Source organism: Globicephala melas, chromosome 16 (assembly GCF_963455315.2).
Source record: "Globicephala melas chromosome 16, mGloMel1.2, whole genome shotgun sequence".
Taxonomy (NCBI): Eukaryota; Metazoa; Chordata; class Mammalia; order Artiodactyla; family Delphinidae; genus Globicephala; species Globicephala melas.
The window spans coordinates 9,184,120-9,472,477 of NC_083329.1; the positions used below are offsets into that span (position 1 = coordinate 9,184,120).

General features: G+C 48.8%; 2 protein-coding genes and 1 pseudogene across 9 annotated transcripts; all 3 read right to left on the reverse strand.

Annotated features, from left to right (window-relative positions):
* Positions 1–13,147: 13,147 nt before the first annotated feature.
* BTBD16 (BTB domain containing 16) lies at positions 13,148–59,640 on the reverse strand. The gene is made up of 15 exons (XM_060286105.1): positions 59,623–59,640; positions 57,282–57,430; positions 50,831–50,904; positions 48,792–48,935; positions 45,401–45,490; positions 44,219–44,333; positions 39,322–39,391; positions 38,407–38,537; positions 31,691–31,810; positions 21,857–21,948; positions 20,662–20,744; positions 18,934–19,011; positions 17,707–17,805; positions 15,821–16,009; positions 13,148–14,710 (listed from the first exon to the last, which is right to left on the reverse strand). Exons 1-15 carry the CDS (start codon positions 59,638–59,640, stop codon positions 14,642–14,644), a joined length of 1,521 nt encoding a protein of 506 aa, XP_060142088.1. The 3' UTR covers positions 13,148–14,641.
* Positions 59,641–68,971: 9,331 nt separating this feature from the next.
* Positions 68,972–205,520, reverse strand: LOC115843375 (transforming acidic coiled-coil-containing protein 2). 8 transcript variants are annotated; one of them, XM_070043817.1, is made up of 19 exons: positions 205,511–205,520; positions 204,826–204,939; positions 171,744–171,869; positions 117,867–118,003; positions 106,595–107,906; positions 102,703–102,763; positions 101,371–101,572; positions 95,127–95,188; positions 94,003–94,118; positions 92,679–92,850; positions 91,251–91,391; positions 90,284–90,373; positions 83,884–84,027; positions 83,107–83,183; positions 79,542–79,585; positions 73,414–73,574; positions 73,089–73,195; positions 72,576–72,696; positions 68,972–69,520 (listed from the first exon to the last, which is right to left on the reverse strand). In XM_070043817.1, the coding sequence occupies exons 2-19, from the start codon at positions 204,873–204,875 to the stop codon at positions 69,455–69,457; spliced, it is 3,189 nt and encodes a 1,062-aa protein (XP_069899918.1). In that variant the 5' UTR covers positions 204,876–204,939; positions 205,511–205,520; the 3' UTR covers positions 68,972–69,454. The 8 variants fall into 8 exon arrangements, with proteins under 8 accessions (XP_069899918.1, XP_030695175.1, XP_060141886.1 ...); XM_030839315.2 differs by lacking the exons at positions 171,744–171,869; positions 204,826–204,939; positions 205,511–205,520 and adding an exon at positions 143,897–144,179; XM_060285903.1 differs by lacking the exons at positions 90,284–90,373; positions 171,744–171,869; positions 204,826–204,939; positions 205,511–205,520 and adding exons at positions 104,917–104,952; positions 143,897–144,179.
* LOC138842379 (transforming acidic coiled-coil-containing protein 2 pseudogene) lies at positions 205,495–210,852 on the reverse strand (annotated as a pseudogene).
* Between the last annotated feature and the right edge of the window lie 77,506 nt (positions 210,853–288,358).

A 288,358-nucleotide genomic window follows, 5' to 3' on the forward strand; every position in this document is an offset into this window, starting at 1 on the left:
TTGACGACTGGCTCCCAACTTCCAGAAGGAGATGAACTTGTATAAAGAAAGGGGTCCTCAGGCTCGCTCCCCTCCCCCTGGCCTCTCATGGCTCCACACATTTTGAAATTCTAGAATCACTCAGGATGCCCTGTTCTGAGAATGGTGTTCAGAGGAAAACTCATAGTGATGTTAAGACCCTTTTGTGAGATCTTCCTAAACACCGAGTGACCAGGAGGAACTTTCCAGAGTCTCCTTAACATTTGACTAGAGGAGGCAGCCCAGCTTGAGAAGAGAGAACAGGCAGAGTGGTGGTGAGGACAGAAAGATGCCATCCGTGACAATGCTACAAAACCAGGCCGCGGAGGAAGTGGGGAGAGAAAGACCCTGCAGGTGACACACTTCCCTCTCCCGCCCCGGTCTCGCCAGCCCCTCGGGGAAGAGGAAACTAGTGTGGCAGGAGTACCAGGTCGATTCTTGCAGAGCGTTCCGCTGACCCTGGCTCAGGCCATCCTGATGGAAAATCACTTCCCGGGTTTCCTGTGCCTTTTCCACTTGGCTAGTTTCTGAGATTTTCCAGCCCACTGAGCAGTGGATTTAGATGTGCAACGAGAAGAAAATATGAGAGAGTGATGGGGCAGAGAGCGCCTGGAGGGATTCAGGGAAGCCACCCTGGGGGTGACCCGGAGCTGAGACCTGAGAAGTAGAGGCCAGCTGTGTGAGGACCTGGGGAAGAATGTTCTAGGCAGAGAACAGAAAGCGCAAGGGCTCAGAGCAGGGATTCAATGTTCAAGCAGCAGGAAGAAACATGGGGCGGTGGGAGGTATGGAGAGCAGGTGAGGGCGTAACGTGAATCCACCAGGATGGTGAAGCGGGCCCCCCAGGATCGCGGCGGCCGAGGCGAGGAGTTGAGATCACATTCATCGTATTCGATAAGGGTTGCCAGATAAAATATAGGACACCCGGTTAAATTTGAATTTCAGATAAGTTTTATACTAAACAATTATCCATGTGTTATCTGGAATTCAAATTTAACTGGCATCCTGTATTTTTACTTGGGAAATGTATTTCCAAGTCCTATTTGAAAGGCAGTAGAGGGTTTTAAAGCAATGAAATGACAACCTGAACCAATTTATAGCCTAGTTGAGTTGTTGGACCTGCCATGTGGACCGTGGGCTGTGGTGGGGCAGATGGAGAAGTAGGAATTGCAGACAGGGAGGGAGAAGAGGCTGCCTGAGCAGGCGCCTTGACCCAAGGAACGCAGGTGAGGTGAGTGTACGCTCGCAAGGAAGAGGCCCGAGGCCACCCACTTGGGGTTTGTTGACTGAATAATTAAGCAGAGGGGACCCCAATCCTTAGTCCAGCCCCTGGATGGCAGGGCGCCCTTGCCATCAGCTGCAGGGCTGCTGGGTTAACAGAACTGTCCGAGGCACCTGGAGCACGAGAAGCCAGTGACATCCAGCGTCCCGCTCTGCCACCGTGGTTGACGGTTCTCCAAGTGGACTCAGAATGCGTGTGGCCAAGAGGAGGAGGAATTCCCAGAGACTCATACATGAGTTCCAGGGAATAAGCCAAGTTATGAAATGTTAGGTGTGGTCACACCTGTGCAGGGAGGGGTGGCCGTGAACCAGGTCAGTGGCGCTTCCAGGGAACAGGTGTCCCGGAGAGAAACTTTGATGGGTGACAGGAAGGCCAGACAGTAGCCTGAGGGTCCTAAGGCCTCATCAGTGGCACCATCGCACGCTGTCCAAATGCCAAGGGCTGGTGTTCACCACCCCCGCAGGGCTCACTTCATTATTTCTTTGAGGAAGTTTCAGGGGAAATTTGTGTCTTCTGGCTCAAACCTCTTAGTGATGCCTGCGGCCCGCAAGGCCCCAAGGGGGACGTTTCTCCACTGCCACCTGGACAGTGACCCAGGTCGAGGTTGAGATCAGCCAGCAGTCTTGAGCTGCAGGCTTCAGGCTGCAGGACGTGCCAGGCAGTGTCTCCTGCACTGCAGCCAGGCCGTGGTGCGTCTAGAAGTGGGGCCAATGCTCCCTACTTCCTCTGTGTCCTGCCTTGTCGCTGGGCCTCAGAGCAGCACAGCCGGTCCCATGCACATAGACACCTGCAGGCTGCCACCCTGCTGGCTTATCAGCCACACCCACTGACATTGGCCTCACCTGCTCTGGCCACATTACAGCAAATCCTTCCATTTGTGGAGGACTTTATATTTACACATCATCCTGTATTCATTTCCTGTGGCTGCTGTAATGAATTACAATCTCAGTGACATAAAACAACACACATTTATCCTCTTACAGTTATGATGGCCAGTGTCACTGGGGTAAAGTCGAGGTGTCAGCAGGGCTGGTTCTTCCTGAGGGCTCCTCACCTCCTCTACCTTCTAGAGTCTGCTGGCATTCCCTGGCTTGTGGCCGCATCACTCCAATCTCTTCCTTCCACAGTCTCCTCACCTTCCATCTCTCCGACCTGCTGCCTCCCTCTTATAAAGACCCCGATGCCTACTTCAGACCCACCTGGATAATCCAGGATAACCTCACCAGCTCAAAATCCTTAATTTAATCACACCTGCGAAGTTCATTTTGCTGTGTAAGGTAACATTCAGAGGTCCTGGGGATTAGGACATGGATATCTTTGAGCCATTATTCTGCCTACCACACACCCCCATTCATCATATCATCTCATCTTCGCAGTGGCTCTGGGAGGATAAAAACTGAGGCTCAGAAAGGTTAGGTGAGTTGCTGAAAGTCACACAGCTAGAAAGTTGTAGGAAAGAGGAGGTGGAATCCAGGTCTTTGTGATTCTAACTGAATTTAACAGGTTATGTCATCATGTAAGAGGAAAACAAGGCACTTCAACATGAAAGAGGTCTTCGGCTTTTCCCTCTGAGATTTCTGCTCCTCAACGTTCCCCCGGCAGGCCTTTGTCCCTCCTTCTTTTTTCAGGGGTTAAGAGTTGAGTGTCTGTCTGAGCACAAAGGGAACACCTGCAGCCTGTCCTAGTTCAGGGAGTGACCCACATTTGAAGAAAGAGCTCAGCAAGCCACAGCTGGGTCTCTGGTCTTTATGGCAGTTTGAGGGTTTCTCACACGCACGCTCACATGTGGTTTGGTAAATGATTTTCTCAATTAACCCATGAGTTAATAAGCTTCCTGTTAATTAAGGAGATGTCCCAGACCCCAGGGACCTTCAGCCTTGATTCAATGGCCAGGAGAAGGGGGAAAAATAGTGACTCATCTCTTGGGTACTGAACCGGCAGAAAAAAAAGACGCGGGGGCAATATTATTTTGTTTTAAGTAAGGCATTATAGATTCAATATTTAGTTGGTGTTAGAGGGGGGACAGCAAGTATTATTCACTCCTTGGGTATCTCAAGGGCGCATAAAGGGACAGTTGCACCTGCCTGCCAGGAAACATGCTCAGGTCCCAGTAAGACACTGGGTGACCCATGCAGAGCTTGCTGGGGAAGCCAAGCAGTTGGCCATGCTGTTCAGTGATGCAGAGATAAAGAGAAGTTAATCACTGTGTTCGAGACTCGCTGAGCCCTTTCTGGTGTTCTGGGTGGACACATGACAGCTCCCCTGCCGCCAGCTGCCATCCCATCCCACGCCCATGGAGCCTGGTTTCCTGCCGGTTTTGTGTGATGCTGGGCCTGATGGGTCCCTCTCCTTAAGGGAGTCCAGGAGCCTATCAGGCCCCTTTGTTCGGGTGACAAATGGGTCCGGGGAAGATGTCTCTGGGTGGCCAAGAAACCAGGAAATCTTGTTCAGTGAAATAAATATTAAAGCTATCTTTGCTTTATGTCACATCAGCTCCGAGAATGGACTCACCTGCCTCTCAAACGTGGCTGGCAGGAAGGGACTGGGACACAGAGAAGCAGGAAAGCTCATCGCTGCTGGCAGGAAGAAAACCTGTGGCATCCACTGTAGAGAGCGATTTTATGTGATCGAACTGAAGTTGCACATGCCCTCGGACCCACCGATTTCATATGAAAATATATTTAAAATATGCATATTTTAAGGGGATCACACATGCTTTTAGAATTTTTGTTTTTCCAGTTATTGGTATATTTTGGAAATCTTGCCGCTAGAATGCTTCAACAATAGCTTCTCAATGATTGCATAGTGTACAGTATTCTAATTCCTACTGTTGGACAGCTAAGATCATGCTGACGTTCTGCACTATAAACAATGCTGCAAGGAACACCTTCGTAACTAAATCATTGGCTCTTTTTTGGATTTTGCTTTCACCAGTATAAATGCCTAAAGTGTATTTGTTCAATCAAAACAAAAGAGCATGTTTTTCAGTATTATTGCTGGGTAATAAGCTGCCCCAAAACTTAGTGGCTTAAAAAAACAATTATTGGGCTTCCCTGGTGGTGCAGTGGTTGAGAGTCCACCTGCCGATGCAGGGGACACGGGTTCGTGCCCCGGTACGGGCGGATCCCACATGCCGCGGAGCGGCTGGGCCCGTGAGCCATGGCCGCTGAGCCTGCGCGTCCGGAGCCTGTGCTCCGCCAAGGGAGAGGCCACAACAGTGAGAGGCCCGCGTACCACAAAAAAAAAACAACAAAAAAACACAATTATTTCTCAAGGGATAGAGTGGGAGGTTGGGGTGAGCAGATGTAAGCTATTATATATGGAATGGATAAACAACAAGGTCCTACTGTATAGCATAGAGAACTATATTCAATATCCTATGATAAACCGTAATGGAAAAGAATAGTTAAGAAAAAGAATGTATATATATATATATATATATATATATATACACATATCTGAATCACTTTGCTGTATAGCAGAAATTAACACAACATTGTAAATCAACTATACTTCAATTTCTTAAAGTTGATTAAAAAATTAATTATTTCTCATGATTCTGAGGGTTGGCTGGAGAAGTCCTTTTCGGTGGAATTTCCTTCTGGGGTCACTCACGTGGCTGTGTTCCTCTGGAGGGGGTACTAGGTTCCTTCTGGGGTCACTCACGTGGCTGTGCTCCTCTGGAGGGGGCACTAGGCTGGAAGGTTTCAGGCGGCCTCAGTCACAGGTCTGGCCATTGGTGCTGGTAGTTGGCCGAAACCTCAGTTCTTCACGTGGCCTCTCAGCCTCCAGCAGGCTAGCCCAGGCTGCAACGTGGTGTGGTCCCGGGGCTCCCAGAGGACAAGGGTGGTGGTGCAAGCCCATTATGGTCCAGACTCCTGAACCATAAGGGGTTCATGATGTTACTTCTGCCACATTCTATTGGCCAAAGCAAGGCCCAGGGCCAGCCCAGATTCAAGAGGGTGGAGAAATGGTCTCCATCTCTTGATGAGTGGAGCAGCGAGGCCAAGGGGCACAGACACAGGGAGGTGGGATTCACTGGGGCCGTTATTATAATGATATACCACAGTCGCTTACATCCTAAGCCCTTTTCTAAAGTGTTCCAAATTGTCCTCAGAAAGACAGTACCAATCTATACTGCCACCAGCCAGCGTCCTTTGGGAATATTTATTTTTTAAAAAACTGGGGCAACCACTTCTGGAAAAATGCACACAATCTGTGATAGAAGAGGAGGTTTCTGTCTCCTGAGTGGCCACAGTCATACCCCTGGGTGGTCACCTGGGGACCTGGCAGCACAGCCAACATTCACGCAGGGCAGTTGAGGGATGGTCATTCCCTTTGGGCAGAGCAGGAGCTGAGCTCCGTCTCTCCCAGTCTGTCTGTTTGGCCACCATCTCCATGGCTGTCACTCCTGCCCAAGCCCCCTCACCTCTCCCATATCACCACAAAAGCCTCTTAAATGTTAAGCCTCATTCCCACTCTGCCAGCCCCCCACTCCTTTGCCATGCATCGTTCAGAATGACTTTTTCAAAACACAGATTTGGTTTGCAAGTCCCCCCGATGTCCAATCCACCACGACTCCAGCTGTTTCTGCCTGCTCCCCTGCCTCTGGCCACTTGGCCTTCTTCCTCGTCTTCTAAAGGAGTCGGCTCCCCAGCTCACGTTCTAGTCTGGACCGAATCTTCTCCTGATCCCCAACTTTTCCTTTTTTAAAAAACAGCTTTGGGACTTCCATGGTGGCACAGTGGTTAAGAATCCACCTGCCAACGCAGAGGACACGGGTTCGAGCCCTGGTCCGGGAAGATCCCACATGTCATGGAGCAACTAAGCCCGTGCGCCACAACTACTGAGACTGTGCTCTAGAGCTCGTGATCCACAACTCCTGAGCCCGAGTGCTGCAACTACTGAAGCCCGCATGCCTGGAGCCCGTGCTCCGCAACAAGAGAAGTCACCGCGATGAGAAGCCCACGTACCGCAACGAAGAGAAGCCCCTGCTTGCCGCAACTAGAGAAAGCCCACGTGCAGCAACGAAGACCCAACACAGGCAAAAATAAATAAATAAAGTAAATAAATGAAAAAAAAAGAAAAAAACAGCTTTGTTGAGATATAATTCATGTATCATACAACTCACCCATTTAAATGTCCAGTTCAATAGTTTTTTAGTATATTTACAGTTTTGCAACCATCACCATCAGTCAATGTAGAACATTTTCATCGTCTCAGACGGAAACCCTGTACCCTTTAGCTGTCACCCTCCCTCTCTCCCCAGCCTCTTCCTCCCTCCAGCCCTAAGCAACCACTAATCTACTTTCTGTCTCTGCATATTTTCCTGTTCTGGACATTTCACATGAAAGGGATCATATAATATGTGGCTTTTTTGTGACTGGTTTCTTTCACTTAACGTCATGTTTTCGAGGTTCATCCACCTTATGGCATGTATTGCACTTCATTCCCTTTTACAGCTGAATAATATGCCATCGTATGGATCTACCACATTTTGTTTAACCATCTGTCAGCTGATAGACATTTGGGTTCTTTTCACCTTTTGGCTACTACGAATAGTGAACATTTGTGCCCACGTTTCTGTAGAGACACATGTCTTCGTGCGTCTTGGGTATATACTTGGTGGAATTGCTGGATCATATGGCAACTCTATGGTTAATCATTTGAGGAGCTGCCAGACTGTTTTCCGAAGTGGCTGTACCATTTCACAGCATATGAGGGTTCCGATTTCTCCATCCAAACCCATTTTAATTCCACTCATGAGAATTCCCTGGTGGTCCAGTGGTTAGGACTCTGCACTTCCATTGCAGGGGGCACAGGTACAATCCCTGGTTGAGGAACTAAGATTCCACAAGCCACGTGGCACAGCGGAAAAAAAAAAAATCTCACTCATACTTCATGTCTCAGCTTAAGGGCTACTTCCGTGCAAAGACCCCTCCCTGGGCCTCGCATGCCCTCCCGGGCTCTAGGTCAGCTTCTTTGCTTTAAGCTTTCAAGCAACTGGGCTTCCTCGCTTCAGGGCGCTGAAGCATTGCTTAGTGCAATGATTCCATCAACACCTGTCTCTCTCCACACTGTGGGCTCCGTGAGGGCAGAGGCTGTCTGTGTTGTTCACCTTTGAAGCCCTAACCCACGCCTGGCCCACAGCAGCCAGCCGCCCATGAGAAATCTGTAGAATGAATGTCAGGGGCTGAAAGCGCAAAGGGCACATAACTCACTCAGAGTCACCAAGTGAGCTGTGGGAGCCTTGCGTCCTATTCCACCCTGTCCAATACGGTAGCCACCAGCCAAATGTGGCCAATGCCACTGAGAAGTTAAGTTGTTGATTTTATTTCACTTTAATAAATTGAAATTTAAATAACTGTCAGTGCAGGTAGGAGTGGGGTAACACTGGGACTCCTGATAGAGAGCTGAGTTCTGCTTCCCTGGCATTAGAACCTTCCTTTCCCCCAACATGCTTCTCCCTGCCCCTGAGGAGGTAGCCTTCGCCCAGCAGTCCAGGCAAATGTTTCTGGTGACTGCAGGCTGAGCCTCAGGCATGGCCACTGACGCTTCCTTCTCCGGGCCTTGGGGAGAGACTAAAAGACTCAGTACTCTGGAGGGTCTGTAGAAATTGGAAGGTCCCAGTCCTGTTCGGTGGTTGGTACCTTTGCTACCCTGTTCCTTCTACTTGCATTTATGGTGATTTAAATGTAAATACCTTAAGATGAAATAAACTTAAAAACTCAATTTCCTAGTCACACTAGCCACATTTCAGTGCTCTGTGGTTACATGGGGCTAGTGGCCACCATATTGGACAGGGTGGATATAGAACATTTCCATCACTGCCGAAAGTTCTACTGGATAGCACTGCCCTAGAGGTTTCCCTACAGAGGGTTCTCTCCTCTCTGTCTCCCACAGGATACTCCGTCCTCACTGCTTCTCAGCTCTCAAGGCCTCAGATCCTGTAGGCCAGCCTCCAACACATCCTATGCCATCCTCCTGTGTGCACATGGGGCTGGGACTTCCCCCACCCAGTTCCTGGGGAGCCCGTCTTTCTCCCCAGCAGCTTGGCAGGCCCCAGCACATCCCCTTCTCATCTTAGGCTTACAAGAGCAAAAATGTCCTCTCTCATCTGGTACTCTAGCCTCCAGGATTCCAAACCCTCTAAGGAAGAGTGAGGATAAAGCCCTTCTTGCTCTTCCCGATGAGCTCACAGGAAAATAAGACAGTTCATTTCTTCCCCAGGTCCTACTTTTCCTGGTCATAGGCACAGCCATTCACTTCTGTTCTTCTGCTCTCCTGGAATCAGAGGACTCAATGAATGATTGCAGCTGGGAACGTCTACCAAGAGTGCCTAGCTCGACCTTTCATTTTGCATAAGGGGAAGAAGGCCCAGAAGAGAAAAAGGACTTGCCCAAGATCACAGAGCATCCATCTTGACCTAATAAATACTGAATGACTACAAATAATGAGGAGGAACAGAGATAAATTGTATCAACCTCCTACTATGTGTTGGGTGCTTTACCAATCACACATCAACTTATTTAACACCACAGGTCTTATGGCCCACTTCAGATTAGACTCTGAGGTTCAGAGAGGTTAGGTGACTTGCCTAAAGCAACACAGCTAGTAAGGGACAGAGCTAGGACTCAAACCCTTGTCTTGCTACTTCATGACTTAAAAGAGTTGCCGGGCCATCTTTGTTGGAGGGGAGGGTCTGGGGAGGTGAGCCAGATGGTGGGTGATAGGAGAAGCAAACACAGAGAAGGTCATGGACATGGCACATAATATGTTAGGCTGACCAACACTCATGGTCACTGCTTTTGGCCTGGTGACTGTGGACTTTTTAAGTTCTAGTCTAAGAAGTTCTCACTTGTAAGGAGGGCTTGTAAGATCATCTTAAGAATTTTTGTCTCAAGACTTCTACTTCCCAGGTTCAGAGATTTTGTGATGTGAACACTGTAGATGTTTGAATGACCACAGTCTCATCTGGGATGTAAAAAAAGTTCACTTTGAACCACTAAGCAAGGAAGACCCTGCAAGATGAGCTTTTAAGTTGCAAATTTCTGCCACTGAAATTCTGGTTCCCAGTTTTGAGGCAGACCTCGCCCCCTAGTGGAAAGGGGTGGACTCTGCATTATAGTAAATGGTCCACCCACAGGAGGGTGCCTCCTTGAAGTTCTATATTTCATAATACAGGAAATTTGGTTTTAAAAATAAAATCATCCAGTGTGGTGAAATAGATTCACAGCTTTGTTGTTGTTATTGGATTTTTTTTTCACTGGAGAAGAAAGACAGTCGGGTATGTGGGGTACGGTGGGGACCCCTGCTATGGAATCAACATTTTCAGATCGATCTGAGTTGTTTCTGGGAGTGATCCCAGACCTCCCGCATCAGGACTTCCCCAAAGCCTGGGAGTTAAAGTGCAGGTTCCTGGGTGTTTCCTAGGCTGCAAAGTCAGCCTTCACAGCTGGGGGGCCAGGGGTCCATTTGCACCAGCAACCAGGAGATTCTGGTGAAGATTCAGTCCAAGAGTCCTGGACCTGGACATGAGCCTGTTCTCAGCTGTTTCAGCTTCACCTGTACCATTTCCCAGCAACCCTCCACCTGCAAGGACACTGCTCATCCTCCATGGCCCATTTACCTGCCACCTCCTCAGTGAGACCACCCTTGCCCTGTCCCAATGCCCCCAGCGGAATCAAATGTGATTTCCCATGTGAAGGCACCCTGCCCAGCACGGCCCAGCATGCCCAGATGCTCCGCACACAGTTCTGTCGGGCATGTAGTAGGTGTTCAATAAATACTTGAATTAAGCACCTTAAAACTTTTCCCCTCGGGACTTCCCTGGTGGTGCAGCGGTTAAGAATCCGCCTGCCAATGCCGGGGACACGGGTTCGAGCCCTGGTCTGGGAAGATCCCACATGCCGCGGAGCAACAAAGCCCGTGCACCACAACTACTAAGCCCGCGCGCCTAGAGCCCGTGAGCCGCAACTACTGAGCCCACGTGCCTAGAGCCCGTGCTCCGCAAAGAGAGAAGCCACCGCAATGAGAAGCCTGCGCACCGCAATGAAGAGTAGCCCCTGCTCGCCACAACTAGAGAAAGCTCGCGCACAGCAACAAAAACCCAATGCAGCCAAATAAATAAATAAATAAGTAAACTTTTCCCCTCTTCTCAGTGGCCTGTGGAGGGAAATGGAAACAGGTGAGCCCTGTGGCCAGGCCCGTGGTGGCCCCGGCTCTGCCACTCTGAGGAACCTGGATGTACAACTTCCTTATTCTCTGAAGCTCAGCTGCTGCTCTTTTTAAAAATTTAATTAATTAATTAATTAATTATTTTTGGCTGCGTTGGGTCTTTGCTGCTGTGTGCAGGCTTTCTCTAGTTGCGGCGAGCGGGGGATACTCTTCGTTGTGGTGCTCGGGCTTCTCATTGCGGTGGCTTCTCTTGTTGTGGAGCACGGGCTCCAGGCGCGTGGGCTTCATTCGTTGTGGCACATGGGCTCAGTAGTTGTGGCTCACAGGTTTAGTTGCTCCGCAGCATGTGGGATCTTCCTGGACCAGGGCTTGAACCCATGTCCTCTGCATTGGCCGGCGGATTCTTAACCACTGCGCCAGCAGGGAAGCCCTCAGCTGCCACTCTTAGTGACGTGGAAAATACACCTACATCACGGGGAGGGGGGGCAGTTGGGAGGATTCAGTGAGAGGGTGGGCGTCAAGTGTAACATCTTTAAACCAGAATTGTCACTCCAGCTCCTTGGGCCTGATTCCCCGCTCTTACAGTGAGGAGGTAGAAATGACATCATCTCCTGTCCCTGATGCCCCGAGTCCTTCTGCCTCAGGTGCCTCCATTCTCTGGCCCTTGAGGCAGGGGATGCAGCCCGGCCCGTCAGGCCCTTACTCCATCCTTTCTGGGGTTGCCTTTCTCCTACATCCCTGCCTTTTGGACCCTCACAGTGTGACTGGTCACCTTAGGGAGGCCTTTTTGGAATTGCTGTTCCGCGAGGTTTTCCCAATCCTGCAGACTCTGGGAGCTTGACATTGCATATTCCAAATAGCTGAGCCAGGACAGTGGTTTCCCATAGAAAGTGGACAGTCGTTCATGTTTCAGCAGAGCTTCCAAACAGCTTCTTCTCTCTTGGACATCTACGGACTTGCTTTTCAGAAGTTTTCCATTCTTATCCTCCCCATTATCCCCCAGGACCCTGGTGAAATGCCACAAGGCTGCTCTTTCTCCAGAGCCAGTGAGTCGAGCCGCACCCCGACATCTGCCCAGGGGCTGCTTACCGAGGGGCTGTTACACGACTCGTGGCCGCAGGGATCATAGTCCCGAGGGAGGCCGAGGGGCTGCCTTATCCCCTTTTTATAGACAAGGAAGCACAGTTCACAGAGAGGAAATGACAAGTGACTTTTCCGACTTAGCACCATAAGTTTGGAGGCAAGGCAAATTCATCACCGCCTTCTTCTCCCAAGGCTGTGCTTCTCTGTTAAAGAAATCATCTATCTGGAGAGAGGAAAAAAATCAGCTTCTAAGGAAAAACACATTGCATAATCCCATTTTGAATGGGAAGAAAACTCCAAGTGCATCTAAAGGTAATTTGGGAAGGTCACCTGCCAAACTTCTGAATGATGGGAGTCCCACTGGATTTTATTGTCTTCTTTGAATTTTCTCATTTTTCTTCAACAAGCTTGTTATTATACAGAAGTAACATTTCGTGTTATAAAAGGGGAAACGATCCTTATTTGCACACAAACTACTGCTCCCTACGAAGACGTGGATGAATCTCTTAAACGTGATGTTGAACCAAAGGATGCAGGCATGGAAGAGAACAGGCTGCACGACTCTCTTCATTCAATATTCAAACTAAATGGCCGTTGTAACGAATGTGATAGTCAGATAGCGTTTACCTTCGAGGAACAGTGACTGGGAGGAAGTACAAGGAGGGGGGGGGGCATCTGGGGTGGTGATCGTGCACTTTCTGGTTTTGATCTGGGCGCTGGAATATGGGGGTGTTCATCTGTGGTAATTCATCAACCTACGTCACAGATTTTTGGCACTGATTTTGATTTTTTTAAGATAGTCCACTAAAATACTATTAATCTGAATGACAGTGTATTTTGACACAAGGAGAGTGTCTCACCTGCCTTGCCCTGACCCGGCCCTGCAGGGGTGGGAGGAATAATCGAGGCTGTTTTCCAACAGCCTATGCACTGGGTCACACCTGCCAACCCCTCAGAACCCTTTATATCAGGGACTTGTCTGGAAAGCCTAAAATACTCCAGGGATTTCAAACAGAATAAATATAATAGAGAACAGATCACACAGATGAAGGAAGACCTGAGAAGGCAAACAGGAGAATGAGGCACCCAGAGACCGGCAGGAAGTCTTCACCGGCCTGGAGCTGCAGGGGTACACAGATGAGGAGGCGTCACCAGAACAGAAGCAGAAGCAGGGCCACCTGATGGATCTGGAACCACGACAGGAGGCTGCCAGGTAGGAGCTGGGACAGCAGAGCAGAGCTGGAGCCATAGGGGAGACACAGCCACTGCTGGAAAATGCCCTCTGCAGCCGAGAGGGTGAGAAGTCCCCTGGCTTCCCTCAGTCTCTTATTCTCCAAGCTCCCATCACCACTTCCTGTTGGCTGGGCCTGGCCAGATGCAAGCTAGGGAACAGAACTTGCAGGATGGGGGCTAGGACAGACCCAACTCCCAGTTCGTTTGTCCAATTCTTCCACTGGTTCCCCTTCTCACCTTCCCACCAGCCTTCCTCTCTGCCAGCTCACTCTGCCCAGGGCATCAGTCCTCTGCTGGGAAGGCGGCTCCCTTAGCCCATGTCTGATTCTACGGTGATCATCAGACTAAATTTACCCACTTGTTGTCTATACGGCATCAGCTGATGCTCCATCACTTTCCCAAAGACACCGGTTAACAGGCTGTGGTGGACACACCCTAAATCATCACACACCTTGTATAATCCTCTCCCCTTGAGTGTGGGTAGAACATATGACTTACTTCTAGCGCCGAGAACATGGCCAAGGTGATGCTATGTCACTCCCAAGATTACCTTGCGGTACGCACGGCTCTGTCTTAGCAGTCGACAGTGAGAGAGACTCTCCTGCTGGCCTTGAAGGACACACAGCCATGCTCCGAAATGTCTGTAGAGAGCACCATGTGGCAGGGAAGTACAGGGGCCTCTAGAACATGGGTGGTCTTCTCTCGACAGCCGGTAAGCAGTCAGGCCCTCAGTCATACAGCTGCAAGGAAATGAATCTGCCAGCAACCTCATGAGCTTGGACGTGGGTTCTCCCCACTTGTGTCTTCAGATGAGAACACAGCCAGCTGCCACTGGATTGTAGACTTGACCCTGGGCAGGGGACCCAGCAAGGCTGCTTGGACTCCTGACCCACAACAACTGTGAAATAAGTATGTGTTGTTTAAGCCGCTAAACTTTTGGTACTCTGCTACACTGCAACAGAAAACTAATCCACACGGTGGGAAAACAGACTCTCTTGCCTTGCTTTTTCCAAAACCTAAAGTTCCATTTAAAAAGGTGGGACAGTAAATAAGTCATGCCATACCTTATAACTGTTTACTTCCCTTCCTACCTCTTGTTCTGGCTGAGCCAAAACTGCCAGGGACAATGGCAAGGTGTGTTGTTCTGTGTGGCAAGCAGAGATGTATCACAAAAAGGGGAACCTTGGCGCTTCCAGTTGGAGTATGTTGTTACTGTTGATGCCCCCATAGGAGTGCTTCCGAGAGTGCATCAAGTTAGGGCTGGACTCAGGGAGCTTCGGGGTCAATAACGGCAATGGACTCATGGCTCTGATACTTTCCATCCTCCAACGATACAAATGGGAGTGCTATGGTCTGAATGTGTCTCCCCAGACTTCATATGTTGAATTCTAACCCCCAAAGGTAATGTCATTAGGAGGTGGGGCCTTTGGGAGGTGATTAGGTCATGAGGGAAAGGCAGGGCCTTCGTAAACTGGATTAGTGCCCTTATTAAAAGAGGCCCCAGGGAGCTCCCTGCCCCCTCCACCATGTGAGGACACAGCGAGAAGAAGCCGTCTATGAACCAGAAAGCAGGTTCTCATCAGACACCACGTGGAATCTGCTGGCACCTTGATCTTGGACTTCCAGCCTCCAGAACTGTGAGTAACAAATTTCTGTTGTTTATAAGCGCCCAGTCTGTGGTGTTTTGTTATAGCAGCCCAACAGACCAAGACAGTGGGCCAAAGTTCTGAGACCATTACTAACTCGGAGAGTCAGCTGAATACTTGAGCAGTCCCTTTCATGTCGTTTTATTTCCTTTTACATGGACCAGTGGAAGAAAAAAAAATCCCATAGATTCTTCTGAAAACCGTTAAGATAATGAGAAGATGAATGAAAAACTTGCATAGATTGGGATGCCCACAGTTTGGATTTTCAAGGCCTAAAAGATGAAACAAAACAAAGCAAACGGGACTTTCAGGATAAACGCAATCATCCTCTAGAAGGGGAAAGAGGAAGGCCTGGCAATTGTATAAGATGCTGCTTCTCAACTCTGGATGTACATTAAGAATCATGTAGGGAAGGTTTTTAAAATAAACCTTAAAAAAATTAAATATAACTTAAATACAATAAAGTGCCCCAATCCTAAGGATACAGCTTGATGGATTTTCACAAGTAAGCACTCCTGTGTGACCACCACCCTGATCATGATAAAGAACATTTCAGGTACCTCTGAAATCTCCTTCCCATCCCCTCCTGGTCAGTATCCCAGCCTCCCCCACTCCCACCTCCACAAGGAAATTGCTATTCTGATTTCTAACACCATAGAGAATAACTAGAGGAGCTTTAAAAAATACTGATGCCTGGGTCCCACCACGGAATATCTGGTCTTATCTGGGTGGCTCTCGGGCCTGGGGAGTTTGCAAAGGGCCAGGTGATTCTGATGTGCAGACAGGACTGAGAATTACTCACTGGTTTAAGGTCAAGTCCCACTCACTGGTTTAAGGTCAAGCAGGGCAGCGAGGGCTTAAATTCACAGACCAAAGAGCTCCTCCCAGCACTGCAGACAGGCTCTCTAGCAATTTCTGCATTGCAGCCGTCAGGAGCCAAGCCAGGTACTGAATCTACCGGGATGCTGTGGTGGCCCACTGAGGCAGATGACCTCAGTTCTCCTTGGACGAGCCAGGGGCGGGTGGGCTGGGCCATGGATTTTGGTGGAAGGTGATGTCCCGGCAAGAAAGGTGGTGTTGGCAGCAAATACGCTCCACCAGACATTCCACCTCTCCCTAAAAGTCCCCTTCGATGTTTATAAAATGATTCGGGTGTGACCCAAATCAGGCAGTCTGGTTTGGCTTATCGTTTTCAGTATGCCCAGATTTCATCCTACAAGGTTTTTCTTTAGCATTATTTGGGGCTGTGAAAATCCTTAAGAAACTGAGCAAATTTCCCCCCGTAGATCGCTGGAGCTATAAAGTCAGTGATCCCCAAAACTGTGTGGAGGAGAGAACGAGCAAAAGAGCAATCAAAGAGAAAAGAAAAGAAAAGCACTCACGTGGCTTTTGCAGGACGACTTGACCAACCCAAACTTTTGCTTGATCTGGTTCGTCGTGAACTCTTGCCACTTGCCGTCCACCAGGGTCTGGGCTCTGATCTCGTACGTCACCAAGCGCTCTGCTCTCAGGCTGATGGGGCTGTGCTCATAGACGGAGGAGGCAAATTCCAAGTTGGTGTGCCTTATTCTCTGCAAGGAGGGTGACCCACCTTAGGTGGAACTGAAACCAGGGTGACCCGGAGTTAGCGAAACGTGGTCCCTGCCACATTGGCCCTCCTGTCTGATGTGTACAGGGCGGGAGGGTTTCCCCATGGCCCCATTTCCTACATGCAGCTGCTGCTGAATCAGTTGGCATTCGAACCCTCACCATGAGCAAACCACTGGCCAACGGACTGGGGTTTGGCCAACTCAGGAAAGCACCATGAAGTCAATCTATATTGAACGGGAAGGTCTTCACATCGCTTTGCCAAAGTTTAAAAAACCAACATAGCGGGCTTCCCTGGTGGCGCAGTGGTTGAGAATCTGCCTGCCAATGCAGGGGACACGGGTTCGAGCTGTGGTCTGGGAAGATCCCACATACCGCGGAGCAACTAAGCTCGTGCGCCACAGCTACTGAGCCTGCGCGACTGGAGCCTGTGCTCCGCAACAAGAGAAGGCCGCAACAGTGAGAGGCCCGTGCACCGCGATGAAGAGTGGCCCCCGCTCACCACAAGTAGAGAAAGCCCTCGCACAGAAACGAAGACCCAACACAGCCAAAAATAAATAAATTTATTAAAAAAAAAAAAAAAAAAAAACCAACATAGCATTCATATGAGCACTTCGACTCCTGTTGTTACATAATTCATCTCTTCCATCCAGTAAAATCCATTATGTAGGGAAATGCGTGAGTCACTGAAGGCCAAGGACTGGCCTAAAGAAGAGATGTGACTCGCTCAAGGACACATAAAGAGGTAGTGGCCAAGCTGGACGAAACCCCAGGTTTCTCATTCATGCATTCATTCATTTATCCACCCATAATACAAACATACCACCCCTACGTTCCTGTTCTGTGATTGGCGGTGGTAATAAAAAGATATGGTGATATTAAAGACATGGTTTCTCAAGGAGCTTAAAGTTTTGGAGACTTATAATGAAACCCCAAGTGGAAGGTAGGGGTCCACCATCATGGCTGTCACCATCATCATCAGGGCCCTGTTCCAAGCCCTTTGCACAAGTTAACACATTTAATACTCACAGCAACCTAGGAAGGTAGGTCTTATTACCTTGTCCAACTTAAAGGTCAGAAAGTGGACACAGGGAGGCTCCTGGGATCACCAAGATCAAACGGCTCACCAGGTAGTTTGAATTCAGACTCTACTCTGAAACCCAGCTCTCCTGCCTCTCCTGAAAGTCCAGCAGGAGCATGGAGGTGAAGGCATCCACCCTCCTGACTCTTCCAGCGTCCTGTTCACAGCCTCCGCTTTGCCCCCCTAGAGAACACCATTCCCTCTGCCTTTACGGGCATGTGCGTTACCTCCACAGAAGAACGGCCATCTGTAAAGCATCCCCCAGCATGTACAAACTGAAAATGAATTGAGCCCCACACGTGGCTCCAGAGGACTATCATTTGACCTTGGCCTTACAGCAGAGGCCATACAAACACGAAGACACTCCGCTTTGAGATCCTCGTCTATTGAGTGGGTTAAGAGCAGCAGCCTCACAACGTTGCTGCAAAAGTCAAATGACATCACGACCATGAGGAGGATTGGCACCAGGCTTACAACACGTTTTACAAATGAATTCGTGACTCATGTTTAATCAATTATTATTAATTCCATATGAATTGCTTCTGAATCTCAAAGGCTGTTTCAGAGACATAGCTCTCCTGTGCTCTCTGTCCTTCTTACCTGCATATGAAAACTATATGAAGTAGCATCATGTTTGATTCCCTTTATCTCAAAGAAGAATCCATACATGGCAATCACTTTTGAATGTGCAGTATACTCCTAAGTGGGGAAAGACAAGCAACAAGGTGACGGGGTAAAAACCTTCAGTAGTCACAGGCAAGAGAACATAGCAAGACCGATTCTAGCTACAACTACTAAAGTGACTAAGTTGTGACTTAAAACACAACAGCAATGTTAGCCTGGGAAACAAAAGAAGAGACAAACTGTAGCGACTTTACAAATCCTGATAGGTTGGCACTCAGTGGCAATACTATTTGCTCTGCATGCCCCCCTTAGTGGGGAGAAGAATGAGTTAGGCATATTCTTAGATGACCTGTGGTCTGCAGACCTTTGGAACAAAGCATTTTGCTCCAATCTGATGGGCCTAAGAGACCCGCCATGCCCACGGTATTGCAGGGTGTCCCGGCCGCTGTGGTCTGCAATCTGTCCACTTGGGCAGGTCCCTGCAAGCACAGCCCATCCAGGCCTGACCCAGAGGGGAGTCTCTGATGATAGACTCAGGGCCCCAAACCCGTAAAACATGAATTCTTTTGAGATCACTACTGGGGTGGCTTTAGTGATGTTGGAGGATCGCAGCCATTGCTTGGAGAATTGTACCTATCGAGGGAGCCCAAGACAGAGGGCAGCCACCAGCCGCTCAGGCTCCCCTGGTGACTGAGCGCCCAGAGGTTTTGCAGCCGAGCTCCCTAACTCATTGCCGCTTTGATTCTGGGCTCCATCTAAAGAGCTGCTCAGAACAGTCGCCCCTGCAACCTTAACCATGGGCTCAGAGTGGAATCTCTTCTTGGGCAGTTGGCAGCTCACCATGTTTGTGGGGAAGAGGATGACCAACTCATCCCAGTTTGCCCAGGCCTTTCCTGGTTTTAGAACAGAAAGGTCCTGCATCCCCAGGAAACACCTCCAACCCTGGAAAGCTGAGACATTTGGGTACCCTCATGGGAATCGTAGATGTGCCCATCAAGTGACTGAATGGCCTGTCCCAGGGCCCCGTGTGTGCATTTTCCTTCTAAGGGGGTGGCAAGTGTGCAGGAGAGACCCCTACGATTCCCTCTTCTGCCCCGGCCTTCCTACCAGACGGTGGAAGTGAGCACGGCCATTGTACAAAGGTCTCTCACCAAGCACGGGAAGAGATGTTTCTTCCCCTGGCTCGGGCCCAGTGGTCAGTACCTGGTTAAAGAGCAGCCCGAATCTCACCCCCTGGGTGGTAAGATCTTTCGCGTGGGCCATGTCGCCCCCATTCTCCAGCTGAAAGGAAAACACACACCACTTACCAGCAGCCCGACCCCCCAACATCACCTTCACTACATTGATCCCTACAACCCCCATCGTGCTCGAAAGAGTTCTGTCTCTGGAGCCTATGCTCACCCATGAATCCAGTCCACAGTATTTACTGAAAACCTACTAGCCAGGTACCATGCTCGATGCTCTCAGAAGATGCAAAGATGAGAACAAGAAAAATGCCCCAGCATTTTTTTCTTACTTGAGAAATAAAATGTGTACATCAGGAGCCCGATTACAAGGCAGAGAATATTCATGGCTGTAAAGTCAAGAGCAAGTACGGCCCCATAGGGCAGGCTCCACGTGAGGGCGGGGGCCTGGAGGGAGCAAATTTCAGGAGGATGACATTGGTGGCGGGGGGCAAAAGGAAGGAGGTGGGCAAGGCCAGAGGGACATGAAAAGGGAGGTGGGGGACTTCCTGAGGTGTCCAGCCCCAGCCCCGAGACTGTCCCCTCTCTCTCTGTTGCCCCTCCCACCCTCTGCTCTGTTAGAACACAACTTTGAGTTATGTCCCAGAGAAGCACAGTTCCATGGAGCGGTTATCTACTGCGTATGGGGCACCGAGCCCTGTGGTTTGCACATTACAATAGGTATTTGTTGAGCTGAATTTAATTTCAACCAGTGACTCATAAATCTTCAGAATTCAAACACTGCCCCACTTCATCTCTGAAAATGCATGATTGGAAACACATAAGAAGCACAACCGTTTGCACAGACAATTCACAAAGGGGGAAATGCCACGTGGACAAATATTCATATTTACTAGTAATAAAGGGAATGCATATCCAAAAATGAGACGCCATTGTTCACTTCACAATTGACACAAGTGATCTGAAAGGAAAATGCTCTATGTTGCTGAGCTTGTTCAAAGAAAGGCACCTCGTTTATCACTGGGGAAGGAGTAGTTTGGTTCAAATTTTGCTAATACGTATCAAGAACAAAAGTGCACATTCCTTTTGGGACCAGTATTTTCTACTCTTCAGATTCTCCTATAAGAATAATTCTAAGTATAGTAAAATAAACCATTACGTGCAAATGCATTCACCATGCAGCCTACTTATAATAGATAGCAGTTAGAAACACCACGACTTTTCTACAATAAAGGAAAGGCCAAGTAGCACTGTTTGTAGCATATCCTCTTGGTGGAAGAGTTTGCAGCCAGTAAAAATGGTGATAAGAAACACATTTCATTGAGTGTATTTTTTTTTAAAAAGACCTGAAGGCAATAAAATGCAATAAGATGTTTGCGATGGTTGTTTGGGGAGTGATGGGTCTGAAAGTATGTGTCTTCTTTCTTTCAGTTTCTCTGAATTTTGAAAAATTTCAATAATAAGCACCTGACATTTGTATCTGTGAGGGGACTCTGTTTGCAGGGCTGTGTGGCCAATTGTCCCCAACTCTCCGGGTCAACAGGACAGATGTTCTAAACACCTGGGCTCCAAGGCGGGGCCTCCTCTCTCCTCCCCTCCAGGCTTGGCTCTTCCCACTTCCCCTGGGGAAGGATCCAGATACTTCCCCACCTCAGAGGCCCAGAGGTTCCAAATGCAAAACACATCTCCGGAAAAAGCAAAGGCAATAAATTTCGATAACTGTTTCTGCGCTGAGCTGGCGACTCACCGCGAGGTAATGGTTGGCTATAACCCGGACGAGCCAGGATTCAGGGAAGAAGTTAATGTGCCTTAGCTCCTCCAGATCCTTGCCTGGAAGAAGCACAAAGGGAACATTCTTACGGATTTATTCATAAGAGAACTGCAAAAACCTCATTTACGGAGGGACAAAGGAGGAAGTTGGGAGCTGAGGACTGGCGGGCATTCCCGGGCCCCAAGAATCGTTAGATGTGTGGAACCCAAGTGAGACGTCCCATGGCCCTTTCCCCCAAAGGGTCCACAGCCCCCGGCCACAATCCTGCCCAAGGAGGGAGGGTTGAGATCTGATAAACAGTGTCTTTGGAGTGTCTAGAAGCAATTTGGACAAACTCTCTGGGCTCCATCAACCATTTGTGGGTTTTGGAGCTACTCATTCTATCTGGATAACTGGAAATGGCTTTGAAAAAGTTCTCAAATATCCTTTCAGAGGCAAAGCTCTCACTGGTGGCCACCTGGGCTGCCCCAAACACACTCCCCAAGAGTTCTCTCTCTTTCCAAGTCACAGCTGCCTTGTTCTGGGCCCAGAGCACGAGGAAACTCAAGCCTGGAGCACAGACCCACAGTTTTCTCCCAGACTGTCGAGTAAGCAAGCGGCCCAGAGGCGACGCCACTCTAAGAGGCAGGGCGTGTGGTTAGATGGCGACACGCAGCCCTGGGCGCTGAGTGCACTTTCATCATCGGTAAGCCCCTTCCATTCATCGTCATGTTTGACAGGAGCTCTGATTATCCCCATTTTACAGACAAGGAAACTGAGACCGGGCAGCCAACTGACTTTCCTAAAGTCACACACCTTGGAAATGACAAAGCCAGATCTCAGCTGATTCCTTTAGTTTTTTGTTTTGTTTTGTTTTGTTTTTTTTTTTTGCGGTATGCGGGCCTCTCACTGCCGTGGCCTCTCCCGCTGCGGAGCACAGGCTCCGGACGCACAGGCCCAGCAGCCATGGCCCACGGGCCCAGCCGCTCCGCGGCACGCGGGATCCTCCCAGACCGGGGCACGAACCCGCGTCCCCCGCATCGGCAGGCGGACTCCCAACCACTGCGCCACCAGGGAAGCCCTCAGCTGATTCCTTTGGAAACGTCTGGTGGGGCTTCCTCAGGAGTGGCTGAGGGGTGTGGCAGGTCCCCAACAGCCTCCCCTGGATGCGCTCCCACGGGCTGGGGCTTACCTTTGGTGATGCCGTGCAGACGCAGGCAAAGGAAGAGCGGCATCCAGTTCTGTCCCACATCCCGGTCCAGAAAGCAACACTTCTTGGGGAAGCTTAGCAAGGTGCAAAGAGGAATAAAAGGCCTTCAGAACCCTCCTTTCTGGAACTGGCTGGGGCTCGTGAAAGTCATGTCAGAGACCAGCAGTTTCACCAGCCAGGGGTAGATGGAGCCTGGTTCTCTCTGGATGGGTGGGGAGTGTGGAAGCAGAGGGGGGCTGCCCCCCGAGATTGTAATGAGACAAAGGGTTATCTTCCCCTTGCATCTACCGCATAGTAGGTGCCCGACAAATGCTCATTAAATGATGATGGGAACGCATAACGGTACAGAGGATTTCAGGATACGTTTTCTCACTTGAGTCTCACAAACTTCTCAAGGGGCAGACAGGACAAGTATCATCGGCTCCATTTTACAGATGGAAAAACAACGGCTCAGCCAGGACTTGAACCCAGGGTTTCTGATTCCCCCTCTACACATGCTGCCCTTTGAGTAAGTGGCCAGTGTAGGCACTTCCAAAGCACTTTCTGGTAGAATCAAGAAGAAAGAAAGGTCGGATGAGTGGGTAACTCGTTTTAGCAGCTGGTTCCAGGATCAGTTCTGGACAGTGTTAATACTAAACTCTGGTTAATTTCCACACGTGGCTGAGGTCAGGGCTGGGTTGAAATCACATTCCCCTTGAGAAGACATGTACACACAGGCACACATCCAGTCTTGTTCTGAAACAACCTGCTGCATAAAATGGTCACTTTTGACAAATGGGGACGACAGGGGATAATTTTTCCAATGACTTTGGAAACACAAAGTCATTCCCTCAAGTCAGATCCTGTATGAGACCGGCCAAAGGCACTTTTAGAATATTTTTCCATGAATCAAGAGTGATGTCCAAATCACATCCTGTCCCAGCCAGACTGAACACTCCATTGGCCCCGTGTCCTGCCTCTGCGGGGGGTGCCCACCAACCTGCCTGGGGGCCATTTGTTTTCACAAGATCTGGGAATTCCTGAGACTCTCCAACTCTTCCTCGTGGCAGTGGTCCCAGGAAAGAAGTTTAAGGATTCTGAGGCGTTGTGAGAGGGGAGAGGGGCGCGAAGACAAATTAGCGAATTCAAATTCAATGATTATTTATTAGAATCCACTGGGGAGCTGTCTCTGGGGGTGGACGGACCAGGCGTAAATAAAGGAGGGCTGGGCTATTGATCCTGGATCCAGCCCTCCATTACCCAGGGCAGGTGGAGCTGGGCTAGTGTGGGCCGTGCCAGTGCCCTGAGAAACACGCATCTCTCAGCTGGACAAATAACGCTCGCTTGACTCCTTTCCCAGACGTGAATGCCTCCTCCTTCCCTGCCTCTCTCTCACCATTTAGCGGAAGAATCGGCTAGGTGGCATCATGGCGGGCGCAGGCGTCAAGGAAGAAAGAAGGGGCTGAGCTGACGCAGAACCCCCAGCCCAGCTGCATGCTCTGGGGAACGAGCCCGGACCCTCGGCAAGGGCTCCCACAGCCCGGAGTGGCCCCTGAGGAGAGAGAACTTGCCGGAGCTGCAGGTTAATACAATTTCAGCCCAGGAGGGAAAGGACCATCTAGAGGACAGATTCCCCCTCCAGCTCAGAAGCCCCCAGGCGCCAACTCCACAGCTTTGTGGGAAGGATGCTGGGAGAGTAGGAGGGACCCAAGGCCCCCGAGTCTCCCTATGAGAGGCACTCAGCCAGATGACCGTCAGCCAGGACCTCTCCAGACAGACATTCTCCCCGAGAAGATTCTGAATGAGCTTTGCTGAGACAGGTGATTGGACTTTATGACCCCTTTGGACCACAGGAAGTGGCACTGATGATGGCTGATTTGGACAGGTCACAAGTCAGCTCATGCATCGCCCAACCATGCTTGGGGTCCCTGAGCTTGGGCCCTGGAGTCAGACAGATCAGGTTCCAGTCCTGGGCCAGCCGGCCGTCAGCCGTGTGACCCAGCCTCCCCAAGCTTCCTTTTCTGTCCGGGGGCACAACAGCCACACGTGCTTCCCTGGGTGGTCGGGAGAAGTAAAGGTGACAGGGCTTCTGATATGCCGGGCACAGCTGCTGGTCCTAGTGGTACTCCGGGCTTCATGATTGCCACCGTTGTCCCCTCGCCCCAAGGAAAGTGACCTGAACTTGAGCCGGTCAAGTGCATGGCCGTGTTCTTGCTGGCGTTATCACTGCCACCCTCTAACTCGCCGGAGCCATGGGCCACCTCAAAGGAAGTAAACGGTGGCCTCAGCCGCTGATTTTGTAAGATCCCAAAGCATCTGAGCAGTGTGGTCCAGCGCCTTGAACCAATGGGCGTAACCCTGCCCCTGGAGCCGGGCGGGTGGATGGCTGCAGAGCTGGGACGCTGCCCGGGCCTCCAGAGAACAGCCCACGTGTTTCCATCTAACCCGGCTCAACTCCGCTGCTGGGTCGTGGCATCTGGATTCTCTGGGCCAAGGATGAGCACGCTCACCTGATGTAACATAAAGTGAGGGAAGCTGGCTGCTGCGTCGGGACCTCTTTGCGTGCCTGTTTGGTGGAAACAAAGGCTGGCATGGCTTCCCCGGGCGCTGAGCTCTGTCTCTGCAAAGACTTTGGGTTTAGCACTGACTGTTATGGGACAAGCTTCCGGTCATGGTGTCTGCCTCCTAAAGTTCATGGGAAACCCTTGGGGCATGACCCCCTTAGGGAGGACAGTTCATAGGTCCTTGATACTGAAAGATACACCCAGGTCGGCTCTGGGTTCTGCTTGCAAGACCCTGGGGACAAATCCTCCCTTCTGACCTCCTGAAAGGCAGTGCCAGGAACAAGTCTCTGTCAGACTGGCACAGGTTGTCATTTTAGAGCTGCCATCAGCCACGACCTTCTTGCCTCCTCCAGCCTGTCATCGGTCAGAGTCATTTACCCTTTCAGACTCAGAGACCCATTAGCCCAGCACTTCAAATTTTTGCCTTTTAAATGCATACTCTAGAATTCTGACATGTGCTACAGCACAGATGAACCCTGAAGACATTGTGCTAAGTGAATTAAGCCAGACACAAAAGGACAAATACTGTATGATTCCACTTACGTAAGTTCCTAGAAGAATCAAATTCACGGAGGTGGAGGTAGAATGGTGGTTGCCAGGGGCGGCGGGGATGGGCAGAGGGGAAAGGGGACTCATTGTTTAGTTTGCGTGGAGTTTCAGTTTAGGAAGATGAACAAGTTCTGGACATGGATGATGGCGACTGTTGCACAACAGCGTGAATGTACTTAATGCCCCTGAGCTGTACACAAAAATGGTTAAAATGGTCATTTTTATGTTGTGTATATTTTACCACAATAAAAAAATTAGAGTTAAAAATTACTTAGTTTCTATGGAAAATATCTGAAAGAATAGTTTATATTTTAAAGTGAAGTTTGAAAAAAATTACACACTTGGGGGAAGGGAACAAGGCTTTTTTCAAAAGGTAACTCGGTGTGGAAGACCTGGACGCCTTCTGAAACCCAAGAAGCAGGAAACGGTCCTCTTGGCTCCTGACACCAAAGTGTGGTAAGGAAACAATAATTCTGAATGTCGCTGCCACCACCATCACCTAGCGAATGTCACTGCCATTCAGGACGTCCTGCCAAGTGCTGTGCTGGGCCTTTTCTTTGAGTTAGAACGAACCTACATCAGACCCAACGAGGGGGTATTGTTAACCTCTGCAGCCAGTAAATGGCAGTAGTGGGACTCAGACTCAGGGCCGCTACCTGCTAACACACACCTCATTTACTGAATGTGCTGTTTGTCTCTGCTTCCTAGATTGTAAACTCTGTGAAGATGGAGATTTTGGTCTGTTCTGTCTACTCTTGTATTCACAGCACCCTTTGCAGTGCCTGGTTCTCAGGCAAGTCAGCTTGCAATAATGTTAAGTGAATTAATTGGATGAATGAGCTGGTCCCTGCCAACTCACCAGGCTCAATCCTACCATCCCATCCCTCTGCTCAACCATACTTCACCTTCTAGGAATGCAGTTCCAGCCCAGTGCATGTGTGGGCACGCACACACACACACACACCACACACACACATACATGCACAGACCAGGCTATTCTATGCCAATTTTCCTATGCTCACAGGGTCCTGTCTGTTGTTACCACGATTATTTGTCAGGCCAAGTCCTCTGGGTCATTTGTCGAGACCCAGTCAATGTCATCTTGACTATGAAGATGAAGATGGTCCTGACCTTTGCCCAAAGGCAGAACTGCGTCTAGAAACTCTGTGTAACGATGATGCTACCTGCCCTCTGCAAGAGCCTCCTGCATCCAGACACTTATATTCCTTGTGTTCCTCCAAAGTCTCCACTCTTACCACTGAAGAAGACGTCTTGGGGCCACCCAGTTTGGGTGAAAGGCCAAGAAGCCACACAGGAGGGAAGTGCAGAAGTAGGAAGGAATTGGGACCTTGCAGAGAGGGAGATTCAGCTTCCAGGGAGCCAAGCTAAGGCGGATAGGAGCACCGCTGGTCAGAGACACAGAAGAAATGAAAATGGCAACGAACACAAAAGAAATATATCAACCTCCCTGCACAGGGCTTGGTGGAGAGATTCTGACAGAGAACAACTGAACCACCCTCATGTCCATGACTCATGGACTACTTCAAAATGAATGTTCTGGTAAAGAGATCAGAGTTGTCACACCAGGGGTGCCCAGGTTCATGATGACTCCGTGGTTATATCTGCAAATGCCATCCATTAATCACAAGAGACACATGGCTGTGTGCCCGCCCTGGCACACAGCATCACAGTTCATTTCCTTCAGACACCTGTGGGCTGCGATGCTCGGAGTGCAGGGCATGGCTGGGCCACTCTCCTCGGAGGCTCCCCTCCTTTTATATATGGGAAGGTGGTGCTGGGTTTGTCGGGGCGGTACTCACCCACACAGCCGGCACATGCTCTCGTTCTCTCTCCAAGAAGCTCAGAGAAGGAATCTGTCCAGTGCACAGGTGAGATCCAGGAAGGCTTCCTGGAGGAGTCTTTGGCCAGCTCCATAAAAGCTGGGTCAGATTTGGACAGGGCATAGGAGGGAGGAGACTCTGCTGCAGAGGTCAGGGAAATCTAATAGTTGGGATGGTGTGGAAATTGGATTCACTGACTGCTTTCAATGACCTCCTTCTGGTGAGGTTGCTGGAATCCACCCTTGCAGTGTCTGAAAGGGACCCATTTAGGGATTAACAAATCAACTAAGGACTAGAATTACAGGTCCGTTCATGACTTGCCCTTAACTCGAAGACCTCAAAGTAAAAGGATGTGTCTGATGATCTAGGAGCCCCAGGTCCACCCAGCTCCACCACCAATTTGCAAAAGGCGCCCTTGTAAGCCCCTTACCATCCCTGCATGGATTTTACGGACACACTGTTGAGTGAAAAAAAATCCAGACCTTTAAAAGTCTACGCTATAAGATTCTATTTAAAATTCAGAAGCAGCCAAGACATCTCCATAGTAAAAGAAGCCAGGATACCCGTTCACCTTGGTGTGCGAGAGGTAGTGACCGAAATAAGGCACATTAGGGGGCCGGTTAGGTTCTGTTTCTTGGTCTGGGTGCTGGTTATACAGGTGTGAGCACTTTGTGGAAATTCATTGAGCTGTTCATTTAAGGTTTGTGCACTTTGCTGTAGGTATTTTATATTTTGATGAAAAATGTACTTAAAAAAAAAAGTGCCGGAACTTCCCTGGCGGTCCAGTGGGTAAGATTCCAACTTCCAATGCAGGGGGTGCAGGTTCGATCCCTGGTCGGGGAGCTAAGATCCCACATGCCTCGGGGCCAAAAAAACAAAACATAAAAAACAGAAGCAATATTGTATCAAATTCAATAAAGACTTTTAAAATGGTCCACATAAAAAAAAAACTTTACAAAGAAGTAGAAAATTTGCTTGTCTCTGGCTCTTCTCCAATTGATGAATTTTTACAGCCCCCACGGACTTCTAAGACTGCTAAGTGAAACAAAATGATGACTTCCTCTGTGGACGAATGAAGGCAATGGTTTTGCTTACAGTTTTTGTTTTTCTTACAAGGAAATGTTAAATTAAATTCTGGACAGCCTATTTGTATTTCTAAATTAACCACTGCCAGGAAAACAGCTGTGTGTGTGTGTGTGTGTGTGTGTGTGTATGTGTGTGTGTATACACACACGCATGTTCCCTTTCTATATTGATGTATTTAGACAACAATGAAAATAAGCTTTGAAGATGTTCTTAAACATGGAGCTAGGCAGAGAAACTGCCCCTTTCACTGTCCATCGGTGCCCCTGGCATAGAGCACATGTTCAATAACTATTTGTTGAATGAATGAAAAAAAATCAATGAATAAAAGAATACAGATGAGTAGAAAAGGCTTGGACCTATGTCTTTATTTGCAGGTACAGCGGTGCTGAAGGAGTTAACTATTCAAATACCTTCCCTCCTAGCTCAAGACGTTGCTAAGACAGCTGAGAAAAGGAGTATTTGATCTATTTCACTCAATTGCTGCTCTAAACCCTCCTTTCTGGATACTGGGCCAGCCAAGGCCACACCCAGAGTTGCAGCTCTGCCTCATTCCTGGTCGGTCTAACATTCGGGCAGCTTGTCCCGCTGCTGCCACATTATGAAAGCACAATCCCATTTTGGAGGTCCCCATATTGTGACGGTCCACTCTGACCTCTGCTCCCCCACCTGGGAAATACCTTATAAACCACTCTGTCATTTCAATTATTTCATCAACAGATGAAACTTTAAAAATTGGGCCAAACAGCCAAATTCCTTGGCTCTCATACACAAGCCTGTGTACTGTCTCCCAGGGTCTGCTCATCTGCCCCACCTTCTAATGCTCCTGGAATGTCCCTGTCAGTGGCTGTGGAAACTTCCTTGACTAGCTGTTCCCTCTGTCTTCACTGAACTGGGGAGCTCAGCTCCTCTGGTGACTCAGTTCCGGCCCAGGCTGACCGTGACTTCCCACACTTCCACCACTTCCACCCCTTCCACCACTGGAGCAGAGGTGCCTTCCTGCAGCCCAAGCCCTCAGGCTCAGCCCCAGGGATCCTCAGGCCAGCACAGAGCCTGGGCACCACTGCTGCCCCCTCCCATGTCTAGGGTAGGCATCACCAAACTATCGAGACATTATTTCTCACTGAGCCTCGAGAAAGCCTTAGAACTCTTCCTAGTCTCGTCCACCGAACAGGCCCTACCCATCAGTAAAAATGGAAACTTGTCTGCCAGCCCTCCTATTTCGAGCTGCCGCAGACATGGTGTTCTCTGAATTTGGCGTTAGCATGGTCAGACCCATTTCTCAGCTGGGGCAACCCAGCTCTGTAGAAATGTTTGATGGAATTTCATCATTCCATAAGCTGTCATATGCGCGGTGCCAGGTGAGCTGAGGATGCAATAAAGGATTGTAAACCCTTCCTACAAGCTGCTCACAACCTACCCAGGGAGACAGGACGTATGCACCCACCAAGGTGTTCGTAAGGGCCTGGCTGGCAAGCCTCCTAGGGAGGCCCCGCCGGGATGGACTCAGAAGAGGAAGCGGAGCAGGCTGGGGTCAGGGGAGCCGGGGCTGCAAGTGCTGGCCCCTCGGCTAAGGAGTCCCTCGGGGACTCAGGGGACAAGCACTTGGGAGGTGGAGGCCATTGACCATGGAGCACCTTATGGGCAGAAGAGTGAGCTGGGACGGGAGGCGAACCACCCGCGGTCCTAAAAATGGACCACGGTCCTCTAAGTCGGAGGTAAGCCTGGGTGACCACGGAGCGGAAGAGCATCTGAGTTCCAGACTGTCTCATCTTTTCTCCCAAGGGGACACCAAGCCTGCTGGAGGGAGCGAGAGGGAGTGAGGGAAGAAGGGATGTAGGGCAGGAGCCTGAGAACACGGCTCCAGGTGGAGGACAGCATCCCAGCTTGGGCAGCGAGACCATTTGGAGACACACGAATGGTTTCCAACAAGGGAAACCTTGCAGGCTCAGGGGGCCTTGGGGAAATGCGTGTGGAGGGCTGAGGTCTGGGGTCAAAGTGGAACCGATGTCGATTCAGGAGTAGTGCAGAAGCTATGCTGGTAAGGAACACCCGAGGACGGGGGGAGCCTTGGAGACCCCAGCTCAGGCAGGCCACATGCCTTCGCTCTCTCACTCCCACTTGTTTCTCTCACAGTAAAAACACAGTTCCAATGAATCACCCACATTCTAGCTCATTTCCTATCTCCCAGTTCTAGACATTTCCAGTAGGAGAGCTAACCTGGTGCCAAACAGCGACTTTTCCTGGTGTGTATGACTCATCAGAAAAAGTGTCTTTTGGGCTATTAAAAGAGTGGGAGAGGGTGTATCTAAGACACTTGGGTTCAAAGCAAATTATATAGAAACTAAGCAAGGACATGTCATTCTGGCAATGAACATTGCTTTCCCCAAATAACGAGACAGGAAAAAGGGGCTCTTTACTTGACATGGTGCACAGATGTTCCAGGAAAGGATTAACTGCGTCAGAACAATGCAAGCAAAACTTGGCTTAAACAGGTTGATGTGCTGACGAACACACGGAAGATGTGTTTATCTGCTAAAGTCACGTGTGCAAAAGAAAAGGAATCTCTTGACTCCCCTGAATGCACCTTATCTTGCTTGGAAGCCCCCGTCCCTGCCGATATGGGGAACAGAACGTAAACCTGATCGTGAAGGTAAGCCTGCCCGTCTAGGGCGGATCCTCCTGGCGCTGTCTTTGGCTACGGGCCCATCACACTCTGCAACCAGCCTGGATGATGCGAGTGTATTTACAAAGTTTTAACAGAAGCTAAAGAGACACCAGATGGATTACTGCCTTCACCCTCACCCCCACCCTGTCCCCCTGTCCCATGCTGCCACAGCTGACGTTGCCAGTGGGGTTGAACAGACAGAAAACACAGGCAGAGGAGGACACAGGGAGGGGAAGAAGATGCACTGCCAGGCAATTTTAGAAGTAATTGGCTGACAACAACACTGAACCTAGAGGCAGCCTCAGGATCTTTCTAGACACCATGCCCAGGGATTCACGACTGAACCAGCTGCAGCGGGCACAAGAGAGAAATCCTCCCTGGCATCCTAGGAATGGGCAGCAAAATGTCTTGGGATTTGGCAGGTCTGGGTTCAAGTCAGGCTCCGTCCCTTCTCACTTGTATGGTCTCTGACAAGGTATTCATCTCTACTTCAATTTCCTCATCTGTAACATGGGACTAATAAAACCAGCCCCTGAGTACTAGGGAGATTAAATGAGATTACACATAGAAAGTGTTTATCAGAATTATTGCATTTAGTAAGCATAATGAAATGGTGCCCATTCTTATACGATAATTGTTATTTTTCACTTGAATGTTGAGATATATAACTTTTAGAATTTATAAATTTAGACATTCTAAGAGACTAGATTAATGCTATGAAATCTTTGTACATTCAAATGCTTTTTCATTTGTCCAGAAAATTCAGAATGTTGTAGGCTAACTAGTGAAATATAAATGAGAACGATCTGGTCTGATTTAGGTACATTTTAAGTATGAAATTTTTAAGGCCAGTACGGTATGGTAACTTTCCTGAATAAAAAGCGCACCTTTTACATCATGTCTTTTACTGGACACAGAACACGTGCTCAAAGGCACAGGACTATCTCATGTTATAACACCTATTATTCACTTTTTCAAGTAATCTGGTGGTTCAAAGTTATCCCATAAGAAAACTGCATGCTATGCACTCTGAATGATGCTATGAAAAATATCACTGATGCTTTCCCCCATGATATTATGAGCAAACAAACAGTGTATGTACTATTCATCAATCGACAGTAAGTCATGTTACCTGCTGAAAAATGAGAGCACAGTTTCGTACGTCGGCATCGTCTGAGTTTTGCTGTTTAGTTGCAAGTAGACCCACAAAAGAAGTGTTTTCAGAAGGCGGAACTCGCTGAAAGTAAACAACCTGGCCAAAAGAAAAGACTGAGAAGTAATTTTAGGCACAGCCAAAACCACACTGTGTGTAAAAAACGGAAAAATTATAAGTGAGTTTAGGAAGGAGGCAATACCACCCTGAGTCTGTAGGTGGACTCACATATCGAGTTACTTGCTCAGGGTCACTCAGCTGGTAACCTGCATGGCTGGACTGTGAACCTCAAGTCACCTGTCACCACCAGAGCCTGTGTTTTCACCCACTGGCTGTGCTGCTGTTAAACAATGGCTATCACTGAATGAGCTCCTACCAGGAGACAGTGTTCCCAAGGCGCTTCCGTACTTTTTAAATTTAATTCCACTTTTTAAATTTAATTCCACACAGCAACCCTGCAGAGTTGGGATATATTCCTTACTTTTATAGATGTGGAAATTGGACTGACCCTACGTTTATTTAAAAATTTAATGTTTTCTTCATCATGGGGTTTTGTTGGCATGAATTCTCACTGTAAAATATTGCATTAAAATACATTTTATCTCAATGACTGAGGTTTTTACGTGCCCCTTAAATTTTGCACCTGAGCTGAGTGCCTCACTGGTCATATTCCAGTCCCGGCCCTGACTGAGGGCTGAAATGTGAATAACTTATCCAAAGTCACACAATTCTGAGGTCAGACCTGGGCAGGGGTCAGTTCTGCCCCAGACTGGCTGTGGAACCTCCTGCAGGCTAACTGGCCCTGCAGCTGCAATTCCCTCATCTGTAACGCAGTGATTATAGCAGTTGCTCAGAGGATACTTGTGACGGCCATGTGAGGCGACACGTCATATGAGTTTCCTATTGCTGATGCAACAAATTGCCACAGAGCGAGTGGCTTAAAACAACACGAATTTATTATCTTATTGCTCCAGAAGTCCTAAGTACAAAATGGATCTCACTGGGCTAACATCAAGGTGTGGGCAGGGCCCTGCTCCTTCCTGACGGTCCAGGGGAGAATCATTGCTTTGCCTATTCCAGCTTCTAGAAGCCACTGGCACCCCTTGGCTTGCGGCCCCTTCCTTCGTCTTTGAGTCAGCGGCACAGCATCTTCAAATCTCTCTCTGGTTCTGACTCTTTCTCCTGCCTCTCCCACATTGAAGAATCCTGTGATTACACTGGGCCCACCCGGATTATCCAAGATAACTTCCCCATGCCAAGCTCATTCAATTAGCAACCTTATTTCCATCTGAAAACTCAATTCCCCTTTGCCGCACAACCTAACATATTCGCAGGTTCCAGGGCTTGGGATGTCGACATCTTTGGGGGACCATTATTGAGCTGACCACACATAGAGCAGTGCCTGGGCACAGTAATGGGCTCAGGGGGCAGCAGCTCTGACTCCTGGGTGGCAGGGCTCCGAGTGGCCCACCGAGAGGTTTGGGTCCTGGCTCCAGAGCCCACACTGTGCCTGCAGCCGCACGAGGCATCTCATCAGGAAGAAGGGAGAAGGAGAACTGGGTGCTGCTCTCCATGGAATCAGCTCTGTAAAGGATGTTTCCCAAATGGCTCCTCTAAGAGCTGCCGCCGACTTGCTTCTCTGAATCACTTCAATGTTTCTTAAACCCACTGATATTTTCTGTCTCTGACCATGGAGATGCACCCTGGCTTCAAAGTATACCCTAGCCTCTTCAACCACCACTTAGTGGTCATGGTGGGTGGAAACCAAGCTAAACCGTGACTCTAAAGAGCAATGGGAATGTCACTCTCCTGCCCCTCTCGCTATTTCTGGACACAGCAGAACGGTCTCTTTCCTCTTATTTTTTTTAGGCACCTATAATGCGTGGGCTTTGACTCTGGCCAGACAGTGACCAAATTTGTCACTGTCTGGGCAATAACGGTGAGCCAAGAGGGGAGACATCACAGAATCACTTGGTATGATGTCCCCACAAGGAACTCTTCGACCACTGCTGGGCTGGGGAGCTACGTATCTTCTGGTGCAGAACCCACGCTTGAGGTCCTCAAGCCCAGAAAGTTCTTTGAGATCTTACCAAAGAGGAGCTTACCAACACAAGGGGAGTAATTGGGAGCTCCTGAATCAGGACCCTGGTTTTACTTTTATGATGAAGGGTAATTATTGAAATAAAGCCCTCTGTCTTTAGGCCAAGTATTAGTACCCTAAAGTATTAGTTCCTACAGGAAATAATCACGCTGAGGACATTCAAACATATTTCCATTTACCTAAGAGCTCTGATGATCTGAATCAAGACGGAACTCACAGAGATCCTAAACTTCCCCCCGACACAGGCGAACATCTGGGCTGTTCTACATGTTCTTATTGGGGCTCACAAGTAGCCATTGGGATGTCACTGGTGTAAAAATGCCTTTAACAAGACATTGTCCTCTATTTTTATTGAGAAAACTGTGTATAAACAATAAAGATCTCCTTCTGAACACAGACCATAGAGAAAGCCGTGCCCAAGTGAACAAGAAAATATGAACAAGGATGTCCACTGCAGCTCTGACTGTCATCACAAAAATGAAGCAAAATAAAACAAAAGGCCATTAGGAAGGGAATGAAAATACTGCTGTCTATTCATTCATCAGAGCCCTGTACAACAATTAAAATTTAAAATGCTAATTAGGTACATACATATCAATACGGCGAGAACAGGTCGCGTGATGTTAGTGAACAGAGTACGTTGCAGGAGGTCACAATCAGTGCAATCACTATGAAGAAGTTGATTTGAAATTTAAACCTTTGCAAAACCATACTGTGCATTATTTTCGCATGTACATATATGTAACAAGAATATAATCTCATGGACTGGATTCACACAAATCCTCCACTTTAGGGAGGGAGGGAGGCCAAGAGGAAGCAAGGGGAATAGGGCTGGGCGGGGAGTTGGGCGGAGCACACAGCGGACTTCTGCTTTCCTGGTCATGTTTTATTTCTTAACTTACGACAAAATGCTACCATCTGTTCATTTGGGGAGGTGGGTCCAATTGTGTTTTGCATTATCCTCCTACCTCTGTAACTTTTTTTATAATCAAAAATATGACCTTCCATGTCCTTATTGATCTTGACCATCAATAAGGAATAAGAAAGCCTGGAGCAGAGCACACCAGTGGGCTGGTAATGACCACGGGCATTGAGGCCACTCAGACCTGGGTTCAATTCCCAACCCTCTTGCTGCATGGCAGGAGCAATCCTTTCACGTCCTATAATCTCCATTCCGCAGGGAAAAACACGAGGAATACCTCCCTGGGTTGCCGTAAGAATTAGACCTGAAAACCCACTCTGCGTGTTCTGTATACCCCAAGTGCTTCATAATTGGTAGGTATTGTTGTTATTAGCCAGAGAAGCATTAGCTGCAGGAAATACTGTTTGAGAGGGCTGCCCAGTGGTGTTCCAAATGCCATGGAGGACACGGTGGCTTTTCTCAGGGAATTCCTGAGCCCTCAAGACTCTTTGCATCACAGACAGGAAGTCTGGGGGTGGTGGGACACGTGCCCCCCTGGTTGCAGGGCAGCCTTTCGTGCAGGTGGAACTAGACAGCCCTCTGAGTCCTCCATTCTCCTAAGTCTACAAGGAGCTTGGCTTCCAGAAAAACAGAATTCAGAATGAAGTTTTCATAATATTAGAGTGAGTGAAACAGGGTCACCGAGTGGTGACCTTTAAGGAGAAAACTGACTGAAAACCAGAGGCCCAGGAGGTCAGGGAAACTGTGTGTTTTACCACAGGTCATTTACAAGATGGTAAGAAAACTCAAAGGAAGATGAGGTCAAAGGGACTTCGGATGGGGAAGGTGAATGGCCTTGAAGTTGAAGCACCTGCTGAGACAGATGTTGTTCCCAAAAGGCTTAGAGACCCAAGCACCACGCCCACGAGCGAGGGATGGGTCACAGTCTACGCTAAGTGGGGCTGAGGGACTCTCCATCCCTGACCCCCAGCTGGCCTTTCTGCACAGATGCCCTGGGGCCATGTGACTTCCCAGGACAACCCAGTGCTCGCTGAGTTCTGTTTGCTGGGAAACCTGGCCTCTGTTACAAATGAGGAGACGGTGCAGCAGTGAGGGTGGGACCTGGACCTTGGAAACCGGAGCCCTGAGCTCGAGCCTAGCCCTGTCTTTTATCATCCCTCTTATCTTAGGGACAATAATTGTACCTACCGCACAGCGCTGTGGGGATTAAAAGGGACAGTGCACACAGCACAGCACACACCCAGAAGTGCTCAGTAAAAGTTAATTCACCCGAAGCTCCTTTCTTAAGCAGGTGTGGTCCGTGGTGTCAGGCCCACCAGCCACTAAGATGAGAAGCCTGGTAAATTTCTAACCATCTCCCCAGGCGCTGGGTGTGGCCCAAGGCCCCTCTTTCCATGCCCTCTGTTCCCCACCTCCCTCCAGCTTCAAGGCAGCTGGACGTCAACCAGGCGAGGAGAGTTCACCTCGGAAGACAAGACGGCAGCATAAGGTCCAGGAGCTGAGGGCCTGGTCCCTCTGGGGCACACATGCTGACGACATGCCTGAGGCCTCCCAGGCTCTTCCTTCCCTCCAGGTAGCCCGGCACTGTCTGTGAAGACAGACAGCTCCTGGGGTGAAGCCAGAGGAGCAGGACCCAGTGTCCACATCAGTCATGTCTCCCCAAACTTGTGAGTCTAGACGCCTGACACGTAATATTCTTGACCTCTTTTCCTGCCCAGCCAGCCTTTTCTAGGGCGTATCCCATCGCTAACATTCTGGTTGTGGTCAGACATTCTTTTTCCCTTCCTTGGTTAAATGTTACCGGGGTGAGACAGCTCAGGCTTTCCAAGGGAGGGACAATGTCATGAAAAGTCTAAGGGCTGTCATGTTTATCTTTTCTTCAAGGGTTGCACAACCTTTGCTCCATGGAGGGTGGGGAGAAAGCGCTTGTGGAAAAGCCATGGAGAGCAGGGCAAAATGACCCTGGGAGCCCCCGGCTCCCCCCTGGCAGGGCCTGGCATTGCTCTTGGGGCCCGAGTTCCTGAGGTCTTCTTAGATAATACAGAGATTAGAGGTCTCCCTCAACACCAGAACCCAAAACGTTGTTCTATCAACCTCATTTCCCTGTAAGTCTGAGGGCATTGCCAGCTACTGAGTCAATTCAAACCAACAGGAGAACAAATCCTTCCAGGTCTAATTCCTGAAATCGGAACGCTTTCCACCACACATGCATGAGGAAACATTTATTTCCTAATACACCATCATAATTTTTCGTAGAATTTTGTCTTCAGTTTTGTAATTCACCCAAAGGGAATACCATCTTGGTAACTTGGCAGTGGGTATCAAGAACCTTTTAAAAAGTCCCCCAAAGACACAACAACTAAATGCAATACATGTTCCTAACCTGATCCTGCATTGGAGGAAAAAAGATGCTATAAAGGACAGTGTTGAGTCAGTGCATCACTTGTGTAAGGTATCACATCAATGTCAAATTTCCTGAAGTTGTTAACTGCACTGGGATTATAACAGAAGAATTCTCTTTATTAGAAAATATACATTGAAGCATTCAGGGGTAAGGGAACATGATATACACAACTTTCCCTCAAAGGGTTAAAAAATGTGTGTTAATAGATACACACACAGATGCAAATGATAAAGCAAACAGGACAGAGATTGAACGAAGCAGGGTAAAGGGTACTGAGATATTCTTTGTACTTTTCTTGTTATCTAATTTGTTTGAAATTATTTTCAAATAAAATATTTTTTAAATACTAATAAAAACAAAGTCCTTTTGGCTTGGTAATTTCACTTTTAGGAATTCTCTGTGGGAAAATAATATGAGATGAAAATAAATGTACATTGAACGATGTCGCGAAGGTACTATTTATATCAGTGAAACACTGGAAATAACCTAAAAGGCCAGGCACTGGCTGGAGTCTAAGGAAAGCCCTGTGGTTGCCACATGGGTAACACAGAGCAGCCGGATAGGCAGAGCCAAAGCCCCCTGGGTTAAAGATGCGACTGGGAGGGGGTAAGGAGCAGACCAAGACCCTGAGGTAGAGGTCCCTGTGCTGGTCCAGATGAGAGACCTGGAAGGTTGGCCTCCGGCTGGTGCCCACGCAGAGGCCCACAGAGATGGGTTGCACTTGTGCGGGAGGATGAAGTGGTCTCCCAGGAGCTTGAGCAGCTCGTCAAGGAACACTGGGCGGGGGGTGCAGTAAAGGGCAGGGCACCAAGAGTTGGGTTTTAGCCTTAACTGTCAGAGAGCTCATACCGGCAGTGGTATGTCTGAGTCTAGAGCTGTTCAGGGTTGGAGATAGAAACTGATTTCGGGGTGAGAGCTTTTTCCTTTTTCCCTTTTCCCTGGTTTCCAAAGTTTCCACAATGAATGTGTCTTAATATTGACAGAATTTTAAAAAATTATTTAGGCAATTAATTAATTACCAGGTGGGTAATGAGACAGCGGGCACCCCGAGGGTCCCTACTCTGATGAATAGCACCCCTCCCCGTGACCGAGTACAGTACCCACGTTTGGGCCCCCCCCCCCCGAGGCCAGGCTGTCCAAGAGGGAGGGACGTTTGGGATGGAGAAGGCACTGCACACTGGGCATGTCCAGCAGAGGTGTGGACGCAGGCCCCCCTAACACCTCCCTCCCCCCATCCCAGGGGCAGCTCGCCGGGAGCCAGCTCTCACCTGGGGGACCTCAGCACTTTGTGGAGCAGCTCCTGCGGGATTTTCCGGAGGTGGATCTGTGTCCCCACCAGAGGGACCAAGTTCATCTCCATCCACTTCTCGCAGGCAGTGGTGAGCGGCTCTTCCTTGTACTGCGAAGGCAAGAAAAGCGCATGGAGAAAGGAATCCCTGAACTTGCAGCGCCCTCTGCTGGAAGGCGACGATGCTACACGCGTGCTCTCGGGAAGGCCGCGCTGCTCAAAGCGCTTCTTCAAAACATAAACGGCAGCAGATAACCCACGTTATCTGAGTGTTTGCTACGCTCAAGGCACTGCACTAGGTTGATTCAAATCAATCCGCACTGCTACCCTATGAGGTCGGTTCATTATTATTCCTATTTTACCGAGGGAAAAACTGAGGCTCCAAAATTCCTGCTCTTGCCTGAGGTCGCACAGCTAGGTAAGTGGTTTGACCACAGGGCTTCAAGCTGAAATCTCTGAACTCAGGTCTGTGACCGATCACAGACGCCCCTCCCCCCCCACCCCCGCCACCCCTTCGGTCTCAGTTTTCTCCTCTGATAATCAGAGTGTTAGATTACATCACTTACTGCCAACCCTGACACACTGACTGAGCCCAGGGGGCGACAAATTTCCCTCAACCCCACCAAGAATGTCCTGGAATGTTGTCTGCTGTTTTGGCAAGAAACGCTGGCTTTCCCCTCCCCACCCCCTCACCCCCCGGATTAAAGCTTTTCTACTTTTTGGAGTGTTAAGATATTCTTTGAAACATAAAATGATTTTTAAAGATTGTTCACTTGGCACTGTTAGGTTGGTGCTATCAGATTCTTTGGAGCTGGGTCTGGTGCGTGAAATCCCAGAGTCTGGGCGCTCCTGAGGGCCCCCCAGGTGCCGCGTGCCCTGTCCAGGTTGCTCTCACCTTGCAGCCGGCCAGGTAGAAGTCCTTGATGGTGCTCAGCGTGAGTCCGTTCATCATCATGGTCACACACCTGCAGAGAGACAACTGCTGTTCCTGGAGGCCGCCAGGCTGCTTTTAGGGAAGTGGGCAGCCCCAGAGGTTTTACCTCAACTCCACGCCGGCAGCAGAGACCTTTCAGGGAAGGGAAGGAAAAGAGCCTTACTTTAGGCATGTGGACATTTGGCTGGAGGACAAGACCAGCAAGGCTTGTTGCAAAGAGCTCTGGGCTGAGGGAGGTGAGGCCTAAGGTCAAATCCTTCTGAAGGAAACAACGTAGCCTTGGCACCAGGGAGAAGTATTACTGTTTAGAGATTAAGCACCTAAAGGTGCCTTACTGAGTTTTAATTTTAGCCAGGGTGACCATCTGTTTGTCCCCCTGCTGGAGGTATTTTCTTCCTGTACAGACCATTGCGGAGCTGTAGAGGGGCTTCCGGTCCTGTTCCTCTCTGTACAAGAGTAGATTCAAAAAGCAAGTTTCTGATGAAAACCTCTGTCCTTTTCACGACTAGGCCTCATTTACTTGCTTCACTTACTCATCAAAGATCTATTTACTGAGCAGGTACTATGTGCCAGGCACCCTGCGAGGCCCTTGGGTTACAAAGAATAAAGCCAATGGGTCCAACACACGTTAAATACACATTTAGACATGTAACCACATTATTACAGTTGTGTTAAGGGTTAAAAAGTCAAGGAACAAGGTGCCATAGGAATGTGAAAAAGGGGGAATCTGACCTGATGGGGGGATGATCAGAAAAGTGACATTTAAACCTTGAAGGAGGAGAACAAAGAACTGTTCAGACCAGGAATTGGGAAACCAGCATTCCAAGAAGAGGAAACAGGATGTGCAAAGGCCCTGAGGCAGGGACAGGGGCCCTACTTTGAGGGAACATCAAGGAGATCCCAGATGCAGTGCAGTGAGGGGAGTAAGACTAGGAGATGGGCTGGGGTGGGCAGGGTGTGTGGTGGGGTGGATATGCTGGGCGAGAGTTTCAGTGACTCACCTGTCACAGCTGAGACTAGTCTCCAGCACAATTTTCTTAAGACATGTTCGTGTCATCAAACAGGGCACCAGAGAATAGCTACTGAGCTCTCAAACAGAAGCAAAATCTTGAACTCATTATTACTCAATGGTTATCCTAAACTCAGTTGAGATATATGTTGCTCTTGGACAAAGGCTTAAAGGATATCTGGTAAGTCTTGCACATATTCTGAAATGTATTCTTCAATTAAGCCAGGTCAGCAGAGAGCTGGGGAGCTCATTACCACCAACACCCACACCCCTGAAGAATAGCTTTTACTCAGTTGCATTTTGAAGTGAAGACTTTGCCAATATCAAGAAAGAACATTATTAAATTTATCGTTGCTTTTACTCTGTGGATATCGTTGACGACATTGACCATCACATCACTCAATGTCATCTGATGAAGACACCCAGGGTTCTACCTCCCAAGTCAGTTTTTGGTTTCTTTGTTTTATCTAATGTCATTGATCAGGTTTCCCTTTTCATATTAGCTGCTAGGGAGCTCACAGTCAAAAGTATGGTCCACTTGTAGAGTGTAGGTTTGGTTATGTAATTTTAGCTTCTCCAGCCTTGTTTTCCTTTCTCCTTTTTCTTTTCTTTTTGAACAATTTGTGCCCTGTTATTTTATGTATTCTTTTAAGCCACCAAAAACTTTTACTAGAACAAGGCAAGAAATACTGAATGAAAAACAATTTGGTCATGGTTAAGGCACTTTACGCCCCACCCTCCTTGGATCCTAGGATGGCCCCTTCACCATAGTGAGACTGATCATACCCATTATAAGGAATTGTCCTGAGTATTGGAAAAATCTGTGCTGGGTAAACACCAGACTCTGCTGTCATCTTTCAGGCACGCTGGCAGGTGAGATTGCTGAGTCCCATCAATTCTACATCTTCACCGTCTCCTGGAAGACCTGCCCCCTCCCCTCCCTTCCCACTTCCCCTGCCTAGTTCAGACCCTCCTCTCTCTCACCCGGGCATCTGCACAGGTCTCCCTGCCCACACCAGCCTCCCGCGTCCCCACCGCATCCTGAAGGTCTCAGCCAAAAACACAGAGGGGCTCTGGTCACTCTCCCCACCCAAGCTTCAAGCTCTCCTCTGCTGGCAGAACCAGGTAGAACCTGCTCACATGACCTCTGAGGTCTGCATGACCTGGACTCCCGCTAACTTCCCCACCCACCTTTCCCTTCATCTTTCCACACCCCTCCCCAACTCCAGCTGCATTGGGTCTTAGTGGCCAAGCACATTCCAGTTTCTATGCTCTCCTCTGCCTGAAGTCCTCTTCTCTCTCACTCTTTGACAACTGCCATCCTTTCAGGCTCAGCTCAAGTGCCACCTCCTCTTGGAAGTCTCCCTGATTGCTTCTCCTCACATGCTCCCTCTGCTTTGATTTCCATGACCTCCTTCTGCCTGGTACCTCTGCCTCCTCCCAACACTCTCCCCTTGAAACTAGAGACTGCCAGGAAGCAGCCCTCCCAGCATAAACCCATTCCCTGAGTGTCTCCTCTGTGCCAGCCTCTGTGGCTGTTTCTGGAAATACCTGCTATATACAGACAAAACTCCTCTCCTCCTGCGGCTCCTGGCCTCGCTGTGAGCCGAGCTCACCGATCAGCAAGGGGCAAACCAGGTGTGAAAGGGGCTGTGTGCGAGGTTCAGGTCCCATACCTCACCAGGCACAGTGTTCTTCAGGAGTGGGTTTTTGCCAGTAGAGATGCACGGGCAGAATTAGCTGGGTTTGAAGTTGGGATACAGAAATCAGTGCTCCAGGAAGCTGACACCTTCACCTGTGCTCCCCCCTTCTCACTGTGAGACTCACTGCTGGGCTTCCCAGACTGGAGGACACCAAGCAAGCCCTGGGGCCACCCAGGCCACTTGCTTCTGGGCTCAGGGAGGGTGGGAATTTCCACTTGCAGAAGTTCTAAGGGCACCAAGCAGTTGCCCACAGATGGAGTTCAGCCCTACCTGGAAGGAAATGACCTTTCAGCCCTGTGAGCCTGGAGGGACCCAAGTGACCCTCAGGGAGGGTGTGTGTGTGTGTGTGTGTGTGTGTGCAGGCAACAACCAACAACCATGATCCCAGTTGTGCCAAAGCAGACACTGATGCATGAGTCTAACAAACAGCAGCCTGTGTAACCCGCACGCACACACTTCATCCCCTAGAGACGAGCGGCCTCGAGTGTGCGTGATTCAGACTCAAGCAGCCATCTGGGTGATTCTGCACCGGCTGGAGGTTCAGCCCAGATGACCTTTGGGATCCCATCCAGCACCTGGATTTGTGATGCTATCAGAGTGACCTGGGGCGCGTGCACACGCACGCATGCGCGCGTGCGCGCACACACACACACACACACACATGCACACACTGAGGCTTGCGCTGCCACACCCCTGCCAACAGTACCATCAGCCTCTCAAAGACAGGCGAGACCCAGCCCAGCTGTGTGCCAGACCCGCCTGGCTCCGGCGCCTCGGATTCCAGCCCCACCACAGTTATCTGTAGAATCTCGGGCGGGGCCCATCAGCCCCAGGCAGCCTAGGTTTGCTCATCAGTGGAATGATAGGCTTGGCTCGGTATCCAGAGCCCTCCCTGCTCCGGCATTCAAGACAAGGCATGTGAAGGAGGAAGGAAATGAATCCGCCATTCTCGGTTCCACCCCAGATAAGCCAGGGCTATGGTTCCGGAAGGAAGATGGGGCTTTGAATCTGGGCCTCCCGTAGGGCAGCTGAGGCTCACAGACAGAAGGTGGCCAGATGCCCCACTCCAAGAGGGAAACTGGCCTTCCAGGTTTGGGGCCAGAGTTATCTCCCTGCACAGCACCAGGAAACAGCCGCTCAGAAACGCATGCGCGCAGAAGCTGTGATTTAGTAGCGATTATCAGTCACAAGGTTATGCGGAGCTGAAGTCATGCGACACACAATGGAAGGGGAGTGGGGATTCTCAGGAGAACCCAGACTTTACCCCATCACCTGCAGGGTCAAGGCCAGACTGCTGGGTTCTCCCCGAGACGCTACACGACCTGTCCCTGCCTGTGACTGCGGGCCTCCCGTCTCTCACAGCCAGCCGCCCACCCCACAGTCTGGCCAGGCCGACACGCTGGAGCGCCTTTTCAAGACTGGTCCCCTCCGCGCGTCTTCTGTGGCCACGTCCAGGCCTCTGAAAGCCTGCGTCCCTGGGTTCACGGGGCATCTGCATCCCCAGCGAGGCTTCGAGATGCTCCCGCCTGAGGAGCTGGCCCGAGTCATTTCAGGTGCCCCCAGGAATGAGGCTCCAACTCAAAGTCATCTCTGGGATTGAATGTGGCTGTATGGATTCTACAGAAAGTGAGTGGAAACCTGCAAGGTCCCTGGAAGACATCCTGCCCCTGCCTTTTACAGAGCATCTGCTGTCCTCTCTGGGCTAAGATGGGATGTTCGTTCATTCATTTATTCATTCATTCATTCCCTCAGATGAAGAAACTGAGGCTTAGGGTGGTGAAACAAGCCAGGCAGAGCATCCCTGCCCTAAGTCTCCTCTCTGTTGAACTGCGTCAGGAGTTTGGAACTCGAAGAGCGATAAGATACCACCTCTGTGCTCAGGACGTGAGCGCAGTAAGCACACATCCCTGAAAAAGCCTAAGAGAAGGGACAGAATACTCTAGAAAAATGAATCCCGTCAGTGCTTTTCCATTTGCTTCATTTACCTTCCATCAGCATTAATGGCCGACTCAAATTTGTGTTCTATGCAAAGAAACCCCAGATATCCCAGCCCACGGAAGAGGCATGCTCCGTGAGCTGGGCTGGGAGGGCCCCTTTGGATCCCACCTGGGGCTGGCCCTGGCCACGCCTTGCCACGCTTCCTTACCTTTGGAACAGGCTGTTGAACTGAAGAACGTGGGCTGCAGCCAGCACGCCCAGCACGTCGTCCATGCTCACCCTTACCTCGCGCAGGTAGAGATTCTGCAGGGCCACGGCGAAGGCTGGGGAGGCAGCATCGAGGGCCAGCCGTCAGCGTGGGGCTCTGCAGCCCTGCATCCCTCAGGCACAGGCGCCCTCCCTGCTGGATGAGGGTCCCTGAGCTGGGGGTCAGGGACACATTAGACAAAACGCAACGGCTCTGACCTGGGCGCAGATGCTGCCTGGGCTCCCAGCCCCCCCAAAGGAGTTGAGGATGAAACTAAAAAACATGGAGCTCCTGTGAAAGAATCTTCTGTGAGCCTGTCCCAAGCCTGTGCCTCAGGGGTTCTGTCCTAACTGGGGGTCTGTGGCCTGTGCCGGGAGCTGGCCACCCCAAGGTGTGCACAGTGCTGTGTGCATGAGGTGTGTTTTGTGTTCTCTGGAGATGACATCATCACAGCGGGTTTTCCCCAGAGTCTGGGATCTTCAACAAGGTTAAGGACTCCTGGGACGAGCCGGGATCAATTTGCCAGTCCGTGGACTCAGCTTATTCCGAGTTCTACCTGACCCCAGCCGCGCTGTAGTGCAGTCCCATGGGCTCCGAGGACAGCTGGTGTGGATAATTATTATGTGGATAATTTCCTGATGGCACGTGACAGCACGGTGCATTCATACCTGTTAACAGGTGTGTCTAGGTGGCCGGGATGGGATGGGGAGGGGCTGAGCCCAAGGGAGGCCCCTGGGGGAGGTCTCTGCTGCCAGCAGCCAGCCAGGGAGGGGCCCTGGTGGGAAGGGGCGGGTCAGTGTTGCCTACGGACAAGGGTGGGCCTGAGGGCTTCCCTGGGCATCTGTGCCCAGAAGAGCAGTGACATCTTCCCTGGGTCTGTCTGGGTACCTGCCTCTTCCTCCCTCCTCTGCATTCCTCACTCTTTACAAGGATGGGGACCCCTCTTTCGCAGAAGTCCCCCTTCTTTTACTTCCCCACATTGTGCCGGCCTCCTTCCCCTCCGCCCTGCGCTGCTCAGCTATTTTTAATAAGGAAGCACTGAACACTGTGTGCCTCCACTTTGGGGTGTTTTGTTTGTTTTTCAAATCTGAGAGGCAGTTTGTTCAACGACACTCTCAGAATACGAGGACAGGTGCACGTTACCAGCTTCGGTGACCAGAGGGTCATTGATCTTCAAGGAAACGATCATCTTCTTTACAGGGCGTTGTTCTTTAATCTTCCCGGGCAGCTGAGCTAGAGAAGGGAACAGGACGAGGACGCACAGGTGTGACAGCCACAGTGACCCGTGCAGGTACAGCGTGAGCCCCACAACTGCTCGCGCAGCCTTGATCTTGGCATGGATCACGCTGTATTTTGTTCATTTTTGTTTGCTTGTTGGTTTAGTGGATGCATCGATGAAATGATTATTTATTTTGAAATAGCTGAAGACTCACGAGAAGTTGCAAAAATAGTACAGAGAGTTCCCGTGTCCCCCTGGGCCAGCTTCCCCGACGATCTGACACAGCCACTGTGACTGCAAGACCGGGACACTGATGCTCACACTGATACAGACCCCCCTCCCCCTCCTCTCCCTCCCTCCCCCCTTCCTCTCCTTAGGCTGTGAGCAGCGAGAGGACCAGGGGTGGGCCTCCATCACCTCTGCGTCCTGAGCACCTAGCTCAGACCTGGCACCAGGCAAGAGCACAAAAGGACCATTAGCTGAAGGATGAGTGTGACCAAGGCGTCCTCCCAGCGGCTCCTGAGACTTTGCCCCACAGAGCTCCAAACAAAGGACCCCCGCCACGGAGGGCTTCCAGGGGGAAGCAAAGGGGCAGCCCGCATCACCGCCAGCCTCCACAATCCACTCAGAGTTACTCTGAAATGTGAGTTACAACACACGGTGCCCTCAGGTCTTCAGCGGCGTCTTTGGCACGAAGCCAGAGCCCCTCCAGCAGCCCCAAGACCCTCCCACTAGTCTCCAGCTCACCAGGTCCCAAACCTGCCTCTTCGTGGTTTGTTGCCCAGGAGATTTGTGGCGCTCCCTCTCTTCCCCATCAGGGGCCCGCCTGACCCTCTGCTATGGAAGGGAGCTCCACACCACCACCTCCCCCGAAACTGGCTTTATGTTCCCTCCTGGACCAACCACCTGCCAGTACACCGAGTATCTGTTGGTTTACGATCGGCCGGGCAGGCACGCTGGACGGTGAGCCTGCCATCCCGCCCCAGGCCCCGCACAGTCTTGCACACACTGGTGCTCAATAAGTATTGGCCGAATCGATGGATGAATGGATTCCACGGCCAGTGAGCTCAGGGTGCCAGGTCACGCAAGTGACATGAGTCAGGAGCCCAAAGTATGTCACAATTTGCAGCTACAAAGAATGCAGAAAAAAGAGAACAAAGGTCCACTTCCCTCAGGCAAACAAGGCCGTCGAGCGTTCCCTCACCACGTTCTCGGCACCTGGCTCTGTTCAGGCTCGCATTCGGCCAGTGTTTATTGAGCACCTACTAAGTGCCAGGCCCTGTTCCTGGCTCTGGCTCACTTTCCTCCCCTGGATCTCTGCACAGTCTCCCCTCTGCCCGCTCCATCCTGTCACTCACCCCCACGGGGGGCAGCAAACAAGAGGATGCTGCAAGTGCCTGACACGTAGCAGGTGTTCATGGGGCACCGTTAGGATCATCATGTATCACACAATTTCTCATGCTTTCTCATCACTTCAGGCGGGCTCGTCTGTCCCCCACCCCCCGACATTAAGTTCCTAGCACAATGCCTGGCACAAGTTAAGTACTGAACGTCTCTTGAAGGGAGGAAGGAACCTTATCGGCTAGGTCAGAGTACGTGGAAGACAGTTTCTGTAAGTAAAACTTCACAATCCGATAGGAAAGTGATAATCTGATCATACGCCTCTGAGGTGCCCCCAAACCAAAGTGGTTTGTGTTTAGTAAAAGAGGGTCGTTTGCGTTTGGATCCTCCTAGAGCATAAACACACGCTGCTCTGGTACAGCCGATCCTGGACTCTGGGTGGAATGAACATGAACGTGAGTGGCTGGGACAGCCCCGTGTGGCCAGCACAGGGCTGCTCCAGGGGAGCTGTGTCTCTCAGCACCCACCACTCCAGGGCTTGGTCAGGAACTTCCTCTGCTGCTAACTCCAGGAGAATGATGCTCACGTTCTCAGGAACAGAAAAGCAGTAACTGTGAGATGCGTATAGAGACCATCATCAAAGGCACGTGAAGGGCTGGGACCGTACCCACTGAAAGCCTTGGAGACATGGGTCCCAGGGTCTGACGCCGTTGGTGGTGCTTGCAGGGGAGACCCCGGGACGCTGTGACAGCCCAGGCACTGAGGTTTCACTCCTGCACGTGACCTGATGTCCCCCAGCCGGGCCCAGCCTCTAGCGGGGGGCTTGGATTACAGCAGCTGTTTTAGTAGGGCCAAATCTGAGTGGGACCATTCTAGACTTACTAAAAACATGACAACTCCATTCTTCCCTTCCATATTCTCTGGATTTTCATTGTACTCACTGTCCGAACCCCAGTGGCCTTCCACTGATTGCCCAGGAAGGGCTGTGATCTGGGCACAGGGGCCATGGGAGAAAGAGCTCGGTCCCGTTTGAAGACACTGGGACAAAGGCTCAGGAAGATCGTAAGTGTGAAGCCTGTTACAGTTCTATGGGGACGCCACGGCCTGCTCTTGGCTCCCAGCTTGGCCGGGAAGGGCTGAGTCAGAGGCTTTGTGGCCGGGAAGATGCCGGCAGGCAGCCAGGCTCCGTCTCCTGACTGGGGGCTCCGGCAGCCCGTCTGGCTCCAGAATGTCAGAGCTTTACTGCCACGTCCTGGAAATGCAATCCCATCCCGACTGGCACGCTGGCTGCCTGGGAGACCTTGAATTTTCCACGGCACCTGCCTATGAGCTGTCCGGAGGCGATGCCAACCATATTACCTGAGAGGAAGCTGGCAAGGCTGCAGGAGAGGAACTTATGGGCCAGATAAGGGGCAGCTGGGGATTATTAGGATTCAAAAAAGAGAAAAAGAAAGACGTGACCTAAATACTTTTGGGTATGAGGTGGCGTTAAGAAAAGAGAAAGAAAAGGAAAAGAAAAAATGAAATTGATGTACACTTGTAAACCTCCAACCAGCACTTAGAGCCAAACAAGCCACAGATGTCAGAACTATGCCTTCTTTCTAGAAAGCCCATCAGAAGCCTCAACACAACCCACTTTCTCTTCTCAAAGAAGTAGGGAGGGCCTCCCTCATAGCTGGTGGACAAGAATGGGTTATTATGAGAACAAAACTGACATTTACTGACTACTCACTATGTGCCAGGCATTGTTCTAGAACTTCACACCTGTTACCTCCTCCACAATGAAACACAATAAGAACCATTATCCCATTTTAGAGCCGAGGAGACTGAGGTTAATCCTGTAATGAGATCACACCATGAGCCTTGGTCTTAACTGCCAGAGTGACCGTGGTCTCCAAACAGATAACCGAACGCCAAGCTGGGGCCTCTCTAACCAGAGAGCCCTTGGGGGTCCTGCTCTGGGTGAGAACATACCTTGCAGAAGCTTCTCCAGCTCCTTCTCAGGGTTTGCGTTGCCCCGGGCCAGGGCCATCATGTAAAGCTTGGTCAGGGTCTCGGACTGAAAAAGCTGGGGCTGATGGAGTTCCCACCTGAAGCCAAGGCATTCGAGAATCACACCTGAGGAGAGGAAAGGATGCTGAGCAAACGTTTTAACGACACCCCGACCTGAAGATGCTTTCACTCTGTCTCCCACGTACTCTCTGTCCATCCCGTTATCGAGCAAACGACTGGGCAGGCGGCTTCGCTAGGAACAAAGTTCCAGCCACGGGGAGCTTCCTGGCTCCCAAGCGGATACGATGGGCACAAGGTAACTTAGAAAGCGGTAAGCGTCCACCGCCGACCAACAGAGGCACACAAGCTGCCCTCCAACCTGGGGGCTGCAAAAAGCTTCGTGGGGCAGGGACGCTGGCTGCGACACTCTTGGAGGGGGCCTCACCTTGCCTCCCCCGTTGCAGTGTTTCTTAGCCTTGGCGCTGTTCATATCTGGAGCCAGATAATTCTCTGTGGACGGGTCTGTCCTGCGCTGTAGGATGTTTGGCAGCATCCCTGGCCTCCACCCACTGGATGCCAGTATCACCCGCCCCACCCAGGAGTTGTGACAACCCAAAATGTCTCCGGACATTGCCAAATGTCCTCTGGGGAGCAAAATTGCTACCCGGGCTGTTAGTGTCTAATTATTACCCACCTGAATGTCATAGAAAAAACCCCATCACCAGGGAGCAGGGTTCTCATCAGCATTGCTTTTCTCGAGGGAAAGGAGATCATCAGAAAGCCCAGCTCACAGGCATGAAATGGGATTACAGTGTGAGGAGGGTTCCTTGCAAACTGTAAAGGATTTATGCTGGGGAGTCTCACCCGGGGTGGCAAAGATGATAAGAAAAAAAGAAGAGACTTGAATAGGAAGGTAGATGGAGGATCCAGGTGAGACATGAGAGGCTATGGGCAAGGGGGGCTCTGCAGGCTGGACCCCTGAATTAGCTGGGAGGAAGGGAGCCATGCTCGGGGTGATTCCCCCCGAACCCTAAATCCCAGCGCTGGACAGAACCTTGAGGTTCACTAGCCCCATCTACGTATTTCTTGGCTTTGCTATTATTTTGACCGCATGACTTTGGGTACCTGTTTCCTCTCCTGTTATTATTATTGTTATTCACCCACTGTATGATATTGTTTGGTGCTGGGAGCTGAGAACCTGGGTTTTCACCTCAAATCTCCGGTCACCTCAGGTGACAGTCTGGCTATGCCGGATTAAAAGGAATCTTGCCCCGTAATGGTGATTTTAAGCAAGGGCAGAATTGCGGATAAAGTGTGTCCCCTGCGCCCCCTTCCGCTTTCAGGATGGCAGTGCAGGGCAGACATCACAACCAATCTGGAACTCTTTCTCCTGAGCCCGGAGGCAGCCTCACACTACTTCTCACCCCCTGCTCCCACCATCAACCAGCGTTGACGGGTGAGAAGAAATCGATTAGCCTCCGCCGGGGAAGGAGGCTGGCTCTGACCTCAGACAGCCACACCGTGGGGTGGGGTTTATCCAAAAAAGCACCATCAAGAAGCTGACCTGTCCAGGCTCCTCGTGGGGGGCTCAGTGAGCCCTTCCCAGCTGGACGGACCCGCTCTGACTCCTCACCCTACCTCAGATAAGTCTTCTTGGACGAGTGCAGATGTGGACATCCAAGTCACGACTGATTAAAGCCCAGAGGGACACAGAACAGCTGCCCCGGGCCCGATGGGCTTCTGCTTAGTCTTCCAATCCAACCTATTGATTAACATCGGCAGGTCTGTATTTATCATGGCCATTAGCATATGAAAATGTGTTTGCCAAGCGGCTTCATTCATTGTGCATTTGGGAAATATTTCCAGTCACACCTATTACACGAGGGACACTGTGCAGTGGGCAGGAACAGAACTCACAGACTGGTGACCAGGCCTCTGGTCTGGTTTTCCTTCCATAGAGACCACAAGCTACCCCTGAGGTCAGCAACATTCTGACGAATCCACTGGTGACAAGAACTCACCTGCCTCCGCGCTTTGGATGGCCTTGTTCTTCAAAGTCTCAGGGAAGTTTTCCTGAATTTGTGAAATGCATAACCTCAAGAAAAAATACAAACAAAAAATCCAGGCGTTCATACTGACATTTTTTTTTTCTTCATCTGCAACATGTATGATTCCAGTGTAAGCATCCCTAAAGCATAAATGAATCAGTCTTATCATATCTCTCCCTCTGGGACAGTTTCCTCGGGTCACTGTGTGTCTGCCAATTTGACAAACTGTAAGCTCTGTCTGATGACCGGCTCAGAACATTAATTCCTGTTTTCAGTTTGCGGGTAGATCTTGCCAAGGAGGTATTTGAGGCTACATCTGGCTGCCTAAATGACACCTCTTTGGGTGAGTGTCTAAAACAGTGCCTAGCATATAGTAGGTACTCAATACATAACTGCTGGAGAAAGGGAGAGAGAGTCCTGGCATGTCTGGAAAGTTAACTCAGCAAAACTTCTGGTTAGGGTCATGCATGCCCCAGTCTCAGTGTGCCCACAGTCTAAACACAGAATCTACTCTGAGGGAGTTTCCTGGTGGTCTAGTGGCTAGGAGTCTGGGCTTTCACTGCCGTGGCCCTGGGTTGAATCCCTGGTCAGGGAACTGAGATCCTGCAAGCCCTGCAGTGTGGCAAAAAAAAAAAAAAGAACCTACCCTGAACTGAGCCCCAATCCTCTGCCAGGAAATGGCATCACGAGCCTCCAGTTGCCCAGGCCAGCATCCTGAATGCTGCCTCACCTGATCGCTTGCCCAGATCTAATGAAATGCCTTTTGAATGCAGCCATCTCTCCTTGGGTGAATCCTTGCCCTCACTGCTGTCACCTTCATCCAAGCCACCATTTCCTGCCCCCTGTCACTGCCAGTCTCCGGGCCTCCATGTCGTCCCCTCTGATGCACACCTCACACTGCAGCCTGAGGAGCCACCTGAAATGCAAATCTGGTCTTACCTCTCCCCTGCGGAGAATCCTTCCTTGTCTCCCCAGTGCTCCTGGGGGAAAGCCAACCTCCTTCACACGGCTAGCAGGCTTCTGCCTGTCTCTGCAGTCTCACCCCTCTACACTCCCTGCTCCAGCCCTTTTCAACAGCCTGAACCATCACCTCTGGCTTCCAATCTCTTGGACACGCACCTCCCTCACCTTTTCACTGGATGACCTCCTACGCATCCTTCCAGCTAAGCTTAGTTGTTGTTTCCTCTGGGGAGGCTGGGCTGGCGGCCCTCCCCAGCCCACCCTGGGATTGCCCCTGTTAAAACTCCTTCCCCAGCGTCTTCTGGTCGCCTGTTTCCTCACGGGCCCTCTGCACCAGGCTCTCCAGCCCACAGAGTCGGCGTTTGTTTACCCCGGCAGCCCTAGCACAGCCATCATGCAAGTGCTCGATAAATATCACTGCTTGGATGATGACAAAGATAAGACGCTTTTCCATAAACACTATATTCACCCTGCTAAGCAAGGAACCGAAACAAAACTGGAGTCACATGTTCACAGCTTGAAGACAGTCATCCCAAGAAAGCCAACCAGCCAGGGGACACTGGACCACACCAGCCCCTGTCACATTTGCCATGCTGTTTTCCAGTGATGCCAGAAATCGTTATGGGCCAGAGCGTATGCAGGAGGGCTTGGGTCGGAGAGCCTGTGTCCAGAATAATATTGACCACATGCTGCCCTTTCCGAGCAGAGATGGCGATTACAAGTGACTCAGCTTCAGGAAGGCTGTGGGCGCTTGAGTTGTTTATCCCACAGGAGCAGTGGACCTGACCCAAGCCAGACTCAGTCCCCCTGGTGGCTTGGGTCACACATCTGGGCAGAGCCAGCTAAGGTCAGGAGTTCAGACTGTGACCTTACAATGGAACGACAGACTCTGTCCCGCTGGGGCAACAGCCATGACCTCAACTACCCTCACAAACCTCACTGTCATCAGTTGGGCCAGGAGATGCCGGGCGACAAAAGTAACCACATTGCCTCCTCCTGGTGTATTGGCTGCTTGCCAAGATATACCATGTATCCTGTGGACTCTGTAGCTCCCAAAGCGGAGGCTCATTTCAGGACCATTGGAAAAGCTAATGGAACACATGGCATCTGGGAGCTGTCCTCTTCACCCTGTGGGACCAAGTGGCCTGGGATAAAGTGGGGATGCTGGGACATGCCGTTAGTCTGGGGCTCACTACCTTGATGGGGAAACAGAGGGTAAAAGGGAAAGTCCATAAGTTTCTCATGGACATATGGACTTCCTGCAGCAGACCATCGAAACAAAGCGCTTTCGACTTGATACCTTCAACATGCAAAGCTCCAGTGTGGCTTACCGGGAAGAGTCATGCAGACCTTGGGCCTGCCTCTGGGTCTTGGTTCTTTCCTCTGTAGGAGGGAAATGAGGACCACGTGGAAGTCACTGGGGGAGTAAAAGAGCTAATGCTCGGGATGCCTGGCACTGAGCAGACACTCTGTTCTCCTATCAGCTCTACACCGTGGATCATGGGTCTCCAGTCCCAGCTCTCCTGAAACTGCTCTCTGATAAAAATCTAGGGGTCCCTTCTTTGCATCCTTGCCTCTTAGCATGACCTCCTTCCAACCTCAGAGTGGACTTGGCACTGCCGTCAGAATGGGAAAAAACATGAGGCAGGGTCACCTTTTCCTAGGGCCCAAGCCCCCTAGATCAGCGGTCCCCAACCTTTTTGGCACCAGGGACAGGTTTCGTGGAAGACAATTTTTCCATGGACCAGGGCTGGGGGGATGGTTTCAGGATGATCCAAGTGCATTACATTTATTGTGCACTTTATTTCTATTACTATTACATTCTAATATATAATGAAATAATTATACAATCCACCATAATGCAGAATCAGTGGGAGCCCTGAGCCTGTTTTCCTGCAACTAGATGGTTCCACCTGGGGGTGATGGGAGACAGTGACACCTGAAGTGTGTGGCTTGTGTCCAGTCTACTCCGTAAGATGCAGCTTGTCACCTGCTGCTCACTGATGGGGTTTTGATGAGTCTGCAAGCCATTGATTTGTTATGGTCTCCGTGCAGTCAAACCTCTCAGCTAATGATGATCTGTATTTGCAGCCGCTCCCCAGCGCTAGCATCACAGCCTCAGCTCCACCTCAGATCAGGCGTTAGATTCTCATAAGGAGCGCGCAACCTAGGTCCCTCGCATGCGCAGTTCACAGCAGGGTTCGCGCTCCTATGAGACTCTAACGCCGCCGCTGATCTGACAGGAGGCGGAGCTCAGGCGGTAATGTGAGCCATGGGGAGCGGCTGTAAATACAGATGAAGCTTCGCTCACTCACCCGCAGCTCACCTGCTGCTGTGCAGCCCGGGGTCCTAACAGGCCACAGACCGGTGGCCCGGGGGGTGGGGACCTCTGCCCTAGAGCCTCCTTCCTCAGCCACACTCCTCCATCCTGGATCTTTGGGTTCATATGTTAGCTGTGTCCACACGTACCAGAGAACTCCAGGGACACTGAATGACACATGTTAATTGGGTATTTATTTGCCAGATACCGTTCTAAGCTCTCAATGAATTATGTCATATAATTCTCATGGCAACTCTGTAAGACAGCATCCCCAGTTTGCAGATAAAGAAACTAAGGCACGAAAAGGTTAGGTTGTTTGCAAGGTGGTCAGCATTTCCTCATCTCTCAGGCCCCTTCTCCCCGTACTCCACACCACAGTCCCAGTGGAAGGAAGCATGACGAAGACCAAGAACCTTAGGTTCCTGTATAGCATCTCCGAGAGTTCTGGAGCCAAAAGCTCACGGCGTCATGGAGACCCACAGACACAACCAGAAGTACTGGCTAGCTGGGCAGAACCTGGGGCATTGACATATGAGAAGCACAATTACGTATCTGAAATAAATGGGAAGCTCAGAGCTAGTTAACTCAGCTTTCCACGGCCAGTGACGCTTTACAGAACTAGTAAAATATAGATGGGTCCAGCTCCCATCAAAGTCAACAGCGCTCCCAAGTGGAAGAAGCAACAATAACAGCGTCAACGGCAAGAACAGGTTTGCTGGTTGGGCAGCCAGAGAGCTACGGGGAAGGTGCCTGTGTGTGTGTCGCAGGTACAATTCCAGACACCCCCACCCCTACCATCGACCTTGTTAGCTGACAAGTCTGAAAGTACAGAAGGGTTACCAGGAATAAGCCCTTTATTTTATTACACAAATTAAATAAAACTTTTGTTATGTTTTCCAAGTTTATGTTTCTCACAATCACATGGAATAAATCCCCATTGTGAAAATAAAGAAAATAAAATTTTGTGTTTATTAAAGAAAATCAGCTCCTCCCTCACTGTAGTAGACACATCCATGGCCCCAATTACACACCCTTGTCCTGCAGGACTCCAGAGTTTCTCCCAAGAGAGCTGGTGTGTATTTCCTGCCCCTTGACTTTGGCCATGTGACTTGCCTTGGCCGAGTGGACATAGTGAGCAACTGGGCCCGCCCTCTTGCCCTCTGCCGGCACCAAGACAAGGACATGCCCAGGCTAGCCCACTGTCTCAGGAAGAGGACAAGAGGCTTGTGGAGCACCAAACTGCCCAGATGAGCTGAGCCTGGGTCTGCTGACGGCTGATACACGAGTGATCGGCTGTCCTGAGCGCCTACCTACCCTCAGTCTGCCTCCCGACCCCCAGCTTCCCAGCATCACCAAGGAGAGAGGCAGATCTGCAAAGCTTCTCCTGGGAAGAAAGCGCCCAGACCAGTCCCTGCATCTGCTGTGTTTGAGGCAAGATGTTTTGATTTGGAGAAAGTGCTAAGAGGCAGAGTGACATATGGAGTCATTGGCTGGCAGAGCACAGGGCTGACACTCCCCCGAATGGAACCACCAGGATCAATAACTAAGACTGCTGCTTAGGCTAGAAAGATAATAGCTGTGTTTATTGAGCACCTACTATTTGCCAGGAACAGCACTAATCATTTTTAATGTACTGTCTGATTGAAGGTCACTCTTCAAGGGAGATGCTATTGTCACCATTTCACAGATGAGGAAACTGAGGCTCAGAGAGATTAAGCCACTGGCTGAAGGTCACAGAACTAGTAAATGGAGGAGAAGGAATTCCAACCCTGTCAAATAGACTACATTTAATGGCCCAAAAGCCCAGCACCAATGGCCATCACCCCTCAGGCCACCACCCCCAGCCTAGCTCAGCGATTCTGCAAACCAAGTCCTGAAGACGTCTGCCCCTGCAAGCCCAGCCTCCCTCCGCAGGTTTCTGGATCAGTTTGCCTATATTCCCAGGCCCAGCTCCTGCGCCTGCTTGCCCGGCCTGGCCCTGATGCTAAGGAGCACAAGGAACTCTAAGACTTCTTCAGGGCTCTAACCAAACAAAATATAAAATAAGTTCAAAGTTGTTTAAGGCTATGAGTAACCAATGCCAAAAACTGCAACTCACAGCACTCAATTTTTTCTAAGCGGGGGTCATCAGAGAATTTAGAGACCAAACCCAGATGGGCTTTGGTTTATTCCCATGTGTGTGGTATAGTCATCTGTGGGGTGGGAGGCAACCGAGCAGGGCTGGCCGGTGGGCCTGGAAAGGGAAGATGTGGCTCCTCGCTCAGCAAACATGGAGCCAGGAGCTCTTCCATGCCAGGTGCTGCCCAGGGCACAGCCCACACTCAGGGAGATGCTCAGGCAGGTCAGACGGAGTGCTCATAAGGCAGACGTGCCAGTGCATGGAGGCAGAAACATCCAGGCAGATCCAAAAGGCCAGGGCCTGGTGGGGCAGTGGTTGGGAGTCCGCCTGCCGATGCAGGGAACATGGGTTCGTGCCCAGGTCCGGGAAGATCCCACATGCCGCGGAGCGGCTGGGCCCGTGAGCCATGGCCGCTGAGCCTGTGCATCCGGAGCCTGTGCTCTGCAACGGGAGAGGCCGCAGCAGTGAGAGGCCCGCGTACCGCAAAAAACAATAACAACAACAACAACAAAAAGAGGGCAAAAGGCCAGGGAAGTGAAGTGTTCCTTCTGCAACGGGATCCAGCTCTGTGTCCCCAGGAGAGGCAAATAAAAACTCATAACCCGAAGAAGTGATGCTCTAAGCCAGCGGCTCGGAACACTTTGCGGGTGAGCGGAAGCCTGCTTCTCCCCTTGCTGGGTGGACATGCGCATTCGTGGGAGGGGTTCAAACTCTGAGCCAGGCCGTCTCACTTTGTTTGTCAACAAATCAGTTGATAAACTTAGAATCCTGTTAGGGTCCAAAGTTCCCAGTACAAAGGAAAATCTAGAAAAAAAATTCTCAATCTCTCTGGACTTTAATCACCACCCACAGACATTCTCAGAGGAAGCTGTCACCCTGATCCTGTCCATCCCTAAGGGATGGTCCCAAAGGCAGCCTTCCTTGCAAATACCCAGGACAGCCCACCTGCCCAATCAGAGTTGCCCAGCCATGGGGCACTTCCTAGAAGGGTGGCTCACCCCGCCATGGGCCTTTGGTCTTCCTACCTGTCTGGGTTCTTCAGAACTTCATCAAAGTCTACGTTGACAGCCTTGCACATCTGGGAAAGCGCCAGCAGGTCCCCCAAAAAAGGCTCTCTGAGGAAACGCCACCGGCTGGTTGAGCCAACGATCCGGCGTTCCAGCTGGGGTTTGTGCTGCTTGGAAAGAAAGAACGTCTTTTTTTAACCACACATAAATACCAGGTTTTCCAAATTGTACAGCAGAAAGGAAATCAAGACAAATTTTAAAAGGCTGGTTAATTTTCAAAGATGGCCAATATTTTTCCAGAGCCGTCTTCTCCAGACAAATATATTGTATTCAGGAGACTGAGGACTTCAAGCCACAAAGTAATTTGGAATTTAGCACCCGGGACAGGAGGTGCCAGAGGTGAAATGTCAGGGAGAAAGATATCAAACTGAGGAGATTTGGGGCAGGGACTGTTTTTTTTTAAATTGCGGTAAAATATACAAAACATAAAACTCACCATTTAATCCATTTTGTAGGTACAATTAGTAGCACTTAGTACATTTACAGTGTTGTACAACCATTACAACTATCTAGTTCAGAACCTTTGCATTACTCCAAAAGGAAACTGTCGACTCATTAAGCCATCACTCCCAAGTTCCCCCTTCCCCACTTCCTGGAAACCACTCATCTGCGTTCTGTCTCTACGGATTTGCCTGTTCTGGAAATTTCATATAAATGGAATCCTACAATAGTGGCCTTTTAAGTCTGGCCTCTTTCACTTTGCATGTTTTCAAGGTTCATCCACGTTGTAGCCTGTGTCAGAATTTCATTCCTTTTTAGGGCTGAATGACATTCCATTGTGGGGAGAGACCACCTTTTGTTTATCCATTCACCAGCTGATAGCTATTGGGGTTGTTACAACCTTTTGGCTACTGTGAAGAGTGCTGCTATGAATATTCGTGTATGAGTTTCTGTTTGAACACTTGTTTTCAGTTCTTTTGGTATAAACCCAGGACTGGAACAGGTGGGCCACTGGGTGGGGACTTTTCCTTAGACATTTTCTTAAGGTCCTGGGCTTCAGCAATTTCCTTAAGGGAGCGGTACAAAACCCAGCATGGATGTAAACCTCAGATGTGGTGGCTCAAGGAAACCTACCCAGGACAAGTGCACCATGAGGGACCCATAGGAATGGGTGAAACGGATCCTAAGCCACACCAGGCACCAACAGGGTGGTGGGGAAACCACAGGCCATGGAATGGAGGATCTGAGTTCAAATCTTGTTTTTGCCACTGACTGGTTGTGTGACCTTGGGCAAAAAATTTACTCTTTTGAGCCTCTTGGACCTCATATATAAAATGGGAATAATGACGACGATAATGAGGATGAATATGAGGATGAGGATGAGGATGAGGATGTGGATGAGGATGAGGATGAGGATGAGGATGTGGATGAGGATGAGGATGAGGATGAGGATGCGGATGAGGATGCGGATGAGGATGAGGATGAGGATGAGGTTGAGGATGTGGATGTGGATGTGGATGAGGATGAGGATGAGGTTGAGGATGAGGATGTGGATGAGGATGAGGATGAGGATGAGGATGTGGATGAGGATGTGGATGAGGATGTGGATGAGGATGAGGATGAGGATGTGGATGAGGATGTGGATGAGGATGAGGATGAGGTTGAGGATGAGGATGAGGATGTGGATGAGGATGAGGTTGAGGATGAGGATGTGGATGTGGATGAGGATGTGCATGTGGATGTGGATGAGGATGAGGATGTGGATGTGGATGAGGATGTGGATGAGGATGAGGATGAGGATGTGGATGAGGATGTGGATGTGGATGAGGATGAGGATGAGGATGTGGATGTGGATGAGGATGTGCATGTGGATGTGGATGTGGATGAGGATGAGGATGAGGATGAGGATGAGGATGAGGATGTGGATGTGGATGAGGATGAGGATGAGGATGAGGATGTGGATGTGGATGAGGATGTGGATGAGGATGAGGATGTGGATGAGGATGTGGATGTGGATGAGGATGAGGATGAGGATGTGGATGTGGATGAGGATAAGGATGCTGTTGAAATGATAAAATAAAGTTTGGGAACTATGCTTTAGTATAGTGCCTGGAATATGGTGGGTGATTGAAAACTGTAGAATCTGAACCTAGATACAGCCCTGCTGAAGTGTGACACAAAAATGATGGGCTCTGACAGCAGGCCTCCAACACACTCTTCCCAGCTGAGTCAGCCAATAAAGCTTGAGGTCCTCAGGGGTGCTGGACCCATCCCCTTGTGGAAACCCAGCAATACAACTGTCACCAGGTGCTTCTGTTCCTCACCATTGCCTGCCCTCTTGTGAAACTGATCTACTTACTGGATTCAGCATTTTCATGAAGGACCATGGAGATTACACAAAGGGAAGAAGCACCTGGAAGATGAAAGAGGTAAATTTTAAATTTCAAAAAATTTCCAAAGGGTCTTTTCAAAATATTATGGAGGGGATTGGACCAAAGAATCTATATTTTGCCACAAAAGTAATAATGAGTAAGCCTCAAGTGTCGGTTATTTATCAAATTAAGTGAAAAATCTAACTTTTGAAAGCACATTAGTAGAAAGACGATTCTCTGCTCTTGTGCTGGGAAAAGTGTCTCGGATCAAGCAAAATAGGAGACAATCCATGATCCTGATTCTCCACCCTTTACCAAGGTGATGGGGACCAAAGGAGGCCTATGAGTAGGCTGACCATGTAATTTGTCATTCAGACCAGGAGGCTAAAAGGGGTGATACTAATAATTAGGCCTAGACAGCTAGTGTCGACCAGGGCTGTCGTGGAGCACAGTGGACTCATCTCACCTTAGTTTTGAGGGACATGAAAGGGGCTGAGTGGCAGAACTTCCCAGCTGTCTCTGATCATTTTTAGGGTAGTTTGGTTGCAAGCAACAGAAAGTAACTCTGTTAATGATATGGCAAAAAAAAAATCTGGGGGTTAAGGGAGGTTGGGATTTGTTGAAAGGATGGTAAGGGAAAGAGGGAACTCAGAATCAAAGGGAAAACGGAGACTCTTTTTGGGGACGGCCAGGAAGCAGCTCCAGGGATACGGTGCAAGCACCAGTGTCCACCTCTGTCAGACGCTGCGTCTAGGCTGCCTCTAGCAGTTCCCCGTCTCACCCCCCCACCCACCCGCCCCAGTCAGTCTTGGGCGGTCCTCCTCCACTGAAATTCTCAGCAAAAGAACACAACTGGCTTGGCTTAGGTCTCAGGCGGGCAGACAGCTTGATTAACTCTCCCAACGAGACTGCAGTGGGGACTGGGTGGTTCCCCAGAACAAGCTTGGGGAGAAGCGTAGTGGCCGAGCAGGCAAAACCAGCAGGAACTAGGTCACCTGGTGACCAAGCACCCCACCTGACTCTGTGCATCACTCCCCAGATAGCATGTCACCTGCACTATAGCCGTGGTGCTGAGAAGGGGCTCACTTGTCCATTTAACAAGTATATTCTGTGCAGCTGCCATATGCAAGGAAAGCATTGTTTTTGGGATACGGCAGTGAGCAGAGTGGACAGGATCTCCGCCTCGTGGAACTTCTACTCCACCTGGGCAGACAGGCTTTTCTTTTCCTTTTAATTACCTTAGATTCCTTACATTGCCAAAGTGACACAGGTTCATTGCAACAAGCGAGCTAATACAAAGACAAGTAAAGAAAAATTTAACAAGAGCCACATAATATTTCATACTGTGGATATATCATAATTTATTAGACTATTCACCTGTTGATGATCATTCAGTTTGTTTCCTGTGTTTTTACTCCCAAAAACAATGCTGCAATAAACATACATACATATATGTATGTGTGTATATGTATATATATATATATTTTTAATTTTATTTATTTATTTTTTGGCTGCATTGGGTCTTCGTTGCTGCACGCGGGCTTTCTCTAGTTGCGGTGAGCGGGGGCTACTCTTCATTGCGGTGCGCGAGCTTCTCATTGCGTTGTCTTCTCTTGTTGTGGAGCACGGGCCCTAGGCACGTGGGCTCAGTAGTTGTGGCTCGCGGGCTTAGCTGCTCTGCGGCATGTGGGATCCTCCCGGACCAGGGGTTGAACCCGTGTCCCCTGCATTGGTAGGCAGCTCCTTAACCACTGAGCCACCAGGGAAGCCATATATATATGTTTTTAAACACAGGTATTTATATCTATAGCTGTTAACTATATCTCTATCCATCTATCTATCTATCATCTATCTTTCTATATCTATATATATCTTTGTGTGTTATTGCTTTTACTTCTAAGAAACAGATCCTTCAAAGTGGGATTATGCTAAAGAAGACAGGTATCTTTAATTGATGATGCCAACTCACTTTCCCAAAAGTTATAGTAATTTGCATTCCCATCCAATTTGTAAGTGCTTTTCCCCCCACACCATCTCCAGTACTCGGTATTATCAATATTTATTTTTGCCAATCTGGTGGGTGATAGTTTCAGATTGTTATTTTAATTTGAGCTTCCCTGGCCACTATTAAGATTCGTTTATATATGTATCAGCCTTATAACTTTTTATTCCTGAGAAGTGCCTAATCATAGGCTTTCCTCATTTTGCCACTGGATCGATATAGTTTCCTTAGCATTTCTCGAAGCTCTCTGTATACTACAGACGTTAATCTTTTGTCTACCTTACATATTGCAGAAATTTTCTCCAGTGTATCACTTGTCTTTTCACTTTGTGAATATTATACAAAGTATTTAATTAGGTATGGAAAATATGTTAATTACATATGTATGCCTATACGTATATCTCTCTGTATGTATATGCACATATCTATCCTTTGACTATCCCTAACTTAAAAACTGGATATCAAATTGATGTGTTTCCTTTATGGCTGGGTTTCCATCTTGCATAAGGAGGTTTTTCCTACCCCCAGGTAACACATATATGCTTCTCTGATCCATTTTCCACGCAGGCGTCAGAAAGACCTTCAAGTCCGCAATGTCAAATCTTTCACCAGCTTCCACAGTCCTTACTATAAACTCCTGAACCCTCAGTGGAGCCACTTTGAGGTTAGAGTTACATTCTCAAGCAAGCCTGGTCAGCACAGAATGAACCACAGCCAGACAGAAGTTTCCCCATACCTAAGCAGAACTCAGCATCGGCTTAAGAGGGGGAGGCTGGGGTTTGCACTGAGGTACCCAAGCTCCGGCTTGGTATCCCAGAGCCTTTTTAGCTGATCTTGAAATCCAGGGCTATCTCAATGGCCTGGACATGTTATTTTTCCTTTTTTCATCACACCAGGCAAAATGTCCTTTAAAGGGTTTTGAGGGTTGGTTCCTGGGTCACTCTGATTGGCATGAGTTACTTAAGATGGTACCTCAGCTCCCAGACCCCTCCTGCCTCCCAGCCCAGAACTCCCGAAGCCCCTCTCTGCCAACTGACCATATGGAATCAAGTCCAAGCAGTGCCCTACGGATGCCCTCCGTGTCTCTAACGTGGATGAAAGTACCAGCCATACTTACTACTTTGAAGCCCCCTTGCCCACCGCAGGTGTGCTTACAGGGGGAGCTAGTGGAACGAAGGCACTCTCATTACATCGGTCTCTGAATTACAGGAGAGCTGAGAGCCATTCGCCTTCTGAGCCTGAATCCTCAGAGCGCTCATGACACGTGGGGCTCACCTTTTTCTTCCTGTGGGCAAGGTGCTACGGCAGGGGAGCTCACCTTTGGTTTCCTCGGGTCTTTGTGGGCACCATGGCAACATCAGGGAAGGTTCCGAGCACTTCCTGTTCCAGGCTCAGTCTCAGCACAGGCTGGGGGCTGCGGGAGGGATAGAGTCTTACAGAGACCAACTGCGGTGCCACGCATGTCCTCCTCCACTTCTCTCCTTAGGGAAACAGTGTCATTCCTGTTTCCATGTAGCGCCATGCTTCCTTACAGCGCCTGGGGTAACTAGAGTCTCTAAAAGGGCCTCAGTGGGAACCAACCCCTAAATCCTCAGTCCTCATCTGTAAAATAAGATTGGACTAGAAGGTTCTCAGATCCCTCCCAGCTTTGGCATTCTGGGGAGCTCCTTTTCTAGATCTAGTATCCAGAAATGTTTAGACAAAATTGTTTAAATAAAAATTGGAGCATTTTTTATTATTGAAAGCTATGCCTGATGACTTATTTTGTTGGTAGATGATTTTTAATCTGCTCTCTCCGGGAACTGATAACTGTCTACAAGTTGGGGACAAGGCCGAGACCCTTCATAACACGGGCTAAGGTGGGATCTTGCAGTGTCCTCAGTGCCTTGGTCTGCGAAGCCTGTGAGGTAGGGAGGTGGGACCTCGTCCACTGAAGTCCTGGACCCCACCCCAGGGCTCACAGAAACGCCAGCTACTGTAAAAGGAGCCTGGAGTCGGTGCAGCTTGTTAAGACCTGAGGGCCTTCAGGCGCAGCCTCTCCTGAGTCAAGTAAATTATAAATAAAACAGAAAAGTAGCTACTCTGCCTACGGGTAATTGTGTTGTCGAATCTGTAAAACCCTTGATAAGAAGGAGGCACCCCCAAATGTACCTCCCTCCTCACTCTCGGACCTGTGATTCTACCCTCCTGACACCCACATTCTGCTTTGCAGGGTAGTTGGCTACTGTGACGTGTCCAATGGCGGCTTACCCATCCCTGTGTGCCCCCAGAGCCCAATAGCAAACGCAGCCCCTGGGACCTGCTCAACAAATGTCTCAACTTGGATAACTGGATCTATCAGTCCCTACCCACCACTCTGTCTTTGCACATGGATGAGCACTGTGTGTGTGTGTGTGTGTGTGTGTGTGTGTGTGTGTGTGTGTGAGCGCGCGCATGTGCGTGTATCTGCTTCTGTGTGGGTCATGGTCCCATCTCAGCAGAAGTCTGTGTACAAATGGGCAGATTCACTCCCTCTTTGTGGCTCCCTTCCATCCACTCCAAATTTTCCCAGCCCCTGTCCCTGGAATGTAGGACCCCACATAAGATTTCAATTAAAAAGTTTGAAACACGTTGTCCTGGACCATCTGGCAATTCCACTCGCTCCATTATGGGCCACATCCCAGGATGCCCTCGGGTACCACTTTCTGGGGCACAGAAGGCAGGCCCTTGGGCGCCCTCTAGTGTCCACTCTAGGGAAGCATCCCAGGGTGGCACACGCTTCTCTGTCAGTAAGCAGAACCCCTGGCCTTGGCTGGATCCATCACTTCCTACAGAGTCTGAGCTCGGGGATCCCGGGCCTTCAGCCTACCCCAAAGCCCTCTATCCACATATCTCCCCACAAATCTTGGGAGCTGAGCTATTGGCCAAAGTCAAAGACAGCAAATACAAATAAATAGAAATGGCTCCCATCATGCTTCCCTAAAGCCCTTTCCTGGTGGCCTTCCAACTAGTCAATCCTAAGCCTGCTCACCCTGTCTCACCTGTTCCTTCCCTTGGGAACCACAACAAAGGCTCTTGCCCACATTTTCCCCCTTCTCCCTCTGGCTCCTGCTGAACCCTACAGTGCTTCCCCATGTGGCCCTGCTCCCCTCCCCTTGGGAACTGTGAGTAGCAAACTATGTTTTCTGTGGCAATTGTCTCCTCATCTGTTGGCCTTATCCTACCCGAATTATAATAAAACCTACATTTTAAAACACCGACCCAGTCCTGGGGCTTCAGGGAGAGTTCTCTGTAGGAAGTGATATCAAGGATGAGCGCCAAGGGGGTATGAATTAGCTGAGAGATACGATGATGGGCCAGGGGTGGGTGTTCCAGGTGGAGGGAACAGCATATGCTGGGCTGCAGTGAAGAATGCCCACGCAGTCTGCACGACAGGGTGGGAACCTGGGACAGGAGGCCAGAAGGGGAGCAGGGAACAGATCCCCCGGGGCTCGGAGGGGCTGAGGAGTCGGGGTTTTGTCTAGTCCTACCACTTTTGATCTCCAGCTTGCTTTTCCCAGCTCCTAAAAAGCTCAAAAGAAAAACGTGTGAATTCTCCAGATTCTGCCATTGCTGTTCCAGGGAACCCAGAAGCCTGGCCACCAGCCTGGGGAGGTGCCACGGGTCCACCGACTGCTGAGGGAAACACACAAAGGCCAGGAAGAGCAAAGCCGCTCACGACAGCCTAACAGAGCACACCTGGGGCAGCCCCATCACCCTTCCCATCCATTGAACAAAGAGCAGGGTTTTCATACTCCGTAAAAACAATAGTGAAGCCAGCCCAGACTCAAGGCAGAGACACCAATCAGATGAATTAAAGAATGGACCTGAGGACCACGGCAGGCAGCAGAGCGCATTCCCTCCCCTGTGCCTTCTCTCCCCACCACTTTCTGCTCCGACCTCCTTGGGAAGGAATCTGTTAGCCTGGGGAAAGCAAAGGATCTTGCAGTCACTGAAGAAACCAGGATCCAATCTCCTGGCTGAGTGATTCAGCCAAGTCCCTGGGGTTAACCTCTCTGAGCCTCTGTTTCCCTCTTGTAAAATGGAAATAGAAAATAGTTCCCGGGCTTCCCTGGTGGCGCACTGGTTGAGAGTCCGCCTGCCAATGCAGGGGACGTGGGTTCGTGCCCCGGTCCGGGAAGATCCCACAGGCCGCGGAGCGGCTGGGCCTGTGAGCCATGGCCGCTAAGCCTGCGCGTCCGGGGCCTGTGCTCCGCAACGGGAGAGGCCACAACAGTGAGAGGCCCACGTACGGCAAAAAAAAAAAAAAAAAAAAAGTTCCCATTCACCAGAATATTTCAAGGATAAAATGAGCTAGAGAGGGGCTTACCTGGTGGCGCAGTGGTTGAGAGTCCGCCTGCCGATGCAGGGAACGCGGGTTCGTGCCTCGGTCCGGGAAGATCCCACATGCCGCGGAGCGGCTGGGCCCGTGAGCCATGGCCGCTGCGCCTGCGCGTCCGGAGCCTGTGCTCCGCAACGGGAGAGGCCACAGCAGTGAGAGGCCCGCGTACCACAAAAAAAAAAAAAAAAAGAGCTAGAGAGCACTGACCCCAATGGAGACCCCGCGGGTGCTCACGTGTAAACATCCTTCCTCCTGTCCACATGGCCTGCACATGCGCAATCTCCACCCCCGCCCCCATCGGAACACTGCCTGTCCCGCTCAATTTTTCACGTGGAATGTCCTGGAAAGCACAGAGGCTTTGCTGAGCAAGGATTACGTGAAAGGAGCTGCTCAGGGAGCCAGGCATCCCTCACTCTGGGCCTGTCACCTCCAAAACGGAGCAAAGCCCTGCTTCCGTAAGCCTTCCCCAGACTCACCTCACCCAAGTCCAAATCCTATGCTGTGTATCTACAGGCCTCCTAAGACCCACTTACTGAGATGCCCCACAGCTCCCCCTGGCGGGCATCCTTCCTCACTGCAACTAGCAATAAACCCGACTTGTTCAACCACTGTTGTGTTCACGGCGGCCTTTGGCTGGAAGACAGTGACAGCATTCACCCAGGTTATCCACTTTAGGAATTTAACCTAAGGAAAGACTCACATTCATAAACATATGTGCATAAAGAAAGTCACTGCAGCTGCGTGCATAATGATAGCAAAACACTGGACACGATATAAATGTCCATCAGTGGGCAGTTGGTTAAGTACATTTTGGTTCCATGGAAGACATGGAGCCATTCAAAATGATGACAAACAGCGATATTTATTTATATAAGAGTTACCATAGCGTGATAGCCACATTATAGTATTAGGTGAAAAAAAGGTTTACAAAACGTTATGCAGGGGCCCTGCAGATGGCTGTGTCGGTGTGACACCACATAACTCCAAATAATCCACTTTCATAAAAATAAGTCTTTCATACACTGAGGGAAAAAGGCATAGAAATATAAGCATAAGAACATTAATAGGGCTTCCCTGGTGGTGCAGTGGTTAAGAATCCACCTGCCAATGCAGGGGACACGGGTTCAAGCCCTGGTCTGGGAAGATGCCACATGCTGCAGAGCAACTAAGCCCGTGCGCCACAACTACTGGGCCTGCGCTCTACAGCCCGCGAGCCTCAACTACTGAGCCGGCGTGCCACAACTACTGAAGCCCGTGCGCCTAGAGCCCGTGCTCCACAACAGGAGAAGCCACCGCCACAGGAGGCCCGCGCACCGCAACGAAGAGTAGCCCCCGCTCACCACAACTAGAGAAAGGCCGCGCGCAGCAACAAAGACCCAATGCAGCCAAAAATAAATTAATTAATTTTAAAAAACATTAATAGCATCTCTTGGTTTGGAGATTATGAGGGTTTTTTCTTACCTGCACTTCTAGATTTTTAGCGATGGAAATGTTTTACTTAATAAAAAATGTTAAAGCTTTCGAGCGATAGGAATGAGAAGGTAACTGAGGTCAGAATCTGGGGGCGGGGTGGAAGGGGGGTTTGGTCTGGATGAGCGAGCATGGGGGGCAGGGGGCCGCAGCTGAGCCCTGGGAGGTGTACCCAGAGGCTGGACCAAGCAGAGGTTGCTGGGCAGTGGCAGGAGGCACAGCCCTGCCCTGGTTAGGGTCCCTGCCCAGTGTCCAGTGAGGGTGACAGCGGGACGCGAGGCAGGTATTTTCTCCCAGAAAGGCAGGCTGTGTCTCTCTCTCCTGCGTGGTACAGCTGAGCTTCACCTACCTTGTACGTTATAGAAGAGACTCTCCCACCCCACCCCGTTGCCACCCAGCTGAGGCTGCACAGGGCCTGCCCTGCTAGGGGTGGGGTGGGCCTGTGGGAGGGGAGCATCCCTTAGCCACTGTGGCTGGGCAGGAGAGGGGCATTCAAGCCCAGGGCCATCAGGCACTGGGGGCTGCTTTCCAAGCCAATACCCCACACCACAGGTGTCCTCCCCAAAAGATACATCCACATCCCACTACCTGTGAATGTGACCTTATTTGGAAATAGGGTATTTGCAGTTGTAATTGAGAATCTTGAGATGAGCTCATCCTGGATACAGCATGAGCCCTAAAGCCAAAGAGCGGTGTCCTTATAAGAGAACGGAGAGGCAGATGTGAGACAGAAGAGAAGCGCACGTGAAGACGGAGACAGAGATTGGCATGATGCAGCTACAAGCCAGGGAACATCAAGGATTGCCGGCCACGGCCAGGTGCCGCAGGAGGCATGGAACAGACTCTCAGAGCCTCCAGAGGGAACAAACCCCACCTACACTTTGATTTTGGACTTCTGGCCTCCAGAACTACGAGGGGGTAAATTTCTGTTGTTTAAGCTGCGAAGTTTGTGGTGGTTTGTTACGGCCATCCTGGGAAACTGGGACACCTCTCCTACCCCTTCACTGCCCTTATACACCCACCCTTCAAGCTGGGGTCCCTGGGAAAGTTAGGAGCAGTTAGGGAATCTAAGGCAGACATATCCCTAACCTCCAAAGTGGCTTAATTACCTGAATAGCCACCGTTTCCTATTCCTTTGGAGAGGAATGGACATTTCAGGGTTGATCTGCACAGACTAAAGGAATGAACAGGAAGAGTGACAGCCTGCTACCTCTTTGAGCCAATAAAGGGAAGTAGATTTTGCCCCCCTAGAGTCCAAGAGAATTTGTAAAAACAAAATTTAAGTTAATTTAACATACTCAATTATTTAAGTAGCAAGTCAATACTTCTCAATTGCTTCATCTTACAAACACAGCCACGATAAACAAAGGAAATGTTATTTAAATCTGTGGACAAAAAAATGAGCCCAGACAGAGAAGAGTGAAAGGCCAAATCTGATATGATTTAACAAAGGTGAGAAAAGACCCAACCTTTCCCAGAAAATAAATCACAGCCACACTTATTGCCAAGATCCAAAGAAAAAAATTTATTTACAATAGAGAATTTTATTTGAAACATGCATTTTCTTTTTTTTTTTAAACAAATCAGCAAATGCAGATCAAGTTTACACTCCTTAAGGCAAGAGTCCCTTTGCAAGCTGTACATGATCATATTAAATCCAAAAGCCGCTCACCCTGGAAACTCATGTACAAAGGGCAAGGCCAAGGTCAGCGATTTGTCTTTTATTAGAGAATCAGACAATCTCCCTGATACAGGAACTCTGAGGTCAACTTGCTATGAATTATACTAGGAAAATGCAAACCAATAGCAAGAAATTCTGATAGTGTCCTTAGTACTGCATATAATCAAATCAACTTTATTTAGAAAGAAAATACAGTAGTGCATACGAAAAAGTGAAAACAGAACCTGTCCACATAACCAGAGGGACAGCAGTGTGCCGACGGCCATATTGCACGCAGTGGTCAAAGTCCAAACATTTGGTTCAAAGTTAGCTTTTCCCCATTTTGGCAATCAGTTCATCACAAATCTTGGTGAGTTCTTCTATCTCTTTATTCTGCAAATGAAGACAAAAAAAGAGGTTGTTTGAAATCAAGTCAATCAGAATGGTCACTGGGCTTTTTAAGAGGAAGGGGTCCTTTGGGCCACCTGGTCCCCCTGAATTTATCCAAAGCAGCAAAAGAAATGACCTGGAGCCAAACAATCTACATCCCAGCTGTAGCTGTGTGACCCTGGGCAAGTTACACAACCTCTCTGAGCCTCAATTTTCCTTATCTCAAATGTGTGGTTAATAACATCTGTCTCTCTCAGAATTAAATGAGGTAAGAAATATAAAGTTCCCTGCACAGCACATAGTAAAGGCTTAACTAGTATTGGTTCTCTTCCATTTATTTGTCTCCATGGATGTGGGCACAGAAGGATGGTGGCTTTTTTTGAGAAATGCCACCAGAGGGGATAAGCAATTCTACCTGGATGGGATCCCTAGCATTATTCAGAGGATGCCAGGTAAGGAGGTGCTGTGGATACAGGGCCCGAGGAGAGAGGTGAGGGCAGATGCAAGACGTCTTCAGGGGCTCCTCAAGTCACACCTTGCCCGTCCTCGGAAGCCCCGTCAAGAGGAGTCAACTACGTGTCATCTCGCACCAGTGATCCGACAACACTGTCCATTCTCCAGGGACGGGGATCAACGGGGCGATGCCTCCATCTGGACAGCAGCGGCTCTGCTCTCAGATGCACTAAATGTTGGGCCTGATGCTCATCTGGCTCAGCAGCCAATCCTGAAGGGGCCTCTCCAAGGGGGCGAGATCTTTCCAGTATCCCCAGAACATTGTGCAGCCAGCTTTTCCTCGAGGTCCCCATGGAAGGCGAGTCAATCACAAGCCTGTGCCCTGAGGCTGTACTGAGGCCCTTCCCCAGAAACCCTGGGGCCTAAGACACCTTCCAGCCCGGAGCCACATGCCCTGTGTCCCAGCTGGGCTCCAGGTGCCACTCATCACTGAGCCGGTGCCTGGGAGGAATCAGCCCTCCTTAGCAGGGGAGAGGTTCGGTCCTGGCTGCAGCCCTGCCACCAGCCCCGCCGGGAGAGAGCCCCACCTGGAACATCCCCTTGGCCTCGGCCCTGGCCCGTCTAGAGTTTTCGGCTCCCTGAGGCACTGAAATGCCGGTTGGAAGATGGGGCTCTGCATGGGCTGCAGGACCAGCCACTAATCCTGAAATTACTATTATCGCCACTACTGCCACTGCTGGGGCTGCTAACAGTGATTTTTCATCTTATTGGAGCACTTACCACATGCCGGGCACCATGCAAACCCAGCCTAGGCCCTGTGGTCGCACTCTGTGCTCACTGCAGTCCCTTAAAGGTAGCCATTATTATCCCCCCACTTTTCAGTGAGGAAACTGAGGCTCAGAGAGGTTAAGCACTGTGCGTAAGGTCACACAGTTGGTCAGATGTAGCAAACCTGGAATGCAAATTCAGGTCGGCCTGGCTCCTATACAGCTTGGCTATTTTATGCATTAGGCATGCTGAGAGGTACTAGCAGACCCACTAGCTATCAGTTCTTGGAGGTTCTCCAAGCTCTGTCCTGGCACCATCAGCCCACCGCCCAGGAAACTGCCCCATCGAGGAGCTCAGCGCACTGGGCAAAAGTCCCAGCTCGCTTTATCAAGTCCCGACTGGGTGAACTGCCCAACGCCGTCACCTGAGAGCTGCCCTGGGGGGAAATCATGCTTCTGGATCTCTTGAAAACAGAGACCACCGTCTCCATATCACTTAGAGCCATTTAGCAAAGAACTCATGTGCTTAACCCCTTCTTCCTGAGTCTTAGTTTAAGACAAAACTATGTCTGCAGATACATTTGTATTTTTTCTGTTATCCAAAACAATGCAAATCCAACTGGCTTTCTCCTTGTTTTTAGCTTGCCAGAAAACCTAGCATCAATCACCTCCACTTTGCGACCGTAACCATCTGAACAGGCCGGGTGCCTTGAAAAGCACCTCTCCTGACCCTGGTTTTAGCTCTATTGATTTAGCTAATATCAGGATGCAATTTAAACACCATCGTACCCTGATGGAAACAAGAGGGAACAATCTCAAACCTTCAAGATCTACTGGTTCAGTCCTCCGACATTACAAACCTAGAAACCGAGGTGAAGGGTCAGGCCTGCCGAGGGTCAGGATGGATGGCAGGGAGGGGCAGGGACCTGAATCTCTCCCTGACACCATGCAGGTGATGTGGGAGGTGGTACCTGCCCACTGCAGAGGTTAGCACTGCTTGGCCCAGAACCCCTGGGGACCCCAGCCAGCCGTGCTGGAACCTGGATGGGTGCTTCTAGGGGAGCAGAGGCCATTTGGGAGACACCCTGGGCTCCTGCTGCTACCTGCCTATAAAGTGTCCTCACCAACGCCCATCAGGACCCCAATGCATGTGAAGTGCTGCTGCCCCCGGCCACTGGGCCCTCAGATGACCCCATCCTGGGGAATCCTAAGGCTCAGTAAATCAACCAGAATGGGGGTGCATGTCTGCAAACACACCCAGGGAGGAAGCCTGCCTGGCGCACACTCACTCAGAATCAGATTCACAGCACCCCTGGGTGGAAGGGGCTTCTCATCTGGACACCCAGGGAGACGGTGTTTAAGGTGGTCCAAGCACTTGACTGGAAATCGGGAAATCTGGGGACAGGCTGAGGGACCTCAGGAGGATCCCACCATCCGCGAAAATGAGAGGACACCTGGGGGCCCTTCTGACCCTGACGCTGCCCATGTTTTGCAGCAGGGGGCTGCCTGGTGGGTACCATCCACTTACTGGTAAACTCGCTGGATGCAGGGATTAAAATACTATGCCTGGCACACTGCAAGTGCTGAGCAAATATCTGACGAATGAACGCTGAAAAGGAATGAAAAATGGCAATTCCCAGAAAGGCAGAAAAGAGGCCAGCCTCAGGGCTGCGGTAACCTGGATCTTCCAGAGGGAGAGCGAGGCCATGCTCATGAAGCATGAACTTGTCCCGGGAGTGCCTGACATGCGGGCTGTCCTGGAGCTGCCACGGGCATAGGGAAGCCTAGCCTCTGTGTGTCTCAGTGTCTGGCCAGCCCGGCCCGCCTGGGCCTGTTACCTTCTGCTCCAGCGTTCTTTCCAGAGCGTCCACTCGAAGCTGCTCCTTCCGCAGGCTTGCCTGGTACGCAGCCTGTTCCTGCTGGGCCTTGCCCCGGACCTGGGCGATCTCAGCGTTGGCCCTGCAAGAACGGCGCGGGGATGGGGTTCAGAAATGACCACCCTTCCTCGCAGATGCCTCCCGCTTTCCTTCTCCCAAATTTGGGTAGGGGGAACCCCATCACCTGGCTCCAGCTCTTTCTAATGGGGGCTGGAGCACAGGAGCCCATGAGAACCCCCACGCTCGTGATGCCGAGGTACTTCCAGGGGGTACCCCGGAAATTACAACACGCATCCCTTATTTATCAAGATGGATGCGAATGGAGAGTGCACTCTCATCCTGAACTGTATTGAAAAGCACAGCTACAATAACCACCCTGCCCAAGCCGACGGCAGGGGTGCCAGGAGCTCCCAGCCTGCCTCGGCCGGGGCTGCTGGGGGGCCCTTGGGAGCAGACCCGGGGTGGGGGCATCACCTGTCCAGCTTCTCCTCCGCGTGGACCTTCAGCGCCTGGTACCTCTGCTCTTCCTTCTTTACTCGGGACAGGTACTCCTGCGCACACTTCTTCAGCACCTCTTCATTCTGACTCGACAGAGGACAGGGGTCGAGGCCACAGAAGAAATGCCGAGGAGGGTTGGGAACCCCAAGCGCCCTGGGACGCGGGTGTAACCCCGGACAGCCAAGTCCGAGCACCCTGGCCTGCAGGGACGGCCTTCCCGAGCGGCCCACAATCCTCCCAGCCCGCCCCACCTCCTCCGTCCCACGCGTCCCTCCCGCTCTGCCCGCGAACCTCAACACACCTTGCGGAAGCCCTCCAGGACCTCCTTCATCTTCTCGTATCTCCTGAAGAGATCGGCCAGAGATTTCTCCACCGAGTTCAGGTCGGCCAGGGCCTGCTCCTTCTCCAGGACCAGCTGCTGGACCGTCTGGTGGGAAACTGACTTCTCCCTCTGTTCATCCTCTGGCAGGAGACACGGGAACAAAATGATGGGGCCCATGGGTTCTGGACCTGGTCTCTGGGGCTGGCTGAGTCCTCAGATGCAACTCAGCCTGACTAGCGAGCAATCTCAGACCTTGGCTTTTGGTTGAGACAGACCCACTCCCCCGAACCCATCCAGCTCTAAAGGAACAAAACGCACGGGCGCAGCATCCCAGACCTGGGCCTGGGCAACATTAGATGGGATGGAAACGAGCCAGCATTCTTTAACCTGATCAATGCAACCCTGGAGACCCTGGTGATTCTATGTGATTGTCCACAGCACACAGACCGATCCATAAGGTAAGAAAGAAAACGTTGCTACTGAATTTTGTGTTGGTCCAGATTAAAAGGTGCCGTAGATTGAGCTGTGAGGGAGGGAATCTCCCTTCTTAAGTGTTATTATTAAGCTTAAGCTTAAGTGTTATTATTAACCGTTTTAAGAAAAACGGTTTCCTCGTCCTTAAAACATCCCATGAACCCAAAGCCCACATAATCATGGCCCTGAAATTCTACTCCACACAAAAATGGACATTTCCTTTCATACAGCAAGTATCTTAACTCCCAGGAAAAGGGAGCTATTTCTGTCAAAGTGAGTTTCCCAGTTATGCACAAAAGAATTAAATTCTGGCCCAGTTCAGAGTGGCTGATCCTGGTGAAATGGACTGCTTGGTGGGCCACTGCAGGCGAATATGCCTGGAACCCCGTGAAAATCCCTCATATTGATGGGAACGGCTTTCTCTGGCCACTCTATAGAAAAGCCCCTCGACCGCACAGCGCTCTCTATGCTTTGTATGCCAATCCATCATTGGTCTGGGTGGGCAAGGAACCACTTGCTCTGAACCGTCTGGAACTTTGCTGACAGCAGAGAGTGGCGGGGGTGAGGGGAAGCCCCACTCCGAGCTCCTGTCCTTCCTTGGCCCCAGGTCAGCTGGGAGGGGTGCCTGGGCCGCAGGATGGACAGCAGCTGTAAATGATGACACAGCCATGGTAAGAGCAGCGGCCAGTGTACCGGGCTCTTGCACATGTCGGGCACCGGACCAACTGTTATCTTGATTCAATGCTCCTAAGCCACTTCCAGGAAGTCCAAACCAGGTCACCCCACCCCAGGGGCTTCCCTCTGCCCTGGAATAAAATCCAAACCCCTGCCCACATGCTCTGCTCTCAGCACTGCTGCGCCTCTGCTGGGAACGCCAGCCTGGAGCTTCTCGCCTCGTTCAGAGGCACCGTCCCTGAGCCCGTTTGGGAAACGCCTCCTCTGAGGGGCCCAGTGGTGGCCACTCCGTATCGTGAAATCAGACGTGTGGGTGTGCACGTGTGTGTGTGTAGAAGGCACACTCCCTGGGAGCAGGGTCCTGAGTCTGTTCTGTCCACTGCTCTGTCCCAGAACTAGGACAGTGCCGGACTCACAGCACCTCAATACGCGCCGTGCAGCTGGGCAGTGAATGAATGAGCACAGCCTTGCGGCAGATTTCTAGTATCCCTCCGACAGGAGAAGTCGAGTCACTTGTTCACTGAGGACGCAGCAGATCCAGATCCAAACCCAAGGCTGTGCTCATAACTGCATCTCCACGTGAGCCCCTTAGGGATGGACCTGGAAGGATGTAGCTCCCTTAAAAGTGGGGAGAGGGCGCTTCCCTGGTGGCGCAGCGGTTGAGAGTCCGCCTGCTGATGCAGGGGACATGGGTTCGTGCCCCCGTCCGGGAGGATCCCACATGCCGCGGAGCGGCTGGGCCCGTGAGCCATGGCCACTGAGCCTGCGCGTCCGGAGCCTGTGCTCCGCAACGGGAGAGGCCACAGCAGTGAGAGGCCCGCGTACCGCAAAAAAAAAAAAAAAAAAAGTGGGGAGATGTTGCTTTGGGTTCTTTTCCCTTAGATTCCCGATAGATGGGCATCTTTCTGTATCCTGACGTCAGGCATGTTCTCGGGTGGGGGAGGAGGGAAGAGCACGGAACAGGGGACCACATTCTGGTTTCGGCTCCAGCCCTGACCATAAGCTTGCTCGTAAGTCCTCCCTCGAGGTCCCAGGGCCTCATTTCCAAAATGAGGGGCTTCTCACACACAGATGGCTGTGCCCACCCAGCAGGGTCCGATTCAGTCAGTCTGGGGTGGGGCCGAGGATCTGCATCTGTGACAAGGTCCCCAGCGATGCTGAGGCAGCTGGTCCCGGGACCACGTTTGGAGAACCACAGGCCCGGAAGATGCCTGAGGTCCTCATACCCTGCCTCTCAGAGATCTTGCTACCAGGGCAGAGGTGAAGACCCAGGAGCCAGAGTCTGAGAGTCCACATTCCAGACCTGGCTCTGAGACTTCCCAGCTGTGTGACCTTGGGCAGAGGTTTTCAGCTCTGTCCTCCACACCTGAAACAGGGGATCCCAGTATTTCTCTTATGGCATTTGGGAGAAGATTAAATATAAAGCCCTCAACACATAGTAAGAAGCCAGCATCAGTGACCCGTTATCAGCAGCATCATTGCCTCCCCCCAGCTGGTATGATGTCAAGTCCCAGTGACCCACGAAGGGGGAGCTTTTTAACATATGGCAAGAACAGAACCGCCAGCAATCTGTTTGCTACGTCTAGACTCCTAAAAGAAAGGGCGTTACAAAGTTCCACCAGTAACCAAATGCTTGTTTTTATTCTTTGAATTTTAGCTGCTTCCTTAGTTCTCGGCAAGCTGTACGATGCACATTCTGGGCTGGTTCTACGCCATGTATACATTTCACTTGGCTTGGTAAAGGAGCCATTTATCAAACAGAGTCCATCTGATTTCCTGGATCTGAGATTAGCCCGCCTCAGCTTCCTTTCCTCCCCCCATAACCCTTGTAAAAATAGAATTTCCCTGTTCCCGGGGAGAGAGGGAGGAGGAGAGAATGCTGGAGGAGGAGAGAATGCTTCACACATCTTTTTTTTTTTTTTTTGTAACTTACAAATGCTGCTAGGTGCTTCAAAGCAGGAAATCAGCTCAAGACCCAAGATGTTCTATAGACACAACAATAAAACAACGGCCCTGGAGATGTTCTGGCTTTTTCAGGCGGAAACACTATTAAACCATGTGGGGAATGCAGCCAAAACACAAAAGCAAAAGTAACAAAAATAGAAAAACAAACAAACAAATAAGGGTTGCAGTGGGCGGGTGTCAAATTAGGTGAAAAAGCATTTACTTACCAGGCTTGCCTGTTTGTTTTGCAAGCAAAGGGCAAGAAGCAACGGAAAATGGAAGCAAAACAGATAATCAGGGCAGTTGTTAGGAAAGCAGGAAAAAAAAAATCAATCGCAACAACCTGGAATGCAGAAAGCACAGAAATCCCTTTTTGTTCTGAATTCTCAATAGTCAATATTTGAACTTAATGAAACATATTCTCTTTAGTAACATATGGTGAGAACGGACTGTGATGACAAGACAGATGTCACACCAACGTGGAGCATGTGTGAAGGTTAAACAGAGGTCAGGGAGCCAGGCTGGAGTCAAGGCTAGTGGAAGTTGGGTAGAAGCTGGTTTTAACTTCAAAATGCTATTACATTCACTCTGGGCCCTGAACGGCAAGCTCTCTGGGCCTGAGTTTCCCTTTCCATGAGGAATGGTGGGTGGGTGAGCGGAAATGAGAAGAAAAATACGGGATCCAGATGAGACATATGGGTGTGTTTCCTGCCTCAAAAGAAGGCAGGTCCCGCCCAGAGCTACAGTGAGCTCCAGCCATGCCGCAGCCCCACACCATCCTCGGCAAGGACACAAGGACCCTGAAACTGACAGTGGCCCTAATCGGCGACCTGCAAGTGACTGATGGATGACACCCACAGACATGCCACCTCTCGGATGAGAACAGCTCTGGGAAGGTGGGTGATGAACGGGACAGGAAGTGAGGATGGGGAGGGGGCGATGAGGAACAGACACACCATGAGGCGCCACCCCAAGTGACAGCACTGCTTCCAGCCAGGGACGCTGGGGAGGGGGTCTCGCAGAGCCACCCGCAGAGTGCTTAAACACCCCCAAAACAGGAAAACGCTGAGGGAAAATTTCACAGCTCTTGAAGAGAGGGGCTCTCAGGCCAAACACGCCAGGTCTCCTGGAGGGGGTGGGGATAGGGGGGTGGCATGTGTGGCCTTAATCCCTGGAGTCAGGGTTCCACACGCTCCTCAGACTGTGTCTGAATTGAAAACACTGTTCTAACTACTGTCACCTGCAGCGTGGAAAGCATCAAAGTCCAATACTCTTTCTGTCACCACAAGGACAGGCCACTATGTCAACTAGAGACTCTGGCTCTGTCAGTTTTCAAGAGGGAATGTCTGCTTCTATCAAACCGCCAGCCGAGCCAGAACATCTGGTTGCTCTGGGCGGCCTGCCGTCAGGACAAAGGCTCTTCAACACTGGCCTAAACGTCATTGTCAAAAGTAAAAAATAAAAATGGATGACTGAGACGCAGAAGGATGTTTCCAGATGAGCCATGTAGGTTTGAGTGACATTTTCACGTCCCAAGACTCCAGGATGCGGAAAGGTTGCCAAACAATGTGTATTGGAAGATATAAATCCTTCCTTCTGACCATTTTCAGCAGCAGTTTCAGTTCCAAGGGTTTTTTTTTTTTTATCTCATCCATATGTATCCATATGTTATACCAATTTAACAGAGGTTTCATTTGATAGAAAGCATACACCATGAGGCTGATCCTTTAAAAAACCCCAATAGGCTTCCCTTGAGCTCTGGGAGAAATGGTCTTTATTATAATAAACCAAAATTAAAGTTCTTTTGAATGGAAGCTTCTTCACTGTTCCCAAGGCTGTGGTCATATTTACCTTGGGGCAAAAGCTAGAGGTGTGGTGTGACATATCCAAACGTTTGAGATGACGAGGGGTCACCTGCTAAAACAGCATCAAGCTGTGGTTTGCAGTAAGCTTATGTCCTTTGGAGTAAAAGGTTTTTTAAAAAACTGCTATCATGGACCTAAGCAAATAAATAAATAAACAAAGATCCCACACCTCGCACCCTGAGTTATAACAGCATTTTTCAATGATGATCATCAGTGAAAAGACTTGGGCTTGGAAGTTCTGCAAAAGGCCTTTTCTCACTTTTTCTTTAAAAAAAAAAAAAAAAGAGGGCTTCCCTGGTGGCGCGGTGGTTGAGAGTCCGCCTGCTGATGTGGGGGACACGGGTTCATGCCCCGGTCCGGGAAGATCCCACATGCCGCGGAGAGACTGGGCCCGTGAGCCATGGCCGCTGAGCCTGCGCGTCTGGAGCCTGTGCGCCGCAACAGGAGAGGCCACGACAGTGAGAGGCCCGCGTACCGCAAAAAAAAAAAAAAAAAAAAAAAAAAGAGCCAGGTGTGTATGACTTGTAACATGAGGCCTTCTTTTATTGTAGACCAAAGTAATCTGTCAGTACTGGCTGCCAGGGATGCTGTGTTAAGATGGATTCTGAGGCAGTGTCCAACCTCAGTGAGAAATAGTGTTGTGACCAGTCAATAGGGACAGGCAGCTGGACTGCCACGTGTTCTACTGTCCTTGTTCTAGACCTCTGTGTAAAGGCCGAGTCAGGTATTTTTTCACTTGTGTCTAAACTAAATTAGGGTTTAGAGATTTCATTATAGAGATCTGATTCTCTCCCATGAGCAAAAAAATCACCCAAATATCCTAGTAACCAACCCAAATCTCTTTCCCCATGAGGTGGGCCATCCTGGCTGGGTCAAATGGTGGCCATTGAAGTGACAGCCACGGCTTCCCACAGGCATGAATAATTCATGCTAAGGGACACACACGCTGACAGGTGTTTCCAGGAGGTCCCCAGACTCACTGATCTGGGGCAGAGCCACCTTCTGGGATGCTCTGGTCCCTCCCTAAAGGGCTTCATGCTCTAAGAGGAGCCTGAGAGGAACACACTCTGAGTCTCTACTTTCAAAGCCCTCCCCATAGTTCAGAAATCTCAGGGCAGGCCTGAGCCCCCCACCAGTGAGGATACCCACCTATCATCTGGGCGATGGTCTTCTCATACTCGGCCACTATTTTCCTGTAAGAGAAGTGAAAATAGGTTGGAACTGTGACCACAGAATAGTTTTTAATTTCACGCGGGAGCCCATGTGCTGGATATCAACAGCCTGACCACCGTCTAAGAGGACAAGTCTTATGGGTCACAGACTACTAGGGACCCCTCCAACCTCAGCCCTCTTCTTGTACACCCAAATAGGTTCATTTTCCTAGTGCAAGACTCTGATCAAATCACTCCCTTATACAAAACCTTCTGTGTCTCCCCTCTGCCCACTGAGAAAAAAAATAAGGCCAAACCTTCAGCCTGACAGTCGAAGCCTTCTGTCACCTGGGCCTGATCTTCATCAGTCTTACCTCCTTCCATGCCATCTCGTGAACACAGTGGTTCAGTGAGAACAAATGATTTCTTGTCTGCCCTGAGCTTTCTCACCTCTATGGCCTTGCCCATGTTGTTCACTTCCCCTCTCTCTTTCCACCTGTCATAGTCTGTTTCTCAAGGGCCAATTCAAATGCTACCTCCTCCAGGAAGCCTTCCCTGATTTCTCCTTAGAACCCCATAACATTTTATCTGACTCTTCTTCCAAAACATACATCATAGTACTTGAGTGGAAGCTCCTCAAGGTCCAGGGACCACTTCTTAGTCACCTGTGTTGTTGAGTGGGGGAGTGGCAGGAAACGAAACAGTAGACCTTCTTGGGTAGGCTCAATGAAGAGAAGCTGCACAAAAGCACTAAGATCCCTTGTTTATAAGATTAAAGGAAACTCTCAAAAAAGACTTGAGGGTTTCACCTACATTATCCAATCCACAAGAGAACCAAGAGCTACTAACCTCCAACAGATCTAGGACCTGATTGCAGCTGACCCTGCCTCTCCGAGCTGTGTGATTTGGCCAAGTCAGTACTGGACGCTGAGGGTTCAGCTTACTCCCTGGTCCAGTGAGGATTACCTTAGACCTTGACTTTCGGGCCTGGGGGGTGGGAATTAAATGAAGCTAAAAGCGACAGTGACAGCAGAACACACTCTTGCAAAGGCTAAAGGCCTTGCAGCTGCTGGGTGTCTGTCCCTGGCTTCTTGACCTTGGCCCCAAGGTCACTGCCTCACCCAAGGGCAGACCCACAAGAAAGGCAGCCACAACATGAGTGCACTTGCATTCTCTCTCTGAATCCTACACAGAGACACTTCATGTTTTCTGTGCTTAAACAACCCCTCCTGGCACCCCTGAATCACAGATGATGGATCTCTGAGGCTGCCCCATCTAAACCCACCACCACTGAGGGCAGAGGCGGGACCACAGCAAGTAAGGGACGTGTCCTTTCAGAAGTGCTAGGAGACTGGGGGCCAAAGAAGTGGTCTCCCTAGAATTGCTATACAGGGTCATTCAGGAACCTTTCCAGGATCCCAGGGCTACAAAGTGGCAGAGCTAGGATTCAAACCCAGGTATCAACTCTGGAGTCTTTGTTATAACCCTTCGGCTCCACTGCCTCCAGGCATTGTGACTTACCCCCATTTTACAGATGAGGAAAGTTAGACACAGAGTTAAGAAACAGATTCAGAGAACCTGCTGTGTAGCACAGGGAACTCTACTTGACTCCGCTGGACAGTAGAAACTAACACAACATTGTAAAACAACTGTATCACAATTTAAAAAGAAAGAAAGAAAAAGAAACAGACTCAGAAGCAGCTACAAAGCAGAGCCTGACTTCCACCTGGTCTGGCTCCAGAGGCTGACGTTTAGGGCACCAAAAACTAGTGCCTCTGTGCCAGCCGGAGACACTTGAAATCCCACCACACCAGTTACCAAACAGCACTCCCTGGAGCCCCCAGAGGTACAATTTCTCCCAGGAAAGCAAAAGGAATCAGAGACAAGAACTTCCAGCCTCCCCGTATGTCCTGCCTCCACCTTGAGTGCAGGCAAAAAACCAAAGCCACCCGGTTCCCTCCCCAACTTCCCCTTAGCCAAAAAAAAAAAAAAAAAAAGATAAAAGAGATTTTAAAATAATGCAACTACAGGGCCTCAGTTTGAATGTGAAATAGCGCTAAGATTAAGCTCCAGAAGTGATCACAAAAGCTGTCAGCAGAAAGATGGAACTAACAGAAGAGTTTTCAGGAAGATGCTATTTGACCTAGAAAATGGGAGATGATCACCTAAACGTTTGCTTATTACTTAAAACGGTAGCCAGGAATATGATTTTGATAATTAGCTCACAGCACTACTGCAATGAAGTGTACTAAAAATGTACAAATTCTTCAACCAATGTTTAGAAATGCATTCATTCTCCTATTCCCACACTTTGAGACTTTAAAATGAAGCTGATTATGTATTCTTGGCACAGTGCCGGACCTTCTGTCTTGTTAAAATGATTGTGGTCGAATCCATATCTTCTCCTGCAATTGCCTCAGCTCGTGCTGAAGAAGGGCAGGTGTGTGGAGAATGAACTATGCCCCCTCCACCCCGCCACGCGCAGTTCTTAGACCCGCAGCATCTAGAACCTGGACAAGATGTGCTAATCCGGGACGGTCAGAGCAGAGGTTTGGGTCAAAATTGCTTTAAAAATGCCACTTACAATATAGTTTTTGTTTTTTTTTTTTTTTTACAATATAGTTTTAAAAGTCACATCCCAAGGGTAAATTCTAGCCCCAGAGATGGTTTCTTAGTTTCTAAGAAGATGATGAATTGAGAAAGGAAATAAAGGGGAAAAGGCACGTGAGGAGTGAAAGCAAGAGGCAGGCTGCTGGGTACAGTGGAAAGAGCTTGGCTTTCAGAGTCAGAGAGGTGGATTCAAATCCATGTTCTCGTTAACTAGAAGCTCCAGGGCCTCCGTCAAGTCACCTAACCTCTCTGCGCCTTCAAGCGGGGCTGACCATCCCCTCGACAGCTGTGGGGAGAAACAGGCTGTGTGTCTCCAGCCAAAGGCACAGTGCTTGGCACACGGCAGGTACTTACCGTGTGGTAGCTGTCATACTTCTATGACAATAGGCAGCAAATGAAAATAAATCACTCAGGCGACATTTGGGAGACACACTCAATGTTTATCAATTGAGACTGGTGAAATTAATTATGTTAGACCCTTAAAAGGACTGTCAAGCACCTGTTGAACAAATAGGTCAAGATGTATAAACATCTGTCCAAGTTACGCTAAGTTAAAAAAGAGTATAGGGTAATGTACATTTCTACACTCCACTTCTGAAGAAAAATGGAGGCTACATAGATACCTTAACACATTTGGGATCAGAAATGGAAAATTCTGGGAAGGATACACCAGAAATGGTGCACAGTAGGTACCTGAAGGGTGTGGAACCAGAGGCTGAGTGGGAAGGAGGTGTGTTTTTCCTTGTACATATATTTATTTGATTGCATTATGTGACTCGTGGTATTTCAGTAATAGTAATACACTAAGAATACTTCTGTGAAAATACAAACCTTGTGGAATAACGGGTAACTTCTACAGAGGACACTGTTCATGGGCCACACCAGCTCCAGCTGTTATCAAACCACAGGTAAGCATCCCCCAGGTACCAGGAAGCCCGAGCATCACAACTGACCTCATTTCCATCACTTCCCGCCTGCTTTCTTCATATTTATCTTTCCAGTCCGAGACCTCTCTCTCCTTGGTTATGATCTAGTATCAGGGAGAAGAAGAGGAAGGAGGTTAGTCCCAGCTGAGTCAATTCAGATCTGAGCAATTCATACACCAAGACAAGGAAACACTAAATAAATATGGAATTAAAACCTGCTACACCAAATAATTGTATTTAGAGAATTTCCCCAAGCATGAGATAGAAATAAGCCAAACGTGAGACTTTCACAATGTCCACAGAGAGCAACTAAAAGGCATGTGCTTTTTTGTTATAACTCGAACGAGGCCCTAAAAACTCATTAAACAACAGTGTCGGGCTTCCCCGGTGGCGCAGTGGTTGAGAGTCCGCCTGCCGATGCAGGGGACACGGGTTCGTGCCCCGGTCCGGGAAGATCCCACATGCGGCGGAGTGGCTAGGCCCGTGAGCCATGGCTGCTGAGCCTGTGCGTCCGGAGCCTGTGCTCCACAACGGGAGAGGCCACAACAGTGAGAGGCCCGTGTACCACACACACAAAAAAAACAAAAAAAACCCCAAAAAACCCCAATAGTGTCCAAGATCAAAACCCACGGTTTGCCGCCTGTCTCTGCCTGCAGTGGTCAGAGGAGAAAGTCTGTGTCCAGAGATGCTGGCTTTGTGGGACGTGGGTACATACATTTATTTACAAATGGCAGAACCCGGAGCTTTTCCCAGGGCACCCAGAGCTGGCCTTGCCTTCTCTGAGCCACACACACGCCACAGTACCTCTGCCCTGGCGATCTGGAGGGCGGAGTCCAGGTCAGGCTGCTGGAACAGAAGGCCTGTGGGTTTCTCTACCTCGGCCGTCCCGATGCGGGAATACAAGGCTGTTTTGGAGATGGTGACGTCTGTTGGGTGAGCAGCTTCTCTCTGTGGAATGGTTTTTAATTTTAAAAAGTTAACATTAATCTTATGACAAAGAGAATTGCACTCATCCTCTCATGAACGGGTCAGTTGTATGGTTTTGAAACAAAGAACACCAAAAGTATGAGAAAATGCTAAGACTAATGAATGGGGAAATGCCGGATACACTCTACAGAAATCTATCATTCTGCACCTGCACCGGCTGACAAAGGGTCTAATGGCGGACGCCTCCCCAGCTCCCAGGCCCTGGAGTCAAGCACGTCTGGTGCCCGTTTATCACTGCCATTTATCAGCCGCAGAGGCATTTAGGCACAGCGCATAAGAACCAAGGTCATCTTCCAGCAGGTTCCACTTCCAAAATAAAAGCCTGACGGTGAACAATGTTGAATTCTACTCTATGTTTTCCCAGTTTTGAGTAACCACAGATCTGATCATTTTTGTAAGACTTTCCACATTTCAACTTAGGGGACATTGGTTAGCTGTGTTTGAAAGGATATAATTCACACAGAGCTTAAGGCCTACCAGAGCTCTCAACCAACATCACCTTCAACGAGCTAGTTTCTGGGTGCCAAAAGGTAAGCAGTACGTTGGAGTTACAGCGTCAGCGGGAAAATCGAAAACTGGATCACTGACGACATCCACCTGTGCCGATAAGCCCCTCGGTGAGTGGTGTGATTCCCTGCCCCCACGACCGACACTGGACAGTCACAAGCCTCCTGGGAGGGAGGAGAGGTCTGTGCTGACTCTTCCTCCCTTCGCACAAATGCTCAGCCATTTCCAACACACCCAAAGTGCAGCATTAGGAGCGTCGCCAACCAGTGCAGCGGGTTGTCAATCTAGTGCTACTGCAGAAGAAATGTCAAACCAATCACACTCTCAGTCCTATTCATTAACCTCCTGGCCCGTCGTGGTTGCCAAGGCAAACCTCCACCCTGGTTACTAGAGTCCAACTGGACGTGAAGCAGTGGGGGTGTAATGGGCGGAGGGCAACTGCTTTTCCTTTGGGAAATTTATGAGAAGAGATGGAGCCGTGAACAGAACACCACAGTGTAGAAGAAAGAGAGAGATGTGGGAAAGGATCGGTGAGGACTTATCTTGTAGATGGAAGCAGAGGAGATGAAAGAACCAATGGTAACTGGGAAGGGGGTGACCCGAAGGTGCTTGAGCAGAATTTCTCTCCTCAATCACGGGAACAGGCATGCTTACCCTACTGTGGCCTCCGAGGCAATGAACTTGTGACAGCTTAGAAAACGCAGGTGGAAGCTTAATGGATAGGACTGGAGGTCACCGAGTTAGGACCTGTTAGTTGTACACATGCACGATGAATTAAGTGGTTTAGGCTGTCCTGGAAGCGAGCGTCTGCTGCGTGGGTGTCACTACCCCTGCCTGGCCTTGAGTATCTGGGCTAACTCTCACATGGGACCCAGAATGACCACTGCTGGTCAGAGGGGAGTACCAGACCCCAGGGACACGCCCACCTGTCAAGTGGGATGCCAGGATCTTCGGTGACAGGACATTTGAGCAGAACACAAGTTTAAAGCCCTCAGGAGCAGGCAGGCTGACCTCTCAGAAGAGGGCCTCCAGACCACAGGGCAGAGCCTCTCCCACGTAGGCGTTAATCTCTGATGTCTGAGATGTTTTCAAGGTTCTACTTGTCAAATGGGAAACTTCTCAGGAAGTAAACAGAAAATTATACCTAGACACCAAGACTCAGTATTTACATTTATCGAGAAAGTTCAAAAACACAAAATTCTGAAGAGGATTTTTAAAAAACCTGTTCCTGTCACAGTTAAGTAAAATAATGTATTCTTTGAAAAAAATTAAATAACGTTTCAAAATGGAAAGAACCCTAGACACCGTCCAACTCATCCTGGTCCCTCTGATGATGAAAAAATTGAGGATCTAAATAAGATTTGGCCAAATCGTTTCCCAGAATGAGATTCAATTCTGACCCAAGATAAACCAACTCTCTGAAGTGCAAGAGAAAATGAATTAAAACTAACTTTATCATACTGGGCAGAAACAAAATACGACCAGTGCAGGAATTAATGATCTTTAAGCTGCCTAATGTCCTTTGTAAAACAAGGAAGGGGATGAAAAATAAACAAAATAAGGAGCTTTCTAAGGAAATGCAAATGGTTACCACCAGATACAGTAATTCACTATCTCCGGTCATCCTGGCCACCTGGTGTTTTCAATAAAGAAACATGATGACTTAAGAATCCATTTGAATTACTACCAGAGTATCTGCATGTTAATGCAATTCAAGGTACACACCCTGGTTTTCTCTTACAACCAAGAATTGTTTTTAACTGAAATTAATAGGTTTGTCTCTTGATGATATTTTAAGATCAGACTTAGATTAAGCTTTGTTTCTCCCACATAACCTCCCACTTGCTACTTTAGAGGAACCAAAAAGCCACCAGAATCACAAATTAAGATGTGAAGCAGCCACGACTCAGACAGCACGGGACCAACGTCCAAACTCTCGATCCACTCCCTCAAATCTTGGTCCCTGCGGGGACCCCTGGGGCACTGTCGCCGGGATCAGGCCTGCAGACCTCATGCCTGGGGTCCTTCTGGCCTTGCAGCCAGGGGCTGGGGGTCTTGTCGCTCAGCCAGGCTCACAATCCTCCTGGTGTCCAACCCGCTGCTGCCAGGATCAGGGGAAGCTGCTATGTCTTGGACCAAAGCAGGATCGCTTTGGTCCCCGGAAACCAGGTGGGAAGCAGTGAGAAGGCGCAGGGGTAGGGTCCAAAAGCCGAGATCAGGTCATGGACCAAGGTCATGGAGCGTGGACACAGGCTGGGTGCCTGGGGGGTGACGGGGCCACGTGGCGCCAGGTGGGGCAGAGAGCAGCCTCAGCCCGGTGCCGCCCCATCCAAATCTGACAAGGGGCGGGTCTCAAGTTCAGGATGGCAAACAAAAGGAAGGCACTTGATACGTGCCCTTACTCCACTCCCCACAGGAGGCGCCACCAGCACCGACCGGCCTCTCCTTCCCCCTGGGTCAAGACATGGCCTCAGACCTCAACACAGGCTGCAGACGAAAACCACGAATTCTTGAAACTGGCAAATAAGCTGAAACCCACGTGCCAGCCCTTTGTCACTGCCCTTCAGACTGTTCTTGCGGGTTTCGGGTATCACCTGGTTAAATGGCCGGGGTGGGTGGTTTCCGGACACAGAAGGAGAAAAGGCAGCTATGCTATCAGGCCGTTCACCAACCATACAGTTGCCCCAGACCTGATTCCTTCTCCCACTGATGCTGCGACAACCCAGGCATCTTCCTTTATGGGCCAGGACTCCTGGAGGAATCACACACTGAAGATTAACACCGTTTCCCTCCCAGGGGAGCCTGTTTCTAGGACCTCCTCCAGTCCCAAAGCTTGCCATTTGTATGATCCTTGTTCCCATGTTACCCAGACACATCCTTCCTTCTTTATATAGGGTCCCCCTAATCCCACAAGGCCAGATACTGGACCATACCCAGTATCTGTTATACACACAAATTAAATCCATCCCTGTGCCCTGCAGCCCTTGGAAAGCCATACAGATGGAACGCTCAGGTTCTATCCACCCTGGTTTAGTGGTGAATCCAGGGCTGCTGCACCTCACAACCAGTGACCTGGTCAGATCCGCCCCCGCCAGGAGGACACAACCGAATTCAGTTCCACCAGAAGTGTGTGGAAGGAAAACAATAAGGGGTCTGACACCCCAGCCCCTGTGGAGTTTCCCTCGTTTCTAACGTTTTCTGACTAATGAGACAGGAAACCGCACAGCAGTGCCTGGAAGGCTGGCTTTGCCGGCCCTCAGGCTGAAGGGAAACGTCGAGTGAAGCTGCTCACAGGAGCGACCAGAAATCACCCCCATCATATTTCATGACGTTTTTCATCCTCTCAGTATGAGTTTTTTTCATTCCAAGTGATTTCATTTTGTGTTAGCAACAGTTTAAGACCATGCTACCAGAAACACTGGGCTAGGTTACCTGCAGCTGAAACATATGAGCAGAAAAAAGAACAAATTGGATACACAGCTGCTGTCTTCTCTTTCTATATATCAGCAGTTTCCAATGTGCTAAGGGCCAATCAAGCATCTCACCAGCAAGAAACCCACAGAAACCCAACTGGGTTCAGGTAAATGGACCACCCTCGGTCTGGTGAGCTACAGAAAAGAGCATCTATTTTCCATGGGCCAACGTCACTAGATTAATATACTTCTTACAAAAGTGGTCCAAGTTCTTATGGTAGAGAAAAATGTTCCTCATACTCCCAGACACTTCTACCCCTATGGAATAATTCTTTTAACACGCCCTTCTGGAATACGTAAGGAGGGAGCGGGGGCTGTCTCTCCAAACCACACTCAGTAGACTCAGGTGACAGTATTTTCTCAATCAAAATCGGGACACATGGTCTGAGAACAGGCTTTAACTGACGGGAAGTCAACTGCTGGCCGTCTCTGAGAAGTAGGCACGGGTATCAGGCAGTCCTGAACACTTTATACTCAACTGGAACCACTGAGAACATGCTCAATTCTGCCTCAGACTTCTGGACAGGAATAAACTGTATTTATAGTGACCAAACGTCAAGCAATTCATTCTGTGTTTAAGCCACTACCCAAGGACATCAAGAAATAAATCTAACGGGGGAAAAAATCCTTACTGCTTAATGCATTCTAAAAATCTCATTTTTACGGAAATTAAATCCAAGTGTATGGGTTGGCCACAAGAACAAAGACATCAGCAATGGGTGTTTACATTCCTGTAAACACCCGATGTCCCCAGTCTGGACACCCATGGGATGACCTTCTTCTATCACTGAGAGATGTCTCTGGAAAGGGGTCCCCATTTGGTTCCAGGGAAACCACATGTGGGGGACCCACAGGGCAGGGCCAGCAGATGAACTCCTAATCCTGTCCCAAGGACAAGTGACGGGAGAGAGCACGGGCCCCTCTGCCAAGTAAGCTGTTACTTGAGATATACAGGCAACGAGCTCCCAGGCTCCCAGATGTACAGGCAACTCTCCCAGCTTCCCAGGCTCCATTTTCCACATCTGTAAAATGGGACCTGGACCCGCTGTCTGAAGAGAGATGTTGGGAGAGTCTCATCAGGTAACAAGAGGCACAAGTGAAGGTCACCTCCCAGCAGCTTTCATTGATTGTACACCTACTGTGTGCTAGGCTCTCTGCACGGCACTTACTGTCCTCACAGCAACGTGCAAACTCGCTGCTATTAGCCTCTTGTCACAGATGGAAAAACTGAGGCTCAGAGAGGCTCACCAACTGGTTCAGGGCCACAGAGCGCACTGGGGCCCAGTCCTGGTCTGACAACCCAGGTTCGCCGGGCTGCCAACTGGGGGTGGGGTGTGGGAGAGGGAATGAGGCGGATCCTCAGAGGCCAGGCGCACCCGTCAGCCCTGGGGGTGGGCTGAACCTCCCTGGACCACGCTCCATCGTGCGTGTCATCAGCAACACATTCCAGTTGTTAAGAAAAATGACTCCAAACTTGGAAGCCAGCCAAACAATTTCTGCAGGTCTTGTCAATATCACACTCTGCCCTAGAGAAGGGTTGGCAGATTACGGCGATGGCTCAAATGGCCTGTTGCCCTTTTCTGTAAAAAGGGTTTTCCCGGAACCCGCCACACCCGTTCATCCACGTGTGGTCCGGTGCTGCTTTAGCAGAGCTTGGTGCCAGAGCTGAGTTAGTTGTTACAGAGATCAACAGATGCCTACAAAACCTGAAATATTTACGCTCTCCCGTTGCAGAAAAAGACCGCTTTTCTGTAATCCTTTTGACCCTGGCCTAAGGGTCATCTGACATCTCAGGAAGGTCTTGTTTTCACCTATTCACTATTGACTGGGATCCAGCCTCAGTATGATTAGATGTTAACTTGTAGAAAATAGAAAAGGTGCAAATTATTTTTTATTAGTAGCGAAGCAAATGATTTCTATAGGAAGAAAAAAGAACCTCAAAGGTTATGAATTATCTGTCCTGTTTAACTAGTATTAACCTGTTTTATATCTAACTTTGCAATCTTATTCCAGCCTCCTTACCCCACTGACTGGACATCGGTTTCTCGTATTTTCCTCCATTCAACAAGCCTTACCATCCTGCTGGTGTGTTCAGTGTGTACTTATGCACAAATTACACTTTTAGCTTTTTGAAAAATCATACTTTGTCGAACACCTGCCTGGCCATGGTTAGCAAAGAAGCTTCTGGACCACACAACATTCTCAAGAGGCAGCACACGGCAGCAGCAAACCGGTACCTTGGTGTCCTGGCGGCTACGGGAAGCCAGGGTGATCTGCCTGGCCAGCTTCAGGGCTTCTATCCGCATGATGGCAAACTCTAACTCCTCCTGCCGGAGGGGTGGGAAATGAGCAAACCGCAGGGGAAATGCACTGAGACAGGACGGAAATGTTTTCCACATCCAAGAAACGAATGTGCCACGTGAATGTGTCATGACAGGTACTCGGGGAAACATACACGCTGGCTTTCTTTCACAATTAACACCTCAGCAGATCATGAAATAAGTGTCTCATTTCCTTTTTTTTTTTTTTAAATCACCCTTTGGGATGTCTGGCGGGAAGTATGACACAAATACGAAATAATTTTTAAAATGGGATCAGAATTTTTAATGCACGGTTCTTTCAATTTCTCTCCTTTTGTTCATTTCATGTCAAGTCGGCCAACAATTTCCACGAGCGGATTTGCATATCTCAAATGACTATTAACAATCTCTCTTAAGTTTTTGCTCTGAACATCCCAGTCTAGAGGGTATCAAATTGAGCTGTCAAATTTAAAGCACAGACTGTAGACAATTGTTTTGGTGCCAGATACAAGACCTGAGTCCAGATGTTATCTCAACAGGGGTCTGAGATAACCTTGTATACATAAACAGCCTGGCTCCATGGTGAGCTAATACCCTTGGTTCCATGAATAAATCAGAGAAACTGCTTTTGGGGCTATCAAAACTTCTAAAAAATGACTGCTTCGGTCCATTTTCCAAATTGAAATACAAATGGTTTGTTCCACATGTAATGGCACGATTTATAGCACTCTGGCGTCCTGGGTAAAGACCACCACATATATCTGTCTTTGAGGGGAAGCTATTCCATCTGGAACATTCTCAGCAATGCTCCATTAAATCCTGCCTCATTGCATTTGGAGTTCGGAGGTTCATTCTCTACTGAGGTTTTGACAAACTCCCCAAAGGTCACACGTGGGCTACAAACCTGAAGTTTCTGAGCAAATACTGGGGGGTTCTTTTCTGCTAAGTCGGGTTCCAGATAGTCAAGCGCACCACAGAGAGAGGCTGGATGAGCTAGCCTGCTGAGGAGGGCATCAGCAGAGGCAAAGGAGCCCTCAGGAGCTGTCTGAAGGCCGGCAGAGGAGGACACAGAGGAAAAATAGAGGAGAGCAGAGTGATATCGGTTCCAAGCAAGGACCACCCATCTATTGGCTGGATATCTCTGCCTTAAGGCTGAAGAGAGTATCAGTTAGGTGCCAATACGTTCCTTTTCATCTGGACTAATTCCCACATGCTGATCATGGGCATCGTGAGATGGGCAGGCCCAACCCGCTCCCCAAAAGCACAGCCTTAGGTGCCCTCTCCACCCCGTGTCACCCTCACTCCATAACCAGTTGCTAGGAGGAAAGCTACCCTTTACTTATTTACTTGAGAACCTCAGTGGGTAGGAGACAAGGTAGGTGATGGGGTTTTTAAACGTAAGTCATCAAGAACCTACTTTCCATTGTAAACATCCAAAGGAAGGTTTGGTAAAGGTCATTTTCTAAATAATGGAAAGATGACCTCAAACTGGTAGATCAGAAAGACTTCAAAATCAGAAGGCAAAGGTTGCAGAAGTTGAATCATGCATGAGTCCTTCATAGTATCTATTTGAGAGACAGCCTAGGTCCCGTCTGGACTCTCTTTTTGCTCACTGTTATTTTCCCAGTATCCACCTGCCAGACATACAGTAGGTGCTAAATAAATACTTGATGCGTGAGATAAATGAATGTCTACTAATCTGGAGCAATAAAGCAACACGCCAAGTCAATGGCCTCATACCCTCTTGGGGATTGCTGGGGGGAAGTAAAAATAGAAAAACAGAATTGGCCAGAAGGGTGATCGATTTTAGACGTGTGGGGCGCGTGGGTGAGGCCTTCAGCTCAGGTCTATTCGCTCTGCAGGTCCCACAGGGGTTGGGAGGGAAGAGGTATAAGTCCTGGTCTATAAACAGGAGGGACTTCCCATCACCAAAGCCCAGGAGAACCAACTGTTCCTCAAAAGGAGAGTGTTTCCTGATCTACCATACTCTGCCCTCTGCCGAAGAGGACAGAGAAGCAGGGTACAGACTGATGGCAGCTCAAAAACCAACAGTCCAGCCTGAAGGGTCTAGAAGTGGAAAATGAATAACCCTGAAGGCAAATAAAGCACTTAGGTGAGAACTGCAAAACCACATTAGTGAGGACGAAGAGACCTTCTCTCATCATTATGGGGTGGGGTCTCCTAGGCTGGCTTCTCTGGCGGGATAGGGGGATAGGGACCCACATCAGGTCCCAGGGGAGTGTTGCTCTGAAGGCCTGGTCCGAGTGGTGACAGAACCCAGCTGACCCAGGGCTCACCCGCAGTGATCTCGGGCCCCTCCAACCCCACTTACAATTTCGATCACTTCTGAGGCGGTGCCCAAGGCCATGGCCTCCAGCTCTTTCTGGGAGGATTTCTCTGGCACCTGCAAGTGTGGCTCCTGGCTGGGGGCCAGCCCTCGTGCAACGGGATGCTGGATCTTTGCCCCGGCGTTCACAAGGGCTTCAGTCTCCTCAAAACTGGAGCTAAGGAAGCAAAGCGCATCGTTAGAGGCTGCACTGGAAACCCCACTGAAATTAGCCAGGATGCCCCGACTAACAGAGCAAGCGATCCCAGACTCCCAAGGTTATATTCCCCGAGGAACACGGGCAGGGCTTAGGTGACCAAGGGGTCCGTTGGCTGGATAGAGGGTGGTCCAGCCCCACGTAAGAGCCTGCTGACAACGGACAGCCAGAAGCACAGATGCCACTGGCTAAGGGTACGAGCTCTGGAGGTAAGCAGACTGCCGACCCCTTGACTGTGCACCTTGGTGGGAGGGATTAGGTACTGTAACTCTGTGAAGATCGAGTGAGATGCTGCCTGCGCCTAAAGCGCTCGACACAGTGCCAGTCATAAGGCACCATTACTGCTGTTACAGTAACATCATCATCTCGTTCCCACCACCCTGAGCAGATTCCGGAGTAGGTACGGGAAGTCATAGCAAGAGCGTTCACTCCTACGCAGTGAAAGCGGCAGGTAGGAGAGGACAGGAAGGTCCCAGTGTTAGCATGATACCCACCCCCCCACCCAATCCAGCACCACACAGCTCAGAACAGGAGCCTGACAAATGCTTGCATTCACATCCATATGAGTAATAAACGTTTATCAGAACTTCATTTGTGCCAGGCCCTGCGACAAGTGCTTTCCTTACAGCATCTCACTTTACTCCTCCTTTTGGCTATTTGAACAGGTACCCCTACCCCTATCCCAAGTGGCACCTCAATTCATCTTCAAAAAAATCCCTACAGGATCAATTTTATTATTACTCTCACTTTACACGTGAGGAAACTGCAGCCCAGGAGGGTCAAGTAACTCGCATCAGGTCATACAACCAGCAGGGGTTGGGAGTGGGATTCGGGCACTGAAGCCTCCCCACGGGACAACTTACACAATAAAGCGGCGTGCACTGGCAGGTGATGGGAGGGGCTCCCGCTCTCAGCAGTGAAAAGGTGCTACCTTAGTCCAAAGGGCAGCCCGTGACAAACCCACTGCCTCTGTGCCCGTGTGGACACAGGGAGATGGGATCGTGGGCTGCCTGAGTGTGTGCAAATGAATGGCGTTCAGGAGAGCAGGGCAGGTGCTCTGAGGCCTGGGGACCTCCGCCCCGGGGTGTAACTCTCTCAACATGGAAGTCGTACCCTGAACACGGCGTCGGGGACTCCGACATCCGGACGGGGGGAGACTTGACCGGGCTCTCCTGAGAAGTGTCAAACATAAGGTACAAGGCCTGCTTCTTCGGGGCGTCGTCGTCCTGCTGCAGGGATCAAAGTCACACGTCAGCTCGGATGCAGTGGCCTAAACACGCTACAGAGACGAAAACCAGAGCGCTCTTCAATGGGGACAGATAACTCATCAGGGAGAAGCCTTCATTTCTCTCCAGCCACCCGGAAGAGAGGAGAAAGCGGCGCTGGCTAAGAGAGAGGAGAGGAGGACCGGAGGGAAGAGGAAAGTGTAGGAAGAAAGTGGGACCGCCTGCAGTTGGGAACATTTCCGGGGGGGACTGCAATGGTGTTGGTGTGCTCCATGCTGCTCAGCCCATCGGCATTTAGGGGCCATCCTCTCTGGATGGGCAACCATGCTGGCCACGGAGGATAAACAGAGGGGTAGGCGAGACCCCCGTCCGGGCGTGGCCCACAGTTGAATGGGGGAGATGGGCATGACGCCCCATTGTGATGAACGCCACCATCAAGGTTCACTGACTTACAGCAGATGTGGTTTAGAAACAGCAACACCCCATCTATGAATGATGCAAAGAAAGAGAGATAAGAGCAACGTGTCCGGGCTGCTGAGTGTTGCACAAGCCTTCCTGGGCATCTCCACACCTCTGGGGGCATCTCTGGACAACAGCAGTACAAGAGGTCATGTCCAGGACCAAATGCCACAGCAGCAGCACATGTTAAGCCAGGGAAGACAGGTGCCCATCATCACAACTCAAAATGAAAAAGAGATGGGGGAAAGGCTTACTGCCCAAAGGGACAATTTTCAGTTCTAGGAAGCAATTAATCTGAAGAAACCAGATAACGGCACACCTTAGACACCACCAAACCACTCCCTCCACCTGTTTTAAAAGAAATCTCTTGACGAGTTCCTTCTCAGTCTAGGAAGTAATTCTGCAGGGAGCCTAACAGCATCCTATCATTTTTCTCCCTGAAAATGGCATCTGAAGTGGATTGAGACAAACCTCAACTCCCCCAGTCCCAGTTCACCAAACTGACAGGGTGGGAGAGCAAGTTCCCTGCTGGCTGAAGGCAGAAGAACTTACAGGTAAGGAGGAACCAATTTTCTCCATATATTCGATTTCATAGGAGTTTCTGTAATCCAACTCTGCAAAAGAAACAGAAGGAGAGGTGAGTGCCAGAGAGGGGAGGGGGAGTGAGAAGTTTGGGGCTGGGCAGGTGGGGTCCGGAACAAGGCTTTAAGCTTTCTGAGAGTGTCCACTGACTGAGATTTCTGATATGGTCAGAAGAGGAGGCTCGACTCAGCTATTTTCAGACAACTGGTAAACCCCTTACCGTAAAGGGGCTTCTGCCATTTGGGCCTGAGAGAGTTCCAAGAGAATTAAATGTCATGACCAAGCACGGATTTGACTGGGCAAAGATCTGAGCATTTTGCACAGAGTTTTCAGATCAGACAGTGTGTACACTGCGGGTGTTGCTTTTCTCTGTAAGTCTCACGTGCGATACACGGAACCTTCCCAAGTCCTGGTGACATTTTGGAACTGGACCCACAGTTGCCCATCCAGTTGTCGGAAGCAAGGGAAGAACAGTGCTGCTGTAAGAGAAGCTTTGCGAGTTGTCTAGAGTGCTTCCCAAAATTCTTCCAGTGCCAACAGGGCCGGTCCAAACCAAATGTTCAGCTGCAAAGACTATTAAAGTCCAATTTGATGGAAAGATGACCTATTTCAAATTGACCGGAGACTTTAGGCTGCAAAGAAAACTCCAGATACTCTCACTGGATACCTGATCACGGGAATGGAGACAGTTTTGTGGATTAACGACCAGAAGGACCTCATGCATCCTTAAGGCCCTGACTTGTGCACCACTTGGGAAGAATGGAGACTAAGCCAAACCATATGCTGGGCAGGAACTCAGAGTGTCTGTAACCGTCGTGTGAATCTGTCCCTAGGCTCTGCCTCAACTGAAGACGAAGAAGCATTCGTTTACTAAGACTTACTATCTTTCAAAGGCAAGGGACAGTGAAGGACAAAGTGATTTCTAGGCCCACTTCTAGACCTGTCACTTTCCGGGTGCAGGACCCCAGAACTATCATTTTATTGCTCTACTAAAGACCGTCTAAATGGAAAAGATAATAGTGAATCAGCTGCTTCCTCCTCCAAGGTATTACTATCGCCAAGGCATGATTTAACCCTAAATTATTTCACAGAAACCACACCCCCGCACACCCCACAATGCCACAGAGCACCTGGGATGCACGGAATAAGCTGAGGTCACCGTGGAGGTTTTCTAGGCCCTGGGGCCCCGCGTCAGTGCCGGCTCTGGTTACCAGCTCTCCTCCGTGTCCCACCTGGAATCTGAGCTCGTTTCCGGGCAGCAGATCTGGGGGAGTTTCAGATCACTGAGCTCATTCATCTGCCTTCTTTCCTACCTGCCAAGAGGGTCTCAGACCTTTTGAGAAAAATCTTACTGAACTTGGTTTTCAAAATCCCATTCCCCTGCCTTAAATTCTAACCCTTAGAGGGGAGGCTTGGAGAGGGGAGCCACGTCCAATTTTAGCCCCATTTTTCAACTACGCCACACGCAGCAGGCAGGCCAGGAAGGGTAACGCCAGTTATACCAAATGGCTCAACATCTTTACAAATGAGAGAAGAGGCCGCTCACTAAAGCACGTGCTGCCCCGAGCTGAAGAGGCCAGAAGTTTTGTTTTATTTTGGTTTTCTGGCTGCACCGTGCGGCTTGCGGGATCTTAGTTCCCCGGCCAGGGATCGAACCCGGGCCCACTGCAGTGAAAGCGAGGAGTCCTAACCACTGGACCGCCAGGAAATTCCCCCGAAGTTATTTTTAATGGGTCCTGTCGTTCTGAAGGCAAGGGGCCTGTGTTTCCATCTGACTCTCATGGCTGGAGCTTTGCTGGGGGACCGAAGGAGCCTGGGTAGAAGCCGGAAGGATGCAACCGAGTCCTGATTGCCACTGCCAGGATCAGGGAAGCCAACTCTCTGACTTCTCTAGGCCCATCGACTTATCCATAAATGGAGCTCAAAGCGCATACATCTTGCAGGGTAAAATGATTTGATGTAAGATGAAAAGCCCCACAGCTGGTCACGCAAAGGTAAGGGACGGTGACCAGGTCTGTTACTGCTCTTTGCTAATATTTCTGAAACTTTTAACGTAAGTGATGAGAGGAGACGAGCCTTTTGGAAGGGGACAAAGACACTGCTCCAACTTCCTTGGGTGGCCCTTCTACATGCCTGTAGTGTGACAACAACGGCGCCCACCACTGAAGACCAGGTTAGGCTCCTGAGAAGGACACCCCTTCTCTATTGTTTGCAAGAGGAGGTGCTGGTGCAGCTGTGTGTAGAGGGAGAGAGGGTGACCAGCAATGGCCATCCAGACCTTCGAATCTAAAGCAAATACTCCCTCAGGGTCTCAGACCAGAGCTAAGAGGTTTCAGAGGCTCTGTCGTCCAGTGGTTCCTAAACTTTCCATCTCTGGGGATCACATGCACAAGGTTTTCTCTCACGGCACCATGTTTCAATAGATTGCTCCAGAAAAGGGCATTTGCTAAGCAAGCACTCACAGAAAAATGTTTATAATTTTGCCAATCTGAGGTTTAAATCAATGAGAGAGTATCAGTGTCACCACAGTGAGCTGATATGATTACAGCCCCCAAGCATGCGGTTTTAAACTAGCTGGGCATCTTTCTAACCCAGCTCCACAGGTTTTCTGAAATATTAAGACAACTTGAATCTCTTGTGAACCCAGGTAGGGAAGCACCGATCAGCTCAACATCCTCATTCTACACTGAACGAAAGGAAGTCTGTAGGACGCTCACGTAAAGAGCATGGCGGAAAAGAAGAGGCCCTTCGAGTCAGGCAGACCTGGTCCTACGAGAACTAGCCCCTCAACACTCAGCAAATCTTAACAGCTCAAAGCCTCTGCTCCCTCGCTCTTACGTGAGGAAGTGCAGAAATCCACCACCTAGAGCTGGGAGGGTGAAATGAAATCACATATGAAAAGGCGCAGCAGGGCTACTCCACCAATGACAGCTCCTCTTTTTTTTTTTTTTTTTTTGCAGTACGCGGGCCTCTCACTGCTGTGGCCTCTCCCGCTGCGGAGCACAGGCTCCGGACGCGCAGGCTCAGCGGCCATGGCTCACGGGCCCAGTCGCTCCGCGGCATGTGGGATCTTCCCGGACCGGGGCACGAACCCGCATCCCCTGCATCGGCAGGCGGACTCTCAACCACTGCGCCACCAGGGAAGCCCGACAGCTCCTCCTTATTATTGTTACTTGGAGAATTCATATTGCAGTGAATACGTGTCCAAGTGGCAAATATTATTTCTAACCCAACATTTCATTTTCCTGTGATTTATGACTTCAGTGTAAGAAAGCCTCAATCGTGGCTGCAGCACTGGGCAGGCTCTTTCTGGGGAATACATCTGCACCCCAACCAGGTTCGTGTCTGGTATGGCCGGACGTGGCTCAGTAACAGGAGGACAATCCGAGAACAGGGCTCTGCATCCAGTTTCTACATCCAGTTGCTGGAGGGAACCAGGTACATTAGAGAGGTGAATGCAGGCCACACCTCTTGAAACCGAGGCTGTTCTGAATTCACATAGACAATGGATTTCCCATCGCCCACCAGCTGTAACTATGGTCAGGACTTCCCACATATTCACATTTTCTTTTTCTTTTTCATTCATTCATTCATTTATGGCTGCATTGGGTCTTTGTTGCTGCACGTGGGCTTTTCTCTAGTTGCGGCGAGCGGGGTCTACTCTTCGTTGCGGTGCGTGGGCTTCTCATTGCAGTGTCTTCTATTGTTGCGGAGCATGGGCTCTAGGGGCGCGGGCTTCAGTAGTTGTGGCACACGGGCTCAGGAGTTATGGCTCGCAGGCTCTAGAGCGCAGGCTGAGTTGTGGCTCACGGGCTTAGCCGCTCTGCGGCATGTGGGATCTTCCCGGACCAGGGCTCGAACCCGTGTCCCCTGCATTGGCAGGCGGATTCTTAACCTTGTGCCACCAGGGAAGCCCCACAGTCATTTTCTAAGGAGGCAGGTTTACTAGAGTTTTGTTCCAAACTTACAGATTTCCCTATTTGTGGAACTTTTGCAGAAAACAAACAATTCTCAAATATGCCACTAAGCTAGTGAGTGGACTGCTTTAGTTCTAAGTTAAAGATGAGGAAATAGATGTTACCACTGAATGGAGCACCTATTAGCTTGAAAGGTATTATGAAAATAATGCATGTAGGGAATTCCCTGGTGGTCCAGTGGTTAGGACTCCCCGCTTTCACCGCCGTGGACCCGGGTTCAATCCCTGGTCAGGGAACTAAGATCCCTCAAGCCATGTGGCGCGGCCAAAAAAAAAAAAAAAAAAAAGCATGTATTTATTTGGTTCCTGATGGTACAACCACACACACATAGCCCAAAACACACACCTTTTGATTCCTATCTATAATGGCGAGCTCAGGTTGGCTTCTATGACATTTAAAAGTTTCTTATTAAGCCTCAAGAGAGGTAAGCCAGCAGGAAACCACAGGTGCTACAAACTGGCCAGGCCCCTGCTAGCCTTCAGCCACCCCCTGCTGCTTCCGGGCTGTCAACACGCCCTCCCCTCCTCCCCCGCCCCGTCTCCCTCACACAGGTGCTGACTGATGCAAAGATCAAACTGTGGACTCTAAGCTGTCTACCTGCCTAGGCTTCTATTTTCTTTTCCTCACAAAGCTGTCTTTAGCCCTTACGGTGTTCACGGTGCTGTAAGGAAAACAAAGCTGGCTCAGATGGGCTTCCTGTCTTTAAGAAACACACAGTCTAGTAGGGAAGCAAGAGAAGCACCCGCATCATCCTTACCGCGTTACGTAACCTCAGAGCGAGTTCAGACCAAGCACTGATAGCAAACGGCAGAGGGGCCATGTCCAGGGAAAGGCTGGGAGCGGGCAGGACAAGCCTGGGAGACAGGGAAGCAGGGGGCATCCTGCAGCAGCCACTGCAGGGGAGCTGAGCAGGGGCGTCCCTGGGGGAAAGTGGTTCCATCCGGTACAGTCACGGTCCGGGGGTGTGTGCACAGAGGAAAAGGAGGACTGAAAAAAGCTGAGGCCAGGCCTGGGCCCCAGGGGTCAGGTTGGAGTGACATGGTCACTCTTAAGCCTCCCAAACCCGTAGCCAGAGGGCCAACCAGGCAACCAACCAAAGGCTCCATTACGCAGAAAATACAATGCCCGAAAGTCCAAATACTCGTAATTTGGATTGTCTTTTCATCAGCAAACTAGAGAAAGGCATTACAATAAGATAAGCACCCCAAATCCCCCCCAAACCTGACATGGATCTCACTGGTACCATTCAGAGACCTCATGGGCACACAGCAAGCCGCCAACAAGCCTGATCATACAAGAACCTCCAGAGGCAGCATTCCTACTTACAATTAAGTCACCTCGGTTACAGCCCTGCCCTGCCCAGGCGGGGGCAGGGGGCTGTCTGATGGAGATCATGGTTTCTCCTTAGCAGCAAAGAAGCGGAGATAAGGTTTCCCTGTAGGACTGTCCTCATATTGAATTCTACTCAGTTTTTAGAAATTGCTAGAAATCAAGAGCTTGGAAAGGGAAACTTAGAACCATCACAACAGCCCACGGTGCTGGAATGACGGTCCAGTACTAGGCTCACAAGCCCTACATGGTGGTGGGTGGAGGAAAGGCCCCAGGAGGACTAGGGAGGCAGGGTACCATCACCCCTGGAAATGGACTAATCCTTCGCAGGAAGGTTCTAGTTGCCGACTTAAGATACATGAATTTTTCAAGCCGAAGAATCAGGCAGAAAGCTGAAAGTGGGTATAGGTAAGGGGAAGGAAGATACTAATGAGATAAGTGACTTGCCTGGGGCCTATTCAGAAGGACTCAGTTCCTCTTGTTGGCAAGCCTGGGGGGACTCTCTGGTTTGGGGCTTGAGCAGGTGTCGGTCACACTGTGGGACGTCCCGTAGGGCCGATGAACAGTGGACTAAGAGACCCCACAGGCAGGTTGACGTACCCTGAGCGCTTGACTCAAAATCCTCAAGGGATGTAAGCCACACAGCCGAGAAGGTGCAAAGCTCAGGTGAGCTCAGGACCCCGAGGCAGAGAGCTCTCTGCAGGCTCTCAGCAGGTGCCCCGGGGTCACCGTTCGGCTGGTTTCAAGCCTCAGGCTGTTTCAAAAGGCAGCCTGAGCTCGGGGTGCACCGGGAGATGGTCCCCAACAGCACGGTTACCTGGCTTAGAAGTTCCTTTCTGGCCTTTTGCTCCCTAGGGGCAGTGGTCTCCAAGGCAGAGTGGTGGTCCAGCGGCCACCGAGTTGCTTACCCTCCGTGGGCGAATTGAACTTGGTCTCGTTGACGAAGGTGGACAGGTCCGAGGGCTGCGGGTAGTCCTGCTTGTCGGCCTCCAGGTCCACCGTCATGCACGTCCACTTCTGGTTGGTGACCGCCAGCTTCTCCTCGTCGGTTGCGTGGACCACCGCGGAGATGACGGGCGGCGTTTCCGGCGTGGTCACGGGGGTGGGGTCCTACCAGGAGAAGGGAAGCTGTCTCTTCTCTCGTCCAGCCTCCGCGCCCACCCACAGGGGTCTGGGCCCCCCTCACCAGGACCGGTCCCTGTCAAATTCCTCTGCTCAAAATAGTCCCAAGGACACCAAGTCTTTCCGCTATGAATTTCTTTTTCTGATGGTTTGTTTCAGGGGGTGATGACCGTGGGTTTTAAAAGAATCAGGATTTTGTGTCTTGGTTATTTGAGATACTCCTGCCCATTCGCTTTGAGAAAAATAAGGAAACTTTTACTACGGGCATGTTGATGAAGGCAACTATAGTGTGACGCCCACACCGTGCTTCAGGCTTGTACATCAACATCATCAACATTGCCTGACAGTCCTCACGCCTGACACGGGAGGTAGAGAGAGGGGGGTCTCATCTCCACCTCCACAGAGGGTGTGCAGCTGAGCAGGGCAGGGTGGGAGCCCAGAAATGTTACAGCAGAGGTGGCATTGGACCCAAGACCCCTCTCGTGGGGCTGGGCGCCTCTCTGCAGCCTCGCCCTGCCCAGGGTTGGCTGGCCAGGGCTTTGCTTGTTTTATGACCTTGAATGGCCTGGCACATACTTCAGGATACCCTTCTTGGTCTGTAAACAGGGTAGAAGAAATGGCGTATATTTGGTAGAGGAACTATAGGAAGAGGGAGACAGGGACTCGGATGAAGAAAGAGCCCAAGCCACCACTGCCGCGGGGGATGAAAGCCCTTTATCTCCCCATCCTGACCCTGGTTACATAATCCAGGGGTCCTGACACATATTCATTTCTTTCTCACTATATATGCGTTTATCTCAACAGTCTTCCGCAACCTGATATTCAAGTTAAGTTCTCAACAGATTAACTGGCCCAAATGGACCAGCACGACTCCCATAGAATCCAACTGACATTTTTCCTGAACATCTGCCTATTCTTGGGACATACTCTGATGTTTCCCCAAGGAAAGGGATCAAAACAATGTCTTGCAAACACTGAGGGACCCTCCATGTAGGAGGCAAGGAGAGGGGCATGATGAGTAGAAAAGAAAACTCTATTGACTAATGGGGAGTAAAAACACATCAGCCTTATCTTCCCGAGTGAGGGATAAAATCACAAGTATCAAGGGAACATTATACCTGAGAAGGTGGATCAGAGAGAGGAGACCGTTTTGGCGACTTTTTCACCCTAAATGTGTCACTGGAAACAAAATGGAAAATGTAAACACAACAGACAGAGGCACAGAACATTCCAGAGCCGACTGAGGCCCAGAGCGTCTGACTGCTGAGTATCTGACCCAGACCACCCTCCAGTCTACACCACTCCAACACCAACTGAAAGACGTCCACACCGACAATCCATTCCGACTTTTTAACAGACATTATTATTGCCCCCGAGGGAAAGAGTCATCAAGCTGGAAATCTTGGAAAAGATGCCATTTTGGAGAGCTGACCCAGAAAATGAAGCTAAATTTACCCAGATGTTCTTATTTCAAAAGGCAGATTCTGGTGAGCAGATTAATATATCTGGATCCATCCAGGAATGTCTGAACCAACTAAGGTGGGGGAGGGGACGTCAGCTCGTGACACCAGTTAACAGGATCCAGTTCACAGAAGACCAAGCCCACACAGCACTCAAACAACTGAAGGAGCCGTGCAGAAACAGGAAGGAAAGTCCCGGGTCTTCAGCGAGAACTGGCAGATTCCCTCCTACGCGCAGGAACCCTGAGCTTAATGGATTCCCGCACCTCTGACCTTCTGGGTGGGATTCTGACTAAAGGCAGGGCGAGGGGTGAGATCATTTTTTTTTTAAATTACGGTAGAATACACATAACATAAAATTTACCATCTTCAACGCTTTTAAGTGTACAGTTCAGTAGCGTGAAGTACATTCACATTGTTGTGCAACCAATCTCCGGAACTGTTTTTCGGAGATGAAACAATTTTTTAAAAAATGTCTTTCCTAACCACGACTAACAACTCTGGTCTCTCTTTTTTTCCCCCTCATGTAAATAACTGGGGGCTGAGGGGGAGGGGAGGAGAGGGGAGGACCTAGGCAAAGGGAGCATCAGCTCAGACTCCAGAGGAGTCAGAAGGGGCTTTTAGCACAGACGCCTCCCTTAAGTCTACTGGGTGGTCAGGGGTGCATCTCCACTATCAGAATGGAGGCTTCTCCACCTGCAGATCGGCCCCTGCCCCCTGGTCTCAGGCCCCTCCGTGGTCTGGTCCTGCCCCCAGCAAGGCAAGGGCTTGTGCGGGGGTCCCCCTCACCTTAGACCACCCCCCTCCCCTCCCCTGCTCTAAATGTTAACTGGGTGGACAGAGCAAATTGGCACCAAGTTCCTCCTCGTGTTCTCTGGAATGAAACGCTCCAACAATGGCTTTCAGTCATGAAAGAAATACCATAAATGGTTATTTACAGCATTTATGACATTTGCCACGTGAACAGTGCAATCACAGCTTGAAGCATATATTTATCCATGCATATAAAGATACAACTGTGTATTTTACAGTTGCTAAATGGCTCTAAAATACCAGAGAAATCCCTTGGGCAGAAGAGAGCCTGAGAGATTCCACCCTATCCCGGGGCTGCTGGATGTCTGGGGCCAGGCCTGCTCCTCGTGGAATAATGGAGAGGCAGAGAAAGTGCCTGTCCTTGGGCCCCCCGGGAGCAGCCCACAAGATCTCTCCTGGCCAGGGAGGCAAAGCAGTCCAGGCACAGCGGTGGTCTGCTCTGTTGCTCTGTCTCCCTCAACAAGGCGACCCCCAGATGGCATGCTGATACCTAGCCCGGTCCTGCTGACCCAGAGCAGCCTGGCGATGGCTCTCACAGCCGTGTGCTCCACTGAGCTGACCCTGCGTTTCAGGGGGCTCCCATCAGTCTCAATTTGAAACAGCGCAAACATTTCTGCTTCACGTGTAGCCAGAACAAGTGGTAGCGGTTGCTGCCCGAGGTTGGACTGGGTGGTTATTTTAATGTGAAGCCACGATACTTTGAAAGCAATCGCCCAATTTCAAATGAAAGAATGGGATGAGAGTGAAAAAAAAAAAAATGTATGGGTTTCAGATGAAGACGTCCAATAAGCAAGGGGAAAAAGAAACTTCCATTCCTGACAAGCAGGCAGATGTTGGATAATCACGTTTTCACAGCCAAGCAGTTTCATTTATGCTAATCACGATGAAACAGATAAATAACCTCTGCTACTGGGAAGCCCCATGCCCCACCATTCCCAGGCCCGCCACAGAAATACGGAAGGAGCAGCCATGGAAAGGAAATGAAGAGCTTGGAAGCGAAAACAAAGGCAGAAAAAAGCACATTTAGTGTAAGAGGCAGATTCCGTTTAATTTACTTACAACAGAGAACAGACAGACATCACGTCTTCAACCATCCTAAGACAGGAAGACAAAGAAAAAGAGAGACAGACAGAAGGAACTGACAAAAAAGGTAAATCTGCAGACAACTGGTTATTAATGGGTTAGAGGCTCCAACAGCCCTCCGCTGCTCTGCTTGGAAGTGTGGGCCACATCCCCGCTTTCTGGAGAGGGGCTGTCAGAGAACGCCTTCCTCTCTTGGTTCCAGTTATCCCATAAAATGTTGGTGGCTCAAAGAGCTTTGTCACCCCAGTGTAGGATTCCAAGCCATCTGCCCTAGAGGTAAGACCCGGAGATGGGTTAGCTTCCCCAACCTCGGTTAGCTACCTCTGATGACAGAACAGAAGAGAACCAAGCTACCTGCGGGGAAGGAGGAGGTAGTGGCTACAAACTGGCTCTCATCCCCCAAATGAGATATTAGCTTTGAGATTTGGGCCTTTCAGATTTCTCCGGTTTGCGGCTTAAAATAAAGCTTCCAACAAAGATGCTATGGAATCTTCAAGGAGGGCCTGGTTTGGCCGCCGACCTAAGAAAAGTCCCATTTTTGGCCAGGACTGTTTCCTCTATCCAACACCGGACAGAGGTAAGGCGATCCAAGGCCAAAGCCTGCTTAGAGACCTTCTTCTCAGGAAGCCTTGGGTTCTTCTCAAATGTTAAATGCTTGGGGGAGCCCAGAACGAGAGGTAAACAGGTCACCATCTATCTCCATTTGTGCCAGGCAGACTCGGAGGGGCCAGCAGCTATGGTCTGTGCTGCTGAGTTGCCGCCAGCAGCCCGGTCTCCTTGGCCTTGTTAAATTATTGACGCTACTACATGAGTGCAGAAAAGCTCCAAGCACCAAACCACCTACACTTGGACCAAAGTCCTGAGGATGGACCGGTAGCCATCCGAGTTGGAGCCGGGTCTTGGGATGAATTCCAGAGGCACGGACACGTAGTGTTATGCTCAGTCTACTTGGCCAGTGTTTGGATAGCAGACCTGATTATTAATGGCCTCCTGGGGACCGTGGGGACTGCTTCTCCCTTTCAGGTTGCATTGACCTGTTCTGGACCTACAGTGCCTGTGGACGCTCGTCTATGAAGATGACTACACAGGGCTGAAGACAAACGGGCATGCTTCTTACACGTTAGCTGGGGTACAGGAAGGGGCCCAGACCGGACCTCTCTCTCTCTCAAGGGCTTCCCAAGCCTACTGTGTTTGCCTCCTGGGCTAATGTCTCCTTAATGGGCAGAAACAAACACTACAAATTTTAATAATATAAGGGCAGATCTCTTAGTTTTGAGGCCACTCCAAAAAGCAATTCATGTGTTAAACAGAAAATGCCAAGTCACCAACAGGGAGGCTGACCAGACCTCCACTGGGCTGCTCCCTTTCCATGGTTCCCACACTCTCCTGAAGTTGAAAGTCAGGTCTTCAGCTACAAGTAAAGCTTTAGACCACTGACTAATTGAGGCAAAAGATCAATGACTCTAGACCCAACGGGATATGTGGATGGGAAAAGCCAGCACCATGGGCGCAGAGAGGAATGAAAACAGGTATCCTGCCGCAAACATGGTGGCACTGCAGCCAATGGGGGACGGGTCATCCAGGCACGTGAGCGACAATCACAGCCAATGCTCAGCCCCGACTCCGATCTTACCACCTGCACCCCTGAACTTACGTCTTGAGGGGCGTCTTCTTCTTCTTGGCGGGCTTGTTCAGCCCATCCCCGTCCACTCCATTGGCTTCGACGGTACTGGCTGGGATCTCAAAGGAGGCTGGGGATTTAGAAGGTGAGCTGGGGGTCTTAGAGCATGTCTTAAAGGGCTCAGTGGACTCGTCACAGGCGTCCGGGTCAAAGCTGTATGACTGTTGGGGCAGTTTGGGAGACTCCTGCATTTTTGAGGTGGAAGAAAAAGGGTTAAAATTGGGGTCATCCCACTTGTCAATATCAAAGGTGTAGGTACCTTTAGCGATAGGGATGTCATTGGGTTCAGCAGGGGATCTGGTAGGCGAGGCAGGAGTGTTGTCGAGTTTTTCGGGTGTTTTTTTCATCTTTGGCCTCCTTAGGGGCATTTTGGCAACCGGCTTTTTGCCTATCTTTTTGGTGGGAGGGGGGTTTTCCTGCTGGGTGTCCCAACTACCCTTATCCTCAGAATAGTCAAACTCCAGCCTCACTGAGAGGCCTTTGGCTGGGGAGTCCTCTTGCCCCCCAGTATCCAATGGGGACACCTCCACCACCTCTGGGGCCGTGGCAGGAGACAATGCTTTCCTTCCAGCGAGGGGTGAGTTCTGCACTCTGCCACCCCCAGAAGCTGGGGGGATGGCCCCTTCTGCACCCTCGGAGTCCAGAGGGCAGGCAGCCTTGGGCACAGCAGCAGGTTCTACGGGTGCCTCCTCCGATAAGGCTGGTCCAGAACCTTCCGTCTTGGCCGATTCCGTTTTCGTCTCGGCGATTCGATTCTCCTCGCTGGGGTCGGGACTCTCTTCGGCTGGCTCTTGCTGTGTCTCTTTCACTGGGGGGGTTTCAGGGGGTTTCTTAGTGGTCTGTTTCTTTTTTAAGGAAGGTGGCCTCGGTTTCTTAGTTCGCTTAAGGGTACTGGAAGCACTGCTCGAACCCGTGCTATGTGCATCCGGGGCCGGGGCCGCGGCCTCGGGGTTGCCTGAGCAAGAAGCACCATCAAAGTCACCGGCTTGCAGGCTGAGCGAGCGGGATAACGTCGACTTAGAGATGGGGACAGAGTCCGTGGACTTCCTCCGCGAGCTCACCTTGCAATCCTGATTCTTAGAGTCTGAGGAGCGAGGCTCCAAGGTCTGAAAATTATCCACCAGCTCGATGTTGTCAAAGTCCAAGTTGTAAGTCCCGCTGCTGGCTATCGGCTTGTCTTCATCGAAGACGGAGGAGAAGGACTGTGTCGGAGGACGGAAAGGACTTCCTTCTACCGAGCTGCTGTGGGGGCCATCGGGGACACAGACCGGCTCAGAGCCACATCCTGAGGAAACGGAGACAAAGCTGTCACTGAAGGACACAGGACACTTCGGACAGTCTCTCATCCCATGCCAGACTACAACCCTCTAATACCAGAGCCCCAGGTCAGCCCACCCATCACTGGACAGGCATGCTGCTTGGGTACAAATCCTGCTCTCACCCATTGGCTCCAGGGTCTGGACAAGCTGACCCTCAGCTCTCTCATCTGTAAAGTGGAAGCAATAAGGGCTGTTTAAGGAATAGCTCAAATCCTTGTCATTCAAAAATACGTTTACCAAGTGCCTGATCAAACAAAGTACCTGTTCTGGGCGTTGGGTATTCAACAATGAACGAAATCTTTGCCCTTCTGGAAGTTACATTCTTTAGGGAGAAGACAGTCAAGGAACAATAAACAAGTAAAACGTATGGACTGTTGGACGGTGACGAGTGCTATGGAGAAAAAGAAAGCCAGGGGAGGGGTGTTGCAATTTTAAAATAAGGCAGCTGGGCAAAGCCCTCCAAGGAGGAAACACTGAAGCCAAGATCAGAAACGAGGTAAAGGCGTGAACCAGGGGGATACCTGTGGGGGGAAGCATCCTAGGCAAAGGGAACAGCAAGTGCAAAGGCCCTGGGGTAGGCGCACACCTGGTGTGTTGCAGAAATATCAGAGGCCAGTGTGGCTAAAGTAAAGGAGAGGAGCAGGAAAGGAAGACAGAGAAAGAATGCAAGTAAAGCATAGTGAGCCTTTGGGAAATACTAGTTGCTATCATCATCCAGCCTGCTCTTGACTCGTCAGAGCCTTTATCTGGAGGCCCAGGGCAACTGCAGCAGGACTGAGCTCGCCCCGTCTGCCACCTGTCCCGACTCCAGGGATCCCCGTGATCTCTCCCTCCAACCCTGCCTGCCATGCTCCTCTTCTTGGCCTTCCCTCTCATCCATCCTCTCTCCTTTTTTCTAGAGCTTCTTCCCCGTTTCTCCTCCTCCCTCAGCCACTACCAGCCAAGGAGGCTGATCCTTATTTTAAAACATGCTGCGGGCGCTCCAGATGCTGGCCAAGATACTCCATCATCTCATGACCCCACTGCTCTGCTGGGATGCGGCCAGCCTGGCCTCGGCTACCCTGGGCTCTGCCTGCACCCGGCGGCACCTTGCATGCATTTCTGGCTTCACAGCTGTCCTGGGCAGTCAAGATGCCAGAAAACGATTGGCCAGAAAACTGAAAACGTGTCCCTAGACAAAGGGGAGAAAATGTTGCAAAGTGGCCTGCAGAAGAAGGAATTCAAGAGCTGGCACAGGGACTTCCCCGGCGGTCCAGTGGGTAAGACTCCGGGCTTCCACCGTAGGGGGCGCAGTTTCGATCCCTGGTCGGGGAACTAAAATCCCGCATGCTGTGTGCAGCGGCCAAAAAAAGAAAAAAAAAAAAAAAAAAAGAGCTGGCACGTATATGACTTGGGACGGCATTCCACTACAGGAGTTATATCCTGCAGTACCCACCCCACCCCTTGCCGTGGGTTGCCAGATAAAATATAGGATGTTCAGTTAAATTTGCATTTAGAATAAAAGAATACATTTTTTAGTGTAAATATGTCCCAGTCACTCACTGTGTATCTGCGATTCTAATTTAACTGGACGCTCTGTATTTTTGTTTGCTAAATCTGGCAGCCCTAATCCCTCATTCCAACAAACCAACAAGGTTTGAGAAATGCTCACTCACCCCCAAACTGGCTTCCTACTGTAGATTTTTCTCAGAGCGGTTCATGCTCACGGCAGCACACCCCGAGGTGGTGAGCACTTAGCAGAGAACCGCAGGAGATGAAGACAACACGAGGAAACTGCCGGCCTCCTGAGTTCAGGAACTGGTCTCATTTATCTTCGTTTTCCCTGAACCTGCCACACTTTCTCTTGCCAGCTCAATAAATGCCTCTGGCATTGAGATCACTTCCTGGAAGCAGGTCTATTCGCCAGCCATGGTTTCAAACCTTCCCTTCTCTTCTGCATCCAAAGCCACCCCAAGCCCTACTTGGAGCAGATGTCCTAGAAGATGGGAGCACTTGCTTGAAGGCTCTCAACCCTTTTTGCCAAAAGATTCCTCCGTGTCTCGAAAACACTCCTGCTTCATTCTCATCTCAAAAGATGTCCCCTCCCTTCTTCTTTCTACAACCGTCTCCCTCCCTATTTCCTCCAGAGACTGGCACCCTCCGGCACCCCATCCTCGCATCAGCAGTTGCCTCCCCTTCCTGCCCTGGACACACAGTACAGAGGGCACCGAAGAACCAGGGGACTCAGAGGACCAGGTGTTTCAAGTGGGCCTTGCAGGAGAGAGAAAGGGCCTCAGCCCAGCCCATCATTTCCAAAGCAAGGCCCACAACTGCTGACCTGCGTTCTCTCAGGCTGCTACGCATACCCCAGCAGCCTGAAGAAGGAAGCCTTTCGAGGCCCTTCAGATGTCAGGAGTTCTCCCCAGACCGTGCAACAGTCAGCAGATATGCAGCTCAACCATCTGCTAACTGTTTTCCCCAGAAGAAAAGCTCTCTGACGGCTTAATGTGGCTTTCCTCTTTAGAACTGACACACCCTAATTAAATCATCATGGACCAGGAAATCGAGTCTCGACACAGGGCTTCTTAGCCTCGGCACTGTGGCCATCTCAGGATGGTCAGTACTTTGTCGCAGCGGGCCCAGCCTGTTCACTGCAGGATGTCTAGCAGAATCCTTGGCTTCTGCCCACTAGATGCCATTAGCATCCCCCCACCCCAAGCTGTGACAACAAAAATGTGTCTAGAAATTACCAAGTGTTCCCTGGGGGGCGCAATAATCCCTGGTTGAGAACCACTGTTTTATTGTCTGTTGACCGGAGCAGGGCAGGGAGGGCCCTTCGATGCTCTTCAGAGAAAACTTTAGACCAGAGAAATGGGTCACTGCCACGTGCAGGCCTTGATTTTCCAAAGCAAGTGTGGTCCAACTGGATTCCCGGTCCCCCCACTGGATTGCTAAATGTCCATACATCGTATCTGCATGAAGACAATTTACTCATTCATTCCTGTATGTCAAACAATCTGGCTGCCTCCTGTACGTCAACCACTGTGGGGCATGCTGTGGACACAGAGGTAAGGAAGGATCCATCCACGTGCTCACGTCGTCTGCCTGCTGCATCCCAACAGCGCAGACCTGGGCAACGCTTGCCCTGGAGACCAACGCCTCGTCCTGGCTCCAGGTTCTGGCTCAGTCTGAGGACAAAATCAGCATCTTTGGTTCATGACACCCAAAGGATTACTAGGTGGTGCCCGACATATCAGTCAGCTCAGGCCACCAGAACAAAGTCCACAGACCAAAGGGCTTAAACAACACAGCTCTGGAGGCTGGAAGTCCGAGGTCAAGGGGTCCACAGGTTTGGTTTCTCCTTGACTTGCTGACGGCCATCTTCTCCCTGTGTCCTCACACGGCCTTTGCTCTGTGTGAGCTCATCCCTAACGTCCCCTCCTCTTCTTACAGGGACGCCAGCCCTAATAGATTAGCGCCTTACGACCTCATTTAACCTTCGTCACCTCCTTAAAGGTCCTATCTTCAAATACAGTCACTTTGGGGGGTCAGGGCTTCAACATATGAACTTGAGGGCACACAGTGCAGTCCCTAACTGTGCTAGGCAATACAATCCCCGAGCTAAGGAAAAAAGAAGTGTGTTTGGAAACAAGAGGGGATTCCAAGGAAAGGGAGAAAGCCAACAAGGGGCAACCGATGTCACCCAACTCTCACACTACTGTCTTCAAAGGCCACATCCTTTAGCCTTGCTGACTGCTTCTAACTGGAGCACGTACTGCCAGCTGTGTTGTGCTGCTCCCTCCGCCTCCCCCCACCCCACCCCCAGCCAGCTCACCCTGGGCAGGAACCCACGGGCCCAGAGGCCTAAAGGTGCCAACACAAGGCACCCCTGCACTCAGACGCTTAGCCTCACCCAGTGTATCAAGCGTAAATGGTCTTGTACACGGGGAGCCTAGCTCTACATCCTTCCAAGTATGTGAATAATAATCGATTGCAATCAATAATGTTTATTCTGGAAAAGGCCTCCGTTTTTGTTTTTTTCTTTTTTTTTGCAGTACGCGGGCCTCTCACTGTTGTGGCCTCTCCCGTTGCGGAGCACAGGCTCTGGAAGCGCAGGCTCAGCGGCCATGACTCACGGGCCCAGCTGCTCCGCGGCATGTGGGATCTTCCCGGACTGGGGCACGAACCCGTGTCCCCTACATTGGCAGGCGGATTCCCAACCACTGCGCCACCAGGGAAGCCCAAGGCCTCCGTTTTAAGTAGGCTAATGAGAGATAAATAGAGCCTGACTCAGTCCTCATGCAGCATTTTGCCTGAGACGCTCACTGAAAGCCCTGACTTGTGGCTCCTCCCTGGCGAAGCAGCTCAGCACGGCTGGGATCAGGGCCGGAACGCCCATTTTCACAGGTGCCACAGGTGGCTCCCAGAGCAGGCAAGTCGGGCCCGGGCTAGCTCATGTCACCTGCTTCCTATCAGGACACAGTCTAGTTCTTCACATCTCCGGGGGCAATGTTTTCACATGTGGCCACAGATACGGCTTGGAGGATCAGCCTGGATGGCTTGGACTGATCTTTGAGGTGAGTTCTGATTGCTTATGGGGACTCAGCGGTGTGGGACGTCAGGGCAGGTGGAAGTGACAGGCAGATGCGGTCCCTGTGTGTCCACTCTCTGATGTGGTCACTAAACCCAGAACGGACCAGCAAGAGAGGCAGGCAGCCCATGCAAAACCGGCTTCTCTCCCAGACCCGGGAGGCTTCCGAACTCTCACGCAGACCCTGCTGGGTCCCAAGGACCTCCACACCTGGCAGGTCTGTGCCCGCTGCTTCCTGGACACCTGCCCTGCTCTCCCACGTCTATGCTCTCCAACCTGCCTTCAGCTCCCAAAGGCTGAGGAGCAGCCCTGCTCGAGGCTCTGTGGGTCACGACAGCTATCGACCGGGGTGACTGTTTGCAGATGGAGAAATTCTCTGTGAAAACAGGTTGGATCCACCTGAGCTGACGTTGAGTGCAGTCAAGATCCTCCAGCGAGGTCATTAAGGGCAGACAATGTGAGTCCAGAGGCCCAGGGCCCTGCCAGGTTCCTGGTGTGCCCCCCAAGGTGCCCAGGGCCACCCCTGGCAGGTTATTCAACTCCTCTGAGCCTCAACCATACATCAAGCATTCTTGTGAGGATGAAACAGGAGGAGGACGTAAGCACCTAGTCCCGGGTACACCAGTGCCAGGAAACAGCAGCCGTGGGCCCCAACTCTTACACACGCCACCGTGACCCCACTCCCTGTGCCCCTGCCCCAGGACGGGAAGGGCCCTCGCCTGGCCGAGCTCTCAGATGCCTCGCCTGATACCAGGAGGCTTCCTGTCTCTCTGCGGCGGGCACCCTGCACTTCAACCTCAGAGGAGATGAAAGCAAGTGACAATATGTATGGAGACTGAGTCCTGAGACGTGAAAACAGAAGCCCCTGGGTGCAGTAAGCTCCCTTCTGGGTCAATCTGCAGACAGCAGTCCACACACGGCCACGTGGAGCACAACTGGAGCCTCAACGAGGCCACCCTCCCCGCGGAGCAATGAGGAAAGGTCGAGGTCAAGCAGGGCACGGGTGGCTCCGGTCACCTCCAAGGCCCCCACACCGGCCTTCCCTGTGCTGGGCATCCTCCCAGCGACAATGAGCAAACAGCGCTTCCCCCACGGGGAACCGCGTCTCCAGAGGGAGGGCAACTGTAGGATGGAAACCCGCCCCTGGTCTCATAGACGGGCTTTCCTCACTGACCATCTACTTGCCACCCACCTGGCAACCGCATGGCCTACCCTCTGCCTCGGATGTACCGGCTCATCTCGCCTGCACAGAGAGCAACTTGATTTCCAAATGGAAGGGAGTCGAGAAGCGGGGATTCTGATCCCACAGCCCCTCACTTGTTTTGAGACCAAGGTCAAGGTCCAGAAGCCCCACATCTCACTGGCAAGCAGGTGATGAGATGCCCAGTACCGGGATGCTGTGAGCACTGGGGCTCCTCCCCTTGCCTGAGATGGGATGAAACTTGCTAAGAACCTGGCACAGGACTGGCACATGGCAGACACTAAATGGAGCTATTATTTAATTATGTCCTTCAGTGGTCAGTTTTGAGTTCTAATAATGCAGCCACTGTAGAGCAGCCACGCGTCCTGATCACAGAACCATGAAAAGTCGGAGTGGGAAGGATCTCAGAGGACTCACGGGTCACCTGCTTCATTTTACAGATAAGAAAACGGCTCAGAAAGTGATTCAGTTATATATATATTTTTTTCTTCTTCTTTTTCAGATTCTTTTCCATTATAGGTTATTGCAAGACACTGAAAATAGTTCCCTGTGCTCTACAGTAGGTCCCTGTTTAACTATTTTGCACTCAGTAGAGTATTTATGCTAATCCCAAACTCCTAATTTACCTCCCACTCCCCCGCTATCCCCCTCTGGTAACTGTAGGTTTGTTTCTTATGTCTGTGGGTCTATTTCTGTTTTGTAAATAAGTTCATTTGTATCATTTTTTTGGGATTCCACATATAAGTGATATTATATGATGTTTGTCTTTCTCTGTCTGGCTTACGTCACTTAATATGATGGTCTCTGGGTGCGTCCATGTTGCTGCAAATGGCATTATTTCGTTCTTTTTTAATGGCTGGGTGGTATTCCACTGTGTATATATATGCACTGCATCTTCTCTGTCCATTCATCTGTCGATGGACATTTGGTTTGCTTCCATGTCTTGGCTATTGTAAATAGTGCTGCTATGAACAATGGGGTGCACGTAACTTTTCAAATTAATTTCCTCCCGTTTCTTTTCAATTAAAGAGGTTAATTTCACTTTTATTTTTTAGTTAATCTGTCTATAACGTAGCAACCTAAGGTAAAATCTTGTCCTCGCTGAAAATAAGATTTAATGACTAATCCACATAGGCAGTTACATGTTTTTGTATCATGAGCTAAACCATCAGTTTTAACCAACTACGCAAGAATTATAAAGCCATTGAAATAAAAGCCATAAAGGCTTGAATGACCATCCCTAGTCAGACTATGTTAATCAATGGTAAATGCTAAGAGCCTCTGGAATGTATATTTACCTAATAACTAGTAAAATCATGCAATCATTAAAAAAATCTTAGGTCAGTTATTAAAAAAAAAAGAAAAAAAAAAGAAAAAAAACTGGGCTCAGATAAGCCACACCCTGGCACAGCCCAGATGAGCGGCAGACACATGGTGGCCAGCCACATCTCACCCATTATCCTGTCCCGTGCAGCACAATCATGCTGGCAGCACCCAAGGTAAGGTGACAGATTATTTTGTAAAATTAAGTTTCCAGGAGGAAACATCATGTCTTTATTCACAGCCAAAGGTCTCGTCTATTATTTCCTGTGGTTCTTTTGGCAGCTTTAGCAACATCGCAGGCACTCTGCAGAGGCAAACACCAGACGGTAGATTTTCCTCTCTTGCCCTCTCTCTCCCTCGGTTCCCAGAAGGAAGCTTTCTTCTCCTCTAGCCACCTCCACAAGCAAGCACAGTGCCCCTTTAATCTGTACCGTCCCACGCTGTCCACAGAAGGGACCAGCAGACTTTTCTAATGAGTGCGACAAATCAGCTGGATCTTTGTACAGCCCAAGACGGGGGGGCTTTAGGCAGACACAATCCCGACCGTAAGCGTCCTTATTGTGTAATCCGCATACATGTAGCCTCGCTGTAGTTCTCCAAGGAGGAGAAGCATGAAGTCAGACTCCAGCCAGGGTAATCAAAAGTTCCATGGGGCTGTGACTCATGGCAATTCACGGCTCCAACCCCTTCCACTGGGGGTTCTCTCTTAATCCTCCATAGTGTTCATTCTTTCAAAAACTACCATCCGAGCAAGAGGTGAGTGTTGTGCATGCGTGTGGGTGCGTGTTTAAGAATGGAGATTGTTCTTTGCTTTGTTGAAAGAGAAGTCAGGAAGAAGGAACAAAGACAGGCTGAAGAAAAGAACAGAGGTGGCAAACCAACCCCAGAAGCGCTATGTGACTGGAAATCCCACAGGACGCACACGTGCCCACAGCAATGACCGTCCTCTGGACGCTGCATGGCGCTTGGGGGTGGACCACGCACTGTCCTCGGCCTTCATTCTTCTTCTGACATCTTTCCTAAGGTATCCCACACATGTATAGGCATGAACTTATTATACCCATAAGAAAGGATAATTTATTCTTAAGTGCACATTTGACCTAAGGATTAAAATGTGTTTGTCATTCAGCCACTTTCCATTAAAACCTTGGGGCGAATTTTTTACAATATTATAAGAAATGGAATTTTTACGTTCTTTATTATATGAAAGAAAGAAAGCTGGGGTGCAAACGACTCCCTGAGAAATGTAAGCAGCCCTTCCTGCTTCTTTCCCACCTTAAAATCAAATAAATTCCAATAATTACCCTCTCAGAGCTCAGTGCCTAAACGAACTTTGCAGCATCAGGTACTACTAACTGATAAGCTGTCAAAAGGGGAGAATATGAAAACTGCATTTATCAGACACCAGCAAAGGTATCTCTCCTCTTCCCCCAGCACCATGGAGCACATTTGCTTAGGAACAAAGCTCCAGGAGTATCTGCCCTAAAACTATGGCCAGCTTGAAGCCAGAGCAGCTAGAAAGAATCCCATCCATTTCTTTCTAAAACCAACATTAAGGTCAAAATCGTTTTTTATTTTGCAGTTCACCTGGCTCCTGGCCAGGGCGAGAGTACAAATGGAGGCCGGGCCCCTGGCCTGTTCCTTCTCTCCCCAACCTCCATCCCTCACCAGGGGCAGCCTCGAGCACAGGTGTGTGGACAACCTACCTGTAAGTCACAGCCCCATACTTGGTATCTCCTTGGCTGAAGGGTGCAAACGTGGGCACAGTCAGCCTTGGGAAGACAGGCCAGGAGATGGGGACGGGGTGGGCCCAGGAAGTGGCTGCCCCCAGGTGTCCAGAACACGGACCAGGAGGAGTTTGCCTCTGCAGACTTATCTCGCTGCGAGGGCTGTGGCCCCAGGAAGGCCAGAATGGGGCCCTCTGAAGTTCAGGGTCCAGCTGAGGCTGTCCGGCTCTGAAGACGGTACTACCTGGCCCCCTGATTGGCCTGTACGGCCATTTCTGAGACCACCTGACCCCCTGACCAGCTTGTGAGGCCATTCCTAGCAATCCCCATCTCCTTCCAGGCCTCATGTTAAACTTTAATGCTTGAGGTGGTCCCACCCCTGCTGGTGTAACTGAAGGCAGCACACAGAGGACTCCAGCCAGCTGGGCAGGCTGGGGGCTGGGACAGGAGGTCTGTCCTAGCCTTCCCCATCCTCCCAATCGCAGCAGTCACCACATCTGAAAGGCACATAAAGGTCTTTGTTCTAAGTCACACTAGGGGGTATGGGAAAGTGATAAGAAATCTGGATAATTTGAAGTTAATGAGGAATAAAGGAGTCATCCCTGCACAGACTCAGTCATCCATCATTTTCTCTTCTCGCCCATTTACTAATTATCATCCCCAAGCCCACAGGGGCAACGTTTTTAATAAAAATGCAGGTTCACATGGGCGATCCAGAACCAGTACTCTTATGGGAGCCAGGGGCCAAATGTCAGAATCTAAGATTGCACCAGAGAATTCCATGACCTGCACAAACCCAGTTCTGGACGTCAGCTGAAAGGCACCCAGAGTTAAATGCATGGTTTCCCCAGAGGCCTCCCCTAAACTTCTGCAAAGCAGACACAAAATAGCCCACTGTATCTCCGCACCCTTAGTTTACACCACATCAAACCAAGCCCGGAGCTGAGAGGTCCCAGAGGCTGGTGACAATCTAAGGAGCTCCAGCCCCCCGGGGTGTGTGCCCTCCTCCAGCCAGGTCCCCTGAGGAGCCGCTGTTGAGTCTTCCCGGGGCTCAGCCGCAGGGCTGTCCCCAGGCCTCCCCCAGGGGCGCCTGATCCTTGGTTACCTGGTTCTTCTGGGGGAGGCGGAGCGCTGACCTCGGGTTCTGGAACGACTTCAGAGGGTGGCGGAGGTGGGGCCGGTGGAGCTTTGACGGGGGTCGTTGACTCCGGGGTCTCAAATGCTTCTTCAGAGTCAGAACTCCTGATGGAGAGAGAGGGGGTGGAGAGCAGGTTAGACAGTGGCCGGGGCTGCGTTGGCTCCGAGGGGCCAGTGCTGGGGGGCCGTGCACGGCCTAATGACCCCTCCCAGGACCGGTGCAACCAGTCTCTCTGCCCAATTAAACGGTCCACCGTGAGCAAAGTCACTTCTCAGCGTGATTCCCAGGAGTGAAACTCGTTATCACCAGCTTTGCGCCCAAACGATGGAGTCTTTGAACTCAGCTCTACACGAAATACGTATTTCTGGCCTTAGTGGCAAATACAAACAGTGGAATCTTTTGATCAACGTTGGCTCGCGTTATTTTGGCAACAATTCAGGCAAAATGATATGGAAGCATTCCCAGGGACACTCTGTGATTCCAACACACCCATAGGACCCTCACTCCACAAGACAAAATCTCATTAGGTCTCTCTCCCCCTCACCCCATCATTCTCTCCCACTGCCTTTCTTTCGTAGCACAAAACCTGTTATTATAGATTTAGTCACTTTCTAATCATGTTAATGATCTTTCCCTTCTATTGAGCTGAAAGGCCAAGAGGACAGCCTGTTTTGTTTTGTTTTGTGTTTTTTTTTTTTGTTTATCACTGCATCCCCAGCCTAAACATCCGGTAAGTGAATACATGAATGAATGAGAGCTGGCAGGTCAGGTGGAGGACGTGTCAGACTAAAACACAAAGCACGGCCCCCCTGCTGATCCCAGGAGTGTGAAAATGGCCCTCGCTGGTCTGCAGCAAAGTCTCCTCTCAAGGAAGATTCTCAGCCAGAGAGATGAACCGAAACTCCACCCAGAGGACGCCCCCCACCCAGGAACAAGGGGATGCCACTCACCGAACTAAAGCCTTATCCTGGACTCGAGAAAATCCAGAGCAGACAGTCCTCCTCCATCACCCTGCTTCCACTGAGGACTCAATTTCAAGCCAGAAAGGATGAGGCACCCCCAAATCACTGAGCCAGGCATGTGTCCTCAGGCTGGAGGGCAGCTCCTTACATGCTCAGGATGCACAGGGGTCCATGGTCCCAGCCCCACCACACTCTGAGGATGCCGGCGTGCAAGAAGCAGCAGCATCACGTGGGCTAATTTCCGCCTCGGGACACTTTAAATAGATCAAGATGCCACTCACTTACTTGCAACAAGGAAGGTAATTATCAAGAGGGTGGATACTTAGGATGGCTGCTGGCACGAGCGACCCAGCCGGCGATTTGGCAGAAGATGTATAATCAGAGGGTGACGCATCAGGTGTGTATGGAACGTGAAACGCTCACAGCGCAGAGCACCAAGATATCAAAGGACCAGTGTCCTCTGCAGAAGTCAGCATCTTCTAAAGACCATCTGCCAGCCGGCGGAGAACACCACGACAAACCAATCCCTCCACAGTCAGGCAGGACAGGAAAAAAGGGCCATTTGGTGAGTTCTCCTTCAGGAAATCTACATCGATGTTTTTACAACTTGTTTGTCAGAGACTCACTTTGTCAGAGCCAAAGATTCCCCCACCCCCATCCTTTCAAGGACCCTGGCTCCTCCAACCTGCCACACAGCCCTCCAGGGACAAAGAGACGAACAGAAACATCAGAGCTGCTTTTGATGGGATCCAACGAGCCGAAGCCTGCATACTATTAAATTTCATTAGTAAAGACTGAATTCATGCAAACACGACAGAGGCCATGCTGACTTTTACAAACACACGTTAATATTAACAGACTTAGCTTTTGTCTGGGGGGAAATTTAAGATCCACGCCTGGACAACAACAGATATAGGTGCCTGACGTTTTGCAGAATCTGTTTACCGGTATGAAAAACACAAGGAAGTTATGCAACCGAGCATCAAAGAGAAAGAGGAGCTTGGATCTGCGTGGTGGGCCCCGGGTGTCGCCCTGGCCCCCAGCTTCACACACGTCAGGGGCAATGCTGAAGAGATACACGGAGACAACTTGCCTCTTTCCTGAGTTTCCTTGAAGGACCTGCAGACTGGAGTCCCCACTGCCGGTCACCGTTGTCCACATCCACCGGGCCCATTCCACCGGGGGCCATGTCCACCAGGAGGCAAAAGCCATCTCCGATGAAGAACAGCTTCTGTCAATTCCCACCCCTAATTCCTTTGCTGGTATCTCTGGGATCTGAATCTCTTTAAGATGTCACGAAAAGGTTAGCTGCACCGCCAGCCACAAATGTTGTGAGAGCTTCCCCAGCCTCCAGCAGAGATACTGAGGGAGAGACTCTGTGCTCTTCCCATGGCTTCTGCATCCCCGGGCCCTGGTGATGTGTGGCTTTAGAGCACAAAGGGCCCCTGATCTTTCCCAAGAGCACAAGCAAGCGACAGGGAGGGCCGGACGCTTGTGGATTCAAGCTGCTGAATTCCAATGAGGTCTCCCCTGCTTGCAGCTGCCCAGCTGGCACACCTGCTTGGAAAGGACCACCGTTCCCCACGGCCCCGTGCAGGACGCAGTGCGTGAGAAGGGCAAGGGTACACCAAGCCCCTGTGTGGTTCCTTGCCTTGTTTACCGTGAACTTTTCTGCATCAAAGCATCAGAGGCTACCACGGACCCCTAGAATGCCATTCACTTCCAGCACTTCCTGCATTGTTTTCATATTTTCACTCCCCCTCCCAGGAGCGGAGAGCAAGCTAATTAGAGGAGGCGGATAGCAGCTTTTTAAGTTAGCTCTTTTCTCCCTATTCAGTTTCTCAGGGGCCTCAAAAACATTCCCAAGAGCAGGGATTTCTGCAGTCCCCCCACAGAGCCTGCACATAAAAATAAAGCAGCATTTCAGAGTCCCAATGCATAAAAGCAGTTCCCATCGGCTGCTTGATTATTTTTTCCTACCAAAAGAACCTAAAGCACAGGAAATTATTCTGCAAAGGCTCCACACTTTTAAAATGAAAAAGTAACTGATTTAATTTGCCAAGAAGCTGTATTAGAAAGAGAAATGTGCCATTACAGTCTGCCAAAACGACTCTAAATTGTAGGGAAATATATTCAGCAGGATATGCATATCTAGGTTCTCCATATAAGGAAATATGTAAATACATGCAAATACGATAAGGTATATGCACTTCCACAGTGTAAAGACATACCTCTTAATGGCCAGGCATGAACTATAACGACTTTAATTCCTAGCATGAAGAGCGTTCTAATAACTATCATATGCTGAACTCTTTGTTATGTGTCAGGCACTGGACTAGGCCATCTGTACATTTCTCTATAATCTGCAAAAACATCCTGCTGCTGGAGAGCAGGCCCATTTTACAGAAGACACAACTATGGTTTAGAGGGGCAAATTACTTTGCTGAGGCCATCCAGTTAGTAAGCCAGGGAAAGCAGGGCTCATATCTAGAACTGTCTGCCTCTAAGATCTGTGCTGTCTTACTACATCAGTGGCTTCCAAACCTTTTCAGCAACAGAACTATTTTTCCAAATGAATCTTCCATGAAATTCCTACGCATAGAGACAAGTAGTATTTCACTTATTTTGTAAGCTCAAGGTATAATATATTCTAACTATAAAGTCTGTTACTGAGAACAATTAAGCTATTTTGATGAACTTGAAAATCTGACACTGAGGGTCGGGGATGCCAACTGCAGCCTTAGATCTGTTGATTCCTCTCCTGGCTGCACATTATTAAGAAAAGTCCCAGGGACTTCCCTGGAGGGCCCGTGGTTAGGACTCCGTGCTTCCACTGCAGGGGGCCCGGGTGCGAGCCCTGGCCGGGGAACTAGGATCCTGCGAAAGCTGCACAGTGCAGCCAGAAAAAAAAAGAAAAGAAAAGTCCCGATACTTGCCGATGAGTTAACCACAAACAACACCTGTTTTTAACAGCTTGTCCTGTGACCATGGAACATTCTTTAATAAGGCAGACAAGACAGGAGAGCTACCTAACCGGGCAAAACCAAATTAATCTATCAGCACAGGACCATATGCTGGTGGCATCCAACTCCACACAGTGCATGTGTACAGAGAAAGGAAGATGGAAACGTGTAACCAGGTGCGGACACGCTGTGCTGGCTGCTGAGACCTGAGGTCTACCAAGCTCCCCAGCGCGCTGGTAAAGTTTCTAAGTATCTTTTCAAACACTTTTCTCAGATTTTGGAGAATCTCTATAGAGTGCTGAAGCCCACAGAGCACAGCTTGGAAACTTCTCCTCTGCACAACAACGAATACGGTCCCTCTATAGACGGCACATTGTGTCAAAACAGTATTTTATGGCAGCTGTCCCCAAAGCAAGACAGCCGGCAGAATGTAGAACCCCGAGCCCTATTCACCTATGTTTTTGATTTGGTTTAAATATGTTTGTGTTTTACTTCTATAAATGACAACAAAGTAGTATAAGATCACTCACATAATATAATAATAATATAACATAGTATAATATAATTAACATATTATAATATATACACATACATACATATATATACAAATACACGTGAATGTGTATCTATAAATAAAACGTCAGAACCTTTTAACAGAGAAGAACTATAAACGCAGTTTTCCAGCACATCATTAAACGGTTACACTTTGCTTAAGTTTTACTAGAGCTAATTCAAGGGCTTGGGAGAATACATTTTAGAGACCACAGAATCTTCCAACTTTGAAGCTGGTAGAAAACTTAGAGACTCCTTCCTGCTCCAACACTCTTATCACGTCTTTTTAAACAGGTGAGGAAACTGAGCCCTGGAGAGCTAAAGTGATTCCCAAGGCCACCAGCCCATTCGTGGCAGCCGTTCTATAGAACTGGGCTTGCCTGCAGGAAACACTGACTCCAGATAACAGCTTTCTTTTCTAAATATAATGTCCCTCCCACCCTGGAAATCTAAAGTTACCTATACTTACAGGTTACCTGATTATCAAGACACACTGTGTGATTAAGCGTTGCTAAAGTGAACGGGATGTTTCCACGTGCGTATCAATTTCCAGATCAATTCCTCAGAATTCCAGTGTACAGTTCCCACTGTGAAAGTGATTCGGGGGACATAGGTTCTTGTCACCACCCACCAAGAGTGAAAGGACACAGTGCAGGCACTTGAGAGGTGGGGGGCTTCCCAGGACACGAGCCCCAGCCTCTGAGCTCCTCGTGGAGGGACCACCTGAGCGAGAAGTGAGCCCCTTCTCCTCCTACCCACCCCCTCCTTGAAGACAAACCAAGGGAAAGGCAGAGCGCTGGCCCAAAGCCCCGACTCAGGGAGGACGGCTCGAGTCCTCCAGGTCAGAAGACCACCGTCCCCCCCGAAGACAGAGGGAGACCTTCCGGGAACGAACCTGAGCTCTCGAGAGATCAGACATCTCGTTCATCTCTGCAGCTCACGTAAGAGTCTGATGGATTTGTGAGTGAGCAGATATCTTTGAAACTGATGGGCACTCAATTCTACTCATCAGAACATTCTGCTGTGAGAGCCGTGTCAAGAAAAGCTGTCTCTGCCCCAAACACACACACACATGCTTCCCTCCTACCTAAAACAACTTGGCCGGACTGGTCATTTTTTCGGGCCGACTGAAAAGGGTCTTTCACTTTAATTTGCCCATCCCGGACACAGAAAAGGGATTTGCTCAGCAACCGCTCCTCAGTATATAGGTAAAGGGAGAACGTGATTTCAACACAACCAAAGGCTGGCTGGGATGCTTCTTGGACTGTCAGGTGACTGAGGGGCCCACGGTCAGGTGCTGTCTCTCATGAACACAGAGCCAGCTCTGGCAAGCCAGGCAGCTAGGATTTTCAGCCTGACACTCTAGGGAAAATCAACATAGATGCTAACACACGTATCCCAAGATTCTTGGCACCTAGCGTCTGTCGGGCTATAAGCCAGGTCCATTTTCAGATTCAAGTAGCTTTCACTTGGTGGCTACGTTGAGACGTCAGCAGGGTTCAAAAGACACTGGCCATCAACTCACTGGCCACCTCTGGGTTAGGCTGCTGCCCCAGCAAGAGAAATGCAATCACAAAGGGAAAGGCTATACATACACAGAGGAGTCCCGCAGACCTGGTGATGGCCAGTTGTAAATTGACTATAGTTGCAAGAAACAGGAACCGACTCAATAACTAAAAAATGGAATTTATACAGAAACGCTATAGTGGCTGAGGAGTCAGATTTGAAGAGATAGGGAGGAGAGTCCAATTGGTCCACCTTGGATCGCATGCCCATCATTTAGCTAGAAGAGGGTAGGGAACCCTGATAAATAAGCAACCCATCCAGACCCAATGGAATGGGGGAGACAGAATGTCCCCCAAAGAAATCAGAAGTTGGAATGGATGGTATTCAGTCCATCAGCTCTCACGACACTATAACTACGTCACTCACTGTAACTGTGTGACCTTAGGCAAGTCACTCGACCTCCCAGGCCCTTGGACTGTTTGTCCAGTAAGTGGGGAAGTAACTGGAAGGATAATACTTCCTCCATATTATTACGGCTCCAAGTCTGCCCTTGGCTTCTAAGCATTAGAAGTTTGGGGGAATGTGATTTGCTAGCAAGTTAAGTCTTCTATTTTACTTGGTCTTGCCTACGGAGCTGGGCATGAAAGAGAATCTGGAGGCCACACACAGAACGGGATGGCTGTCCTGCCAGGTGGTCCGTGGACACAAGTGCATCCATGAGAATGTGGACACTCTCAGAGTCACACTGAGCTGGCCCTCATCCTTCCCTCAAGGTGCACACAACCCCCGTCTGCCAGGGACAGGGGTGAGGGCTCAGTGTGGCACTACACACACGTGTGTACACGTGTGCCCGATGAACCCCCCCCGCCACACACACACACACACAGAGTTAGCTCTGAAATTGACTTAACTGCAATGACACCAGAAACTTCACAAAAGAGAAGTGACTCTACTGGCTGCGGGCCTCATTGCAGGCAGTGAAGAATCAACGCTGAATGGGCTCCGGACTCGTGATTCCACAGATTTGTAACCGCATCGTGTTATGCCTTCCTGGAGAAAGGCCAGACTGAATCAAGTCTCAGGAGAAATAAAGAGAGAAGGGACCCAGATGGCCCTTTTATGTCCTGACCTTCACGCTGATACTCCTGAAATCTCATCTTTGTAGCCTAACGGCTTGCTTGAGTAACTTACATTGGAATCTTTCAACTCAGATTCTTAAAAATCTAACTGGATATTTATGGATGCTAGCAAAAAAAAGATAGGCAGATAAATAGCACCTATAAAGCCTAAGTGGTAAAAGAGACAGAAAAACAAAAGGAGAGGATGCAAAAACTCAAACAGAGCAGTAATGTTTGGCCACAACCACCGGGGCTTTTTCTAGCACCTGGCAAGTAACAAACCCTCCCTCAGAACCGCATACTGTTAATGAGGGTGGGTGGGTTTGCAAGTACAGTCAGGAGAGTTCCAAGCTAAGTGGTAAGTAGAAAAACAGCAAATCAGGGACTTCCCTGGTGGTGCGGTGGCTAAGAATCCGCCTGCCAGTGTAGGGGACACGGGTTTGAGCCCTGGTCCAGGAAGATACCACATGCCACGGAGCAACTAAGCCCGTGCGCCACAACTACTGAGCCTACGCTCTAGAGCCCACGAGCCGCAACTGCTGAGCCCACGTGCCACAACTACTGAAGCCCGTGTGCCTGGAGCCCGTGCTCCGCAACAAGAGAAGCCACCGCAATGGAAAGTCCGCGTGCCGCAACAAAGAGTAGCCCCCGCTCGCCGCAACTAGAGAAAGCCCGCGCGTAGCAATGAAGACCCAACGCAGCCAAAAATAAATAAATAAAATAAATAAATTTATAAAAATACCTGAGCAAATTAAGGAATATAGTATGAGCTTATTTGGGGTACAATAATTATATATAAACGTAAACAGATACACATGAACACACGTATGTTTACATACACATATATACCTATGTAGAGACGGTCCAGAACACAAGGAATTGAACACAGCTGGGACCTGATTAGCTGCACGTCCAGAGTGACACAATATAAGAGAAGGCGCCGACAAGGAGTTTGGAGAAAGCAGAGTGGCAGCTAGAATGCAGCCAATCCCCTCTGCACAGTTCAGGGCAGACACGCCCACGTGGGCCAGCCCCCTCCAGGCTCTACCCGCAGGGGTGCAGCGGGGCCACCCTCCAGGTGCTGTCACAGCCTGCCAGAAGCATCCATCCTGCATCCAGGGCTCACCTTCCGCACTCAGCGAGCATTCTTCTGATTTCAAGGTGGTTTTCCAGGCAGGCACCTGGGTACCAGGATGGGGGTGCCCCAAGCAGGGGCCAACGTTTTACAATTAGTACCTCAGAGCTTCCTCATCCAGCCTCTCCCGTGATCCTCACAACAAGGGAGGCACGTGGATTTCACTCCATGACAATTCCAGCAGGACCTGTCAGGTGCTGGGCACCTGGGCAGCTGAGTCAGACAGATCGGCTCCCCATCTCGAGAAGCTTGCGTCCTCCTGGGTGCCCAGGAGGAGAATCTATAGCCAAGTGGCTCAGCGACTTGCCGAGGGCTCAGAGCCAATACCAGAGCACGTGTCTTCCGTCTCTTGTCCTAACCCAAGTACCGTCCTCCATGTCCTAGAGGCTCCTGGACGTTGACAGGCTAGACTCCTCATCTGCAGATCAGTCTCTGGTACATTTGGGTGCTGTCAGTTTCCCAGAGCATCCTCACTTCCAAGGCAACAGATCAAATGGAGTTTCTGCATCTGGGTCCACGACTGCCCGATGGGGGGTATCCAGCCAGGCCAGCCTGGGTCTCCTGCCCTACTCACTCCCTCTCCCCTTCCTTATGGCCACACCTTAACCCCCTCCCCCTCATTCAACCAGTGTATGTCTAGGCACCCTGGCCCTGGCATCCTGACTACAGTGGCTTGAGGTTCTTAGAACCTACAGGGAGTGATGAGGGGAGGTCATGGGCCACCCAGACCTCTGGGGTCAAGAAAGTGGCCTCTGTTGGGGGTCAGGTCAGCCCCTGAAGTCTGTTGCCCTCATCAATCACATCCTGGGCAAAGGGTAGTATCATCACAGAGTCAAGGGAGACTGAAGTGCTGACATCCTAGGACAGACTCTTTCAGGAGGCCACAGGATTTCTGCTTAGCAGAGAGCAGGGGCGGCTCTGGCCTTGGATTCCTGGTTCCCAAGTTCTTTAGATCCAAAGTGTCCTCACCTGAGTGTCTGTCTCTCTCTGTGTGTCTATCTCTCTGTGTCTCCATTTCTATTTGCCTCCCTCCCCTCCTGTGCGTGCGTGCGTGTGCGCACGTGTATGTGTGTCCCCTCCCTTGCCTAGCTCCCCCGCCATGCCATCCCCCTCTCTAGTCAAAAACAAGAAAAGGAGCAGTGGAGGCTGCCCTGCTAATTTGATTCCTGCACTTTCCATCAATAATTTAAAGCTCATGCATTTTGACTTTATAAAATTCTTCATTTATACTCTTACCTTTAAAGTGGTCCTTTAAGGCTTTGCAAATTATTGTTAATAATGGCCACTGGAGAAAGGACTTGAGGGCTCTTACTGCATCAGGCATTAACATCCCTATACTCACCCCTTGTAATGTTTCACTCAGTATAAATACATTACTGAGTCACACTGAGAAGTCCTTGTCCTTAACAAACACATATACACCTTCCATGTAGATTTCAACCAGCGTGTTAAAACCTGAGCATCCCAGAAAGCACGGCGAGTTCCTTGTGAGACCCAAGCAGCTGGGATTATTAACGGAGCAGGGACCTACAGATTCTTGTTTGTAGAAAAAGGTTTTTGTCTCCTTGGCCTTCCCTGGGATCCAAAGAGCAGACTCAAGCAGTTACTAATTAGGAAGTGAGGGAATGCAGAAACAAAGGAAAAGCAGTAAAGAAACAATAGTTCAGTGATAAAACAGAGTCCTAGTTCCTCCTGAAGGTATCAATATATACAGAACAAGTGGACACATGTTTTGCAGGAACCAAGACCCTCCGGGGTGGAGGATGGTGACTACACGCTGACCACAAGTACGCAGACCCCAGACTGGTTGGAACCAGAAGGTTGATGATTGAGATTCCCTAAACGTCATCCTGTCACCTCACCACCAACCAATCAAAAGAAAGTTATCCACCCTGCAGCCCTCACCCCAAATGTTGCCTTTAAAAATCCTTCCCAGACTTCCCTGGTGGCGCAGTGGTTAAGAATCTGCCTGCCAATGCAGGGGACACGGGTTTGATCCCTGGTCCGGGAAGATCCCACACGCCGCGGAGTAACTAAGCCCGTGCTCCACAACTACTGAGCCTGCACTCTAGAGCCCGTGAGCCACAACTACTGAGCCCGTGTGCCACAACTACTGAGCCCGTGTGCCACAACTACTGAGCCTGAGCTCTAGAGCCTGCGAACCACAACTACTGAGCCTGCGTGCCACAACTACTGAAGCCCGCACACCTAGGGCCAGTGCTCCGCAACAAGAGAAGCCACCGCATGAGAAGCCCGTGCACCGAAACGAAGAGTAGCTCCCACTCGCCACAACTAGAGAAAGCCCGTGTGCAGCAATGAAGACCCAACGCAGCCAAAAATAAAAAAATTTAAAAAAAAGAAAAAGTACCTTCTTTTAAAAAAAAGAAAAAAAATCCTTCCCTGCAAACCTTTGAGGAGTTCAGGTCTTTTGAGCATGAGTTGACCATTCTCCTTGTCTGTCGCGCTGCAAATATATGCTGTACTTTCTTTTACCGCAATCCAGTGTCAGTAGATTGGCTTTGCTGCAAAGCAGGCGAGCGGACCCAAGTTCAGTTCAGAAACAACACCCTCCTGGGGAAGAGAACAGTGACCTTCAGCGACGCATCTGGAGACCCTGATGCTTTGACAACTGAGAACATGCTTCCAGAGTGGGTTTAGATTTTGCTATATTTCACTTATCTGAACCAATACGTCCCACAGCCTCTCTCTGCTAATCAGAAAGATGAATTCTCCGGAAAACGTCTTTCCCAGCTCTGCTAAGTGAATGACAACCTGCGGTCCACTGTGGGTCTCAATGAGCCTCCATCGCGATGCTGCACACAGAAACAAGATGTACAAACCTGAACTCGGGATGGGTGGCCAGAATACTTTTGTAAAAGAAAAGTCTGACATTTAGAAAGTTTGAAAAGCTCATTTTCTACCACTGTCTGCAAACAGCGCTTCTGTATAATAAAGAAGGAGGAGGATGCCAATCTTTTGTCCCTTTCTTTCCCATCTCTTTACATGATAAAAAGGAAAAGAACAGCTTGTAAACAGGAGGCCAGTTGCAGAGAATAAGTATTGTTCAACGCCTTGAAAACATGCTTTTCCCTGAAGGCACTGCCTGCCTCAGTGTGTTATCATGCCCTCTCTCATACAAGATGCAGCGACATCAACCCAGTCTTTGACCTACTCATTAAAAATTCTGAACTGATAAAATCTAAGTGAAAGCACTTTCTCTGTGTATAAGATAGGAATTTATGATTCTGATCATTTTGTAGATGAACAGAGCACAACATTCACCAAATATAAAAAATGAGATCAACAGATCTGGTTCTAAAAGTCCTGCTCTGTCACCTGTGAGGTGAGCCACCTGGGACAGTTTCTGTAACATCCCTGGGCCGCAGTTTCCCTGTCTATGCAGTGCGCATAGTAGCGAGTAACGGGTGGTGGTACCACCAGCCATATGGGGTTACTTTGAGGAGTGAGTTTATACCTGGGAAATGCCGTGCCCAAGCCCAGGCAGTTCGAAGGCATTTACTCTCTCCAGTCCTTCAAGCGTTAAAATTCTACAACCAAGATTATTGTATCCATCACCTAAACATAATCAGAGAAACACTAAGCATAGTCATCTTTTCTTTAAAGCCCTCTGTAGTCAGATGACAGCTGTACCAATGATTCCTGAGTTTTCTACAGAGCGATGAGAAAAAAGTGTGATTTTCTTGTTCTTCCCACACACCTAACACCGACCCCCGCCCCCAGACACATACGGCTAAAAGGGCTGTGGGCGAGGAATTGTAAAATTAAGCAAGAAACTTCACTCTACTATTTACTGAATTAATTCACAGCCACTCGGAGAGAAACTATAATCAACAAAACAGAAGTTATAGCCCCTGATCTACGTTTTTAAAAGGTCTTTCTGGGTGCTCAGAGAACAGCAGCAGGAGCAGGAGTGGGAGGCGGGGGGGTGAGGAGATGATCAGATCAACAAGGAGATAGGAGAATCCAGAAGGGAGAAGATGGGGCTCAGACTAGCGGAGGGGCATGGACCAAGGTGGTGAGAAGCGGCCAGATTTGAGGTGTTAACATGTGAGAATTAAGGAGCCAGCTGGAACTGAGATTCCAAGAGCGTTTTCAAAAAGTTTTGGCTAGGGGCTTCCCTGGTGGCGCAGCGGTTGAGAGTCCGCCTGCCGATGCAGGGGACACCGGTTCGTGCCCCGGTCTGGGAAGATCCCACATGCCGCGGAGCGGCTGGGCCCGTGAGCCGTGGCCACTGAGCCTGCGCGTCCGGAGCCTGTGCTCTGCAACGGGAGAGGCCACAGCAGTGAGAGGCCCGCATACCGTAAAAAAAAAAAGTTTTGGCTAAATATAAGCATTTATTTTTACTTGCACTATAATTGATACAAGGAAAAAAATAGTTTTTCTCGACTCCAAGAGACTCTGAATCATCTTTAACACTGGTTGATTTAATAATAACAAAAATATCGGAGTCATCATCACTGGTTTAAATATGACAAGGCTAATAAGTAACCTCATATTTCAGTTACGTATAACAAAGCTCCAACGAACAGATAGATTACCCACATCAAACAGACAAACTGTCTCAAGGTTAAGGGATTTGTGACAAGAAGCCAATTGGGTTAAAATAGACTCTCAGAGCTGACCTTCTTGACAACAAACAACTCAATTTTATGATAAAAGGAACAGAACATGGTACAAATCTGACCACAGTCACCTGGCTATTTCTCTTCATCTTGCCTGCAAGTCCAGTTACTTATAAGCATGCTCCAGCCTCCATCCTCACTTATTTTTAGGGCAAGATGTTAAAGGCCAGCTTTGTGCTTTGTTTCTCAAATCTCTTGCATCAAAGGCTCAAAGTTCTCCAATTATCTCAAGGTTCCTGCCATTTAAAAGTCATGCTTCTGGTTTCAGCTGAAAACCTTAATGTAAGATGAATTAAATAATTAGGGGCTTATCTCTTCTTGTCTTTATTTGTCACAGGACATGGGAATGGATTAAGCATAAGAGATAAGCAAAGGAAAGAATCAGGAATTTCACCTAAGTCTTTGCTCACAAAACCGGGGGAAGCATGAATGGAGAATACGATACATTTTGCCCAAAATTAAGATGGAGAAGCTCTGACTCTTGACATTCCACCCCGCACTTCCTTCAACAACCAACACCGGAGGGTCTCACGGGCTTGGTTCAGGTAATGATCATCCTGACCACTGAGAGAACTGGCCAGCTCGAGATCAGACTTCTGGAGGAATCCCCATCCACCAGATCCTCATTCCACAGCCTCTAAATTCAAGTAAATAGAAATCTTACAGCAAAGACATCAGGGATGGAAAATGAGCATCTCCGCCAAAGAATGCAAAAGTACTCAGATATGGAAAAAATATCAGACACTTCCTAAGCACCATTTCAAGACGGAGGCCCCACAAACCCTCAATTTCTCCCTTAGACACTATTTTCACCCCAGGCCTTGGAAGCAATGCCTCAGAATGAGCCAGAAGGAGAGCGGGAAGGGGAGGGTATGTGTCACTCAGAACAAGGGACTCCACGGGCACAAACACTGGATTCTGAGCCCTTAATAGATAGATGCCTGTCTGAGGGATGCCCAGAGGCGAGCTCACCCATCTTATCACAGCATGTCCAGTGCTCTGCGCCTTAGACTTTTTCCAGGTTCCAGAGGAGAGAAGATGCAGACTCACTTCCTGACACATGGACACACTGTCAACGCGCAGCTTGGGGACCTCGCAAAGACACGGAATGCTGCTCGGTCATTTCCTCACCCCCTCTGCACACTGAGGTCTCCAGCCCAGTGCCTAGGATGCCCATGTGCACGGCTTGGGGGTGTGGCATCGGCCTCCCCAGCAGACGTGGGCTCCCTGCAGGCCGAGTGTGGCTGCTGCATCACCTTGGCCCCCAATTCTTCATGTGTAGCCATCACTCTATTATTTTGTTCCCTTCTATCTTACAACTTGACTGCTCCAATGTCACGGATTTTCATCCCCAATTTAATTTTTTACCAATAAAAGGTTACATCTGGGTATGGGGAAGATATTTCCCAGGGCCCCTGAAATTTGGGCAATCTATATCATCTCCTGGCAAGCCTGTACCCAAACACCCCGCACCTCTGGTCCCTTCCACCCACCACCAGAGGCATCTAAACCCTGACTTTTAGAAGGAGTGGTCACATTTGGAGAAGTGGGAGAAAATCAGTACCCAGGAAATTACAAATATCATGTCATGTCATGCATGTCATGGTATATATTTTGAGCACAGATGGGGAACTATAATATGTAAACCTAAGAGAGCGAGCTTGGAGAACCGAACAGCAGTATTAAAGCACCCCCTTCCCAGCAGGTTGGTTCTGAGGTTTAGCATGTTCTTTTCCACCTTCACAAGCACGAAGGGGTTTTCTTGTTGTTATAAACAGTTCAGACAAGTGATATTAATGTAGCCTACTACCCAACGCATTGGCATTGCAGGGTTTTCTTCAGTAGATTACACAGGAATTATGCTATGTTCACACAAACAAAAAACCAGAAACATTTCATACATCATTTCTCTTTTTTGTTGTTTTTGTTTGTTTTGTTTATACTGGGTTTTTTTATTAAGACGTTACTTTTTAAGAGCAGTTTAAGGTTCACAGCAAAACTGAGGAAAAGATAGAGATTTTTCATATACTTACTATTCCCTGCCTCCACACATGTATAGACCCTCCTATTACTAATATCCTCACGTAGAGTGGGACATTTGCTACAACTGATCAACATAAAATTGACACATCCTAATCACTCCAAATCCATAGTCCACATTACCGTTCCCTCTCGGTGTTTTACATTCTCTGGGTTTGGACAAATGTATAATGACATGTACCCATCATTATGTCATATATCATTTCTTTACGTATATTCTCTTAGGTGGAGAATTCTTCTGCAACAAGGAGGGGGATGGGGTGTTAACCCCATTTCATGGATGTCATCACGGAGGCTCTGAAAGCTGACGGTCCTGAGGGCACAGACTGAGCCGGCAATGCCTCGTGCCCAGGAACCTAGGACAGGTCTGCATTGTGTGCGGTGGTCCACCAATTGTTTTTTTAAGGTGGTGTTTATTAACTTTGCACTGTTCTTGACAGTGGAGATGGGCTGCTTAGCACTGATCTGGGCACACTCACCCCGCTTTATCTCGGGAGCGGCTGGGTCACTACATCAGAACCCCCTCCCACCCACCCCACCCCCGCAGTGTCAATGTCACCTGACTCTCTGGTCTATGTAAAATAAGTAGGTCACAGATACGGACCCATTTCACCAGCCAGAAAGACAGAGAGGAAACGGAGGACTTGCAGTCAGGAGAAAGAACCCTCAGACAGTCCACTGAATCCATGGGCAGGGCCAGGTGACAGGGACAGACTCACACAGAGAGGGCAGACAGGAGAGAGAGACAGAGAGACAGAGACAGAGAAAGAAGTGGGGGAAGAGTTCTGCCAGCACAGCCTCCTCCTACTGTCCTGTCTCTGGGAGCAGGTGGCTAGTGACCTGGGGGCCGTGACTAAATCCCGAGGCGGCCTTGAAGGCTGGGGCCAGCCCCGGTTCTGGGCAGTCAGGTGGGTGGAAAGAGCCATGCCCTGGAGTGGGGCCAACGTTCATGATGTGTGGTCCACAGCGCTCTTCCCTCATCTGTTACTAGAACAGTTGGGCATGAGGGACACGAGAACGAACACCTCTCCACTTCTGAAGTCCTGCTTCCTCATCCTCACAGGCAGCACCTTGGGCACCAGTCCCACCAGAGTCCACCTCGCCATTCTTACCCAGCACTCCTTCCCACTGACCCCACCTCTGTGTAGCACCCTGGCCACCAGCAGCGAGACTCCGAGGCAAACACTGATGGAAGCTTCCAGCCACGCATGACCACACTCCACCTGCTCCTTACTTCTCCCTTTGCCTTGGGTCATGCTTCCAGGCCTGACCCTGGGACCTAAACATACTCACTACAGGTGCCAAAACACCCGGGAGTTTTCCCAGGAGCAGGCTCGCCTCCCATGACACCCCCGTTAGGGCCCGAGACACAGGCTGAGCTGCCGAAGGTCAGTTCATCGGCCAAACAAGCACCAGGGCCCAGAGGACCGCCCCTCCCCTCGGTCTCCTCATCTCCCAGCCTGGTCCCAGCAGGCAGCACCAGAGGCTGCACAAAACCCCAGCTGCTGAAAGCCCCTTAGAGGCATCCAGAGGTTAGAGGGGCAGCCCCAGGAGGAACTCACCTACTGTAGGTCAAAGAAGGTGAGTCTAAAAGCCACAAACTCTGATGCTTTAGGTTTTTCAGGTTTTTGTCCAGTTTTTTGGACAAAATAGGAGGCGATCCCTTTCTCTAAGCCATCCTGAAAATTACCACCTGTCAGTTATAGGAAACATTTTCCCTCTTTTCTTTCTTTTTTTTTTTCCTTTGCTCTGGACCTTTTTTATTTTTTCAATTGAAGTATAGTTAATTTACAATGTTGTGTTAGTTTCAGGTGTACACCAAAGTGATTCAGTCAGTTATACATATATATACATTCTTTTTCAGATTCTTTTCCCTTACAGGTTATTACAAGATATTGAATATAGTTCCCTGTGCTATACAGTAGGTCCTTGTTGTTTATTTTGTATATAGTAATGTGTAACTGTTAATCCCAAACTCCTAATTTCTCTCTCCCCAGCTCCCTCTTTTCTTTAAATCAGTTTGAAGTTTTGGTTTTTCACGTGCCAGCGAAGGTGCCTAGCTGAGGCCACAGGCAAAGCCCTTCCGAGGAAGAGACACTGAGGCTGGAATACCAAAGGGTCCAGCCTGACCCCGGCGCCACCCCCCCACCCCCAGCAGCTGCCTCCCGAACACCCTCGGGGCACTTCAGCCTTTTCCTTCTCCCCCAGGAGCAGAGTTCCTTGGAGACTGATGTTCTGAGCGATGACCTCACTCCCCCAGCAGCACTGTCCTCCAGGAAAGCCTCTTCAGGGTCAGTCTTTCTCCCCTCGAGCATTAAAGGAAATGAACACAGTGACAAGATCCTCTCTGAACAAAGTCGGGCCAGGAAATTCCACGCAAGACCTACGTGTTTGCAGATGTTTTCCCTAAAGTAAAGCCAGGCTCTCCCGCCTTCTTCCTGGAGGGAAAATACTTCCAGACTGCTTTAGGCATGTCCCTTTAAAGCAGATCAAAGAACGATTAGCAAGTTCCACCAGGGCCTTGACAAAGAAAAGTAACTCTCAGAAGCTGGAGCCCCCTTTGATCCAGACTGCTTCTGAAGTCCCAGAGACCCAGATCTGATCCCCATTAAAGGCGAGCTTGTGCAGGGTAGGGGGAAGGGGGCGGAGCTGCAGAAAGCATGGCTGCTCCTGGGCGGGCAGCCACTGACGGGTTGCTGGCAAATCTCTGTGTGATTTTCTCCCCCAGCATCAATAAAGAGCGGCTGAGTGTTTAATAAGTGTTAAGCTCAACCTAGACGAACTTCAGCTACCTCCCACTCGGATAAACAGGGTAAACCCCCACTTCCCTTAGAAATTGACCTCTAGAACATCCCTGAGATGATGGAAGGAATCAGAAAATTAAAAGACACTTCAGGGCAAAGACACAGGCTAAGACTCAAGGGAGGGCCTGGACCAAGGGCCCTGTCAGTCATTTTTATCCCCAAATAAACTATCCACTACATTTCCTCAGCAGGGAGAGAATCTGCAGTCTAAGCTATTTCACTGCCCTGGGAGGACACCTCTGGTTTAAGCTTGCCAAATGACATATCTAAATATATTTTTTAGGAAATTGAAAGTTAAAGGGAAACGATTAAAATGACTACCAAGGGCTTCCCTGGTGGCGCAGTGGTTGAGAGTCCGCCTGCCGATGCAGGGGACACGGGTTCCTGCCCCGGTCTGGGAAGATCCCACATGCCGCGAAGCGGCTGGGCCCGTGAGCCATGGCCGCTGAGCCTGCGCGTCCGGAGCCTGTGCTCCGCAACGGGAGAGGCCACAACAGTGAGAGGCCCGCATACCGCCAAAACAACAACAACAACAACAAAAAAAATGACTACCAGACTCAGTTTCAATAATAACTAGCAGGAAAGGCCCGAGTGATAGTTCACAAATGATGTGCTCATGGGATTTAAAACTAACTTTCTGTCAGGAAAAAGCCCCCTGTGATATCTAAAATCCTGATGTTTCCAGCTCTAAAATTCTCAGACTCTGCAACTCCACAAACACCTTGAAGGAAATGAAGCTGGGATGTTGACCGCAAACTGGGCCCAGCAGTTGGCCTTAGCTGTCAGTCGCATAAGGACAAAGAGCTGCTGGATCTGCCTGTTAGCAGGGCTGGAGCAAACCCTGGACAGAAGGGCCACCTCCACCCCTGCCTCTACCCCACCATCCCCGGCCCAGAGCCAGGAGCTGCTGCTGCTTCCATTTCAGGAGAAAGCAAAGAAAACAGTGAAAGCAGCTAACGCAGAGAAAACAACGCTTCTAAATAAGGAGGGTTGGCAAGTACAAAACCTGCGGGAAGTCCACCTCTCCAACAGGTAATTTATCACACAGAAATGGGATGCACTGTGCAGAAGGCCCTAGGAGCCGCTTTCTTTTGCTATAGGGCAAAGAATGAGAGAACAAAGGGAATTCGCGGCTCACACAGTCCTGCCCCAGCCTCATAAGCCTCTGCACTGCCTGTGGCCGCTGCCTCATCTACCCAGCAATGAAGGCGGGGAAGAGACCAGCTGAGAGATGGACAGAGACACCCTCAGGTGCACAGAAGTTTGGGAGAAAACAGACGTCTGAGAGGAGGAGCGAGCCATCCAGGAAGGGAAGGAGGAGGCTGCGGTGCGTGTCCAGCTGTTACCTGAGTAACCTGTAGCCTGCAATGCATCCTGGGATATTCTGCGGGAGTCTTTAGGCAGGGATGTGCTTCCTTTAACCCGGGGCTCTGGCAGGATCCTGTGACGCTACAAGGTGGTGACTGGCAGGCCAAGGGTTGAACCAGCTGTCTTCCTGGGTCAAGTACCACAGAACCTTGGTGCCTGGGGTCCACCGGAGCCTGTTCCGGCCCCATCAAGTCCCCGACTGCAGGGTCCCTTGGCATAGCTCAGTGTGGAGCCGATGTGCCTAGGATTCTTTTTGCTAGTAAGACATTCATTCATCTGTTCATGCATTCATTCATTCAACAAATGATTTACTGAGCACCTACTATGTGCCAGGCACTGTACTAGGTATGGGGGCCGCAGGCATAAAAAGTAAAATTGTGAGAGACTGTAATGGAAAAGAATATGAAAAAGAATATAGGTATGTATAACTGAATCACTTTGCTGTACAGCAGAAATTAAACACAACATTGTCAAACAACTATACTTGAATAAAATTTAAATAAATAAATAAGTAAATAAAAAGCAGCAAAAAAAAAAAAAAAGAAAACCAAGGAGAATGCCCTCATGCTGCTCACATTCTGATAACAGTTAAAGGGACAAATCAAATAACTCCACACTGTGCTGAGTTTTACAAAGAACTCAAACGAAAGAATGATATACTGAGATGCAATGTCCAATACAACAGCCGCTTACCATACGTGGCGAAAAGGAGAAACAGGGCTTGACTACCAGGTTTCTGGTCAGAGCAGCTGGGCGGTGAGGTGTCATGTGCTAGGATGGGGAGCTGGCGTGGAGGCTCGGTTACTTCATATGCACTTTTTTTGTTTTTGAGATAAGGAAGGTCATCAGTTCTATTCTGGACAAGTTAGGCCTCACCGCCCCCTGAGAGACCCAAGAGGAGATATAAAGTAAGCAGCTGGATAAGTATGGTGCTCAGACGAGAAGGAAGGATATAAATGGGGGCATTCTCAGTACATAATAGTATTAAATCCATGAGCATGGATGAGATGTCTTCGAACAGAGAAGGTGGCCCAGACCGAAGACTTGAGGACCCTTGTGTTGATAAATGGCCATGAGGTAATGAGAGGAGGGGACACGGGTCCAAGCCCTGTATGATCAGGTACCAGCAAAGTACAACTCACTGCCTGTTTCTGTAACTAAAGTTTAACTGGGACATTGATGTACTCACTAACTGTCCGTGGCTGCTTTCACACTCTCACAGAAGAGCTGTTGCAACAGAGACCATACAGCCTGCAAAGCCTAACATGTTTATTGTCTGGCCCTTTACAGAAAAAGTTTGCCAACCCCTTAATTTAAGCCATGCAGTGAGTTCAGTCTCCTTACCTGTAAAATGGGGGTGGAAGTACTTGCCTCATCATAGGAGCAATGATATAATGTGTCTATAATGGGAAACACCTGAGTCTACTCAACAAGACCAAGAAGAAGAGCTTTTCACGCTTGGCTTTGACACTGCAGCATCCAGCTCTGTTTCCATGTTCGGCAAAAGCAAACACCACCCACCTGCTCTCTAGAAACAACCGCTAAAGTGAAGTTGTAAACATAAACAGAACCAGTGGCGCCAAAGCTACCACTTCCAAAGCAGAATGGATACACACGAGCAGTTCTAAGTCAGTTCTTTATGGCCAACCAGTCTCCCGCAGACTCCCGTCAACCCGAAGCAAAAGCATGAGTCCATCAACAATTGGCTTTCATGGAACAACTGTTTACAATGCCTAAGTCCTCATCATTAATCTTAGGGAGAGAGAATGGAATTGTTCAACATCCTTTGCCTACACCCGAACGCTGCCCCAGCTCAGGCAATCCATCTGGCAAGAGCAGCCAATCATATTTCAGGCTACAGTGGTTCCTAGGCAACCAAAACTATAGCCACTGAAACAGGCTGTAGATGACAGAAAGAAACATGAAGATGAGGACAGAGCGTCGATGGGGAGAGTACCCCGAATCCACTGACCTGGATGTAACACCTGCCATGGTCACTTCATCTCCCAGTCGTAGCTGCTCACCCTACCATAAGCAGGTGCCCTGTCCCAGTGCCCAGCAGAAAGGGGTGGCATGACCCCTTGGACAGTTGGCAGCTACCTGGAAGGCCTTGGAATGTTCTTGCCTTCTGCTCACCTTAGAGAAAGCCAGCAGATAAGCCCTACAGAGAAGGTAGTGAAGGGCCATTCTTCTGGACCCAGGTACCTGGCCACAGAGCCCACGCTGGAGATATTCAGAAATGATAACCAAGGAAGAGCATCTGCTATGGACTCAGTGCTTGTGTCTCCCCAAAATCTGTACACTGAAACTCTAACTCCCAATGTGATGGCATTAGGAGGTAGGGCCTTTGGGAGGTGATTAGGTCGTGAGGGTGGAGCCTTGTAAGGGCATTAGTGCCCTTGTAAGAAGAGATACTTGAGAGCTTGCTTTTCTCTCTCTTTCTCCATCTCTCTCTTTCACTGCCTTGTCATGCGAGGACAAGAAGACAGCCGTCTGTAAACCAGGAAGGGGGCCCTCACCACACACTGGCTCTGCCGACACACTAATCTTGGACTTCCCAGCCTCCAGAACTATGAGAAATAAATATCTGTTGTTTAGGCCACCCCATCTGTGGTATTTTTGTTATAGCAACCTGAACTAAGATAGCACCTTTGGGACTCAGGCAACTCCCACTCTACAGACAACTTTACAGCTTATTCGGTTTCAGGGGAAAAAAAACTACTCATCATTTTGTCAAACGATAATATCCAAAAGTGAAATCTGCTTCTAGGAACTGAGAAGCCCACATTCAAGATGCTGTCATTTAAGCTAAATGACTTAGCCAAGGGTCGCCTTAAGAAACAAGGCTTTGAAAGAGATCCAATGAGAAAGATCCTGCCAGGAGTCCCAGCAGCCCTTTCGGGACTTCGGAGCGGTTGACATGCTGGCCATTTTCAGGCACAGAGCGTTCCTGCTTTTGCCACTGTCTGCTGCTTTTGCCTTCTCAGAGTCTACACAGGTGGAACCTCACCTCTGAGAAGCCCTAAGAGGCAGGTGGGGCAAGGTCAGAGTCACTGGACCCTCTAAGCAGCTCCCAGATTGAGAGACAGGATGGGGAGCCAGCCACACGAGGATGGAAGAGACCAAAACTCTACTTTGCCGTCTGCGAACACAGCTGCACGAAGAGGTGCAACCCCTGTCCTGGAACCGCTGAACCTGGTGCAGGTGGTGCCCAAGGCCTCTCTGGTCCTGGCCACTGTCTTGGCTCTCTCTCTCTATATATATATATGCCTTTTTAAAATTTTTTTTTTTTCATTTTTTTGGCCATGCTGCGCGGCATGCGGGATCTTAGTTCCCTGACCAGGGATCGAACCCGTGCCCCCTGCAGTGGAAGCTCGGAGTCCTAACTACTAGACCCCCAGGGAATTCCCTCTCAGCTATAATTCTGATCCCATCTGCATCTCAAATCCCAGCCCAAACTCATCAACCTTCCCCCAAACGCACTCCCAATCCCGTTTCCTTGTTTTGGCAAACGCCACATCCTTTTCTTGGTCATCTGAGCATAAACCCTGCACTTGTATTCCCCACTGTCTTTAACCTTCCCTCCCCTGTCCCATCAATCACCAGGGCCGTCATCACTTCTCTCCATCCATCCTGGCCCTCCTATTTTGATCCTCACGGGTCTACACAGGCATGGGTTTCCCTATTTGTGATGTTTTTAGAGCCCAGGTCATAAGTGGCGCCACAGACAAAGCAGGCTGAACTTCCCCACAGAACAATCACTTTCACTCTCAGATGCTAATGGCCCCTGGCTGCCCCTCGGTGGCCAGGGTGTGGGAATTTGCAGGAAGCTGAGGGAGCCCCCGGAATGAGGGTCTCCAGCTACACAAAGGACAAAGTACTTAATGCTGCAGCGGAAGAAGGGCACAAACAGCGGGTCTAATCAATACACTCAGACCACATTTACTCAAGTACTTCCCGTCCCTTTCCTGTGTTTCCCAACCGTCAGTGCTGAGAAGTAAGTGTTTTCTGTGGCAGAATTCTCCTCTCCCTGCTACCCCTCTTCTATTCGGAAACAACGGCTACCGTCGCTACCAGAACTTTCCCAGACGAGAAAGCAGCAGCTAGAGAAGTGGCCAATGGTTTCTGAGGGACCAGGATGGAGAGACGCACCTAGCTCAGGGCTTCCCCAACTTTTCTGCCTAAAAATCATCTGGGCATATTTACAAATCACTGGTTAAAATGGAGATTCTGATGGAGCCAATCTGGGGTGGGGCTTAAGATTCTGCCTTTCTAACAAGCCAGGGGAAGCTGATGCTGCCGTTTGTGGACCATCCCGGGAATAGCAAGGGACTGCAACACTTGAACCTCAGTCCCCCTGCCTCACCTCCCAATCCCATGTGCCACCCTCCAGTCTGCTGCTACACCCCAGAGGGGAGACACAAGACTCGCCATCTTCCTCCTCCTTCCTTACCCCACTGCACTCCTGTACAGAATGAAGCTATCAGCTGGGGCCACAAAAGTTGCCCAAAGGCACCCCAACCTGAAACCAGAAAGAGAAATCCTGAAACTAAAAAAAAAAAAAAAAAAAATGTCCTGCAGGGATTTCCAAATCATCCCTGTCTTCCTCTGTCTTTTGGTTTCACTCTTACACACGGGCCTCCCTTAATTTGATCTTTCACAGGGAACCACCAGAAAAAAAAGAGATATAGATGTTCGGTTTAGATACCAGTTGTCATGGGCTGTACCTCACGGCAGGCGTGCACCAAGTTCATCTCCGTCCCTGCAGCCCTGACAGCATTATCTTACAGTGGAAATGTCTTTTCTGCCATGGACCATATGCTACGCTGTCTCGCGTATTATTCATGTGCGTGTGATTTTACGTGCATGGAAACGCATACTATTGTGAAAGACACGAACCTGTGCAAAAAGGGGGTACTCTCTTAATATACTTTTTAAAATCTCTAGACTGGAAATAAGCGAATCTGTAGTAGAAAAACAAGCCCCAGTTATTCAGACAGCAGAGATGCGATTTTAGAGAAGAGTTGCCAGGTACAGCACCAGCCCCAAGCATTTCCACTCTCTCCATTTTTTCAAAACAAAAATGTTAGGGGATGGAGGGTGGGATTCTGTTTAGGAGTAAATATACCATCTTAAAGATCTCGATTTAGAGACATTTCAGAAGTCGTACTTCCAGGGAAAGAAGACTCAGGCTGGCACATATGGACCAGCTCACGCATGCAATATTTGAGAAGCAGCTTCCATCACGATGTGGCTGTTTGGCCTGGAGTTTTACTTGAACACCACTTATTCCCATAGGGTAGACTTAGGGGACCTTATCCAAAAAGGCGGCCTCTACCTAACAGAATCTCTCCCACCTCAGCCCTCAACCAGCAGAATCCTGGTCATTTATTAACGTAACTGGGAAAGAGGGAGGGGATGCCAGGGACGGGGAAGCTGAATTCCCAATGGCTGAGGAGTGTATTTTCCCAAACATACGGTCACATTATCTTTTCCAAGTCTCTCTAAAGCTTTTAGACAGGTTTGAGCCCTGACAGCTCACTAGCCAGTTACTGCCCTTTAACTAAACATAGGCTGAAACCGTTCTTTTAGGCTTAGGCTCAAATCCTGTGTGGTAGTACGTGATCTCCACGCATCTAACAATACGACACATGAACGAAAAACAGGGCAGGCAAAGCGCAAGGCTCACGGCACTTAAAATCCTCCAACACGACGCGCCTCCATTGTAAGATGATGCTTTCTCGAGCTAAGGGAGCAAGACAAATGATCAGTGCACACCTGCTCCTTCTCGTGGTTCGCTGCTGAAGAGCCAGAGCCTGGAAAACCATGAGGCTCACTCAGCTTAGCATTACATCACCGCGCTGAGCCAGCTCCTCACTGAAACCCAGGAGCGGGGACGAGTGAGGAAACCCCACATGGCACCCCATCCCTACTACAACACACAGACCAATCCCTGCAACCCTGTAATCTACACATCAGTGGCTCCCGTGACCACTGGACCGTCCCCACCCCTGCATCCCCACCAAATACTCCTCTCTGAAACACATTCTTCTCTTTGGGAAAGGAGAGCAGGCAAGGCTGGGATGTGGAGGCCCGCAAGCCTGACCTGCTGAAATACAGCTCGGCAGCCAGATCTAGTCAATAAGCCCCGTCCTCCAGGCATGCCCGGGTAGGCAATGGAGACGACCGTACAGAAATGGCAATCCTAATAAACACCCAGCCAGGATAAAGGCCACTTCTGAGCACATGAGCTCTGCGGTTTAGAGAAACGATTGGATTCCTGGATGGGTGCACAGTCAAATGCTGCCTCGACCGATGGACCAACGACAGGACCCTTCAGCTGCCTTTACTAATAATAGCAAGAGGCCTTGTCGTCGACAGCGTTCACCAGCGAGTGAGTGCACGGACGCTTAGGCTAACGGGACTGAACGTATACCAGCGATGCTCCACTCCATCCGCCTAGCCACGTGAGTGGCTGCCCCTAAACTGGTCTGTCTCCATGGGCACAGCACTGCCACACTCAAGGATTCTTCCCATGAGGCCCCTGTTGAGGCCCGGCTGTTCCCTTGCAGGAAATACCACTGTGCCGGGGGTGCAGAGTGAAGACACACAAGAAGCCCCCAGTCATGCACTGGGCTGCTCAACAACCGTAAAATTCCAGGGGGTCACTTCTGCCCCCCGGCAGTATCCTGGGGCTGCCAGATGCCCGTTCCAGAGGGGGAACTAAATGCTAGAAGGGGGAGCCACCAGGTAAAACCATGCAAGGCTGCCTGGAGAGAACGGCGGGGCCAGCCCCAGCTCCGGGCTGCCCGGGCATCAGGAGAGGGGACACTAACAAAGCCCTGGTAGCCTCTCCTCCTGGGGGGACGGGGGGGGGCCTCCAGGGCGGCCCGGCGGAGCACTTACATAGCCTCGGAAGCCTCCAGGTTCAGGTCGCTGGCTGGGACTGGCTGCAGAGACTGCGACCCTCCCATCCTCGCTGCGCCCTGGCGAGCAGGCTAGCCGCGAGTAGGGCCAGCGTCCTGGCACGATTCCTCCAGCGGGAGCCCGGGGTGGGCCGGCCGGCGGCCGGGGCTGCTGCACTGCAGATGGGAGCAGCTGCTGGCATCCGGGGCGGCGGCGGCGGCGGGGAGCTGCGGATCGGGGCCCGAGCCGGAGCCCGGGGAGCGAGCGCCGCGGAAGTGTGCGCGCGAGGGTGGCCGGCGCGCGCCTCAGTGTGTGCGCGAGTGTGGACGGCGCGCGCGGCTCTGCCGGGGCGCGCGAGTGTGAGCGTGAGCGCCGATGGGGTCCGAATGGATCTGCCCTCAAACCCCCCGGCAGCCCGGCTCCTGTGTACGACACGGTGATGTCATCATCACCGAGCAGCCCCCGACGCCTGGATCTTCACAAAGCTCCACCGCTGGCTCCGGAAACGGGGCGAAGACCCTCCCTCTACACCCAAGTCGCCTCCCCCAGCTTCCCGCAGCCTCGCCCAGACCGCCGGCATTGTGTGGCTTTGAAATGCAAATGCACTGCGGGCTGGGGAGCGCGGGGCCCCCGGAGGGAGGGGCGTGGTGGTCTCGGCCAGGCTGACCACAGAAGGAGTGAGGGTATTCTCATTCCAGCTAGCTCATCCCTCCAAGGAAGGAAGTGGACTCTCTCGATGGCTGGGAGAGCAGGTAAACAGGCTGCAGCGGGAAATGTGCAAGACGTGTGCAGTATCCTGGCGGCTTCTGCCTCCTTCAGGCCCGGTGGCCAGGCTGGCGCTGGCTGAGGCCTGTACCAGGGAGATGCGAGGGCCTGGCTCCCCGCCTCCCCACCCCTCGTGAACCTAGGCCCGGCCTCCAAGGACACCTTTTGGGGGTGGGGGGATTGGGGGAAGAAAGAAACACAGCGGCTACAGAGTCTGCAGCCCCATCTTTGGCCACCAGATGAGGGCTCCACAGAGAAGCCCCCGTGCCAGGGCTCGTCCTAAACCATCAGAGGCCAGGGAGGCTGCCAGCAGCATGTCAAAAGCCCCTTAAGGCTAAGGTTGCACAGGGAAAAGGCAGCCCTCTCTGACATACAATCAAAACATCCATCTCTGTGCTTCTAAACACAGGCTGGGCCTGCAGGAGGGTCGGTGACACCCCATCCAGTGCCCACAGCACCCACCCCCATCCCCCTGCTGGGGCAACCATGCCCAGCTCGCCAGGTCCCCCCACCTGGCTCTGGCTGGCTCCAAAACCCTCAAGTCTTGCTTGGGTTCCTGGGCGTCGTCATCGAAGGCTACTAGAGAAGGATTTCATCTCCTTTTGGTTCAGGAGGTTTGGGGGCCCACCTGGGAACTGACCATCCATCCCATTCTGAGCTCCAAACACAGACCCACGACTGAATTAAGGTGGAACCTCTGATGCGTAAATTGAAAACTCTTCCCCAGGTTCCCAGCATTTCTTTACCCCACAGCGCCGTCAGCCTCAAATGCATCTAAATCGTGGCCAAAAGAAAAATTAAATGGAAACAAAACTCAAAGCTTTTTGAAACGTCCTCCAACACACTGAGTGTTTTCTAAAACTGTGGCCAGGGGTGTCTGGACGGGTACTTTTGAGGCTGCGGCTCCTGAGCAGTTCTAGAGCTTCATGGTGGGCTGACTTTCCTCTGCTGACAGTTAAGATCAGTGTCAAACAAAGAGCCAGAAAGTCAAAATCGTTTCCCGGGATGCAGCAACATGAAATTTCCAGGAAACACTGAGAAGGTTTACTTTCTCGAATTTATATGAAAATAGCTAATGATGTGTCAGTCTCGCAGGGAAGGCGACTGTCAGGGGCTGGCCTGGTGAGGCTTGCTCTAGAAAGCACCTCCCGGGAAGCTGTCACTCACTGTCGTGCGGCGTGTCATCCGGTGGCAGGGATTCTCAGACTTGTTCATCCTGTCATTCTCGGCACCCCGAGGGTTTGTTTCTTTGTCAGAAAACAGACCTCTTGGGCCACATACGCAGCTGGGAGTCCAAAGAACCTGACCACGTGGAGCTGAAAACTTCATAAGCACTAACTTAGACTTCATCTTTTGAGGAAAGTGACCCCTTCCCTGGGCACTGAGGGTATGTATGGCCTTCAGCCAAACTCAGCACTAGGAAAATACATGGGAAAAAAATGAGAAACCACAACTAGAACTCATCTGCTAACTTTTATTTTTCATGACACGTGAAAGCACAGACCCTTCCAAGTGTCCAGATCTTTAACCGGTAGGGATTTGCTGCAATAACAAGAGAGGGCTTTGAAATGAGAAGGGAGTTCAACTCCTGACTTCTCCCTCCTTTGCTGTGTGGCCTTGAGGCAATCGCTTGACCATGCTGAACCACTGCTTCCTCAGCTGGCAAAAGTGAGGCAGCATCTATTTTGCAGGGTATTGGGAATATTAAATTATATGTATGAAAGCCTGAGACTAGGACTGTAATTGCTGCTTGAGTGGTGCTAATTTTCTTTCCTTCTTTATAAGAAACGTTTTCCCCTAAGTATAGCACCACGTGGGAAATGAGGAGGCATTACAGTGAAGTGCTTTTATGTAGAACCCCAACAATCATAAACTTATGACCTAGGACACTTCACTTAGTAGGCTGACACCATCTCAGTGATGTTAAAAACATGACCAAAAACCAGGGGGAAAGCAAATACAACCTGGAAGCCCTTGAGGTCGATGCAACTGAAATCCGTGCATTACTAGTTTCTGTGATGAACTTCCGGAAGAACTTCTCAGACCCTCATTTAAGACAGTTGATGCTTACTTTACACACAATTTGAAACAAGCTTGGGAACTTCTCTGGTGGTCCAGTGGTTAAGACTTCACGCTTCCACTGCAGAGGGCACGGGTTTGATCCCTGATCAGGGAACTAGAATCCCGCATGCTGCGCAGCATGGCCAAAAAAATAAATAAAAAATAAATAAAATAAAACAAGCTTGGTTAGCTAGTAATTCTGCCTACAGAAAAAAAGGAGAACTTAAAAAAAATGGGGAGGGAGACTGATTAGAGAGGAAAAGGGCTGCTCTCCCTAAGAACCCGACCATGCCTGCACCCTCATCTCAGACTTCCAGCCTCCAGAACTGTGAGAAATCAATGTTTTTGTGTAAGCCACCTGGCCCAAGTTATTTTTATTATAGCAGCCCAAGCTGACCAACCAAGATGGACTGCTTAAGATACACTTCTAGGACTAAGAACGACTAACAAAAAGGGAAAAGATTAAAAAACAAAACAAAACAAAAAAAACTACCCAAGTTAGACCAAGGAAATTCGAAAAAACAGCAGTCCAGGGCCATTTAAGCCCGCTTAAATGCTCCATAGACCCCAGGCTCTGGTTATCCACAGGAACTGCTGATGACACAGACACCACCCGCTATGCCGCACGCCTGCCTGCTTACTCCCTCCCCTTCCTCCCTTCCTTCCTCGGCCACTCCACCCCAAATCATGCCCAGGAGGTAAAATCATGGGTTTATACAATAAGAAAGCACAGATTCCATCCAAAATTATTACAATGCAAGCAATTAGCATTGCAATCACACATTCCCTAGTGAAGTCAAACCTGCACTGAGCGCCCACTTGGGCCAGACCTTTGGCTGAAGCCGAGGCTCCATCAGTCCCAACAGTCCCATCAGTCCCCTCTGCTTAGTCCCAGCCTTCCTTCCCGGAAGTGCTGCCTTCCAACGCCCGGCTGCCCCTCCCTCCCTCCCTTACCGCCTCTTCACACCCACCCCACACTCCAGACTCTACCTGCCTGCACCTGGCCACTCCGTGAGATGCAGAGGCTGCTACAGCAGAGCACTTCCTCTCTCCACCAAACCAGTGATGCCCAATGTTTCTAACCATGGCCCTCATGAGACCTGAACTCCTCCCCCTCTGCTCTGGATCAGAGCATGCATATTCTAGAACGCTAAAGGTCGGCTAAGCCCACTCAGATGGGCTCCACTGCCAACCCTCCTACTGATGTCCCCAAGACATCCTAGAAACCTGGATAAATCAAGGAATGCACCCATCATCTCTAGATCAATTAGCAATTCCACATATATCAGTGCATTTAGCATGTGCCTGATGAGTCTATTCTCAGGTTACTTACTGACACACACAGAAAGATCAGCAAACCTGCTAAATCCCTGTAATTGAGGGATAAGATACATGGTACAGACTCTTAAATCCCATTAGGGTCCAAGGGACCGAGCCACAGTCAGAAAGGGCGAGTAATTTGAAGCACCTCTGACACCCCAAGAAAAACACACTCGAGCGGCTTCATCTTTGCCTCCAGCCTCGGGGAAGTCTCCAGTTGCCATAGCAACAACACTCTCCAAACAAGACCAGTGGACCCCTGCGCTGCTAATTAGCCCAAGCACACTGGCTAAAGGAAACCAGGTCAGATCACAGAAAAATCCATCTGGCGAGCACGAATAATGTCAATACAGACGGAGAATGGGCCTGGGCAAGATCCTATTTCTTCAAGTCTCTGGCCTTCACCGTCACCGTGGGGACCAGAGCGAGGCTGCACGAAAGCATGTGGACCGCCAACCTTTAGGCAGGGTCCCGGCTCTGCAGTGCCATCACCACCCGCTTGCAACTTGTTCCTTCATCTCAAGCCCGGAAGGTCCTGCCCCACAACCCACAGCTCCAGCCAGCCTGTCGCTCACTGCCTTTCCTAAGACTCTAAGAGCTAGGAGCCGTTTGATTTCAGGCCCACGTTCAGCAGCCATATGTGAATAGGAGCCCGAGACCAGCAAAGCCGACCGGCGTACAGGACCGGGCTGCGGGTCACGACCGGCGTACAGGACCGGGCCGCGGGTCGCGACCGGCGTGCAGGACCGGGCCGCGGGTCACGACCGGCGTGCAGGACCAGGCCACGGGTTGCGACCGGCGTGCGGGACCGGGCTGCGGGTCACGACCGGCGTGCAGGACCAGGCCGCGGGTCGCGACCGGCGTGCTGCCGATGCTTCCCCACCAGGCTTTACAGAGCAGGGCTCCATTTTCCTGGGCTTCTGGAGACACAGCTTTAACGTCCCACAGCCTCGCTCCATAAGTTGTCCACTGCCTTCGGGAAAAAGTCCCAGTTCTATATTCCGGCCCTGATCCTGACACTGGCTCCATCCTGCATTCGAGCAGGGCCAGGGTCCCCGCTGTGACCTCAAGCCGAGGAGACGCTCCTCCCCAACCTCTCCAGCTCCCCCAATTCCTCCTGTGCGTCAGGGCCCATCTCCCGGCCAGCTTGTAGGAGGGGTGAGTCTCCTCCAGCCCACAGACTTCTTTCTCCCCATTCTCTACCGCGGGCAGATTTACGCCTGGTGCCTTCTCGCCTCATCAGAGTCTCGCTTTATCCGTGTGTCTGTGTTTGGTGTCCACACTCTCCGGCCTGCCGTGTGCCCCACGCTCAGCGAGAGCTTCATAAACCTACACGGTGTGAAACCTCAGAGGATGTGGGAACAGGTCCTGGCGAAAGTCTTCAGTCTTATGGTAAATAGAGAACAGGTAGAAGATGGTGGGGTTCCTTCATTTCCAGGGCCACAGGGATTCTGTTCATCTTCTATACTCCAACATTAGATCTCACATGCTCACCCTGCGGAGTCTCGAGTGGTTTACTTGGGCTGAAGAGCAGGCTCAGGTAAAACCTCACCTTTTCCAAGGTTCTCTCACTCTCTCTTTGAAAAGGGCTGATCTTCTATGCCTTTCTCACCGCCTTCACCACAGGTACACCTGAGATCGTTCAACGTTCCTTGCAAGCAAGGACCACCCCAAAGGCTACACTTCATGGGGAAAAAAATTCCTTTCAATTCTTTTAGGATAGAAGGTGAAGGTTGAGGATTTTACTGTTAGACCCAGGAAGGCAAGCCAAAATGTACTAGAAAAGCAATCAGTAAAGCGAGATAAGGGCGACTTCCCTGGTGGTCCCGTCTTGCAATGCAGGGGATGTCCGTTCAATCCCTGGTCCGGTAACTAAGATCCCACATGCTCCAGGGCAAATAAGCCCGAGTACCGCAACTACTGATCCCGCACGCCACAACTACGGAGCCCATGTGCTCTGGAGCCCGCACACCACAACTAGAGAGAAGCCCGCGCACCACAACTAAGACCCGACACAGCCCAAAAATAAATAAATAAAATAAATATTAAAAAAAAGAGAGAGCGATAAGACTCACTTTTATTTCAAAATTAAGGATTCAGGATACATTTTTAATCTTTGATTCCTACAAGAGGGAAGGAAAGCAGGCTAACCCTAAAACCCAGGGCTATGCAAAAATGAGGATAGCATTGAGTTGAGAAGTCTCATCACATGTGCAAAGGAAATCAGTAACACGAACACCACATCCCAGAAGACTAAACAAGATCCTTAAAATCCCTCTTTCTTTACCAAATAAATTCAGCTCTTTTGAGATGGAAATGGTAGAAGACACTCTTGAGATAACATTTTAGAAAATACATCCTACCTAATCTCAAAAAGGACTCAAGCTTGCAATTCAAGACAGCAAAAGAATTTTGAAAGAAAAGATGGCTAAAAGCCTGAGGGACTGAGGTTATCCCGAAAGTACTTACCTGAACCCTGGTTGGAGTAAACTGCAAGTTTGGCTCTACGTTTCCCAGCAGCCAAAGAGAAAAGGGAGACAATCATTTTCAGTTACATAATTCATAAAACCCAGCAGATGTTTTTTTTAAAAAGGCCATTCCATGGATAAGCAGCTTTTTGCGTGACTGACATTCTCAACATGTTCTTTCCTATGGGTTCTCCATCAGGAAACAGGGTATATGGTGGATAATGCCTTCAACAATATCCTTCCACCAACACAACATTCAATTTCATATGGCAACTTCAGCAAACATATCAGCCCCTACTTAGCTCCTCTAGCAATCAATAAAATCAGAAGTTCCTGGAGGATATATTTCCAGTTGCCCCATCCTGCAGAGAGGGTCCCCCCCATCCACGCTCCCACAGTAACAAGGTTACAATAAGGCGAAGCAAAGGTCAGCCTTGGAAGATGTTCATCAACAAAGCAACCACTTCTGGACTCAGTTGTCCCTCAAATACTCCTCCTGGCTTCACAAGTTCTTGCCAGTTGTCTCTCGTTGATTGTGGGGAAATATACAACACCACCAACTGCAAAGGAAACTGCAAACCTAGCAGAAGCTGCAGGACACCATGAAGTGAATGAATCTGATCCTGAGGAACGGCTCAAAAGCCACCCAAACCTGTTGAGATAATGGTGATCTGTGAACAACCGAAGAGGAGAAACTCACAAAGATGAGGAAGAAGGTAGCTTCGAGGAGAGGACATCAAAGAAGGGAGAGAGCCCTTCAGAAAACAGTTGAAGCATTTATGTTAAAGTGACTGTGTAGTTGAGCTGCAGGAGTCAAGTGTGAAGTGAAGAATATGCAAGTCTGAAAATCTGCCAGAAAAACGTAGCCAAAATTCTTTGTTCATGCTAAGCACAAACATATGGTTATCATTAAAGTCCACATTTTGTTAAATATTAATCATTCTCATAATTTTTTCATTACTTTTTTCAAGATCAAGTCCCAATTAAACATTTTTCCCACTATTACCGTAAAAGTTTGATTCAACAAGTGGATTCATTTCAAGTGGCCTTTCTCAAGGAACAATTTTCTTTAGATAATCTGCACCCCTTACTGTAACTACTTTAACAACTAGGTTTAAGATCACAGGCAAAACCAAACACGGAGACATTTGGCCAAAGAAAACACCGACCTCCAGAGTTCAAGCTTCTTCTAAGAAATAGTCAAGTTTCATTCAAACCTGGGAAGAGAGAACCGACTGACTGGGGTCAAAAACAGAACCAGTGAAATCCATCTTTCCTCTCGGAGAACTGTTTCCAAGAAGAACAGAAAATTGCAAAAGCACTATGAAAACATTTCAGTCCTTGTTAAAAGAGCTAAAATATTGTATTTGATTTGACTGTTGTGTTAATCTATTGAGTTCCTCTAGAGCTTAAGCCTACTGGTTTTAGAGGTTACCAGGAATAAGAGACCTTTTAAAGAGAACATTCAAGTGTAAACAGAGATGGAATCTCCCAGCTGTCAAAATGGACAGTGAAGCTGGTTTCTGAAGTCAGATTGGAGAAACAGGTTGAGAACTGCAGGTTCCACCCATCTGGACTGAGACAGGGTTCTCCGTAGTGGCCCCGAAGTGGCCGTTCAGTGTGGAAATGCTTCCAAGATGAAAATGCAAAAGAGCACGTGCAGAAGCTCTAAAACTCGTGGCCCTTCCTTCGTTGGGTCCTTGTGACGTCCGCTGCCCCAGAGCAGAGGCCAGTTCAGGAAGGTGGCCGGTTGTCAGCTGGTCTGGAGTAAATGTCTCCCCATGCCTGACTAGCAGTGACACAGAGCCTGACACGGGGTTGTCCTACTTATGAGCAGAGCGGTGAAAACCAGGCGCTGAGTCCCAGAACTGCTGACTCAAGGCTCTGTGATAGAACAGAAATCCAGAACAGCTGGGCCAGAAATAGCAACCATGCGCATCTACTGATAGCTAATTAGCATAACATCTGAGGGCAGTGACTGAATGAGTGTGAGTGTGAGTGGGGGGGGGCATGTGTGTGCGCACATGTGTGCTACCAAACCCTAAATATACTTCCTTCTTTTCATAACCATCCCATAGACCCTATCTATGTAACCCACTAGGCACCCTGCCTAGCTGTCACTGGATGCAATTACCTTATAACTTAGTGCCTGAGGAAAAGGGATTATTTTTCCCAAATACTCGGATTTTTTAGGAATTGATCTGTCCATGGGAAGACAATCTTGCCGTGACAGCAGACTGACCCAATTCCTGCCCCATCCCTCTGACCCTAAGAAAATGTGCGAGAGGCGTCACCAGGTCTCGTGACAGCTTTCAGAGGCTGGTGGCTTATGAAAGTTCAGTGCAGGATACGTGTTTGGTATATTCACATTTTTTTGCATCTCTTTAAGCCATTAATGCAGAAAAAGATGAAGGGGTCCTGCTTTATGTCAACATTTCCCTGGGGCAGTAATTGTCCAGCCTGGGAACATGCCTCTGGTCCCCTAGCATTGGGGACAGCAAGGTGTGGCTCCCTGGTTTCTGGGAGGTCCACATCGCCCTCCAGAGGGGTCTGCTCTGACCCTTTCAAACTAGGGTAGCCGCCCCCCAGTACCCCCAGCATCCAGTTTCTCCTTACAAAGCAGAGGTTTGGGCCAGGTCGGCTCCTGGAGGGCTGAGGCCATGCCCCCCATATGCCCCACGAAATGCCCAATGCCGGGGACACAGAGACCCTCCTGAAATGCAAAAATCTAAAATTATAAAGTGGCAGCCAACCTAACATGGGGTCCGGGGCACCACTGGGAATGGAAGGCAGGCTCCTGGGCCTCACGCTGCCCTGACACCTCCCACGCCCCCAGAGCTGGGCTGGGGACTTCCATCCAGGCCTTCACTGGCCCCTCAAAGCTCCATGCACACCCTGCTCCTCGCTGGACCCCAAATCAGGTCAGAATCCCTTCCAGCTTTGGAGGAGTCTCCCAACTGCACCCCAATAAGCAGGGCCAGGGGAGCCCTGCCTGGCGGCCCACTCTCCTTCTGTCTCCCCCCAGAAATGGGAAAAAGAGTTTGAGGGCTGGGACTTCCCTGGTGGCGCAGTGGTTAAGAATCCGCCTGCCAGTGCAGGAGACATGGGTTCGAGCCCTGGTCTGGGAAGGTCCCACATGTCGCAGAGCAACTAAGCCTGTGCGCCACAACTACTGAGCCCCTGAGCCTCTGCTCTGGAGCCCGTGAGCCACAACTACTGATGCCCGCGCGCCTGGAGCCCATGCCCTGCAACAAGAGAAGCTACCACAATGAGAAGCCCGCGCACCACAACGAAGAGTAGCCCCCGCTCACCACAAATAGAGAAAGCTCGCGCGCAGCAATGAAGACCCAACGCAGCCAAAAATAAAAAATAATAAATAAATTAAAATTAAAAAAAAGAATTTGAGAGCTGGGATCATGGGTCCCGCCTGCTCCGTGCTGGCTCCGCCCAGACTGAGGAGGCCACCATTTACTGAACTGTGTTTGGAGAAGAGAGTGACGGGCTTCCTCGCTGTGCTCCTGGGGCTGAAGCCAGCCAGGTGGAGCTTCCAGACACGCCTGCCTGCAAACACTGGGAAGCTCAGCAGCCCCCAGACACTGGTGCCTGTTCATGAGACTGGCCGAGAGCCGGAGGCCCAGGTCAGACTGCCTCTGCTTGTCCCGCCAGGATGGTGATGCTCAGCAACACATCCACGCCCAGGGCTGCCCTGCAAGAGGTGGGTCTGACAGGCAGGAGAGGGAGCGAAATGAAACGTGTTCACATAAACGGATGAACGAGGCCAGATGAGACCCCAGTCTGCTCAGTGCAGCATCTCATCACCAGAGGGTCTCAGCATCAGCAACCCCAAGGATGGTCCTGACCCCACCCACGAAATTAACCACTGAGCTGTGAGTGGGCAAACGGCCTGGCTCTGTGCGCGAGGATGTGCGGTATTTCTTGACGGGTTCACTTCTCTGAGCTGTGCGCGAGGATGTGCGGTATTTCTTGAGGGGTTCACTCCCCTGAGCTGTGCGCGAGGATGTGCGGTATTTCTCGAGGGGTTCACTCCCCTGAGCTGTGCGTGAGGATGTGTGGTATTTCTCGAGGGGTTCACTTCTCTGAGCTGGCAGGAGAAGCGTACCACCCTAGAGGCCAGGGAGAAGGTCTCCTCATTCCCTCTCCCGCCAGGAAAAGCTCTCAAGTCTGGGAGAGGTGCTGACAGAGAGACAGGAGCATTTGAGGGCTGCCCACGGTGGGCCGAACATCCCACCAGAAACCGTGGTGAGCCCAGGCCACCTGCCTCTCCCCAGACCCCAGGCTGCATTCAGGGTGGTGTGTCTCAGGGCTGTTGTCCCCTGGCCTTCCTGCACCAGCACGGAACCAGCTCCTCCTTGCAAGAAGTTCAGCTGCTTCCCCCGTCTCATTCCTTCTGGGTCGTCCAGGCAGCCGCTGGCCAGGTTTCCAAGTTACCGATTCCTTAGGGACCGCCATCCCCAGCAGGCAGAGTGGGAGGTCAGCTCTGATGTTTGCTGAGGTTCACGTCTGCCTGCCCCACGTGCCAACACAGCAGGCTCTTTGCCATAAGCCCCCCGAGGTCCAAAACCCCTGGTCATCTGTGGCTGCCTTTGCAAGAGTGAGGGCTTTCGACTTGCATTCCTGGAAATTCTTTATCTTCAGATTCCCTGTCTGGCTCCAGCCTCTTAAAGCTCAGTTAATCGCCACATAATGCTCTCCAAACAGCTTTAGTAGGTCAGGGTGTCTGCTGAGCACAAACGCCACAGACCGGCAGGGCTGAAGGAACGAGGAAGGCCTGTCGGAGCTCTGCCACCTTGGTGGACAGTGTCCCTCCCAGGACAACCCTTTGCTTCGGCCAGGGTTGGGAAGCAGAGAAACGAAGCCCCCTCTCCTCCCCACGGACTCTCTCAAAGTCACATCTGTTCTCCCCAAGGCTTGTGGCCTAATGATTACCAGTGGACATGGGGGAGGGGTGAGGGTGGGAAAACTCCGGGAGAAAAGCCATTTGCACTGGAAACGTGGGATTATGTCATCATTTCCACAGCAGCCATCAGAAGCAGGGGGAGGCTGCAGGAAGTCACCCAGCATGCTTGCAAGAACAGAACATCTGTCGATTCTGTAATAAGATGTGCCCCGGGCTTTCTTTGCTAAGACACCAGGTCTCACTGCCCCACTGCTCTCCCCTCCAAGCCCAAAGAGGGGAAGACAAAGCCATAGATGTCAGGGGCACTGCAGTCGCCTGGGCATGGTGAAAACCACAGAGGGCATAACTGCTCCAACAAGAGAGGCCTGGCTGGAGATGGGCACTGATGGAGGATGCATCTCCAAATCATGAGACCAACAGGGACCTCAGACTCTGGCCCAGACCTGGCGAATAACAACCTCCATTTCAGTGAAATGAAATTTTCTTTTGCACATTTTTGAAACTTGCTTCGCAAACTTCCAAGGACCCGCCAGAGGGAAAAAGACAGGACTTATTTAGATCCCTGGATCCAGGCCACAGCCCCGTTGAAAAGAGCAGCCATGGAGAGACACTGGAGCTGGGCAACACCCTGAAGCCACAGCTCAGGGTGTACTTAGGGCGATGGGACCACAGCTGTTCCTGGTCCTGTCCAGTCCGCTGGGCCAGGACAGGGAGCCTCAAGGTCTGGGGGCCCTGATCAGTCCTGAAACCACTCCTGCCCTGCCAAGCAGCTGGAGACATCTTTAAAAATGCAAATCTGCTCAGATCTCTGCCTGCCTCAGGGCTTCTGGACTTTCTTAAAATAAAGCCCTAGGAACCAATGGCCCAAGGCCGAAAAGCTGGAACAATCTGAGCGACCAAATAAAGTAGTATTGTATTATAACTCAAAGTATAAAATCGATACCCGCGAGTCCATACTGATATAAATAAAGGACTGAATAAGTTAATAAATGGAGGAGAAGAGACAAATCTCCCATGCAGAAGAATTCCAAAAAATTTATGTAGATACTCCCCCTAAAAGAGGGGACACAACTCCCCAGTCCTGAGATATGCCCATAGTGACTTCCTTCCAAAGAGGACAGTATGGAAAAGGGGACAAAAGAGAAACCTGACAGTGGAGAAATCTGACAAACACGACCCCAGCCAAGCGATCAAGGTCAACGGGAACAGTCATAAAACACGTTGACGGTAAGTAGCCTTGATAGGATGTGATGAAAACGGCACTTTACCTCTGTGATCTTCCTCCCCAAACCCGTAACTCTACTCCAGTCATGAGGAAAACATCAGACGAATCCCAGCTAAGGGACATTCGACAAAGTACCTGACAGTCCTCCTCAGAACTGTCAAGGTCATCAAGAACAAGAGAGTCTGAGGAACAGTCACAGCCAAGAGGCGCTAAGGAGACATAAAGACTAAATGCCATGTCGCATCTTGGATGGGGTCCTGGGACAGAAAAAGGACCTTAGGGATAAAGGTAAGGAAATCGGAATAAACTGTGGACTTTAGTTAATAACAATGTGTCAATATTGGTTCATGCAGAGGCCCGCGCACCGTGATGAAGAGTGGTCCCCGCTTGCCACAACTAGAGAAAGCCCTCGCACAGAAACGAAGATGCAACACAGCAAAAATAAATTAATTAATTTAAAAAAAAAAAAAAAATATTGGTTCATGAATTGCATCAAATGAACCACGCTACTGTTGAGAGGTTAATAATAGGGCAACTGTGTGCTTGGGTAAATGGGTACTCTTGATACTACTGTCTCGATTTTTTTTGGTAAGTCTAAAACTATTCTTAAAAGAAATCTATTAATCGAAAAAAATTCTACCGAGAAAAAAAAATAAAGCCCCCAATCCTTAACATGAGCCACGGTGTGCCAACCACCGGCCCCTGACCACTGTGCTACCCCTTCCCTTCTCTGCCTGCCCAGCCTCAACGGGACCTCTTCAGTTTTGCTCCCTTCTCTTTCCTCAAGGTTTCTGCAGATGCTGTTCCCTCCCCTGCCCGTGTGTAGTTAAGTCCACTGAGCCTTCAGTTCTCAGCTTAGAAGTTGCCTCCCCCGGGAAGCCCTCAGGGACAAGGGACCGACAGAGAGGCAGGCAGACCTCAAGAGATAATGGGCAAGGAAGAGCGTCTGCTCCATGGAGTATCGTCCAGATAAGAGAGATTCAGGTCGAGTTCCATCCCCACCTCCTCATCACTGCGTGTTCTAGAACCACATCTGCACACAACGAGCCTCCTCTCCCCTGATTCCTCTGTTGCTTCTGGACACTGGCTTGGCAGGTGATCATCAATGCATTGGCCACCCCTCGTACTCTCACTCTCTCCTTCAGCTTAGCTTTGGGCACCTCTGTGCCTCCCCAGGAGCAGGATTCTGAGGCCACGGGCTTCCCCTTCTCAACACACCCAGGTGTGTTTAGCCCTCCACAAGAAAAGACTATCCGAAAATGCCCTTTAGAGGACTGAATAGCTAAGCAGAATAGTTTCTAATCAGAACCAGCCGTTTGCATAGAAACAGGAGTTCTGAATACTTGCTGTGATGATTAATTTTAAGTGCTGTCTTGGCCATTGTACTCAGATATCTGGTCAGTGTAGATGTTGCTGTGAAGGTATTTTTTTTTAGATGAGAGTAACATTTAAATCAGTAGACTTTAAGTAAAGCAGATTACCCCCCATAATGTGGGTGAGCCTCGCCCAATCAGTTGAAGGCTTTAAGAGACAAAGACTGAGGTCCCCCAAGGAAGAAGGAGTTCTGCCAGCAGACGGCCTTTGGACTCCAGCTACAGCATCAATTCGTGCCCAGGCCTCCAGCCTGTTGGCCTGCCTTGCAGTTTTTGGATTTGCCGATCTCCACATTTTCATGAGCCAATTCCTTAAAATAAATTTCTCTCTAAACAGGCAGACCTCCGAGGTAATACAAGTATGGTTCCAGACCACCACAATAAAGCGAATATCACAATAAAGTGAGTCACACGAAGTTTTTGGTTTCCCAATGCGTATAAAAGTTACTTTTACACTATACTGTAGACTATTGTGTGCAATCGTATTATGTCTAAGGAAACCATTGTACATACCTTAATTAAAAAATACTTTATTGCTAACAAATGCTAACCATCATCTGAGCCTTCAGTGAGTCATAATCTTTTTGCAATAGTAACATCAAAGATCACTGATCACAGATCACCATGACAAATATACTAATGAGAAAGTCTGAAATATTGCGAGAATTCTCAAAATGTGACACAGAGACACGAAGGGAGCAAATGTCGGGAAAATGGAGCCAACAGACTTGCTCAATTCAGGGTTGCCACAAGCCTTCAATTTGTAAAAAACTCAACATCTGCAAAGTGCAATAAAACAAATTATGCCTGTATATGTGTATATATATCCCACTGGTTCTGTTTCTCTGGAGAACGCCAAGTAATACACCAATACTCACACAGGACGTCCCCTTTGTTACATGGAGAGCTTGCTAGCATGGATAAACTTCAGATCAACTACAGCCCAAACAATCACACGTGGCATCACGGGTCCAAACTGTCAACGCCTTCTTGGCGCCATCCTAAATGCAGCTCCCCAGGGCCTAAGGGACAGAGACCACCAGGCCCCTCCTCTCTGGGGCCAGCGGCTTGGAAGGAGAGCTTTGTACAATACCTGCTTAAGTCCTTGGCTAGACCTTGGCAGGAGGGAATGGAAGCTTCGACTCCATCACCAGCTGGAGTGGAAGGCAAAGATGCGTGTCCATCACCAGCTGGGGCGGAAGGCAGAGATGTGTGTTCTGAGGTCGGGGGAGTGAGATCCGCACGGGCAGCAGCTGGGTGGGTGCTGGGGACACAAAGGGAGAATTATTCCCAGCGGAACTCGGCTCCTTTACGGCACATTCATCAGGCCCGCTCACCCCTCCCAACCCAGTCACACACATGGCGTTGGGTATTTAAAGACCCAGCACACTGCTGCCCCAGGCTCCCCACCGGGTTCCCCGGGCCTCTGCTTAGACACAGTCGGGGTGCACCTTCCAGTGCAGCAGCCCCCAGGCCAGGCTGTGAATTCCCCCCGCCCCCGCCACTCCTTAGGCTGCAGCAGAACCCAGGCTGCAGGCAGCTCGGGTGTCAGAGCACTCTGAGTTGTCTTGTTTGAGTTTTATTTGGGGGAAGGGAATTTCATATGATCGTTTCTCATCACTTTTTTAATAAGCAGTGAAACTCCGGGAGTTGAAAACTAAAATACAATTTTGCAAACTCCCCAGGATTTGGCCCAAAACTCTGAGGCTGAGAAAAGTCAAGGTGAAGAGGCTGATGTGTAACCAAGGAACCTGCACCAGGAATTTGCCGGGATCCCTCTTCCCTGGGGAAGGATTCCCAGAGCACAGCCCTGTCCCTGGTTTAATAGGTGAGTGCCCCCTGCTGGACATCCAGGGAAAGGCTGGGAGTGCAGGGAGGCCCCCAGCAGGAGGGAAGGTAGCAGAGAAGCTTCCCTGGTGGCTCCGTGGTTTGGAGTCCGCCTGCCGATGCAGGGGACGCGGGTTCGTGCCCCGGTCCGGGAGGATCCCGCGTGCTGCGGAGCGGCTGGGCCCGTGAGCCATGGCCGCCGAGCCTGCGCGTCTGGAGCCTGTGCTCGCGCGTCTGCAGCCTGTGCTCGGCAACAGGAGAGACCACAACAGTGAGGGGCTAGCGTACCGCAAAAAAAAAAAAAAGGAGGGAAGGCAGGAAGGACGGCCACCTGCAGACACACCCTTGGAGCCAAAAGGCACCAGGCTTGGAGCTCAAAAGAGGTTCTGATCTTCCCCTTTGGCAAAAGCAAGACTAGCGATGCCGTCCACAGACTTCCAGGGCGGGTTAGCCCTCCCAGCCTCTCCGGCTGTCCGCACTGCTGTCCACACTGTGTGACTCAGTACCGAGAGCCTGAAACCCAGCCAGAGGTCGAATCTGGGGTTACGAGTTTCACAGCCTCATGCTGGGGACTCATTGCTTCCCTGTGGGCGTGAGCTCCTGCTGGCAGCTCCCGCACTGCAGGAAGGCAGGACGTTAGGGTTTCCAGGTTTCCGTGTCAAGGGTGTCCTGCTAATCTCCACCTCCTCCACGTCCCCTGCGAGGCTGGCTTCCCGGCCTGGAGGACGGCTGCCACGGGCACCGCACACCCAGTACAGCGAAAGAACTCTCAGTCTAGCCCCAAATCCCTGTCGCAGCTCTCAGCAGGTCTTGCAGGGCCGGGCTTCTGCCCCGCGCCTCGCCCCACGGTCCTCACCCTCACCGGCTCTGCTCTGACCAGCCGGGCCCCCCTCCCCGGGTTCCCACAGCACTGGCTGCCCCTGCTGTCTCCTGGCCTTGGAAGCCCCCCTCCTCCCCGGGCCAGCAATTCCTCCGCTGCCCGCGTCCTGGCTTGGCCTTCACTATTCCGCAGCTACGAAAACAGCAGTAGCTCGCCCCTGCTGGTGCAAATGTCCGGGTTGGCTCTGTCCTAGGTGCCTGAGCCTGTGAGCCCGGGCCTGTGTTAAATGCTTCACATACGTGACGTCGGGAAGCGCCACAACAGCCTTTGAGTCAGATGTCACCACCCTCACTTTACAGAGATCAAAGCCGAGGCTCGGAGAGGCGAGGTCACAGAGCGAGTAGGCGGGGGAGCCAGGATGGGAACCCAGGCTCTGAATCCTTAACACTGCGTGACTCAGCACCGAGAGCCTGAAACCCAGCCAGAGGTCGAAGCTGGGGTCCAGCTCCATGCCCGCTTTCTAACGGACCCCCTAGCACACACCCGGAAGCCCCCAGCTCCTCCTCGGTGACTCCCATCACCTGGGACTTGAAGACCACGAGGGAGACCGAACTCCCTGAGGACAGGGGCTTTATCTCTCAGATTCACCCCAGCAGCCCAACATCCAGCCGGGCCACCCACAGTGGGCACTCGGACAGGCAGAGAGAGAGCCGGGGACGGGGCGGGGGGAGTCCCGAATGGCTACGACCAAACCGGGTTCAGGGAGCAGAGACAGAGCTGGAACCACATGACCTTCTCCCCTGGGCCTCATGGAAACTAGGAGCAAAACAGAGCAGAGAGTAATGATCCTGGCTAAGCCCAGAGCAAGGCAATCCACACGTGAACAAAAATTACAATGAGCTCGTGGGCAGAACCGGCAAAAGTGCGAAGTGGGTTAACAGACGGCACGATGCCTTGGCTGTTCAAACTGCTGTTTGTCACAACATGGACAGTGGCTGAAATAACATTTTTCGTAAAGAGATGACTCAAACGAATAATGAAAACTATGGGGGGCTGTTAAGCTCCTTAAGGAAGCCATTTTCCCACTCTGGAAAGCTACATTTATTCTTATCCATAAGCAGTGAACAGGCCACTTACAAACTCAAGCCTTTAGTCTGAAATTTGCTTTCGAAAGAAATTACACTGGCCGAGCCCCTTCCTCTGCACACCCCCTGAAGATTTTATTTAATTTAATGCAAACAGAATAGGTGACACAGTTCGTGGACACAACTCCATCAAAGTGCAAGGAAAGGTTTCTGTCTTTGAAAACCCTGGCAGAGGGGAGGAGCTGTGGCCTCAGAACAAGGCCAACCCCACGGGGAAGCACAGTGACAGTCACACTGTGACGAGGATGCCTCGAGGCTGACCGCATCCCCCCACCCCTGAGAACACCCTGTGGTCCCCTCAGCTCTTCAGCCTGGAGACCGGATGCCTGCCCCCTCCACCCTTCACTTGGTTGGCACCCAGACCACCAGGGCCGCACCCTTCCGGCGCTGGCCTGTTCCCATCAGCTAAAGGCACCAAACAAATGACTCAACAGCTCTTTTAAGAATGATGGCGCCCCTCCCTCCTGGTCTGCAGGCTGCCCTTGGTCCAACCCCAGAGGCGGGGAGGTCAGGCCCCAACAGGGAAAGCTTCAGTGACTCACGACCGAAGCTCTGACACACGGGCACCTACAGATGCCTCCCGGTCCCACAGAACTCCCACTGTCCCCTCCTAACCCTCCTCCTCCCCCAAATTTCTCCCCAGCTTGGCTAGTGGCCCCACCAGCTGTCCAGGCCCTGGACCAGAAGTTGAGACTGTCCTTGACTCTCCTTGTTCTCTCGCCCCATCATCGCCCCTCCAGGCTGAGTCACATCCCTCGTCCTTCCAGAATCTGTCCCCTTTGTCCTGCTGGTCCAGGCCTGCAGCCTCTCTGAGCAGGGCTCCTGCACATCCACCCCCCAACACACACACAGACACCAGGATGTCCCAACTCGAGTTCTGATCAGCTCCTTTCTTTTTTATTTTTTTTTTGCGGTACGCGGGCCTCTCACTGTTGTGGCCTCTCCCGTCACGGAGCACAGGCTCCGGACGCACAGGCTCAGCGGCCATGGCTCACAGGCCCAGCCGCTCCGTGGCATGTGGGATCCTCCTGGACTGGGGCATGCACCCGTCTCCCCTGCATCAGCAGGCGCACTCTCAACCACTGCGCCACCAGGGAAGCCCTGATCAGGTCCTTTCATTGCCTGAAGGCCCACCACCCCCACTTTCCACGCCTTACACCTAATGAAATACAGGTGAAACTCCCGGGCCTTGCAAGCTGGGGCTCCCGCAGCCCAGTTCTGTCCCCTCCCGGGTTTGTCCTCCTGTTGCCCTGACCCCACCAAGCCAGTCTCCAAGGGCTCCTGGCAGTTTCTTGCCTCTGTGTCTTTGCTCAAGCAGACCCTGACCCTGAATCCCCGCCTACCTCTCAGGCCCCCTCCTAGCCCACCCCATAATCATCCTGCAGTGTCACCCAAACAAGGAAGCTCCCCCCGTCCCCGGCAGGGGTAACGATGCCCACCCTGCATTGCCAGGCTGAACTGGGCCTGGCTTCTGCATATGCTGTTGTTTTCTGCTACCACGTCCTCTTCTCCTACTAGAGACTCAGCCACTGTGGTCTCTCCAGCCCCCAGCACGGGGCCTGGCCCGGAACAAGTGTGCAACGCATGGCAGCTCCTTCCCTCCCGCCCCCGGCCTCCCAAACACGCAGGCCACCGACAATGGGACAACTGTCCTATCTTCTTGGAATCTCAGAGTCCAACCGTCTTGAGGTGGGACCAGCAACATAAGCTGCAGGAATGCAAATGAAAGCAAAGTGGAAACGCAAGGCCCCGTGTGCCTAAAATATAAGAATTTCAGGAGGGTGACGACAGCAGCGTGCTGAACCGAGCACGGGGCCCTTCTGAGCACGGGGCCCTGGGCGACTGCCCAGGTCACATGCCCATGAAGTCAGCCCTCGTTCCAGACCCCGAGGGGAAGCTTCCATAGGGCCCCTCCAAGGCCCCCTGAGCTGCCAGAGGGCCTTGTTGCTGGAGCAGATAACCAAGTCAGCCTCCCTTGCCAGCTCCTGTCCACTCAAGTCTCCCGTGAGCAGCAGTGACTTGTCTTAGAGACGTTATTCTCAGGGAGTCGGGCCCTTTCCAATGCCCAGTGCCACTCCCAGCCCTCAGTGGGAACCCGTGGGCAGCTGTCAAGCCCAGCACAGAGCGGGGCAGAGGTCTGAGATGGGGTCCACATCTGCATTCTCAGTTGGTTTCTTTTTTTTCTTTTTGGCCATGCCACGTGGCATGTGGGATCTTAGTTTCCCGACCAGAGTTCGAACCCGTGCCCCCGGCACTGGAAGCGTGGAGTCCTAACCACTGGACCGCCAAGGAATTCCCCTCAGTTGGCTTCCGCAAGGCACTTACATTCACTTGCCCTTGATCTCCTCCCCTATAAAATGGGCCAGGAATAGGGCTGCAAAGACCCTTTTCTTGTAAAAGTCCACTAATCCCTTTTCCCATGTAAGGAGTTAATCAATGTCTCTTATGGAATAACAAAGAAGCTGAACTCAAATTCATGTAAAGTATTTGTATTTTTGGAAGATGAAGGAAATGTTGATTTAATTTAAGCCTTTTATTTTTTAAGGGAAGAGCTGACAAAAAAAAAGGGCAAATAAACTCACCATACTTTCAGCAGACAGAAATGCCATGTCGATCAAGGCATTCTTTCCTGCGAGGCCCAGCTGGACAAGACCTCTGAATCCTTCTCAACACAGATCCCTAAGGAACCACTACTAACGGGTCAGAGTTTGCCATCCCTGATTCAGTACCTCACCAAGGTCGTCACTAACAACAACTGGTCCCATTAACCATTTGGATGCAGTCGCCACCCACACAAGACCTGAGAAACACAGAGCATGCTGCTTCAGGGCTGGCACTCAGCCCGACAGTCCTCCAAGCCCAGCTGTAGTGAGATGCCGTCACCAGCTGTTGTCTCTTGACACCCTGTTCAGGGCTTTTGAGTCCTTCTTGGCGGATCCCCCACTGAACTGATAGCAGGTTTCATTTCAGAGATCGGAGAGAGTTGCCAAATTAAGCCCCTGTCTAAGGACAAACACCAGAGTGACCCTGGCTGTCATGGGAGTGTGATAACGGCCCCCAAGATACAAGCCGAGCATATCACGTCCTGTCGGGCCAGATGGGCGAGAGCATCTTATCTCCTATTTCACATCACCATCTGGAAGGTATTAACACAATAGCCCTTCCTCACAGGCCCCCTTGATTTTTTTCTTCCTGAATCCCCAAGTGCGCACGATCACGTAATAGGGCAAGAGCTAAAGCCAAAGACTCAGCTCAGGCTGAAAGTGAGATGCAAGCCAGAGAAAGAAAAGCGCTTTGAAATTGCTGGTTTGGAGAGCTACGTTCGGTCGACAGGAGCACCGGACAATCAGTCCCACCGAGGCCTGGGGTTTGATAAGAGGAGTCTCCGAGATGGGAGATCCTGCATCACCCTCCTCCGAGATGCAGCCGCTGAGAAGCAACAAAGCCCGAATCAGAAAGTGCCCGGAGAGGCTTGCAAACCGGCTGGCAACTCAAGACAGGCGCATCAGGTGATCTCTAGTCGCGAGGGAGATATTCCAGCCCGTGAAGAGCAGCCCACGTGAGAGTATAAATGCCACCGACCTTCAGATGTCTGGCCGTAGGCTGGTTCTGCACAGTTAACCCTGAACAGGCTTGTCGGTTCCTTCCCAGCACACTCATACCCTTTTCACAGAGCGAGTCTGTGCTCAGAGGACAGAGATGACTTTTAAGCTTGGTAGAAGCAAAACTTAATCAGGAAGGAAAATATTAACTAAAGGAAAAGTCATAAATACCATCCCAAAACTACACGAGGCTTTGATCTGGGTTGGGTCATCCAGCACATTGATTCCCACCACTGTCTCTCCCAGTTCCTTGCATCCTCTTCCCAGGTGCAAGATTCCTTGCGTGCCTTGACGGTCCTTGGTAACAGAGAATGCAGAGCTGAGGATACCGAGGACAAAAGGAAACTGATCTCAGATATCCAAGATTTAACTATTTATTCAGAAAGTCAAACCTACCTACTATAAGGTACAACCTACATAAAGGTATAACCTACATAAAGCAACTCCAGAACCATGAAAAACCAAGCCACGAACAAACTCCTGTGCTGGTTTGAACCCTACGAAGCTGTCAATATTTTGACAATTGCCAATGTGGCGATTCCCGTGCTTCAACCTAACAGTAGCCAGCTGGACACTGGAAACGCAAAGGTTCTGAACAGATATATAGGCGCATCCCAACTGGCTCAGCCTGCCAGGTACTGGTTATGTAACTCTATCTCATGAGCACGTACCTTCATTCAACATGTGCCTTTTAAATGGTACAAAGGAATTCGGTTATTCAGAGAAGACTTTCAGGTGATCCCTTTTCTAAGTTAAAACAACAGCGCCCCCACTTTATCCCTCGGTTTTTCACAAGGCGCTTGCTTAAATCAAGGTTCAGCTAACCTTTCTGAAGCAGTTGAACCCACCCACGCACACCCATAGCAGAAAGACAAAAAAAACTTATTGTGCAAACAGATGAAACCAAAAGAAACCACAGGATTTGGAGCAAGAGGAAAAACAGAAGCTGTAAGTCAGTGTGAATTCCCTGTGCTTTCAACTCTGGAAAATTCTGAATTTGGAAACTCTAGTGAGATGATCGCGCTGAGCAGGGGCCATCCCCTACTCCTGCTCTTTGGTCCTACGGAAGTTCAGCCGCCAGCTGCTGGGTCAGGTGTTTCCTACCCTGAGGAGCCATTAACAGCCAGACAGGTGAGGAGAAGAGCATCTGGACACATTGCTTTACCCAGTGGTTCTCCGATTGTGGACTCCAGACCGGCAGTAGCAGCGGCATCCGGGAACTTGTTAAAAAGGCAAAACCCTGGGTGCCTCCTCAGACCTCCTGAATCAGACACTCTGGGGATGAGGCAGCAATCTGGGCTGGAAGTGGGTTATTTTGATGCTAACGTTTGGACCCCATGGACGTGAGTCAGGTGAGTAGTTTTCCAGCTGTGTCCACGGGAGACCTCAAGGTCTAAAGAGACCCCTCAGCCTGGATTCCTGACTACAGGAAAAGCACCGAAGGTTCCCAAATGCAACCAGGGTACCCCATTTTACTCTGTTTAACAAATGGTAGTAGAGCTGGAAGGTTCCAATTGAAAAACAATTCTGCTGCTTTATAAAAAAAATAGAAAATATTGAACAGATGGGAGTGGCCACGGGCAATCTAGTCATTTGTAGAATGTTCTGGAGGGTCTGGGCTCGGCTTTCTGTGCCATCTGGGGATGTCAAAAGCCAAAGGGAAGCTCAACCACTTACAGGGGGTTCAGGGGCTGTTTCCTGAAGAGGGAGCAAGTTTGATGTCGTCCAGTGGCTTTAACTGGACAGAAGGGGAGCGTCAAAATCCCTTTCATTTTATTTGAGAATTGCTGCAGGGACGGGGGTAGCTTCTCTCTTTGTTCTTGTTCAGAAAGAAGAGTTGAAAGGGAAGGATCAGTACCAAAGAATTAGTAGCGGCAGAAAGGAGGGAGAGAGTCCTGCTCTGCTTTCTCTCTGGTGGCTTAAAGAAAATGCTCCAGCCCCACTTTTCTTGTTTTAATAATTTTTAACATATTTTTATTTTAATTTAAATTAATTTTTTAATTTAAGGTACCAACCCTGCTTCTGCGGAGCAGCAAACCTCTAGAGGATGTTGCAGGCTGCCCTCTGCCCAGGTTTGTTCCTTCCCCGTCTCTCCTCACCTCTCCCCCTGCCTCTCCTGTCCCTGCTCTGAACAGGAAGTGGAGGGGGGGATCCTTGGGTGATGCTATGATCTGAATGTTTGTGTCCCCCCAAATTCCTATGTGGAAGTCCCAGTGCCAAGGCGATGGTATTAGGAGGTGGGGCCTTTAGCAGGTGATTAGATCATGAGGCTGGAGCCCTCGTGATGGGACTACTGACTTTATAAAAGAGACGCTGCAGAGCTCCCCAGACCTTTCCATCACGTAAGAGCACAAGAAGAGGTGTGCAACCAGGAAGAGGGCCTTCACTCAACCATGCTGGCACCCTGATCATGGATTTCCAGCCTCCAGAGCTGTGAGCAATAATTCCTGCTGTGTATAAGCCACCCAGCAGCAGGAACAGACTAAGACAGATGGGGTGGGGAGGCAGGGTCATTTCTGAGGTCTAAAAAGCCACCAGCACACACCCAGAATGCCCTTCTTAGTCACTCCCACAGAGCAGCAAGGTTAAGTACAGTTGATTCTCTTTATTCACAGTAACTATGTTCTATAAAGTCAGCCTGGACACTGAATTAGCAGACACTAAACCATTGCTCCTAGAGGAAATCTAGGATTAGGTTCCTGCAAGCCACTGGTCCCCATAATTTTGTCAACCGATCAAAACATAATCTTGCTTTATGTGAGTTTCCATTTAAAAACATCTTATGTAATATATAATTGATTCCTTAACACTGAATTTACAGTAGGCAGCACTGTAACTCACACCCAAACGAAGTTTATCTAACAAGTATTTTCTACATCAGGTACATCACAGCCTTCTTGCACTTTGAAACACTGGACAGCACTGTGCTTGGGGACTATTTTAAACAGCAAAATCATCAACAAAATCACAAAAAGCACGGCACTAACTATACTGTGAAAGGACACTTTTCATAATACGAGAGCTGTGGCAAGAAGCCAGAGGTCGCCTTGCTCCACTTCATCTGGGAGCACGCTCGTCAGGTGACTGAAATTTTTTGCTGCTCTGCATGTGTTCACAAATGACCATGAAAGAGTCATGAGTATCAGTCTTGGGGTTACAAATAAATCTCAGCGAGGAAGCAAACTCACAAACACGGAACCTGCAAATAACTCGGATCGACCGTATTTTGTAGACAGAGTTGGTAACCAAAGCCAGACCAATCTCTGCTCCTACCAGAACTACCTCCTTCCCACCAATTTCCAGTAAAAATAGGACAATACAGCTCCGGACAAAGGTCCAATCACACTGGCAAGGCACCAAAATTGCTCATTCGGCATTGAGATCTACTGAGTCTTTCCACTGGAAAATAAAGCCAGAGAGCTGGCCAAGCTCTCAGCACTGATGAACTCAGTACTCAGCCACCGGTCCCTTCCTGCATCCTGTGATCACTCTCGGTCATGGTCACAGGTGACACAACTTCTTTACTCATGTCTTTCTCGGACTTGAGAGGCCAGTGATGTAGGCGGGACCCCGTGGCGTGGGGGGAAGGGGGAACCCGGCTCCCTGCAGCCAGTGGAGAAGCTCAGAACCAGGTTCGGTAGCCAAGCTGGACCTGCTTCAAACCCCAGCTCTGCCACTCACTAGCCACGTGTCTCTGAGCCTCTGTCTGCTCACCTGTAACACAGCAGTCGTAACAGAACCCCCTGCCTGCTGGGGCTGTTGTGAGGATTTACGGAGATACACCCCGCATGGTGCCTGGAGCACAGGAAGTGCCCTAGTGGGAGCTTAAAGAGCAGACATCACGGGACTACTGTGGGGCCTGGGACAGGTCATTCAAAATACACAGTCTCGGGTTGAGGCGCTAACTTCAGAAGCGTCAGTAACAACCCCCCGGTGGACATTAGTTCTCCTGAGTCACCCAGCCAAGTCCTCCTGTATCCTCTGCTCCCACGGCCCCTTGGCGTCCCTCGAGCACTGGATGAGGATGATCTCAGCCCCACTCCTTTCCCTAAGGGAGGCTGAGCCTCTCTGGCTGCAGCTGGAAGTCCCTTGGCCTTGCTACAACGGTGGGGGTCAGGGAAGGGCCATGGGGGAGGGGAGGAGGCCGAGCACAAGGACGGAAAGGGATGCCCGACTTCACCCTGGAAGCTTCTGCACGCTCCTTGTGTGCTGAGGGCCTTGTTGCCCAGCTAGGATGCCTCTTTTAAGAAGTTAAACTCATACGTAAGCACTATGGTTGACTCCCACCTGTAACAGAAACACTCGGAATTCGACGTCAACGTGCAGCTGCCTTAGAGCATCTGTTTCTGACCTGGAGCTTCCTGCTGTGTCACCCTGCCCTCACACTTCTCCTCCACCAGGCAAAGCTCCTCCCAGTTTATGAAGAGGCCTCTCGACGCTATCCCAGCAGGACAGCGGGGACGGGGCAAGAATGGACCGCCTGTCCCCCAAGAGGGCCAACTTCGGGGGTGGTTAGCGCACACTGGCCCCCAAGCAGGCAGACAAGGAGACTCACCCCCGTCTTCCCTCTAACCCCGTTCAAGTGTACTGCCCTTCCCCAAGGACCAGCCCGGGCCAGGCTGGGTACTGTGATTCCAGAGGTCGCAGCGGATTCAGTTCCTCCCTGCGAGGGCATTCGAGACAGGTAATTCACAGGGATCTGTGAAGGGCAGTGACACAGGGGGAGAGGGGTGGCTGCAGGAGTTCAGAGGGAGGCTCCTGTCTCAGCCTGGTGAGAAGGGACCCAGTGTCTGTCCCGTTCACTATGGTTCCCCAGTGCCATGCACCATCTGGCAAAAAGCAGCTGTTTTACTAATACAAATACAATTAAAATGTGTGTGTGTGTATGTTATATAAATAGAGAGAGAGACATATAGACGTGTGTAGAGAAAGAGACTGTGTGTGTGTGTGTTATATAAATATATAGAGACACAAATATAGACGTGTGTAGAGAAAGAGACTGTGTGTGTGTGTGTATGTTATATAAATAGAGACACATATAGACGTGTGTAGAGAGAGAGCTTTTGTGTGTGTGTGTGTTATATAAATATAGAGAGACTCATAGGCATGTGTAGAGAAAGAGACTGTGTGTGTGTGTATGTTATATAAATACAGACATATATAGATGTGTATAGAAAGAGATCGTGTGTGTGTGTATGTACATATGTTATATAAATATAGAGACACATACAGACGTGTGTAGAGAAAGAGACTGTGTGTGTGTGTATGTTATATAAATATACACATATACAGACGTGGGTAGAGAGACTGTGTATGTGTGTGTGTGTATGTACACATTAAATAAATATAGAGACATATAGACGTGTGTAGAGAGAGATTGCGTGTGTGTGTATATATATGTTATATAAATATAGAGACATATATAGACATGTGTAGCGAGATTGTGTGTGTGTATATATATACGTTATATAAATATACAGAGAGACACATATAGATGTATGTAGAGAGAGAAATTGTGTGTGTGTATATATGTTATATAAATATAGAGAGACACATATAGACGTGTGGAGAGAGAGAGCTTGTGTGTGTGTGTGTGTGTGTGTGTGTGTTATATAAATATAGAGACATATATAGACGTGTGCAGAGAGAGAGCTTGTGTGTGTGTGTGTGTGTGTGAGCGTGTGTGTGTGTGTGTGTGTACAGGCATATGAGCCGAGTCCCGAGGCTGGCTGTGAGCAAGCCTGGTTTAAATAAACCACGGGTCAAATCCGCACCCTCTGAGTCCGGGGCGAAGCCCGATGTACACGCCGCACATGGAGAGCAGCGATGGGTGTGCGGGGTTCGGGGCACGCAGGGCAGGGGGAGGGCGCACGGGCAGAACATGAGGCAGGATAAAGCCCCTCCCCGCCGCCCAGGCCGGTCTGCCGAGCAAGGCGCGGCACCTGGTCCCCTTCCCCGTGTGCTGATGCCTCTTCCCCTCCTCAAAGACAGAGAAAACAAGTGGCTGACCCAGCGCGTGTCCCGGGAAGCCAGAGGCGGCTAAGTCATTCCCTGGAAACGTACAAAGAGCACAATATCGCTCCTGGAGGACTGCTATTTTAAATAGAGCAGAGGGGCGGGGGGTGTCTTTCTGGTGCCCCCTCAGGTAATTCCTGCGGCCCTAAGAAGAGGCCCAGCCCTGTGCAGGAGAGCGAGTACACCTGTGTGTGTGTTGGGTCTGGGGGGGAACTGCGGGACAGAAGATGGGACGGAGGACAGGAGGCAGCCTCAGGGGCCGGGCCCGGGGGTCCCGCCATCCGCCGTGGGCACCACCGCCACCATACCTCTGGGCTGTCAAATCCGGGGACACCCAGCCGCTGACATCACCGTGGGGGGAGAAGGCAGCTAAGAGAGGGTTTTCCAGGTCTTCAAGGGCAGCTGGTTCGATGACATCATCCACTACAGGTGAACTGAGGGAAGGAAAAAAACCAAGGCTCAGAAATGTTCCTGAATGTCTTAAATATGTTTCAACAGCACATTTTATCTGGGCCCTAAGCAGGGCCTCAGTTTCCCTTTTCATAGAGGAAGGGGCCGGTGTTGCTCCAGGTGTAGCCCACGGAGGGGGCTGGTCCAGGAGGGGCTGTTTACCGCTCCACGATGAGACAGCACAGACACCTGGGGTTAGGGTTTAGAAACCTTTAGAGCAACACGATAGAGCCATTTTGTCTGTTGACGCTAATAATGTAAGTCACGGCTTGTGTTTTGTAGGTCTTGATGGGGGGTTCTCAAGCAGGGGTGATTTTTGCCCCCTGGGGACATGTGGCAATATCTAAGGACATTTTTGGTTGTCACAGCTGGAGGGGGTGGGTGCTACTGGCATCCAGTAGGTAGAGGCCAGGGATGGTGCTAAACATCCTACAGTGCACAGGACAGGCTCACAACAAAGAATTATCTGGCCCCAAATGTCAGTAGTGCCAAGGTCGAGAAACCCTGGCCTTGAGTTTTGTTTCATTCTCTAGTAATTCACTTAATTATATTTTCAAAAATTGTGATCTACAGTGAGATAGAAATTAAAAACTACACTGGTCCTTCATCCACTGGGAAAGTCAGCATTTGACAACCTCCAAGAGCAGACTGGATTTGAAAGTTTGGAGGGACACAGGTCACCAGACACTGTCTCTGGTCACACACAACTGCTTACTCTGCTGGGAAACCCCTTTCATGATCAGTTATGTCTCAGTTTATCAGGGAGAGTCAAGAGTTCTTCCTTCTGATGAACTCAGCTCTGGGGCAGTCGCTAATGAGACAATTATCTTCATTCCTTGAGCAGATATTGATTGAACAACAACTCTATGTGGTGAGCAGGAAAGAGGTGGTCCCTGCCCTCATGGAGCTTACAGTCTCAGGAAACAGTCAAACATTTTTAAAAAAATGCTTATTTATCCAGTAATAACTGTTGTAACTGCTAAGAAGGAAAGGTACAGATGGCTAAGAAAGCATAAACTAGGAGGTCCCAGTGGGAGTGGGGGTCAGGAAAAATGTCTTCGTACAATTGTAAGCTGAGGCCAGTCACCAGCTCAGTGACAGCGAATATGTGCTGACACTTGCTGTGTGCCAGGATCTCAGCACTTACAGATATCACCATATGGTGATCCTCACAACAGCCCTGTGAGGTCGGTGCTATCATTATTCCCATTTTACAGATGAGGAAACTAAGGCACAGAGAAGTTGAGGAATTTGTCCAAGGTTGCACAGCCGGTAAGAGGATACAAACCCAAGCCAGACCCCAGAAGCCATGTTCTTAACCACCCCACTAGGCTATGTCCCAAAGGTTGAAGAGTAAGGGAAGGAAGAGTGCCCCCAGCGCAGGGAACCACACATCTGAAAGCCCCAGATCAGGAAGGAGACTGGCATTCTGGAGGAATGCAGAAAGGCCACTGTAGCTGGAACGCAGATCAAAACAACCAGGAAGGGGACAGGTGGACGGGAACCAGATCACAAGGCCAGGTCGAGGGACTGGGACTTGATCCTAAGCTGAAGAATCAGCCCAAAGCCTCTATCAAATACTCAGCCACAAAGTACTGCCCTGGGCATCGAGACGAAACACAGGCAGGGAGGCCCAGGGCGAACTTCCCCAAACTGTGTTCTAAATATGGCCGGACTAGCACACGGTTGTGCCCACACCTTTCTATTTATTCCCATGGGTCTTGTGACGCTTCCTTTTTCCTCCACGGTTCCCACCCACTAACCCAAATCCCCCAGAACGTGACCCTGGAGCCCTGCAATGACCACACCCAAGGAGCCAGAGAGAAATGGGCACAGCGTGAAGTGAAGCAAGGGGCGAGCCTGGAGGAGGGGGCCGGCAGGGACTCTGGGTGTCTCTGCTGGATCACGATTTGGAGAATCCTAAACCACAGGCAATATCGACTTTCTAAAGTCATAAAGCCTGAGCGGAAAAATGTGGCCCAGGAGTTCTGGCAACACAGATCGAAAGCCGTAAAAGACTTTGTTTTCTTTGACACAGCCATTCTACTTCCAAGAATTTATTCTAAGGAAATGATTAAGGGTGTGAGCAAAGATGCTGACCATAGCTGTGACCACAATAGCAAAAAAAAATGGAAACAACCAAAATGTCCCACACTAGGGGACAGTTAATCAAGTTAAAGCATGTCCACAGAATGGACTCATTTGCAACCATTTTAAAAAAGAAGGTAAAAAACATAAATAATTTAAAAATAAATTAACAAGTAAAAAAAAGAAAGCAGCTCTCCATGTATCCAGAGGTAAAGGATCCATTATTAACTGAAACTAGGTTAAAAACTATCGGCAACATGATCCAGACGTTATGTGCATGTGTGTATCGATATATACGTGTGTGTGTGTATATGTGTACACATGCATGTATGTGTAAACACCCACATAGGAAGCGAGCAACAGAGTGAATGAACGCCAAGGTATTAATGGTAATTCTTTCAGTAGTAAAGTTATGAGTGTTTTTTTCTTCTTCGTTGAATTTACCTCTATTTTCTAGTTCTATTCTGAACACATACTGCTTTTATAAGCAAAAGAAATAAGAAAGCATTTTTAAGGAAAATTCTGAGTGCCAGGGAGCAACTTCAATTCATAGTTCAGTGAAAGTTTCAAGAGACGGGACATGCAGAGCAACGCCGTCTTTCCCCCACTTTCACACTCACACGTTCCCCCAGGGAGGACCCAGGCTTGTCAGCCTCATCTCAGGACAGAAACCCAGCCATGTCTCACTCAACAGGCACCCGTGGGGAAAATAAGGTCCTGGTGGAGAATTTTTTAGATAACCAGTATCTGCTCGCATATTCTACAGGATGGCATTTTAATTTTAACTCTTTGGGATGGAACTAATTTTCAAAGCATATTAGACACTTCCTTGATTTTTTTTGAACAGAGAATCCTGAACATAACTAAACACTTTGTCAATGACACATGATCAGCATCTTGAGCGACTATGATATAAGTGAGGAGGTATGCTACGGCACTAAAACAATTGTACACGAAGTCAAGAGGGCTGGATTCTAGACCAGCCCCACCTTGGGATCTCAGCCAGGTGACTCCTCTGAGCTGAACTTTTCCGTCTTTAAAAGGGAAGGCCCTGGACGGCAGAATCTCAAGGACTCTGCAAACTCAGTCTGGTCCCTCCCTCGCGGGCTGTGAGCCAGTACGTCTGCTTCCAACTCACCTGACTCTTTTTTACTTTATGCTTTCCAGTTCTCTGCTTCTAATGTACTACAGACTACGGGTGTTAGAATAGTGTGTAAATCAAGAGTTGATAGGCTGGATAAGCCTCCCATATTATGTCATATGGGAGGTTCATAAACCTCCCATATGACATAATTTTAATAATTTTTACATATACATATATGTGTGTATACACATATATTAAATTGAACTATGTGAAATTGTTAAAAGGAAAAAACTGTCAAATTCACACTGTACCATCAGCCTCAAGATCTTTCTGTCTTACTCCGCAGGGGTCTGGTCGTGCTCCAGATGGCTAAGGATAGGGGACAGCCGACTTCTGGGGACACAGGGGAATTCTTCTCAGACCAGCTGTAAGAGGCTATAAATGGCTTCCAAATTCTGTGGTGCTGGGACTAGGGTGACTGAAATATTTTTCAGAGAGGAAAAAAAAAATCTGTCAGAGATTTTAACCACCAGCTGCTTCCACCAGCTGCTGGGGCCAACCCACTATAAATTTAGTCAGGCCAGCAAAGGGTTGATTTTCCACTGGAATGTCAGGGAGGGAAGCTTGTATCAACAAGTGCTTCTCCAAAGGCCATGAGTCACCTTCCTTCAGAGGCTGAGGCAGAGAGGGCTCTGCTTCAAAGAGGAAGATATTCACATTCTAGTCTAAAAAGCCAACACCTTCAGTTCTACACATAAGACCCGTGCACAGCAAGAGCTCTGTGGCCAGCACCAAGATAAATTAAATCAGGATCAAATTAATAATAACAATAACAGTAATAGTAACGGGGTGGGAGGAAACTTTGGGAGGTAATGGATATGTTTATGGCCTTGATGGTGGTGCTGGTTTCACAGATGTATACTTATCCCCAAACTCATCGAACTGTATACATTAAATATGGACAGCTTTTTATATGTCAATCACACCTCAGTAAAGTAGTTTTAAAAAGATGGGGATCCCACGCTTCAGGGTGGACAGGCTGCTGGAGAGCAAGGCAAGTTGAAAGTCTAACTCAAGGAAAACTGTGAAGGGTGGTAATAGCAAAACAAGCTGCCGCAGAAAAATGGGCTCCTTTCAGGCTGGGGTGAGCTGGGAAGGGCCTGTGAGGGGATGAAGCAAGTCAAGTGCTTCAACAGACAGACATGTGCAAAGGGCTTTCTCGGTGAAAAATGCTTCTCCCTCCCTCTCTCCCTGATGGTTTGGGTGGAAAGCCACTAGGCTTCGCTTCCCTTCCCTTGGACAGGGCAAGGAAGGAAGGGGTACCGGAGAAGGGACAGGGGCCACACTGGCACAGAGGAGGAGACTGGTGTCTTAAGGAAACTGTTACCCACCGGGAGATTAGCAGAAAAATAAACTCATCAGGGATAAAGGGAGCAGGTTCTCACAGTCAGGGAAGACTTGCATAGAATATACAAAGGTGACGAGGCTTGAAAGAACTCTCAGGGCTGGGCTGCAATCAGACAAACACTAGCTATAGAGAGGGGTGTGTGTGTGTACACATTACACACACCTATTTCCCAGCTATGTCTGCTGAAAGGGGTCACGTCAAAAGGACATCAGAACCACTTAAAGAGGCTGCCACTGGTCACATCTGGGACTATTTGGACATCAAAAAAAAAAAAATACAGACAGTAATAGATTAAAATCCATTGAGTAAAGTAATAATCCACGAGTCCATATAGATATAAAAACACCAACAGATACATAAATGCGGGGGAGGGAAAGTTCCTCTTTACAGTACAATGTCAACGGGTAAATGTAGAAGAAGCGATGAAAACTGAAAATCCGCCATTTAAAAACCATCAGAGTGGTGGTGAATTCCGGCAGGAGCCGTCGAAGGACACTAAGGGAGGTGGATGGAGGTTTAAAGAAGTGAAAGGCAGTGGTGTGGGCTTGGAGTACCTTCCCACCAGATACCGATAGATTACAAAGGGGGAAATGGTGACTTAAAGGTGGAGAAACCCAGTGGGCACCGACGTGGCCAGGTGCTGACCGGGATTACGTCCCTGGCGGTGGGTGGTCCTCACCCTATGTCACTTCTATGGGATCCCTGCCCCAAACGACAGCCAGAGTCTGGTCATGAGGTGACACGGGTTGAGGGATCTTCCCAGAATGAAAGAGCTGTACTCTGAAAGGTCATGAAAGACAGCAAGAGACGGTGGAGTTCTTCCAGACTGAAGGAGAGTCTGCGGGCATACTCAGAGTGTGACACGTGCCTTTGGGCTGGACCCTGGATCTGTAGGAAAAGGGACGGTGTGGATGAATTCGAATGGGTTCTGAAGACTGGCTGATGCCGTGACATATCCTGTTGATTTCCCAACTGGAGAGGGACCTTGCTTGGGGGAAATGATCACTGGAGTGTTTGTCTGGATGGGGACACCTTCGTGTTTGCAACTTGCTCTCAAATGATTCAGAAAAAGAGCGATGATAATGGATATATATGTGTATCTCCATCCATACGTACACATATAAAGAGGGGATGACCGCACTTGAGGTAAAATGGCGATAATTCAGGAACTTGGGCAAAGGGAGTAGCGAAGTCTTTGTACGACTCTCGCAACTTTTCCGTAAGTTGGAAATTATTTCAGGAAGAAAAGAACAAAACCATTCCTGAGTGAAGGCATGCAGTCAGCCTCTTCCCAGCACCCGCAGAGTTCGGTCTGGGTTCTGCAAAACAGAGTGTGGTCGAGACGGGAGCAGCATTGAATAGGGGCCTGTGGGCCATTCACCGGGGCAGCCGGTGGCCTGTGGGCCATTCACTCGGGCCCAAGCCAGCTAGCAGAAGGCCTCAAACGTCAGGCCAAGAACTGGCTGTTTTCCAAGGCATGGGGAGCATCAGAGATTTAAGAGCAGGGAAGCAGCAGAATATCTGGGAGACAGCCCTTATGCGGAGTAGAGAATGACGACAGGGGAGAGGAAATGCAGACGAGGGGGCCGGAGCCGGAGCCGTGGAGCAGGGTCAGGTGATGCGTGAAGACGGAGGAAAGCGAAACGGGGAACAATCAAAGATGATTTGGATTTTAAGCATCTGATTGGTTGGAAAGTCGCGTTAATGACTGCATGTTTCACGTATAGTACCTTAGACCCTCTGTACTATTATTTGCTTTATACTTAACTTTCAATGAAGTCAGTTGTTCAAATTAAATAAAAGTACATCATTCTAGGGAATAACCCCGGTGAGTCTGCGGTTTTGATGCGCTGCTTGCACTTTTTTCTAACAGAATGAGTAACAGATAACTCACCACCACCAGGCAGCCCCCAGGCTCAGGCCAGGCCGCCCGGGAGCTGGGCACTTTGGAAAGTGCTGGTGAAGCGCTCACCAACACAGCTGAAAGACAGCCCAGCGCTGCTCACACTGGCTCAGTCCTCTTTTTTTTTTTTTTTTAAGAAAAGCAAAACCTGTCATAAATGACCAAAACGGCATACTCTGAGATCTCCATCTTGGGAGCTGCTGGCCGGTTAGGAGCTGGGCACGACCCAGCTGGCAAAGGTTAGAAGCCAGGGCCAAGGCACGGGAGCACGTGGGGCACACAGGCGCATCCCTTCCAGGTGCCCCCTCAGCGTTCCGAGACAGAACCTGCATCCCCACGCGCTCTCCCCAGAGAGGCAGGATGGAGCCGGTGACAGGAGGCCAGGGTCTCAACACCACTCCCGCAATAAAGAGCTGTGCAACCTTGTGGAAGATTTCCTCAGAGCCCAGCTTCCCCATCTGTCAGAGAGGGCAAGGGCCACTCTGTCTGGAAAGGGCGTGGGGAGGGTTCGCTGAGACCAGTCATGTCGACTGGCAAAGGGCCCGGCACACGGAAGTGCTTCACAAGTGATGGCGTCAGTAACACAAAACACAACAGGGTGTGGTGTTTTCCCCAACGGAACACACTGAATGTGCTTCTTCAAAGTACCCGTGCCCCTCCTCCCGCCGCCCCTGCCCAGGTGTGCTCCCTCAGGTGTGCACGCCGTCTGGGGTCATAGAACAAAGACGAGTACAGGTGGCAACAGCAACGGGAACCAAGGTTTAGGAGCACCTACTGTGTGCCAGGCACCGTGCAGGGCCTTTGTCACTGTGAGCAATGTGACAGCCCGTTTCAGGAAGAGCAAATGGAGCCCCTGGATGGAGAAAGTCACGACCCACGGCCACGCTGAGCTCAGCTCCATCCGGCTGCTCCGACCGTAAACGTCACGCCAACAGGACCCTGGTCTCAAGCGGCGTCTCTCTCAAGCATGCAGAATGAAGACTGACTTGCAAAGCAGCCCAGCGGGGTCCGCCTCCCCACGGAAAGCATGTGAGCAGTCCACGGGGGCGCTGGCACGGCTCTAACCCGGGGTAGCCGGGCAAGACCCTTCCCCACCCAGGCTGCAGGCGTGTCCTCCATAAAATGAGGGTTTGGACTGTTGGGTCTCCAGGGTCCCTTCCAGGCCACTGATTTTCTGATCTGAAAATCCCGAGGCTCTAGAGGCGCAGCCCCCTGGGATGGCTGGAAAAGGACATCTTGGAGGAGGCTCTGGGCCGTGTCCACTGTGGCCCAGCCCCAGCTGGCCTGGCACCTTGTCCAGGGGCCAGGTTCCTGGTTAGGACTTACAGATGGGAGGCGGGGGTGACCAGCTCCCTGGGAGATCTGGTGACGGGGAGGGGGCGCAGAGGGGGAACCCCCCTCTCATACACAACTTACGCACTCCTTAAAATCGGACTGCTGCCCCCCTACCTCTCAGGGTTAACGAACTCAAGGACTGGGGTTTATGCAAAGCTCAAAGGGGAGGAAGTTATTCTAGGAGGACAAGGCAGGGAGACAGTAGTCACTGTTCTTTTCAAAAGACAAAGAAATAAACCCATCCAGGTGCTGGGAGAAGCTACATGGTCAGGTAAGTGACGACGCAGTTGCTCCCCTGATCAGAGAGCACAAAGCCAAGGGGTATGCCTGATGAACAGGCCAGCATCTTGGGGTCAAGACCTCGGCCAAGGCTGCCTACTTCTCCCGAGAGCCCGTGCATGTAACCAACAGGTGCCTCGACTTCACCAGAACCCTGGGCACAGAAATCCAACTGAGTCATCCACTGGGTGCGTGAGCAGGGCAGTGAGTATAGTACAGAGAGCACAGCTCTGGAGACGGGCAGATGTGAGCTTGAAGCCAGCTTTGCCATTTACTAGCTTTTTGTAGTCCTAGGCAAGTTCATTAACCTCTTTGAGCCTCAGTTTCTGAACCTATAAAATGGGGACAAATTGAATAACTTGGAAAGATTATTAAAAGAAATAAGAGCAAAACATAGATGTCGGGCTTCCCTGGTGGCGCACTGGTTGGGAGTCCGCCTGCCGATGCAGGGGACACGGGTTCGTGCCCCGGTCCGGGAGGATCCCACATGCCGCGGAGCGGCTAGGCCCGTGAGCCATGGCCGCTGAGCCTGCGCGTCCGGAGCCTGTGCTCCGCAACGGGAGAGGCCACAACAGTGAGAGGCCCGCGTACCGCAAAAAAAAAAAAAAAAAAACGTAGATGTCAAGCATAGCGTCAATCTCACAATGGGTCCTCAACAAACAGTAGGTGTCCGATAAATATTAGTTGAACGTATGGATGCAAGGGCAGAAAGATGTTAACTGCTGCTGCCACCAGCGCTGTCTAGCTGCCACCAGCGCTGTCTAGCTGCCACCAGCGCTGTCTAGCTGCCACCAGCGCTGTCTAGCTGCCACTTAATTCAGGCCAGAGCCAGCTTCTCTAACTTTTCTGAACTGAGAGCAGGCAACTCAGCTCATAATCAAGTTGAGGCCTGAACAAATGCCTGAAGTACAGACAAGGCAAAATTTTAGTGTTCTTTTTTAAAAAAAAACCTCTTGGAGTTCTCCATATCTTATAACAGTCACAGATTTTCCCTGATTCCACAACTACACAAGTAGCAAAATTACCTCTGTAAGCTCTCCCTACCCACGGAATGCAACGAGAGGTCTAAACATCATGCATGGAGCAAAGCCTTGTACCCGCCGTTTCCAGGGAGAAGCCAAAGCAGACAGTCACTGACCCAAGAAGGAACCGCTGGACAGGTGTCCTACTCAGCACGACACTAGGCACGAGGATGCCGGGGAAATGAGGCAGGGTCTTGTCGGCACTGGAAGAGAGAGACCCTAGCACCTGGCTGAGCACAAGACAACCTGGGAGCTGGAAGCAGGGAGCTGTGGAACACAGGTTCCTGGGCCAGGTAACTCACAAGCGGAGCGAGCCTCGGTCAAGGTTTGCAAGGGAACACTGGACCTTCTACTGTTTCCTGTGAAGCAGGCGCTGGAGAGCAGGCAGCCAGGGGAAGCCTGAGGGCTGGAGGGAGGGGCATCCTGACCATAAAAGAAGGAGGGAAAAGATGCTCCTCACGTGGACATGACCCATCTTCTTATCGCCTCTTTGGAATGGGCCCGCACTGGGGAAACGTCATGATAGGAAACGAACCCTGCGCCCTCAGGAGCTTAAACCTGAGGATGCTGGCCAGGAACCGTAAGCTCTCGATGACACAGACACCCACCCGGAGAGCTCTGGGCCTCAGAGGACCCACTGGACGCAACCAGGCAGCGAGAGGAATTAGGACTCTAAACAGCTAGTCCTGCATAGCAGCCAGTGAAGCGACTGCTTTCTCTTTCCAGTTTTTCACCAGATTTGCTCTCTGTAAGAGGAACTGACGTGCATTTCCTATTCTTTCATTTTTACTTGTTTTCTGGGGAAGTATAAATAAGCAATTAAAAGGGAGGGTGACAAAGCAAGGGAAGATGGATAGAAAGGAAACCTAGATAACCAGCTTCCAAATAAAAGAGCTCTGCATCGACTAGCACACCTCCTTGTTTCTAATTAAAAATAATAACAACAAAAATAAGCTACAGGAGGTGTTAGGAAATCTACCTCCTCTAATTAAATCCTTTTTAATCGTAACAGTGAAAAATATTAGCATGACTTTCCATTTGCACCGCACTTCACAGTTTGCCAAGTATTTTCATGCACATGATTTCACTTGCCCCTACAGCTCTGTGAGCCAGGCGGGCACCGTGACTACCCCCACTGTTAATGAGATGGAAATCATGATTCACAGACACGGTTAGTGACTTGTTCAAGGTCACAGAGCTGGTTAAGAGTGGGGCAGGGATTCTAATACAAAATCTCTGTCTCTGAATTTGGAGCTCTCTCTAGACCGCCTTTCTCCAAGCCACGGAAAAACAGTCTTGGGAACTTTGCTTTCTTTTAAGTGGTAGCCTGAATACATTTGCTAAATGACAGACTGAAACCATACACCAGAGTGGACCAGACAGGAAAGGGAGGGGGACGCAGCTGATACCCAATGTATCTGAAACGAAAGCCCCGTCACAGGTCATGGCTCTGCAGTCCCCCGAGAATTTTGCCTGCCCTCTACTCTATTTTTAGAGGCAATTCCCTACAAACTTGTTTCCCCAGCTCTTCTTTTTCATGGCTTCCTTTCTCTGGAATGATTTCATAATCCTTGGCCTGTTTTGTCATCACGGTGAGTTGCTGTGGAAATGGTTATTGAGGTTGTGAACAAAGGACTGTGACCTCAGCGGGGGCAAGGGAGACAAAGCCCAGCCTCCAGGACAGATTTCGCGTGCCGTGGCCACAGGTCACAGGAGAGAGACCAGGGCACCCAGTTCTCCTCCTTAGACTTGCTTCTCCCACCAGGACTAGTCAGGGACACCACCACCAGCTTCCTAAACCTTCTCCTGGTTATGCAAAAGGTGTCAGGGCTTGCTCGACTCAAACCGTAGTTAATTCAAGAACCATCTGCTTTTGGCTGTGGAACTGAGTACCAGGAGAACACACACACACACACACACACACACACACACACACACACACACACACACACACACACACACACACACACACACACACACACACACACACACACGGCTCTTGACCTCACCCTCAGTCTCTCCCAGCCTCATTCAAACCTGAAGCCTGGCGTCTAGTGAGCCCATAGATCCCCATCTCTCATCTTCCCAATTAGAACTGGTCTCTCCCAACTCCTCAAACCCTTGCAGTGTCCTCTACAGGGGGCGCTATTGGCATTTAGGGTGAAGCGGTTCTTGGTTGGACAGGACCGTCCCATGCATAGCATCCCTGGCCCTTACTAGATATTGCCCGCTCCAGTCCCTGGGACGACCAAACATCCTCATGCATATGCACACATCCCCTCCTGGGGCACTATCCTCACCATAAAGTTTGCCCAGTGTGTGTCCGTTCAGGTATCTCTTTCTCTCTCTCTCTCTCTCTCTCTCTCACACACACACACACACACACCCCTCCCTGAGAGCAAGGGTGGCCTTACTGACTTCAACTACCATTTACCCCGACCCCCGGCCCCTCGTCACACTTGTGGAGTGGTACCGTAGCCTTCCGGGAAGCACTGTCTGTCTCCATAGAAACGACAAATGTAAATAACCACGGTACATGGCGGGAAACCAAAGAGGCCGCTGCCAGGCCAGGTGTCTGGGGTCCTGGGTTTGAGTCCCACCTTCACATGTGACCCTGAGCAAGACCCCGGACTTCTCTGAGTCTCCCTTTTCACATCTGTAAAATGAAATCTTGATTTTTAGGTTTCCTTCCAGCTAAGATATTCTAAGTGCCCAAGCTCAGAGAGACAAAAGGGATGCATGTGAACAGAGGCCCCAGAGGCCAGTTGTGTCTAGCTCTCCCAGAGGGGACCAGGAGGGGTGCGTTGGCTCCATGAGCAGTACTGCCTATGCATAGGTTGTACTCTGTGGTGCTGGCCTCCCTGAGACTTGGGAAGTTAACTTTTGATGAGGGGCCAGTGACAATGTAAGAACCAAAAAAGAGGCTCTGGGTAGCTGAGAGTTGGCTGTGGTGTCTGCACAAGGAGGGCAGTCCCTGACCTATTTCCTGCAACTCTCCTCTGAAGAGAATGCCCAAGCCCCAGGCACAGCCTATGAGAAGCCCCGTGGGAATCCACTCCCTTCCATTCACGTGCCCAGCACAACTGGCCCCATTCTCTGGAGGAGCTCCCAGCTCGACCTCAGAACAGGAAAACCGAACATTCTAAGAGGTAACTCACTCCACAATTCCCAACCAAATCCTTCCTCTGAGTTCCATCACTTATCCAAATGGACCCCCTAAAAACATTAGTGAAGACTAACTTTGAAATATATAAGTGAATCTGGATGGATGAAAACCATGGATGAAAACCACAGATGAAACCCAGTCTCAGGACAAGGCCCCAGACAAAGTCATTTCTAAATACAATGGAAACAGTCTTTGAAATGTGGCCTCAATAGGGAATCCTAGAGAAATAAGAAGTTCTCCACCTAATAACAGAGCTGAACCTTCCTCTGGCATAAAACAGATAGGAAATTGCACTGGGACCCCTGCTATTCCATGTACTGTGATAGAAAAGGCTTGGGACAGACATGTGTACACATGCACACACACATATGAAGACGTGCGCAGGCACACACACACTCCCGCACCAACCAAACACCCTGGCTACCCTTCCCTAGGCTCAGCTTCTATTTCCATCCCCCCAGTACACCTTGGAGACACATTTTTCTCACAATGTCTATTTCACTTGTATCTCAACCCACTCCCACATTTTCCTGTCCTAGCATTTGACGGAGGCAAAAGATAACAACAATAATAATATCACGCTGATGACGATGCCATTTAAGAAAAGACAAGCACCGAGGAGGACAACAAACGTCGCAGGAACACCATGCAACAGCTTGCAGCAGAAAGCGCTCGGAGGTCGCGGGGAAGACACGGCCCGAGGCCGCGGGAGCCAAGGACGCCAAGGAGAAAGAGAAAAAAGAAAAAAAAAAAAAAATCAAGGGCTGGTCACGTGGTGCGTCCGAGCCCTGAAGTGCACTAGCCCCGCTGACGTAACTATTCGAGAATTTAAAAGTCCCAAACTCGGAAGAAGTCCAGTGCAGAGTTTTAGGGCTAATCCACGCGCCGCTGTGGCCCGCCGGGGGAGCCCCCACGCTACCGGGTGGGACCACACCAGCCCGCAAGGACCCCAGCGGGGATGGCGCGGAGCCGGGAGGCGGGCGGGGACCCGGGCCACCGGCACGAACCCCAACCGCGGGCGGGTACCTCCACCGTGAGCGGGATCCCAGCCTCGGGCATGCGCCCCGACCTCGGGCGCGGATCCCGACCCGCCTCACCCGACGGAACGAGCTTCCCGGGCAGAAGCCGCGGGCCCCGCCGACTCCCCCGCAGACACACTCCTCTGCCAGCAAGTGACACACATGTGTGTTCAGCCAGTTTCCTCCCCTTAGCCAGTCCCCGTTGGGGAAAGATAAAATGAGCTTCGGCTACTTCTAGCACGCCTTTGTCTGGCGGCCAAGGTCCTGGGGACGCGGGTCTCCTCCCCGACTCCGGGCGCTCGCCCTCCCGCCCGCCCTTGCCCGCGGCGCACTTACCACGGAGCCGCCTTCCTTCGGGGACGCAACTGTCCAAGAGCCCCCGAGAGGCTGAGATTTCCGAGCCCGGCGGCGGCGCGGCGCGCGGAGTCTCACGGCCCGGCCCGGCCGGGGACGCAAACTTTCCTGGGGCAACTGCGCGGGGCGGGCGCGGGGCGGCGCGGCTCCCCGAAGGGCTCGGGCAAAGTTGCAGCACAAAAGGCCAATGAGTGGGAGAGCGGCGGCGGCCGGGCCAGGCTCCTCCCCCAGCTCTCGGCGCTCCTGGCCGGCCAGCGCGCAGCCAGCTGCTCGCGCTGGGCGCCCGCCGCGCTCTCCTCACGGGCCAGGAATGCGCGGGGCCGGTCGCGGCGCGCCCAGGCCACCGAGGGGCCCACGCGGCGGCGCGCCCACTCGCCCCGCGGCCGCCGAGCGCGCAGGGGACAGAGAGACAGTCGGACAGACGGACGCGCGGCTCGGGCGCTGCTCGCGAATGCGCTGCAGACTTCCTCCAGGAGTCTCTGAGTCATGACAACTTGCTACAGCTCTTAGTTTTTACACGGCGCTTTCCACTACTCATGACAACGCGGGGAAGGCACCGGCGTGTGAACCACTGAGAAGGCCAAGTACAGGCCGGTGCCCCAACTCTGCGGTCCACGCGCGCTTCCTTCGCCTCCGCCTCCGCCGAGCCCGGGGCGGGGGAGCGGGGGGGGAGGTGTGGAGACGGAGGGGAGGAGGGGAATGCCGGCCCGCTGGCCTCCGGAGCCTCAGAAAGAAGCTGGGACTGATGTGGTGGCTCGTTGGTTCCGGGAGCCAAATTTTGGCCCTTCTTTCTTCACCTGCCTAGTCCTAACTCTGCTTAACCACGGAGCCTTAGAGCGCACTGCGCTCTACAGTTTGCAAAACCTGTTGCCTATGCCTTCTCCTGGGCTGATGTGCCCTCCAAATTGGGCAGAGGCTAAATCCAAACCCCTTCCCGCGGCCGTATTTCCGGGAAGCATTTGAGTTTCTATTTGTGCGTTGTGGATTTCGGTTTTTTGTTTTTCTCATAGGACCCCAGATCAACTCCTTCGCTAACACAGACCTCACCCCCAGAGTGGCGCTTACCTGCCTGCACCAGTGAAACGTATCACCTTTTCTCTGGAAATTTCTGCATCTAGGCCGCAATGGAGAAGAGCCTGTGGCTATACGTGGGCGCCAGGCTTCCTATTTTAAGTTTAGTGTCAAGAAAACATTGCTGTGTTTTATATCCTCTGGGACCAAAGGGTAAGAGACTCACAAATGACTCAAGGCTTCATTTCCTCCTCTTAAAGAAACAGATGCCCAAGGCTCGATGTCCCCAAATGGGAATTCTCTGTAGAATAAAGAAGTAGACTTTTATTGCCTTCCACTAAAATACTGTTTTTTTAAAAACACCATGCTTCTAAGAATCACATTTCTGACGGAAATTTAAATAGATTCCTCCTTCACATGCTTATCATGGGCTCAGGGGTTTAGTATTAAAGTGCCTATTTCACTAATGTGATAACTGACACTCAAATAGGCTAATTTGTTCAAATGTATACCATCAGCTGTTCGTGACATGAGAATTGGAATGCCCAGTCTTCTGTGCCCTTGTGCCCTGATCCGAGGTCATACCCACTCACGGTAAAAAAAAAAAAAAAAAAAAAATGCTCCACTCACCACCTCCTAAGCTTGAGCATTCCAATTAGGCAAAGAGCTAACATGATTTTGAGATAACATCCCTTTCAAGTGAAATAGCCCCTCCCCAGTTGCCGGAGGCATATCCTTCATGACACAGGAAGGTACCACTATGCTTTGAAACCTACTGGTGTGGCCAGGAGAATGATGCCCTCCTCAAGGATGTCCACAAAGATGTCCGTGAGTATATTAATTTATAGGGCAAAGGGGAATTAAGGTTGCTAATCATCTGACCATAAAATAGAGAGATTATCCTGGATTATCCGGGTGGGCCCAGTATAATCGCAAGGGTCCTTATAAGTGGAAGAGGGAGGAAGAAGAGAGTCAGAGAAAAAAAGAACTGATAGTGGAAGCAGAGTCAGAGAGAGATTTGAAGATGCTGTGTTGCTGTCTTTGAAGATGGAGGATGGACATCACAAGACAATAAATGTGGGCAGACTCTAGAAGCTGGAAAAGCAAGGAGATAGGTTTTTCCCCTAGGGCTTCCAGAAAGGAACACAGCCCTACTGATTTTAGCCCACTGAGACCAATGTGAGATGTTTTACCTACAGAACTGTAGGAATATTTTTTTTTTTTTTTTGCGGCACGCGGGCCTCTCACTGTTGTGGCCTCTCCCGTTGCGGGAGCACAGGCTCCGGACGTGCGGGCTCAGCGGCCATGGCTCACGGGCCCAGCCGCTCCGTGGCATGTGGGATCTTCCTGGACCGGGGCATGAACTCGTGTCCCCTACATCGGCAGGCGGACTCTCAACCACTGCGCCACCAGGGAAGCCCAGGAAGGGAGATTTTTTTAAACTTAAGTGAAGAGAACAGTATAATGAACTCTATTATATCAAACAGTTTCAATATTATCAAATCATGGCTAACTCTGTTGTATTCACATGCTCACTTCTCACTTGTTACTCAGATTATTTTAAACCAAATCCCGGATATCATCACTGTATCAGTTAATATTCCTGTTTGAATCTCCAAAAGGCAAGGACTGGGAAGGGAATTTTGAAGGCTGACTCTGTATTCTCTTCGCTCCCTCAGCCTCCCCTCAAGAGGGTCAGCACAGCTGAAGGATGATCTACAACCTAAATATTAGTAGGTAACAACCACAGGCACCATGGGTCCAAAACTTGGTGCATGTCAGACCCCCTGGGTTATTTTTAAAATGTTCCCAGCGATTGTGATTCAGGAAGTCAGGAAGGGGCTCAGGAATGAGCATTTTAGCATATTCTGGATAATTCTGGTGGAGATGCTTTCCAAACCACACTGGGAGAAACTCTGAATCTGAACTTTTGTGGCAGGAGTCATTGGTTGCCTCCAAAAGTGATGTTCCCTCTCCTGTTTACTTACTTACTAATGTTTAAATAATTAGTTTAGGTATGGTCATGTGACACACCCTTGGCCAATGAAACGGAAAGGAAACTCTGTTGTATTTCTGGAGACATTCTCCTCACTCTTCAGAGGAGATACAAGACTGCAAATCTTGTGTCTTCAGATGTCTTCCTGCCTCTCGACATTGTCATATGGGGCCTGTTGCTTAGAGCTTCTGCAGCCAGTTTGAAACAATGAAGGGGAACATTAACCAGCACACTAAATTCAGGTAGAGAGGAAGATGAAAAGGGCTAATGAATTACTCAACCTTGGAAGTGCCCTGCCTCTGGATTTCCTGCCAGGAGAAATGATGGACCTAGTATTGTTGTTTTCTTGTATTGGGTTGTCTGTTACTTGCAACCAAAAGCATCGTGAAAAGGCTGTCAACCGTGATGTTGAGAAGCTTTCATTTGGTCCATACTAGACCTAAGGCTCTAAAACCACAAAGCAAATCAAAGATTCTTTGCCAGTGGAGTCTCCTGGAAAACAAAAGGCAAATCAGTGCCTAGGAGACACCCCCAGCTCTGTCCACCGAGTACTGCTCTGTTCTGTGTTTGCAGCTTCCTTTACACGCTGTTGTGGCAATGATACTTTTCTTTGGCTGAGAGGTGGCAAGCCACATGAAAATGGGAAGCCAAACGGGAAACCCGTGTCCAAATTTGCCTGATACCTAAATAACCATGAACTAATCAAATATTCACTGACCACTATTCCAAGTGCCCATGCGGGTGTAAGAGTGCATAAGACAGGACCCTGCCTGGGCAGACAGACTCATGCTGGAGGGGCAAGAAGCAGGAGGATGGGACCAAGAACACCAGCAGACACCAGGTGCCGTCGGCCTTCGGAGCGGGAAGAACCGAGGGTACAGCAGGTGTATTAGGAGAAGTTATTCAGGAGACTGAAAGGAACCTTCATTCTATCCAATTCTATTCATTCTAACTATGTGACTTGCTTCTGCCCCACTGGACCATGGGCACCTCCCTGAACTGCCAATGCCATAACTTCATACGTGAAGAAACCTGGGAAACAAGGCCAGAGACTGGAAACATGCAAGGCTGGCTGGTTAACTGGTAGGGAGTGTGTGATGCTGAAGAACAGAGGTCAAACTCTCCCTAAACGAAGAACACACTAGCTCCCTGCGGAAGTGAGTCTGCATGGAAGTTCACATATCTGCCTTGTTTATGGGCGCCCAAATGGAAGGTTGGTTACAGCACATTGTCTTCAGAGAATCCTAGGGCGTCCGCCCAGGACACCCATACGTGGCCAGACAGCACAAACTCTCCTGGACCCAAGAGGTTTCATTCAGTCTTTCAAAATCACGTATTGAGTATCTACTGCATTCCTGGCCCTGTGCAATGTCAGATGCCTCGTGGTCCCTTGCCCACTTCTACAGATGGTTCATGGAATGGCCACCACATGACAGAAACATAAAAGCAGTATTTCAATCAGCCTTGGAAGAGGCATGGGGAGATTTTCCAGAAGAGGGAATACTTAAGCTGACTTTTATAGGGTAAGGAGGTGTTACCATAGTAAGGTTTCTCATATGAGGGTATTTTAAATAGTTATACATTTGAAGCATATGAGGAAGAAGTTCTAATTAGCACATCAAATCCATAACTTCACAGACATTACCTAAAACAAAAGTAATATATTGAAATAAAAATGAATCGCTGTAAAGAAAAATAATAAGTAGATAATAATACGGTGGTATACAGATAGGGTAAAACTCTTGAAAGTGGTTACAGGGTGGTAGACATTGATGAAACACTGAGCCAAAAAAAGAGGGGAAATGGACGTGGAGCAGAGAAACAATGTTCTGGGGCGTGGGAATGAAATCTCTTCTTGAGTATAACCAGTAACTGGTTGTGATAAGGAAGCATACGACTAAGCCATTCAACAAGTATTTCTTGGGCACCTACAATGTGTTAGCTACTTCCGGGTGCTGGGAGATAGGGGTGAACAGAAGAGACAAAATATCTGCCCTCGTGGAGAATACTTTCTAGGTAAGTATTAACGGCTGCCTACCTTAATTACCCAATGAGAGGCGAAGACAATTAGGGCTGTGAGCTGTTTTAACTCTTTAATGCTCGTGTGCTGCCTCTTGAACCAGACTGTCAGCTCAAGGGCAGGACAGCAAGCCTTCCCCGTGCCCACCTGACAGCTGTGCTGACTCTCAGCCCAGCGCTCATCGCTCTCCTGGCAGGAGTCTCTCCTCCGGGGCCCGCCTTCCCCAGCCCTCCCTACCTCCCTGTTCCCTGAAGCCCTTCTTCTCCAATGTGGTGGTGTCTCAGGGCTTCACCCAACCCCCAGAAACCCGAGCCGATAGGGCATTTTTGCCTAGAAGATTATCCTGTCATCTGCCAGCTATGAAGGGTGACAAAATACCACCCATAAGACAGCCTGCACTCTGCTGTCCCCATTTAATTATCAGATCAGGAAAACCAAAAGGCAATTTAAAAACTTTTTTAGGGCTTCCCTGGTGGCGCAGTGGTTGAGAGTCCGCCTGCCGATGCAGGGGACACGGGTTCGTGCCCCGGTCCGGGAAGATCCCACATGCCGCGGAGCGGCTGGGCCCATGAGCCATGGCCGCTGAGCCTGCGCGTCCGGAGCCTGTGCTCCCGCAACGGAAGAGGCCACAACAGTGAGAGGCCCGCGTACCGCAAAAAAAACCAAAAAACAAAAAACTTTTTTAAATGACCACTCTAATATTAGCTAACATTTGTGAGCATTTGCTGCAGAGCCAGCACTCTGCTAAGTGGCTTCCATCCCTCCTCTGACTTAATCCTCACATGAGCCTATGAGGTGGGCACTGCTGTTGTCCTTAGCAGACAAAGGAGAAAACAGACTTGGAGTGGTGAAACCCCTTACCCAGGGTCCCACCAACCAAGCAGAGGCAGGTGCACACACAGGCTGCGTGTCTACGAACCCAAACTCCTAACCAGTCCACAGTGACAAAGGGCTAACTTCAGCTTATTTTTATATACTCTGAACACATCAGCAGAAGAATATGCCATGAGGAACCCAGGACCAGTGCCCGCCTTTAGCATGTGAGTTCAGCTCTCACACTAATAAGATCCACTTCGTTAGTGACTTCTGGGGAATTTTTTTTTTTTTTTTTTTAGAAGGAATCACTGCTTTGGGCTTCTGAGCTAAGTTCTCACATTCCATGAATGGCTGTCCAAGCAGGGAGGTACGTTCCTGAATTGCAACCCAGCAAAATGTAGTTGTAAGGGCAAAGAGTAATACTGGTAGGCGGGGTTCAGGCCTTCAAAATATTCAGCCATTGCCTCCACCCACGCTAAGATGAAATGTCAGCCTGAACCCAAAATACACACAGAAAATGTGTGGGGCAGTCCCGTGACTTCGGAGTCTCCTCCAGGATTTCCAGCCGCGGCCTTGGAATTTTCCTTGAGTGCACACAAAGCCCTCTTCACACAAGGGCCCGCCTCGCTTGAACGTGTACTCGGCTGAACCTGTATTTGATCTTGACCTCGTCCTAATTTTAAGTAAGTCTGACCAAATACAAAGCAAGCTCCGCTGGCTGTACCCTCTTCCTGAACAGAAAAACAGTGTTCTCGAGGAGTCAGAGTCAGATGTCTGTGTCCCATCTGACACGATGGTGGAAAATAAACTACTTGATGAAACAACCACTGTCTAACAGGCTCCCAGGTGATGCCAAGGCTGCTGGTCTAGAGAGCCACACCTTGAGTAGCACAGCCCTAGAGCAGTGGCTCTCCAGGGGCAGTTGTGCCCACCAGGGGACATTTGGCAGTATCTGGGGGCATTTTTGATTGTCATGACCTGGGGGATGCTACTGGCATCCATCCTACTATGTGCGGGACAGCCGTCCCCAACAATTACCCAGCCCAAAATGCCAATAGTGTTGAGGATCGGAAACCCTGCCTAGAGCCCCTAGCTTGACCTTTATGTAGGAGGCCCTCAGTCTGAGTGAATGAATACATGAATGAATGTATGATGTACAACTACAATGATTTTGTTATTGTGTTATTGAACTAACCTGGCCAGTAGATTTGTATTTCTCTTTTGAGGGAAGCACCAAACAGACCCACCCTCTATCCGCTGGACAACGCACAATCAACCTACAAACATTTGTTGAGGACCTACTATGTGTAGCCCATTGTGCTGAAGACTAGGACCAGCGCAGACCCTGCCGTCAGAGGCCTCGCCCTCAAACGGAGACAGACGTATTTTGGGTGCTTGCCTGTGCCAGCCCCGAGCTAGCACTTCCCTCACACTATCACACAGTCCTCCGGAGGTAGGTGCTGACTTCATACACACTTTACAGATGAGGAAACTGAGGCCTCAAGCAAGTAAGTAACTGGACCGATGTCCTACAGTGAATAAGTGACAAATTTGAACCCAGATCTGTCCAGCTGAAAACACCCAACCTCTTCTGCAAAGTGTGAAATCCTATACGAACTATAATACATTTGCTTCTGTCTTAAAATTGTGGTCAGGTAACAGAAAGAACTCTCGATTCTTGGGCAGGGCCGGGGGCGGGGGTGCTCCTGGGGAGTTGGAGGGTTGAGAAGGCTTCACAGTCACTACATTCGCCTGAGCCTCTATGGTCTCATGAACCAGAGTGCGGTTCCCCAGAGGGTGGAGAAGTAGGGGGCGCGGCAAGGCAGGCAGAGGGGTCACCCAAGGTCAAGGGTGTCTGAGTCTGGCCAGCCTCTCTCAGCCATGCTAGAGTTCCTTCTGCTCATGCCTTTAAAGTCTGGGCCTGCCTCTGCCTTTACACATTTCTCCAGTTCTTATACCAGAGGAAAAGGAATTTAGAAGAGAAGACATAGAATGCCCTTCGTTAGACTTGTGAGCCAGTGGCTTTTGAGGACTCCCAGGAAGAAGCAGGGAATTGTAACACTGTCCCATTGGGGTCAGTCCTAGCTCCCGAGTGCAAAATGCAAAGGGGGTTTCTGAAAGCAAAGATGCCGCCGCTCCCGGGTGAGGCCGTTTCTACAGAATAATTTCTCTCCACTGAAGATCAAATACGAACCACAGAACAGGTACAGACAGCGACTCAGCAGGGAGCCTGGTGGTTTCTAACATAAGCTTCCCATCTTCGTGCAAAAGCAACACTAGACCCTGCAGTGATCATCAAGAGTGTTTTATCTCCCAAGGATTCATGGCCCAGCTGTTTGTAAAGAAACCTGAAACAGACTGCAGCATCGTCTGAGGGTTTCCTCAGCAAACCGCTCACATAGACACACTGGGCTGGAAGGAGGTGAACTCAAGTTTCAGCAGAACCTTCTCCGAGTTAACTCTAATCAGACTTCCCTCCCCACCAGTATCTGCACACTCCCCAAATCCTGGTGAATTAGAGAATCTGCAGCTCTTGTCCAACCAGCTCCTCATAATGGTTTTCCTGCAATCCTACTGCAAATGGTACTGGCCACAATCAAAGGAAAGCCAGGGTCAGCAGAGTGCAGAGGCTGCAGTTTAACTCATTTCACAAAATAGCTGGAGGAAGCCTGCATATGCAACTTTCTTGGATACAACCCAAGGACAAGATTACTTTAGATCGCTACCACCACCTCCAGAAAACAATCTATAACGCCAGTTCATACCAGGCCCACCTGGGGTGCTTGCTGTGTACAGGAAAGGTGATGCCTGCTCTCTAGAATGGCAGCGGATTTGTTGGAAAGAGCACTGGTCTCGAGGCCAGAAGGACTGCATTCAATACGAGTCAGACCAGTGGCCCCCTGACAAGCTGCGTGGCCTTCCGGAAGTCACACACCCTCTCGAGGTCTCAAGTTTCTCACCTGTAAAATGAGGAGCCTGAAGATCCCTCTGGTTCAGTTGTTTCAGGACTACGAATGCCTGAGCCAGGCATGGGTGGTACCTGTCTCAAAGGATGAGCATCCCCGCAGCCAGGCCTCAGGAGCCAGGGACTGTGCCCCAGACATCCTTCAAAGGTGGCCCTGAAAGGCAGTCTGGCCTAAACTGAGACCTCAAGCCCAAGCTTGGCACTCTCCCCTCATCCAAATCCTCACTTTCTGACAACTCTGGCCACGCCCACTGAAATACCAGCCGCTTGGTCACCTGCCAGGAGGGGGTCTCCTTCCCCAGCTCCTGTGCTGCAGCATCTGGAAGTCAGGCGGCCAGACAACTTTCATCCCTGCCCCTTCCTCTAGGAGTCTGGGATGGGCCAGCAGCTCAAAACGTCGTACTAAGTAGTCGGGCAGTTTGACCCATAAGACACACTCAGAGCTTGCGTTCAGCTGGTGCAGCCTCCGCTGGGCTCACCCACACAGGCGCTCCATCCCTGCCACAAATGTTAGGTTTCAGCCTCTTTGCAGCCATTCTTGGCAAGAGGTTAACCACAAAGCCCTAGCTTCCCCTAGGGAGAGAAGGCATTCCCCACGTGTGCCTGATGGCTTGACCTTGCATCAAATACAATGTTGCAACACTGAGGGCCACTCCAGTGGGGAGGATGTCAGCCACAGTTTGAGAGGTAGCTTTAATGGGTCATGACACCTTCCAAAGAATCCAGGGGAGATGCAAATGAACTTCAGCAAATTTCCAGGAGTCCTTGTGTCAAAGCACAAATGTTTACCCTTCCCCCTCCCCATATCCTCAAGTCCATTCTTTAGTAGGTCTGTGTCTAGCTGTGACAAAGTGAGAGAGTGGCATGGACATATATACACTACCAAACATAAAATAGATAGCTAGTGGGAAGCAGCCGCATAGCACAGGGAGATCAGCTCGGTGCTTTGTGACCACCTAGAGGGGTGGGATAGGGAGGGTGGAGGGAGGGAGACGCAAGAGGGAAGAGATATGGGAACATATGTATATGTATAACTGATTCACTTTGTTATAAAGCAGAAACTAACACACCATTGTAAAGCAATTATACTCCAATAAAGATGTAAAAAATAAAAAAGCACAAATGATGATAGTAGTAAAAGCAGCAGTAATAACAAAAATTACCCCTGATTAAGTCCTTACTGCATGCCAGACAGGCACTCGGCTAAGCTTTTAACACACATTATTTTTATGTGATCTCCCTAATATCTGTCTGTAGTGTAGCATTATACACATTTTACAGGTGAGGAAACTGAGGCTTAGAGTAGCTAAGGAATTTGCTTGAGGTTGGAGAGTCTAATGGCAGATTCAGAAGTTAGACCTGTCCATCTGCCTCCTGGAGTACCACCTGATCTGGTTTTCCCAGACAGAAAGCCTCCAACAGATAGTGAGTTGACATGAATTATTCAGCAAAGGCTCACGGAGCGCCCACTGTGTGCCACGCAGAGTATCGGGTGCTGGGTAACCGAGAGCCGCATCTGCAAGTCTGACCTTCCCAAAGAAACAAGATCCTGACTTCTTCTCTTGGCCAGAGGCCGACACCCACTTTCTATAGAGGTGACCATCACCATGTGTCCCACCAAACATTTCTAGACGGGGAATTCAGGCTCATGACACCCACCTCCTGATCTAGCGTCAGAGGACACTGCGGCGCAGGGAGGGGAAGGAAGTGCAGTCGCTTGGCAAAGGCGTGAAGGCGCACAGTGAGTGGCGGGAACCAGTGAACCACCTGATCCCTCCGGAGGGAGGGTGCCGAGCACCGGGCTGGGAGTCAGCAAACCGCACGCGTCACTCCCCCGCAGTGTCTGCCCACCGACTGCCCACCTGCCGATTCACCCCAGCCCTCTATCCAAGGGAAGAGGGGTGCCCAGTGTCCTAGCTCCTCCCTAAGGGGGAGACCTTGGCTTGCCTTCTAAGCACCTGGCCTGGCTGCACACCTGCTGGGGGCCTGAGCCCGCTATGGGGATGGAGCTGCCTTCAGGAGGCCCCGCAGCTCAGGGACCTTGTCTACAGCTCTGCCGTCACAGCTCCTGGCTATGGGAAGCTGGCTTGTGCAGGGTACTCTGTATCTTGCCTCCTCGAATCACCTTTAACCTTCCTTTAAGCCCCAGGAGACATCATTGGCCATCTATCCGTGAAGAAGCTGAGGCTTGGAGAAGTGGCCCAATCACCCAACAAGGCCCAAGAGCGGGCGATCAGGATTTGAACTCCAGGACCTAACGCTCCCCTCCCTCCAGCCTGATTTCACCCTCAGCCCCACGTCCTCCCCCCCGTCCTCCATGCCCATGTCTCGGGGCCCTGCTTCCCTCCACCTACGGGTGCTCCTGGCCTGAGGACTCAGTGCTGACCGTGTCCGCTGCACACTGCGGTCCTCTCTCTGCGCACCCCGCCCACTCCCAGGGCACAGGTGCACCCCTCCCCTGAGGTTTTTCTTCCCAGACACCCTCTGACCACCTTACAAAAGGAAAAGGCATTAAAAGTCTCAGTAATCAGACCCCTTACAGTGCCTTCCCTGGAAACAAAGAAACACTTGCACGGTCTACCTCTGATTCAGCAGGCTGCTAAAATATTTAACACCTGACGACTTAACATGCTTGAGAAGAAAGGGGAGGCCGAGATGCAGTTAGCTGCGGCCTCTGACCTTGCACACCCCACAGTAAGCTTCTTTCCCACCCTGCCAGTTTCTTGGGACAAGATCGGTACAGAGACGGCAATTGGCAAACACTTCTCTGCTGTGGACCCACGTCAGCTCCCTCCCAGCCCAGATGGGCACCCTTGCAGGTGTGGCCAGTGGGGATGGGTAGGCACAGAGAGCTCTAGATTAAGTGTTTGGAGCCAGTTGACCAGGTTACCCAGGCCTCCTTACCAGGCCTGTGTGTGAGGTTGCACTGGCTTAGCCAAGGCCTCCGGTCGGCCCGGTGGTGAACATCCTTGGTTCAGGTGCCAGAGACGCCTTCTGCTGATCCGTGTCGCCAGGCGCTTGTGCCACGAATACAGCCCAGACTCCGCTCTGCAGGCACAGCTGCCTGACTTGCCCACTGGCAGAGTCAAGGGGTGTCCAGGAGGAACCCAGCGCTCACTGAGCACCACCAGGCATCTGAGCTCTGCAAGGGCTTCACACAGAACCTCTCGGAATCCATGCTGCTGACGGGCACGGTTCACCTCTTATGTACACATGAAGGAACTATGTCTTCAGGTTGGGCTGTCCCATGCAGAGCCTGCTACCCCACGTGGCTATTTCATTTTCAGTTTTAATGAATCAAAGTTAAATAAAATTCACAGTTCAGTTCCTCCCTAACCCTAAACCACATCACCCTGAAACCGGCCCCAGATTTTCGAGTGGCCTCATTTCAGGTGTGTAGTAGCCACACGTGGCTAGGGGCTGCCATACTGGATAGCGGAGATATAGAACATTTCCATCATCGTAGAAAGCTCCGGTGGACAGAATGTCTTAGAGGATAACCTCCCCAAGATTCCTTCTGGCTAATAAGTTACTGATCAGGGATCCAAACATGGATTTGATGTCTGAAGCATTCTCCAGAAGAGAGGTTCCAGCCCTAGCCCTAACTCTCATTAAACCACTGGTCTTGAGCAAGCCATGTCACCTGTCCCAGCCTCCCCTTCCTCCTTTGCACAAGGGGCACACAAGTGGTACCTACTAAGGGTTAAGGTGCGGTGGAAATAAGATGCTAGATGTGGGCGTACTTTGGCCCAGGAGGAGGAATAAGTGAAAGGGAACTTACACTGAGGACTTACTTTGTGTTGGGCACTCTAAATAAAGTGGCTCGTTTAATCCTAGGTAGTATATACCCCCACTTTACAGGTGGGCAAACAGTTTCATCAAAGGTGATGCCCCCAAGGTCACACAGAACTAGAACTCGGCCTGGAACTTATCTGTCGACCTCCAGGCCTATGCTGGTCTCACACAATAGAACTCAATTCGACAGTCTTCTCTCTAAAGCCCAGAAGCAGGTTTGGGGCGGTGTGGCGGGGAAGAATGGCTCCATGCCCTGGGGCAGGTCCTCGGTTCAGCTCAGGCATCAAGGGGAAGCATATCGTCAGGGGCCAGATTCTGATTCTGGTTCTGCTGTCAGGTAGCTCCCTCGTCCCATTCCTATTCCGAGTCTCGACAAGAATGCGCCCAAGTTTCCTTCCAGATATCCAGCTAGAGTCTAAAATACCCATTTCTCAGTCACACCTACTGAAACGAACCTGCATCCTGGTCTAAAACAGTGGCGGTAATGAGAGGTTCCAGGAAGAGGAGCGGATGAGTTTGGACACATTCATTTGGAAAATCACCACCTTGCCCTGAAACTGGCCTGCAATTCTTAAGTGGCTCTTCCTGCATCAGATCCAGATGTGGCATAGCAGAGGCCTCAGGGCTGAGGGGCTCAGAAACCCAGAAGGGCTAGACCAAAGTAGTGGCGTTCCCGTCACAGGCACCTGGAGGGAGGGAACCAGCCCCTTGCCTTCAGGGCGGCTGCCACCTTTGGTGTGGCTGCCTCATCATTCAGCTTTCCAAAGGGACTTGGCATTATTCCCAAGGACAGATTCACCTCTAACAAAATGTGTTTTAATTGTGGAACACAAAAGCTTCAGAACATAAAGCCCACATTTTTAAAGGTCCTTTGACTTTTACAATACGATGGTTCACAATGATTGAAGCTGTGGCTCGTAATGTAAATCCACGTCATCTGTAGAGTCGTTAGTCCTGAGGTACTTTTGAACCACGTAACAAGCTCCTGTGAGCCGAGCAGGGTTAGCAGAGCTCGCGTATGACGGAAGCAGAGGCGTAGAGAGGTCAACCGGCTGGAGAAAGACTCATCCAGCCTCATGTCTCCCATTCCTGTGGGGTCTGTTACTATATCATTTGGACACCTTGGGTTATTTTCTTTGTTTGCTTAATTCCCAGGATGTTTTTGAATAAAGACGTTTAAAATGATAATAGTGGTTACCATTTGTATTTTACACTTACCATATATCAGGCATTATACTAGGTGGCTTTGGAAACATTCCATTTTAATCTTAATTCCAACCCTAACAGGGAAGTATTATTTTTCCCATTTTATAGATATGGAAACAGGATTGAAAAGTTAAGCAGCTTCTCCAAGGCATCACCCAGCCAGTAAGAGGTCTCTGGGATATAAACCCTCCATCTTACTCCATTGTCTCCCTTTTGGGAAGAAAATTGCTCCGAGGGAAAGAAGTGTCAGCATTGTAGCTCTGTAATAGCCCTGTAATAGCCCAATACTTCTCAAAAGGAAGTTTAAAATAATCCAAGCAATGTAACCGAAAATCGAACCCAGAAGGATGGGGGTGGGGACGGAGATCTGTCATCCTGGCTTTATCTGCTAAAAGACCTAGGCTTGGTAGCTTCTTTTCTTTTCCTTAATTCATACAGCTGTAGCCCTCCTCAAAACTTTATTCTGAAACTCAAAAACATGGTGTCACAGCTGGTAATTTTAGAAGGAGGAGGAGAGAGAAGGAAGAAACAGATCCAGTGGGAGGAAGGGCAGGAAGTCGCTCCAGCCCTGCCTTTAAGTCCAGCCGGGGCTTCCGGGACAAGATGCCGGCTGCCCCTCGCTGCTTCCTCCTTCTACCCCTCAACGCCTCAACCCAACTGCCCTTTGTGGTTTAGCCTAGGTGTACGCAAAGACCCAAAGCACCTGGGAATAATTTAATTCTCTCAAATGCACTAGTAATTGAAAACGATACCTTTCCAACCATTTCCCCAAATGGAAAAAAAAAAGAGACCCCTTTAAATAAATATTCAGCAAAAACAAACTTCGTGATGTCCACGATGGATTCAGAACTACACATCTGATCATCAGTGGTGTGAAAGCAAAATGCCAAATTCTAGACTTTCCATCCACGGAAGACAGTCGTTGTATATAGAAATCCACAGCCAAGCCATCTGTCAACAGACTCCTATTTCTTAGAGTTGGGTGTACATGTACCCCTTGGGTGGAGGTGAGCAAAGCCACAAGATACCCACGGCACATCCACCAGCAGGGCCAATTTGACGTCAAAAGATGGGAAACTAAGCAGCAAAATATTTGTGCTCCCGGCATCTACCTGGATATGAGATTGGGTTATTAAACTATCCTGTCACCAAGACAGAAAAGAGACATTTCTTAGATATTGAATCTGATCCGTGATATCAGCCCCATTCAAGTTAGCAGAATCTCAAAATTCAATAGATTCAACAGAAGCACGTCACCTGATAACCAAGAGAGTAGAAAACATGGTTTTGACTTGCTTTGCTCTTCTCGTGGCAACTCAAAGCATTATTTTTATGTTGAAATACAATACGATATGGTATACAATAAAAGATACACATAAAGTTTTACAATAAAACAAGATCTCAAAATTTTTTAACTTGAAGCAGATCGCTGTGGGCTACCCAGTAGGGGGTAAGAAAGAGTTCGCTCTCTTCAGCCGTGAAGACATTTTAGCAGACAAGGAAGTCAGCCCTGGAAAAGAAAGATGGCTGGGCTGGAACCTCAACCTCAAGAAGATGAACAGTTACCGCTCAGTTCACTGCAGGAGAAAAGCCCGTGCCACAGAACTGTAATAGGATACCTAACCCCTGCCAGGGGTTGGAATGCACTGGAATTGCATTTGATCAGATATCTCAGCCCTTACTGCAACTCAGCGAGGCAAGTATAGTTGTGACCTCCCCATTCTACAGATTGGCAAACCGAGGTTAGGTACGTAACCTGTAAGGTGCACAGCTGGGTGTGAATCCAAACTTCACCACCACCCTAGCTTCTAGCAGTGTCTGCCTCAGTGTGGCCACCCAACCTCCCCCAGACCACTGCCAAAATTCACCTTCACGTGCAACACCTCCTGTTCCCAGGACATGCACTTCTGACCTTGGCCGGACTTTCTCTGAGGCCTGCCCAGGTCCACGGCACAGCTCCCTCCTGGTGAAAGGTCCACTGGAGCTACTGAGCCTACCCCCAAGACAAAGCATTCCCTACGTTTGTGTTACAGTAGGAATGGAGTTGCCGGGCTGAGACATGAGGGTCACCGTGGGAAGTCTTGGCCTTCTGGATCATTCGATAGCTGTGAGAGCTCTGTGAGGAGCTGGGGTGCTCCAGGGGGCAGCTACTCACCATGTGGAACTGTTGAGGGCTTGGAGTGTGGCCGGTCCAAACTGAGATGCACTGTGGGTACAAAATACAGCCCAGCTTGCAAAGACTTCATATGAAAGCAAGAATGTAGGATATCAGATTAATAATTTATATATTGATTGCATGTTGAAATGATAATATTTGTGTTACACTGGGTTACATAAAATGTATTATTGAAATTAATTTTACCTGTTTCTATTTAGTTTTGAATGTGGCTACTAGAAAATTTAGGATTGCATTTATGGCTTACGTTCTATTTCTTTTTTTTTTAACATCTTTATTGGAGTATAATTGCTTTACAATGGTGTGTTAGTTTCTGCTGTATAACAAAGTGAATCAGCTATACATATACATATATCCCCATATCTCTTCCCTCTTGCGCCTCCCTCCCACCCTCCCTATCCCACCCCTCTAGGTGGTCACAAAGCACCGAGCTGATCTCCCTGTGCTATGTTATGTTCTATTTCTTTTGGACAGAGCTGGTCTATACCTTCCAGAGACCTTTGACTGTCTACTAAGAGACAGAGGTCACCCCGCCTGGCAAGCTGGAGGGGAGGGTCCATTCAGAATTCTTTCTGGAAATCCTTAGCCAATGGGAGAGTGGCAGCCCTTTTTCCTAAGAACCCAAAGCACAGGAAAGGTCAGCCCTTTTCCATCCTCATTTCCTTCAAGGACCAGGGCAAGGCAGGTTCTGGAGCCCAGTGATCTAAATAGAAGTAGACCATGGGCCACAAATGCAAGCCCGGAATGCAAAAGCTACGTAGGTAATTTTAAAAGGTTGGCAGCCGCATTAAAAACAAGAAAAAAAGGTGAAATTAATTTCAGTAACATATTCTAACCAAGTACATCCTAAATATTATCATTTTAACATATAACAATATAAAAATTATTAACGATGTATTTTGTATTCTTTTTCTTTGGCCGCACTGCACGGCTTGTGGGATCCGAGTTCAAAGCGCAGAGTCCTAACCGCTGGACCGCCAGGGAATTCCCTGCGTTCTTTTCTTCACACTAAATCTTCAACCTCTGGGGTGTGTTTTACCCTTAGAGCACACCTCCATTCACATGTGACCAGTGGCTGCCAAACTGGACAGCACAACTCAAGAATCTAAAAGTCTACCACCCAACAAATCCTCAACCAGAGCGAAGCGCACAGAACACCCATTATCATGTAAATGTCTACTGCTCTGTAAACTGTGATAAGTCACACAACTCCAGCCACTAAGATTTATGTTTGCAAAGAGTTCTGATGGCAGCAGAGAAAAAGGACTCAGAATGTAAACAGGAGAAGACAGTGGATGACGCGACACTAACATAACGAACACCAGTCATCGTTAGTTGGTGTGGTTGTGGATTCTTCTCCTTTTCTTTATACTCTTCTATACCTTACGAAGTTTCTAATATTAATTTAGAAATTATAATTTTAAAATTTAAAGTGATTAAAACAAAGAGCCATGAAATACTTATTGAACTACTACTATATGCCTGGTCCTGAGATCTTCTTGTTCTCCAAGAAGGTGATAAAACATCTAGGGACTGAAGAAGGAGCTAATATGACATTTATGGGGAGGGGAGGGGAGGGGAGGGAAGGGGAGGATTTTCCAGTCAGACATTTTTTCCTACGCTTTAACTGGGAACGTCAAAAATACATACGAGCAGAGGCTGCAGGGAATTTTGTGCTAAGTCAGCAGTGGAGACAAGTGTCGAATGCAGATTAAAACTGCATCTGTCTCGGCAGCAGCGTCCGTATCTCACTGGCCCAGAGTTATGAGAGTCGCTCTCGAAGGGCAGGAAAGGCAGCTGGGTGTCAGTGGAAGTGCTCAGACTCGAAAAACAGGTGATCATGCATTCTTTCAGCATGTGTAGAATATGCAATAAATCATTTACAAAATGCCTGCAGCTGTTTGGTAGGCTACACTGGCCAGCCACAGGTACTAATTTAAAGTCCAACCCTGCTCCGCTTCACACAAGCGTGTGCCTGCACACACATACACAGACACGCACACATACCCACGGAAAGCTCTGGAATAGCCAAAGATCGAAGGATGCTGCACAGCTTGGTCAGAATGTGTCTTTGCCACAGTATCTCCCTCTCCCCCAAAGGATGAAATCTCCCAGAAGCTGCTGTTGACAACAGGGTGGCATTTCACTTAGGAAAAGAACAGGCAGGTGTGCTGCAAAGTGTGAAGGTCTGGGATTCGCAGTTGCATCTATCATTTGTCCTCCTCTAATCTTTTTGTTTTTTTAACATCTTTATTGGGGTATAATTGCTTTACAATGGTGTGTTAGTTTCTGCTTTATAACAAAGTGAATCAGTCATACATAAACATATGTTCCCATATGTCTTCCCTCTTGCGTCTCCCTCCCTCCCACCCTCACTATCCCACCCCTCCAGGCTGTCACAAAGCACCGAGCCAATATCCCTGTGCCATGCGGCTGCTTCCCACTAGCTATCTACCTTACTACGTTTGTTACTGTGTACATGTCCATGACTCTCTCTCGCCCTGTCACAGCTCACCCTTCCCCCTCCCCATAACCTCAAGTCCGTTCTCTAGGAGGTCTGCATCTTTATTTCTGCCTTACCCCTAGGTACTCAGCCATAAAAAGAAACGAAATTGAGCTATTTGTAATGAGGTGGATAGACCTAGAGTCTGTCATACAGAGTGAAGTAAGTCAGAAAGAAAAAGACAAATACCATATGCTAACACATATATATGGAATTTAAGAAAAAAAAAATGTCATGAAGAACCTCCTCTAATCTTGAGAGGGGTGTGACTGCTGCTGGTGATTAGACATTCCTGCTTGAGATTAAGCAAAATTGAGCCCATTTGCCTCAAAAGGTAATGAACTAGATTAGGAGGTGTCGGGCTCAGGGGGTTGGGAGTCGTGAGGTGTGCTGTCTAAGGGGTGCAGGGTTTCTTTGGCGGGGTGGGGGATGACCATGTTCTAAAATTGACTGTAGGGATAATTGCACAACTCTGTGAATATATTAAAAGCCACTGAATTGTACACCTTAAATGAGCAAATTATATGCTTTGTGAATTACATCTCAATAAAGCTGTTAAGGAAAACAAAGATAAGCTCAGATATGAAAGCAACTCACTCAATTCCTTTCACAGCAATGGAGCTTGTAGTTATCTTAGCCACTGCTTTACCTGTACAGAGAACGGGAGTGACTAGGTGTTTCTTTCTTAGATAAAGACTCATGTATTAGCAGTACCCTCCTTTGCAAAACATCCAGCATGTCTCTGCCAAAGGCACGTATCATGGTTCTCCAAAGGCTGCTACCTTTTCACTGACCTTTCTGCTCCGCCCGCACTTCGGGTCTCGTCTGAAATGACCTCGCCCATGACAGTTGGAGCATCCTCCTCAGGAACCGAAGGTAAGGTGGATGGGCCGAGCCCAGAGCTCTTTCTGGGATAGAGTAAAAGAAGCAATAAATATTTTAAAAGGCATTTTTCTCCATGTCCTACTGAAAAGCCCATTTCCCAATTAAAGCTTTAAGTGTCTACTTCACCAAAATCTCAGGAAAAAATTAGCTTCAGGCAGCAAATGGCTTTGAGATGCCTTGGGATCAGTTAGGTCTCTCTGCATAACTCTGCATAAATAAATCCAGATTCAAAGGCAGATGTATTTGGACGCCAGAAAAACTTCTGATTGACCATAACCTGTGACCTTATAGTGCACTGCCAGCCTGTAAACATTTCATGCTTTGCGAACAGTTTCAGTTAGAAGAATTAAAAGAACACAAGGCAAGGAATAAGACACGTTAAACAGACACAGCTCCCATGCCTCCAAAGCACTTCTCACATTTTTCAGAATCACAGCACATCCAGAGATTGTGAGCAGGTAAATTTCAACAATTAGATATGGAAAATTTACCTTCTTCTAACCACCCATCTCTTTGATTGACTTTTTAAAACCAAGTGGGAACCACTTTTGAGGCTGACCCCGTATTCCCGTAGGAATTTATTCTTGTAAGTACCTCTCGGCGTCGAGCGCTTCTGGATCCAGGCTTTGCAGCTTCAGGTCCCGAATCTCGTCAGGTTCTGCAGGTGAGGAGACAGGCACCTTCCCATCGCCAGCAGGAGTGGGGGGCTCAGGCCCGGGCTGCCCCTCAGCCTGCGGGTACCCGGCCGGGCTGTCCCCGCTCGGGACGGCTGCAGCCTCCATCCTCAGAGCCCCTTCACAGCAGCTGGGGTCCCCAAGGCTTCCTGGCAGAGCCGAGGCACAAGCCGCACCGGAGAATGTTGTCGTAGTACCTGCTTCAGGCAGGTGAGCACACACACGTGCCCCGGTCTCAGCTGTGCTCAAAGTGACGTCATCCTCTGCTTCCCTAGCAGCTCCTGCTCCCAAGCCGGGCTCCAGGGGAGTATCCACCACTTCCCCAGCTGGTGGCTCCAGGGTGCTCTGGGTGCCCAGGGCGTTCTGTGTTTCCGAGATCCCAGCAGCACCTTCATGCCTCCTCTCACCCCTAAGTGTGTCTGGGGTACAGGCCTCACTGATGGCCTCGGCCACAGTCGGAACAATCCCATGGGGAGAAGATGCTCCCTGGGCAGAGGTGGGCACCGACATGTCACCCAGAGCCCCTGGATGAGAAAAGCCCTGGGCACCATCTTCTCTGGGTTGACTGTCTCGGCTAGATGTCTCCTGGTGCTGTTTTCCAGGAGGAATTCTGTCATCTTGAACTGCGTCCCCTTCTCCACGGCTCTGGGGAACCACCTGCAAGTCAGCATCGGGAATCTCTGGAGAAGTCACCTGTGAAGACAGACCCGAAGCTGCTTCCTGCCGGCCGCTTTCCTGCTGGGAGAGGGCCTGACTCCCAAGCCCCGGCCAGCCTTCCCCAGACCCCTCTGGCTTCTTGCTTTCTGTCAGCATCTGTGGAGGCCCACTCGTTTCCTTCCCCACGCTGGCACCTGGCAGGCTCTGCTCTGCAGCTGGCCGTGCCGGCCCCGGCAGCTTTTCCGGAGCTGGATCCTGGGGACCCAGACGAGAAATCTCAGCCTCTACAGTCAGCTCTTGCTTCTCCTCCTTTGACTGCATCCAGAGTCCGGCAGGAGTGGTGGGGAGAGGGGCGATGGCCACTCCTTGAGTCCCATCTGGAAGCTTCTCCGGGCTTGGCGTGGCGAGGTCCTTGCCCATCACACTCTTCCCAGCTCCTGCCTTTTCTCCCAGTGTGCTCTGGGGCCGATCGGCGGTCAGGGCTCCAAGCACAGACTTCTCAAAGATCTTGGTGATGTGCTCTCTGAAGTCAGGGAGCCCAGCGATCATACTGGTGTGCCTGGAGCTTGCGTCTACACCAGCTGATGCTCCCTTCCTGGGATCCCTGGAAGGGCCTACCATCCTCTCCCCACTGCGCTCTCTACCCCCTGCCGCATGACCTGCTGTGCTCCCCTCACTGGCAAGGTGTGCCGAAAGTTCACTGGGCTTGGCACTTGCCCCGGGAGTTCTTGAGCCTTTCTGTTCCTCTGCGGTCTGCTTTCCCTTGGCCAGAAGTGGCACCCTGTCCAGGTAGGGTATGGAGTCCACAGGTCCCTCAAAGGTCCCAGCTTGGGGGCTTCCGCTGCTGGCTGGCACGGCAGAGAGTTCCTCACCTGCAGCTCCTGGTTGCCAGAGGGAGGCAGGGGAGCCACACGGTACCTTCGTGGAGGAGGCATTTTCCAAGACAAGCAGGGGCTCCCGTGTGGGACAAGGGCTTTCGCCAGGAGCTCTGAGGCCTTGAGGTGAAACAGCTTCCACGCCACTGTCTTCTGCCCCTTTCCTGGCAGCACCCTCCATATGCAGGTAAGGAGTGTCAGGGGCAGCCTCTTCTGGTGGCCTGGACCACAGGAGCCTCTTTGAGTCAGGGACAGCCTGGGCTGCAGAAATACCCACCTCGCTCCTGGGACTCCCGCCCAGCGCGCTGGCTGGCGGCAAGGCACCCTGGCAGCTGGCGGAGGGCTGCCCAGCTCGGCAGGGCTCACCTAGGGCACAGGTAGAAGCTTCCTCCCCAGGGGAGGGGCACTGCTCTGTTGGGAGGAAGCCCCCACTCCGAGCAGCTTCTCCTGGCTCCCCCGGAGCCCGCTGTGTCCCCAGGTCTCCTCCGTCAGCGTTCCCACCAATCCCAGCCGTCCCACCACCCGCACCTTGATCCTCGGCCGATGGGAAACTTTCAAGAAGCTTCTGGGGCTCTGCATCCGTGGCAGCGGGATGCTCCATTTCCTTGTGTGGGGCTAACCCCGACTGCCGCCTGCCCTCCTGGGTTTCATCACCGGCCTCTCTCTCTGGGGCCTCCTGGGTGGGTGTGACTCTGGGGCCGGCAGGTGCTGGAGCTGGTGGGCAGCGAGCTGCCTTCAGGAGAGCTACTGAATCAGGCCGACAAGGCGGGGCCCCCACTGTGTTCCCACTTGCCTTCTCTGTCTCACCCAAGTCCTGGAGCGGGGGCCAAGCGTCAGCTGCTTCCGAAATGCCTGCATCCCCGAGACATGCCTCTTCATGCTGGCTGCCAGCTTTCCGCCCATCAACCAGCTCCTGCTGGGACTTGTTTGGCCCCTGTCCAGCACAGCAACTTTCCTTTCTGCTCAAGCTACATGCAAGAGAAGAGTCTTGTAAGGTGTCTGCGGCAGGAGGTGGGCCCCTGGACAGCTGACTGCCACTGCATTCCCCCTCTTGCCCGTTCCCCCCTAGTGCAGGCAACTCCGGTCTCTTTGGTGCTGACAACTCCAGCGGCTCTGTCGTACAATTCTCCGGAACCGTGTGCCCGGGAGGTGAACTTGGAGCAGCAGACGGACTGCCCTTGGGGAGCTCGCTCTGAAGTTCTGATTCAGAAGCCTGTTCCTCTGCTCCATGAGCGGGCAAGCTCACATCTTCCCGAGGTTCCACAGGTGTGTGGATCTGGGGAGAATCTGCACCCAGGTTCTTAAGCTCTGCATCACCTGGGTAAGTCTCTTTCTCGCTTTCGCACCGTTGGGACTTCTCCCTGAGCGTTTCGGAGGTGGATGCTTCTGGGTCCGTTTGGGACTGCTGGAGACGGTTCTCAGAATACAGTGAGGGCCTCTCGGTTGCAGCCACTCGTATCCCGCTGTCCCCTGGGCAGGACAGGGTTTCCTGCTGATCTAGCTCCAGGCTGAGGGTCGTGAGCCCACAGTCCACTGCCAAGTTCTCCTCCTCAGGGGGAGGTGGCCCATCGGTGTGGACTTCCTGTCCAGTTGCATCACGCCCCAGCCCATGGGCGTTGGGTGGTGTCACCGAACCCTCCGCATCACAGCTGCCCAGCCTCTGCGCGGATGGGTGGCTCCTCGTCTTTATTTCAGATTTGCCCTCCGCCTCCTGGGCTTTGGGGACGACCTCTGTAGCAGGAGTTGACAGGAAATCCGATTTCTCTGATTCTAAAGCAGGAAGAGGGTCCATTCTTCCCAATGCCCCCACATCCTGAAAGGTGTCAGGATACTTGGTCTGCAGTCCTGGCCCCTCCCAGACAGCTCCCTCGGGAAAAACATGTTTACCGGCTCCATCCGGCCCAGAGGGGGGGATGGGATCCTGCTCGTGGAGCTGGTGCAGTGAAGCAGATGCATGGACCACTTGGGCTTCTCCCATCATTCCACAGGCTGCCGAGCTCCAAGCTGCATCTTCTGATGGAGAGCTGGGCCTGTCCACGTGCCCAGGGGCCTCCTTTCTGAGTGGCTGTGCTGAGGCCATGCTGGGAAGGCTGTTGCTCTCCACCTCACCAGTTAGCTGTGAAACCTCGTCCTTTTCCCCCTTTGGGTCAGGCTTGCAGCCACAGGCTTCGGGTTGCTCTGCCTGAAGGTTCCCAGGATCTGCACCCTCGGGGGGCTCTGGGGCTGCCTCCTGTCCTCTAGGGTCGGCCCCAGGTTGTCTGCTTTCCGTAGCCACAGCTGGACCCTCGGGGGCTTTGCCTTCATCCTTTGGCCCCAGTGACCTTCTGGCATTTTCATCTGATGCGCCGGGAGGGGGAAGAGGCAGAAGCCCTTGCTGGACCTCATGGCTTTGCTCCCTATTCCAGAGCTCTTCCCTCTCCTCCGGGGGTGAAGGGAGAGGACCCTCTCCGGGGCCGCCTTCGGGACCCGCTCCCTCTCCTCCGAGGTCTGATGCGTGCTTCTCCTGTCCTGCCAACCCTGCTTCTGCCCGCTCTGTAGGAACGGGCCTCTCAGCATCGGAAATCATCTCTCTGGGCTGTTCTGCAGCAGCAGCAGAGGCCCGAGCAGCTGGCTGTGAAGTGAGGCTTGAAGCTGGGTCCGTTTCCTCAGTCGCCGCGTGTGGGGCGGGCTCGGGGCTCACAAGCAGGCCCCCCTCGGGCTGGTCATCTGCCGTCACACAGACGGCCTGACGGGGCTCAGCTCCTTGCCTCCCTGTCTGCGAGTGACCCCGAGCATCAGGGGCAACCAGAGTCTCCTCCCAAGAGTCCTTGGCCCCCGGTGCCAGGGCAGGACCCAGTGACTCCCAGGGCAGCTCTGTGGGCGGCGGATGCGCTCCCACTTGCCGCGGACAGCTTTCCCGGGCAGCGACCTTCGCTCCTGCTCCTTGGGTTGCCCCTGGAGCACTCCCGCTGGGAGGGCAGGCCCTGAGCGCCCCCGAGTCATCGGTGAAGTCCTGAGGCGGCCCCTCCACTTGGCATTTAGGGGCTGGATCTTGCGGGGTCGGGTTCTCGGGTTCTGGGGGGGACTCTTCCGGGCCGGCTGAGCTCTCTTGGCCTGGTCGGGCTGCAGCAGGGGCCATGGGGGCTCCCCGCGCAGACTCTGGCAGGGGAAAGCCACCTGCAGCCTCTTTCCCTTGGGACTCAAAACCACCAGTCCAGCCATCCTCTCCACACAGCTGCACCGTCATCGGCTCTCGAGGATCAGCTGCTGAAATTCCCGGCACCTGGCCAATGGAACTGGAGGAAGACAGTTTCTGCCCCTCCTCTTCCTTCAGTCCTCTCTCTCTTCCGGCGCTGGGGGCGATTGCAACCACCCTGCGCTGAGTAGAGCTGTCCATCCCAGGGACAAAGGCTGCTGGGGCGTATCCTGGGGCATTTGGGGAAGGTTCCCTCTGGGGGTGTTGAGCCAGGGGACAATCTTCAGGTTCCGCTGCTGGGCTTGCCAAGCAACCTTCCGGGGCGCCCTCAGCAAAGGGCACGGAGGCCAAGGGACTCCCCTGCTCCCAGGGCTCCGGCGGGCTGGGCAGTGGAGAATCTTCTTGGCCCATGGCTTCCTGTGGGTGCTTCGGCTCAGTCACCTCTGGGGACATGATGCAGGGATACCGGCTGGCAGCACCTTCAGAAGTGGAGCAGGAACCTCCATGCCCGACGCTGCCAACAATGAAAACATTTGTTGTTTTATCAGTTCTCATGGATGCCAAGGACAGAGCCACAGCCCAGGCAGAATCACTGCACACCTCTCCCCACCAAAGGCCACAACACACACCAGCCTCGTGCATCTCATTCCTCTCCATGAAGAGACACCCCCCAATCCCACCCCACCTGTAACCATGACACGTGCCCTCACTCTCTGCAAAAATTAGTGCAGAAAATCTCAAACATTCGATCTGAGGCTTTCCATGCTGGTCAGTAGAGAATGGGGAAATATGGAAACTAATTCATAATTGTCTACAATGCAGGAAACTCAGAAGGTTTTGAATAAATATAAACCATGGTAGAGAATTTGGATGAGCTCTCTGTAGTTTACAGAGAGGTCCTGAACACTTCTGCGGATCCTTAGATGTTCAGGAGAAAGGCAAAAATGGGGAAAGCCAAGCTTTGAAATCAAGAGCTATTCTTGCAAAAAGTTAACTCAATTCTTTACATTCAGCGGGTGGTACTGTGAGGCATAATCCAAAAATCAATTCTATTTAGCTGTGGAATTTCTGCATATGAACTACATATAAAATTCCTGGGAGCTGAACTACCTTCATACCCATATGTGTCTCAGCTTGAAATTACTTTGCTGTACAGTGTGTAAAGAAAAACTGTGAACATGCAGGAAACTTGGGGGAATATGGCTCAGAGTCAGGGACTTGCTATAGATCATTAACTATCCAGTTACTGTAAAATAGCTTATCACATCCCATATTTAGACTGTGTTTCTCAATTCTGTATAGTTTTAATTAGGTGTATTTTTTAAATTTAAAAGCAATATACGGCCAAGACAAAAATTTGAAGATGTAGAAAAAATGCTTGCCACCTGAAGTGTTCTAGTGAATTTCCTTTTCTTCCTACGCAACTCTTTAGGGGGTGCAATTTTTGTTATTTTTACATAGCTGTGATTCTATATACTTTTATGATCATGTGTCTTTCAGTATCAAAAGAAATTGCTCAAGGCAAAGTTAACAGAAGTATGGCTTTTCTAAGGCTTTTACCATGTTCTTTGAAATTATTACAGGGAGGAAAATTTATGGCATCTTCTTGTAACTATTACATACACACACATTCACATATTCATAGACCCACAGTGTTTTGGATACGACCAGAGGAAAGATTTTATTCTATGTGTCCACTACCAAAATCCTATCTTTCCGTGCAGGGCAACGCATATACGTTCGCTTATGAGAGATGCATATAGTGGGAAGATGAAGTACATTTCTGTTCAAATTTAGAAATATGTGTTATGGACTGAATTGTGTCCATCTAAAAATCCATATGTTGAAGTCCTAATCTATCATGTGACTGTATTTGGACACGGGGCCTTTAAGGAGGTTAATTACGGTTAAGTGAGGTCATAAGAGGGAGGTCCTAATCCAGTAAGACTGAAGTCCTTATAAGAAGAGGCAGGGACACCAGGAGTCGCTCACATAGACAAGAAGGCCATGAGCAGATGCAGCAAGAAGGTCCCATCTGCAAGCCAGGAAGAAAGGTCTCCCAGAAACCAACCCTCCAGCCCCTAACCTTGGAATTCCCTAACTGAAAAAATACATTTCTGTCATTGAAGCCACCCAGTCTGTGGTCTTCTCTTATGGCAGTGTGAACAGACTAATACAATAGGTGTATTGGGCATTTATTGTACCATCCTTTCAACATTTTTAAGGTTTCAAAATTTCCAAAATGAAAAGCTGGGAAAATAATAATGGATGAAATTTATTGGACATCAGTGCTTGACATGGATTATGTCATTCAGCCCTACCCATAGCCACGCAAGATGGATATTATCACTGCCATTTTGCAGATAAGAACCCCGAGAACAGAGGGGTTAAGCTTGAATCTGTTGGGCCATAATCTTCTTATTCACTCTATGCTGCCTCCAAAAATAAAAACTTCCATGGAGGGGGACAATGTTTGTGTCCCCAAAATTCAAATGTTGAAAACTAATCCCCAAGGTGATGGTATTAGGAGATGGGGTCTTTGGGAGGTGATTAAGTCATGAAGGTAGAGCCCCCGTGAAGGGATTAGTGCCCTTATAGAAGAGACCCGAGAGAGTTTCCTTGCCCCTTCTGCCTTGTAAGGACGCAGAGAGGTGGCGTCCAATCTGTGAACTCGAAAATGGACCCTCACCAGACATAGAATCTGCTGGCACCTTGATGTTAGATTTCCAGCCTCCAGAACCACAAGAAATAAATGTCTGTCGTTAAGCCATCCAGTCTATGGTATTTTTATAGCAGGCTGAACAAACTGAGACAGAGGGCAAAAGGCTCTTTACCTGGCTCCATTCCAGCCTCTCGCCAAGCCCCTCACCTATGAAATGTACATGACATCACATGACATCCTTGAAGGAGGTGTGTACACATGTCACCACACTAGTTGTCCTGACTTAATGCTTGTTCCTGCACATATGACATTGAAAAAATTTCAGATGGACCCAAGAGAGAGAGTTGGCTACTATCTCAACCAGATTAGCATTTTCAGACCAAAAGCAAGGCTGACAAGAGCAAAGAAGAGAAAACCCAGAGGGCAAGTTATGGGAATCCCTCCAATCCTCACATGGTCATGAGGACGGACGCACCCACGGAGAGCCCTGGCCCCATGCTGACTGACATGTGTGAAACCACCAGGTGTGCAGGTAACGTGCCTTGGCCTGGCCTCTGCAGAGCAGCATTTCTGGAAATCAATGGATTGTTCCAGAACCAGCAACTCTGCACTCTTGAATCTGGCCATTTTCCTTTTAATAAGCGCTTTACACTGAATTGTGTCCCAATCTTTAACTAGGGTGTCAAACGGTTTAGTAGCTGATGAGATCAATGGTGTGTAATTCATAAATGAAGGGGTCCTGTTGATGCCTGCTTGCTCAGGAAGCGCAGAACACAGCCCCGCTGCGCTGGTAACAAAACAGACAAAGCAGCTGCTAGCTCAGGAGAGTGTGCGGCTTCCCTTCAGGCTGCCTGAAGTCAGGACCATCTGGGGACGAGATGACAAATTCACTCAATCTGGGCACCTTGAAAACCTGCAGGTCTTTGGAGACAGCAACCAGGAACACATCTCCCAGAGTGTGAGCATACGACTCCATTCAAAATAAGGACCCAGCCTTGGTTTATTTCGCCTAAGCTGGCCACCAGCAATCTCTGTGATTGCCCATCAGAAGCCAATTTTTAAAACTAGATTAAAGCCACTCACCAGGAGCAGATTTGCCCAAGGGCAGGAAAAATTCTAAGAACTCATCTGTGAGGGCTCTGCGTTAATGGAAGCTTCCATAATGTCCTTTTGTGCTTCAAGATTGAATCACAATGTGTAGGATGGAGGTTCAGCTCAGAATCCAAAGGCGAGCTCTTGTGGGCTGGGCAGCGTGTTCTCAGTGGAAGGCTTTCAGCCCAAAGTGGGCACAGCCTTTGAATTGAGGAGGGGAGGGCACAGCCTCCCCGGTGCCGACCAGCCGTCCCCAGCCAAGAAAGCGAGAGGCATGGGGTGCAGAGACCTGGGAGGAGGGGTGATTTGCTGCAGCGAAGGTCTAAGCAGAGGATGGAGATGCAGAAAATGTCCTCCCCACCATCCTAGCTGGAGACAATCACATCCAGATGGGTTCCTGAATGAATAGCTCTGAAGACACACACTCAGGCCAAGTAGGAATGCTTAAAAAGGGGAAGGAGGCTGGTGGAGGGAAAAACAAGCATGCCCCTGCACTACCAGGCTTTAAGGGAAGCAGCAAAACCGTAAAGCAAAGTCGTCAGGATGGAGAGTCGCCGCTGACTGAGCACTTACTAAGGCCAAGCCCGTGCTGAGCGCTTCAGTTATGATTACATTTAATCCACACAGTAGCCAGGCAGAGCGGATGCCCCCCACTGCACAAATGAGGAAATATTCACAGAGAGGTTCAAGACCAGACCCGGGTCGCACGCGGAGCTCCCACGGCAAAGCAAGATCGAGCCCCGCCTGGCTCCAGGACCCTGCTGTCTCCTGCTTCCCTGTGCTTGCTGGCCTCGCCTCTCCTGGACCGATGCAGCAGCCTCTTCTCCCACCCACTCTGGCCCCTGCATTCTCTTCTCCAGGCTGCAGGCAGAGCAATGGCTTAGAAATGAAAGCCTGACCCTGTCACCCTCATGGGAAGACTCTCCGGTGGTGGCTTCACTTTGCAATCAGCTGTGCCCCCAGCCTACCTCTCCGGCTTCGTCCCACGCAGAGCTCCCCATCCGTGCATTTTCCTGGAGCTGGAGCCCTCCTGCTTCTCCCTGCATATCTCAGCCCCAATCTTCACTTTTCGATGAAACCTCCCTGGACTGGCCTCTGGGATCAGCTCTCCTTCTACAGCCCTACACAGTGAGGGCACTAGTCACAGCTGCCATCAGAAAGGATGACCATTTCTCCCACTGGAGTATAATGGAGACTGGGTCTTGCCTCTTTTCAATATTGTATCTCCAGTGCTTGCCATACTGCAAACATTGAATATATGAATGCATGAGTGGATGGATGGATGGATGGATGGATGGATGGATGGATGGATGGACGGATGGACAAATACAACTAAACGCAAATCAAGGATACTAGATATGCAGAAATGCTCCCAAATCCTGGTTGTTTGACTTGAAGATGAGGAAAGTTCTTTTCTTCCATACAGTCACAGCACTCTAGTGATCTATGAGTCCAAACCTCTCATTTGACAGGAATGAAGAAACTGAGGCCCAGGAAAGGCAAAGTACTTTTGTTTAAATACCTCTGCCAAAGAAATGAGGTTAAGGCAGCACTCCTCAACCACAGGTCCCTTTGCTCACTGGTGGGTCTGATAAGTTAGGGGGTGCACTGCAAGTGATTTGTTATTAATTATAAAGCACAGAAGTCCGCGAATGATTTGTAATTTTCATAAATTAGCCTAATTCAAAAGATGATAAGGTGTCCCCACAGAACATCGTCTCTGTTACTCATTCTGCATTCTGCTGCAGTTTCTGGAAAAGGAAAGCATGGGGCCGAGGGAGATCCAGCAAGTTAGACCACAGACCCCGGGGACTACCTGTCCTCAAGCACGGCTAACGGCTGGGGCTGGGGTGAGGGGCACGGGGGCTGTGGGTGCCCCTCGGCTTCTGCACCATGCCGTGGCCCACAAATTAGGGGCTTTTCTGACACTTCTGAGTTCTCAGAGAAGTCTGACACTTCTGCCCTATTCTCCACTCCTTTCGGGTCGTCGCCCCAGGAAGCAAGGCTTCTCTGATTGGTTAGATGGGGAAGGCAGCCCCCCGTAGGTTCAGTCTTCCCATGGGTGGGAGTTAAGGTGTTCAGGGTCACTGAGATGAGCTCACCCACAGTGCAGCCCCTCTCCCCGCTGCCTGCCTCCCCGCCCTTCAGGGCAGCCTGCCCTTGCACACAGCCTGGCGCTGGTGGGACTTGATTCCAGGCACAGTATGCCAAGCCCCTGGTTGGCTCTTCCTCCAGTCCAGCCTCGCCAGGGATCAAGCTGGCTTCCTTCTCCCTCTCTGACTCCAGCCACCTCCTTCACAATTGATTCAGAATCTGCTGCGACCACTGACCTTCGACACCCGCTGAAAGGAGTTCAGGGTGGAGATCAGGAATGAGACCCTCTGTGCTCTGGGGAAAACTGGCAGAACAGGCCTCCAGAGACTGAGATATTTTTCAGGAGGAGGTTTTATGAGCCCATGTCTTGCACCTCCTCAGATCTAGAAAAGCACTAAGATCATGAACGGAGACATCTGCTCCTCGTGACCAGCAGCGGCCTTCTGCTGAGACGTGCGCTTGACTGCACGCACCCCCTTCACCAAAATCCTGTGTAACACTGACCTTCCCCCCACCCCTTCGGAGCAGTTCCTCAGAGCTCTCTGAGAGGCTGTCTCCCAGGCTGTCGTCCTCATTTTGCCCCAAATAAAACCTAACCCACGGGACTTCCCTGGTGGTGCAGTGGTTAAGAATCCGCCTGCCAATGCAGGGGACACGGGTTCGAGCCCTGCTCCAGGAAGATCCCACATGCCGTGGAGCAACTAAGCCCGTGCGCCACAACTACTGAGCCTGCGCTCTAGAGCCCGCAAGCCACAACTACTGAGCCCATCCGCTACAACTACTGAAGCCCGCACACCTAGAGCCCGTACTCCGCAATGAGAGAAGCCACCGCAATGAGAAGCCTGTGCACCACAATGAAGAGTAGCCCCCGCTCGCCGCAACTAGAGAAAGCCCGCGCACAGCAACGAAAACCCAACACTGCCAAAAATAAATAAATAATAAAATAAATAAATTTTTAAAAATTATAAAAATAATTAAAAACAACAACAAAAAACCTAACCCACAACTCTCACGTTGTGCATTTTCTTTAAGTCAACAATGAGATGAATAAAAAATATATTTTTAACGGACGCCATAACTGCTCACTTAGGTTGACTCCTGCACTGTGAGATAGATCACCATTCCAGAGCCTTCAGTGAAGGAATTTACATGGTGAGTGATCTGTGCAGAGCAAAGACTCTCAAGTTAATAAGGATATGACAACCGCCATGCTTTAACAACTGTAACATGGTATTTCACAGAGAAAGGCACCTCCTCAGAAACTTCTTTGTGGTCCGAGCAGATTAAGTCCAATCCACACTCACAGCCCTAACTTGTCCAAACAATGCTCCCTATATGGATGCCAGCGAGCCTGCTGACCTTGGCAGCCCTGTCAGACTCAACTTTGTATTTTAAATCCAGTGTTAACTCTTCTCTGGCTCGTTCTGCATTAGAAAAAAGAAAGACCACAATGCTTAAGCAATCCACGCAATAAACGAAAGAAAATTATTAGTAGGTTCTAAAGAGTTATTGGGGAAAAGGGTGTGTGTGTGTTGGGGGTTGGATAAAACACCAAAGCATCCTTAGTATTCAGCCTGTACTTTGCCACATGAACTTTTATTTGACTTCAAGGTCAAGGTGTTGGTCCACTCATGAGACTTCATTAACCAGCATAAGGAGGGGAGGGCACAGGCAACTGAATTCCAAAGAAAATTCAAAAACTGTCCTGTAACCAATTTTTTTCAGCAACCCTCATGTGGGTGTTGACCAAACTGTGTGGTTCCCAGCCTCAGTGCTGGGCTTGGGGTGTGACCCCCAAGCCTTCCCTGTAGCTGGAATGAACTCGGTGTCTCCTCCTTCTGTCTGTCTGTCACTGTACTTCAAATGTATGTAGATATTATCACAAGAAAACAGAAATTCATTTAAATGCATTTCTGGCATAATAATTACTTTTGATCATTTGGATGTTTCTTAATGATCAATTACCAAAACTAAAACTACAATCCCATTAGAGGAGGCATCTGGGTTTTCTGCTTGTCTGTTTTTAATCTAATAAGATATTTCTTGAAGAAGATAAGTAAGATGTGATCACAAAGTGAGATTTCCATAAATGTTATTCACAATAAGTAATCAAATGTCTCTAATGTTGTATACAGGTAGTTTTTTTGTTTGTTTGTTTGGTTGGTTCATTTTTTACATTTATATATATTCGTTTTCAGATTCTTTTCCATTATTGGTTATTATAAGATACTGAGTAGATTTCACTGTGATATACAGTAGGTCCTTGTCGTTTCCTTACTTTATATATAGTAGTGTGTATACGTTAACCCCAAATTCCTAATTTATCCACCCTCCCCGCCCCCCGGTATCCTCTTTGGTAACCATAAATTTGTTTTCTAGAGGCATCTGCTTTTATTCACAGTAAAGATTTTTAAAATTCTAATAAGCACGAATCAAGGAATTGGGTAGAGGGACTTCCCTGGAGGTCCAGTGGGTGAGACTGTGCACTCCCAATGCCCCCAGGTTCACTCCCAGGTCGGGGAAATAGATCCCGCACGCATGCCACAACTAAGAGTCCGCATGCCGCAACTAAAAGATCTTGCATGCTGCAACTAAGACCTGGTGCAGGCTAAATAAATAAATAAAAATAAATATGAAAAAAAAAGGAATTGGGTAGAATGTTTAACTGAGAATATGAAGATTTCCTGAATTGTAAATTAAATCCCACTACTCATCCATGGAAAAATGCAAACGACAGTTTTGTCCATGTGCTCGGATTATGGGGGTGTTTTTATTTTATTTTGACACCACAAGGGTATTTTGGACAAGAAATAGTGGGAAACATGTTTTTCTTATATTCCTTCTTGATAAGACTTCTAACATACATTAGAATAATTTCCCTCCCTTAGTCAACAAAGTGCAAAACAGAGAACACACTGGAATTTTCCCTTGATGACTGAAAAATCTTTCAGCGGATTTGGGCCACTCTCTGAAAAAGAAGATGTTACCAGTATCACCTACGTGAGACTGAGCTCCAAAATGTGACTAAGTGTCTCTTGTTAGAGCAAGTCCCAGGGATGATCCATTTTGCTGAGATCTGTCTCTCTGTGATCCCACTGGTCTACATGGTGGTGGGGGTGGTGGTGATGAGTCAACATTAGTGGTGGCCAAGCTGGTTCAATGTCAAAGACATAAAGACCATCCTAGGCTCCTTCCCAGCTCTGACACAGCTGCAGTGACGCATTTGGGAAGATTAACTGCTGTCAAAGTTGGCATTTGAGGCTGTAAAAAGACACAAGAGACAGCAAGTGGCTGTGATACAAGCTGCTCTTGAAGAGAAAAGAGAAACAACTCTTGCCCCTAGCATCCTCTCTCTTACTATAATTTTTTTTCTAGAAGGGTCTCGCCACCTCTCCCAAAATAAATGCCAGGTGTTTTTTGCTGCATTTCCATTTAAAGAAAAAAATTTGATATGGTGGTTTTTCAAAGTTTTCAGGGAGCCAGGGTTGGAAAATTTCATATATAGAATTAGTAACTAACAGGAGGTTGGGCTGATGGGGGATTGGCTTCTACAGGAGATGTGGGAAATGAAGGGCAGTGATCCCTGGAGATGGAAAGTAACAGAGTAAGCCCTGCTCTTGCCCCCGCTTAAGGCCTGGAGAAAGTGGCCCAGGGTGGGGGACCCCAGCTGGAGCCAGATAGTCTCCCTGACTTAAGGAGATTGAGCTGGGTGCTGGGGGGGTGGTGGTGCTGACCAAGGCATGTAAAGTTCCCAAGGCAGAGCACCAAGAAGTGAAAGCTGGGCAAAGAGAGAACTTGGAGTTGTACAAAACACTGATCGGCACATGTATGTATGGAAACCACGTGGGACTAGGTACAGACCACCTGAAAAGCTTATAGGGAAGAATCCTTAAAGCTAATACAGAGCTGGGAATAGTTCCCATTCCTACCAACCACAGTGGAAAACCTCATAATTCATCAGATGTCTGTTAGAGTACTAAGAAGGGTCTTGCCTCAGTAGTGGAGAAAATTAACCCTAGACTAAACGCTGCTCTGGTCTCACCTTGAAAGCAAAACCCAAAAGGATTAAGCTGATCCAAATAACTGCATCCCAGAGCAAAGTTCAAGAATATTTATAGGAATACAAAAATATCCAGCATCTGAAAGCTTAAAGTCCACAGTGCCTGGCATTCAAAGAAGCAGGAAAATAGACCCAGACTGAAAAGAAAACTCAGTTAATCAAAGTCAACCCAGAAATTGTGCAGATAACAGAAGTAGTACACAAGGACTTTTTAAAAAGTAATATAACTGTATTCCATATGTTCAGGAGGCTAGAGGAAGGATTGAGCATGATAAGTACAGACATGGAAGATATAAAAAGACCACATAAACATTCTAGAGATGAAAACTACAATGCCTGAAATGAAAAACACACTGGGAGGGATTAATAACAGATTAGTCATTACAGAGAAAAAGATTAGTGAACTTGAAGACATAGCAGTAGAAACTCCCCAAAAGGAAACACAAAGAGAAAAAGACTTAAAAAAAAAAAAAAAGAACAGGTCATCAGTGAGCTGTCAGACAACTTCAAGCAGCTGAACGTATGTGTAGTCAGAGTCCCCAAAGGCGGCAGAGACATTACAAAAAACAGTTGAAGAAATAATGGTTGCAAAATTTCCAGCTATGATGCAAACTGTAAACCCACAAATCCAAGAATCTAACTTCTAGCACAGGAAACAAGAAGAAACTTACACCAAGGCATATCATAACCAAATTGCTTAAAACCAGTGAAAAAGTAAAAAACATTAAAATCAGCTGGAGGAAAAAAACAGAAGAACAAACTTAAGGATGACATCAGATTTTGGAAACAATGCAAGCTAGAATACAGTGGGATATCTTTAAAGCAATAAAAGAAAAAAAAACCTGTCCAACTAAGGACTCTTTGCACAGTGAAAATATCTTTCTAAAGCACAGATGAAATGAAGATTTTTTTTCAGGGACTTCCCTAGTGGCACAGTTAAGAATCCGCTTGCCAACGCAGGGGCCATGGGTTTCAGCTCTGGTCCGGGAAGATCCCACATGCTGTGGAGCAACTAAGCCTGTGCGCCACAACTACTGAAGCCCGTGAGCCTAGAGCCCGTGCTCGGCAACAAGAGAAGCACCGCAATGAGAAGCCTGTGCACCGCAATGAAGAGCAGACCCCGCTCGCCGCAACTAGAGAAAGCCTGTGCGCAGCAACGAAGAGCCAGTGCAGCCAAAAATAAATAAATTTATTTTTAAAGAAAAGATTATTTTTCAGACATGCAAAAGCTAAAAGAATTCATCACCAGCAAACCAGTATTTCAAGAAATACTGAAGACAGTCCCTCAAACCAACAGAAAATAATACCAGAGGGCCGTCAGGATCTATATAAAAGAATAAAGAGCACTAGAAATGGTAACTATGCAGGTAAATATAAAGTCATTTTTCCTCACTATTTAAATCTCTTTTAGAAGATAATTGGCTATGTAAAGCAAAAATACCATATACTGTGGGATTTGTAACATGTAGTGGTAAAATGTATGTCCGCAATAGCACAAAGGCCAAAAGTGGAGAAATGGAAGTATACTGTGCAAGAGTCTTCTAATATACGTGAAGTGGTACAACACCACTTGACAGTAGATTGTGATACTTTAAAGATGTATATACTATAGATCCTAAAGCAACCGCTTAAAATAACACAAATAATTGTAATAAGTCAAAAGGGCGGTAAAGTAGAATCATAAAAATAAATTTTTTTTAAAAAGGAGAAAAAGGAGGGAAAAAGGAACAAAAAAATAGATGTACAGAGAAAACAACAGGACCGTAGATTTAAGCCAACTATATTAATAATCACATTAAATGTAAATGTTATAAACACTCCAGTTAACATGCAGAGGTATTCAGAATGGATTAAAAAATCAAGATCCAACTATATGCTTCCTACAAAAAAGGCACTTTGAACTTTGCTTAACAAGCACAAATAGGTTAAAAGTAAGAAAATGAGGGGGGAAAAGGTATACCATGAAAATACTAATCAAAAGAAAGCTGTTGTGTCTATATTATATCAGACAAAGTCAATTTTAGAGCAAAAAATATTACCAGGCATAAAGTAGATCATCATAATGATAAAATGTTCAATTCATCAAGAGGATGTAACCATTCTGAAAGTTTATCTAACAACAGAGCTTCAAAATACATAGTGCAGGCTTCCCTGGGGGCTCAGTGGTTAAGAATCTGCCTGCCATTGCAGGGGACACGGGTTCAAGCCCTGGTCTGGGAGGATCCCACATGCTGCGGAGCAACTAAGCCCGTGTGCCACAACTACTGAGCCTGTGCTCTAGAGCCTGCGAGCCACAACTACTGAGCCCATGTGCCACAACTACTGAAGCCCAGACACCTAGAGCCTGTGCTCCACAACAAGAGAAGCCACCGTAATGAGAAGCCCGCGCACCGCAACAAAGAATAGCCCCCGCTCACCTCAACTAGAGAAAGCCCCTGCGCAGCAACGGAGACCCAACTCAGCCAAAAATAAATAAATTAAATAAATAAATTAAAAAATATATATATATATAAAATGCAAAAACTGATAAAAACGGAAGTGGACAAATCTACAATTATAACCTAATGATTCCATACCCTTTTCTCAATAATTTATTCAACAAGTAGACAGAAAATCAGTACAGATATAGAAGACTGGAACTACACTATCAACCAACCTGACCTAATTGACATTTATTAAACACTATTCAATAGTGGCAGAATTACATTCTTTTCAATTGCAAATGAAACATTTATAAGACAGACCATATTCTACACATTAAAAAAACCTCAATAAATTTTAAAATATTAAATTATTCAGAGTGCATTATCTGGCTACAATAGAATTAAATTAGAAATCAATAAGAGAAAGATATCTGGAAAATCCTCAACTATTTGGAAATTAAATAATACATTTCTAAATAGCCTGTGAATCAAAGAACAAATTAAACGGATAATTAGAAAGTATTTGAACAAAATGAAAATGAAAACACAAATATCAAAATGTGTCAGATGCAGTTAAAGCAAGATTTAGAGTGACTTTTAATGCCCTAAAATACCTGTATTAAAAAAGGACTCAAATAAATGACCTCAACTTCTACCTTAAGAAACTATAGAAACACTGGTTACACAACAGTTAAGTGGTGATACCTAACACCACTGAACTGTACTTAAAATTGGTTAAGATGGTAAATTGTATGCTTTGCCTTTTTAAACCCAATAAAAAATAATTTAAAAAAACAAGTAGCAGTGTTGATTAAAAGAAAACAAATACCAAAGTATACCATTTATATGAAATTCAAGAACTGGCAAGACTAATCAGTGGTGGTAGAAGTCAGAATAGTTGTTATTCTTGGGCAGAGGTACGGACTGGGAAGTGACATGAGAGAATGTTCTGGGGTAATGGAAATAGATCTGGGCGTGATTACACAGGGGTATAGGCGTGTAAACATTCAACAAGTTCAGATTTATAAGCTTATGGTACGTATTTTATACCAATTTAAAAAAGGTAATAGAAAAAAAAACAACTATGAAGACAGTTAAAAGACTCATGGTTGCCCCTGGAGAGAAGGAGGGAGGGATGAATAGGTGGAACACGGGAGATTTTTAAGGCAGTGAAACTATGCTGTATGATATTGTAATGGTGGATACATGACATTATGCATTTTTCAAACCCATAGAATGTATAATATGATGAGTGAACCTTAATGTAAAGTATAGATTTTAGTTAATAATGTATCGATATTGGTACATTAATTGTAACGAATGTACCACACTAATGCAAAATCTTAATAATAGGGGAAACTACTGTACAGAGGAGGGAGAGATTTGGGGAGCTCTCTGTACTAAGTTTTTCTGTAAAACCACTCCAAAAATTGTTCATTAATTATTTAAATATATTATATATTTATATTATATTTATACAAATAAGTTATTTAAATGTTTTTTGTATTTAAATATATAAAAATATATGTATATATGCACAGAGCTATGATAATCAATAAAGAACTAGAAAAAATAGAAAAGTCTGAGGGAAACACACTAATATTTTAAAAACAGTTGTCTGTAGACGGTGGGAGTATCAGTGACTTTCTCCCCCTCTACTTTCTACTTTTCTCTATTTTCCAAGTACTGTCTCTGAATGGAACAATGCTCCTCTTCTCCACTTCTTAAAGGTTCTGTTGAAACCAGAGGAGCAGAAAGCAGACACACACCTAATTCAGCGCATGACCTTCTTTTCCAGCCAGTGTCAAAAGTCAGGGAGCTCCTCCTTTTCTCCCTCCCTCCCACTCTCCTCTCCGTGTTTACTTCCTGCCAGAGATAAATAATGAGTGAGAAGCAGGACAGGCTGGTGGAAGCTGCAACCGGCGCTGCCTGACACACCCTGCCTTGCTTGGCAGGAGCCTGTGAACAGAACCCGGACTTCACAATGCTTTGTTTGGAAGAAACAGCATCTACTGCTTGGGAAACATAGGGCCCAGACCTGAAGCGCTGGCCCCGGCCACTGCTCATAAAACCGATCAGATCTTCTTGCTTCTTCTTTTTTCTGGGTCTGAGAACTGACCTTCTTTATAGGGAAATTAAACTTTGAAAACAGACTGGGGTTTGCTTTCTAATGTGTCTCTATGGAAGACCACAAGGCAAATCTTTTCAGGCATCTGTAAGGACTCAGCGTAATGGCTACGGGCCTGGGCTTTGGGTGGCATCAAACCAAGTTGGATTCTAGTTCCCACCATGCTACCTTTTGTCTGTGTGACCTGGGGCTGGTTCCTTAACCTCCCAGAACCTCAGTTTCCTTATATAGCCCCTCAGGTCATCTGCATTCATCCACACAGAGCTGCTAGAATGAGGTATGTGTTTCAGCCCTGAGTCCAATGTCCAGCATGCAGTGGACTTAGTTTGAAAATAACTGACAAGGGAAAAGAATCTGAAAAAGAATATATATATTCTGAATATATATATATTCTGAGTCACTTTGCTGTACACCTGAAACTAACACAACATTGTAAATCAACTACACTTCAACAAAAAATAAAATAAAAATAATTTTTTTAAAGAAGTCGGTACCTTTATAAACTAAAAATAAAATAAAAGAAAAAGATGACTATGGGAGGCAAGGTATAAGAAACATCCTTACCTGTCATTTGCAGCCCACCATTTCTTTTTTTTCGAATGGTTTTTCTACCCTTCCCTAGGTGTTCCCTACCCAAACACCAAGGATTTTTTCTTCTAAGTTTGTAGTTTTGAAAGATCCAAGAGGTTGAGCTTAATGAATGTGCTACGTCTCCTATTTTCCACATTTAAAGAAGTTCTGAGATTTAAGAGGCTAGTAAGTCTAGTGCTTCCTGAATCCTGTTTCTTATAGATCTATAATTATACCTCTTCCTTCTGCCTGGGACCACCTTCTTTCCCCACAATCCCCTACTTCTACTCAGTTTTGAAGCCCCAGCTGCAAGGCCATCTCCTCTGGAGGATGCTCCTTTTTTCCTCAGCGAGTCTGGCCTCTCTCCTGTCCCTGTGCTCCCACAGAGTCTGCCTATAGCATTTAGCTTCTTCTAGAATTATTCATCTACATGTCTTTCTCTACAACTGGACCAACATGTCCTGTTCATCTTTGTACCTCTGGCCTCAAGCCCAGAGCTTGCCCTGTGGTGAGCTGTGGGTCCATGTTTGTTAAATGGACTAAGAAACCTGTCCCTCCTCCGAGGAAATTCAGGCGTTTAAGGTGTTGGGTGTTAAGATTCTGCACCAAAAATTCTGAGGTGTGGGTATTTTTTCCCCACACTGACAAGCAGTTCTCCAATACTAGCTGGGAGTCCTACAATTCAGCTCCATTCTGACATGACCTGGAGGTACATTACATAGCATCAGACCACACAGGCTAAGGGCTCCGTCCCACAGGACTGCTCCCGCCACCCCAATAAGTCCAGATTGTTACCTGAGCTTCCGACGAACTGGCTATAAATCAGAGGTTCCCATGACCCCCTCCTCGGGTTTAATTAATTTGCTAGAGTGGTTCACAGAACTCAGAGAAACATTTTACTTCCTAGATCACCAGTTTATTACAAAAGGAACAGCCCAAGGGAGGACATGCATAAAGCAAGGTATGGGGAGAGAGTGAGGGGCCTCCATGCCCTCTGAGCTTCGCACTCGCTTTGAATCCATGTGTCCACCACCCCAGAGGCCCTCTGAACCCTGTCTTTGTGGGGTTTTAAGGAGGCTTCATTCCACAGGCATGACTGATTAAAATCATTGGCCATTGGTGATCAATTCAACCTCCAGCCCCTCTCCACACACACCCGCCCCCCACACACAGAGGTCAGGGAGGTAGGACTGAAAGTTCCAACCCTCCAATCGCAGGGTTGGTTCCCCTGGTAACCGGCCCCCATTTTTAGTGCTTTTTCCAAAAGTCACGTCATTAGCATAACAAAAGACACCTTTATTGCTCTCGTCGCTTAGGAAACTCCCAAGGTTTTAGGAGCTCAGTGCCAGGACTGGAATGAAGACCAACTATATGTTCCTTATTATAAATCACAGTATCACAGGTATATAGCGGGAAATGAGCTATCCCTGAAGCGCAAAGGAGAACCGTGCTTTTCTCTCAAAGACGGTGGGCCATCCTACGTTTCCCCCAGTTTGACACAGCGTGTGTGATGGTCACCACGCTATCTTGCCAGATTGGTACCTGGTAGCAACAGGATTTCCTCCTGGACACTGGGTCTGTGACTTGTGGAACTCAGCAGATAGACCTGTTCAGGCCAGTTTTTCATATCTCGGCAAATGGCCCCCTTTACCCAATTGCTCAAGCCCAGACTTTGGGAGTCTTCCTTGATTCTTCTCTCCCTCCTTCTAAATCCCATCCATCCACAAGTTCTGGCATCTCTAGCTCCAAAATATCCAAAATACTCAAAGCTGCATATGTTTCTCCGTCTCCACTGTTATCACCTCAGTCCTTGCATCATCAGTGGGCCAGTATCACCCCCAGAGGGGTGAAAATTGGCTCTCAGGAGGCAGAAGAAGAAAACCATACATATTACAATGGTTCGTGGCCCTCCAAAGACCACAATACGTAAACATATGCACTGTATCTATGGTACTGAAATTTCTTGGGGAGGGGCAGGCAATCTGGAATAAAATATCTACAAAGGTTCCTGTGGGAGGGCAGGGAAAGGAAGATAATGAAAACAAGGTTGGGAATCCCTGCCCTAGCTCCAGGCACCCCTTCGTCTTTCAGGGACCTGCAATGACCTCTCCTCTGACTTCCTGGCCTCCAGTCTTTCTCCCTTGCATTCTCCATACAGCAACCAGAGAGGTCCTGTTTCAACACATATCGACTCACGTCACCTAAATCTGGGTGTCTTACCATGGCCAGCCCTCAAGGCCCCGGTCTGGCTGATCTGACCCCTGCGCACCTCTCGCTCACTCACCAGTCTCCTCCTGTTTCTCTAACACACTAAATTCATTCCTCCCTCGTCCTGTGCACTTCCTGTCCCTCTACCTGGATCTTCCCATGCCTGCCTCCTTTTTGTCATTCCAGACTTAGTGCAAATATCACTCCCTTGCTTGACCATCTAATCCAATGGTTCTCAAACCTTAGTGTGTAACGGAACACCTGGAGGGCTCACCCCAAAGTCTGGGGAAGGGCCCAAGACTTAGCATTTCTGTCAAGTTCCCATTTGGTGCTCCGCCTGCAGATCTGGGAACCCCACTTTGAGAACCACTGATCTAATCCAAACTAGTCACTCCCTTCTCTGTTCTTGTCAATCACAACACCAGGTTGGTGTCTTTCAGAGCCGTGACATCACCTGAAAGTGTCTGTCTTCCTTCTGTTCCATGTCTGTCTTCCTCACTACAACCTACTTACCAGCTGGAGCAGAAGCCCCAGGGCTTCTGGTGTTATTGGCTGTGTTCCCAGTGCCTCGCACAATGGATTCCCAATAGATATTTATTGAAAGAAAAACATAGATGAGAGAAAGGGAGGGGGCAGGAGTTTAACGTATGCTAATTATCCCTGATTTCTGAGCCTTCACTCTAAACTTCACAGACTAGCAAACAAAAGGTAGCTATGGTTATTGGCCTGAGGGTAAGCCCTGGGTCAGTGCTTCCCACACTTTATCGTGAGAGTCACGTGGTCTTCTTATTAAAAACAGATTTTGTGGTCTCACCCCAAGTCTACTGGATCAGGGAGGGGTCAGGAAATGGGGTATTTTAGCACGTGATAAGGTGAACCTGGCAGTCGATCACTATTCACAATGTCCCCGCTGGAAAGACTCACCCTGGGTGTTTATTAAAAACATAGACTCCTTGGCTCCACATCTCGTGATTCTGATGGACCAGGAAGGGGCCTAAGAATTTATATAGTTAACGGACATCCGGGTAAATCTTATGATCTGGGAACTGTGGGAAACACTGTCCCATATGATTTCATTTACTGTCCTTCACCCCAACCCCGATCTGTTCCTGCGTTCTTATTTTTTCACTTTTTTTTTTTTTTTTTTTGCGCTACGCGGGCCTCTCACCGTTGTGGCCTCTTCCGTTGCGGAGCACAGGCTCCGGACGCGCAGGCTCAGCGGCCATGGCTCACGGGCCCAGCCGCTCCGCGGCATGTGGGATCTTCCTGGACCGGGGCACGAACCCGTGTCCCCTGCATCGGCAGGCGGATTCTCAACCACTGCGCCACCAGGGAAGCCCTGTTTCTGTGTTCTTAAATGTAGTTTTAAAGTCACACACACACACACACACACACACACACACACACACACACACACACACACACAGCAGCAGCAGCACTGGAATGAGCCAATCTATCTGAGAATAACTTGTGTAAATAACTGAAACCTCCACGAGGATATCATAGCATTTGGGGCCATAAGGCTCCATCATCATGCCATTAAACTGTCACTCCTCCCCATGCCAGGGGTCAGCTTACATAAAGACCATACCAGCAGGGTTCCCAGTAAGTTTGATGGTCTTTCCTTCAATGTGCCTAAAATTGATCACAGTTTCCCTATAGCAGCTCTCACTTTGGACGTCCCAGTTTCTAATATTGGACCTTTCTTTTGGGTTCTTGGTCCAGAACCTTAGCATCTCCTTAGACTCCATCTCCTCTGCCTGCACCCAGGCCATCCCCAGGTTCTGCAGGTTTGAAACTGAGGAGGACCCTGTGGGCCCTTCCAAGGTACAAGCCCCTCCCTTGTCCCCACTTCTTGTTTGACCTTCCCTGAGTTCCAAAGAGCAGACTCAAGAAGTTAATGATTAGGACAATAGAGTCACAGGACTCCTGGTTCCTCCTGAAGGGATATAAATAACAATATCCTGGTGGAGGTTGGTGACCACATGCTGACCACAAGCATGTAGACCCCAGACTGGTTGGAACCAGAAGGTTGAGGATTGAGATTCCACGAACATCACCCTGTTACCTTACCACCAACCAATGAAAAAAGTGTTCATGAGCTGATCAGACACCCTGCAACCCTTACCCCTAATATTGTCTTTAAAAACCCTTCTCTGAAAGCCATCAGGGAGTTCAGAGGTTTTGAGCATGAGCTGCCTGTTCTCCTTGCTTGGTGCCCTGCAACAAACGCTGTTCTTTCCTTCACCACAACCCAGTGTCAGTAGATTGGCTTTGCTGCACGTGGGCAAGCGGACCGGAGTTCAGTTCCGTAACAGGTTCTACCTTGGGGTGATTTCCCAGCCACCATCCTTCTACTACAAGAGCATCCCTTACTGTCCTTCCAGCCTATCTGCTCCAGCACATTAATTCAGGCTCTAAGTTCCCTCATAAACCCTTGTTTAAATACAAACAAGCCAACCACAAAGTACTTCCCCAGCTTCCTGTTACCTGCAGGATAAAATCTCAGTCCCTTCCCTGACCTCCAAGTTCTCAACCTGGTCTCACTTCTCCAACCTTGTTTTTACTGAACGTCCACCACCAGGCCTGGACTCACTTCCCGCTCTGCTCCAGAGAGGTCCAGTTCAGGAATCCTGCCCCTACCTGGAACGGCCTCTACAGCCATCCCCTTTGGTTCAAGTCCCACCCCCACCGACCCCCAGGAGACTCTCCTGTCTAACCCAGCCCTCAGCAAAGGTGTCTTCCTCTGGACCCCAACAGCATGGAGCCCTGGCACTCACGCAGCTCTCTGGCATAATGCAGTGCTTCTCAAGCGTGGTCCCTGGACAAAGCAGCATCAGCGTCACCTGGGAACTCATCAGAAATTCTCATTCTCGGGCCTGGCCCCAGACCTACCAAATCAGAATCTCTAGAGGACGGGTCCGGCGATCTGTGTATTAACCAGCCTTGCAGGTGATCCTGATGCCTGCTCGCCTCTGACAGCCAGTGGAGAACAGTTAAGACTTGGCTGTTGAGTTTCCACTCCTCCTTCAGTGACAAGGGTGCCAGAAATTCACCCACGAATCACTTAGGGTCACTCCCTGAGAAAGGGCTGTCATCTCTGAAGTATCGCCTGGTACCCTCCTTGAGAGAATGAGCAAGTACGATATTGAAGCACAGGAAATGGCCACGATCTGACTTTTTTTTTTTTTTTTTTTTGTGGTACGTGGGCCTTTCACCGTTGTGGCCTCTCCCGTTGCAGAGCACAGGCTCCGGACGCGCAGGCTCAGCGGCCATGGCTCACGGGCCCAGCCGCTCCGCGGCATGTGGGATCTTCCCGGACCTGGGCACGAACCCGTGTCCCCTGCATCGGCAGGCGGACTCTCAACCACTTGCGCCACCAGGGAAGCCCTATCTGACATTTTTTTAACCTACAAAAACAGTAATTTCCTCTGGTGCAACCTAATGGCTTCATTAACTGGGGAAAGGTTGTATGATAAGATCCATTTTGTTCTGAGGGTTTAAAAGGCAAGGGCAGCAGCAGCATACCACAGGGACATCAGCTCGGTGCTTTGTGATGACCTAGAGGGGTGGGACAGGGAGGGTGGGAGGGAGGCTCAAGGGGGAGGGGATATGGGGACACATGCATGCATATGGCTGATTCACTTTGGTGTACAACAGGATCTAACACAGTATTGTGAAGCAATTATACTCCAATAAAGATCCATTGAAAAAAAAAAAAAAGGCAAGGGCTGTTGGTATCCAAGGAGGGAAAGGCTCCGGGAGACTGGACAGTGGAGCTGGAACCAGTCCAGTCGCAAGTTTCCAGGGCAGCTGTGCTCGAGGGTGGACATCGCTGAGCAGTGAGAGGTGCAAACTCGGGCGAAGCTTGTCAGAGGAGGGCGGGGTGATACTCTCGCAGGAGCCCAGGGCCTTGCGCAGGGTGGGGCACCGGGAAGGCGGGGCACCTGGGAGGCACTGCTCAGCCTCTGCACGGGTTTGGCCAATGCAGGGCTAAGTTACAACAGCGACACCGTGTGGCAACTGGAAAGCAAAGCAGCTAAACTGAGGGGACTCCCTACTGGATGAAGAGCTAACCTCTTTGGGGATGTACGAAGCCTGTTCTTGTGTGTTCAGAGGGAAGAGGAGCTTCCGGGGGGAAACGATGGACTTTTCCCCACTAGGGCTTTGATGGCATAGTGCTCCAAGCCTCGGTTTCCTCCTCTGGAGAGTAGAGATCACACCTGCGCAGAGGGACAATCTTTGGCAGTATTAACACGCGCCTTTCTCCTTATATTCTTCCCTTGCCTCCCGGTCCAGCAGGCCCACTGCAGGCCTTTCTGTGTTCTCTCTCTGGAGCTTTTCCAAGTAGAAAACAGAAACAGTTTGAGGGCAATGGGTCTTTCCATCTTTTGTAAAAATATGTAGTACGTCCTTTGAAGAGAAAATGCTAGCTATCCGTTGAGGCAAAAGGAGGCCACAAGCGCATTTTAGGATGATGAGGAGAGAGCATGGAAGGGTCCTAGGAAGTAGGGAACGTCCGGGACTCCCTCCCTGCTTCCTGAGCGCGTGCTCAGGCTCACGGGGGAGATGATCCCAGAGGACTGAAGGGAATGACCATGGGCTCCCAGCCTCACCAAAGACCCCATGTGCCAAGTGTATCGTGAAAGCAGCACAGTCATAGGGCCGGAGAGACAGTGTGGCCTGAGACGTGCACATCTCAGTGGTGATGGAGTGAGGAGGGGACAGATGATGGCCTCGATACACCAGGTCAGGAGAGGGGTTCCCAAGGATGGCTGACATGGGCATTCCCGCCAGCCTGGCCAAGTAAGGACTCAGAATCAGAAATGAATTGATTTAAAGAAAATAAAATTTTATTTTGCAGGCATAGAGCATTTGGCATAGTTTCTAGTGCCCGTCTGCAAAATAAACGTCAAATCCTAGTCAAATGCTATCATTGTTGTGGATGCCAAGGGTGGCGTGCCCCACTGAAATAGCACACAGGGGACCCCATGCTCGCTCTCTCTTCCTGTAAACATCCTGACTCCCCGGCCTCCTCTTGCTACTTTCTGAGTTAGTTAGTGCAGGGCCTTGCACAATAGACATGGGCACATTTACGGAGGAGAATCATGTTTTTAACTGTGAACAGGAAGTTGCTTTTTTGAACTTGCTCTTAGAAGGCACCTCATGTGCAATTTTCCTGCCAATGAGAGACAATTCTTCTTCAAGGGAAAGATAATTGATTTAAGCTGAGGAACAAGAAACGAAAGAACTTTGAGCTGCTGTTACTCCCCAGGCCAGCTGGGACACCGGCCCCAAGTAATTCCCAAACCTGTCCAGGAATCCCAGAACCTCACAAGGATGGGGATGGAAGAGCTGGACCTTGGGTCTCAGCCAGCAGTGACTTCGCTTGTGTAGGATTCCAGATCATTAGATTCATATCACCGGGAGCCAGTTTAGACTGTCATCCAGTCTAGTTAGAGCCAAATATTAAACCCTTTGTCCTGCTACCCTGATAGAAAAGTTCATGAAGGTGGAGCAGCCATGGGGTTCTGGGAGGGAAAGGAAGCCCCCATTTTACAAAGAACTGAGATCAAAGGTGCCATTCAAGGCATAGTCTGTGCTTCTCTCCACAAAAAAGAATCATCTGCCCCGCAGGATCAGCATTGCCCTAAAGAAATCCAGTGTTCATGCTAAGAGGTTCAAAGAGCCTCTCCTCTGGAAACCGCATTAACTGAAGACCCCCCCCAGAAAATGACACCAGCCGGCGTGGAAATTCCTGCCACCAGGGGCCGCTCTTACTCACCCGTGATCCTCAAAGCAAAAAATATTGCTTAAACTCTTGACGTGAAAAGTGATTGCAAAGCGTTTGAGACCTGAAGTCAATGATGGGGGATTTGGGGGACGGGGTGTGTACCACTCAATTTTGCATTTTTGCTCCTTGAAGCTTTTGTTCATTTGTTCCTTTAAGGCCTGTAACTACAGCCTCCCAGACGCTGGGCTTCAATTTATTTGTTCAGGAGGGTTTTTCTGACCAGATCATGTGCTGAACCCACAGGCAATTATTAATTGACACCAGTGTTCCTGACCAGTGTCCGTTCTGGGGACAGAATGTTCACCTCTGCTCACCCTCTGCTTGTGACTGACCCCAAAACTGTGGCTGCTGAACACTACATGGGGAGAGTCGATTGGATTCCTTCCCAGTAGCCCTAGCGGGGAAATCAGGACCTGACTGCGGGTCGAAACGAGGGACTACTGACCAGTGGGCCGCACCTGCACTGGCCACGTTCCACTGTGGCGGTGTGGCCTTGTTGATTTCTGAAATTCATGCACAGTCTCCCTGAGACTCAGCGATTGTTCTTTGAATCCTCTGTCTCACCCTCCGGTGCCCACCTCGGCTTCCGCGCTAGAATACAGACCCCAACTTTGCCACAGATTAGTCACCCCTGTTAAGCCCCTTGGCAGCCTTGATCTTGTTTATTGTAAATTCTGACAATGAGGATAAAAGACCTGGCGTGCTGTGGAATGGAAGCCTATCATTACTAATTTCATCCCTGGGCAGGAAAACATTACTTTTCCCATCATGCATCTAGGCAATCACAAAGAGGTCTAGGAACCACAGCCTGGAGCACCTCACCACCAAGGACCACATCATGGATTTTAGGGTAAATTTTCCAAAGTAAATAGAGCAAAACAAACTCTGAACAGGCAGCGAGTTGGCCATGCCTTGGGCTGGGTCAGTCCTCCAGACCTGGTCCTACCTGGGCAGATCTCTGCGGTCATTGCTTCTGGGCTTCTCCTCCGGCTTCGTTTCTGCACTCTGACCATTCCCAGGCCGTTCCACGGATCCTGGACTCCGAGCCAAGGAAGTCCTCTGAGCGACAAGAAAGAGAAATTGGAAAGGAAATCAAACAAGACTCTTTGAAAACACAGAGACTTTATCAATGGTCCACTGACCACAACATTCCAAGGGCCAGGTTTCTGGTTTGCTTTACCGCCCATCTGAGCACCAACTCTGTGCCAGGCGCTGAGCAAGGCTTTGGGGATACACGGTGGGCAAAGCGAACGTGGCCCTGCCCCCACCCAATGGAGGAGAAACACAGTAAACCAGAGGTTTCCAGCTGACTAGGTTAACTGTTTTAGTAAGAAACTGAGACTAGGAAACACATTATACTTTGGGGGTCGTCTGCTCCCTGAAGAAAGTGGGATATTGAATCTGAGATCTTCAACTGTCTCGTCTGGGGCACTGCCTAGATGAAAACACAATTCCTTCCCCTGCCTCATGGTTTTGCACACCAGAATTCAGCTGGAAACCTGAAAAAAAAAAAAAAAAAAAACTGAAGGAAGAAAATGAGGGACCCTGGGAATCTTAGGGCCCCTCACTGAGGTCCTGACCATTCTGAGAGTTGGTCGTCTTTTCTTAAACCCCCGCAATAAGCTTGTCTGCTGTTCAGTTGATTTTTAAAAGCAAGATGCAAACATTTAGAGCACAGTCAAAACTTCAAATCACAGGACAGAAAGAGATGAGATGTTTTTAAAACTCAATTTAAATTGTGCTCATTTAAGTCAGATACAAATATCAGAAATGGGGAAAGGACTTTTAGGAACCCCCAGACGTATTCCCCAAAGCAGTGGTTGTCTTTTTTTTTTTTTTTTTTGCGGTACGTGGGGCTCTCACTGCTGTGGCCTCTTCAGTTGCGGAGCACAGGCTCCGGACGCGCAGGCTCAGCGGCCATGGCTCATGGGCCCAGCCGCTCCGCAGCATGTGGGATCCCCCCGGACCAGGGCACCAACCCGTGTCCCCTGCATCTGCAGGCGGACTCCCAACCACTGCGCCACCAGGGAAGCCCCGCGGTTGTCTTTTATTTGTCTTCCCAGCAGTGTTCCTGAACCCCCCTCCCTGAAACAACACACACATCTTTCTTTGGGGCCAGATCTGCCTTCTTCTAGAGACCTGTTCCACGCATACCCTCCATCCCTGAGGTTCTCACGGAAACGCCAGCCTACTGCTCCACACCCCTGCCTATCGGGATGCACACAAGACTCAAATTAAGAACAGGCCCTTCCTCAGGACTCCCAAAGAACAAGAGGGACGGAAATCTGGTGGCTGGTTCTGTAGAACATGAATGCAAGGGTTACCGGCAGTCTGTCCCTAGCCATTGTGGAGGCCGGCAGCCTGTAGCAGGAAAGCAGAGCCAGCAGGTAGAGAAAAGCCGAGATGAGATGCTTCCCCACCTGGTGCATTTCTCTGAACAGCTGACTGTTTGTGTTCACCCAGCTGTGTCCAGAGGGAAGATATAAAAGATGCTTCAGCTCTCAGGGACCCATATATTCCAGTGCTAACAGGAATACCACAATTAGAAAAATCTTCATTCACTTTTGCTGAGACAGAATGGGGGGAAAATAATAACACAACAATAATAATAGCATCTGTTTACTGAGCATGTACCAGGCGCTGGGCCAGGAGCCTTCTATTCAATCTTCACCACAACCTGATGAGGAAGATGCTATTTGTGTCCCTGTTTTAGAGCAGAGGCTTTGAGAGGTTAAGTATTTGGCCAAGATCACACGGCAGTGGAGTCTGGATGGACCTAATTCTCTCTGAGCCCAAAGCCAAGGAAAGGCATCTCTATTCTATGCCTTCAATGGAGGCAAACAACTGGGGTTGATTCCTCACCTAAGGGGGGCCTGCGGACCCCAGGCTGGCTTGATCTCCATGCTGGCTGAACCCTTCCCTGTAACGAGCGCCGCTGCCCTGTCCTGTGGGCCTCAGTCTCCTGATCTGTGACTCCAGGACAGCAATTATCCTCTAGGGCAGTATCAAGACAGTACAAACTTCAAATCACGGTAAATTCAAACTCCAAGTGTTCCTGACTCTTCTGAGGAAGGTTCTTTATCTGTACAATATTACTACCTTGGGGTTCATGGTTTACAATTTTTCCTTTGATAACTCCAGAATCACAGCACAGAGTGAGTGACATTTTCATATCAGGGTCCTGAATTTTTAAAATTGTAACCCAGTTCCTACTTGTCTGACTGTCATGCAGGCCTCAGCTCCAAATACCTTCCGCAGCCAGCCTTCCCTTTCAATCACCCCGTTATCTGCAAATAATTTAACAGATAAATCTCCTGCTCTTTATTCCACGATCAAGGTGAAGAAATTCTGGAAACACACTGACATGTCTAACAGCTCAGACAGATGCAAACAACAGATGGAATAGGGGGGCAGATCTTTGCTCTGACTAAAGGGGGGAGGGAACCACGTGCTGAACTTCCTCAGGCAAAGGAAGTATAACAAGGGCTCAGATTTGTCTTTGAAGAACGAAATAGGATAGACCTTTCTCACTTTTCAGGGCCACCTCTCCTTCTAATAAAGAGCTAATCTGCAGTTCTCTCCAGCAAAAACATCCCTGGATGGAGTCAAAATAAAGGCAATAGCACTACCCATGGGAATGGCACGCTGCACTTTGCAAAGTTATTTCACATCCTCTGAGTCTTACAAAATCCCTGTGTGCTAGACAGGCAGGTAAAATAATGCTTTCCATTTTTTCAGATGAGAAACAGAAAGTTAAGTGGCTTGGCCAGGTCTCCGGCCTTGAAGTCCAATACTCTTTGCACAGTAATAATGACACCCAACGCCTACATAGTACATTTTCTGGTATAACAATAGTAGCAAACTTATCACTGTAAACACTTTCTATGTGCCACGTACAGGTAACCGCTGCTTTTCATGTTTGCTTTATGTAATTTTTTTATTACAAAAGACCTGTACCTGTTTTCGCTAACCAAAAGAGATCCCAAGAGGATTTTTGCTTTTATGAAAAGAGGCAAAAAGCAAAAACAGCATTCAGTGTTTGCTTTGCAGCAAAGCCGGTATGGAGGCAGCGAGAACCCCCAGCAGCAGCAAGAGGGGCCCCGCCAAGCTCCTTCCCCGGGAACCACACTCAGCATCACAGCATCAAGTCGCCATAGCTTTGAAATGTGCCTGTGAGCGTCTGTGCTTTATTCAATTTATTCTGTGCATCCATTAGCAAGAAATGTCCTAAGGTAATCGCTTCTTTGCTTTAAGCCATTTCAGCTTACAAAAGGTTTCCTAAGAATGCTCTACTTTCAGATAGCAGGTAGCCGGGGAAATCTGTCCTATTCTTTTAAGTGTTTAACATATTTCTAAACTCCTTCAATTCTTACAACAATCCTATTTTACTGATAAGATCACAGCACAGAGAGGTTAAGCCACTTGCCCGAAATCACACAGCTTGGAAGTGGTGAAGCCAGGACTTGGACCCAGACGGTTTGGCTCTAGAATCTGTGCCCTTGACCCCTCCCTACTTTATGCTGCCTCACCAAGCAGTGGAAATAGTTGCCTGTGATTCCTGCCATCTTCCTGCCATGCTCAGAGGAACTAAAACAACTGGGCGTTTATGAACAATGTGATACAGAGGCCTAGAGTCAATGCCTAGAATAGCCCTGGCACAGACAGGCATTCTAGAAATACTTGTTGAATGTATGAAAAGTAGATTATTCCCGTTTACTCTGGTAGCCACTCCTGCAAATCGAGGGAAGCACACTCAGTCCTTGGAGCTCTTGCTTCTGCCACATTTCCTACAGTGTCTTAGAGTCCACCCCGCACCCCCCCCACCCCCCACCCCAAACCCCCACCCCCACCCCCACCCCCACCCCACCCTCACACCCACCCCCACACCCCACCCCCACGCCACACCCCACACCCCACACCCCACCCCCACCCCCCACACCCCACACCCCACACCCCACCCCCACCCCCCACACCCCACCCCACCCACACCCCACACCCCCCACACACCCCACACCCCACCCCCACACCCCCACCCCCCACACCCCCACCCCCCACCCCCACACCCCCCCACCCACACCCCCCACACCCCCCACCCCCCCACCCAGCCAACCCCTGTCCAGTTTCCCCATCCTAGCAACAGTACTAAGCCCTGTTGTTTACAGGATCCCAAGGGGTCTGCTGTGTCAACAGGTGTCACTACAAATAGCGTACATTTCTAAAGTTACCCCTTGCACTGCTAAATAGCGCCTGGAAAAAAAAATCGGCAGTCCTCCACGTGACAAACTGACTCTTCAAACCGCTTCTTCAAATCTTTCCTTTGCTGCCACTGCTTGAGTAAACAAACAGTCTTTCTTTGGCTCAGGAATACTCCAGAGCTCTGCGTTTATTTTAAAGCAATTTTCAAACAGTTGCAGCAACTTTCCAGTCCTGGAAAATACACTTTATCAAGAGCTACAGTGTTTCCTCATTAAAAAAGAAAAATTCCCCAGACCTTACCTCTTAAATGCGCCCCACCTCTCTAGACCACTGCTTACCGGTCATGCCAATAAAGAGATTTAATGAACATGGTTAGATCAGGCCCAGAGTGTCTTGCCAAGTCGCCCACTCTTGGAATGAGCTTCTTGGGAGCAGTGTGACTGCAGGTGAATGATGGGAAGTAGACCAAAGGTCATCCCCATGGCATTAGGAGTCGGATTTCAGAAACAACTACCAGGCTGCCAAACATGGAGGACGAACACATGTTCTGTGCTCGGGCCAGTGGGCTGCCCACGCTCCCTGCCAAGGGAAGGCAAATGCTTAGGCCAGTTCTGCTAGATCATCCCAAACATTTCTTCACCTCCCGAGCTCTCCTCACAGGCGCTTTGTCAGGCCCAGAAGGGGGAGGCTCCAAGGTGGAATTTTAGGCTTCCCCATATGGAACGGTTTCTCACGTAACGTGGTATGACGTGGTAGGAAAAATGAACAAGCTTTGGAGTCAGTGAGAGCTGGGTTTGAAGCCCCACTCTTCCTTTAGAAGATGGAGAAAATAAGAGAATTGAGTTTGCACTGGGGTTTGGGTGATGCTGCCTCATGTTCAGGAAGGGCTTGGTCTAGGCTTTAGGTTGACACAGAAGATTTTAAAAGACATGGTATAAGATACTAACTTTAGGGGAAGCTGGGGGAGGAGTAGGGGAATTCTCTGGACTATCTTTGCAACTTTTCTCTAAATCTGAAAATATTCCCAAATAAAAGGTTTAATTAGAATAAAAGAGTCATGGTTCCTACCCTCATGGAACTTAGAGTTTAGTGAATGAATGAGAGATAACATTCAATAAATGATATCTACCTTCCCTTCCTCAAAAGCATCGGCATTGAAAGTGGTAGGAATTACCCTCAAAGGACCCAGGAACCTCAGAGATGCCAGAGTTGACAAGTTCTGACGTCTGGAGTTTGTGGGGAAAGGAAAACCTCTGAGACTTCAAGACCACTCTTAATATTAACATCCTGTCTGTATTTAATATTTTAGAAGCAATATGGTTTAAAGAGGGCTGGATAAGTTCAGAAAACCCAAATCATTTCACCTTTTGGAGCCTACTTATTTATTTTTTCTTTCTTTTTTTTGTTTTTGTTTTCTTTTGGCCGTGCCTCGTAGCTTGCAGGATCTCAGTCCCCTGACCAGGGATTGAATCCAGACCACAGCCGTGAAAGCGCCAATTACCACCCACTGGACCGCCAGGGAATTCCCTGGAACCTATTTCTTTGTCTATAAAATGGGGACCCCAACCCCTGGCCTGCCTGCCTCAGTGGGCGATTAAAGCAATTTGTTAATATGGCAAAAAACTGTCCAAATGGAACAGAGTCTCTATGCAAAGAGTACGGGTTGTCAGGACGGCCTGTAACATCCTGTGATTTCTTTTACTTGATTGCTCTTGAAATGCAGATATAAACCTTATTTTTTGCTCCTGTAGAATTTTTCTACAACTATTCATTTTCATGCTAAAGCAGCATGAGGCTTGATTCAAGAATAAGGGCGCAGGAAGAGGGAGGGCATATGGGGATATAGGTATACATATAGCTGATTCACTTTGTTATACAGCAGAAACTAACACAACATTGCAAAGCAATTATACTCCAATAAAGATGTTAAAAAAAGGCAAAAGAATAAGGGTGCAGGAAGCTAGGTGTAGTGGGTTCAAAGCCAAGCTTTTTTGTTTACTCAGCCATAAGCCTTCTAGTCTCATATCTGGAGAACGGGGGATCATATTTACAAGGTTGATTTGAAGGTTAAATAAAATAATACCTGTGAAACACAAAACACAAGGCTAGATCACAGTGGACACACGTATTCTAGTTATTATGATGACAGAGAAGAAACCGATTCAAAACTCCTTAACCAAGAACCCCAGTGCCCATCTCAGCTTAAAGCTAACATAGTTAATCAGATTCTTCAGAAGATGCGTCTGGCCAGACGTGGAGCCAGGCAGTTCACAAACTTCGATAATCACTCCAGCGAAAATTAGCATCAACCCTCCAGGCTGCGCCATCAGACGTCATAATAAAAGAGCTCTCCCCACTGTCATCAGCATTGAGTTCATGCTGTTTAATTGTCTTTGTTCAATTTCTTTCTCATTAAACACAGTTAAATCATCCCAGGTGCCCACCTACTGCCTGTAGAATATTAGAGGATGCTGTATCTGCCGGCACTGGTCTGAGGCTGTCGTAATGCTGAGTTCCTCGGGTTCCTCAGGAAATAGAGAAACTACCGCCAAGCTGAACTTGGGACCCCAAGCATCTGTAGATTTAAACAACCTATGCACATATTCAGGGGACGTTTATCTAGAAGCAAAATGAAATCACACAGTGCCTAAGGTTTTCTACAGACCTCAGCCTGCAGAAACGTGCCCAGGGACGGCTCACTCAGAACAGATTCCCCTGTCCTCCTGGTCCTCTGTCCCTTGGATGTCAGAGAAGTCCACAGTCTGAAACCACAGTGCTGAGGTCGCCTTCAGGGACGAACCTCAGGCCCAGCTCTCTCTTTAACACTGAGCCGGAACCAGAAAGACCTGCCCTGATGAGGTCCGAGCTGCAGGGGGCGCCGCACCCAGTGACCTGCCCTCAGTCATCTGGTTCTCCCTCTGGTTTCCTGCTCGTCCTTCAGCTCCCCCAAAGCGCCTTGTCGGACACCCAGTGCTACGTCAGATGTCTGTGCGTCTGTCTTCTTGCTTCACAGCATTGACCACACTTTCAATAGTTGAAAATCCTCCCCGCCCCACCCCGGGACTCAAACTACAGAAACATCAAGACAATGGAATTGCTTTAAAAGAGTTTTTTTTAATGATCATGTATTTTAAAGTCAGGCCATTATAGTAATAGGATTGACTGTCTTTCTTTCCCTCTCCACACTGTCAGAGCCGTAAACGGGTATCATGACAACCCAATGGCCAAGGGGAAGTTCAGAGGTGGTAAAGCGGCCACCGAAGGATAGGTGTTGCCCTTGTGCTCTGGAATCCATGTGCTCAGAGCTCAGGTGCCCTCTGGACGGCTACCCAGAACTGAGCACTCAGGCAAGAACACTGAACCACTGTCATGCCCACTTTCAGGATGGGGATGTGGGCTGACACGTCCCTTATTTCACCATAAATCCATGCAAGTCACGATGCATGAAACCCCAGAAAGGGCTCATGAAACCTCTCATTACTATGTCACCTCCACCTCTGTTCCAAAGAGGGCACACAAGCTAGGACCCTGACACTCCCAGAGACAGCTCAGGCTCCCCTTGGCTCAGTGCTCGTCTACTGACCTCTCACTGGACTGTGCCCTCCCATGCCCAAGCCAGTCACCCTCCACAGCCTTGGTTACACATAAGACTTTCTTCTCATTTGCAGCCAACATATATGATGCCTTCAGGAAGAGAAATCACCAGGAAGGAAAGGCCTGGGGTTTGGCTGTAAGTCACCACTGTGCATTCTAGTAACTGAGGCTGCTCTGTGCTCCCTGAGAGAAGCCTGCCTGCCAGGAGACCTCAGTGAGTCAGTCAGTGGAGGGAAGCAGCAGGAGTAACAAGTAGGACCCAGCATGCAGCAACAGGCATCCACGAGGGGGTGGGTCTGAGGTCAAAAGGCCTCAGTCGCTAAGGAACCTTCAATAAATGGATGGAGTTGGTCCAGCCTGTGTGTGTGAATTTCCCCCTCAATGACTCCTCTTCCCTTGGCAATACAGACAAGAAACCAAGGCCACGCCACTAAATTTCCGTTTAAATAGAGTTTGCGCTGATGAAAGTAGAAATAACTGTGACTTGTCAGCAGGATCCAGATATAGGACTATTGTGATGTTAGTAAACTTGACTTCTTAAGGTAAAATTGGTCATTAATTAATTCGACAAATCAGTTGCTGCCAAAAAATTTCAAAAGCAAAAATCATTAAAGCTAATTTGCTGGCCCACTGCCAAGAGACTATGATGAGAGGTCCTACCATGCCTCGTACCCTGGTTTCAGGGCCCAGTCTCCCCAAGTACCTGTTATCCCCCCAACTTCCATGCTTAGTACACACCCTTCCTCATCTGACCTCATTTCCACCCCCGCACACATGCACCCCTTTCTCTGCATCCTTATCAGCCATGGGAAGAGAGCTCCCTCAGCTCCTCCCCCTCCCCCCCTCGATTCTGAGGGGTATCAGCTTCTGTCTTCCCTCCCCCAGTCCACAGTGGTGGAAATGTCTCTCCTCTAAGCCCACTTCTGCTCCAATCCCATTCCCTCGCAAACGTTCAAGGTCAGCCTTCCTTCAGTTGACCCTTCTCTCTTCCGTCTTCCAATGATTCCCTGTCTCTCTCCCTCAAGCCCATCACCATGCAGGCATCTAGTATCTTCAGTCTTTAATTAAAGCTTCCATGCAACTCTCTCCACTAGCTACTGTCCCAATATTCTGCTCTCTTTCTTAGGAAAACTTCTTGGATGATGTACACACCTCTCTCTACTTCCTTATCTCCATTTCCCTCATCATTCCTTCCCCATGCAACCCGCGTCACTGTTATTCCACTGCAACTGTGCTTGTCAGGGGCCTGCAGGGAAATATGAAGTTTTCCTGGTCACCAAAGGCTGCCATATTGTCACATCGGTGGACAGGTGTCTGCTCCTTATAGCCCAGGAGCATCTGATGCCACTGTACACTCTCTGTTTCTTGATACTCTCATGATCTCTTAGGTCCCTCATTTTCCCTTGTCTTCAGCCATCTCCAACTTCTTCAAAGATTTTCCCACACTTCCCCCTGGGCTTATGTCTAAATGTTGGAGCATCTCAGGAATTAGAACTGGGTCCCCTTTTCCAACTCTCTTACTCTCGCCCAGGTGGTCTCATCCAGTCACGTGGGTTTAAATACCTGTGCTGATGACTCAAATATACATCTCAAGCCCCACCTGTTGTGTATCCAAATACCTATTAGATGTCTTCATTGCAGCTCCCAATAGGCATTCAGATTTTATGACCGAACCAGAACCTTTGATTCTCTCCCTTCCCCCTAAAATTTCCCCTCCTCCAATCCTCCCCATCTCAGGAAATGACATTCCCATCTACTCAGTGGCTCAGGCCCAACACCTAGGGTTCATTCTTGAGTCTGCTCTTTTCCCTACCACCAAATTCAATCCATCATTAAGCCTCTTCTCTCTGCCTTCAAAATATATCCCCAGTCCAGTAACCCCCTTCCCTGCCACCTCATTCCAAGCCATAATCATCTATCTTTTGACTTCTAAATAGCATCTTAACTAATGTCCCTCCTCTGCCTCTGCCCTCTGCCCCCTAAAGACTGTTCTCAACAAAGCAATCACAACCCCCTCAGTTCATATCATTCCTCTGCTGAAAACTCTCCGGAGTACTTTCTCAGAGTAATCTAAGAAGCTGGCTTCTGGGCTATAGTCCTCAGTTTGCCTCAAATAAAACTCTTTTCTATTCTTATTATTGATTGTTTTGAGTATTTTCATCAACAGCACCAAGCAGACCTTCTGGCAGCCACCCTTGGGGTGGAGCCGCTCTTTCCTTAAGGCGAGGAACACATCGTGGGTGACTAACACTCCTCTTCCTCCTGGGTGTGCCAGGATTTCACAGCAAGTCACATTTTATTGCCTCACCCTGACCACACCCACAGCACACACCAACCTTGACGTTGTCTCCAGGAAACATCTCCCTGAAAGGGATGCATAGCTCCCAATTTGCCCTCCTGTCCAGCCGACAGCAAACACTTTGAGCAGGGCTAAAACTAGGGGACTCACAGCCAGCTGTGTTATGCACAACGACACTGGCAGCACTTGGGGAATCAGTCTTCCTTACGACATCAGTTTTGCCCACTGGTGGCAACAGCGGGGGCGGGGGGTGGGCGCCATCCCATGCTCAGCTTCGGTCCAGGACAAAGGAAATCAAAGTAGAAATGTTTGGAAAGGTAAGTATTAGCAGCTGCGTTACCTTGAGCACATAAGCCTTATTCAGCATCTCAAAGCATATCAAACGAGCCAGGTCTTGCGTAGACACGCCAAAATGTTAGTTTTAAAAATCCAAACATATATTGAAGATTTCTACTGTGTTTTATCACTTATTTGAGGTGGCTGGGAGGAGGCGATGAGAGAAGGAGGAAGAGGAGAAAAACTAAAAATGCAAACGAACACAGCACACACGCCCAAAGCCTGCAACCATCTAGGAGGTAGGAAGGGGGCTGACAGCAAGCCACGCACAGCACGTCTCCCAGTACCTGCAGAGGTTCAGGGTTTGGAGGCCAAAGGATGATGTTATTCAAGCCGGAGTCCTCTTGCTGAAAGCAAAGTGTCTTGCTGTTAGGACAGGCCACAGTGAACTGTATCCCCCCCGAGTACCAGAGCGAGAGCCTAACCTGCTGGGGGTGCTCCTACCTCCCCCACGGCTACCCAGGGGAAATCAGACAACAGAGGGAGAGGAACCTGAAGCCCGAGGGTGTATGAAGGTGGCAAGGGCCTGGACTCGGCAGGCTTGTCTCTCATCCTTTGCACCAGTGACATGGCTGGTTCTCAACACCTGGTCCTTAATCTGTGAACAGAGGTTCATTCAGACCTGCACCTTTCCTTCCAAGAGTTCACTTGTAGGCAGGTTGCAGGCACCTCCAAGTGCATCTTCGCAGAGAAAAAGCTTCTGAGAGAGAGGGCTGGGAGCGTGGGTGGGATGGGGGAGGGGGTGGAGGCAGAGAAACTAGTTTGCAGGTGTCTGCAAGTGAGCCAGGTGTGGGGTAATAGGGTTGTGACAATGGGGATGTGGAGGAAAAAAGCTGTCAGAAAAAACTTCATGGATATGTGCTACATTTTTGTCTTTTGAGAAAATGCTCTAAAGCCATACTGATGGGACCGTCATCACCCAGGGCCCACCTTTCCCCTACAGGTATGGGGATGTGGCTCAGGCTGGCTAATCAAAGTGTCCCACATTTGGGGACACAGTGATTGATTCAAGAGAGGGCACATGACAGATCAGGGCCCATCAGATTCCTTAGAGAGAGCTAATCAGAGGCCGGGCCATTAGCTGGAAGAAGCGTGGAGCTGCCTGTGGGGCTGGGGCACCTCTCTAAGGACTAGGGTATCATGGAGGAAAGCAGAGTGACATCCAGGGAGGAGAGATCTCCAGCGTCATCTTTTGACCCTTTGGACTCAGTAACTTACTACAGCTAAACCCTCTCCGCGGACTTCTCAATTCTATAAACCAGACGAGCCCCTTCTCTGCTTGTGGCCATTGGAGATGGGCTTCTGTCTCTCACAACTGAAAACAGTCCTGATTAAACCGAAATTTGGAAAGTTAAATGGCCAGTCCATTAATCAATCAATCAATCATAGAGTGATTTATTAAATATGGAGAATGGGAATGGGTGGAGTTAGAGGTGACCCCCAGGTTTCTGTCTTGAATGGTAGGATAGGGCCTGGTACCCAAGAGGGGGAATACAGAAGGAGAGGATCAGTTGAGCTCAGGTTTGAAGAGCTCAGGGTGACTGCGGGTCATCCAGGCAGAGATATCCGGGAGACGGTGGAAAGACAGGTTTGGAGCCTCAGCCCCGTGGGGGACCCTGAGTCCTACAGCCAAACGTACTTGTGCTTCATTTCTATTTGTTTCTCCAAGGAAGGCAAACCTTGTTCTGATTCTGGAATCCTAAAGGCACCCCCGTGATGCCCCACTGGGTCATGTTTGGCTGAAGTTGGAGATGTGAAAAATTGTGGTCCGGGAAAACCTCTCCTGTCTGCTCCAGGAGTGGGGAGGGGCGGTCTGGGGAGGGAGGCTAGGGCTGGGAGCTGGCAGGAGATGAGAAATGGGCGTAAGGTATAGTAGGGCGAGAGTTTTTAAATCTTTAAGTATTTTTACCTTTCTAATCAATAAAGATCTGAGACACCAAAATATCCATTGCTTGAAAGGATATAGTGAGATGGGCTCTCATATCCTGATGAGAGACATACAAATTGTCATCACCTTTCTGAAATGCGTTTCGTATATAGATATAGATATATAGCAAGAGCCTTTCAAAAATACTTACCATCCATTTGATGTGCCAATTCGATTTCTGTGCATCTATCCTAAATAAACCGGCCTTCAATTCTGGACAGTGTGGTTTAGTATAGGTAATAGAGAGAAAATATAACCTACTTTATTGTCTGTATTCAGGTAGGAGTTCTCAACTTAGGGAAGATACAAAAAGCACTATCTATAAAAAGAAAAACTGATATATTGTACCTGGTAGAAACTTTTCTGTAAAAGACCCTGTTAAGAGGATGAAAAGACAAGCTACCAAAGGGAGAAAATACTTGCAGACCACAATTTGACAAAGGATTAGTATCTAGACTATATAAAAATTCTCAAGATCAACAGTAAGAAAAATCCAGTTAGAAAATGAGCCAAAGACACGCACAGATATTTCACCAAAGCGAACATACGGATGGCAATAAGCATGTGAAAGATGTTCAACATCATTAATCATCAGGGAAATGCAAACTAAAGCCATAATGAGACGTCACAACACACACATCAGAATGGCAACACCAAATAGGGACAGCACCAAACGAGGACCAGAATGCAGAGAAGCTGGGTCCCTCATGCACTGCTGGTGGGAATGTAAAAGGGTACAGGGATTCTAGCAAACAGTCTGGCAGTTCTTATAAAACTACACATGCAACTACCATAAGATCCAGCAACTACACTCTTGGGCTTTATGTCAGAGAAATGAAAACTTATGTTCACAAAAAAACCTGTACACAAATGTCCATAACAGTTTTATTTGTAATAGCCCCAAACTGGAAACAACCCAGATGTCCTTCACTGAGTGAATGGTTCAATGAACTGCAGTACATCTATGCTGGGGAACACTACTCAGCAATAGAAAGGAATGAACTATTGACACGTGCAACAATCTGGATGAATCTCGAGGAAATCATGCTGAGTGAGAAAAGCCAATTCCAGAAGGTCACCTACTGCATGATGGCATTTATATAACATGGTATAACATTCTCTATCTCATCTCTATGGTGATAGAGAACAAATTAGAAATTGCCAGGGGTTGGGAACAGGGCACCGGAGGGAGGTGGGTGTGGCTGTAAGGGCAACAAAAGGAATACTGTCTCTGGAAATGTTCTGTATCTTGACTGTGTCAATGTCAGTATGTGGGTTGTGATTTTGTACTCTAGTTTTGCAAAATGTTTCCCCTGGGGGAAACTAGGTAAAGGGTATGTGGGATCTCTCTGTATTATTTCTTCCAACAACATGCCAATCTAACCATTATCTCAACATAAAAAGTTTAATTTTAAAAACTTTAAGAGTTTTGGAAATAAAAATATGGGTTTCTGACTTCTCTTGAAGAAATGGAAAGGTCTTGTAACACTGGACCCACATTTCTACTTGGCAACCATCAGCTGGTGTTGATGGTGACTGCCTCCTTTAGACAGTGGGACAGGACACCTCTGTGTGCCACGGTTCCCACCTCTCCTTACACTTTCCCACCCAGTTGTTTAACACAATTACTGTTTCTTGTCTGCCCCTAAAGATTGGACTTTGCCATCTTTTCTTTTGATGATTCCTGTTTTCCTGCGGGAGGAAAGAAGATTGTGGAGAAGAAAAAAGCAGAGGGAAAAGGAATTGCCTTAGGCTGGCTTTAGGTCGAATTTTCTCATTCAAAGAACTCAATACCATTAATCCAAAATTTCCACTGTGTCTCAGATCAATGGGAAAGTGTTTCCCTAATTTTGTTCTCCAGCACATTGAATTGCAACTCTCAAACTTAAAATGGGTAACTATAAAATTTGAATTTATTTGAATATCCCAGTATTACACACAATCAAGAAAAGCCTATTCCTCAATTGTGAAAAACTTACCTAACGTGGAAATGATAGTTCACATTTAATCTGCTCAACACTTATAGATTTTTAAAACCACTTTTTCAGGCCCATGACTTTTTTTGGGGGGAAGGGTATGTATCCATGTAGGTAAGCAGATGGAGTGGGGAGCACAATCCAGGAAAAATGTGCCGAACTCTCATATGTCACTTTCAAAAGCATAGGACAAGAATTAAAACTAGTTTTTATATATAGTTTATAGTCTATAAAATAGTTTATAAAATTAGGGGGCTTCCCTGGTGGCACAGTGGTTAAGAATCCTCCTACCAATGTAGGGGACACGGGCTCGAGCCCTGGTCCAGGAAGATCCCACACGCCGCAGGGCAACTAAGCCTGTGAGCCACAACTACTGAGCCCGTGTGCCACAACTACTGAAGCCCACGCGCCTAGAGCCCGTGCTCTGCAACAAGAGAAGCCACTACAATGAGAAGCTGACGCACCGCAACGAAGAGTAGCCCCTGCTTGCCGCAACTAGAGAAAGTCTGCGCGCAGCAACAAAGACACAACATGGCCAAAAATAAAATTAAAATAAATTAAAAAATAAAATAAAATTAGGGCTAGACTTAATATGAGAATTCTGAAAATGGAATGAAAAATGCCTACATGGATACGAATATGCCCACATGTATCTAGCCACAATCTGAGTTTTAGTTCACTCGTTCCTGGGCAGAGAGGAGATGCTGAAAAAGAAGTCTAGTCAATGTCACTCAAGAGACCCGTGTAGGTTAAGGGGAAGCCCCGTGACACCCACCTGGTTGCCCGAGGTGCTGTTCTCGTTGCCCATGGTGATTCAGGGTGCCCAGCGTCCCTTCGGACTTGATCAGTGGTGACTGGAAGAAACAAAAGGGTATATACATCTGTAAAATTGAAGAAGATCTGAGGATTTTTCCACCTGCTCATTTCCCCAAACTCAAAAGCCAGATGATGGGAAGTGTTTATCTCTGCAGTCACAACATGGAAAATTGCTTTTGAAGGGTTTTCCTTTGCGACGTGCCACCCAGCAGTACAGGCTGGTGTTTTATTCCCAGTCTTTATTCCCTCGGGTTGGCAGACACTTCTGTAAGACGAGTTTGTTGCTGAGCCTCTGACCTAACGCCAATGTGCACGTATATGTATACCTACAAACGGAGTGACTAAAGGGGCCCGTTTGCCAAGGACAGCTTGAGGAGCACCGCTGTTGGAGTGTTTTCTGTTTCTAATTGTGTTCGGTTTGGAAGTCCAGAGTGTGGCTGGCTGCCCACTGTCGAGGACAGCAGAGCTGGGTGTCCAATGTTAGGAGGTGTGAAATCCACTGCTCTTCAAAAACATGTGGTTTTCATATTTTTTTCTCTAAACACTTGTTTCATCAAATCAGTTTCACTTCTGCACATATTTCAATGAAGGCGGCATGTTTTTCTTGCTGAGGAAAATGTGTAGCTGTAGCCAGACAAGGAATACATAATCATGTAAAGCGGCTTGCTGTCTGGACACCCAGCGTCATTTCATTGGGCTTACTTAGTGACGTTGTTTATTAATCGTCATCATAATGAGGATGTTTCCCACACAGCCCACAGAGAAACCCAGGACATCTGCTGACATCGCCAACAGAGTTCCACGAGACCCCATAGCACAGCAGGATCAGGACTCTTTGTTCACTTGATCTAGGTGGAGAAACTAAGTTACAGAAAGCTTATAAACCACAGACTTCTCAGGGACTTCCCTGGCAGTCCAGGGGTTAAGACTCTGCGCTTCCAATGTAGGGGGCACAGGTTCCATCCCGGGTCGGGGAACTAATATTTCCGCATGCCACACAGCGTGGCCAAAATATAAAATAAATAAATAAAATAATAGACTTTTCGATACATGCACCCCTATGTTCATTGCAGTGCTATTCACAATAGCCAAGACATGGAAGCTACCTAAATGTCCATCGACAGATGAATGGATAAAGAAGATGTGATACATATGCAGAAAGGAGTACTACTCAGCCATAGAAAAGAACAAAATAATGCCATGTGCAGCAACATGGATGCAACTAGAGATTATCATACTAAGTGAAGTAAGTCAGAAAAAGACAAATACCATATGACATCACTTATATGTGGAACCTAAAATATGCCACAGATGAACCCATCTATGAAACAGACACAGAATCATGGACATAGAGAACAGACTGGTGGTTGCCAAGGGGGAGGGGGTTGGGGGAGGGATGGAGTGGGCGGATGAGGTCAGCAGATATAAGCTATTATATATAGAGTGGATAAACAACAAGGCCCTGCTGTATAGCACAGGGAACCATATTCAGTATCCTATGATAAACCGTAATGGAAAAGCATATTTTAGAAAAGAATATATATATATGTATAACTGAAGCACTTTGTTGTACAGCAGTAATTACCACAACATTGTAAATCAACTATACTTCAATAAATAAATAAATAAATAAAATAAATTACAGACTTTTCGAGCTGGAGCCTTAGAGATTACCAGTGTAATCCGGTGGGGAAACTGAGGCTGCAGAGAAGGCCAGGGACTTGCCAAAGACCCAGTTTGGGGAGGCCAGAGTTGGAAACAGAACCCAGTCTCCTGCCTTCTGATTAGAGATTTCTTCCCAGCAGGATGGCTGTCATCATAGCATTTCCTCAGAAAACTTCAGTGATGGACTTAACTCAAAATAAAATGTGTCCATTGATTTGTTTAGCCATTCAACCAAAATTGAGTGAGTAGCTACCATGTACTACGTGTAATCAACAGTCACGGGAAAATAAAATATAAGTATTTTGAACGGGCCTAATTAAAATGCCCCCAAACTGAGAAAATTATGAGTGAAGTCACTGTAGTGATCAATTCTCTCCCTCCTAACCCTTTAATCAAAAAGTTGCAATTGTTCAATCCTTTCTGCCGTTTGCTGTTTATAAGATGGCCAAAAAAAAAAAAGGAATCATATACTCACTTACAGAATGTAAAAATTTTCATTTATTTAAAATCAATCACTTCAGTTTATTTTTTCTGTTCATTTGCAAAATTATGCCTCATTAGGAAATAATGTTGAGGGTTACAATCATTGTGCCCTCATCCATTATCATAACTTCCTTGTACCAGCCAGGCTGAACCACACGCAGCTGGAAATACATGTGATTCGATGTAACATTAATTTTTGAAACTCATTCACCAAATAAAATTCAATAATTTTCTTAAGAATCAGAACACTTGAACTAGATTTTTAAACTGGCTTTTAAAACTACTTCTGGCTCACTGTAAATTTCAAAACCCCAGAGGGAAGGCCTGGCTGCATTGAAAACTCTCTCCTGGTAACCTTTAAAACTGCCCTCCTCCGGCTTCCTCAAGACCGGAGAGGAAGTACCGCTCTGTAGGACTCTGCCATCTACTTACAGTCAGGGACGGTCTGTGACTTTGGAGGCCGAGGCCCCTGGAAAGTCTGTGTGTCAGCAACTGGACTTTCTCCTCCACCATTCAGAAGCGAGCAAGGTCTAAGCAGAGGCCCAGACCCACCTCAACGAGTTGGGAAAACAGCCCAGTCTCCACCCACGACGCTGACACAAATCAGCTGCACATCATACCTGGGCAGCGCCAGTGCAGAGCCGCAGTGAATACACAAACGTGCAATCAGCATTTCCCAGCCCATCGAGGCCAGGGCCTTTCACGCAGAGGATTTTCCTGTTAGTACATTAGCGGGGCTCCTTTCAGAAAAGGCTTATACAAACTAAAACCGGCCCCTGTGATCTGACTGGCCGCACCTAGGGGAGCAGGACTGTCCTGCTCCCGGAGCAGGGGTGCCATGAGTCACTCGCTTGTCCTTATGCTTTAGAGCAGGAGACAAACCTTTCTTTCTAGAGAGGAGGAAAATGCTCCAAGGGCTTCCTGTTTGCACCTGGGAAAATTCTGCCGTAAATAATACGGAAAGACCAAGAAAACTTGTGGAAACATGATGACGCAGCAGTCTGGCACCTGTTTATGGTGTGGCATGTGCAGAATGTACTTACCCAGGCGTGGCTTGAGTTTCAGCAAGTGAAGTTGTAAAAAGCAGCAGGCTTGCCCAGCTCGCTGGTAGGCAGACCTGCCCATCCAGGTGGAGGAGGCCCTGCGGCTCTCAGGTGGGACTGAAGAAAGGCAGCCACCAAAGACCCTTCTGTCAGCAGTCTCCTTCCTCTCTGGTTTCCAGTCATTAACAATTAGCCACTCTTTCTCACGAATGCAGTCCATTTCTATATATATACATATATTTTTTGTAGTGGCCGAGACTTTCATTCATTCTGCAGAGGCCTGCCACACGGTGCAGCCCTCCAGGGAAAAAAGTTAGCACTTCATCAAAGGTTTCTTGGAGACCAGATGTCCTACCAAGCTCAGAGGAGTGTCAGGGGCTCCTTGGAGGGGAACGTTGGACGTGGAGGGGGATCTCAGTGCCCCACTTCTAGTTCAAATAGAACAGAAGTGTGTATGTTTCAGCAGACAACGGATAAGCAAATTGTGATCTATCCATACAATGGAATATTATTCAGCCATAAAAAGCAGTGAGATTCTAAGACATACTACAACTTGGATGAACCTTGAAAATATGTTAAGTGAAAGAAGCCAGACACAAAAGGTCACATACTGTGTGATTCTATTGACATGAAATGTCCAGAATAGGTAAATCCAGAGAGACAGATACCAGTATTGTGAACGTATCAAATGCCACTCAGTTACTCACTTTAAAATGGTTGATTTTGTGTTGTGTGAGTTTCAACTCAGGTTTTTAAAGTGAGTATGTTTCATAGCTTGAGATTCTGCATAAGATATTGTTTGAAAAAATAAATCTACTGGGGGGAAAAAGCTTGAAAATGACTGCTTTTGTGTTTATTAACACTAGATTTCCGTAAAGTTGAGGATTAAAGGGATACGAAACAAGAACCTTTGCCTACCCTCGCCCCCTTCCCTCCCCCCCATCACAAAATCAAAAGAGAATTTTTCTAGGGAAGAGAATCTTTTCAAGCAAAATATCTTGGATGAGCCAGTTGGGAATGAAGAAAGGTCCCAAGCAAGTCTTCAACAGGTGAGCAAACATAGCAAAAAACCCTGACAAAGAGAACGAGAGAGTCGGGGGCTCACTCCTAAGGAGAGAGGCGAAGGAGGGAGACAGGATGGCCAACCACAGTGGCGGAGTCCCTTAAGGGTAAGGACTTTGAAGGTGGGGAATGTTCAGTGCTCCGTGTTCGGTTGTGTACATTTCAGCAGTGAAATGCCCTCCAGGGACCACTCCCTCGGGCAGCTCTGCAGCCTCACCTGTTGCTGCCACCACTGGCCCCTGGACCACCACTACCACGGCTGCTGAACACTGAGCATCGTCGTTGACACCTGTCTCATCACTCACTGCTGTCCTGGACACCACGGGCACCAGAGGCTGCCACTGCCACTGGGGAAGAGAGTGAATGAATACACAGACTTTTCAGCTTCCAGCCCAGGACCTAGTGCTCTGTCTCTTTTAATGATAGAGTCCCCAGGCACAGGGGACAGGCCCGGAGGCCGGGCACCACGGAATCCAGAGTGTCCATATTTCTTAGTCAAGACGCCCTTTCCTGGAGGCACCACTCTGACGGGACCCCAACAGCAGTCTTACCACTGTCTGCATGTGTTTGCGCTGATCAGCCTCATTCTCTTCATGCTGTCTTCTTCCAAGCCGGACATCCAGCAAGGGACCAGCTTTCCACTTCCCGCCACAGACGGCTAAACGCACGTGTATGTGAATTCCTTCATCTGTCTCTGGGACACGCTCGCCTCGGAGGGAGGATGGGGTCGTGACCGCTGCCCTGTGAACGCCACTCCACCACCCGCCTGATGTATAAACTTTAGCAAATCGTTTAACTTCTCTGTGCTCAGTTTTGCCATCTTTAAAATAGGAATCAGGGACTGCCCTAGCGGCCCAGTGGTCAAGACCCCGCGCTTCCAAAGCAGGGGTTCCGTCCCCGGTTGGGGAAGTAAGATCCCACATGCTGTGCGATGCAGCCAAAAAATAATTAAATAAAATAAAATGGGAATCATAACAATACGTAACTCATGTGACTGTGGTGAGATAATTTCCATAAAGCTCTTCCATAGATTAAGCACTAGATAGATCGTTGCCTATTATATTACTACTGGCAGTGGGTCTCTTTGGAGCTCCCAACAAGCAAATCCCGCAGTGACACAAAGATTAGGTTGCCTTCTTTTTTTATCCCTTCAGAAAAATCATGAATTCTGATGCTACTGATTAGAAATCAGTACGTCAGCTAAACTGACTTGTGCACCGAAAGAAACAGATGTTGTTGAAGACTATTTATAACATAGGCTCAATAAGAAGTTCACGGTTTCAAGAACTTGGACCAAGCAATTTACATGAAAATATTTGCTGGGCAAGTGACCCATCATTCCAATCCTGTCCCTCTACATGGCCGTTGCTGGGCATCCGATGTTAATTTAGCTAGAGTTGCACTATATCCCCGGGCAGATGAAGCTGTACTTCTTCAAAAATGATCCATGGTTTAGGCTTCTAATTAATTCAAGGGGGTTTTCCACAGCAAGACTGAATCCACAAAGGTTTCCTCTACCCACTTGTTCTGTGTACAGAGTCCAGACAGCCAGCTAAACCTCAACCTAGTCTCCAGTAGATTCAAATATAAAATTCATTTTAAATGATAGTTGTTTGGGAGAATTTTTATTTTTCAACTGGTGTATTGGTGTCACATCATCACAGCTGCAAATATAAACTGGGACAGTCTTTGATTCATTCATTTACTTACGCGTCTATTCCATAAATACTGAGCTCTTTCTACGTGCCAAGCCTGAGGTCCCTGTGTTCTCTTGCACTTACAGCAAAGCCATGAGGTAGGTTTTTTCTTTTTTTATGGATGAACAGTTGAAACTCAGAGAGGTCAAAGCCCAGGAGAGAGGAAAAGGAAGGCTGGAGCCTGATGGCCCCAACCCTGGCATTCGATGAACAGTGCAATGCTGCCACCTTGGAAAACTTTTGGCAAGTGTTCAAAGGTAATGACTGCCTTGATCAGTCGCTTACCTACCTCTATAGCAGAGCGTGGGGTTTCTAGCTGTTGGCAACTGAAGCTGCTTGGGAAGGCTCCAGCTTATGGATCCCCCTCGCTGATCTAGAAGAGGGTAGGAGGTAATGTTTGGGCTGGTGATGAACCACCGAGGCTGGGATAGCCTAATGGGGCTGGGTAGCCAGAAGCATTGCTGAGAGGGGCCAGGAACACCGCTGGGGAAACAGGGCCTGGAGCCAAGTCTGAAAGAGGAGGGGATGGAGCTGGGAGAACGAGCACGGCAGCTAAACTGTGCAGAGCTGCATGTGGGTGGAGGACGTGCCTCAGAACCCAGATTGTGGTGTCTGAGCTGATGCCCCATTTTACCTGCTGTGTACGGGGTGGGAGGTACAAGATGCTGCGGAAGCGAAGACGAGATCACGCAGGCCCCGTTTCATCGATGGTAACACGTGGGCTCAGAGAGGTTTTGCAGCCAAACTCCCACTGTCCTGTGAGCAATCTATTGGGATGTGTTGATACATCAGACAATCTCATTGAGTTTTCTATTCAGGGTTTTTAATTCTCTATCTTAAAGACTCTTTTTCTGTACGTGAGAAAAATGTATCTGTTTTAAAGACTCAATACGTCTGGATTCTTCTGCGTTGAGTCATTTCGGTTGTTAGTGCTGGAAGCAGCGCGGAGATCATCTTCTCCAGCACAGACGAGCAAGCGGAGGCCAGAGGGTAGAGATGATCTGCCCATCCTCCCACAGCAAGCAAGGGCTGGAACCAGAACTGGACTCAGACAGGCTTGCTTCCAACAGGCAGCCTCCCCTGACAAGACCTCTGCAGGCTCCGGAGTCGCCTCCAGACTGGCCCAGCAAGATCAGATGAGACCCACCTTTCCTGCACGGCATTGCTCTCCAGTCACAGTGGCCTCCAGCCGTTCAGGTCCTGCGTCAGCTGAGGATATGGGAGGCACCGACTGGGAGGTTATGCTTGCTCTGGGGGTGAGCTCGGGTTCACCTGACCTAGCAGCTCCTTTGGCTGCTTGACAAACCCAGTGACCTAAGTCAGCTGCTGTTCCCACAGATGGCGCCAACTCTCACCCCAGGCAGGCAGGAGGCCTCAGCTTCTCCCTCCAGTGGCTGAAGTCAGTTGTTCTAACTCCCTACCTTGAACGGCTGAGCGCAGAGCTACTTATAGCTCTGTTATCATGTTCCTGTTTGAATACAAACAAACACCCGTAGCCTGGGAAAGGGATTTATTAAGAGACATCGCCTGCTTTCTGCTCCAGCAGGGGCCCTTCATGAGCACTGTGGACATGGCTGCTCCAGGGGGTTTAAGTGAAATGACAACTCTTCCTTCATACTCTCCCCTTAGCCGCTTGTCTTCTTTCCTCTCCCATCTCTGAGGGCACCGAGAAACTTTGATGTGAGAAGTCCACTCTCGCAGAACTTAGAAATCACCTGCTCTCATGCCATAGAGATCAGACACAAGACTGCTGGTGAGCGGCCAGGTCAATTATTAAGTTCTTGTTTCTCAGCTCCAAACCCACTATATTCAGATGCTGGGAGGCTCTGAAAACCCCATTTCTGCTTTGCCAACTGCTCCTCGTGAGGCTCTGCCAGGGGAAGGCGGAAGCCAGAGGAGGAAGGAGGAAGCAGGGCACACTCCTTGCTGGCTGCTTCCTGCTTCTGGGAGCATCACCCCCAACCTCACTTCTCCCCTGTGGCAGCAACAGTTCCCACCCGGGGCAGCAGTGGGGTCCAGTTTGCCATTCTCCCAACTCTTACAGAGCTAGCCTCGTGGACATCAGCCCCAGCTGACTGCAAATCCCTCCACAGAGGTCTGAGTTTCCCTTCTGTGGGGAACCCCCTCCAAGCTCCTAAATAATAATTCCCACTTCCCTTTGCTCTCTAAGTCCTAAGTATGATAACTGCTTCCTGCAGTGGCTACCTTCCATCATCCTGTAGAGTTTGCCTTTTGCCTTTGCATTTACCTAGATAACAATCGTTTATATTAAATTCTCTCTGTTAAAATAACTGGGACGTTTCTGTCTTCTGACTTAACCGTGCCTGATATGCTGGCAGAACTGGGATACAAATCTTCTTTCTCCTGGTTCACGACTCTCTGCATTGGAACCCAATAAATATGTGTTCAGTTAAATGAATGAGTAAAGCGAGTTCAGTCCCTCATCAGCTTTAACTTTAATAAGAAGTTGTTCAGGGCTTCCCTGGTGGCGCAGTGGTTAAGAATGCACCTGCCAATGCAGGGGACATGGGTTCAAGCCCTGGTCTGAGATGATCTCACGTGCCGTGGAGCAACTAAGCCCATGCGCCACAACTACTGAGCCTGCGCTCTGGAGCCCGCAAGCCACAACTACTGAGCCCATGTGCCACAACTACTGAAGCCTGCGTGCCTAGAGCACATGCTCTGCAACAAGAGAAGCCACTGCAATGAGAAGCCCGCGCACCGCAACTAGAGAAAGACCACACAGCTATGAAGACAGCAAAGCCCAAAATAAATAAATAAATTCATAACAAAAAAAAAAGAAGTTGTTTAGGATTCCCCATCACCAACAACAAGCTCTCACCCAATCACAACCTGGACCTTCTGTCATCCAGATGTTAGTCTCTATCACGAGCTATTAGAATTGGGAGGGAATACAGCTCTAACTTATAAGGCTCCCCAACCTTTTCACATCGTGACACACATAATACAATCACATTAATACAGACTCTGACTTGGGACAAGGCTGCTGTATGGCTCACCCACTGCCCAGGCCCGACCTGGCTACACCAAGAGTTGAGGATATCGAAATCTTGTAACCTGTCTGCCCGGCAGTGGGCCACTGGCTTATGGTGGAGAAGCAGTGACCTAATCTAAGGCTTTCCTTTTATAGGTGATGGACTTAAGGCCAGAGAGTTTAGGTAACCGGCCCAAATGTGAAGAGCCTCAGCTGTTGGCTAGAGCGTCTCAGCTCTCCTTCATCCTCCCGCAGGCCAGCCTGGGCTTCTTAAGCCTAGCACAGAACTCCTCTTGGGAAGGAACAATCTTCATTTAGGAAAGGAGCTTGATGTAATCTGTGTAGGTACAAAGTATTGGCAGGAGCTGAAGCTCAGTAAAAGGAGCTGGTTACATTGCTCCTCGTGTGAAATGAGAGTATTTGGGGTTTGGTTCCAGAGGTGGAAGGTCAGAGAAGAGGTCACAGGGTCAGAGAAAGGAATTGGGGGCTGGAGGAGATGAACCTGGGCTTTGGTGTGAGATAGAGGATGATAAGGTAAAGGGCCGGTGGAGCTTCCCCTGAAATGAGGAACCGGGGACGTTTGAACAACAACAATGCCTAATGGCATTTTGAAGTTGTTTTCGGTCCTTATAGTGCGAAGCTCTCCTCTCTCCCCACAGATCTTCACGCTACATTCATGAATGCTTCGCTAGTACTGTGTTTTGCTTTGTTTGGTTTTTGGCTGGGATTGGGGGTTTGGAACTTGAAGAAAGGGCTGCACTTTATTCTTATTTGGGTCAATACAATATGGAACAGAGACAGCATAAAGTAGGAACCTGAATGTAGAGGAGACCAGAGTGTAAAATAAACTTCGGGGAATTCACAGAAATCTGGGGGTAGACTTGGAGATCCCCAGTCATGGACTTGAGCTTGAGTGTAAAAGGTCAGGGAGACCCCATTTGACACTTGGGGTGAGCATATATTTGTAAACGTAAATAAAACCCACACAACGAAATTGGAGATCATACGTACTGTTTGTGCTCTTTTTGAAACTGCTTCTTTTTTCCCATTTAACAGTAACATATCAGAAACATTTCCCCATGGCTACAACATCATATTTAATAGCTGCAGTGGATACTAAGTTGTCTCCAAGTTTTAGCTGTTTAAAAATACATTTCTCATTTTGTATAACTTGTCTCCGCCTGGGATAGTGGAGGAAGTTATAGAGTGAGGTGGGTAGGACTTAGCATAAACCTGCCGCAGGTTAGATCAAGCAGGAAGGTATTGAAACCAGAGAATTATGAATGGGAGATGAACTTACGGGCACAATCAGGTTGGCAGGATCAGAAACGGGGGCAAGGACTGTGCCAGAGCAAGCAGTCAGGATGGAGAGCGGAGGATTCTTGTATGAGGCGAGTTTTGCCTCCCTGTGCTGCTTTTTAAATGGGGAGACCTGGGGTCTCCATTGGCAATCACGTCCTACAATGTTTGAGACAGGTCTTGATAGGTTTAGTTCATGAGCTGGAATCTGGTTCTTTGGGACAGAGGCCAGGTACCTGTGGTGGTGATGCCCTCCAGGTTTTGAACCTCTAAACCAGAACCTGTGAATAATCATGGAATCTCTGCTTGAATACCTCCAGTGATGGGAAACTCACTTCGTCCTGAGGCATCTTTTCTTTTATTAGCACGATTTTTTTTTTTTTTTTTTTACGCGGGACTCTCACTGTTGTGGCCTCTCCCGTTGCGGAGCACAGGCTCCGGACGTGCAGGCTCAGCGGCCATGGCTCACGGGCCCAGCTGCTCCGCGGCATGTGGGATCTTCCCGAACCGGGGCACGAACCCGCGTCCCCTGCATCGGCAGGCGGACTCTCAACCACTGCGCCACCAGGGAAGCTGAGGCATCTTTTCTGGAGAGAGGTGTACTGGATCACTGGAAAGTTATTTCTATTGCTCCATAGTCTAGATCCCACCCATGATTCCATGAGAGCTGAACTAACGGCTCTGGACAATAGTGACTACAACTAGGCATGGGCTGGGCAATGGCCAGTGGTGAGGCCTGAGGACCAACATGGGCGATCTAGCTGACTTTATGGACCATCATCTTAGACTGGGCTGCAAGCCTTTACTCAAGCACCAACCTAAGTTTGCCTTGTTCTGGGACTGTGTTGAATCAGCATCCTCTCTCATCTTCATGACTGATGAGTGGTAGCTGTGGTCAGCTAGCCAGCCCACAGGTGACCACAGACACTTGAGGGACCACAGCTGAGTCCAGCCAAAATTGCCAATCCACAGAATCAGAAGCTAGGTAAGTGGTTATTGTTGTAAACCACCAAGTTTTGGGGTGGTTTATTACATGGTAAAAGCTAAATGATAAAATTTCCCCTGGAGGGTCCTTAGAACTTTCCTTCATACCAGGCTGCACCCAACTCTGGCTGGCCATCTTGAAGATCTTGAAGACATCACAAAGGATGCCACATGAGGGAGGACTGACAGATGGATCAAATCCCTCTGCAGCAGTGAAATGACAATTTACAAGAACAGCCCCTTGACTGGTGGCCCCTAGTGTCACCTTGGTCTATGCCAGACTGAGTGTCATTACCCTATAGCTCTCTGAGGGTGATGCTCTGAGCACCCCATGTTACAAACCATGCATAGACCCTCAGCCCAAAATGGAAACATGAAGCTGCATATAGATTTGCAGGAATGGGGTCTCTTTTTTTCCTGCCAAAACAGATATTTGCTGATACATTTAAATATAAGGTTCCCCTTACTCACAATTTCCATATAGTCCTTCTCTGCAGACTGGATATTAGCAAAACTTATTTCTTATGAAAACAAGCTGTTGAAACCCACAAAAATTCAGACATCAGTTCGAATCCAAAAGCTGAACTGTGCTGTCATTTTTGGAAATCAAATACATCAACCTAACTGGGAACTGGGGGCTAAGGGGTGGGTGGAAGGAGGATGGAATTGGGGGTGCGGGAAGGCTGTTTCAACACAAACAACACGACAGAGATCTTGAGTGTAGATGGGATATTGGTGCCAATCACATCAGAGCCAAAGATACTATTACGTATGCGTCATGTATTAGAGCCGAACTAAGAAACTGAAGATATTTGCCTTCTATATGACATAGTAAGAATTTGCAAATGTAATTATTAAGCTTTAGAGAGAGTTTCAGCTAACATCAGGCAATTTTATTATGTAAAATAGAAAGTAGCTTTTTAAATTTTTTATTTATTTATTTTTTGGCTGCGTTGGGTCTTCGTTGCTGCACGCGGGCTTTCTCTAGTTGCAGCGAGCGGGGGCCACTCTTCACGTGCTGCATGCGGGCTTCTCATTGCGGTGGCTTCTCTTGTTGCAGAGCACCGGCTCTAGGCGCGTGGGCTTCAGTAGTTGTGGCACGTGGGCTCAGTAGTTGTGGCTCACGGGCTCTAGAGTGCAGGCTCAGTAGTTGTGGCACATGGGCTTAGTTGCTCCGTGGCATGTGGGATCTTCCTGGACCAGAGCTCGAACCCGTGTCTCCTGCACTGGCAGGCAGACTCTCAACCACTGCGTCACCAGGGAAGTCCCGAAAATAGCTTTTTAAGGGGACTTCACGGTGGTCCAGTGGGTAAGACTGCACATTCCCAGTGCAGGGGTCCCGGGTTTGATCCCTGGTCAGGGAACTAGATCCCACATGCATGCCACAACTAAGAGTCCTCATGCCACAACTAAAGATCCCGCATGCTGCAACTAAGACCTGGCGCAGCCAAAATAAAAATAAATAGGAAAGAAAGAAATAAAGAAAATAGCTTTTTAAAAACTCTGTTCCTCAGATAAGTTTATTGAAAATTTATCTTTAAAAAATTAAGGATAACAATAGTTATATAATTTAAAAGTCCTTATAAATAAGACTTTGTTAAGTACCATTCTTTCAGCAAGAACAAAAAGAACATCTTAATCATATTTTCCTGTTTTTAAGTTAGCTTTGGTGGTAGCTAAAAACAATAGAGGCATCCTAGCCACCTGCCTCCCAATATTTCCTCCGCAAACGAAATAAAACAACAAGAAGGAGAAAGAAAATGTACTCAAAACCCAGGCCCTCGGTAGAAAGAAAGACAGAGACGCTTAAGCACTCGTCAAAATAACTGTGAATAAAATGAGAAAAGTCAGGCAGCCCTGGAGCACAATTCCTCATGCTCCCACCCTCACCCCACCACAGAGCTTTGTGAAAAGCGCAGACAGACGTAGTAACCTAGTGAAGAAATAAAAATTCAGCTTTTAAGGCAAGATAAGAAAAATTTAAACATAAAAATTTCTCTGTCCGTTTGGGCCTCCTGCCTCCCCTCTGGTGTGCATAGTACATCTGCACTATGCCTTAAGCAGACCCTCACCCCACAATGGCAGAAATACCTGCTCAACCATAAAGATCAATTTTTCTCTTTCTGGCGCCACCCATGTAACTCCTTAGAAGATAACATTCCTTTGTCAAGCCTGTAAAGGGTTACAATGACCCACCACTGGCCTTGTACGTGTAGACATCTTTGGTGAACTTTATGTACAATGCGATATATCATTTCCCTTAAAGAGAGAGATTGGTGCAGAACAGACCGGTCAGAGTTCCTGGGGAGGTACTGGGCCACACCTAATGGAAGTTCTTATCTTAAATACTTAGTTAGGACCTTATTAATGTCACTAGCTATATTACTTGTATTCTGCCTATTTTACAAGATTATTGTTTCTTGCTTTACCAAATGTGTGACTGAACCTCAGATAAAATTAACGATGATTTGGCGACTTGAAACAATTGGCCGAATATATAGTTCTATAAGACCAACGGTTGTAATAGTCTAACTTCTAGATATGGGAAGAGGCAACAAGAGGGAACCGTCTCCTGGACCATAACAGACTAGCAGGACAGGCGACCCAGAGGTTTCTGGCTACTGTTAACAGGGCCCAGTCCAGTAATAGAGAATTGAGTGGCCTGTCAACAAAATCCTCGCCTGACCTAGGAATGAGCATTCCTAGTGCAGTGGGACAAATTAGTCACGAAATGCCTAATTTGGGAGGCATTAAGGTGCTTCCAAAAGGGAAGGGATTATAAAATAAGAAACATTGCCCACCGTCCAGTTCTACAAGAATCATTAAAACCTCAGTCACTGACCTACGTACAACACGACCTCAGTCACTGACCTACGTACAACACACCCTGAAAGGAATTCAGGGCAAAGATCAGGATGAGGCCCTCTGTGTTCTGGGGAAACTGACAGAACAGGTCTGCAAATAGTTAGATATTTTCAGGAGAAATTTTTTATGAACCTGGATTCTTGCATCTTCCCATACTTAGAAAAGCACTAAAACCATTAACTAAGATGTCTGCTTCTCTGGCTAGCAGCAAAATTCCACTGAAATGTGTGCCTGATTGCACATACCTCCTTCTCCAAAATCACATATATGTTGGCCTCTTCCTTTACCTCTTCGGAACAGTTCTCAGAGCTCTCTGAGAGACTGTCTCCCAGCTTATAATCCTCAGCGTGACTGGAACAAAATTTTCCATTTCTTTCTCAGATTGACTACTGATTAGCATTTTCATCGATACTAGTAAAACGGTAGAGAAGACAGAAGAAGGAAGCTTAAGTTGATCTGAAATTATTGTCAGAATGATTAAGTCCACCTTAAATCAGAAAATACAAAAAAAAGGTGCCTGAGCAGGTCAGAGCCTGGACTACAGGGGCAGGGCCTCAAAGCACAGGACATCTAAAGAGACAGGTATGATTCATTGCACTTCCAAATGCACTGCTCTGGGGCAGGCAAAAAAAAAAAAAATCAAAAACCACAGGAGAAGCACTCTGTGGCAGCTGGGTATTGAATGGGGAAAAGAATGAAAAAGAGAAAATTTAGAGCCTGACAAGAAAAAGAGAACCACAAAATCAGAGGACTCACAAAAACTCCCCCACCCTATCCCACCAAACGTGGACTCTCTACAGACAGAACAGGGCACTATTAACCCACGAATACTGCAGAGCAACCTGATGCTATAAAAATGGACAAGAGGAAGGTCAACAAATCTATACAGGGCTATTGCAAAAACAAAAAAATCAGGAGACAACATTTTATACATATCACCTGGGGAAAATCTTTCCCACACCATCAAAAAACTAAGTAGAACTAAATTATAAGTCAATACACTAAACAGAATTAAATATTCTTAAATAAGCATTCAAGCATATGTAAAACACCTTGAATCAGAAATTCAAGAATGCAATGAATAAAAATCAGGGAGAAATGAAAAGACTGTTGATTGGACTCGGGAAAGAAATAGAAAACAGTTAAATTACCTCTGAAATAAATAAGTCACAAAGCACCCAAGAGAGAAGAGATTCAAATAAAAATTTAATAGAGGGTATTGAGGAAAATCAGGAAAACAATGAAGAGAATGAGAAATGACATAAGAAAGAAGCAAATAGGGTCAGAAAGAAAATATGGAAATGGGAGACAAAGAGGGAATAATATCCCTATTATTGGAGTCCTTGATATAAAAACAAAAAAATTGAGCGGAGCTAATATTTCGAACTTTTAACCAAGAAAACTTTCCAGAAATAGGAAAATACCCAAATCTACACACTGAAAGGACTCACTAAATACTTGGGAAAATATACCCAGAACAATCAATTCCAAGACATATCCTGGTAAAACTATTAGATTTCAAAGATAAAAGATAAAACTCTCATGACTTCCAGAGAGAAATATCAAATAACTTACAATGCCAAAAGAATAAGATTCGTATCATATTTTAAAAAATCAATACAGAAAGCAAAGTAACAATGGAGTAGCATTTTAAAAAACCCAGTGAACTACAGTGTGGATGAAGGATTTTATATTCAGCCAAGCTGCTCTTCATATATCAAGGCGAGAGGAAAATGATTTTCAACATGTAATAACTTACTGAATTCTATTTCCATCAGATTCCATTCCAGGGTATCTCCTAGATGATGTATATTTCATCTAACCCAGTGATGACTGGGAAAACTTTAGCAAAAGGACTTATGATAAGGATTTAAAAATACGTAAATAGGGACTTCCCTGCAGTCCAGTGGTTAGGAAGCAGTGCTTCCACTGCAGGGAGCCCAGGTTCAATCCCCGTCGGGGAACTAAGATCACACGTGCCTTGCAGCATGGCTAAAAAAAAAAAAAAAAAATTAAATATACATCTAAGACTAAAACAAAGATGGAAAGGCAAGGATGGAAGACTAATGTACAAACGTTATTTGATTTAACAAAGTAGAAGTAATGCATCTAAAAAACTGAAGAAGACAGAAGGGGAAAGAGGAAACTAGAACAAGCTCATTGCTATAGGTTAAGAGGTGGGCATTAAAGGCTATTGGGTGGGGGATGTTGAGTCTTGATATACCAGAGTAAAAGTTTAAGTAAGAAAACAGGGATGTATTTAAAGCAGGGGTCAGAGGAAAATTCATTGCACTAAACATATTTATCAGTGAAAATAAAATGAGGGAAATAACAAATTAAATTTCCAAGTCAAAAAACTAGGAAAGGAAAAGCAAAATAAACTAAGGAAAGTACAAAGAAGAAAATAATACAGACAAAAGTAGAAATTAATGAGGTAAAGAATAGAAAAATGAACAACCTAATGAACAAATGAAAATCATAGTTTTTTAAGAAATTAATGAAATAGGGCTTCCCTGGTGCCTCAGTGGTTGAGAGTCCGCTTGCTGATGCAGGGGACATGGGTTCGTGCCCTGGTCCGGAGTGGGTGCCCTGGTCCGCGGAGTGGTTGGGCACGTGAGCCATGGCCACTGAGCCTGCGCGTCCAGAGCCTGTGCTCCGCAATGGGAGAGGCCCGTGTACCGCAAAAAAATAAATAAATAAAAAGAAATTAATGAAACAGAAAAATTACTAGCTAACTTGATCAAGAAGAAAAGGGAGAAAGCATGAATATACAAAACAAAAAATGACAGGAGGGAAATAACCATTGTAACAGAAGAAATTTATTAAATTATGAGACTGCTTTGCAGACCTCTTTGCGAATGAAAAATGCATGAAATGGATAATTTCCTAGGGAAATTCAGGTTACCAAATTGACTTCATTAGAGTTAGAAAACTTAAACATACCAATTTCCATACAAAACAACAAATTTATAAAGAACAATACCACAAAAAAGCACCAGGCTAGTTGATTTCACAGAGGAATTCTACCAAACCTTCAAAGATCAGAGTCCCAATGCTCTATAAATTACTCCAAGGCATTGTAAAGGCAAATAAAAAACTCTTAATTTTTTTTATGAATAATAAACTCATTCCTAAACCTGATAAAAAATGGATCACTGCAGGAGTGCTGCATATCAATATTACTGATGAATATTGTTGCAAAAAATTTTTTAAAAAATACTAGCAAACAAACTCTAGCACCACATTCAGAAAATAACATACTACAAACAAGTGGGATTTCCAGGAACTGATCAAAAAGAACGACTGCAATGAGTTGAAACACATCCAATATGTTAATTTCCATGAATTCATAATGATACTCTTCCTTCCCTAAACAAAGCTCATTGGTCACCTTTCAAGAATTCTAGGCAATGAAGAAATAGAAATAATCAAGCACAGAACCTGACTTTCCAGACAAACTGCATTTCAGGACATCCAAATAGTTGATGATAGAAACTTCTTTATAGAGAAATCACAATTAATAAATGAAGAAGGAGTAATTGAATTACAAAATCACCATTTGCCAAATCTTAATGAAATAATACATGTAAGGCGATATTCTTCCATGCAAACAGCATTAAGTGAAAAGCTGATGGGAAACTTTATAAAGGATGAGACTATCTGAACTCATTGATCAATCTTAACATAGCAAAAAAAGAGACAGCTAGACATTAAATGCCACCTGGTGTGATGCTGTGGGATGTACAGAGCATCACCTATGAAGTATTCTTGACAAAATAAAAAAGCATCTGATCAGGCCTCTGCATCTAAGGAGCTAAGTACCGCTTTACAGGAAATGTAGGGAATAGAGAAATGTCGCCATAGGGATGCAGTCAGCAAAACCCGAAGAGGGGGAAATCCTACAGGAAGATGACCCAATTTCCTCAACAAATAACTGCAAGGGAAAGGGAGATAGTACGAGAAAGAGAGAGGAATCTCTATGTTTAGAGATTAAAAAACACTTAAGAGCATACTTAACCCGCTTTTTCTGTGGGGGCACTCCCCAATCTGTTTGATAAATGGGGGCCAAAACTGAAGCAGAAATCTGCACTGTTGCTAAGTTGAAGAAACGGAGTTTGAGCCTGCCAGAGAAGCTGGAATTGAGGGGGCAAGCTCTTAAAGGAAGGAGCCACAGAGGGGGAGCCCCAAAATTTGCACACAGATTCCCCTCAAGTCTCTGGTTGATTCCTAAAATGCACATCCTCAGGGTGCACTCCAAGGAGCTCAAGAAAAAGAAAGGGCCGGAAGCTGAAAGCTCTGAGAAGTGGTTTCAGCAGCTGCCTGGTGCAGAGAAGGTAGTTTGGAGTTCAAGTCCCATGGAATTAGAGGGGCTTGGTAAATACCTCAAGCTTCTCTTTGAAACCCTGGAAGAACCACACCTTGAGAATCAGGACTATATTTCAGGACTAAGGATTACGCCCTGGGAATAAGGGCTAAATCAAAATAGACCTGCCTTAACAAGGTCTAGAACTAAGCCTCCACAGGATCAAGGCAATCTCCCAGTAATTTAACTGCCTGTAGAAGAAAATACAATACTATTTAGAGGAAGAGGATAGAACCTAGTGCCTACAGGTGTCACTACAATACCCAATACACATTAACAGACAACTAGGTATGTGAGGAAGCAGCAAAACAGGACGAATAATCAAGAGGGAGAATGATCAATATAAGCAGACACGTAGATGTCCTAGAAGTCGGAAGTAGCAAACAAGGACTTAAAAATAACTCTTACAAGCAAGACAAAAAATATAGAGAGATATAATGGTGGAAGACAGGAAAATTCTGGAGGACATATATAGCAGACGATATAGGAGGACTATGGAAACCTGGGGCAGGGGGTTGTGGAACAGAAAAGTGCCTTAAGTGATATATCAACCCAAAGAAATGTATGGTTCTTGTTTGGATCCTGATTGAAATAAACCACCTTAAAAAATGAAACAATCAGTGATATTTGAATACTGACAGGGTTTTTAATATTAAGGAATTATTGTTTATTTTTTAGGTATGATAATAATGTCATCATTATACACATCTTAAAAAGAGCCCTCATCATTTAGAGGTACATACTTAAATATCACTGATTAAATGATGGAACGATTTGCTTGAAAACAATATCACTGTTGGGGGAGGGGCAGACATTAATGGAAAGTAGAGTAATACATGAAATAAGATTGTCCAGATGTAGATAATTATTGAAACTAGTAACGGGTATATGAGGATTCTTATAATATTCTCCTTATCTTTGTGCATGCTTGAAAAGTCCATAATAAAAAGTGAAGGAAGGGAAGGAGAGAGAGTGGGAGGGAGGAAAAGAAATCCTTCCTCCTTCATGTGTTACTGGGGTCCACTCCAGTTCTCCAGCCAGTCCTGGCTGAGCCAGTCTCTGCCCTGTCCATGGTCAGCTTTGGAATCAGGTCATCCCTTCCTAAGCATGCGTCAAGTTGACCTGCCAGTAATTTAGGCTACTTTTGATTTGCATTTTCCAAACCAAATTTCCTTGTTGAACTTCAAATGTGGACCCAGTGCCTCCAATGGACCTCTAAGTCCTAGTGTTCTTTCCCAAGTCCTAGTTCAGCCCTTCTCTCCCATCCATGGTGGGTTGGTTCCTAGTATTGTGTATCTGATCACTACCTGGCTTCCAGAACCTGGGCTTGAGGACTGACCTTGCCATGTATAAACACATCTGCCAAAGGATAGATCTGCCAAACTTCCTAAATTTCCTACTACTAGGATCTGCCCCCCGAACAAGAAGCTCTGGTACTAATAATCGTCCGTGGGCATTGTTCCTTCTCTATCTAGTTGTTTCTCCAAGGTTCACATCTGTAGTTGGGTCATTTTCCTCAAACACATTGACCAAGATAAGTCCACCTGAATCTCTTTGTTTATGTTAAATGAGAAGGAGGCATTTGCAAAAACATCTCAATCTTTTGACAGTCCTGGGGCAGTAAAGCGAGCTGGTATTGGGGGAGAGGGAAGCACACCCAACAAATGTCAAATAGTGACGCTCCCACCAGGTGATGCAAACAACAACCTCACCAAATGTTCTTCAAAGAACTGGAACACATAAGAGGATAATCTTGTAACTGATGGGATTCAAGAGTTGTCTCATCTGTTTGCTATGAAATACGAGATGCAAAATAACATTGTCAGATCCTAACTTGAAACTGAATATGTTTCAGCAGAAGCATAGTCATAGGAATGGTTTTAGGCGTGACCAAAAGTGAATACAGAGCCATGGGTTGTTTTTCGTTTTTGCTTTTTGGTTTGGTTTAGTTTAATTTTTTTTTTTGGCCCCTCCACGCGGCTTGTGGGATCTTAGTTCCCTGACCAGTGATTGAACCCAGGCCCTTGGCAGTGAAAGCGTGGAGTCCTAACCACTGGACAGCCAGGGGACTCCCAGAGACATGTTTTTTGAACCCATAGAGTCACTTACAAAATTATGTCTCCTCAAAAGGAGAAACATGGCCCCACTTATAAATGATCACTCTAGCTTCACCCACATCCAAACCCTTCACAGTCCTTTCACACAAAAGCAGCACAACCAGGATGAAATAATCTTTCATGGTCTAAGTCTTGCAACTCAGGATTTGATCAGCACCAAAGGCAACTGCTCAGAGGATGGCTGGTCCTTGCTAGAGCCTGGACATTTCCTGGGAGCCCCAGAACACTGAGACACAACCAATTTGAGTCATTCTGGAACTTTATACAGATGGAAGCAGCTTGACTACAGAAAGTTAGCTCTCTTCACTAGAACAGCATCAGCCTGAGCTGCTGGCTTTAATCTCTTTATAATTCTCTGGTACCGCTTCTGGCACAGAGCTCAGGCAAGGCTGTTCCCTGGCTTGAGTGTGGAGCAGAATTTCCCCTTTTTAGGTCACAAACTCAGAGCACCCACTCATCCCAGAGACTCTCTCCACTGTGTCAATTTTAAACATCTTCATTAACATTTAGGAAACGCTGGCAAAGTGCTAACTATCCTGAGTTGCCCCTGCTGTACAGGGGCATTTCCCAAGACTGAAACACATGCACAAACTTGCCTACCAGGCTAGGATTATAAAAACACACCGCTATCCACCTCTTCTGAACACAGCTGAATTAAGAGCCCTGGGACGAGGGTCGTGGGTTGTTCAGTGATCCTCGAAGGGTGCAGACAAGCCGCAGCATGTCGTCTTCCTGTGTTAGTTTCCTGGTCGGTGTCTGGCTGCCCCTTTGTTGTTGCACCACGTGGAGTGTTGCTCCCCACGCCCTGCCTTTGGTGTTGGGATGGGACCTCTTGCGCTCAGATGGACAAATCTCACCTGGACTTGTGATCTCCTCAAGAATCAGAGCATCGGACCAGGGTGAGTATCATAGTGAGATTGGCTTTCTGCTGGCCAATACTCCACAATCCGGTCAATTGCATTTGTCCTGCAGCCACTCCCAGCATGCCTTGGCCCATTAAATCCACATCATTGCCTGCAGGTGGTAGCACTCATCACAGCCACCCAGCTTTCACTTCTCTACTCCTGTGAAATCACACACTTAAGCAGGCAACTTTCAAGGGCCTACCTTTGTCCTTTGCTGTGAAAACTACTCCTCCATCATTCTCCCCTCCTTCCCACCCTCCACTGGCTGAGCGGTCTTGGCCCACCACACACCAACTCACCTCCCAGACACTGTTAATTGGACTAGGGCTTGGTTCTGGCTTAAGCTGGGCCAATCAGATTTTCTCTCTTGCTATTTGATAGGGGCTTTGAAGTCAACGAGGGAAGCCACAAGCCACGAGGTAATGAAGAATGGGGGCTTAGATCAGTGCCAGAGACCCCCCAGAGACTGCGTGTGCTGACCTGAGGGGGGAGGGGGACTGGGAACCCAGCAGAGACTGGTCCACCCTCAGACCAAAATGAAGCAGGTGGTAGCTGAGAAGTAGGGGTGAAAAGAGTTGCTACAGCCTGGAGCTGTGTCTTCTCAACTAATCCCCCCTTCTCTCTTTTTTTTTTTTTAAGAAGATGTTGGGGGTAGGAGTTTATTAATTAATTTATTTATTTTTGCTGTGTTGTGTCTTTCGTTTCTGTGCGAGGGCATTCTCTAGTTGTGGCAAGGGGGGGGCCACTCTTCATCGCGGTGCGCGGGCCTCTCACTATTGCGGCCTGTGCTCCAGACGCGCAGGCTCAGTGGTTGTGGCTCACGGGCCCAGTTGCCCCGCGGCATGTGGGATCTTCCCAGACCAGGGCTCGAACCCGTGTCCCCTGCATTGGCAGGCGGACTCTCAACCACTGCGCCACCAGGGAAGGCCTCCCCCACCTTCTCTTTTTGAATGAGCTTCTGTTTCTTGCAACCAAGTGTTCCCTGATTGAAACCACACTCAAAAGTCGCCCATGACCTTTACACTCTGGCCTCTTCACAGTCCTCATCCTCCAGCATTTCCACAGCACCTGACACTGACCCCACCCTCGCCACAAACTCTCTCCACTTCGGACTTTTCTAAAAGGTGCTGCAAAATCTCGTTCTCTTTTTACTTCTCCGGTGCTTCTCTTCCCCTCTTTGTAAAGGCATTTCATGAGATTCGGAATTTGGTCTCCCGGCCTGGTCTTCCCCTAGGAAGATTCTATGGGTTCCCATAGCTTCCTCCACCAAGCCCAGGCAGAGCGCTGCAAATCCAGACGCCAGCCCTGACTTCTCCCTCCTATCCCACCGCGTTTCAACTCCAGACGCCAGCCCTGACTTCTCCCTCCTATCCCCACCGCGTTTTTAACTCTCTGATGGATATCTCTACTTGGATGACGCACAGTCACTCAAACTCTTAAAATGCACATTTGATATCTTTCTTCTTCAAGCCAGCCCCTCTCTTGACTTTCCCATTTCCACTGAGAGCATCGTGTTCTTTCAGCCGCATCCCCTGGGACCCTCACGGTAATTCTGCACCGCATGGTGATTGCTTGCTTAGTCTCTGCCTCCCCTCTAGCTCAGAGGCTCCGTGAGGGCCTGGATTATGTGACTGGAGTGTACAACGATTCCCTCCTTCCCTCCGCTATTCCTAGGGTCTGGTACGTGGGGATCACGTAAATGTTTGCTGAGTGAATTGGAGGAATGGACGGTTATCTTTTATCTTTCCCTCTGCCTCATTCCTCTTGTCTCTCCGATATACACTCACCAAGCCCTCTGGGTTCTTTCTTCCTGCTGTCTCTTTCCTTGTCCCCTTCCTCCCCATTCCCTTGGCTTCCAGGCCAGACCCTCATCACTACCGGTTAGAGGTCCTGCAGAAGCCAGCTGGTCTCCCTGATTGCAATTAAAAACCTGCCAAGTAGAATTCTGGGAAGATGGCGGCAGCAGAGTTTTAAGATCTTCCCAAATCCCCTCCTATAAACAGACAGAGCAATTGGATAGAAAAACTGAAAACCTATGGACACTCACAACGAAACTGGATAATAAGGTTTTCCCTGAACCTCAACCAACAACAAGACCCACCTGCTTTTGACGTCGGTGCAGCAAGAGGCAGAGGGAAGGAACGGGGCACTGTCAGCTGGATGTGAGAGCAGGAAAAACCCCAGGGAGCCAACAGGTATCCACTGGAAGGGACGGTGGGCCAGTATGGGAGCAGCAGCTAAAACCGGGAGGAGCTTTGCGCTCGCCGTACACACAAACACAGCTATTACACACTAGACTATATGTGGTGTGAGTGGTATAAAGAATTTCAGTCTATGCATTTCTGTTGCACGGAACATGTTATGAAATAGGACACACACACATACACACACACATACTCACACTCCCACTCCACTGTGTTTAACTTCACTGCTGGATTCTCTCGCGAGGCTTAGCTCACTGCCTTACTTCAGTGTGATCTGAAGATTCGGTTATAACCGACCCCAAGTCAAACGCAGAAACACTCAGTTTTTGTCGAGATCACATGGCAGCTTAAGCTGGCAAGCACGACATCAGAAAGAGGTCTGAAAAGGTACTTGTGTGAGTCTAGAGAAACACTGTGCAAACATGTCAAAATCAACAGCATCGCCAGTTTTAAAATAACTTTTTGCCATAAAGTCTTGTTGTCTTAGGCCCTTAGGGCTGTCTTAAATCATCGTTCCACAGACTCATAAATACTTGAAAGTCCAGTTTGCCGTGGGCAGAATCATCACAGAAGCCAGAAGAAATTTCAGTAACCACCTAGCCCCAAACTTATTTTACAAGGGAAGAGACGAAGGTCTAGATTAATGGGGACTTATCCTACCAAAAGCAACCAGTAACTTATTGGAAAGAAAAACTACAGTTTATGTGGCTTAGGAGACAATCAGAAGGGGGGAAAGAAAGAGCACAGGTGGGCCTTCAATTTCCCTTTATAAGGTAAAAGAAAGAAAGAAACAAATGCATTTATCCCTCTAATCTCAGTAGCCAAACCAGTTTAAAGTACATGTTGCTCAAAGGAATAAAGCCACCAATCTGAGTCTTACTTACCTAGTATCCTCTTAGCATGAGGGGCAGAGAAGGGGGAAAGGCCCTCTCTTCCCGATGTTAACGACTTTTCAGCACTGCCCTCTGCCCGCGGTCTGTCTTCCCAGGATCACATGAAAGTGTTCTATAAATGTGCATTGGCTTAAGGTTGGGAACGCTGGCCTGGGAGGGAGCAGTGTGTAAGCAATCTGACCCAGGCCAGGCGGCAGCTTTCCAGAAGCCTCTGCAGCCCAGAGGGAGGGCAACAAGGGGCAGAAAGCTTGCAGGTACCGGGAGCCTGCAGCTCTCTGTTTTGCTAAGTTTATCTGGGATCTGAAGCCAGTCTCTACTGCCTCGGGCTGCAGTTTAATTTACTTGGGGCAGTTCTATATTTTGGCTACTTTTCAAAACAAAGCAGCCTTAAAAAAGAAAAAGAAAAAAGCTATAAAATTAGAAGTGCTTTTGGTAAATGGGGACAGGTCATCATCAGATTCTACCGACCTCATAAAATCAAGTTGTCTTTTTTGAAAATGTCAGTATGCTCCCTCGGGAAAGGGGAAATGAGCAAAGACTGTTAAGCCAACTCTAAATGGCAAAGCTACCTCAAAACTCCATCAGTATTTAATGAATTAAACGTGCAACCATACAATGGCCAACTAAGCAACTCTTAGAAAGGATGGGGAGCTCTTTTTGTACCAACACTGAAAACTCTCCAAGATACATCATTAAGTGAAAAAAATTAAGGTGCAGAACAGTGTGTCTAATATGCTACCATTTGTGTTAAAAAAAAAAAGAGGAGGGTATAAATTTGCGTGTGTATACATTATGTATAGTATATAAATTCTATGTCCTGAGAAAATCATACTATACTATATTATGATATACAAATTAATGACTCTTTGGAAATTCACAGGAGAAACTAGTGACAGTGCTTGCCTCTGGGGAGGTATGGACCAGGGAGGGGCGGAGACTCTGGGCGGGGTGGGGGAGGGAAAGAGGAAGATTTCCTTTTCTGGTCTAGGAATTTTATCTCATGTGAATAGTAATTTTTCAAAGAAAATTTCAAAGGTGATCTAATTTTCATTAGCAATATTTAATTTTCAAAATTATTCTACTATTCAGAGCACTGAATTCAATTGACCATAACGCCTACTTTTCACATATTTAAATATTTTGATCGGATTGGGAAGGATATTCTTTAAGAAGCCAGAGTTCTGCGATAGATAAAATCCTGTAATAGCAAAGGACCTGAGTGAGTTTTGAATAAGGGGTCTGAAGCCTGGATGTTTAGTCCTGATTCATCTTCTTTCTAGCCAGGGCTTGGGTCAATTGTCCAAATGCCACATGCCTCGATTTTATTAGGTATAAAACGGTCCCACACCCCACCTTCTCCACAGGCCCAGCGTGGCCCAAATAAGACGATGTATATAAAAACCCTCTAAAGGCGGAAAACCCTTACTCAGGAATAGAATGGTTCAGGGCGATCACATTTTATAATGTTTTCCTGAAGTTCTTGTGTAATTCAACATTCAAATAATTTGTCAAATTTTCCCATAAGACCAAGCATAAAAGTAAAGGGCATAGTTTCAGAGGGCCTGGATCTACAGTTATTGTGGTTAATATTCATCTTAGTACTATTTTTAATTTTCTCAGCATCACCTCCCATTATTACGGGATGCCTTCTTCTAAACAAACCTCCCGGCCTGTCATCGTGGGCTGTTTTGGCCTGCATGGTTTCCTATCACATCTAAGTTCTGTTCCCAGTTTATGAATTATTATTATTTAATTATTAATTTATTATTATTATTTATTATTATTAATCCAGAGCAATTTTTTAGTCTTCACATTAGTACCAAGGTATCATGCGTTGGCGAAATTGCCTTGAAATATAAAAAAGGCTTTTGATTACACTAAAATCACAGGCCAGAGTTCCAACGCCTGTGAACAGTGTGGTTCCCACAATCCTGATGAAAAACTGCAGACTTGTCTGCTTACCAGCGGAAGTGGCGCCACCATGTGGCAATAGGGACAGTTCAGTTTTTACCATTTGTCCAGTCAGCTTTGAAATGATTCTTGACCTAAAAACTAATTACTTAATCAACAAAAGCAAAAAAACATTTTAATTTGAGCATATCTGACATATTTCAAAATTTTCTTATAAAGTAAGGTCTTATAATATTTTTATTTCATATTACTTATTTGCCCAATTCAAATTCATGCAAATGCGCACTTGCTGAAAATTACTAGCATATGGCAGAGAATGCAAAGAAAACAAAACATTTCCCAGGCAATGCTTAGAACTGCTGATTATTTAAAAATTCTGGAAGGAAAATAAATTCAAAGTAATGTTTATTATGACAGTAAACAGGTGGATTTATGAAAATAAAAAGATAATATTTAAGGTTCATCATCTCCTTACGTGGCAAAAAAGAAACTCCTGCTAAGGAAGCAAACAGAACACGCAAATTTAACTCCTTGCTTCAAGAGACTTCATTAAAGTGATCACAAAGGAATGTTCTTTTTGTTTTTTTGTTTGTTTGTTTTTTGTTTTTGTGGTACGCGGGCCTCTCACTGTGGTGGCCTCTCCCGTTGCGGAGCACAGGCTCCAGACGCGCAGGATCAGTGGCCATGGCTCACGGGCCCAGCCGCTCCGCGGCATGTGGGATCTTCCCGGACTGGGGCACGAACCCGTGTCCCCTACATCGGCAGGTGGACTCTCAACCACTGCGCCACCAGGGAAGCCCCAAAGGAATGTTTTTTGTTTTCAAGTTTGTTGGGACAATAACAAAGCAAACTGGCCGGCACATCAGCGGACAAGAGATGGCTCCATGTTTGTGGATAACAGGAAGTGGATGGAGGGCTGATCCTGGAGGAATCAGGGCTGAGCGGCCTAGAGCTGCGGTGAGGGGGCGATGGGGCTTTCGCCCAACAAGACCCTGCAGACCCAGGAGAGGCTCTGAAACCAGGAACGTTGGAGGGAGCAGAACTGGGGCTGAAAATAAAAAATAGGTGTAAGTGAAGCTGACTCTTCCACCCCATCCCACCCCTCCCCTGATGCCTATCAACTAGACAAAAGCAAAATCGAAACCCAAAACCAAACCTCCAGTGTATTCTGGAAACAACAACAACAACAATAGAAGGTTGAAGGTAAGCTCTACAAAAATCTAAGAAAATAGAACTAAAGAAAGGTTTAAAATATGAAAGCATATTAGAGGCTTAGAGAATCAATTGATGAAGTCTCACACCTGATTAACAGGAGATCCAGGCATGGAACAAAAAAGTGGAAGAAAGAAAGTATCAAAGAAGTAATAGAAGAATATTTCCCAAAGAGAAAGGAGGTGAATCTCCAGATTGAAAGGACCCAGTAGGTGCCTGGTACAATAACTAAAAATATCTCGCACAGTCCTGTGGGTTGGCTGGGCTCAGCTAGCCCGTCCTCATGTTGGGGGAAGGCTCTTGTGTGGCTGCAGTCAGACAATAGGTAGAACGAGAGTTATCCAAAGGCTCAGTGGGGCTGGGTGTTCAAAATGCTCACTCCCATGGCTAGCAGGTCACACAGGCTTTGGCTGGGAGCTCCTCAGTGGCCTACGTATGGCTTCTTCACATGTTTCGAGCTTCCTTACAGCATGGCAGATGGATTCCAAGAGTGAATGTTCCAATAGACAGGAAGTAGAAGCTGCCAGTCTCTTAAGGCCTGAATCCAGAAACAGGCCCAGTGTCACTTCTGCTATATTGTATTGGTCAGAGAGTCACAGAGCCCAGATTAAAGAGGAGGAGACACAGATCTCCTACTTCAGTGGGAGGAATATCAAAGAATTCCTGGCCATCTTCAAGTCACCACCAATCCTGAATGCTTCTAGAAATAAAACAGGATAGGTCACTTACAAAGTAATGAGAATCAGAACCAAACTCGTTTTCCAGCATTTTCTCCCTTGTGTACCATACTCCAGCTACATGTGCCAGACTCATTTTATCCTCGAAGTCTTTCCTTTACCATTGGCTCCGACTAGAATACGATTTCCCTGCATCTCTGCATGACTCATTAGTTCTCACAATTCAAGTCTCATCTCAAATGTCACCTTCTCTGAGAAGGCATCCCCGCCCATCATATCTAAAATAGCATTCCCAGTGAGCACTTATACCCTTAGCCTTATTTAAATTCTTCATAGCACTTACCATTACCAAGTCTTTTTTCTTGTTTTTGTTTTTATTTTCCATCTCCTCCCTGAGAGTAGGGTCTTTGTCTTATTCAACATTGTATCTCCAATGCCTAGAGCAGCACCTGGAATGTTTGTTGAGTGGATATTGAATCAGAATCCATCGCAAGCAGACAATGGAGCAATGCCTTTAAATTCCTGATGAAAACAACTATTTTCAACTCAAAATTCTACGTTCAGCCAAATCATCCTTCCATTTGGTTGAATCATCTTCAACCAAATGGAAGGAGAGAACAGAGGCATTTTTCAGACTCATAAAAATTTCCCCTTTACAACTCTTCTAAGAAAGTGTCTCCACAAAATCAGGGCATACACTAAGGAAGGTTTTGGTTTTGTTTGTTTTGTTTTTTTGGCTGTACTGCATGACTTGTGGGATCTTAGTTTCCCCACCAGGAATCGAACCCAGGCCCATGGCAGTGAAAGGGCCGTTCTAACCACTGGATGGCCGGGGAATTCCCAAGAAAGGTTTTTTTTTTTTACTTTTTTTTTTTTTTTTTTTTTTTTTGCGGTACGTGGGTCTCTCACTGCTGTGGCCTCTCCCGTTGCGGAGCACAGGCTCCGGACGCGCAGGCTCAGCGGCCATGGCTCACGGGCCCAGCCGCTCCGCGGCATGTGGGATCCTCCCGGACCGGGGCACGAACCCGTGTCCCCTGCATCGGCAGGTAGACTCTCAACCACTGCACCACCAGGGAAGCCCCCAAGAAAGGTTTTAAACATGGAATCCAGAAGGCAAGGGATTTAACAGAGGAAAGCAGGAAAGGGAAGCCTCATGGTGACAACTGTACAGCAAGACTGGAATTGCAGCTCATCCAAATTGAAGTGGGCAGATAGAGGGTGCTGGGGATGGAAGTCTCCAGAATTAAAGGGGGAATTTCAGTAGAATAGTTGACTGAATGAAGAAGGTGGAAAAAATTGACCATATATTTCTTCAAATGGTGCAATGAAAGCAATCAGAAACTGTAGGAGAAAGCAAAAGTGTAAGAAAAAAATGTAACCAGTAATTGTATTGATCACTAGCTCCTTATTAAACAATATTCACAGAAATCCAATAAAACATTGCTCATTGATTTTCAGATTTGGAAATCCATCTATAGACAAAGCACAGATGGTTCACTTAACAATTGCACTGCCACCCTCTACCAGAGACAATCTGTGTGCCACCTGCCACCAGTGACGGTGTCCTCAGTGTCAGGCAGGCAGGTGGTCCAGCTCCCAGATTCCACTTCTGCTTCTGGGTATTTATTCAAAGAAAAAACCCACTAAGTTAAAAAGATGTATGCACCCTTATGTTCATTGCAGCTTTATTTACAGTAGCCAAGATATGAAAACACTCTAAGTGTCCATCAATGGGTGAACGAATTTTAGAAAACATGGCACATACTTACAATGCAATATTCTTCAGTTATAAAAAAGAACGAAATCATGTCACTTGTGACAGCATGGATAGACCTCAGGGGTATTAAGTGAAACACATCAGAGAGAGGAAAACAAATACCATATGATCTCTCTTATATGTGGAATCTAATATATACACATATATATGTATTTTCAGCTAATAGATACAGAGAACAGATAAGTGGTTACCAGAGGCATGGTGTGGAGGAGTGGGAGAAACGGGTGTTGCTTTTTTAGTTTCATGAAATCGAATTATTTATTTATTTATTTTAAGATTTAATTTTATTTACTTTTGGCTGCGTTGGGTCTCTGTTGCCACGCATCGGCTTTCTCTAGTTGCGGCGAGCGGGGGCTACTCTTCGTTGCAGTGTGCAGGCTTCTCGTTGCGGTGGCTTCTCTTGTTGTGGAGCACAGGCTCTAGGTGCACGGGCTTCAGTAGTTGTGGCTTACAGGCTCAGTAGTTGTGGCTCATGGGCTCTAGAACGCAGGCTCAGTAGTTGTGGTGCACGGGCTTAGTTGCTCCACGGTATGTGGGATCTTCCCGGATCAGGGATCAAACCCGTGTTCCCTATCTTGGCAGGCAGATTCTTATCCACTTCGCCACCAGGGAAGTCCTAAATGAAACTTTTTAAAAAAGAAAAAAAATCTCTACAAATTTCAAAAAAAATTCCAAAATAAAACGTGTATTTTCTGACCCAAATTCAGTGAAACTAGATGCTAATTTCAGATGATGACAAAAGCAAACAAACAAAATTTTAAACAACAATTTTAAAAATTTTATAACAACACCCCCTAGGACACTTAGCCAAGAAAAAAAAAAGAAGGAAAAATATAAATTAAAATTGATGCCTATTTTGAAAAAAATGAAATAAAAGTACTACCTCTCAAATTTAAGGTGTCCAGAAGAAAACTGACACCATGAATGAATTTACTTTAAAACAAGGAAGAAAAACAAAATGAGGAAGACTAAAAATAAACTAAATAAATGTACTCACGATATTATAAAAGAAGAACAAAATTAACCTTCAGAAATTAGAAAGTAGGAGTCAATGAAGAGAAAAGCAGAAATTAATTAAATTTTAAATTAAATAATAAATTTAAAAATAAATATTTATTTTAATCTAAATTTAAAATAAATAGAAATTAAACAAATTTTTAAATAAATTTTAAAACAAATAATGGTAATTAAAATTTAATTACAAACAATATTTAGAGAATAAAATAGAAAAAGTCAGACTTCAAAAATTTAGATTAAAAAAAGGATAATACGTGTTCCTAACGTGATTCATTTTTTGCCTCTTTTCTACTTTGCAGAATTTCTTTTCTTTGTTGCCTTTGATCCATTTTCATGAAGCTTCCCTGGATATCTGAAAGGTGTGCGTTTTCCTGCATGCAAAGTTCTATATATCAAATCAAGTTGCAAACTGTCCATTTGCATACGGGGTGGTCAATAAATAATAGTAAAGAAGAACAAAAACTGCTCTATTTTGAAACCCTTTATAATATGCCTTAGACCAACTTTCCTAAGCTAGGTTCCAACCAGTATCAAGTGCAAATTATCCACTCCTATTACAGCTTCTTAATCACCTCACATGTTTATTTTTCCTCCTTGCCTGTTTTCATTCATATTTCAAAACTAACAATAACAAAAATACTTAAGCTAAATATATATGTATTTCTCAGTTTGTGCTAAGAACTTTATATAGGATAATACTGACTGATTTAATTTTTATAGCAACTCTCTGATGCAAGATTATTGTCCCCATTTTAGATGTAAGGGCACTAAGTCTTAACACAGTTAAGTAATGTGCCTAAATTAGGAAGAAATGAGCTCAAGACTGTTTTACCGTAAAGCCTGGTTAACCATTATGCCTATAGCCTCATCTGCTTCATTTGTACAAGAGGGGATATCTCTCCTCCGATGCTTGATAGCTTTACCCAGAAGGAAAGGAAAGAATGTGCTGTTCTTCCATGGTCAGAAAAGCAAATCAGCTAAAGAAGTGTGTGTGTGGTTAAAATTGGAGATCCAGCATATCAACCTGAATGAGTGTTCCCAAAGAGTACGAGAATGTAATGAAAATTTCATCCTCTTTGCAATATTTTCAATATTAATTTCAACCACTAATTTCAATGTTCAGAGCTTTGCTAAAATGCATTACTCTTCATATCTTAAAATACATTTAGTGTCATGTTTGGTATGTGTTGTGTAAATGTTGGTTTTTAAAAGGGTTCTGTGTATAAAAATAATAGGACAGGGCTTCCCTGGTGGCGCAGTGGTTGAGAGTCTGCCTGCCGATGCAGGGGACATGGGTTCGTGCCCCGGTCCGGGAAGATCCCACATGCTGCGGAGCGGCTGGGCCTGTGAGCCATGGCCGCTGAGCCTGCGTGTCCGGAGCCTGTGCTCCGCAACGGGAGAGGCCATAACGGTGAGAGGCCCACGTACCGCAAAAAAATAATAATAAATAAATAATAGGACAATAGACTAAAAAGAAGTTGTTATATACCATGTTTCTGATTTGGGTGAGATGAATGTAATGAGAATTTCTGTTTATGAGGAAATGATTGTATTTAGGTAAACGTTTGCGCTCTTTTACACAATTAAGACCAGTATTAATATATAAACCAAATACGTTTTCTGCGCCAAGGAAACTTTTGAAAATTGTCTCAGTTATGCTTTGAGACCATGGATATTTAAATGTTAGCAAATATTATTCATGAAAATTCATTAGTAATAAAAATAATAGTAATTTTTAGCATTATTAACATCCTTATTATGAGGCAAAATAGCATAGCTAAAGTTGATTTTTAAAAAAGAAAACAAGAATAGTGATGAGTATATTGAGAGGAGGAGGAGGGCATAAATGAAACATTAACAATTGACCATACAGCTTGGACTTCCCTGGCGGCCCAGTGGTTAGGACTCCGAGCTTCTACTGCAGGGGGCACAGGTTCGATCTCTGGTCAGGGAACTAAGATCCCGCAAGCCACGCAGCCAAAACAATACAAAAACCAAAACAAAAAAACAATTGACCAAATGGCAAGTCTCTGCACTCTTCTTGAAACGCCTATAGGTTTGAAATTATTTTAAAACAAATTACTTTTTGTAAATGGTGATACTTCTGCTCTCAGGCCACCTGATCTAATTATATTAAAACCAAGTGAGGCGAGATATCAGAAGTCAGGATTGGGAGGGACTTCCCTGGCGGTCCAGCGGTTAAGACGCCGCGTTTCCAATGCAAGGGGCGCAGGTTCCATCCCTGGTCGGGAAGCTAAGATCCGACATGCCGCATGGCACAGCCAAGAAAATCAAAAACAGAAAAGAAAAGAAAAGAAATCAGGATTGGGAAAATATGCCTCTAAAGGCTGCCGGCTTTTCTGGGCAGATGCAGCTATTTCTGGAAAGTTCCAAAAAGCAAAACTTGAAATTGCCATGCACTGGCAACAGTTTACGTAGCATTTACATTGTATTAAAGCTATTTACATAGCATACATTGTATCAGGTATCATAAGTCATCCGGAGATGACAAAGTATATAAATGAGTGCAGGTTATCTGCAAATGCTGTGACATTTTACATGAGACTTAAGCAAACTCCAATTTTCGTATTCTTGGGGATCCAGGAACCAATCCCCCCTCGGATGCTGAGGGATGGCCGTATACACCTTTCTCTGGGTTCATGCATGCATGTTGCATATCTGAGTACAAGCAGCCCCTCTGCTCTCTAGCCAAATTGCATCAAAATAGGTGCTTCCTTTGCTGTCTGTGCCCAGGTGGGAATTGCTAAGGAGCTGTGCGTACCCTTCCCTCCTGCATTGTCTTGTGTCTCGGGCACCCTGACCCAGAGGTCTTGACAATAAAGGCAGGCGTGTCCCAATCCTGGGCTCAGTTTCCTCTCAAAAGCTTTTGGATCAGTGTCTAGGCTTAGGGGAGATGCTAGGGAAAAAAAGAAGTCTCTAGATCTGAAAAGTTCTACCCTGCCCCCCAGAACTTTGAATGGCTGTTTCCTTCTCGTTATTTAGTTCTTAACTGAAATGTCAGCTTTTCAGAGGGGGCTTCCCAGATCCCAGCTAGAGTAATCCCCTACACCCCTCACCGCCTAATCACTCTTGGCCAAAACACACTTCTTAATTTCCTCATGATACACCATCTGAAATTATTTATTTATTCCTTGTTTATTGTCTCTCTCCCTGATAAGCTTGCCCGCTGGTGTCTGCACTGAACAGCAGGGATCTTGTCTATCTTGCTTATGCTGCAGAGCCTGACGTTTAATGGGCACATGATGGCTTCGAGCTGAACTGCCACCGTCCAGCCCTATGCCTCTGCCACCTCCGAGCTCCCCTACAGCCACAGGCACAGTTTTCCACCCCAAGTTCCTGGCATTTTCCCTTTTCACGAGTTTTAGCTCTCCTTTATGTTCCTGCAGAAACTTCCTTTATTTTTTGTGAGCCTAGCAGGGCCATACAAATTATAGTGTATACAGGATCGAGTTGTTTTGTAGCAGGAGACTCTCAGAGTGTCTGTTCTGACACATCTGTGATCATTTTTTCACCTTTGCACAAAGCAGTTCCCAAATACCAAGCATCAGGCTTTGGGCTCTGATGCCCCAGCTGCCTTCCTCATCCTATCCTGACTCTCATCCTGTGCTTCTTTCCATCTCAGCTGAATGACCTTGACTGCCATGGAGGTCAAAATTCTTGCCTGGGTCCTCATCCTTTCCTTCCTAGCACTTGACACAGCAGCAGTTATACAGTTATCTCTGTCTTCATTTTCTTGATGTCTGACTTTCTCCAAAAACTGTAAACTCCATGAGTACAGGACCTTGTCTGTTGTCTCTGCTACTCTATCTCCAGTATCTAGCACGTGGCTCAGCACATGGTGGGCACTCAGTAAACATTCATTAATAAATGAAGCACCAGGAAAAGGGGCAGATTTTCATCTCAGATTCATGTAACTGGCAGCACAGCAGGAGCTGTGAAAGAACCAGGGCATTGAAAGTTTTCACTAACTTCTCACTTTGCCTGGAAGCCTGGCAGAGTAGGGGCACAGAGATTTCCTCGAGAGACATACCGAATATCGAACAACAGCAAGTGACACGTTTGTGACGCCAGCCCTAAACAACACGTTGTTGATGCTCCAACTCAGCCGCGGCTGGACATACACGGCCACCAAGTCCAGAGTTCCTGGCACCAAATCAGATCTCACCAGGAGGATCTCACCTGTAGTTGGCTGTCTTCCTGAGAGGTGATGTTGCCAGAACCATTATAAACTTTTTTTCCTACCTGAGAACGTACATGTTTTCCCATTTGATTTGCAAAAAGGCTGGTAACCAGCTACAGCCTGGAGGAGAGTCCATGCCACTAGGGGACCCATTGTCTTCGTTCCTGCCCCACCTTTGATTCTTTTCCTGCATTGCCCCTCTCTGCCTGGTGTTCATCAAGTCCTGGTTACCAGACAGCGCCCCCTTTTGTCTACACCTCATCTTGCAGTTCCTCATTGTCGTGCCATGGTCTTTGGGAGGGTGATCCAGAGGCTTCATCTCCAGGGAGAGAGGACGGAGTCCACACGGCTCTTCTCACCACACTGTTCTCCACCTCATCATCTTGAAATACTCTTTGTTCCTGATTATCATGTGTGACCCTCTGTGCTACTCAGGCTTTCCTGTTTCAGGCACAGTTCCAACTTTCTGAATCCACCTGGTGGCACATGTTAGGAGTCTCTATTTTTTGGTACTAGAATCTAAACCAAACTGGCTTCAGTAGGAAAGAAATGCATCACTTGTACGGTTTTGTCTACACATAACAGAACACCCGATGAAAAGCGGTGTAAGCAGTGAGGACATTTATGACTTCCCGGAACAAGACGTCCAGAGGAAGGGCAGTTGCATCACTGGTTCTGCAGCTTGGTTATGTCAACAAGGACGTGGACTCTTGCTGCCTTGTGAAGTTAATTTGTTCATTTGTTCTCACATGGTCACAAGATGGCTGCCACATTTTGAGAAACACATGTGGACATGATACTTTTGGCTAAATAGGAACATTTCCTCTTGGTGTTTATTTTTATTGTGGAGAAGACATTTTTGAGAAGACCTTCCATAGGTTTCTCCTTAGTCCCGTTGGTCAAGATTGGGCCACATTCCATCACAGTTACCAAGGGAGTTCGGAGGAAAGGTGAATATCTGTTTTTTTTTTTTTTTTGGCTTCTATGGTGGAAAACGAGCTCCGACAGTAAAGAAGAAGAGGTGGGGAAACAGAAACAGAAAATGTTTCCCAGTGTCCCTTACAGTTAGGTCGGGCCATGTGACCAGACCTGACCAATAGACTGCAAGCAACAGTGACGTGCCATTTCTGGTTGAGGCAATGAAGCCAATGCTTACTTCAAGACTTCTAGTTTCACAAGAAAAATTATACCTATTTGGTTAAGGCACTACAGTGGGGTTTCTATTATTTTTAGCTGAACAGACGCTGATACACCCTTTACCCACCAACCTGGTTACTGTCCTTTTGTCCTCACCCCTACCTCACATCCATCCCGATCTTCCTTGGCCGTGTTCTTCCCAGAGACTCATCTATGGACTACATCACACAGGTTCTCTTGCCCTGTGGCTTCATGTTGGCATCAGCCAATGGTAGGTAAGCACAGGGGAGATGTTGAGAGAGAGAGACCAGGGTATTTCAGCTCCCACTTCCTCTTTTCCTAGCACTTTCTCTTTTCCTGGCATAGCTGCATCCCTCTGGGACCAGAGCTCCTGTCTGATGGACCCTTCTTCGTGGCTTTAGCCCTCATGGGGCTCTGCTAACACTGCTTCTTCCTCTGACCTGCCAGGCCCAGCAGTGGTAATGACTTCCCAGTGTCACTCATCCTGGGTGCCTGTATAAGTTTCCTAGGGCTACTATAACAAATTCCCACAAACCTGGTCTCCAATTTGTCTATTTTTTCCTTGGTTGCTTGAGCTTTTGTTGTCATATCTAAGAAACCATCACCTAATCCAAGGTCACAAAGGTTTACTCCTATTTTGCCTCTAAGAGTTTCATAGTATTAGCTCTTACATTTAGGTCTAATCCAATTTGAGTTGATTTGTGTGTATAGTGCAAGGGGCAATCCAATTTCATTATTTTGCATATGGGTTTCCAACTGTCCCACCACCATTTGTTGCCAAGACTATTCTTTCCTCTTTGAGTTGTCTTGGCACCTTTTTAGAAAATCAATTGACCATAGATGTATGGGTTTATTTCTGACTTTTAATTCTATTCCATTGATCTTTATGTCCGTCCTTATGACAGTATCACAGTCTTAATTACTATAGCTTTGTAATAAGTTTTGGAATTAAGTGTGAGTCCTTCCAACTTTGTCTTCCTTTTTCAAGGTTGTTTTGTCTATTCTGGGTCCCTTGCATTTCCACATGAATTTTAGGATCAGTTTCATATCTGTCTCCTGGTGAGACCCTGGAAGGCAAAGACAAGTCTCTCAGCCGTCTTTGTAACCTGCTTGGTTTGCTGAGTGTCTGGCCTATTAATACACATCAAAAGCTTGTTGAATTGAATGCAATGTTCCAGGGATTTTTGTCTGGAGTGTGGAACAAATTTCCACCTGGAAGAAGGCTAAGTATTTGTTTCAGTTCCAACGCACTGAGCTGCAAGTAGCAACTACAAAACCGTTAACGGCGGCCTGAACCACAGGGTATTTGTGGCTTACTTAACAAGGAGTCTGGAGGTAGGCAGACTCCACCTCACTCAGCAATTCAGCCATGTCCATCCTTCCTCTCCAGTGTCCCCAGTATTCTGGTCTTTTCTCATGCTTGTCATGTCATCAGTAGTAGACGGCTGTCATCGTGCAGGCTCCATTTCCTCATGCCAGCATCACAAAGAAGAGTGAGGATGGGGGTAAAGGCTTTCTTCTCCGGAGGCTTCGTGTGTCATCCAAATGGGAAGCTCCCGCTCACGTCACTGTCCAGAACTGGATCGAGTCCTATCCCTAGCCCAGTCATTGGGGAAGGGGGATGAGATTACCATGATTCATTTAGACCAATCATGCTTCATCCAATGAAGCAGGTGCCAGCGCATACCTTTCCTGAAATCCAGGTGAAGCAGGTGTGAGGTGAGACATATGTGTTGGGCAGCAATGAATAGTGCTTACTCAAGCTGACTATACCTGATTCACAAAATGGTATTTTTGTAGGCTCATGTAGTAACTCAACTTATAATGTTGTTCCTTTGAGAAAATGTGTTCTCAACACCGAAGAGAACACTTGAGAAACGTTGCAATACATGGAATGAAATTCCAAAATACATGCAATGAAATTCATCCATTTATCTTTATAGGAATATAATTTCATCGTTCTTAGACCCATTTGAAGGTATTTTAGAATCTTTTAGTTTGAGGACCGATTATGAACATAAACTGTCAAGGTGTAGATATTTAGAAGCGATGGTTAACAGAGTTTACTATGAGAAAACCAAAAAAACTTGTGAACTTTTTGTTTGCTCATTAGTTCTTCTGTCCTCAAAAAGAGTGGGATTGCCAGCTGTTTATAAACCCCATTTGGTCCCCCCAAGGATGGCTCAAGGAGCTAAGTTCACAGATAGTGGCAGAATCGCCTCTCTTATCTCCAGGTCCACCGCTCATCCTGCTTAACTGCAGGAGCCTCGATCAACAAACATGGGCTGCGTGCCCATGACCTGGAAATAAATGTCCCAGGTATTTCTGTCTGGCGCTTGGAATGAATTTTCACCTGGA

What these genes read in the sequence shown, in the direction of transcription:
- BTBD16 (XM_060286105.1), bottom strand. An exon ending in GTGCTCTCATTTTTCAGCAG is followed by an intron (nt 21,949 to 31,690) that starts GTAACATGACTT and finishes CACCTTGCTAAG; the next exon opens with CTTCCCCAAGAAGTGTTGCT. An exon ending in AGTCGTCCTGCAAAAGCCAC is followed by an intron (nt 14,711 to 15,820) that starts GTGAGTGCTTTT and finishes TTCATCTTTTAG; the next exon opens with GCCTTGAAAATCCAAACTGT.
- LOC115843375 (XM_070043817.1), bottom strand. Translation starts at nt 204,875, where the DNA reads ATGGGCGAGGTCATTTCAGACGAGACCCGAAGTGCGGGCGGAGCAGAA. An exon ending in TATTTGCTCAGAAACTTCAG is followed by an intron (nt 90,374 to 91,250) that starts GTTTGTAGCCCA and finishes CCCCTCCGGCAG; the next exon opens with GAGGAGTTAGAGTTTGCCAT. An exon ending in GCGGAGGAGAAGCTGGACAG is followed by an intron (nt 72,697 to 73,088) that starts GTGATGCCCCCA and finishes CCGTTCTTGCAG; the next exon opens with GGCCAACGCTGAGATCGCCC.